Below are 288358 nucleotides of genomic sequence, written 5' to 3'. Positions count from 1 at the left end.
AAGGTCTTGCAATCTCAGAATTGGAAAGACCTGAAACACCAAGAGCTCACTAACTGAGTAACAACACACAGCCATATTCTCCCCATAAATTATAACTGGGATGATGAACGGGACCCCATTTTCTGTGTATGTGAAAAATATTGGATGCATAGTTCCCTGCAGAAGTCATTGCATCTGATACCATGGATGAACCATTCTGAACTTTCTTCCAGGGTAAAAGAAGTTAACAAGGCCTTCTACCATGGGAAAAGTCATAATGCAGATCTTGAATAATATACAGTACTGTATACAAATATAGAAGGTTGATTGACTTCACCTTTTGCGCACTTGACTCTGTTAATGCCATTTCTCCTGGTTCTACAGAACCAAATACAATGGAGGTGAACATAAATCTTGAGATGAATGCAGTGCGTCTGCCATTTCACTTTAGAACTTGCTAAATGTTAAAATATATGCAACTTGAGCCCTGTGGGAGGAAAGCAGTTGGAGGATGATTTTGAGGAGGAAAGCAGCCAGAATGGAGTTGAGCATACAACTCCTGTGCCTTTGACTGTGTTGACCACAGCAAACTATGGCAAGTTCTTAAAGAAATGGGAGTGCCTGATCACCTCATCTGTCTCCTGAGAAATCTCTATGTGGGACAAGAAGCTACAGTTAGAACTGGATATGGAACAACTGAGTGGTTCAAAATTGGGAAAGGAGTACGACAAGGTTGTATATTGTCTCCCTGCTTATTTAACTTATATGCAGAATTCATCATGCGAAAGGCTGGACTAGATGAATCCCTAGCCGGAATTAAGATTGCCGGAAGAAATATCAACAACCTCAGATATGCAGATGACACAACCTTGATGGCAGAAAGCGAGGAGGAATTAAAGAACCTTTTAATGAGGGTGAAAGAGGAGAGCGCAAAATATGGTCTGAAGCTCAACATCAAAAAAACCAAGATCATGGCCACTGGTCCCATCACCTCCTGGCAAATGGAAGGGGAAGAAATGGAGGCAGTGAGAGATTTTACTTTCTTGGGCTCCTTGATCACTGCAGATGGTGACAGCAGTCACGAAATTAAAAGACTCCTGCTTCTTGGGAGAAAAGCAATGACAAACCTAGACAGCATCTTAAAAAGCAGAGACATCACCTTGCCGACAAAGGTCCGTATAGTTAAAGCTATGGTTTTCCCGGTAGTGATGTATGGAAGCGAGAGCTGGACCATAAAGAAGGCTGATCGCCGAAGAATTGATGCTTTTGAATTATGGTGCTGGAGGAGACTCTTGAGAGTCCCATGGACTGCAAGAAGATCAAACCTATCAATTCTTAAGGAAATCAGCCCTGAGTGCTCCCTGGAAGGACAGATAGTGAAGCTGAGGCTCCAATACTTTGGCCACCTCATGAGAAGAGAAGAATCCTTGGAAAAGACCCTGATGTTGGGAAAGATTGAGGGCACTAGGAGAAGGGGACGACAGAGGACAAGATGGTTGGACAGTGTTCTCGAAGCTACGAACATGAGTTTGACCAAACTGCGGGAGGCAGTGCAAGACAGGAGTGCCTGGCGTGCTATGGTCCATGGGGTCACGAAGAGTCGGACACGACTAAACGACTAAACAACAACAACAAGCTGCAATTGTATACACACCTACCTGGGTGTAAGTTCTAACGAACTCAGTGCAGTTTACTTCACAGTATATACAGTATGTACAGGACCCAGTGCAAGTGCAAGACATTCTGCCCCCTGAAGCAAAGCAGCCATGTGCCATGCCTGTGGACCGACCTCTGTCTAAGTACCCTCTTCTCCAGCAATCAGAGACTGTGCCTGTGTGTAGCCAACCTCTCCTCCACCTTTTTCATGCCTCTACTGGTTCTGAAAGACGAGGGAGAAGGGGCGCTTGTCCCAGCAGGATGGATGTAATCTTCCCTAGTTTAAAATGGTGTCTGGTTGCAGCTCTCTGTGGATCGTTAAGATAGGAACCTTATTGAAGCAAGTCAAGTTTTCTTTGCTGAATTTTGTTGTTGTTGTTCTTTGAAATACATTGTTTAACCTTTGGACCTGGTATGATCAGCATTTTTTCATTTTCTATATGTTCGTTAGCTTTTGCTACGCTTAATAAATCAAAATATTGTATAAATAGTTGTGTTTTGGTCTTGCTGTTGTAGCTGTTTGAATCGCATTCCTTTGGGGAAAAAAGAAAGGAAGGGAAAAGGCAGAGGAACACAAATAAATCTTCCTTTCTTGGCACGGAGGTTAATCTGATTTCCTTTTCCACCCATCTTAATATATACTGTATCCCTTGAAACGTAAATGCCTGCACATTGCTCCAGACAATGAAATAACAACTAAAAAGAGAGAGAACTTATTCCCCTTTATGCCTCTCAAACAGAATGTGATTGGGCACTTTTTGTGGGATCAATATGTTACATTCATTATTATTACTTATTACATTTATTTGTACTAAAATTATTGAAATTATTTGGCAAGGTAAAATAAAGCCAGTAAAAGCAATTGAAAACAACAAACAATACAAAACACACAAATTGCTCATCCAGTAAAACAGAAATAATGCACTGATATGGACTGATTGGAAATGATGGTGTGTGACCACCCCTCTTGCCCCAAACCTTTTGCAAGTGCAAACGGTATTGAGAGTGGGATCACATGCCTCCCAAGAGCATCAAGACTATGAATCACCATGAATGCATAATATAAAGAACGCCTTGAGGGGTTGTTTATTTAGAAATGATTGGTTATTTATTTCTGTTCAGTGTGATTGCTGCTGAATTTAACATGGAATTAAAAGAACTGTAATGACTTCTTTTTAAAACAACAACAAGAGTAAGCGGGGAAAGGCAGCCCTAAAAAATAAATCTTGCTACTTCTTTACCCATATTCTTCTTATTTCTTTTTTGTTTGTTTCTTCGTTTCTTTTATAAATCACTTCCTACGAAGTGTATAGGGAAGTTTTTAATGTTTGATGTTTTACCGTGTTTGATGTTTTAATTTGCTGGAAGCTGTCCAGAGTGGCTGGGGCAACTACACACACACACACACACACACACACACACACAGCAATTTCAAGACAGAATAAAAACATACATAAAGCAATTGCACATATATAAACAGTTAAAAAAACAATTAAAAACCGTTACTTGTATAAAAACAGTGATAACAATTGCATCCATAAAAACAATTTTAGATCAAATTCAGATACAGATTGGAACAAAAGCATCTGCCAAGGAGGCTTGATGAAAGAGGAAATTGTTCAAGACTCCAAAAAGACTAAACAAGTGAGAGTTCCTGGCTGATATGTAATGGGAGGGAGCTCCAAAGGGTGGATGCCCAATTCTAAATAGGCTTCCCAATAAGATGGTATCTGCTGCATGTCCTCTCCTGTAGACCACAGAGATTGGTTGGGCGTATAACGGATGAGATCATCTGGCGTGAGCAACTGTGCAATCCTCTGCATGGCTATTCTGAAGTAAGCTTCACTGAGTTCCAAGGGCCCTACTCCCAGGTAAGTGTGCGCATGACTGCAGCCTCAAATTTCCAGCTTCCTTGAAAAGCAGGTCCTACAGTATTGTCCTTTTCACGTAGTTAACAGAGCTAGAAATACACAGTGGTGACTTGTTTCTTGTGGGAAAGCCAGATGTCTTTCTTCAAGTTATCCCTCCTGCTGTGGAGATAACTGCATTTTTTCGAGCATCCGCACAGCAAAAGTTTGTCAACGTACGATGCAAATTCCTTCCTCCACAGCTCACACATCAATTGTAATTAGGAGTGCAGTATGGAATGTGGCTGTGTGTTGCAAACATCTGTTCCGTGTGATGTGACTGGTGATTCGAGGCACACCCACATCTCAACTTATGCCACATTGGGAAGCTGGAAGCTTATTGTAGGTATGTATATATATATATATATATATATATATATATATATATATATATATACCAGCTATTTAGGAGCTGAGCTGTCCCCCTTGCCTTCACAGGACCACTAAAGTACAGAAGCAAGACTACCCTCGCTCTAGAAGCCTTCTACCTCTACCATTTCATAAACGTTTTCTAGAAAAGTTCAGCAGTGATGTCTTCTGTGCATCACTTTCCAATTACAAATGACATATTTAGATCCATTCCCCAGGTTTGTTTGTTTGTTTTTTATTAAAACAAGTTATTGTTTTATGCTGCATTTTAAGCTGAAACCCCCTTCCAAGGCAGCTTCAAGTGATATGTCACAATCTGCAGGCCATAATCCGTTTTAAACCAGAAAAACACAAGAACAGCAAAAATGGATCAATAACAGCAATAACATCAACATAGCACTAAACCCAGTAAAAATGTAAAATCCCAAAAATAACCAAAAGTGAAACAACACTGTTGTTGTTGTTGTTGTTATTTATTAAATTTGTATAGCACCCTTCATCCAGAGATCTAAGCAACATAAAAGTACAATCTATATAAAAATGCAATGGCAAACCTAGACAGCATCTAAAAAAGCAGAGACATTACCTTGCCGACAAAGGTCTGTATAGTTACTATGGTTTTCCCAGTAGTGGTGTATGGAAGTGAGAGCTGGACCATAAAGAAGGCTGATCGCCGAAGAATTGATGCTTTTGAATTATGGTGCTGGAGGAGACTCTAGAGCAGGCACCCCCAAACTGCGGCCCTCCAGGTGTTTTGGACTACAACTCCCATGATCCCTAGCTAACAGGACCAGTGGTCAGGATTGATGGGAATTGTAGTCCAAAACATCTGGAGGGCTGAAGTTTGGGGATGCCTGCTCTAGAGAGTCCCATGGACTGCAAGAAGTTCAAACCAAATTCTGAAGGACATCAGCCCTGAGTGCTCACTGGAAGGACAGATCCTGAAGCTGAGGCTCCAATACTTTGGCCACCTCATGAGAAGAAAATACTCCCTGGAAAAGACCCTGATGTTGAGAAATATTGAGGGCACACGGAGAAGGGGACGACAGAGGACGAGATGGTTGGACAGTGTTCTCGAAGCTACAAGCATGAGTCTGACAAAACTGTGGGAGGCAGTGGAAGACAGGAGTGCCTGGCGTGCTCTGGTCCATGGGGTCATGAAGAGTAGGACATGACTAAACGACAACAACAATATAAAAAACACAAAGTAAGCAATAAATATAAGAACAAAACAATACCAATAATCCTCCCTCCCACAACATATTTAAAAGTCATTAGATGTCAATCAGCCAAAGGCCTGGTTGAAGAGGAATGTTTTTGCTTGCTGCCTAGAGATATATAAGGAAGGCTCAAGCCGAACTCTCTGGGGAGAGCATTACACAAGCTGGGAGCTACTGCGGAAAAGGCAAGCTTCCATGTTGCCACCCTCTGGACCTCTCGTGGATGAGGCACAAGAAGAAGGGCCTCAGAGGATGATCTCAGTTGGCCAATTAAAACTCATCATCATGAGTAAGAAGCAGTGAACAAGTAAGTTTTGAGAGCCCTTCTTCAAGACCTGCACTGATGAAGCTTGGTAGCTTATTGCAATTGGCACAAAGGTCGCTCAACCTGTTTATTGAGCAATTATCCTAATTTGTTTCCAGGGAGATTAGATGACGTGCATTTCATCATCACTTTTTTTACAGCAAAAGTCTGATTTTTTTTTAAAAGATTTTTATTGATTTTCAAACAAGACAGACACAAACAAAACATATAATATAACACTGTCCCTTCTTTTTCCCTCCACACACCGGTCCACTTCTGCCACCAGTGGGACCCGTGCGCTTTAAGAATCAAAGGGGTCCAATTATGAATTGAGTTCTGCTTCCCCCCTCCCTCCTCCCCCTATATCCCCCCCCCTGCCACTGAGAGAACAGGGAGGAAGGAGTTATGGGGATTTGCATCCCCCAACTCTTTCATAATCATACTTGCAAACCTACAACACATAGAAAAAAAAGAGAGACAAAAAAAACAAAAGAAAAATTGGGAAAAGTTAAAACTTCCCAGTTCTTATTATTTTAACATCTTAATTGCGACTCCCTCGGTAGTCTTCCTCATGGTTTTCCTAACATGTTCTAATTACTTGTGGCGAATTTTCCAACTCAGTTTCAAATCTTAATCTTATAATATTAACTCAATCCTCCTCCTTTTTCATGCTGCCCTCCCACAGGTCCCCTCCTGCCACAAGAGGAACCTGCAGGGCACAGCACTTCCAAGGTTCCATTTCCTCCTCACCCATCTGGGCACCCCCTGCCACTGAGTGCCTCAGAGTAGGGAGAGGGGGGTAGGCAGCTTTCTGCCTAAAACATCTCACTTAACTTACAAACATTTACAGTAACTTAAAAGTTCTTTCCCAAACCGTTCTTAAACTCCCTTAAGGAAACATAACTTTTTTTCCCCTTTCTTTTTTACATTCCATCTCCTCTCCCTAAGTCTTTTCCCCCCAATTGGTTCAGCATTTCCATTGTCAAGCCAAGATTTCGAAAACCGTCTTTCAGAAACCAAAACAATACCTTTTAACTAGAATTTTTACCCCACACCCATTCTTTCCCAAATCCATCTCCAGACCTTTGCCCCCCCCCTGCCCCTGTCCTTCCCATCCCTCAAAAACACCACTCCACATTTTAACCCCTCCAGGATCTTCAATTCCTATAATCTTTAAGTCCCTTTGTCTCTCATCTTCTTGTTCTGCTTGTATTTCTTCCTTTTGGAAACCATATTTTGCTTCATCCCAAACAAATTTGTCATAGTCCAAGTCCTCTTCAGTACTTTCATCCAATTGTTTCTCCTCACACACAGTCTCAAAATCTGCAGTCTCCAAATTTAAGTTATCCTCTAAGTCCTGGACTTGGACTTCAATCTCGACTGGTGATAAGTTGGGATGTTGCCGTTCCTTGTAAAAGTCTTCCCATGACAGCAAGTAGTTCAGCACCGTCTCCTGGAAGGCTCGAGAAAGCTTTGTTTTCATACTTCTCGTAACCGCAGATAAACAGGGGGTAGGGAACAATGGGTACTGGAAAATTCCTTTCTCAGACGATCGACTCCATTTTGACTGTTCTTTTCCTTAGTTCTTAACTCAGTCCCAAATCCATTCTTACTTCCAATTTAAATAGTTCTATCACGTTTTCAAACAATTTTTACTGTTCACAACAATGCAATTAATCCACCAGGTCTTTTGACAGTTTGACAGCTTTTGACAGCTGTCAACGCGCTCTTCCCCTTAATGCCGCTGTACCTCAAGGGGTGCCGGACTCGGGGGCTGAGATGGTTCCAAACAAGTCTTTTTTCCCTCTCGGGTCCACAGTTTCAAATTCTTTCGTTGTTCGGCTTGGGTTTTTTTTTCCCAAACGCCTCCCAGTTTCCCATTAGGAAGAGACCGACTCCCGTTTCTTTAAAGTCTCTCCTATTTTCCGATCGGCAAATTTAGAGTCCAGATCAAAGTTCCACTTACTTCTTTAGAAATCTTTAATTCAAATCGGAAGAATCCGCCGCTTGCCGGGTCAGGACTCGGAGCTTCGCTTCCCGGAGGTAAGATGTGGCCCAAAATGGCTCCCGCGGTTCAACCCCGCCGGCTCACGATCGCTCTATTGAGCTCTCGGGCGGCGGGGGATCCGCCAAACGGAGCAGCCGCTGGACGCCTGAGTCATCGGAACTCTCGATCCGATGCTTTTACGGGGAGTCCGCTCGCTCTGCGGACTTCCCCCCCCTCCGAGAAGCCAGGGACTTCGGCACGCGAAGTCCCTGCGTCCTTCTCACCGCCGCGACGAACGGTGATTTTTTGAGCAAGTTTGTTTGCTCAAGAGTTTGTTTGTTGACCTGCCTAATGACTCTCAAGACAAGTTGGACTGTCAACTCAATTTGTAGTGTGAAGGTGGCCTGTTCAGATATTATTATTATTCCAGCAAGTGTTATCATTACAGAGAGAGAAACATTACCGTGACTTGGTGTCAGAGACAAACAACATTTCAGAGGACTTTTGTGAGATAGGTGCTGGGGAGCAAATCTTTCAGGTCTGCCTGTTAATCTGGGCTGTTCACCGACTGATGCCTTTTACTGCAGACGATCATTACAAACTGCCATGCCACTGGCAGCTAAGGAACAAGAGTTTTCTATAATCAGAAGCAGTCTGAGTGTCTCAGAGTATAGAGTATCCTTAGCCTGCAGGGTTTTAAGAATTGGTTCCATCCATCATGGGTAAGGATGCCAGTGGCTTAAAGAAGAAGGCTTCCTTATGCATTGATTAATCTAAAGATTTCCCAGCAAGGTTTCTTATTCCACAGCCTCCCTACCCTTTGGAAATGAGGCATCCTTGGCTGAAAAGTGTCAGAAACATTTTCTCACATCCATTTTAGCGATAATTAAATTAAATGATAATTAAATGCAATAGTACCAGTATTATTTTCCTGGAAATTATTATTGCAATATTGCATTTCTTACCCACCCTTCACCAATGGATCTACTCTGAGCATGAGTAACATAGGATATGGTCCAGTATTATGAACTACCAAAGACTGAAGGCAATATTCGACAAAGTGTTTCTGCTAACACAAGGATTTACACTTGTGTAATGGAAGTTCTTCTCTCTCTCCTCTCCCAGTACTCCCAATCTGCTCTGCAGTGTTGGGGAACCCCTAGAATAGATTTTAGGGGGTACATTGGGGATGCACAGGTAGAGGAGAAACAGGGAAAGTTCTGTTTTGCAGCCAAAAGTCCTTTCACTATTGGATGCTGAAAGAGTATTTCCATCTTTAAATCTGTCTTTCTTTCTATACCTAGGCTATTTGTACTGACTTTTTTTTGTCAATACCCTTCTTCCTCTGTTCTTTTATTAGGCTTGATCTTCCTATAATTTTCCAGCCTGGTTTTGGACTGACTGAAATGTAAAGAACTGGATAATTTAAGAGGGGGCTTAATAGACCTCAAAGAAATTCCGTAACCAGCATCATACTGAAAACATTTTGATTCCTGGTATAGCAAATATGCTGTGGTATTCGCTCTTCATTAAAAAGCAAATGGCCACAGTGCCAGGATGTGGGTAGCCTTTAAAAGCAGTGTGCACATTTATGCCGATGCAGTCTTTTGGGAACTGACTTGCTTTTTTATCATAAAAAGTAATGAGGAGTTACTTGAGGGATTCATTCCGAAACTTTAAACGGCATGTAAATTCCTGAGGATCAAATTAACCTGAAGGTAAATAGCACTCTGAATGGGGTTTCAGTCAAGGCCGACGGAGGCAAAGAGACTCAGCTTAGTGAAACATTTCTGGTGTAGAGATAGACACTTCATTAAGATGCTCAAAGATGCCGTATGTTGATGACAAAAGGGCATCTTTCATAATTCGACGTTTGGATCCTCCTCAAACGATCAGTTGTCACTTTCCAGATGATTTAGCCAGAGGTTATGGGGTGACAAAATGGAAATGGGCATTGCTTCGGTGTAGCTTCTAGGACTAAAGATGCATAACCAGTTGCATAAGATTTGCACACTGGAAAATTCTGGAAACAAATGATCGTGTTAGGGTGTGCTTTTTTCAGGACTGTTTTGGTCACATAGGCTGCAATCTTTCTCCCTCCATCTGCTGGGAGATGATTGCAGAATAACTCCTCCTCATAGGAACTGAGGACAACTCTGTGTCAGCATTTCAAACTGAGGCCTGGGCTTTCTGTGAGTGGTGTCAGCTAGGTCTGTTTTGGAAGGGCTGTGACTCAGTGGCAGAGTAGGTGCTCTACAGGACCTTCATTGCAGGTTCAATCTGAGACATCTTCAGGCAAGACTGGGAATGCCCCCATCTGAAACTCTGGAGACAACACCGAGCTATCCTTTGTATAAGTTTCGTATGCCCCTGTTTTTCTTCTGAGGTTCTGGAAAGGAGCACACTGCCAGTTGCTTCAGCGAGACTCACAGGTGGGCCTCAGGTTAAAGTGAGTAAGTAGGCTCGCATTCCAGACGCCCAGAACAGAGGCACTCATTGTCATCTACCGTATATATAAAAAAATGTAAACTGGCCATGTCCGTTAGTATCCACTTTTCACCAAAACCGCTTGACCGATTGCATTCAAATTTTGACACAATGTCGCATGCAAATATGAGAGTGACCCCGCACCATTTTCAAAGACAGATGTCACACCTGTGCCAGGTAAACCCCCCAAAACCCCGTGTTTCAAAACACACCTCTCAGACGAAAATGCATGCTGGGAAAAGAACCAGGCTGCAAACCAGCGCCCTCTAGTGGTGGCTACACTGGTACTGCACCTATAAAACCTTCTCTCTCAACAGCACCTCGGCTCCCATTTACATACTAGGGCAAAGTCTTTACAGACTAGGCCGAATGGAGGTACTGACTCGCCTGGGTGGGGGTTGGGGGGGAGAAGGGACAGGATAGGTCAGGACACGGTAGGACCAGTCACAGAGATGAGCTGGGGGTGGGTGGGTGGAAGATGGGGCATGATACGTCATGGGTTGGGACAGGGTGGGGGGAATCACAGAGATATGCCGGAGGGTGGGGTGGGGAGGAAGGGGCGGGATATGTCATGGATCGGCACAGGGTGGGGGAAATCATACGGATGAGCCACAGCAATGCATGGCAGGGCCAGCTAGTAGAATCATAGAAGTGTAGAGTTGGAAGGGACCCTGAGGAACATTTTAGTCCAACCCCCTGCAATGCAGCAATACACAGCTGTCCCAAACGGGGCTCAAACATGCAACCTTGGCAGTATCACACCACGCTCTAACCCAGTGTTTTTCAACCTTTTTTGGGCAAAGGCACACTTGTTTCATGAAAAAAATCACGAGGCACACCACCATTAGAAAATGTTTAAAAATTTAACTCTGTGCCTATATTGACTATATATAAAGTAATTCTCCCACGGCACACCAGGCAACATCTCGCGGCACACTAGTGTGCCGCGGAACAGTGGTTGAAAAACACTGCTCTAACCAACTGAGCTATCCACTTGCATGTCTCCTCCGCGAAGATGGCTGCCGCCTGGACATATTGGAGAAGTCTCATCACAGGAAAATATAACTGTAAGAAAAGCTTCAGAAGATAAGTTTGCCACTTGATCATTGCACTTAAGGTGTGAAAAACACGGTTGGGGGTAACTTTGAAAAACACCATGTTAGTCTGAATAGCAGTGAAAGATTAGTTACAGAGAATCCAATGATGAAGGGGGTATCCTCACAGAGTATCCCTCAGCTGCAGGATGAGCCTAGCTTTATCTTGGTTTCTTGTATGTAATAAAAGATGTGTGTTTACATACCAGGTAAAATAAAAAAAATCCTTCAGTAGCACCTTTAAAAAAAAATTTTTTTTTTGCTTCGACTCAGACCAACACGGCTACCTACCTGTAACACATACCAGGTAATCAGCCTTTTGTTCCTGCTATGTTTCAGGTGTCCGTCCCTCCTGTTGTTGTTGTTTGTTTTGTTTTACAGAGCCTTCACATCTTTACCTGTTCAGTCTTAACTTTTTTATAAAAGGAAACTTGACACTCAAAGCTGCTCCAGGGATTATATAAATGTGGATTTTTGGACTGAATGTAACAAGAGTGCTTTTGTACACTTCCAGAACTGAAATGGGAATTAAAACCACTTAAAAGTGGTTACTGTTACCTGGATCAGACATTCGTTTTCTTCTCAGTTCAATTTTGCCTCTCTGTATAGGTACTTTCAAATAGTCGGGTGAATGCATGTAGCACGATGGCATCAATCAGGTTCCTTGTAGGCCAAGAAAGGGAAGAATGAATGAATCTTCAAAACTTCATTGAGACTGGTTCACGGTTGTTATCTTTTTACAAGCCATGGAGAACATCTTTGCAACACAGTTCTCTTTGACTAAATTTAGTTATGGTGCTGCTGAGATCTAATATGCTTAAAAATGGAATCAAATGCTACTGTCCATTAGCTACCCCTATCACATCAGTTCAACTATAGAGGCAACTATTAGAAAATTATGAGTGGCTGAAATGTTCTCAGCATAAATGGAACTGGGGCTGGAATTAGAACTGTCTGCTGCCCTTTCTAATAAGACTGTAATTGCACAATCCATTATCTTCTCTGCTTCTGAGGGAAAGGATCCCTTTATGACTGGGGCACGTCATAATGACTGTGCATTACTTTTAATCTGTGGTCCATTTGCGTCTCACTCTGCTCCAGGCCCAAGGCCTGGATACCCTGTACTCATACCGGTAGTTATTCTCTGAACATACGGTAGTTAATTCCCACACCACACCACACCACACCACTGATTTTAAGGTGTAATTACAATGCAGTAATACAGGGCTCTCCACAACATCCTTTCGCTTTGGAGGTGAAATGGCAACTTCTCTGCCCAAGAAATACTGTGGGAACATGAGGGAGCCTTGAAGCCAAGTTTCACTTCTTGATTTTATTATTTGTTTCCTTTTGGTTATCATTCATAAGTATAATAAGACTTCATCATCCCCAAAAGATGCCATTAGTCCAATGAGCTGAAAAGCAGTGATTTTATCGCCTGCATTTCCCACCAAAACGTAGACAGAGTGGAACAATTTTTAAAACCTACACTAAAAAAACGGTTATTCCGTTTAGCCATTTAAGACGATGATGGTTATAACAAAAGTCTGGGATACATAACTGAAGTAAATATTGGAAAAAACAACAATTAAGGACACATTTTTAAATAAATATACTGGATTGAATAGAACATAGTTCTTTATATTTACATTGTTTATATAAACTTTATGCTTAATTTTGAAATGCGGTACTTGTTTCTGGAGACAGTGTGTGTAACATGTGTGTATGTGTATATCATGGGTAGGCAACCTTTTTCAGTCGTTGGCCGGCCCACTGTCCCTCAGACCATATGGTGGGCCGGACTATATTTTGGGGAAAAAATGAACGAATTCCTATGCCCCACAAACAACTCAGAGATGCATTGTAAATAAAAGCACACGTTCTAATCATGTAAAAACACGCTGATTCCCAGAGCGTTCGCGGGCCAGATTGAGAAGGCGATTGGGCCGCATCCGGCCCCTGGGCCTTAGGTTGCCTACCCCTGGTGTGTGTGTGTGTGTGTGTGTAAAATGAACGAAATAAATTATTCCTGTGTTCTTGTTTTTAAGAAAGCGTTCATAAATTGTTAAAGAATTCAAGCATTTTGTCTGCTGGAACTTAGCTACCATTCAGTTGTTATTTACAAGCTGTGGGTGCTCACTGAATTAGAATTTTGCTCCTGAAGTGAGATAATAGTTTAAGGGCACAGAGTTCTGCTCACATTACGTATTTCCAAGTATTGTCATTCTCAATGACTTTTATTCATACTTCGGATTGAATGCAGACTTCCCCTTTCATTTTAATGCTTGGCAAGTAGGAAAAAGGGACTTGAAGCAATCTGTACCAATTGTCGCGCCTCAAGCCACATTGTATGCTAATCAGTTTCATTTAGGGAAGACATCTCTTCCTGCAGCTTCTGTGTCAGGGTGCTCTCTGGTTGTAATGGCTGGCACCTCCTGTCAGGAGTTATGATAGTTATCGCTGTGTATCGGAGCATCTGTGTTACAATGCTAGCATAGTGTTAGATTAGGAACACAGGAACCTAAGAAAAGTCCTGCCAGACCAGGTCAGTGGCCCATCCCCATACAAGCAGAACCCAAACACAAGAGTGCTGTCTCCTCCTGTGGCTTCCAGCAACTGGTCTTCAGAAGCATTACTGCCTCAAAATGAAGGCCTCACCTATTTTGGTGTGTATGCAGCAGTTGGTTCGCCCCAATGAATGACCCATTTGCCCCCTAAAGCTGGTACAAAGGTTTGCATTTGCATTTTCCTTGGAGAGAGCCAGTGTGGTGTAGTGGTTAAGAGTGGTAGACTCGTAATCTGGGGAACCAGGTTCGTGTCTCTGCTCCTCCACATGCAGCTGCTGGGTGACCTTGGGCTAGTCATACTTCTCTGAAGTCTCTCAGCCCCACTCACCTCACAGAGTGTTTGTTGTGGAGGAGGAAGGGAAAGGAGAATGTTAGCCGCTTTGAGACTCCTTCAGGTAGTGATAAATAAAGCGGGATATCAAATCCAAACTCCTCCTCCTCCCCCCTTCTTCTTCTTCTTCTTCTTCTTCTTCTTCTTCTTCTTCTTCTTCTTCTTCTTCTTCTTCTAGAAAGCAATTCCTCTGAGGCAAACATCCAGCTACCCATTTTCAGTTCCACGACTAGTAAGAATTTCATTTCACTTTTAATTTGTGTCACTTTTCTATATGACTATGCACAAGGCGGTTCACAGCAACAAAATATACAACCACACATCTTATAATAATCTGATCCAATACAGAAATCATAACAAAACACAAGTTTAATAGGGATGGAAGGATCTCCTGATTTCAGTTCTCTCAGCTTTTCATTTTCCAGTCTTAAAGTAAATTCACATTTTTCCAGCAATTTGCATTAAAAAAAATAATCCTCATGAAAACCCATCAGCATTATAGTGTGAATTTCTCCTAATAAACACATTTCATGTGCAGTTTTGACTCATGTACCCATTTCAGCAAGCAATTTCCCCACAAGTGATGCATTTTATATGATATTTTCCCCAAATGACTTCATTTTTATGCAGACTTTCCCCTAAAATATGAATTTTTGGAGAATTGTATAACAACATTTGGATAAGCATGAATTTTGGATAGCTGTTGCTTTTGAAAGTGTGAATTTGAGAGACTAGGCTTTAAATGTGAACTGGATCAAATTTCTCCTCCATCCCCAATGATGTTCAATCACAACATTGTTCAATCATAATAATTTATAATAATTTTAATAATAATTTATTATTTATACCCCGCCCATCTGGTTCCCCCAGCCAATCACAACATTGTTCAATCACAACATTTTGTAGTCTAATTTGTTTGGCTTTCAAGGAAAAGAGAAGCCTTCTCTCCCCCTCTCCCCTCACCACTGCATGCATAGAAATGAGCACTGTAGCAGCAATTTCAATAACTGAAGCTAAACATTAAGTGTACGAGGCCATGAGAGGGCACCAGAGTGCACATTATAAGTCCATCACAGAAAGTTACTAAGTGAGTAATGCGCCTTGTGTAGTAGGAGTTCATTTCAGGTACCGTGTTTGGAAGGTTAAATCCCCATCTGGTCAACAATGGTAGAAAAATGTCACTTCAGGTACCAATATTGGAAGGTCAAATCCCCATCTGCTCAACAATAACAGATAAATGTCTGCTCAAAGCGACAGATATGTGCGTCTTTAAAACCGAAGATAAACAGAATTTCTAGGTCTTGCAGGCGGACTTGGCCTGGACAAAGCAAAGTAAAAAAAATAAGGGGTTGAACTGTATTAAACTAATGTGTCAGTCTTGGGGGAAGAAAAGATGAACACCGATTTATAGCTTTTATTTTTTTGGGGGGGATTGGGAGGTGTGAGACCGAAGAGGAACTGGGAACGCCCCTGGAAATGCCTTCTCGGTAGTGGCGCCCGCCCTGTGGAACGCCCTCCCATCAGATGTCAAAGAGAAAAACATTTACCAGATTTTTAGAAGACATCTGAAGGCGGCCCTGTTTAGGGAGGTTTTAAATGTTCAATAGATTATTGTATTTTACTTTTCTGTTGGAAGCCGCCCAGAGGTATATTATTATTATTATTATTATTATTATTATTATTATTATTATTATTATTATTACTATTACTACTGTGTGGTAAAAGACTGTTCTAAAATGGGGAGCCTTTGGGACACTGAGCAGCTCTTAATGTATTCAGAGTATTCAGATGTGAATACTTCACTACAAAATGAACATTGAGTCAAGCATGAAGGGCATAAGAACCAGGATGCAAACAGCTTCTGCATGACTGGAAGTGTTTCTATAGTATACTGGATACTAAGGATTTGCACTTTAAGCCTTGCTTCTAAATCTGAGCATAGTCAAAATTCTGATCTCTTTCCAAATTGTTCTTTGTACTCTCCACTTCAGTCTGTAATTCAGCTCCTGAGCCACTCTATAGAAAACAAAGCACCGCGTTTACCTATTCACTAATAGGGGGAATCTAAAAATGACTGTAATTTTCCACTTTTTTTGCAAAATGGATGAAATTTACATGCATGGGAGTAGATTAAGAGTAGATTAAGCTGGCCGAATTGCAGGCAAATAGATGCAGGGGCTTTTTGTGGGGGAAGTAAAAATTATTCACTTCCCCCCATAATTCATATTAGTGTAATTCCTTTGATAGTCCAGCTACAACTCCGCAATCTATATTGGCTTCATTTGGGGGGAGGGTTCTGTCCTTTCTTCTAACCTTTTTGACCGGCCTTCCCCAACCTGACTGCCTCCCAAAGTTTTAGACTACAACTCCCATCAGGCCCAGCCAGTAGAGTTACTAGCTGGGGCTCATGGGAGTTATAGTCCAAAGTTTTTGACTATTCAATGTATCTCAATTGGATCTCCATGGTACACTTCCTTGTGAGGGTTCTGTCCTGAAAAACTGTATATAAATAAAAACAAATCATATGACCCAGACAAAGGGGCACATAGTAATAAGGTTGTAGGGAATAGAATTAAGACAAAGAAGTGATGGGCAGGCCTGAGGATGTGTATACACTAAATCCCTAAAGCATATTTCACACCGTTCAACTTTTTCAAGCCTCAAACCAGGGCGCGTGTCTTCCGGGATGTGCTCCCGGGGAAGTCACATGACCCACGCCTCACTCCCATGCCAAAAAAGTGGGTTTTTGGGGGGGGGGATGGCAAGAGCACAGTGCAAGAACCCATGAGAGCATGGCACCCAAAATGGCTGCCGCGTTCTCATGCGAAAAAACAGGATGCCCCGTTTTGATACTTGAAGCACATTCTTTCCCTCAGAGAATTCTGGGCACTATAACTTGCTAAGAGTTGCTTGGAACTGTAACCCTGTGAAGGTTGTATGCAGGGCAAAGAATTTTTTGTGTGGGAAAGAATGTGTTTTGAATGTTCTTTAAAGGTATAGTCTGTGCACATGGCTTTACTTTTATTGCAAAATATAACAAGTTTCTAGCAACCGGCGCATTCCTCCTATATCCTTACTCAGATATAAATCCTGTAAATTTAAAGAAAGCAAAGTTATGCATAAGTGGACTAGTGTTAGAGATTTAGAAGTCGGAACTTTTGGGACCTCAGCTATGTGCACAGATTTGCAGTTTCCTGTCCTAAGCCCTTAGAATAGGGTGGGCTGGAAATCATGGTTAATCGTTAATAAAATAAATAAATCTTCCTCCCACCATATGCTGAAGTGTCATGTGTATTTATAGCCCTTCATTACTGCTGGTCATCTTTCCTATTTAACTGAGGAGAGAGCTATTCTTCTTCTGGGCTTGGTTAATGAACCAAAGAGGGTTATACCTCATCTGAGGCATGTTTCATTTTGCATTGGGTTAAGTGATCTTATAGTACTAACTTGGAACCTACAGAGTTAGGCCAGATGATTCATCCGGTGTATAAACGAAGCCTTGCTTCAGAATGCCACAAAATTTATCTCTGCTTTTCATGTCAATCTTTCCCCACTGTAACATCATCAATCAGCCAGATTGCTCTCATATTTCATTATGTTTCCATGGCGATACGTCCTACAAAGTTAAAAATAAAGACTCTGCTCTGCTGCTGAAATTTGGAGGGTGAAAGACTCCATGATTGCCTAATAGCGGTCTGGATGAGAAAGTGCCGATAGATGGATATGGATATGTAACATTTGTGGGAAATACGTGGATTAGATATTGTAAATGAAATGGAGAATTGCACTCCAAAAAGTCTACCTGAAGTTACCAATAAAGCCGCTTCATTTCATTTTGTATTGCTTGATCTTTCTTTCTCCTCCATCTGATACAAACCCTTTTCTGGTACAAATTCACATGTAGACAAATATTTATACCTGTTCATAACTGGTACTGAGTTGATTTGCTGACCAAGTTGATAAGTGCTTTTCCTACAGTGTCCTGCATTTTAATCATTTGCGTCTTAGTATGTTCACCCAGAATTGTAACCCTGATTATTTCAGGGAAATAATAATAAAAAAATCAATCCAATTAGGCAAGGTTTTAATTTGAAAAAGCGTCACTGAAAATAAGAGATGTATGTACAAAGTAAAGCGAATGCTGGAACTTTTGGGGTTCACTTCCTGATCAGAGGACACACACATGCACACACTTCATCACGCCTTTCTAGTTTACAAATATCATGTATGTGTGCATTTGAGGATTTACAGTTAGAAAATACTTTATAATTCTAGTGTCATTCATATGCATTCTCAAAACTACTCTGTGTGGTTTACAGAGTGGCACATCATATGTACACACACATATTTTTATACCACTTTTCAGACAAATATTGTTACCTCAATCCCAAAAGAACACAGGCCCTTCCCCCAGGCTTACAAACTAAAAGGAAGGCGAGTGGGGTGGGTGGGAGGGAGCAGGGAGATCAGTTTGACAATCCCAGAATAAAGCAGTGAGTTGTGTACAACCACTTATTATACAGGCAACGACTGATTTACACATGATCTTGATCACACACATGCAAGGCACCGAACCCAGAAGTGACCCAAAAATGTCACTAAAAGGGCAGGGCAGGGGCAGAACGCAACAGAATGTTTTTCGCAGGCCCCGCAGTCACGTGGGGGTGGGTGGGTGTCCAGAATATAAGCCCCACACCAAACAAGGATTGCCTGTACAGTGGTACCTTGGTTGTCAAACTTAATCCGTTCTGGGAGTCCGTTCGACTCCTGGAATGGTTAAAAAACGAAGGCTGTCTTTAGCATATGTGCCGCTGGGGTGCAAACATCTGCCCAGCGCCCCCAAATTTAGTTTAGCCCCCAAATTAACTTTTATTATGCCTTATGCCACTATTATCATTTGATAAATAGCGCTCCTGCCTGTGCGGCTCCAAAAGGAGTTTTGAGTGTGTGTGTTTTTTGTTTAAAAATCAGCTTTTCTAAAGAAGACAAAGAACACATTGGGAGACGGTGTAAAGACTCCACGCTGAAAGATGAGGCGGGCGGGCATTGTGCGCATGTATGGGAGAGGCATCTTGGGCAGCCTTTCATTGTGGAAGGAACCTTATTTCTAGAGGAGCTCGGAGGGCCCTTGCTAGCGCGCATATACAATTTCTTCTTCTGGAGCCTGTGCGTGCTCCCGTCGCTAGATAGGCGCGTTCTCTTTCCGTCTGTCTCTCCCTCTTTCATTTCACTCCCCCTCTTCCCGGCTTTGGTGAGCGAGACTTTCCAGAGAGCTCTCCCAGCAGCAGCATTAGCAGACAGGCGGTGCAAGATCAGTCGTGTCAAAGCTGCCACTGACCTCGCTGCCGCATAGCAGCTCAATACAATACACTTAGGCGGCTTCAGCGGCGGGCGCCTGGCACCCCCCCGAATTCGGCACCCGGGTGCCCAGCACCCCTTGCACCCCCGGGTAAAGAAGGCCCTAGCAGCTTCCGATTGTCTGCAGGAGCTTTCTGCACTCAATTGGAAGCCGCAGAAGCCGTGTCAGACGTTGGGCTTCCAAAAAACATTCGAAAACATGAACACTCACTTCCGGGTTTGTGGCGTTCAGGAGCCAAAACGTCCGAGTACCAAGGCGTTTGACAACCAAGGTATGACTGTATAACATTTGAGGGCCAGAATGATCTTCCCTTGCCAGTAGTCTTACAAATCCAACCCCCCCACACATCAAAGGGTAAAGGTCAGCCATGAGTTTGAAATTAAATAGTTCCCATCAACACTCGCCAGCATGGCCAATGATCAGAGGCAATGGGAGTCCGCCAAGTTCTAGAGGGTGCCAGTTTGAGAAAGGTGGGTGTAAGGTGGGTTTGAGAAAGCTGGGGGCACTGTCATACAGTGGTTCCACTCCTTCCTCCTGGGCCATGTTCAGAAAGTGGTGGTGGCGGATGAGTGTTCAGACCCCTGGGCTCTCACTTGTGGGGTGCCTCAGGGTTCTGTCCTCTCCCCCATGCTTTTTAACATCTACATGCGGCCGCTGGCAGAGATCATCAGGGGGTTTGGGCTGGGTGTTCATGAGTATGCGGATGATACCCAGCTCTACCTCTCTTTCAAATCAGAACCAGTGAAGGTCCTGTGAGAGTGCCTGGAGGCGGTTGGAGGATGGATGGCGGCTAACAGATTGAGATTGACTCCTGACAAGACAGAAGTACTGTTTGTGGGGGACAGGAGGCGGGCAGGTGTGAAGGACTCCCTGGTCCTAAAAGGGGTAACTGTGCCCCTGAAAGACCAGGTGCGCAGCCTGGGAGTCATTTTGGACTCACAGCTGTCCATGGAGGCGCGGGTCAATTCTGTGTCCAGGGCAGCTGTCTATCAGCTCCATCTGGTACGCAGGCTGAGACCCTACCTACTTGCGTACTGCCTCGCCAGAGTGGTGCATGCCCTGGTTATCTCCTGCTTGGATTACTGCAATGCGCTCTATGTGGGGCTACCTTTGAAGGTGACCCGGAAACTACAACTAATCCAGAATGTGGCAGCTAGACTGGTGACTGGGAGCGGCCGCCGAGACCACATAACACCGGTCTTGAAAGACCTACATTGGCTCTCAGTACATTTCCGAGCACAATTCAAAGTGTTGGTGCTGACCTTTAAAGCCCTAAACGGCCTCGGTCCAGTATACCTGAAGGAGCGTCTCCACCTCCATCGTTCTGCCTGGACACTGAGGTCCAGCGCCGAGGGCCTTCTGGCGGTTCCCTCGCTACGAGAAGCTAAGTTACAGGGAACCAGGCAGAGGGCCTTCTCGGTAGTGGCACCCGCCCTGTGGAACGCCCTCCCATCAGAGGTCAGAGAGATAAACAACTACCTGACATTTAGAAAATACCTAAAGGCAGCCTTGTTTAGGGAAGTTTTTAATCTGTGATATTTGATGTATTGTAATGTTTGTTGGAAGCCGCCCAGAATGGCAGGGGAAGCCCAGCCAGATGGGCGGGGTATAAATAATAAAGTTGTTATTATTATTATTATTATTATTATTATTATTATTATTATTATTATTATAATTATACATCGAATTACCGTGATGTGCTGATTTGAGAAAGAGTGCATGAACTAGGTTCTCAGAAGCTGTTTCTTTGACAACCATCAAGAAATGATTCCTCTGCCCTTGACGATGGTGAAAATGTGATTTTCCTCAGAGCTGACCTCTCAAGCAACTAAAAATGTCACTGAAAGCATCTCATTTTTCACAGCTATTCTGATAAATTCAAATGCGTCATAGGTGAAAAGGGGAAGAATAGGGATTTTATCTTTCCGCTTTCCAATAAAAAAAGCTCACTGTTATAGTAAAGGAAACCTCAAAGTAAGCCTGAGCAAACAAGGCCATCTGTGTAGAAACGGGATCAAGACAACATAAATGAGAATTCATTTTCTTTTGTCCATTTTATTCTTAAGGATGGCAGAAGGATGCATTGTCCGTAATACACCGTTTTGTTTCCATTTGCACTGCTGAAGGAACAGTGACACTTTGTACAGTACAACTGCATTAAGTTGATGTTCTGTGCTGAAATCTTCTATTTCTGTTACTAATTTTGTGTAGATTTTCAAGTGTTTTCTTCAAGGTTACGAAGAAACCTCTCTGTTTTTCCTCCCCAGCTCATTTGTTTGTGATGTAGACCAAAGGTGGGAACCTTTAGCCTGTGGGCCAAGCTTGGCCTTCCAGGGGTTCTAGTTTGGACCTCAAGGCAGTTGTTTAAAAGCCATACCCAGCTTTCAGTCAGTTGACATCACTCGAAAGGACAGGTTGACAAGGTGGTAGGATTCAGTTCTGTGTTCGCTGCATGCACTGACGGAGAAAAGGGGGGTCAGGTGGAGCACACCGCCCCAGCACCATAGGGAAGGGCATAGCTGTCAACCCTCCCGTTTTTGGCGGGAACCCCCCGAATTTAAATCCATTTCCTGCTGCAACCCCAGATTGTAAAATACCCCATAAATGTCCCAAATTTGAAAGGGCTCCTCGGAACAGTCACGACGTGGAGATGCGCAAAGCCCCAGCGCAAAAAGGCGCCTCAGAGACCTGCGCCCCTGCTCTCCCTCACCCCCGCCCCAAGATGTTGTGCCCGCCTTCCCTCCCTCGCTCCCTCCCCTCAGGCCTAAGGGACGCAGTTACCCTTGACGGTCTTTTCCAACATCTCCTCGTCACTGTCCATGGATCAGCATGGAGAGACAACTTCCTTGGCTCGGCTGGCCCTGCTCGGGAGTGCACCCGCCGTGCTCTTCTCTGTGTCCCAGCACTCGGCCAGAGAGGGCATCTGGCTGCCGCTGTGTCCCCCTGAGAGTGCACGAAGGTGACGGCAGGTGAGTGAGGGGCTACCACTGCGCAGCGCGTTCTACCAAGCCATGAGTGTCTGCGTCACCGCCTGCTTGCTCGTCTCCCCATGCTCGGTGCTTTGGGGGCCAGGGAGGCTCCACTCGGCACCCCCCCCCGTGAGTGAGCAGCCAGCCACCGCCCGGTAAAAAACCTCGCTTGGTGGCTGGCTGCTCGCTCACTTGCCGAGTGCTGCCGGAAGCGATTTCCGGTGCCCAGACATGCGAACATGGGCAGCCTGGCACCGGAAGTCACTTCTGCGCATGTCTGGACATGCGCAGAACCACTTTTTACTGTGCCACTCTGCCCATGTCTGGGCACCAGAAATCGGGCAGAGGCAGCACCGGAAGTCGCTTCTGCGCATGTCTGGACATGCGCAGAACCGATTTCCGGTGCCGCGCTGCTGGGTGAGGCTGCTGATCCCTTATTTTCCAATCGGAAGTTGACAGCTATGAGGGGAGGGGGGGTATCATCATGGACCCCTCCCAACACGTGCTACACACTCCCCCCACCATGCTGGTGCCACACCCCACGGGTGGCGTGCCACACCCCCGGGACGTGCATCATGCCCCCACGGGCGGTGCGCCACGCCCCCAGGGAGTATGCCACGCCCCTGGGACACGCACCAGCTATGCCCCTGCCTACTCTCCATTCCCAGGTGCCGGAGCATGCAACTCCACCACTGGCTGCATGCACCAGTTCTCCACATGGAACCGGCTCACACTGCCAAACTGAACAGGATTTAACCAGAGTGGGGTTTAATTCATTCTCAGTTTGACTGTAGCCTGAGATAGGGTTGCCATATGTCCAGAATTTTCTGGCACAGCCGGGAATCAGCCATGGGAAATTTTGGGAAATTTTGTCAAAAAAGCTCAACAACCCTCCAACATTTCTCCAATGAAAATAGGGATGTCCCATTCCATAATGATAATTTTACTATTTATACCTCACACATCCTCCTGGGTTGCCCCAACCATTCTGGGCAGCTTTGAACATATATTAAAACATAATTAAATATTAAACATTTTAAAAAGCTTCCCTATACAAGATTGCCTTCAGATGGTTCGGGGCTCAGATAACTCCATACCCTCCAACGTTTCTCCAGTGAAAATAGGGACATCCTAAGGAAAAGTGGGACATTCCGGGATCAAATCGGAAACTGAGATGGCTTCTCTAAATCAGGGGTGTCCCTGGAAAACAGGGACACTTGGAGGGTCTGAAGCAGTATAGAAATGGGATGAATAATAACAATACCATTACTCTTTCAGATGCCTGTTTAAAAACATTTTCATTTAGACAAGCATACCCAAAAATGGAGAGCTGGCATTTTATTTATTATTGTTTATTCATTAAATTTCTATACCACTCTTCATCCAAATATCACAGAGCGTTTTACAATATAAAAACACAAAAATATATAGCATAGTAACAAGCAAGAACAATACCCGCAGGAATTTTATTTTAATCTGTAATTTTAGTTTATATTGTATACTCTTAATCTTGTTAACCCCTTAATCTAAATATAGAAAAATGTAAACTGGGGATGGGTGTTCTTCTCCAATGTTCAACGAAACTGCTTGACCGATTGCGTTCAAATTTGGACACAAAGTCAAATGTGACTACGAGAGCAAGCCCATGCCGTTTGCGTAGACAGATGTCGCACCTGGGCCAGGTAAAACCCCCAAAACCACATGTTCCAGAACTCACAAATCAGACGAAAGTGCATGCTGGGAACACAGGAGAGGTTGCAAAATAATGCCCTCTAGTGACGGCAACACTGGTACTGCACCTAGGAAAACTTCCCTCTCCACAGCATCTTGGCTCGGCTTTCCAGACTGGGCCGAATGGAGGTGGGGGCTCGCCTGGGTGGTGGATGGGGGGAGGAGGGGGTGGGATAGGTCATGGGTCGGGACAGGGTGGGGCCAATCACAGGGATGAGCCAGAGGGTGGGGGGAGGAGGGGCTGGGATGTAAAACTGGGGGACTCTGAAGGTGAGGGGAGTCTGAAGGGGGACTCTGTGGCTCCATTTAACAGACTTAGCGACAGCAACGCGTGGCAGGGCCAGCTAGTATATATATCTATATATATATCTATAATCTCAGAGCCATCACCATCAGTCTCTTCTTTAGGCATGTGTGACGACCCTGGTCCCACTCTGCCTTACTATCACTGCGACACAGGAATCCAGAGGGGAAAACACCCACCCTCTGGTCCTGCCGCCTCAAAAATAAACCCCTTTTACTAATGGGTTTCTAAGTAAGGAGAGCCTTCCAGCCTGCGTGACCTGGTACCTTAAGAAACTCTAGGCTGTCCCCCAGGAATAACCCCTTGCCTCCAGTAAAGGGTCTCCCTCAGTTGGATTCCCCCACTGTAGAAGTTTGCCCTATGCACTCTGGCAACTTCTTGGCACCTCAGGTTACCCTTCTAAGTCTCCTCCGTGTAACTTCAGGACACAAACCACCACCTCCCTGCCTGAGGTGAGTTTTGCCCTCTCTTGAGTCACCACGGCTGTGAGTCCTGGTACCTCGCTGGAAAAATACAGACGGACCTCTTGTTGGCAAAAACAGAGATGAAGTTTTATTGTGTTAAAAACATAAGTGATTCTTTAACGTGTCATTTATTAATTAGCTTTGTTCCAGTTGTACAAAATAAACTCAGTCAAACATTTAACTTTAAGTTGTCCTAGCCTCTTCACTGTCTTCTAACAAGCCCCCTCATAACACCACACCACACCTTCCTCCCTCTCCCTCCTAACTCACCAAACCGACTCTCCCTCCTTTCAAACCGGGCACAGTCCCGCCCCCATCAGAGTTCTATGTCAGTCAGGCTGGAGGTGGGTTAACTCTTTGCCAGCCGGGCAGGAATAAACATTTTAAAAGTGCTTCAATTTGTCACATATCTCCCCCCACCACAAAGACATTGCGTCGGCTTGCTCTTAATTAACTAGAGCAATGCCAAAGCAATGGGCTTGGGGTCCAAAATACTTCAATGCATTCTATAACATTCATATTACAAAGTCAACTAAATTAACATCTCATAAACTTGTACACGGATAAACCCTGTTTGGCATGTGTCAGATTATAACGCCTTAGCACAAATGTTGTGCTAGGGTTCCCACCATTTCATATAATAATTTGCATCATTCTATACCTCTCAAAAATACCTGGATAAAGCGTCCGCTATGATGTTTTCCTTCCCACTGATGTGCTTGACATCAAATGTGTAATCCTGTAACTGCATGCTCCACCTGATTAACTTACTGTTGTTACCCTTCATTTGGTTTAACCATTTCAGTGGTGAGTGATCGGTATATAGGGTAAACTTTCGGCCCCACAGGTAAGGCTTCAGTTTACCTACGGACCACAAAATCGCTAGGCATTCGAGTTCTATGGTGGAGAGGTGCTTTTCCCTCTCCAATAGCTTCCGGCTGATATATAATACTGGGTGTAAAAACCCTCCTTCTCCCTCCTGTGCCAGCACTGCACCTAAACCAACACCTGAAGCGTCCGTCATTAAATTAAAAGGGCAAAAGAAATCAGGTGCTTTTAAAATGGGCTCTGTCATCAGAGCAGCCTTTAAAAGTTCAAAAGCTTGTTGACACTGTGATGTCCAGATAATCTTGTCCGGGCGGCTTTTCTTCATACAGTCACTCAACACAGCCGCGTGAGTGCTGAACTGGGGGATAAAACGCCTATAATAACCTATAGCTCCTATAAAGGCACGCACCTGCTTCTTAGTTTTGGGAGCCGGCCAGCTTCTGATGGCTTCCACTTTGTTAGTATCTGGCCTGATCACTCCCCCTCCGAGAACATGGCCTAAGTATTTAACCTGTCTTTTCCCCATCTGACACTTAGCCGCTTTTACTGTTAAACCTGCCGCTTTTATCCTCTGGAAAACCACACTTAGGTGTTGTAAGTGATCTCTCCACGATGGGCTAAATACCGCTATGTCGTCAATGTAAGCAAGGGCGAACGTTTGCAGACCCCTTAGCATCCTATCGATGAGTCGCTGGAACGTGGCTGCCGCGTTCTTTAATCCAAAAGGCAACACTTTAAATTCAAACAACCCATCTCTAGTGATGAAAGCGGTTTTGGGCTTATCTAAGGGATCCATTTCCACTTGCCAGTACCCTTTTGTTAAGTCAAGTGTAGATATATAATTCGCTTTTCCTATGGTCTCAACCAAGTCGTCCACCCGTGGCATGGGGTAAACGTCCGGCACGGTCACCTGGTTCAACTTTCTGAAGTCTACACAGGGACGAAAGGTATTGTCTGGCTTCCTGACCAAGAGCAGGGGCGATGACCAGGGGCTGTAAGAGGGCTCAATCAATCCCAGTGCAAGCATCTCCCTGATCTCTGAAGAGACCAAGTCGGCGTGCTCCCCCGTCACTCTGTAAGGAGGGGTAGCTATGGGTCTTGCTTCCCCCGTATCTATTTTATGAGTTGCTAGGTTGGTCCTCCCTGGGATGTTTGAGAAGATCTGAGCAAACTGAGCAAGGACTAATTTTAACTGCTCCTTTTGCTCTGGGGTCAGACTTTCATCGAATGACACCTCTGCTAGAGTTGTGCCATTACTCAGCTCTCCCCACCCAGTTAAATGAATTCCTTGTGTCATCTTCCCCTTTACTTGCAACACCAACTTATTTCTGTCAAAATAAGGCTTAAGTAAGTTTACATGAAAATTTTTACATCGGTTCCCTTCCCCATCTAACTCTACCAAATAGTTCACCGCAGATATCTTCTCGACCACTTTGAAGGGACCGTCCCACGACATCTCCAACTTCTTTCGACGTCTTGTTCTTAACACGAGCACACTGTCACCGGGCTGGAAAGATCTGTCTCTTGCGTGTGCATCATACCACTGCTTCTGTCGACGCTGTGCCTGCTGCAAGTTGTGAGCAGCTTGCTCCCGTAGCTCTTGAAGGTCGCTCTGTAGCTCCTGTAGATACGTCACAACATCAGGGCTGTCGATCTGCTCCTCCCCTGACCACGCTGCTTTCATCAAGTCTAGGGGTCCTCGTGGCTGTCGTCCAAATAGGAGTTCAAAAGGACTGAACCCTGTGCTCTCCTGCAGCACTTCGCGATAACCAAATAGGAAGTGTTGCAGCCTCTCATCCCAGTCGTTAGGATGATTGATGGAATAGGTTTTTAGCATCCGGCTCAGGGTCGAATTAAATTTCTCCGTCAAGCCATTCGACTGTGGATGATAAGCCGTAGTTTTAACATGCTTAATTCCACAAAGAGTTAAAAGCTCTTCCATGGTCTTGGACGTGAAGGATGTCCCTAAATCTGTTATAATTTCTTTGGGGAATCCAAGCCTTAAGAACACCGACATGAGGGCTTTTGCTACAGTCTTTGAGTCAATGTCCTTCAGAGGTATTGCTTCTGGATAGCGCGTAGCATAATCCACGAGGCATAAAATAAATTTATTCCCCCTTTTTGTAACTCTGGAGATAGGCCCGAGGATGTCCACTCCTACTCTGGAAAAGGGCTCAGTAATTACAGGAATAGACTGTAACAAGCCTCGCGTTTTGTCCGCTCTTTTGCCTGCTTTTTGGCAGATCACACAGGACTTGCAATACTCTTTGATGTCTTTGCCCATCCCAGGCCAGTAAAATCTTGCTTGGATTCTATCACTAGTCTTTCTAATGCCTAGATGCGCTGCTGAGGGTGCGTCGTGTGCCATTTGTAGCACTTGCAACCGGTAAGTTCTTGGCAACACTAACTGTTTCTTCCTTTCCCAAACAGCAGCAGTTTTCCTCCTCCTAGAAATTCTATACAATCTTCCCTCAATGGTGGTAAATAAGCAGGGGTTCTCCACAGTTACTTCTGCAGTAGGACTTTGTGCTTTACCCCACAGCTCTTTTATAGTTTCATCCTCTTTTTGATCACTCAAGAATTGGGCACCGTGCTCCTGGACCACTGGCACGCTAATCAGCCCTTCATCCTCACTAGGATCTATGGGTGACTCTATAACTGCAGGAGGATTACTCTCAGTGACTTGAGACTGTGACCTAGTTATCACTTGAATACGGTGCTTCTGACTAGCTAGGTCATTCCCTATTAAAAAGGGTACCTCCAATTCATTTAGGATTCCTACTCTCCATTTGCCACAAAATCCTTTGTAGGTAATATCAACTTCAGCTAATGGTACTTCAAAATGTGGGCCCCATATGCCTTTTAAACTATAGGACTGACCCTTGAGGTACTGCTCCTTTGGAACAAATTGTGATTTGACCAGTGAGACCTCTGCTCCTGTGTCCCTCAAACCTAAACAAAACTGACCATTTAATTCAATTGGCTCCATGTAATCTTGGTTGCACTCCTGCTCAGCCCTCCAGACCTGCAAGACCTTAGAAGTAGTCTCAGCTGGACTGTCTGATTTCTCTGAGTCTTCTGTCTGAGGCGAGCTATTTTCCTGAGACTGCATTACCAGTTTTACTTGTTTAGCTGCAGAAGGTGTAGTTTGCGACTTAACCAGCAGGGGGCACCTGGCACGTACATGGCCCTCACGATTACAGAAAAAACAAGTGATTTTCTTTGACCCTGTCTTATCAGAAACTGATTCCCTGACAGGAAAATTTTCTTGCCTGTCTTTATTTTCTCTGTTTCTCCATGGATTACCCTTCTGTGAGTGTTTTGGGAATGCTATTTCATTGAAATCTCCTTGTAGTTCATCTAAGACCTCTGCAACCCGTGCCACAGTTTTCAGTTTTTTATCCCTCAAGAACCAACGTAAATTGCTAGGGATTTGCTTAAAAAATTGTTCTAAACAAATTAATTGTTTTAACTCATCAAAGTCCTTCACTCCACTCCCTTGAATCCATCTGTCAAGTAATTTATCTAAGCGGCTAGCTAGTTGGGCATAAGTCTCTTTATGTTCCTTTTTTGCCTCACGAAAAGCCTTTCTGCTTTGTTCAGCCGTGAGCCCACATCGAACCCTGACCCTTTGCTTAAATACTTGGTAACTTGACAGCTCTTCTTCCCTCAGGTCAGCATAAATTTCACTTAGTATCCCACAAATTTGAGGTCTTAAATAAAGCATCCAGTTCTCCTCAGGTATTTGAAATTCCACACAAACGCGTTCGAAGGTAAATAGAAACGATTCGACATTATCGTCTTTTCCAAATTTGGGGAACCTTTTTAAATTAATTGCGATACTATCATTATTAACTGGACTCTGAGTTAATTCTGATCGCAAACGTATCTCTTCAAGCTTCATTCTGTCCTGTTCTAATTGTGTCCTTATCCTCTCTGACTGCATTCTCTCCTCAGCTTCAATTCTAGCTTTTTCCCTCTCACTTTCAGATGCTATCTTTTCCCTCTCAGCTTCAATTCTGGCTTTTTCTCTCTCACTTTCAATTCTGGCTTTTTCTCTCTCACTTTCAATTCTGGCTTTTTCCCTCTCACTTTCAGCTTCAATCCTAGCTCTCTCTCTCTCACTTTCAATTCTGGCTTTTTCCCTCTCACTTTCAGCTGCTATCTTTTCCCTCTCAGCTTCAATTCGGGCCATCTCAATTCGTAGTTTCATCAGTTCTACCTCAGAACCTGGGCTTCCCTCAGCCCCTTCCGTTCTTTCATCTCCTTTTGCCTCTCTGGGTTTTCTTACGTGAGTCATTTTCCTCACAGGAAAATCCTGACAGACTCAAACCAAACTAGGCGCGTGAGCTTTGAATTTCGATCACGACGCTGCCACCAAAAATGTGACGACCCTGGTCCCACTCTGCCTTACTATCACTGCGACACAGGAATCCAGAGGGGAAAACACCCACCCTCTGGTCCTGCCGCCTCAAAAATAAACCCCTTTTACTAATGGGTTTCTAAGTAAGGAGAGCCTTCCAGCCTGCGTGACCTGGTACCTTAAGAAACTCTAGGCTGTCCCCCAGGAATAACCCCTTGCCTCCAGTAAAGGGTCTCCCTCAGTTGGATTCCCCCACTGTAGAAGTTTGCCCTATGCACTCTGGCAACTTCTTGGCACCTCAGGTTACCCTTCTAAGTCTCCTCCGTGTAACTTCAGGACACAAACCACCACCTCCCTGCCTGAGGTGAGTTTTGCCCTCTCTTGAGTCACCACGGCTGTGAGTCCTGGTACCTCGCTGGAAAAATACAGACGGACCTCTTGTTGGCAAAAACAGAGATGAAGTTTTATTGTGTTAAAAACATAAGTGATTCTTTAACGTGTCATTTATTAATTAGCTTTGTTCCAGTTGTACAAAATAAACTCAGTCAAACATTTAACTTTAAGTTGTCCTAGCCTCTTCACTGTCTTCTAACAAGCCCCCTCATAACACCACACCACACCTTCCTCCCTCTCCCTCCTAACTCACCAAACCGACTCTCCCTCCTTTCAAACCGGGCACAGTCCCGCCCCCATCAGAGTTCTATGTCAGTCAGGCTGGAGGTGGGTTAACTCTTTGCCAGCCGGGCAGGAATAAACATTTTAAAAGTGCTTCAATTTGTCACAGCATGTTTATATTTTATTGTGTTTCGAGGGACTGCCTTTCCCTTTCCTCTTTCCTTTTATTTTTTAAAAAATCATTTTATTGCCCCTTTTCTTTGAGCAGTTTTTCTCTGGTGTTTCTCCTTCCTTCTTGGGATCCTTCTGCTATCAACAGCAATCAGCATTTCTGACTCACTCCAGAGAAGCAGACAAACTGCAGCCGTTTCATAAATGCCAAGATGCAAACTCAGTAGTGCATTTCAGATGTAACTTATCAATTATCCTTTCTCCCTTTCGTGAACCCAAGTTGTTTCTCCACTAACCATAGCTGCCAAGTTTTCCCTTTTCTCGCGAGGAAGCCTATTCAGCATAAGGGAAAATCCCTGTAAAAAAGGGATAACTTGGCAGCTATGCCACTAACCAAATTGCAAACTTACTTAAAAAAGAGAAAAGGGGGATAGATTTGCCTTTCTAGTCAAGAGGCCTATATAGAACAGGAATAAACGAGATGCCATCTGCACTTCTAATTAAAAATCCAATCATATAATGTAATGAGTTTTCTAGGTACAATTAGCGACCGCTGGTGGTATCTTTATGGAAACAGCTCTACAATTATGAGACAAATTCACTCTATTCATATGTGTTTTTTTATATATCTCTCTAAAAAGAGCCTTTAAAACAGTTTGTTCTTTTCTGTCTTCTGTAAGTGAAGTGGAGCATACCCATGAGATATTTCTTGGGCTTGCCAATCAGAAGGTTGGCGGTTCAAATCCTCACAATGGAGTGAGCTCCCGTTGCTCTGTCCCAGCTCCTGCCAACCTAGCAGTTCAAAAGCACGTCAGTGCTAGTAGATAAAGAAGTACAGCTGTGACGGGAAGGTAAACGGTGTTTCTGTGCGCTCTGGTTTCCCTCACAGTGTTCCGTTGCGCCAGTAGCGGTTTAGTCATGCTGGCCACAGGACCTGGAAAGCTGTCCGTGGACAAACGCTGGCTCCCTCGGCCTGAAAAGCGAGATGAGTGCCGCAAACCTATAGTTGCCTTTGACTGGACTTAACCACCCAGGGGTCATTTACCTTTTACCTTTACCTTTTTACTCCTTAGGGGTTCCTAACAACTTGCAGTACCCTTACATGAGGCCTAGCTTGCACCAGTCCAAAGAAGGATTTCTGCGGCAGCCCTCTTGACTGGCTCATAAGATTATGCTGTACAACTCATGCACCACTCAGATGGCCTATTGTTTTGTTTTTTAAATATCAGAAAATGAAAAATGAGTTTATAATGGTGGAGGCAGGCAGGCTGTCCACTTCCACTTGATAAGGCCTGATACTAAATCATGAAAATGTCCGCTTCTTTGTCTAGATTGCTTCCCACTAGATCACAGTGGCACATAAACATTATTCTTGCTGAGAGACCAGCTGAATCCCTGGTAGTTATTATCCAGATCACAAGACTTTCTTATTATCTTCACCATACCGTATACAATTAAAGCGGCAAGACTAACATTCAAATAATTTGAAGTTAATATTGCGAAGACTGGGATTACTCACAAGCAAGGTACAGACGTAGATCCCATTTGTCTCCTGTGCCTTTTTTGTGTGTGTGGTTAAAATCAAGGTAAACAAGATAATATGGGAACCTGATAACAAGTGCTTCTTTGAAGGGTTAGCTACATTATCACAACATACGGAGCAATTCTTTGTCCCTAAATGATCCCTGTTTGAGCTTACCATATCTCGGTAATCATCTTATAAGGAATGGCTTGGCACTGTTCTGTACCATCTTTGCTGCGTGGCTATGCTGTTTCTCTCAATGTCCCAGAGAGACCTGCCACTTTGCACTTGGATCTTCTCTTATTAGAGAACATTCTCAGACAGTTTCTTAATCACTGGAAAGACAACATAAAGAACATAAGCACGCTTCCAGACAATTGGTTTTTTTTCCAATTACAGTATTTCTCACAACTATGGTCACATGGTGAGTTCTGAAACTACAGCATACAATCCAATTTGCAAAAAAACCCTCTATGTTCTTTATTGGAAAGCCCCCCTTCTCCTACCCCCAGAAACTTGACAATTGCTGTGAAATTGGTGAACCGACTTTTGTGCTGCATGATTTACTATGCATTTTGGAGTTTCTTTTGTTTTTCTACATAAACATACAAATGAAAATGTATGCATTTGAATTGATCCGGCCAACTTTCTGTCAGATCTCCAAAAAGGTCTTTGGCAATTTGGGAACAGATGCATTTCTTGTGGAAAGTTGCAGCAAAAGGGTTTTTTTTTAAGCATACCTTGAACATATCATAATCTTTTGATTAGCAAGACATGTTCTCCTGAAATTTCGGTGTATGGCACAACAAAATGAGGCTCTGAATGACACTGAATGAGAGGTGGAAGGATCTGTCAGTTTCTTATTTTTCCAGTCTTATATTCAGTTCTCCACATTTCCCAGAAATTTGTGTGTGCGCACACGCACACTTATGAAAATTGATCTGGATTTTTGGCCAAATTTATCCCAATAAACACATTTTTGTAAGCAATTTTGACAAATCTACACATTATTTTTTTGCAATTGCTCCAATATAATGCATTTTGTATGTTATTTTCACTTATATTTTATGCATCCTTCCCCTAATACATGCAGTTTCTTGAACATCGTTTGGAAGAAGAACCTCATTGCAAAATTCAGATAAGTGCGAATTGGATAGGCAGTACACAAAATAAATAAAGGAGGCATGCCAGTAAGTTCATTTAAACAGTTGCCACTCATCCCAGCCAAGATAAGGTAAATTATTCCATATTTTAATTTTTGTTGTTAATTCTTTGATTAGGGGCTTGTAGTTTAGTATTTCTAATTTTGCCAAGTGTTTCTGTACAATCTCATACACTTCCCTTAAAAAGCTAAGCATAGTTTATAAGTAGCTCTCAAAGCCCCTTTCCAAATACCGATCAGGACCATAGGTGATTAGCTTTAACAATGCTAAAGCATCAGCTGTTCTCGGAACACTTGCTGGTATTTTCACTAATTCCTCAATTTACTGGATACTTCAGCAAAACAAACTGAAACGAATTTAGCAATCTGATGGCAGGACCCCACGTAATATCCACATGTTAGGTGTGAACTAACTTTCCCATATAGGTTAGATATTATTCAGTCTAATTAATTGGACCGTACCATACATTTAAAGCAAATGACTTTCCCCAAAGTATTATGGGAACTGTAGATTACCTGTCGTGGAGCTACTATTCCCAGCACCTTAACAAATTCTTTGGGAGAAGTCAGGTGCTTTAAATGTTGGCTGTGTAAGGTAAAGGTGAAGGATCCCTGGATGGTTAAGTCCATTCAAAAGCGACAATGGGGTGCGGAGCTCACTTCGCTTCAGGCTGAGGGAGCTGGCGTTTGTCCGCAGACAGATTTCTGAGTCGTGGCCAGCATGACTAAACCGCTTCTGGCAAAACAGAACACTGTGACAGAAGCCAGAGCACCCAATAACGCCATTTAGCTTCCTGCTGCAACAGTACCTATTTATCTACTTGCGCTGGTGTGCTTTCAAACTGGGGGGAGAAGTGTTATTGGGTTGTTTTTATTTTGATTATGTATTTTTTGTGGTTTTATATTTTGATTTTATTCTGTGAACCGCCCTGAGACCTTGAGGCATAGGGCAGTATATTATTATTATTATTATTATTATCATCATCATCATCATCATCATCATTATCATTATCATTAATATGTTGACAGAAGCTGGGACAGAGCAACGGGAGCTCACCACCATCGTGGGGATTCGAACCACCGATCTTCCGATTGGCAAGCCCAAGAGGCCCAGTAGCTTGAATTCAGAAGCAGCATATAAGTTGCTCTTTTTAAACCTGGGGGTAGATGCTATAGTTCACTTTGAGGTCTTCTCTCTCCTTTTTTATTAGCTAAGAGGTTAGATAATGCAGAGATGTCATTCAAGGATTTTCCCCCTTTCCCTTTCCCTTTTAAAACTTCAAAATCTTCAGGCTAAACTTGCACCAGTGAATAGAATACTATAATACAACCTATTTATATGCCTGTCATACAAAGACAAATCTATTCCAAGGGAAATGGATTTGAGCATTTGGAAGGAACGATAAATAGATTGACCAAAGCCGGGGGGGGAGGGGGGAGATACCAAGTAAGCCTTACCATCCCATGCTAAATAATAATAATATGAAAACAATTTTTAAGTGAAACTCTCAGAAATGAAAACTGTAGAGGATCTAATGTTGAAAAATAATTTCTTGGAAATGTCTATAAGGAATTGGTTTAAAATTATGAATAAAACGTCAGCTTGCATTTCTAACAACTCAAGGGAGATTTATTCTCTTTTGTCAAGATGAATTACGGGTGTATAAATTGCCCTAGATCCTTGTGTAGAAGTGCATTACAGTCTAATTCTCTGAACAGTGCGTATGAGTGTGTGCGTGTGTGTATTGTATATTGTGTTGCCATTGTATCTGCCTCATTTTGTTCAAGCCCTCTGGATATGTAACTCTCCTGGTTAGTCACAGAAGTCAGATGACATTACGTTCATAGAGCTACTGTAGTGTCAGGTCTCTGTTATTAATTTACCAAATTCTTTGGAGCTTCATTGATGCAACCTCATTGTCTGCAGCCTAAATCTACCAACCTCAGGGCAACCAACTGAAATCAATTGCAGCAACGACTCTACTGCAAGCTGCTTCAAGTCTGCAGCTATAGTTCCTAATGGGTTTGAACTGAAAAATTGGAAGTTGGAAAAGCTAAGCCCAATTCTCGGCTCATCGGCTAGTGAGTGGCGTATTCAATCTTGCTGGAGTCTGCTACTTTAGTGTGCTCCCTGCGGGGGGACATGCTGTTGAAGAAGACCTCTGCAGGCTTCCATCCAATGCCCCATCCCTTGACAGCCCTGGATTGCTCTGACCTGACCCGGGGCAATTCAGGGCTGTCTAAACCAGATTTGGCCCAAGCCTGGATCCTCCCCAAATAAGAGGAAATCTGGTGCACAGCGCTCCTCTTTACTACTACCATCACCACCACCATTAATACTAAGGTACCACCCTTAGTATTAGGACAAGATGGTTGGACAGTGTTCTCGAAGCTACGAACATGAGTTTGACCAAACTGCGGGAGGCAGTGCAAGACAGGAGTGCCTGGCGTGCTCTGGTCCATGGGGTCACGAAGAGTCGGACACAACTAAACGACTAAACAACAACAACAACAACAACCACCCTAGAAGGGCTTTGTGGGCTATTGTACATTGCTACTACCATGGAATAAGCAAGAAGGTATGTGTTTACCCAATGTGCACCACACATGTGCCAACAATATGTCCTTGTGCATCATGTTCTGCACAAGTTTTCAACCCTTACACCGAGTCCCCCATTTCATTGTAAAATGGATGTTTTCATCACACAAGTCTTCATAGCTGGTGGTGCTTTGCCCTGAAAACAGTGGGACACATTAGTCATGACCTGTCTCATTGATTTCAATAGGTGCAACGAGCTTAGGCATTAGCAGTCCAAAATGGAATGTCCCTATTCTGAGACACTATTCTTCCAGTTCTGGGAACCCTTGACAATGGGTGGTGATTGCCATCACACCCCACTTGTGAGCTTCCCAGGAACATGTGGTTGGCCACATTATTGTAGATGCAGTGCTAGACTAGACAGAAACTAGTCGGGCAATTCTATTCTTACACAGAAGCAGAAACTAGCATATTAGTTTGTACTGCTTAATGCTATGAATTGAACATTGATTGTGAGGGAACTGAATTTAGTTCAAGATGTGACGTTCAAAATATGCATTAGATTCATTCTTGGGTCTAATAAGCCCCATAATAATAACAATAACTCAATTGTGCAAACAAGTAATTACAGCAAACATTTCCGAGTGCCTTGGTGACCTAGTCAGAAGGATAAAATATGAGGCTCAAGCTCAAATTATATTAGTTGATTTCAATCTTGCTACTAATTGCAGCTCTTGTTGACATAGACAATTCTACTGTAATTCTGGCCTTTTGTCTTGCAGCTTTACAATAGCTCATAAATATCTTTGGGGTGCACTCATTATCTCTTTGAAATTATTTTCACCCATGTAATTTTAGGTTAATTAGTTGAATTCATGCTTATATATTTGCAAAGCAAAATATGTTTGACCCAATCTGTTTTGATGATTTATAAGCCATAATTTATTTTTAGTTAGATGGCTAAACATATTGAATCCAATGGCATCAGCCTGTATATTCTTCAAGTAAAGAAAGTGTATGCATTGAGTGGGGGTCAGGAACTGCCAAGACTCAAACTGGGAGCATTTGTGTTTTATACAGCTGCCTCATGCGGTGGGCCAATCAATTGCATGTCTACCTAGTATCTTCATGCTTTAGGGCCACATCTGTCAACCCTACTTGTATGCCTCCTTCCAGCAACTCCAGTGGCCAAGCTGGTGTCAAACACATTGCTCTGCTTTCCTCTGGACCACATCAGTGAGGCCAAGGGGGTCTTGTCGTCTGGGCAGCCCAGGACCTCCATACACACTGCCCAGGCTTGTGCCCTGAGGAGGCCACTTCTGTGTTGCTAATGCAGTGGTTTGACTTCACCCCAGAGGTGCACTCCATTGTCTCTCCAGAAAAGACAGATGCCAAGAACCTTGACTGTTAGTCACTCTGCAGGGTTTCAGATAGGGAAAGGACCCAGTCCTACTTGGAGACACCAGGGGTGGAACCTGGGACCTTTGGAAGGTCAATACAGCCCAGGTGGTTAGGAAGGTCCAACAGAGACTTCATTTCCTTAGGGTCTTGCGAAAGAACAAGGTTGGACAGCAACGGATGATTTCCTTCTATCAGTCGATAGTGTTCTCTCATACTGCATTACGGTGATGGTATGCTGGTTTGACAGCCGTGGACAGAGAGTCCCTATGGAGGGTGGTGAAGACAGCACACGATATCGTGGGCTGTCTCCTGAGTCCGCTAGATGTTATTGCGGGAGACCGTTGCCTCAGAAGAGTGAGGAACATTCTCAGGGATGACTCACACCCTGGCCAGCACCTTTTTAATTTCCTGCCCTCGGGTAGGAGATATAGAAGCATGATAAGCCGCACCAACAGGTTAAAGAACAGTTTCTACCCATGGGCCATGAGGCTGCTGAATGGAAGGCAGCAACATTGCAGCTGATGTTCGGGGTTGGTGGTCGTACGACAGCACACAGAGCGTAAAAAGGACTGAGAGATTGGGGGGGAGGGGGGCTCGTTCAGTCTCACTGTAAACAAGTGGTACAGTGACAATAAGTATTTCTATTTGACCTTTGAACCTGTGTGCAAAACAAACACTCTATCTCTGAGCCATGGCCCTTCCACAATAAGTGATGGCAGCAAAATCTGATTCCTGATATTATTGGAGGTAAGGTCCTCAGAGCATTGCCTATATTCAAGGAAATGGAGTCTGGTTTAATGGGGTTATATGTACGTATGTGATAGCAACATGAACCTTGAAAGGTTTCTCATGGTTGACTCATATATAACCTGGATTTAGAATACCTTCTGTCGGGCTCTTTGTTAACAGGGAGCAGCTAAAAGCAGATAGAAATTGAGAAAGTAATGACCCTTATTGTTGGCATGAAACTTATCTTTCCTATTATGTTATTTCCTTCTGAGGGGGGCTCATTTGGCGCCATCATTGCTTGCCTTCAGGTAAGAAGTACAATTTTTCAAAGGGGCACTGATAACTAGGGCCTATGTTGTATAATGCTGCCAGATCTCTGCTGTTGCTATGTTGCAACTTTTTTATGCTTTTCCTTGCTGTTTAAATGTGCATTGTGATTTTATTTTTATTGGCCATTCTGGGGTTCCTTAGGGCTTTAAAAATGCATTCAAGGATATACAGATGAGAAAAGAGATAACCATACATAGATAGTATGGAAATACATAAGAAGAACAAACTATTAACCAATAAATGGATACAATATATTAACTACTGGTAAACTGCTAATTAAGGCTGCAAATAACATTCGTAGTACTAGCAATATTTTCAAATAAGCACTCTCCCTCTGATATTTGCTATTGGGAAACATCTTGAATATCTCCCTTCCTGATGTGCTTGCGCTTGAAATAAATTGACTTCCTTATGGCTTGAAAGGTAGGATATAAACATTCAAAATAATTTAAATGGTCATTTAGAGGCTTGCCTTTCAAACTTCCTGTCCTCAGAGAACAGCTGCAATGCTATACATGCATACCTCAAAACTCCTGATTCTGAATAAACAAGCATAGGCAAATGAGTGTTGCAGAGGAATCTGTTAAGTGTTCTGTGGTGACCATTGCCTATCAGTGCTCATTGCGCACCAACCAGACTTTGCCATTCCCAGAGGATGCTTCTAAGTGTTCTGTGGTGCACCACCGCTGATAAGTCTACATGGAGCACCAACCAGACTTCGTGATTGTCACACATAGATCGAGAATGTAAACACTCCCTGGTACAGTTCATTGCAGGGGGAAGTCGATAGCAGTAGCCCTCTTTGTGGAAAGATTGCTTATCGTCACCAATCTGATAGAAATGTAACTTCCTGCATGTACTGCTCTACAAAGAAGCTATGAAGAACAATGACAGTTAGTATATTTCACAAATTCTACCCACCTAAGGAGGAGCCTACCTACTTAGGGACCCGGGTGGTGCTGTGGGTTAAACGACAGAGCCTAGGGCTTGCTGATCAGAAGGTCGGCAGTTCGAATCCCCGCAACGGGGTGAGCTCTTGTTGCTCGGTCCCAGCTCCTGCCAACCTAGCAGTTCGAAAGCACCTCAGAGTGCAAGTAGATAAATAGGTACTGCTACAGCAGGAAGGTAAACGGTGTTTCTGTGTGCTGCTCTGGTTCACCAGAAGTGGCTTTGTCATGCTGGCCACATGACCTGGAAGCTGTACGCCGGCTCCCTCGGCCAATAACGCGAGATCAGCGCTGCAACCCTAGAGTCGGTCATGACTAGACCTAATGGTCAGGGGTCCCTTTACCTTTACCTTTAAGGAGGAGTAAGGAGCTAACAGACCCTATGAGTAGAGTTTGAAAACGGGTGATATAGGGATGGTCTACAACTGGGTTTTCTACATTCCTAACTCAGAATTAAGTTAGGAATTTAAGTGCCGTATCTTTTTGCCCAGGCTCTCCCTGACCCATAAGATTGGACCCTGTTTTACATGTTTAAATCCTCTGGATTTCTGTTTCTTTAACTTTTATACACTTTTATATGTTTTCATATTGCTGTTTAGTTTGCTTTAGGTGGTGTTTCTGTTTTAATGATATGTTGTTTGTTTCTTAGACTGCACGCCACTTAGGGATGTTTGAAATTTTAAACTGTTCACAATTGCTTTTTTAAAAAAAGTTTGGCTACGGTTTATTGTTTTTTTAAATTAATCTTAAAGCGATTCCACAATACAGCAAAAGCCATATATAAAATGACAGCGTATATATAAAAGCAATTACATATATAGGAAATTGAGACAATTCGCATGAATCCAGTTACTGACTGGGGTGATAAAATTCCACTTTAGAAGGCTTGTTAGTGCCAAAATAGCCTTCTAGTTGGTTTGCAAAGTATAAAAGAAACAGTTTCATGAACATTAAGATATAAAACATCCATAATTAAAATGCACAATAAAACAAGATGATTAAAACAACCCAGCAACTAACAGGATACTTGTGTTGAGAGATCAAAGCAATGCCTGTGTAAACAGGCATGTCTTCAAAAGATGATGGGATGCCAATACAGATGGAGGCTGTCACATAGCACATATCAGCAGGCACTGAATTCCACAACACTGGCGCTACCAGTGAAAACTCCTGCATCACTTGATCACAAGCCAATAATCTGGGGCAGGGGAACTAATGGCAACCCCACGCCCCCCAGGCCTGGAGATGGTGCTGCACTTGTATTGCAATTCTTCCCATCTTCAGGTCGGGTCACAAGGCTTCCGTTGGGGGAAAAATGCACGCAGTTCCTGCAAAAATACTGTTAACGGGCGTACGATTCCAAAAAGATACCTGCACAAAGTTTCGGGCCAGAGATAAGCATATTACATCACAAATTTAAGAAAATGCAATAATAATAATTTGTGTCATTTGCAAGAGGCAAGCAGAAAACCGAAAGAGATTATTCATCGTGAAAAGCCTTTCCCCAACACAGCTCTCGGCATACAGACAGAATAACCGCACGGATTCTAATGGCTTGATACTGAAGAGAGCCATTTAGTACATATTTTATGCTGCTTGCTTCAGTGCCAGATATCTGGTAATGTAACTAAAATGGACTTTTAACTGCCAGCGGAAGATCTCCTTTCAGGACTTTGGTTTCCTTGGGGAGGAAAAGAGAAAGCGTATTCAGTCGCACACAATTAATGTTCTGCTCCCCGGCATTGTAATTCTCTCCCCTTTTCTCGAGTTTAGCAGGGGGTCTTTTCGGCAGGATTTACATAGTTTGGTGGTCTTGGGATACTAGATATAGTGCTTTAATTCTCTTTGTCTGGAAGAATAGATGTGTGAGCTCAAATGAGAGGGGACGAAGGCAATGAATAAGAGGGAGTGGCAGAAGGAGGACCAGTAAGAAAACAGATGGTGGAGAACAGTCAAAGCAATAAAGGGAGAGAGAAGGATCAATTGTTACACAATACACACGGTGGTTGTGTGTACAGTGGTGTTTCTTGTAGCAGTGTAGATAGTTTATAACACAAGAATATATGCTAACTATGGGATCTGTAGCCCCAAATGTCTAGAGCAGGCATCCCCAAACTGCGGCCCTCCAGATGTTTTGGCCTACAACTCCCATGATCCCTAGCTAACAGGACCAGTGGTCAGGGATGATGGGAATTGTAGTCCAAAACATCTGGTCTAGAGGGCACCAGGTTGATAAAGGGTGCATTAAGGCCATTTTCATAATCCATGATACTACTTGGGAGCCCTCAAGACTGGTGTGTGTGTGCGCGTGCAACATGTCACCAATGCAATAATAGTGGATGATTCACACTGGAAAGTCCACACACCATTCTGCTTTTTTGGTTGTTTTGTGATACCTCCCCAATACTCTCACATTATTGCAATTTAGAGGGGCACTCCTCACTAGAGTGAAACAAAAGCAGGACAAAAAATAAACTGGAACATTTGTGGTATGAAAAGTTTCAGGATTTCAGCGGGAAGTTACAGGGCATGCACTGATTGGAAAAGAGGCAGCTACAAATGGTATTAAGAGTGTGGTTGTGTATGGACTGGCACCTATCTGTCTCAGGAGACAATGGAGGGGTGTGCCTTTGGAGGTGAGGTCAAGCTGCTGGGATGGTTGCAGCACCAGCTGTGGCTGTAGAGATGTGGGGGAGAGATGTTTTGTTGCAGCTGGGGCGGATGAAGGTGTCTGGCTGTGCTGCTGCAGATGCACCGTGGCGTTTCTTCTCTCCGCGCTCCTCCCAGCAGTCATTCCTCCTCTGGTCACTGCTATGGAAGTGTGACCTGACTATCTGTCTCCAGGTACAGTACTGCGGTTGTCTGCAAGGCATTTCCACATGGCAGTGGACGCCCTCCTGTCATGTTTGCAGAAATCTTTGCTACACAGAGTTAGTCCGCCAATTGGCCTGGTGCCGGAAGTCAGTTTCCCATAGATCATGTCCTCAGGGACCCTGCCATCTTCCATTCTGTGGATGTAATGAAGCCAGCATAGATGTTGCTGGGACAGGAGCGTGAACAGGCAGGGAATATGGGCTTGGGAGAGCACCAACGGTCATGAATGGACAATAAAAAGGACATCTGGAGAGCCTTGGTCATTCTGTGAAACTGAAAGGAACGAATCCTTGATTGCAAATGCTTATCCTCTCAAATACCCACTTAGACATACAATTTTTAAATCCATGCACAGGGTATGTGTAACATTTTTATATGCAAATGCACCTTTGTGATTATGTATGCTGCTTGTTGAATAGAGAAATATATGGAAGGTTTTTTTCCTTCTTCCAAAGATGCATCTAGTTATTTATTTATCACCAGGCTTAAAATTTCCACCAAAAAGCATTCCAAAAGAATGCGCACCCTCCTCTTCTCAGAACACAGGAATTTTTGAATATGAACACGTCTGACTGAATTCAGCTTTGCTTTTGAGTGGAGCGTGCGCCCAGGGTGTGCGGTGCTCGTTTCATAAACGTAGCAGCCTCCAAGAAGAAACAAATGCCTGAAGGATACACTCGATTCTCGAGGACAAGGAAAGCATTTGAAGAAATGACAGTATCTTGCTGTTCTTTAAGCACAAATAGGAAGTAAAATAGAATATTCCGGGGCGCTAACCAGAGCAGTCCTATAGCGACGGCGGAGCAGCTCTGAGATGGAGCAAAGGCCACATCCAATGGCCAGTTGACAGCAGTGCCAACTTGGCCCCATAACTGTGGGCGCCCGGGGCCGTGGATGCCATGCAGCGTGCACGGCCCTGGCACCAAAATTTGTGGGTGCCTGGGCCCTTCATGGGCCCCAGGGAGCAAGCATCTATGCCCGTTGGCTCACTGTAGTGAGGGAGGGAGGTGGAGAGCAGCTTTATTAATTTTCCTTTATCCTTCCCCTTACTATTGAAGGGAATTTACTACGCCAACTCCAGGGCTGGTTACAGGTAGGTAGCCGTGTTGGTCTGGATCGAAGTAAAATAAAAAAAATTCCTTCAGTAGCACCTTAAAGACCAACTAAGTTTTTATTTTGGTATGAGCTTTCGTGTGCATGCACACTTCTTCAGATATCTTCTGAACACTTTCGTGTGCATGCTTTCGTGTGCATGCACACTTCTTCAGATATCTGAAGAAGTGTGCATGCACACGAAAGCTCATACCAAAATAAAAACTTAGTTGGTCTTTAAGGTGCTACTGAAGGAATTTTTTTTATTTTACTTCCAGGGCTGGTGTAAGTCCAGAGCCATTTGGGGGGCATACTGAGAAGAACAAGGAAGCTTGGGATCCTGCTTGCACGGCCTGCCCTCACACCTCCCCAACACCCCGTTTCTGCCACCACCACCAGAAGGCACTGATTACCATTCTGACATGTGCTCATCACATGTGACGATGCTTCTGTTCTGCTGCAGTTCTGCTTGCCTGCCAAGGCACCCAAGCCGCAAAGCTCCCAGGAACACAGTAACTCACATTGACACAGAATATTTGGTTTATTGGTTCAAATAGGCCACAACCTTTATTGGATGTGTGCCGTTTGGCTTAGGTATTGGGCTGAAGCCAGGCTATATATTGACTGCTGTTCATCTGCAGCAGAGAGTCCCGGAAGGGTAAACCCCTATATAGAGGGTGCCCTATAACATATGTCAGATAGTGGCACTCCTTGGGGTCCCTGTAGGAGCTGTGACATGGGCTTCAGACAGTATTCATACCCTGGATCCTTTTTACAGGATACCCTTACTGAGGAGGGGCAGGCAAGGCCACAACCTCTGCTCCGACCAAACAAATACCCAACCTCACAAAAGTTGTGGCGATTACTACTAGGTAGGCGAAAACCAAATGGCCAGTGCCAATTTGCCAAGTGGAAAAAATTCCTACCCGGCCCCCACAACAAGGCGACCGACAACTGTCATAGCAAGGTCATATCAGAGCAATGCATGAACAAGGGTGGGTGGGTGGGTAGGGTGATCTGAAGCAAAGGCAGAGAAGAACGAACCAGCCCGCCGCAGCGTAATTAAATGGCCCGTGACCACGGCCCCCCCCACAGCAGATTGGCTTGGGATGTCCCCAGCACCGATGACGTGGCCGGCAGTGACGCGAGAGGGAAGGCAAGTACCTCCCCTGATACCAGAAGGGTGTTGAGGCTTGGCTGACTGGCTGCAACACCGTACAGGTGAACGGACTTCGGACAAAAACCACATAAGTTGCCTTGCTGTTTGCTGTGGCAGAATTTTACACAACTAATTGTGTAACTAATTACACGATTCTACACCATTCCTTACAGTGCAACAGAAACACAATGCAAATTGAGGGAGGGGAACATCCTTTGTGGACTTATAACAACAGTGAATATTGATCATCCGACCAGGCATGGAGCATGGGTGCTCCATGATATCTTACTATTTTTGTCCCAACTGTTCAATATGATGAGCTTAAGGGGCTTATATATAATTTCTGTCGTTCCACTGTCTCTTAAATATTTCTAAATAAGTATCAGATGAGTCCTGTGTAGGTGAGCACACTTTCTGTATGCAGGAGACCCTAGATGCAAACCCAGGTGTTTTGAGCAAAAAGATTCCTGCATTGCAGTGGGTTAGAATAGATGATCCTTGTGGTTCCTTCCAGCTCTACAATTCTATGTTTCTAAGATTCAGGTTGGGCTGGGATAAACTCTCCTGTCTGAAACCTTGGAGAGGCTTCTGCAAATCAGAGTAGACAATACTGACGATACCGAGTTAAATGGACCAATTGCAGCTTCCTATGCTCACACGCCAACTTGTGACATGAAATAATGCAGAAAGCTAGTATCCAGCATTGTGTCACAGTCTTCTGTACCCTAAGACAGCAATCTAGGGATCTAGGCAGACAACCTGGCTAACTTATCCCAGTTATAGCCCCAGTTACAAAACAAGCTGCATGTAACAAACAGCAAATGCCAATTTAATTAGATTACCCATTTAAAGTAATTGAAAGCATGGTCTAAAAAGGCAATTGCAATCATGAGATACATTAGCAGCTGACCTTAGAATTTATGATGACGAATGCTATCTTTGAGTAATGTAGAGCATCATTGTGATGCAATTAGGATGGCTCTGTTTTTCACCTGAATTAATCTCCGAGTATAAAGCTGATCCAAATTGAAATGCTTTTCACCATCTGCTGTCAAACACCCAATAAACATGAAAATCCCACAAAGCCTGTACAGTACCTCCCAGCACTTTGCTGTGGCACATGGAGGAAACCAACTTTGCTGAAAGATCACACTGCTTGAGAAAGCAAATCTTCTTCAAAGCTGTGTTCATCGCCAAGTCTGGAGAAGATTGTTATGGTTGTGCAGCCTCACTGCAATCTTTTATATGTGAAAATAAAATCCCTGCATCTAAAATCTGTAAAATGAGTTTCTTTATTTATTTTAACACATGTTTTCTCACAAAGAGTGATTGAAGGCAAAGACAAAGGTCAAGGACAGAAGGACCATGTGAGACATCATAGCAGAACAAAAATGAAATGAAATAGGAATTACAAGTCATGGGGAACAGTGGAACCCACTCTCTGAACACTTTGAAACAGATTGTCAGGATGCTGTCAGCGGCTCCCGGCTGGTTGCCCAGGAAAGTATAAAGACAAGGAAAAGTTTATTACCGTCCTTTTTTTATTTCAATATTACAGAGAGAGGCTATAGAACCCGGCCTCTTGGATAATGGTGTTGTCCCAAGTGAATCTCCCCCCCTTCTCCCCCCTGCTGCTACTTGCCGTCTGTCTTTGAGCTCTTTGCTCTCCTTCTTTTAAGGCTCGCCATTCCTCCTCTGCCCAGTGCCTGACACAGTCAGAGCAAGCGCCCACTGGATTTAGAAAACCGACAAATCTATTTATAGTTAACTATTATGGCATTAGGACGCAGGTGGCGCTGTGGGTTAAACCACTGAGCCTAGGGCTTGACGATCAGAAGGTCGGCGGTTCGAATCCCCGCGACGGGGCAAGCTCCCATTGTTCAGTCCTAGCTCCTGCCAACCTAGCAGTTCGAAAGCACGTCAAAGTGCAAGTACCTGTAGATAAATAGGTACCGCTCCGGCGGGAAGGTAAACGGCGTTCCTGTGCGCTGCTCTGGTTCGCCAGAAGTGGCTTTGTCATGCTGGCCACATGACTTGGAAGCTGTACATCGGCTCCCTTGGCCAATAAAGTGAGATGAGCGCCGCAACCCAAGAGTCGATCACAACTGGACCTAATGGTCAGGGGTCCCTCTACCTCTACCTTTATTATGGCATTAAGAAGAGCCTCTTGGACCATGCCAGTGGCCCATCTGGTCCAGCATCCTGTTCTCACAACCAACCAGATACCTGTGGGGAACCCACAAGCAGGACCTATAGTTTCCAGCATCTGCTATTCACAACAGCATTTGTAAACCGTAATACAATAACACTACACATGCTAAAGAAAGAAAGTCATCAATCTTGGCTTTGCAGAAAACCAAGGTAAGCACAAAACAGAGTTTGAGGCATACGGCAGTAAATGAAAGGGAAGAACGTCATCTTCTTAAGCTAGGGTCGAATGAAGGGGACATCCAATGTGTGACTAATCAGTCAAACAGTATGAAATATGTATTGCCAGATAAAGTCACCCTTCACTGGGATAAGCGGCTTCTTCTGTTGTTTGTTTATGTGGGTCACAAGCACTGGTGCCATCTGTAGGGGGCTGGGATCCATTGCCGCCGCCCCCCAATAATTTTTTTGGGGGGACACCCTCCAAGGTGAAAGGTTTAGATAAGTTTTTAGTCAGTAGAAGGGGACTTTCACTGAAAATTAAGAGAATACAATGGTACCTCTACTTACGAATGTTTCTACTTACGAATGGAGCTCCGTCCGCCATCTTGGATGTAGTTTAGATAGGATTTTTTCTACTTATGATTTTTTTCTCCCAATGCATTCCTAAGGGATTCGACTTACAATTTTTTTCTACTTACAAATGTGCGTTCGGAACGCATTAAATTTGTAAGTAGAGGTACCACTGTAACAAGGAATATTGTAAAAAGGAAGACTAACAAATGCTAGAAAGGAAGCTATAGAATCATAGAATCATAGAGTTGGAAGAGACCACAAGGGCCATCCAGTCCAACCCCCTGCCAAGCAGGAAACACCATCAAAGCATTCTTGACATGAATTGGGAGGGAGGGAAGCAAAGACTCGGATGAGCAATATACAAAGTGAATGTTAAGATTATGCTTGAATGTTAAAAATGGAAAAAGGAATAAAAAATATTATTAAAAAAAAGTTTTTAGTCAGTAGTACATTTGGTCATTTTCACTGCCTCACCACTTACGAAAGTCCAGGCTGTGTGAGTTCCTTGCAAATCACAGACTAATAACTGCATGTTTTATGTACCTGTTGGGAGGGGCCATCTTGTCACAAGGAGGAAGCTTACAATCTTTTGAACTTAACCAACCTGCTTTTACTTTAATCTGTAGGCATTATCAAAGCTGAAATATAATCAAAGTTGAAATATAATTGAATCACTTTGACCAGCATGAATAATATCTATTATCCATAGGGCTTAAAAGCACGTTACACAAATTGGAACTTAAAGCAAGTAAAATCCTTAAAAAATACATTAAATTGTATTGTATTGTATTTTTCTATCTATCTATTTTTATTATTTTGGCCTGATAATAAAATATGGCTTAATATTCAATAAAAAGCCATCCTTGTTTCTTGTTATCAGTGGTAGCTCTTTAGCTGTGGAAAGTACAAAATGCAAACTCTTAAGAAGATTTTTTTTAAAAGCTGAAGGAGAGATGGGAGGATGAGGAAAAACCTGGTTCAAGAGGAGAATGTTGAAAATATGCTTTTAATTCTAAATGCATCTGGAAGCTGGAAAGCATAATACAAGCGGATTAAGAGATCCAAGTTGTTTGAATGACTGTGATTACCCTGTGGGGCTCTCTATAAAATTCCAGAGGAAAAGTTGAGGTAGATTGGTTGGCTTGTTTGACAAGAGCACAGCTGAGGTGAAGTGCTTCTCTAATCTTCCCTTTTTGACAGTTCATTACTCACCTCCACTTGCCGTACACATTATATGTGGCCGCCTTTGCAGGTTCTTGTTGAGAGAGAGAGAGAGAGAGAGAGAGAGAGAGAGAGAGACCAAGACCCTTATGAAATATATATTGCCAGTGACACTCTCAATAGACCTCAGGAAAAAAATGTATTTATGATCTCACGCCAAGGTATCATCTTTATCACTTGGAGCGGGCCGCAGAGGGCAAGTGCAGCATGAAGTCATGGAAATCTCTGAACTAAGTAGAACCAGATCTCCTTTCCAGCATATCAAAGCCCCCTGGTTTCTTCCATAGCCCATCCTCATGCATGTTTATTCAGAACTAGCTGGCCCTGCATGCATTGCTGTGCATTAGTCTGTGAAATGGAGGGTAATAGCCCCCCCCTTCAGATCCCCCCGAGCCTCAGAGCCCCCCTGAGTTGAGGTGAGACACTGTGGAGAGGGCAGGTTTCATCCCTGTGTCTCCCCCCCGTTCTGACCCATTACTTATCTCTGCCCTCTATTGCCCCCCCCCACCTCCACTTGGCCTAGTCTGGAAAGCGGCCTAGTATGTCTGATAATGGCCGCCTGTGTGGTTTCAGTTGCTTGGTTGATTATGATGTCATTTGGTTTGTGGGTGTGGCTTAGATTTCACAGGAAGGGAGGGGGTGTACTGTGGGAGGAATTCCACTTGAGGGCACTGTTTGAGTTGGTGGAAAACCAGGTCTGTACCTGCGCAGGTGTGCTATTTGAGGGATTTTTGCCCCCACCAACGCGCGGGGAGTGGCCTGGATCGTTGTGTCAAAATTTCAGGACGATCGGCCAAGCGGTTATGGAGAAAAGTGGAACCTGGATTTTCACGATTTTTACATTTTTATATATATTGATTAGCAGTGCAATCCTAAGCATATTTACTCAGAAGTTTGAATGGGGGCCCCAATTCAAAGTGCTGTTTTTCACCCCCAAAGCTCTAAACCGGGGTTGCCAACCTGTTTTGGGCCAGTGGGTACACACCTGGAATTTTGAGCAAGTGTTGTGGGCGCCAGTCAGAAAATGGTTGCCGTGCGGGGCGTGGTATAACACAAAATGGCTGCCACTTCAGAAACAGAAGAAAAAGAGACAGGGCCACAGCACAGCATGGACATGCCCCATCCCCATCACTTGGGGAAAGATGCCTACATCAGCCATTTTTTGGGGTGGGTGGGTGGGTGGTGGAATAAGTGCAGTTGAACATATTTCTGACATGCATCAGATTGGCTGTAAGCCTTTCTTTGCGGTCCAAACTGCTTACTTCCAAGCAAGCACGTTGGGTTCCAGCCTAAGGTTTATTCCTACAAAGAGAGCATATTATATATAGATAAAATTTCACACTTCGGTTGTCATCTAACTTGACAAACTGAGTTGTTGCCTTCTCCTCTGCCGCCCCCTCCTACCCGCCACACACAATTCCTGGGCTCCACGATAGTTTTAAATATGCATATATTTTAAATGAATGGGAGTGCACAGATTAGAAGACTTTTATTTCTTCTGCTAGACCGAGCAATTCTAATTCACGCTACGGCTTTATTGCACAATAACAGCAGGGAGCGCCTGGGCGAGCGTTTTTTCATGCGGGCTTAGCACTGCATATCACAAAATAAAGTGCGCCCTAAGGATATCTGAATGCCCTTTGGAGTATAGCCCCAACCGCTATCTAAATAAGCGACCAAAAGCAGCTTGCCTTGCGGAGATGCTATACTAGTTTCCTGGATGGTGAGTTCCTGTTGCTTACCACCCTCCCAAACACCTCACCCTTCCACTCCTGGTAAGCAGCAGCAAACCCACCTGCTGAGAAGCTGGTGGAAAGGGTTTTTTCCTCTTTCTCTGTAAGACTAGTTTTCATTACTGAAATCCGTGGGGGGGACGGGGACTTCCCTAGCAAAAGAAATTGAAGAAGGGAGGACTACATTTCGAGGATTACCATATCACAGGCACCATTCTCTTTCTAATGGCTTCCAGAGCCAGGACATAAACAAGGATCTTCTTGAAATGTCAAAATTCTGCCTACCTACAATGCTGTAATGACATCAAGCTGTAAGTTAGAGGATGGTTCTGTTGCCAGGATTTCTTGAAATGGTCTGTAAACGCAGCCAGATTTCTCAAGTGAAGAAAGAGTGCAGACCAGCAGTGCATAAAATCACGGTGTAGCTAGCAGCTTCACAATATTATTAGAATAGTACTGGAACAAATTCCCCAAGCCCACCACAATATTGTGGAAACTAAAAACAGTTCTTGGGGGTGGGACAAGATGTAGGTATAAAAACACATATCAGGGAATGAAACCACATGGGAATGAATTGATATAATGAACTATGTGGCATAAATTTTAGTAGCACAATGCATGATAAAAGAATCGTTATCAAAATAGCTTTAACCTTCTTCCTTGGCAGCTCACATACAATATGCTAAAATGTCTGTGCCTGTATATTGGATTTGAAATTGTTCTTATATATGAAATTGTTTTTATTGTTGATGCTTCTGTTTTTAAATCACCTTGAGATATACATTTTGAGAAGCGATTCATAAATGGAATTAAATAAATAGATAAAAATAAACAAATGAAAAGGATTTATTCACAGCCACGTGGTATCTACTTGTGATGCATACAGATAAGGCCCGCACCATGTGTGTCTCTGGTAGGTAAAGGTAAAGGGACCCCTGACCATTAGGTCCAGTCGTGACCGACTCTGGGCTTGCGGCGTTATTGGCCGAGGGAGTGTTATTGGCTGAGGGAGCCGGCGTACAGCTTCCAGGTCATGTGGCCAGCATGACAAAGCCGCTTCTGGTGAACCAGAGCAGCGCATGGAAACGCCATTTACCTTCCTGCTTTAGTGGTACCTATTTATCTACTTGCACTTTGGGGTGCTTTCAAACTGCTAGGTTGGCAGGAGCTGTGTCTCTGGTAGCTCAGGTTAAATTCTGGATCAATGTCTTCTGGAAATAAAGTCTATATAATGAAAAGACAATATTTCACTTAGGTGGATAAGAGAACAGAAATGAAGGCTTGGGGACAGTATGTTGTATTTTATCATCTTCAGGTTCAGATTATGTTAATAGGTTGTAGCCAATGCTAGTGGTACTCAATAATATTTAAGTTAATTAACGTGATTCCCTTAGTTCCATTAATTTCAGGAGGTTTACTCTGAGTAAAACTTGGTTGGAGACAAGCCAATAACTTATAGTCAAGACCCAATATTGGAAAATAGATATGTTTTTTTTATATAAACGTTTTCTCTTTCAAAAAGAGCCACCAATCAATTGCCCACCCCACCCCCACCCCCAGACTGCTTCTGGGTCTCCATGAAACCCAGATGCATTCTGGGGAATGAATAAAGAAATAAATTATGTAAGTGGCTTGTGTCAACCCCAATAGGCTATCCTAGGGCTCATGAGCCCTGGCATTTGCCTGGCCAGGCCAGGTGCTTATGCCAAGTCTGGTGTCTTGGCTTGTATAGTTTATCATCTGAATTATCTGGTCTAATTTTTTTTTAGTTCCTATTTTCAGTTTTGGGGGCCATTTAGGAAACTGCTTCATAGAAGCAAGTCCATCCAGCTCAATATTTCCACACAAGCTGGCAGCAGTTCTCTAGGGTTTCAGTCACATGACTTTTGCAGTTGGTATCAGGGACTGGTTGGACGCAGAGGAATGGTTGGAGGAACCAGCTGGGGAACCCCCAAAGGAAGAAGGCTCAGAGCTTGGGGAGTGGTGCTGGGAAGACGATGAGTGGAGTTGCTGTGCTCATTAGACCTAACACTCCTGTGAAGATCCTGTTTTTGCTAATAAAGAGTTAACACCAACCTGCTCAGTGTGATTTACTGCTGGCTTGCTCCTGTCACTTGGTAATGTCAGGGACTGAACTTTCAACCCACTTCATGCAAAGCATTTGCTGTTCAGTTGAGCTGTGGTCCTGTAGATAAATGATGCGTTTTATGTTGGTGTCACTCCATGAATGTCCATTTTCTTCCATGCCATGCCTCTGGGCTGCCGGGCTCCACCTTGGCCTCTTCAAGGTGCATGTGCAGAGAAGAAGGATCTCTGAGTCCATCTGTGAAATGCTGAAGAGCAACTATGGGATTCGGGCCACTTCCAGGGTCCCATAAATTGTGCCTTGGGTGTACAATTCCAACACAGAGGATCATTAGTCTCCATGATGTAAGCATTGCCATTTGCTGGAAAATTTCCTCAAATGCCACATCCCTCCCCTAATGCTACTTAAACAGAACTCAATTTTCTACACTTACTATGGATGCTTCCATCGGTATAGAGTTTTTCAGTATGTCAGAACTTTGTAGGCTCCCTTAAAATATTTTGGACTAGCCCTTCAAGGAAGGTTTGCAAATCAAGAGTGTTTATGCAATGAAAGCTACGATCCCAACAAATATTTGCGCTGTAACTTTGCTTGTATACACAGCCTAAGGGTTTGTACAAAGCAAGTGCCAGCTAGATACGTGTTTCCTTGCACAGTCAAAATGACTACTGTATGTTTGCTGTTACTACTAGCACTATATACAAATACAGCTTATTTGAGATGGGGGGGAAACGCACTGGGAATGTCAGAAACCTAAACTCATGAAAGGTGCTGACCAGAAACTGCAATAATCCTGGATCCCGCAAGGTCACCTTCACCTTGTTAAATATAAGGTGATCATTATAACGCTGGCTTATTTATTTCCACCCAGTCCAATGTGGAAGGCAAAGAACTGGCAGTGGGAAAAGAGGAGCTTTATGGACGGGTGAGTTTTATGGCCATTTCCACTTGTTTTGTTTTTAAGTAAATGTGGGAACATGTGTGGAACAGGAACTGTCAGAGGTGGAAAGCATTCAAAGCACTCCCTGTTTGCAGGGCTGGTGAGGCAAAAAAGTTCAAAGTAAACAAACATCTCGGTTGCTGCTTTTAATAATTTCTTCTCAGCTGCACTGGAGTTTATTGTGGCCTTCCTCTGGCAGTACTAGGTTGCTTTGCCAAAGTTAGTTTGACGACATTAAGTCCACTCTACAAGTTTCCGTGATATTTTTCCAACACATTTGAGGGATGTGTGAAGAGGATTAACGAACGCCTAATGTATCAAGGCCTTATTTACAAACAGTTTTTCCCGAGTCCTCTGGGTTGCCCTCATGGACTAGGGACTGCAAACGGCCCTCCATACCTTTCTATCAGGCCCTCCTTAGGTCATACCTCCTTCCCTGGCCACACCCCTCCTTAGTTCATAGAATTTGTACTGCCTGATGAACCTTATATGGGGAAATCAGGTAACTTAACTGGTTTATTAACAGGGATCTCTAGGCTACAGCTCTCTGGCATGAAAGCTGGCATCGTTTTCTTGTAGTCTGAGGGAAGAAGAGAGAGAAGTGGGGAGTCTGGAGACTAGATTGTGCTTAAGGGTATTAATTCACTGTGTGTGCCTGACTACACTGCAGACCTAAAACCTTGTTTACGCTAAGGCTTTGTTGAAGGTTGATATGGATTAGAGGCCATATGTAATGCACAGTTTACTTGGGATTAAGCCCTCTGAAGACTTAGTTCCAAGCAAATATGTGCAGGATCACGTGATTCATGCTCAGTTGCAGTGAAGCATCACTAAGTCAGCCTAGATTTCTAACCTGTCCTTTCGGTTCTGGTCAAGAATTTCTGACTGAAGTATTCAAATTTGGTTTGGCTGTAAAATCTAGGGAATAAATAGAACTACTTCCTTAAAAGCCCCAGAAGGGAGAGGACTCACTGGTCCAAGAAATGAACCAAAGCCCCTTTCCCTAGTTTTCTCTCAGATCTTTGTTTCATCTGGAAGCAATATTGGCGATACGCGTAGGAGGCTTCAAAGAACACATTTCTCCCAAGATACCACCCAGAAAAGGAATGAGAGCAGTCTTTCTCTCCAGAAAGCCTGATTAAGTGCCCCTTGTAATAATAGTTACGATAGAATGGGAAGCACCATCATATTCACGACTATGCACCAAAACTAACACCCATTCGTCAGCTGACATTTATTGCTGCGACAAAACAGCAACAGCTCTTTATTTGTGTCACGGAGCAATTTCCTAAATACTTGCACTGGGGCAACTGCTCACATGCTATGTCCGTGCGGCCCTGTGACACTCAAGTTGGTGCAATGATTGCTTGCAGCCACATGCACTCAGTCCTAACTGAGTGCTTTGGCTGCTAGCTCAAGAGACCAACAGGCAGGGAGGGGGGGGAATTAACCCAGCGTGCAGTTGCCCATCTGGTTGATTGTGTGTGTATATTTTGTTTCAAGTCTCTGCCCGCCTGTACACTTGTGGGAAGCCATAAACCAAATATAGGCTTTCGCCATGGCTGAATTAGATGTGCTCAAAGGGCACAATCTATCGAAATTGCCTTTATGCACAGGTCCCACAGAAATGAGTATCTGATGCCAAGCGTACTAGCAGAGGCTATGCAATAGTGCTTACCTTCCAAGTCCCGGACTGCAGAATCCGGGATCGGCAGCCGTGTGACACCGGAAGTTGCGTCGACGTAACTTCTGGTGTCGCCCCGCCCATCTATGGGCACCAAAATGGCCGCCGCCGACACCGGAAGTCGCACCTACGCACTTCCGGTCATGCGTAGATGCGACTTTTGAAGCCAGCGGTGGCCATTTTTTGTGCCCATGGAAGGGCAAATCAGAAAAAAATGGCCGCCGGAAGGAGAAAATAACGGAGAAAACCAGGAGACGAAGTGATACGGGGGACCACCGGGAAAAGGTAAGTAAAAAGGGGGGTTTCCCGGGGAAAACGGGAGACTTGGCAGCTATGGCGGGGTACCAACTTGAATAAAATATTGAGGGGGTCCAGGTAAGCTCTGCCCTGAATAGATGATCACATGACACAGCACACACACCCTGTTTGAATGGCAGTGCCCATTAACTTGGTGGGGCCTCAAATGTTTAATTGGTGGGGGGGGGATGAAGGGACCTCGTTCACTAGGAGCTGGCTCCTATGTGCATAAGGAAGTTACAATTCCTTTTATAGGACTAGGAGAGCTAGTGACTCTTCCCATGCTGCAGATTGAGCACATCCTCAATGTTTCTCATTCACTCCTGATGTTATAAGAGTAGCCACTGGCCTGGCTAGTGAACCAGCCTAGAATTTCTCCTTAAAGCAGGAATGGCTAACTCTTTTTTTGCCAATTCTTTTGGCCAATACTTTAATTTGTCTTCTTCTTGCCACCCAAACTGGTGAGGTCTTGGAGGCCCTGCAACATTTCCCCGGGGACTGGCTCAGGACCCCAAACTGGGGGCTATCCACCCTTGCCTCACGGTGGAGACTGGTTACTGGCTGAAACTGAGAGACTGAAAATACTGCCACACCATAGCTTCAAATCGCATTCAACACATATTTAAAGCCCAAGACTTCCTGGGAACTGTAGTGTTCCCCCCTCATATGACTACAATTCCTAGAACCATTAGCAAACTACAGTTCTCAGGATTCTGTGAGGGAAGTCATGTGTTTTAAATGTGCGCTGAATGAGCTTTAAATGTATGGTGTGGATCTCCCCAAGGTAATTTTATGGGTGTGGCAACACTCTCTTTTGTTCCGTGGAGCTCCCTCCCACCCCAATCTCCAAATATGTTCCTGATTTGCTATTTTAAAAAATAGTAAGTAATTTCTCTTGAATGCTTCACCTTTCTTTTTTAAATCCAGAGATACAACAAAACAACAATTTTATTATTTATACCCCACCACTCTGGCTGGGGTTTCCCCAGCCACTCTGGGCGGTTCTCAGCAGAATAGTAAAAACATGATTAAACACCAAACATTTTAAAAAAAACCTTCCTAAACAGGGCTGCCTTCAGATGTCTTCTAAAAGTCAGATAGTTGTTTATTTCCTTGCCATCTGAAGGGAGGGCATTCCAAAGGGAGGGCACCACTACCGAGAAGGCCTTCTGCCCGTTTCCCTGTAACTTCGCTTCTCACAGTGAGGAAATCAACAGAAGCCCCTGGGAGGAGATGCTAAATGAAAGGACAATCCATTTTTTTCAAAGAGGCTCTGGAAGATTAAAAAGAAAACACTTTAGTTTTAAGTTTTGTTTGACTTAGTTGCCCACTTTCATTTATGAAAAATCCCAACTCCACCAGCCCGAGGTTAGGAAGGCTATGCAGCAAAAACTCCCCTGGGCTTTGTGTTTAGGTTCTGTATTTATTCAAAATGAAGTCAGGCAAATCTTATTTAGCCATTGGTTAGGGAACCTCAAAAGCCTGGAGTTTTGATTTGGATAAACACTGAAATGTTTAGCGATTTGTCTAAATTTAACCTACCACAGATGTGAGGGAATGAAATGTTAGGCATCTAGCAGGGCATCTCTTAATCCGCTGGTTCCAGATGCAAGCTTTTAAAGTGCACAATCCTCAAAAGTTGCTAAATTACTCCTTCTCCATTGATGGATATGAAAACTGTTGTTGTTGTTGTTGTTGTTGTTGTTGTTTCCATACCGCCCTGAGAATCACAGGACAGTTTACAATATAAATACACAAAAATATATACCAAACAAAATCCACCCAACCCACCCCAGTTTAAAAGGCCCTAGATTATTTAATTAGCCGAAGACTTGGGGGAAAGGGGAATGTTTTTGCATGGCACCTAAAAATATGTAATGAAGGTGCGTTGACTAAGACAGGAGCTGGAGTTGGATGTCCTACATCTCATGCAAATTGGAAGGTGGCCATTTGTTACTGCCAAAATCATGAGAACAGCAGAAGCTACGTTGAGCAACACCTCATCTGTGTGAAGTTAAGGCACAGACCGTTAGGAAATGTCTTCCTGCACAAGTCACAATGAATTTGGAAAGGAATGTGAACTCTTGTACAGCTCCTGGTCTTTCCAATGGAGCTTGCATAGGAAATGTTCTCAGTGGGTGCCACCCATCATTTTCTCTAACACTAGATCTATTATAACATGGGGCTCATTATACAACACATATGCCTGCAGGCTTGCCAGCACACGGTTTGCCTTACAGACCAGGCTGTGCTAGCCAGCAACCACTGGAAAAATTTGCAGACTTGAGCCTAGGACACTAGTCATCATGAAACTCTTGCTCAGGAAACACACAACAGCTGTAAATGGAAAAAAGAAGAAGTTTTTAGTGTAAATGCTCAGAAGTCTTTTCTGGGAAATAAACACGTCAGATACAAACAGACAATATTTCAATATTCCATATTGGTGTCACTGAAAATTGCACAGTGGAGCAAACAAATGCTGGCTGCAATCCTATACACACTTACCTAGGAGTAAGCACCATCGGACTCAATGGAACTTACTTTTGAGCGAACATGCAAAGACTCACGTCAGTATTTTCTGTTCTGAAGTATCTCGCCTATCGAAAGAGACATCAATGACTGATAACATTTGAAATAAACATTTTAAAGACTGTCCTCTGATTAAAAGTTTTTATAATCAGTTGACTATCGTGATTTTAAGTGATTAATTAAACCAATTAAAATAAATGCCATAGTTTATCATTACAGATGACATTTTGGATGTGTTTTAGGGCTGCGAAGTTATTCAAAGATGCCCTTAATTGATTAGCGGCTTTGCTTTAACTGATTAAAATAAGTAATGATAATGTTTGGATTACTATCACTTGACATTTACTTGACAATAAAGTAAAACTAGTTCACTGTTGGGGAAACCATCTTAACTGATTTCAAGATGTACTTATCTGACAAATCTACCACCTAGACTAAAAGGACAGTTAAAAAACGGGTTCGTGCACTTGATATGGCTGATACATGTATACTCCCCTCAATCTACTCCATGTTAGACAAGGACTTCTACTCCTGAGAAACAGTGGGGCTGAGGGGGGGGGGTCGGCATGAAAATTGGGGGGCATTTCATACAGGGATGGAGGACGAGTTTAAAAATTCAAATACAAGTCAATGACATTCCTTACAATCAGAGACACTTGAGATGTATAATTAGGTGCAAATATCAATTGGCTCATTAGCTGGTGCCATTGCCTTCCTATAAATGAAAATAACAGCCTAGACTAATTCTGATCTCCTAGAGGACAAAAAAAGAGGGTAGCACAGGGATCCTGAGATTATAAACACATACCATAAGCACTTGCCTTTTCCCACCAAGGCAGAGGTGGGGAACCTCAGGCCCCGGGGCATAATGCCGCTTTCTAGGACTCTCTGTCTTCCCCTTGGAACCCTTTGCAGGCTGCACCATCTCTCCCCAGACTACTTGAACCACAACTGTCTTTGCCTGACTGGAACATGTCCTTGAACTTTGACAACACCATGCCCTCCAACATTCTGCTGATTAAAATCAGGGCACACATCTTTCGGTGCTGTGTTCTCAGCTGGGGTTTCTAACAACTCTCAGCACTCTACAGTTCCCAGAATTCTTTGAGGGAAGCCATGACTGTTAAAGTGGCCTCATAGCGCTTTAAATGTATAGTGCAGATGTGACCTATGGAAAGAATTATTTCGGTATTTCCCCCCTCCTCCATCCCACTGATGTCATTTGGAAGCCAACTGAGATGCCAGCCATTCTGTGTTTTAGGTCTCCTGTTCTAATTCAACCCTCTAATGTTTAACTTTCCCTGAACAGTGACTTCTTTTCAGACTTAAACATTCCCTCCCTCTCTCTTAGAAAGCATCTGTTTCCTGGCTCCCTTTTCAGGAGACCTGGGTGGCCCAAGTCTGCACTTGTTTGAGAAACAAACCCTCACCTACTGTTCAAAGTCTTATTTTTTTTTTTTAAAAAAAATATTGGGTACATATTTCCTCCTCCTCTTCCATGCTTTCTTATTTTTTTGAAAGCCTGTAACCAGACTCAGTAAAAAAAGAAAAAAGAAGAAGAAAGTTTTTCAGACAAGCCAGCTAAAGTATAAGAAAAATATTCTGAGGAGCAGCATTTAATGTCCTCTGCCCTCAGGCTGGAATCGTGGGTTTGTTTTCGCACAGCTGTGCCATTTGGAATGTCCCCATGTGGCCAAAAGCAGACTGTGTTCTTCCTTTCTTGCAATTTTTTCTCACAGATTACAGAAGTTCACATATAGGGATATCTCACACATTGTTTAGCCTTAAGGCTGCCTTCTGTGTGCCTTTAATGGGCACAGGCTGACTCCCTCAAGTAGCTCCTGGGCTCTGAATACACAAGAGAGAGGCTTGTGTGAACAAACAATTTTTGTGACTGAATTCCTGACAGACCCCAAGGGCCTAGCTAGCAGTTTACATTTGAGCAGATAACCTCATGTGTTTTCTTTTTGCATTTGGCAAAACATGGAGTTATCTTTTCAGGGAATTTCACTAGTTTTAAGTGACAACAGCCCTCCTGAGGCATAGTGTTAAACTATGGTTCAGGGTAATGAGAATCAGCTGCAGTGAGCCTTGGTCACATGTCTTCTCCTTTCTGCGGAATGAGATGAGTTCAAAAGCTTGTGCTTTTTCATTTTGAAGAAACCACAGTTTCCTGTTACATTCAAACTCGGGAAACTGTAGATCATTTAACTGTAGTTAGTTAACTGTAGTTAGTTAATGGTGCTGGAGGAGACTCTTGAGAGTCCCAGGGACTGCGAGAAGATCAAACCTATCAATTCTGAAGGAAATCAGTCCTGAGTGCTTCCTGGAAGGACAGATCGTGAAGCTGAGGCTCCAATACTTTGGCCACCTCATGAGAAGAGAAGACTCCCTGGAAAAGACCCTGATGTTGGGAAAGATTGAGGGCACAAGGAGAAGGGGACGACAGAGGATGAGATGGTTGGACAGTGTTCTTGAAGCTACGAACATGAGTTTGACCAAACTGCGGGAGGCAGTGGAAGACAGGAGTGCTTGGCGTGCTCTAGTCCATGGGCTCACGAAGAGTCGGACACGACTAAACGACTAAACAACAAGTTAACAAACCAGGATTTGAAACCATGTTTTGATTCTGGCTAGTTTGAACTAAACACATATCTGGATGCAGCAGGAAACAATGACGGATTCAAAACTAGTAGCGTAAGTTTTCAATCTCCTTCTCTTACTGTATATGTGGATAAGAAGTTGGGGAAGCACCAAAGTTTGCCATGCCTCAATCTCAAAACCTGAAATCATTGGTTTTGGACCTCCAGCCCCATTTGGTCCATGAGACAGTTTGTGCCAAACCACAGTCACCTGCCATATGTTATTTTAAGTGTGTGGCATGTAAAGTTCGGACTCTTGCAGAGTTTGAGTCCAGCAACATCCAGAGGACTTCAGATAGAGAAGGCTGTCATAAAGGATCCTTTATTGTCCTTAAACCTCACCTCTTTCCCAGTTCCCCATGTTTTTCTTGAACACTTTTTATATGCTTCATGCTTCCTGTGGAATTTTCCAATAGGGCTGTATAGCGAAGGACACCGAGACACTGAACATATTAGTGCTGACACACTGGCGAAGGAACAGAGGTTGAGAGGTCATATAAAAGTCTGGATCCCTCTGAAGATTCTTCAGATCTATGAATGTGAAACACATGCTATTTCTTTCTCTTTGCAAAAGGGTAACTAGTTGGCTTTTAAATTTATTTCTACTACAGGTACTTGCTTTATTGATTTTATCTAGTATAAGGCTACCAGATTTTTTTCAATGAATCCGGGGACACTTTTCAACTTTAGTTGATTTTGTATGTGGACTGAATTGTAAATCCCCGGGAAACGGGGACGTCTGGTAACCTTAATCTAGTAATAATTTATTCCTCATGCTTATTACCCGTTGACTGAAATAGGTAATAATTTCCTTTAACAAAAAATTCTTGTTTCTCCAGCCTCCTCATCAGTCAGAAGAGTTTCTCTCATTGAATTTGATCAAATCTCCTACAATTTTAAATATGCCTTGTTGCCCACCAAGAAGTCATCCTTGTTTGTCATTATCTTTTTATCTTCTTTTGAAAAAGAAATGACACTATATCTTGGTGGATTATAGATTCATTTTAACTTAGTCATTGGGTAAAAAAAGAGCAAAGACCATGAAAATAATTCACAACTAGATTATAGAGCCATGAGTGCCGGTATATTGTTCAGATGTGTTGTATTCTCTGGTAGCACCACAAGAAACCAAGATGATTTCTGATAGCACTATGTGTTAGGGAGGATATCTTGGCTGAGTTGTGCCAAATGTGAGAGAAATCAGTTGAAGAAGCAGGAGGTTGATGTCAGGGTGATGTCAGGGCCTGGTTGGATGCAGAAGAATGGTGGGAGAAACCAGCTGGGGAATCTCCAAGGGAAGAAGACTCGGAGCCAACGGGTGGTGGTTGGACGACAGTGAGTGGCCAGAGGAAGAAGACTGGGAGGAGGAGGTGTCAGAAGCTGAAGAGGAAACAGGGCTTAGTGAGCAGGGAGAGTCTGTGGCAAAGAGAAGTCCAGAATTTTCCTTCACAACATGCATCTATCAATGAAGAAGATGAGAGTGTGAGTTTGGTTTTTTCTTACATGTAACTTATAGCAGCCATTTTGGTCTACTTGTCCATGGCTGCTTTTACTTCCTAGCTAGTTAGGAAGCTAGGGCTGGGTGTGCAATGGGAGAGGTTATAATTTTTTTCCTCTCCTGGGCATTTATTTATTGGGTACCTATCAAAGAAAGGGAAATAAAAATGGAAGCATGCTAAAAGTGTCTGGTAAATTACACAGCACTAATTGAACCATAGTGTACAGTTTTTTATATTTGAATCTGTTTTATGAGACTCTTCTATTGTGTTTATACTATATTTTTGTATGCCACTTGGAGATTCATATATGTGTGTGTGTGTGTGTGTGTGTGTGTGTGTATCTGTATTTATAAATATCTGTATTTATAACACATATATAATGTAATATATAAATATCTGTATTTATATACATACAGGAGTGCCTGGCATGCTATGGTCCATGGGGTCATGAAGAGTTGGACACGACCAAACGACTAAAGAACAACAACAACAACATTTATATATAGGGGCGCAGGTGGCGCTGTGGTCTATACCACAGAGCCTAGGGCTTGCTGATCAGAAGGTGGCGGTTTGAATCCCTGCGATGGGGTGAGCCCCCATTGCTCGGTCCCAGCTCCTACCAACCTCCCAGTTCGAAAGCACATCAAAGTGCAAGTAGATAAATAGGTACTACTCCAGCAAGAAGGTAAACGCCGTTTCCGTGCGCTGCTCTGGTTTGCCAGAAGTGGCTTAGTCATGCTGGCCACATGACCCAGAAGCTGTACAATAAAGCGAGATGAGCTCCGCAATCCCAGAGTCATCCGCGACTGGACCTAATGATCAGGGGTCCCTTTACCTATATATATATTCATATATATATATGAATGAGAGAGACTACTTATATTCAGATTGATTTATTTATTTACATTTTTTTGTGTTGACTTCTGGGCCGGGGGATTAAAAAAAAAAAGGATATGAATTGGCTCCTAAACGCACAGAATATTTTGCTATGCAGGGAAATGTGTTTTTAAGGAAATGGTGATTAACGAGTTAACAACTGTTGCAGAAATGGGCCAAAAGAAAATGATCTTTTGCTCCAGATGCTTGCTGTTGCGTGCTGTCACCCAGTGTTATCCCATTAGTACAAATTGCTGCGTGATGAGACCAAGCTGAATCAATATGGTGAATGTCACCCATAAGCAGAGGGGTCAGGTTGCCAGTAGGGAGTACGATCATGGAAACCAGTAACAATTATGAAAGATTACGTGAAAAGGAAAGGCAACAAGGAATTCAGAGGCTGGCATAGCTGGAATGCAACATTTCTCTTTCAAAAAATGTTAGCGGCTTGCAAATATTAAGCTTAAATATTGACAGCTAAGCCTGAGTTCACCAGTTGTTTCCTGAACCCTTTTATCTCAGCATTCAAAACTAGCTAATTCTTTTTGTGCTGTGAGAAAGGACAGCTCTCAATGGTGCCGGAAACTACCTCCTCCCAATAACATGTAACATTTTTTTTAAAAAAAAATGAATTGCTTCCCATGAAACACCTTGTAGTGATTTAACAACAAAAGCTTCAATAGTAACAAACAAGTACAAAGCAATTTCTTCTATAAAAACAATTTCAAAAACAATACAGGCACAGACTGGTATAAAAATCTCCACTTAAAAGGCTTGTTGTAAAAGAAAGATGTTCCATAAGCATCAGAACAGACAATAGCATATTTCGTTATCCCAAATCTTGACGTCACTGCTCTTTTGTGTTTTCTTGCACCCACAATGGTCATAGCTGCCAAGTTATCCCTTTTTTAAAGGGATTTTCCCTTATGCTGAATAGGCTTCCTCGCGAGAAAAGGGAAAACTTGGCAGCTATGACAATGGTGCTTTGGGCAGCAGTGGCTGGTGCTGGGAAGTCCATAGCTTGAGGGTGGCAAGACATAGTCTAAGTCATGTGAGCCATTCTATTTTCTGTTCTTTTTGCTTTAATAACATTTAGTTCTTCCCAAAGGCTTGTGGGCTGTAACCTTGAGCACACACAGTAGGGAGTATGGCTCACTGACTTACCTCTGCATAAACATGTATTGGAGCATAGGAAGATGCCTTATATTTAAGACCACCAGTTCATCTAGCATACAGTTGCCTACATCAACTGGCGGTGTCTCTCCTGGGTTCTGGCAGGAGTCTTTCTCAGCAGTACCTGGAGATGGGGATAGAACCTGGGACCTTCTGCATGCAAAGGAGATGGTTGACCACTGAACTATGGTCCTCCATAGGGCTACACTGCCAAACATCTGATGGGTCTTACCCCTTATGGAAGCCATGCTCGTTCTTTTTCAGCTTGTTCTTCTATATGCTTATTTAACTTATATGCAGAATTCATCATGCGAAAGGCTGGACTAGATGAATCCCAAGACGGAATTAAGATTGCCGGAAGAAATATCAACAACCTCAGATATGCAGATGACACAACCTTGATGGCAGAAAGCGAGGAGGAATTAAAGAACCTTTTAACGAGGGTGAAAGAGGAGAGCGCAAAATATGGTCTGAAGCTCAACATCAAAAAAACCAAGATCATGGCCACTGGTCCCATCACCTCCTGGCAAATAGAAGGGGAAGAAATGGAGGCAGTGAGAGATTTTACTTTCTTGGGCTCCTGGATCACTGCAGATGGTGACAGCAGTCACGAAATTAAAAGACGCCTGCTTCTTGGGAGAAAAGCAATGACAAACCTAGACAGCATCTTAAAAAGCAGAGACATCACCTTGCCTACAAAGGTCCGTATAGTTAAAGCTATGGTTTTCCCAGTAGTGATGTATGGAAGTGAGAGCTGGACCATAAAGAAGGCTGATCGCCGAAGAATTGATGCTTTTGAATTATGGTGCTGGAGGAGACTCTTGAGAGTCCCATGGACTGCCAGAAGATCAAACCTATCCATTCTGAAGGAAATCAGCCCTGAGTGCTCCCTGGAAGGACAGATCGTGAAGCTTCCAATACTTTGGCCACCTCATGAGAAGAGAAGACTCCCTGGAAAAGACCCTGATGTTGGGAAAGATTGAGGGTTGGACAGTGTTCTTGAAGCTACCAACATGAGTCTGACCAAACTGCGGGAGGCAATGGAAGACAGGAGTGCCTGGCATGCTATGGTCACGAAGAGTCGGACATGACTAAACGACTAAACAACAACAAGTACTTTTAAGCTCAAAGACCGCTCCAAGGCCTATCTAGTCCAGCATCCTGTTCTCATAGTGGCCAATCCGATGCCTATGGGAAGCCTTGTTGTTTCATCATTGACATAAAAGTAAAACATAGCTTATTAAATTGCTTCCATGTGGGTCTAATATTGTCATTTTTTAAAATATTTCATATTTGATATTGGATCAGGACCTGTATAAAAATCCCCTATTGTATTGTTTATAAATGATTTAAATTTGCCCCGGTGATAAAAAAGTGGATGATTTTATTTTAAGTGTCAGGGAAGACACTGGAAGTATCATTCATTTTAACTCATTCAGTCCAAACCTGCCAGGCATCCTCATTTTGGCTAAGCCATGCTTACCTGCCAATCACCTGATGCATAGGCAGGTAGAAAGAAATACAAAATAATATGTTTTCTCATTTTGCATTTTTCTATTGTGAACTGCCCTGGGATCTTTGAATGAAGGACTGAATAATAATAATAATAATAATAATAATAATAATAATAATAATAATAATAATAATGATGATGATGCAGGGCCAAAAGGGACTTCAGAAGCACTGCATACTTATCCCCTATTAGTGGGACTTCAAAGTGCAGTGCAGGGCTGTTTGCAACTCCCTTTGAAAATAGTCTTGTGCTGTGTTTTAAAGTCCTGATAATCAGCTGACTGTTGGGGCTTCAAAGCACCACACCAGTCCCAGGGTGGCAATTTGGAGTCCCTATGATCAGCTGATTGTTGGGACTTCAAAGCACCATGTCACTTGACATCATTGTGACACCCAGTGATTAAAAAGAGGGTGAACCCCACCCAACTGCCAAATCTGCCCCACGGACAGGAGAGCAGGGGAGATAAGGATCTGACCCACTGGCTGGATCCAGTTCCCTACTCCTTGTATAGACAATACTGAATGAGATGCACCAGTGGCCTGACTCAGTATAAAATAGCTTCCTGTGTTCCTTTGACTGGCTCCATAAGTGATCTGACTCCGTATAAGACAGCTTTACTGGTTCAGAACCAGTTTCTTTAGCCGAAAGCTTGTTGGGTTAAGCTCTGGGGAGAAGCATAGGGTTTTTTTGCTTATTGCACAGTTGTTCTGATGGTTTGGTGTGGTCCTTCTGAAAGCAAAACAGCTTCTCTGTGCTTTCTAGGTACTGACTCACCAACCATCAAGCCTGATGTGCAGCCAGTTTTTGCAATTTAAAGGATTATGTAAGAAAGACTGTAAAATATCAAGCATGTTCTCCATCAGCCAGGAAGTCTGCTAGAGCACACTCCCGAGAAGGAAACTGTGAAGCTATTGTCAGAGGCCTCAGCTGACCCCACTCTTGGAATCTTTTCAACCACCTGTTAGTACATTGGCAAAGAGAATGGACTATGAGGAGCAATGACTGAAGGGGCTGCTCAGGAGGTCTGTGCTAACAAAAGCCTCATAAGAAAGGGAGAGAGATGAATTACGAATCTTGAAGAGTGATCCATGGAAATAGGTCATCTGACTAGGGTTCAGGTAACAAATTCCTATGCTATGGTAGGTTGCACTATGAATGAGTGGCTTTTATTACAAGCCACAGCACAGAAGAAGTAGACTGCAAATGGAATCCCAATTAAAGGTTGCTGTGGAATTGAGTATATGAGTTTTCTGTCCATCTGCATTTAGTTCAACCCAGTTGCTAAAGAAGATGGGGTTGATCTGTACTGTAGTGTAAAATATAATTTCAACAGGTCATGCAAGGATGATAAAATCTCCATTTGCCATATCAGATTCAGTTCAGATTTAAAGGTGAGCCTACCAAATTTGCACTTTGTGGACAATTGGCAAACCAAAACACAACAATTTTTTCAAATTCTCTGAATGTTGCAATGCAGCTCTCCAGCCTAGTAGTGTACACACAAAAATGCACATATTTGTGACTGTAACTTGCAAATACTGTATGCAATATATTAGGGGAAATTGCTTTGCAAAAATGTGTCTATTAGGAGAAGTTCACACTAAAAAGCTGATGTATTTTCATGAGAACTTTTTTTAAAATTCCAAATTGATGTGGAAAACTGAACAAAGAACTGGAGAAAAGAGAAATGATTCATCCATCACTAGTTCTGATAGACTAATCATTTATGAGCTGGCGCAGAAACCCTTTAAAGCCCTAAATGGCCTCGGTCCAGTATACCTGAAGGAGCGTCTCCACCCCCATCGTTCTGCCCGGACACTAAGGTCCAGTACCGAGGGCCTTCTGGCGGTTCCCTCGCTGCAAGAAGCCAAGTTACAGGGAACCAGGCAGAGGGCCTTCTCGGTGGTGGCGCCCTCCCATCAGATGTCAAAGAGAAAAACAGCTACCAGATTTTTAGAAGACATCTGAAGGCAGCCCTGTTTAGGGAGGCTTTTAATGTTTAATTGTTTTATTTCATTTTTCTGTTGTAAGCCGCCCAGAGTGGCTGGGGAAACCCAGCCAGATGGGCGGGGTAGAAATAATAAATTATTATAATATTATTATTAAGGCTCAGACAGAAGAATTATGTGTAGCCAGCATACAGAACCCCTGTAAACTGGTCCAGAGGAGCCCACACATCTCTTGCCTGGGCTCTTGCTTCCCTCCTTGTCCCTGCCCATTTCTCCTCTCTTTCACTGCTTCTCTTCATTTGGTCTGCATACTCAGCCAAACATTGTCTGAAAACCCTGAGAAATTTCACCTGGGTCTTAGTTCCCTCTCCTCTGTTCCAGTTCCCCCATATCCTGTCTCTCACCACTCACAACAAAAGTAACCTAGAAGTCTCTACAATCTACCACAACCCGCTTGGCAGTCATCACCGAATCACACACATGAATAATCTACCAGCTTCTCCTATTATGAATGATGAACTGTGCATTTTATCTCAGTCTGCACAGGCTTGAGTCTGCATGTGGCACTCTAGGCTTAGGAAATGGCTGTGCCTCTCTCCAAAGCAAGTTTCGGAAGGGGGATTCCTGCTGCTACAAATCCACGGCCATCAGGATCCTCTCACCATTCCCCTCCAAATGTTTTCAGCCTCCGAGCCAGTTTTCCCACCCCTGCCTGATCCGTATTTGTGTTACTTGAGGTCAGTTATTATAAACCACCATTCGCTTCTCAGGAATGCAGTAAATTCAGCGGCTGTATAAATGGAGTTTCTATGGATGCTCACAGCTCTCAGCCTTTCAACCGCCAGTAATCCCTCCCCCCCCATTCCAGTCCTCTGCCCCATTCTCTCTTTCTCCGTCCAACATTAATGGTTTCCAGCTGTGTGTTCTTTGGATATGTCCCTTCATTGGCTTTTTCCATAATGTGGAGCCAGCCCACTTCCAAATCCCAGATGTGCTATTTATTTACTCTGCAGCATCTGGGTCTCGCTACGGTCCTGTCACTGCAACGTGGCGAACTTGTGAAAAATCAGACTGGCAGCCAGTTAACAAGCTGCATTACCCTGTGAGAACATTTCAAAGGAGAAAGTTAAAAGTCAGGAAAGTGTGTGTGTGTGTGTGTGTGTGTGTGTGTGTGTAGGAAAGGAGGGAGGGAATGATGGAAATCAGGAAGAAACAGACAGTGTTTTTTTCTGTACCATGTTTTACAAGGTTACAGATGACTAGTAGTGACATTAATGTTGGAAGCCGGGGATTTTGCTCTTTTTGAAGAGGGTGCTGGAAACCCAATAAAGTCTATAGGAAGAAGGATGCATCTACCCAGTGCCAAGGCAAGCATCCCATTACTAACCATTCCCTGGTCCAGACTCATAAATGACACCTTCATGCAATCTATTGCAATATAGGCAAGTGAAAACTGGAAAGTGAGCCCCACAAATCCTCTGGCTGCACACAGACCATAGATTTAAACAGTGCTCCCCCCCCCTAACAAAAAATGTTTAGGGGTACTATCATTTTCCTACTCATATTGAAATACTGCCCCAGACTTAGCTTCACAAAACGTTTAGGGGGTATGCATACCCCTGTGTCCCCCCAGAAAAAAGCACCGAATTTAAAGCACATGACTTCCCCCAAAGAATCTTGGGAACTGTAGTTTGTTAAGGGCGCTGGGAATTGCAGCTTTGCAAGTGGTAAAATACAGCCCCCAGAATTCTTTGCGGTGAGTACTTTGTGTGTTAAAGCACCTTGGCAGCAGATAAGCCAGCTATGCTTGCACTCAGGCTTCTCTTGCTGGCTCAGGATAAGTGATAGTTAATAGCCACATAACAGCTGCATTTGGGTGTTCCTTCTACTTTCATTGAAGCAAACAGGTGAGTGGGAGCAGGGGCAGGCTAGCAAGTCACATCCCTTCCTGCAGCACATCTCTATCCTCAATGAGTTTGAGGGCAAAGGTGTGAAGTAGGGAGCCTCCTCTATTCTTGGAGACTCCTTGTCCAATTTAGAGCCTTGATTTCACCCTCCAGGCAACATGGCGGAAACTGTAGGGATTGGCAGTACCCCTCTACTCTGCCTCATATATTTCTTTTGATGCAAGTAGTTTGAATGCCTGGCTAGGGGTAGTAAGGTAATGACAGTGGTGGGACTTGATCCATGCTAACTATAGGAAGGCGAGATTATTTTTGTCCAGGATTGTCTACTCTGACAGGTAGTGACTTTCCAAGATCTCAGGATGTTTCTTTCACATGACCAACTTCCTAATCCTTTTAAGTGGCGATGCCCAGGACTGAACCGGGGATCTACAGCCAAACTATAAGTCTATAAGAGTTTAAGTATTTCTCACTTCTTTTTTGGTGCGTGTGCACAATAGCCCCTAGAAATGTCAAAGTATGATGGCAACAAACACCTGCTTGGAAAAGCATGTTGGGTACAGCAGGCAGTCAAGTTTGGCCATCATTCCCTCTAAGATGGATAACAGAAGGCAAAAAAAGGACCTGCAATGGCAAAACCAACCATGGCAAAACCAACCATGAAATAGCAATAACCAATAGTGTTATATTTTCACAAAAGTTCTCCAAAAGCACATTATAATGTTGCGAATATACAACAAACAAGAAAAAAAGCTGAATGGTGAATGCAATTATGGTAATCAAGGTCTACAGTCCACATCTGAAGATGTTCTAAAACAGTGTTTCTCAACCTTTTTTGGGCCACGGCACACTATGTTCTATGAAAAAAATCACGCGGCACACCAACTCTGTGCCGCCCTATATTTAGTTTAGTTTGTCTATAGCCCCTGCTTTTTGCCCCAACGGGCCCCATCCACCACCCAGCTGAAGTTCCCAAGCTGCTTGAAACCCACAAACGCTACAATCCGTCCCTAGTCCAACATTTACTCGCAAGTAAACCTCGCGCTCAGTTCGGTGGGCCTCAGTCCCCGCCGCCCAAGCAAGCATCGGCATTCAACATGGTGACGCAAAGCTAGGCATTTCTACTCGGAAGGAAGCGCCGCTGAGTTTTAGTGGGGCTTGCTACCTGGTTAGTGGCTGCAACCGGATTGCAGTTTAAATCGGATTTGTGTGTGCAAGCCGGTTCCGCGGAGGCCATTGGGACGTTTCTTCTCAAATAATTGGGATTCGGCACATCTTAGGACACATTTACATGGGAGGAAGAAAATCCCAAGGGAAGCTGGCGCGACCTCAGCCTGTAATTTGCCGCGACGTGAAGGGCGATTTGCATTGTCACGTGCCTGGCGGCCGCCAATACACACCGCCGACCTGCTGGAAAGGAAGCCGGCCGGGTCATGACGCGAGCGCTCGCCTTGCGTCGTGACCCGGCCGGCTTCCTTTCCGGCGGGTCAGCAACGTGACAATGCAAATCGCCCTTCTCGTCGCGGCACACCAGCCAGCATCTCGCGGCACACTGGTGTGCCGCGGAACAGCGGTTGAGAAACGCTGTTCTAAAATCCATCTATGCTGACATTCCTTAGTATTCTGAATCAATCTCTCTTGAATAAATATGACAGGTCCATCAATCCATTTCAGGTTATTCTTATTCTTGCAGTTCACCCCTTTCTCCTGTTTTTGTTCTGGGTGTTATGACACACAGTATGGCATACAAACATTTCCTACCATGTAATGTGGGAAACAGACTAGACCTTCTGGTTCTGAATATAATGAACTATGACTCTTCCATGTTGACTTTGTGAAACTCTGTTTTGGTGTTTCCTTGCTGTATCCTGGGGCAGGCAAAGCAAAGGGGGGATATTTGAAAAGTGACACTCCGGGCACATGCCACTTATAAATATTCTAGTTTTATTATAGGATGCTAAGAATTAAACACTAATAGAAACTTCCTCAGAAAATGTAAGGACAACAACAGTACCAATGTTTGAAATTTTGGCTCAAACATTTTGAACCAAGATGATAATGGTGATTTTTACAATGGCACCAGGGCTTAAGGTTACATTTTATTTGACCCTCAAGGCACATGTTTAAACAGATGTCACAGCTGTTAAAAAAATGGAATTGAAGTTTCAGATGTGGAAGGTCAAAAGTCAAAACTTTATTAAGGACGTCACCCCAAAAACGAGATATTCTGTAAAACTGAAATACCTTATATAATCGGACTTCAGTTTAGAAGTTGTTTTTCCAAACTTAAAGCACAACTAGTTTCAGTAGTTTCAGGTTCCACAATGTTCAAGCCAAGTGTCCATCATTTATGCCCCAGATAAATCAGGATGCATACGCATGGTGCGATAATGTTCATTCAGTGCTGGGTGCAGGTGCCCTTTTTGGGGTGCTGTACAAAAGCTGTAGTCCAAGCTGCAACTCTACACACCCCTAGGCAGTGGCTAAAGTAAGGAGTGATGAAATAAACTCAAGCAGAGAACGATCTGGGTTAAAAATGGCAACAACTTTATTGATCATTGTCACATAATGGAAGACTGGGAGAAGAAACCACATATTCAAATGGACTTGTGAACGTCGAACCATACTACGTGGCTGACTGGGAATTCTTTTAATATTTTATCTCATTCCGCACATGATATATAGGTCTTCTGATCAACCATCTTCCTTTCAACTGGAAAAGGAAACAAAGGGATGATTGATCAATACTTATATCTTATCCATAAATACAGGAAAAGTCTTATTCCCAAATCCACTCCTTTAAAACCTTTCCCACTGGGCAACAGCTTCCCTATCCATTTCTAACATTATATTAAAGTCTGAATGAGTGTGGCTAATTGTTGCCTGGACTCCTTGAGATAAGCAAAGTTCTTGGGCCCATACCAGCTAATATGCAGGCGGCTGGAGGAATATTCAGCAGAGGAAGAGGAGGGGGTGGTGGCTTAACCCTTTCCCTCACTTGATACTTGTTTTCTACCCTGTAGCAGCTAGCTACATAATCTGCCCTAGCTCCTTATAGCTGGGAAAGTAGCTTGGAGGGTGCTGCTGTGTGAAAATGGTGTGAAGAGCAATCATTAAGAAGATCTTCCATCCCACTTTTTTGTTTATTGCTCCTGGGCGCAGCCTCTGATGCTTCTTTTCACTTTAAAAACCAGCAGAGGGAAAACAAAAGCCCACCGCCAGGAGCCTTTTAACATGGCTCCTGAACATTGGTTAGTTTGGCCCTGTGAGCCAGTATGGTTCATTAATTGGACCAGTGGAAGCTGTCTTAAAGTAGATCAGAGCTATTTCTCCCTCTAAGCCAGTGCTGACTACACTGACTGGCAGCAGCTTTCCTTGATCTCAGACCGAGGTCTTTTCCACCACCTGCAGCATGGCCCTTTTTAAAACTGGAGATGCTAGATATTGAACCTTTGACCTTCCGAATCCAAAGCATGTGCTGTGACAGAGCTATGGTCCCTTCACTTAAAAGTGAGGTGAGATTACATCTGGAGACCCCTGCTGGTTCCAAGCCATAGCCACCTGTTTTTCTTGTGTGGCCTAAGAGAGCCCTATAGCCCTCGATATGTTTGTTGGACTACAATTGCCACCATCTTACACCATTGCCCATGCTGGCTGGGGCTTATGGCAGTTGTGGTCCAGCAACCTCTGGGCCCCATCTGCACTATACATTTGTAGCAGTATCATACCACTTTAAACAGCCATGGCTTCTCCCACAACTCCTCGGAACTCATTAAAGGTGAGAAGAGTTGTTAAGAGACCCCTCTTCCTTTCCTGCTGCAGGTGATGGAGGAGACTCTTGAGAGTCCCATGGACTGCAAGAAGATCAAACCTATCCATCCTGAAGGAAATCAGCCCTGAGTGCTCACTGGAAGGACAGATCCTGAAGCTGAGGCTCCAATACTTTGGCCACCTCATGAGAAGAGAAGACTACCTGGAAAAGTCCCTCATGCTGGGAAAGATGGAGGGCACAAGGAGAAGGGGACGACAGAGGACGAGATGGTTGGACAGTGTTCTTGAAGCTACCAACATGAGTCTGACCAAACTGTGGGAGGCAGTGGAAGACAGGAGTGCCTGGCGTGCTGTGGTCCATGGGGTCACGAAGAGTCGGATATGACTAAATGACTAAACAACAACATTTCTTTTCTGAAGGTACCATTCTCAGAGTGGTTTGATTGTTGATCTCTCTTCCCAGAGAATTCTGAAAATTGTGGCTCTGCGAGGGGATATTTTTGATATTCCAAAGGAGGGGGGGATCTTCTCATGAAATATAACAAAGGGCATATCTAGTCTACAGGCTAATATCCGTTTTATAGCCTTTTAGCTTTTATGGCCTTCTCACAAACATTCCAGAAACTGTATTTTATTTAGGGTGCTGAACAGTCTGTAAGAGATCTCCAGGACCAGTGTTTCTCAACCTTTTTTGGGCCATGGCACACTTGTTCTGTGAAAAAAATCACGAGGCACACCACCATTAAAAAAGTTAAAAAATTTAACTCTGTGCCTCCCTATATTATAATTATGACTGTAAGAAACACTTGCCAAATATTGCAAGTGGGTCAGTGTGTATATTGGCGGCCGCCAGGCTCGTTTGCACTGAGCTTTGGGAAAGAGGAGGAGAAATATTGCCTTCCGGCGGGTCAGTGTTGCTTATTGGCGGCCGCCAGGCACGTGACAATGCAAATCGCCCTTCTCGTCGCCGCACGTCGCGACACACCAGCCAGCGTCTCGCGGCACACTAGTGTGCCGCGGAACAGTGGTTGAGAAACGCTGTCCAGGACCACACTCAGAATTATAGTTCTGTCTGGATAATCCTGTTATACAGTTTAGTCACTAGGTGGCACTGGATTTGTATGTGGGTATTATTCTTATTTCATTTATTAAATTTGTATACCATCCTTTATCCACAGATCCGAGGGCAGCTAACAACATAAAAATACTATGTACAACACAAAATACATGATAAAAACAGGAACTAAAAACAAAACAAAACCCCAAACCAATAACTCCTTTCCCCACACCCTGTCTACTTTGGTCCATTGTTGGAGAAAAGCAAAGTTTTTGTTTAGCTTCCTGGTTGATGTGTCCTCTAAGCCTTTCCATGATAGTCCTGGGATTTGTGCAAAGAGAATCGCTATTGAACTGTGATGCAAATAATATGTCTCTCCTGCCACCCACCCGTCCTAAAACTGTACATTATCAGATAACTTTCGCCTGGCATCTCAAGCTAAAGCTTCAGTTCTTTCTTACTTGGGACATTTCTTCTCTGATTCACAACAGTCTGGTGGTTCTTTAGAGAGTGGAATTGTTATATGTTTTTTCTTAAGAGTGACCATTATTTCTTGTTTTTCAGCTCAGGTGTCATGTCAAATGTTTTCAGGGATGTGTTCTGCCTTTGGGGGATAGCGAGATTGTTCTAGTAAGCACCAAGTTCCATCATGGGGCCACGAGATGTTTCACTTTCTGTTGGGAATAAGTTTTGTTTGGTTTTAATATCTTCTGGTTAATGGGCATAGCATGAAGTTGGTTAAATTTAATCGAGAAATGTCTGCAAGAAATAAATGTGTCTTTTCTGTCACTTGTGGTTTTATTATTATTATTATTATTCCAGAGGGCTTTGCAGATCTGACCTGTAGTGATTTTGCCTTTATTTGGTCCTTGCTCAGTCTGAAACAAAACAAGTGAGACTCTTTTCAAGCCACCCCCACCTTTTCTTCTCTTAAATGTATTGTCTGAGAGTTTTTTGCCTCCAGGGCCCGACATCATGGAAAGAAAAACAGACAAAGCAACTTAACCAAAATCCCTCTTCCTCTTCCCGAGGACTTGGCTTTCATTTTTTCCCCTCATCCTAAACTGGTGTTTTGTTTTAAGTTTGCTTCTTTCTACAATAAAATGTTTGAAAAAGCCAGGGTGGGGAAATATGACATTTTCGGTGGCTTATGTAATTTCTTTTTTTAAAAAATGAAAGCTTTTGTCTGTACTTTTTAAACACAGTTTAATAATTCTGAGCCTAAGGATTTGACAATTATAGGTAAAGTAGAAAGCACTTTTTGAAATTGTTAGAGAAGGTTTATTCAAATCATGAGCTGCTCTTCCATTTAAAATGTGGCTTTCCTTTTCAGATTACCTTTGGTGGGAAGGTGCCTTGTCTTTTCGGCCCTCTTAAAAATGCCCGTATGTTTCTTGTTATCTGGAATGAGTACTGTACCTATATCTGGCAAAGCAAGTGAAGCTTTAAAAACAAGATTATTATTTTTTAAAGAAGTCTATTGAGGACAGTAGGTGTAACATTTTAGTTTTGACACTGCGATGGATTTTGAACTGTGTGTAATCAGCAGAGGAATTGTGAAAGCTTTTACGGAGTGTGATGTTTTGCAGTTGCTTTGTAAGAAAAACCCCACTGTGAGGAAGTCAAAGGAAGAGCTTGTTTTCTGAAAGCTTAATAGCTGATAAATGCTTATTAATTTTAAATTTGCGCTCATCGTAGGGCTTGAGGACATTAAAAATCTTGCATTCCTCCCACACAGTCTCAGTTATCAGCAGACACTAATTCCTGATTGGGAGGCTGCGGTGTGGCTGGCCTGGGCTGTGCACAATCCACAGGAATGGTTTCCCTCATGCCCAGTTCCCATGCTCTTGATTCAGCAATATGGTGCTGATTGAATAGGCTTTGTGGGAAGCCATGTTTAGATAAGCCCAGAGGTTGGGAACATCAGAGAGCCAAGGGGCTGAATGCAGTTCACCAGGCCTCTATTTTGGCCTCAGGACTATTCCCCAGGCCACACCCTGCTCCCCTCAAGCACTTTTGCCTGGCTGGGGATGTGTCTGCCATGAACCGGCAGGACGATGGGGAGGAGTAAGAAGAGGGGAAGGATCCCGGCGAGGGGTGTAGCCGGGACTGGGACACACCGGGGCAAGCAGGGGATGGGGGAAGGAAGTACACACAAGGGGAGCCAGCAGCAGGACCCAGAGCCAGAGGAGCCGCTGTCTCCATGAACACAGTGGGTTCTGAGGTATAGGGAGCAGCGGGGGCTGTGCTTTAGGAGGCTGAGGCAGGCAAGGATCCACAGCCCAACTCCCTAGTTGGCCAGGTGGGGCTCGCTAGCTCGGGAAGGAGGTGTGTGATTCCTCACCTGGAGTAGGCTTAGAACAGGTGAAGGCCACATGCCTCATTAAGCCCAGATGCTGCAACCAGCATGCAAAGTGCAAAAAGGAAGCAGAGTTGAGGTGCTGTGCCTGCTCAACTGCCCATGTTGGTAGATCATGAGCTGGATGCTGCTGGACCTCCACGGGGCTGTGCTCTGGGTTTGATTCTGGACTGTATCCTGACTGTTGGACTTCAGGCTTGGCTTCACCCTGGGCCTCGTTTCCTGACCTTTGGACTTTGCTGGTGTGGCTCGGCCTTCAGGCTTAGAACTTTGGACTTGGCCTACTGTCTTGCTGCCAGGTAGGCCAGGGGTTCAGGGCAGCGTCCTTGAACTGTGCTAATGCCTCTCCCTCGACGGGGTGGAGACATGCGGGTGGGTAGGTGTAGGTTAAAACCGCTGCCCTTTGTGTAGCTTGAATATAACCTACAGTTTAGCGTTATATCCATTGCTTGGTCCACTTTTGCCGCTGGCTCAGTGGGCACCTGAACAATTGCCGCTCAGAATGTGTTAGTGGGCGGGGAGAAGGTGGATCCGCTCATTGAGGGGCGCCACTGAGTGCATCTTGCCCGTGGACCCCTCAGAACATGGAGCTGCTCAACTCTGATGATCTGACACAGCATGTCTGTTTGAAAAGTTCAAAAGCCTTAAGGTATGGAAAAGGTGGCATCGATGCCTGCTTCTAAGAAAGGGGCTACGGTCCATCAGAGTATTTTAGAATTTTTCCTATGCATAATTTCTCTAGAAGGACAACGTTTTCTCACGTAATGCGCTTGTCTTTTCTAAAAATAAAATGGGAGGTTTCTCTGACTATCACATACAAGCTGCCACAATCTGTGTTTGTTATAGGTTTCTACAAAGAAAACTGTAAAACTTGCAACTATGTTTAAAAATTATGGTGTCTATGCAACTTGGACCAGGAAAAACCACAAACAGCTTCTTCTTTTTTCCTTTTTTGGCTTGCTGGGAGATTTTTGTTGACAATGTGGAGATGTAATTTCATAGCTGCCGATGGAATAGGATCTTCTGATTGGTTTACCTTCACTTCTAAGGCCAAATACAGCTTACTAAGCAAGTGTCATGTACTAACCCCAAATTACTCCATTAGGAGTCATAATTTTTCCTGCAAGGTAAAAGAAAAACCAGCAGTCTTGATTTCTGCACACTTGCATAATTCGAATATGTTATAGAGCTTTTTGCAGTGAACCCTTAGTATGGTAGCAAGTTTAAAGAGAGAAATGCCAAGTCTTCTTTGTTTTCTGAAATTTTTCTGGCCTTACAATTTCGGTGCAATCCTATATTTACTGTAAATCCAATTGAGGGGCTTCAGGATGTGATGTAGGTGCCAGTCTGGCAACAAAGATGGAGGTATGCTGGTGAGACAATGTTTTGTCCAACCAGACAACCTCCATCATGCTAGCTGGAAACTGCCCATGTACACTGGAGGCTATCTCATACTGAGTCAAACCAATGGTCTATGTGGCTCTTTGGCATCCAATTCTACACTGAGTAGCAGTGGCTCTCCAGGATTCCTGACATTCCCAGTCCTCCTTGGAGATGCCTGGGATTGAGCCTGGGATTTTATGAGCACAAAGCAGAATCCTATAGCCCTTCCTATGTAGCTGCTCCACACTTCCTCAACAAACAGCCTCATCAAACTCGGTGCTATTTACTTCTACCTCAACTTGTGTAAAGTCTATCTCTTAAACATTTGCGCTTCTACCTATTGCAACCAAATGGGAGTTTAAAGTTTTGATTTTCCATCAAAGAAATGGAACATTCAACTTACTTGAGAAGAACATCTTGGTTCTGAAGTTCTTCACGAAAGGCTTCAAGCTTTGCATTTCCCTGCAGATGGCCCGAGATGTGGGTGCAGACGCCAGTCGTCTCTATTCTGCTGTCCTGACTCTAGCACAGCATGTTCTTTCATTCAAGTTGACAAGCCCTAGGATGACTAGCATAATTCAGGCCACCTATTTCCCACCATCAGTCCATTAAGCGCCGTACACAGTGTGCCTGGTATTGATGTCGTGCAAAATGAAAAGTGGCTGGAGTGATGGAGAATTACAGGTTGTGATGAGCCTTACAAATCATTACCTGAACAAACTACTGGAAGACTGCAAAGAGGAAGACCCATCACTGTACACCCTACTAAAGAAAAGATGTGTCTATTTCCGCCCCCCCCCACTCTGTCTTGATGCGGGAAAGATTATTTGTTCAGTGAGTGATTGAATACTTTCAGATATTGCCAAACTGGCCCGGAAGGAACCAGTGGCAGTGGTTCCACTTGGACTGTTTTGAACGTACAGAAGCAATTGACAGGCATGTCTTTAGTTGTCCTAGCTGTCTTTTTTGGGATCGAAGGCACAGGATGTGGAATAAAATAAACGAGTAACTTGCTTTCCAGGCAAAAATCTGATGAATTGAAATTCCTGCCACTGACCCGTTTGTGATATCTCAGTGACCAGTTTACAATACAGCAGGCATGTCCAACAGGTAGATCATGATCTACTGGTAGATCACTGGATGTCTGTGGTAGATCACTGGTAGATCATTGGCTCCCCCCAAAGAAGCTGAACAACTGTGGCTCCCCTAAGAAAAGCTCAACATTTTACCTCCTCCCTGAAAAAACTCAACAACTTTGACCTTAATCCCCCCCCCAAATCGGTCTTCCTCCTTCCTAAAAAAAGTTCAACAACTTTGACCTGAGCCCCAAAAAGGAGGGTAGATCGCTGCCAGTTTTTAACTCTGTGAATAGATCACAGTGTCTTGGGAGTTGGCCACCCCAGCAATACAGTATTAAGCCCCCATTTGGAAGCACTTGTAGAAAATGACACTCTTGCATGGTGTTTACAGCATAGCATGTTGTAATTCCAGAATATAGGCTAATGTAGGGATATGTTTGCCATGCAATATTGACATAACGAAAGGCAAAGGAAGTTGAAAGGCTTTGCCTAACATCTTGTGGTTAAACTATGTGGACATAATTCTTGGGAAAGATTCATAGCACACCTCCACAAATGGTTGCCCATGTTCTCCCCTGAACCATGCTGCCAGCTTTGTTTTTCGCTGTTCCTATGTTCTTTTCTGTTTTTTCTACTGCCAGTACAGCAGCTGTGTCCTCCACAATGCCCTGGACCTAGCATCATTCCAGAGCATGGTGTGTGTGTGTGTGTGTGTGTGTGTGTGTGTGTGTGTGTAAATGATGGACACTACAAAAAACAGTGGAAATTCTGCCTTCTTTTCTGGGGCAAGGAGAAGAAAAACCTCAGATTCCTCCTATCTCAAAAAGTGTATTCAGAAAAATTTGAGCACAGCTCTTGACGAACACAAAAAAGAAGGCTTAAAAACAGCAACAACCTTGCAACATACATATTACACTCCACAATGATGTTTTAATATTTGAGCACCACTTTGAGATTTTGCTACATAAGAACTCTGCGTGATCAGACCAAAGGCCCATCTAGTCCAACATTTTCCCAGATGCTTGTGGGAAGCCTCCTTTTTGTTTTCTTGAGAGGAACATTTGCCCAACCTGTGTGCTAAAGGCATGAACCTCTTTCATAAAAGCTGGGGCGACGGGGATGTATATTTGATATAAACAATAAAATAACTAAAATGAATGCTCTTAACTAGGGGCTTAGCGACTCAATCTTGAATATAGCCAAGAGTTGGCTTTCAGACTTTGCAGTGAAACCACTAGAATCCCTTTGTCCCTCTTTACCTAAAACTAAAATGATGTCCCCTAGTACTTGGCTGATTCTGTTCTCTCCACTTAGCCTTTCCTAGACAAACATAGTAGTAAGCTCGCTCATTTCTTCAGGGATTTACAATAGTCTCAGATTTCTGATGATTTGATTCTTTACCACCAGTGAGCTCTCTAATTCGTATTCCCGTTGTATCAGCTGAAGGTAACCAGTCTGCCTGGAAGTGAAACCTTTTAATAGGGTGGTCCTTTGTCCTATTTTACAATCTTCTGTTTGAAGGGCTGACAGGCCTCTGTTTGAGAGCACCCTCTGCTTTTACAGTGTTGACTAGTCCAAGCCCAGTTTAAAGGCAAAGAACCCCAAGAAGAGAGAGAGCAGCAAGGACCTTGAAGTTGTCTCGAAAAAACCTGGACAGCAAGATTGACACAGGTCACCTGGTCACACTCATCCACACTGTGGAAAGATGTGCTACATTTTCATTTCACAGTCATTTATATATTTGAACATCTCCATATTCATATATATATATATATATATTAAAAAAGGTAAAGGGACCCCTGACCATTAAGTCCAGTCGTGACTGACTCTGGGGTTGTGGCGCTCATCTTGCGTTATTGGCCGAGGGAGCCAGCGTACAGCTTCTAAGTCATGTGGCCAGCATGACTAAGCCGCTTCTGGCAAACCAGAGCAGCACATGAAAACGCCATTTACCTTCCTGCTGGAGTGGTACCTATTTATCTACTTGCACTTCGACATGCTTTCAAACTGCTAGGTTGGCAGGAGCTGGGACCGAACAATGGGAGCTCACCCCGTCACGGGGATTCGAACCACCGACCTTCTGATCGGCAAGCCCTAGGCTCTGTGGTTTAACCATATTAGCACATGGCAATTTTAACGCAAATCTGTGCCCTCTTTTTCTGTTTTGGCAATGCCTAGGTGGCCACCCGGATGCCAAGGGCCTGGTTTAGACGACACACATCTTGCCCAGAAATCCATAAACACCAAACTTTGGCAAAACCCCTTCTCTCTATCTCTCCATCTCTGGAGTTTCACAAGCCTCTGCTGCATAAACAAGATGCCAACACTTAAGCAAACTCAAGGGAGGGGGAGGCAAAAGGACTGCAAAAAGGGCTTCAATTCAGTCACGTCCCCCGCCCCCCGCACCGTCCTATGTAAATACCAGAAGGGAAGTGAGCCAGACTTGGATGCTTTCTGATGTGGATGAGATGCTTTGACATCGGTGCAGATGGAAATGTGTATGTGGTCTGAGTGGGCGAGACGAGCTCTGCTCTTGATCATGGGAAAACAACGGATCAGTATGCTATCAAACTCTGCCTAGGGTCAGTCCGGTTTAGAGCAAGCAGGAAAGGATGTGCTGACATTCTGGGCAGCTCTGTAACTCCGAGTTCTTTTGAGCACAGTTTGTACCCGGAGGAATGAGGCTGAATGTGTTTGCTATTTTTCTCACTTGGCTTCGAGGCTGCTCACAAACTGACTGCTTGAAAGGTAGCTGGGGAAGGGCGGATGCTGTCATTGCCTCGAAGAGGTTGTGCCTTTTTTTCATTGGATTAGTGTTGAAGCCCCAACAATAAGCTGTCTTTGGGGTTGCATCATTGTAATTAGATGTTGAAAGACACACAAATGCGCAGGCAAGTGCAAAGAAAGCGGAGGAATGCCTGCACCGATTGATGGGCAGCGACTGTCTCGTACGGCTGCCTAGACTCAGTGAAGGAAAGGAAAACACCACAGTGTTAGTTGTTCGTCAGCATGACCCCATTTAAGATCAATTGCAATGGGATCTAAGCCAAAAGATTAATAGGAATCTGACAGATCTTGTTTGAAAGTATATTTATTCTGTCGGATTTCACGAGTGGTAGCTATTTCTCCATTCAAGCTGAATGATAGTATTCAGCCTGCATACTTACTCATCCTGACAGCTAGAAAGATAAACATGTCAGCACGTGATTGGCCAAATACTTTCCCATGGAATCGAGGCAGATGCTTCCAGCAGTGGTTGCACTGAAAAAATGCAGGACCCCCCCCCCCAATGCTGCGAAACAAGCTTTCAACAATAGTGGCCAAAAGTTGGGAATTAGCATCACAATATGCCTCTGCCCAGGGATGCGGGTGGTGCTGTGGTCTAAACCACAGAGCCTAGGGATTGCCGATCAGAAGGTCAGCGGTTTGAATCCCCATGGTGGGGTGAGCTCCTGTTGCTCAGTCCCAGCTCCTGCCAACCTAGCAGTTCAAAAGTGCAAGTAGATAAATAGGTACCGCTCCGGCAGGAAGGTAAGCAGTGTTTCCGTGCGCTGCTCTGGTTCGCCAGAAACTGCTTAGTCATGCTGGCCACATGATGCTGGCCCCCTCGGCCCGTAAAGCGGGATGAGCGCTGCAACCCCAGAGTCATCCGCGACCGGACCTAATGGTCAGGGGTCCCTTTATCTTTTTATGTCTCTTCCCACCATGAACTTCTGTTCGTATTCTAACTTATTTGCAGAAATGTTTGCTCTTGGAGTAAGAGCAAGCAAGCATAAGCTAAGGGTAAGACTCACCTGCCCTGAGTGGAGTTCATAAAAGAGGGAACTGTGCATGTAAAACATTGAATTGGAATAGCTGGTACCGCCATTAGGGAAGAAATCATTGTTTTAATTTAGGGATGCAGAATCTGTGGTTCTCCAGACATTGTTGGACTGTGCGCCTCTGCCTTTGACATCGCTGGCTGGTGCTGATGCAAGTTGAAATCCATAAATATCTGGAGGATCAATGTTCCCCATTCCTAAATTAAAATAAGAATCTGTTGCCTGGTGGTTCGTGGGCCATCTTTTCCCTTAAGTGCTGTGCATGCACAGTTGCCACTTCCATGGAAGTGAATGGGAAAATTCAGTCATGCATGAGTTCTGTGTGTGCTCTGGAGCACATGTGGGGCTCAAGATTACAGTGACCATTTCTGTTTCAAGGAGGCAATCTGGTGGTTGTTTTTTTTCCTGGAAGCAAGCTACTTTATGATTCAGTCCATTGTTTTAAAATTGAAAGGTGTGAAAGCTCACCTTGGGGAGATAAGTATGTTGATTCCTACTTTCCTGCAGACTTGACCAAGACTGATTCCTAAAAACACATTTGAGAAAACAATCACGGAGGGTGATGGTTCATTTTAAAGGTGTAGCATGAGCTTCATCTCTAACTGCAAATACGTACAATTTCCTGTTGCCAGGTTCTGATGGGATTCCGCTTAGTGACAGGATACAATTAAAACCATTTATCAAATCTAAAGCTGGGAGTTGACATGTGCGAAGGCAGGTAACTGATGGATTTGGAAGACTGAATTGCTAGTTATCGGGAAAATCGTTACATAGCGCTTCAAACTTTTCAGCGTTAATTTAGAACTCTGCAAAAAGAGACCTCAATGACATGAATTTTGCTCAGTTAAAAATGATATTTAAAGGGACATGTTTGTGATAAGAATAGGATATAAGAGGAAACCCACAAATAAGTGTGTGTAAGACTGAAATAATAATAATAAGAAAAACAAGGAATGGTTGAATCCAGGTTTTCCCAGATAATCTGTTTATAATGCTATGTGCAGGTTTTTTTTTTACTCATTTGTTGGGAGTAAAAAGTCTCTCATGATATTATTGTGGAGAAGCTGGTAAAATGCAGACTGGATGAAGTAACTGTCACGTGGATTTATAGCTGGTTGACTGACGGAACTCAACAAGTGCTCACTAACAGTTCCTTGTCGTCCTAGAAAAAAGTGGCAAGTTTTGCAGAGTTCTATCCTGGGCCCATTGTTGTTCAACATTTTTGTAAACAACTTGGATGAAGGTATTGAGGGGGTCCTCGTCAAATTGAAGATGACACCAAACTGGGAAGGGGTAGGCAATGCAGCTGAAGACAGACGCTCAAAATGGCCATAACTGATTTGAGAACTGGGCCAAAACTAACAAAATGAATTTCAATAGGGACAAATGTAAGGTTCTACAGTTAGGCAGACATATAAGATGGGGGACACCTGCTTTACCAGTAAGATATGTGAGAAGGACCCCATGAATTCATTTTAAATAGATCCTGTATACACACACATGCATGGTGAACAATGAATGCTCTTCATCTGTGGCATGAATGAATGCCCCTACTTTTCATAGTTGTACATTTCCCATGCCTTTATGTGTTATATATGCAGGATTCCCGCCCCCCCATTATAAAGGGTATATGTATTCCTTGCAAAAAGGTTATACAGTACCTTGTTGTGATAGGCGTGGTGTCCTTGGTAAGTACTTAAGTACTTGAATGTTTTATTGTATATAAAACTAGCTGGCCCTGCCACGCATTGCTGTGGGTTATTTGTGTGATTTCCCCTACCCTGTGCCGATCCATGACATATCCCTGTGATTCCTCCACTCCTCCTCTCACCCCCGGCTTATCCCTGTGATTCCCCCCTCATCCCCCTCGCTCATCCCTGTGAATCCCCCAACTCTGTCCTGAACCATGACCTATTATGCCCCCTCTTTCCCCCACCCCTGGCTTATCCCTGTGATTTTCCCCTTCCCCTTTTCCTCCCCCTAACCCCCCCACTTACGCCTGTGGTTTCCCTCCTCTCCTCCATCCACCCCCCCGGGTTATCCCTGTGACCCGTTCATTTTGCACACAATCATTTCCCCAATGCGCGTGTTCTGAAAAAATTTGCCCTGTCCCAACCCTGACTCCCCTACCCATTTATTCTACTCAAAGGCACGGCCCTGTAAAAGGCCCATATTCAGTTGATTCTATGCTGCGGCCTATTCGGGGGCCCCCCACCCCCCGGCAGGCCCCTAAATCTACTCAGCCTAGTCTGCAAAGCCAAGGCGAGATACTGTGGAGAGGGCAGGTTTCATCCCTGTGTCTCCCCCCACCCTGTTCTGACCCATTACCTATCCCTGCCCCCTATTCGCCCCCCCCATCCCCCCAGGCAGGCCCCTTCCCCCACTTGGCAGTGTTGGGCCTTATTGCTGCAAAAGGCCTGTTTCCAGTTGGTTCCTGTGGAATTTTGTGATGTCATCTGGTGGCGCGGCTTTGGAGGCAGCAGTGGGCGATCTGCCTTTCTATTGGATGCTGCTGGAGTCTTCAGAGCTTCTGCTGGTGATGTCTAATTGGGCGCCACTTTTTTGTTGTTTAATCATTATTTTAGGTATGAAAGGTTTGCTTTTTTGGGAAAAAAATTATGCCAGATCCCTCACTGATGGGCATGGAACGTTGTGGCCAAATTTGTTACATTACAGTTCAGCGGTTACGGAGAAAGGCTGTGACCTCTGCGCATGCAATGCCTACATTTTTATATAAATAGATGGTTTAGGCCACAGTCCTATGTGCATTCAGCCAGAGGAAGACATTACCTAGGACTGTACTGTCAAATGTTTAGACAGGAGCCAGGGTGTGTATGAGAGAGAAAGAGAGACATTTGGATACTGTGATGGTTTTTCTTTTTTGTTTCAATGGGAGTAAAATACTCATGTCACCTCAAGGCTACATAGGTATGGGACATAACTCAGGACTCTGCTGGGAAGGGTGTGTGTCTGTTTGAATCGCTGAAATGCCCTAATTCAGATGCTATTTTCCCCACAGTTCTACACCATAGAGCTTTCTGTAGGAATACTAGGGGACCACTGGAGTGATCCTCCCTCAGTTCTTCTGCAACAGACCTTAGGATTGCCCTGTTGTTCTTTTACCTTTGATTTGGTTCAAATAAACCAAACAGAACTAAAGACTACTGTACTTATAAAAGAAATATTCCCAAATATTTGAACAATTGCTTATTTTCTTTGAATGTGGTCTTTTATCTTTATGAAAATATCAAGAGCAGATCATGCCTACTGACTTGAACAAGAAAATAATTCACTCACAGTTGTCAAAAATGTCACTTTTTAAAAACCTTTTTAGCATTCATTCTGCTTTCCCTCCTTGCTGCATTCCTCTCCTTAAATAATAATAATAATAATAATAATAATAATAATAATAATAATAATAGAGTAAGAAGTTAAGATGAAACTAAAATGCAGCAAGGCATATTGAACACTGTCACTTCGCTTTTGTTTTTGGTTCTTAAACAAAACTTTGCAATAAATCTGACTGGTGCTTATCTTGAGATGACATACTGGTTGCATATTTCTCACAGTTAAGTGAATCCTAAATTATACTTTCTTTATCTTAAATTTTAGTTTTCATCCCATGAGTATTTTAAAAGAAAGATTATGGAGTGTATTTCTTTCCCCAGAGAGAGAGAATGAGAGAAAATAAATCGGGCCATGAACCTTAAAAACATCCTTAAATACTACCAGTGGGCAGACTAATCCGAACTCCCAACTGGCCATGCTGGAGGGGTTTGGATGAGGCAAAACTGTTCTGGCTCTGCCCAGACATGCATGTCTCTGGCAGTGAGGAGGTTCCACTGCTGCGGAGAACTTTCCTCTGCCCTCTGAAAGCTTGTGTGGGCAGAAGCATAAATGGGCCATTTCAGGGGAGAGAAGAGATGCTCAGTTGGCCAAAGATCTGCTGGATTTTAAGCTGGTCCACCTACCAACAAGTGGCCAAATCCAGGCCTATTCGCTCCACCAGCCTGGAGCTACCTGCTCATCGCACTTCTACCCTGACTAGTATGAGCTTCAGGGCCCCTGCTGCTGCCCTCCAGGGCTTAGAACCGAGCCCTTGGAGCTATAGGTACCACTATAGGTATAATTCTGAGATGTCCCATATACATCCCTGCCCTATGTGGTACAGATGGGAGACTGCAGTAACAGTTTCATATGCATTGCTATGCAGACAGGAATAAGTATCCTCAGCCATTATTGTGTGTGACTATATCTGGATCAAGGCCTACGGACCACTCGATTCCCACATGGTTTGTGCACTCTGCTGAAGTGGTTGTCATACAATAAGCAGTCGTCTGCGTTCACCGGAAGAAAGACCTTTGAAAAGTCAGTTGAGAGAACTTCAGAAATGGATACAAGAGCTTTATGCCTGTTGGTGGAAAATATTCTTCCCTTAGATGCCAGTAAACAATGCTAAGGCTATAAAATACCAGCGTTGGGGTGTGTGTGTTACTGTGCAATTGAAGCACCCTCTGCAAAGTTTGCCAACTATTTAATATTAAACAGATTCAGAAGCATTGTGAAAGATTAATGGCAGATATGGGGAAAAAAAAACTTTCATTGACACCTAATACAGACCATAAAGTAAATGTTTAAGCAGCTCCCTCACTTTGAAGGCATTGTCAAGAGCTCTGGTAAAATCCACCGCTGTTCCAGCCTGCTTTGGATGCAGTTCTGAAATGCGGCGATATGAAACATGAAAAGCATTTGATTTCGGTGGTTTCACAATGTGGTGACAACATCGTAAATTGAATCCTGACGACATCTCCAAGTTTGAAAGGTATCCAAGTGGGGTACTTATTAATGGCATGCGATTCCAGCTGCCAGGTGTTATGAGACAAGCTGTGCCCATCCTCAAGGGCTGGCAAATCGTACACATCTGAGCAAAGCTGCTTACAAGCTGTCAGCCCAGTTAAAAACCTTCCTTTAAGAAACAGCAGAAACCTCTTTTTTAAAAAAAAGTTCTGGAAAATTCACTCTACCTTTAAACTCAGGCACCAACCAACAAATCACATGCCCACCAATGAAAATGGCTGCCATGAATGTGTAGCTCAGGGATGAGCAACCTCAGTCTGCAGGGAGGGCTCAAATGTGGCTGTCCAGGTTTCTGAGGAACTTTCTTCAGCCCCCCCCCCCCAAATTTCCCCTGGCCAATCCGCTAACTGGCCTGGATTCCCCTGCTCCTTGAGTGTTTACCCCTAGCTGGAAGAGCGCCTTGAACTCGACTTCTTGTTTGTCTGGATGGTGTTTCTAAGGGCTGTATGGGAAGAAAAATGCCTCCTCCATGTGATGATGATGTGGAGGCTATAATCTCCCCCACCCCTTACAGCCCTTGGGAACATTGCATAATCATGGGGCACCATTTACGGGGACATTGCCAGACTAAGTTTGAAGACATGCTCCCTAGCCTTTCGGTGAGGCTATTATCTCTAAGGAAGTCAAAGAAAATAAAGAAGAAATCTATTTAAAAGACCACCTTGCACTACTGTAAGTTTAGATTCGGAGATATTCGGAAACCTTGCAATAACGAAGAGCTTTCTGCTGATTTTATAATGCTGGCTGTGAGGGACAGGGGATATCGCAAAGTCCCTCCCCTCCTGAGTTCCAGCCCATCCCCGAGCGCAGGGGAAAGCAGGGAGAGCTCCGTCTCAAGTGGGGAAGCAGGAAGTGGGGTCCGAGGCTCAGACAGGGTAGCGGAGCCAGCGCCCCAGGTGAGACAGGAAGGGGAAAGCAAGGGGGGCAGACCTGTTCCCCCAACTCTGGAATTGCGCAGAAAACGTAGGGGGAAGAGGATGGGTCTCCCCAAGTTGTTGTGTTGGAGGAAAATGCGCCAAACGCCATTCGGAGGTTCTGATTCTAGCGGATAAGATGTGTCTCTGTAAATAGCACTGCCTTCAGCACTGTAAATACGCAGCACCAATAAAAAGATAAAATGCAGAGCGGTGTAGAGTTGTTACTCTGAAGTAGCCCACTCCGGCCACTGTGACACTGGCTTTGTAACTTGGCTAGCAAACTTGCAAGCTACTCCTGTGCTTTGTGTGATGTCTATTTCTTCCCCCAAAAGCAGCTCTATAAGGCTGAAAGAGACCCATCTCCGGTCAATTTATTGTTCATCCATCTAATGAACTCCACCGGGGCTGTATATCCTCACCTGTATCAAAAGATGCATCCTTCAGTGAGTCCCAGATGATGCAAATGTTTATCCAGATGCACATTCTAATCATGCAGAATGACTTAGGGCATTTGCCATTAACCTGCGTCCAAGCAAGCCCGTCTCTAACCAGTGGTGCAGCTGGCGCGCTGAATCAGAGGGATCTTTGCACCACAGTGCCGGATATGCTTAAGACAGCCCTGAGTCCAAGTCTCACCTCTGCCCAGGACTCCCTGGGCACCTTTGCTCACATAATGCAGCTATTTCTCACTTTCAGTTCTGCAGCTGCAGAATGAGTGTAACAGTAACCTATCTCACAGGACTGTTGCAGAGATGAATGTCACACATCAAAAGTTCTACAAAAGTTGTTACTATTCTTAGCATTACTCTCAGAACTGCTTTCCAAACCAGACCCTCCAACTGAGGTCTGACTGATAATGGTCACACACTGCTGAAGCTAATAAAACTCCCCCCACACTATGATGTTATGTAGTTGGAATCTGACCAAAATAGGATGCCTGCCTATGGAAATTCTCCATTCCTCATCCCTGCCAAAAAAAGGGGGGGAAAGAAATCGCTATGAAGATAAACAAGTTTAAAATATTCCCTGGAAGAAAATGCAAAATACACTATGAAGACAAAGCCACTTGAACACTCCTCCACAAATTCAGGCTACAGATACACATTTTCCCCAAGTTATGGCAAAAGTGGTATAATACCATAGTTCCCCACAGCGTTTGATTTTACCCAAGTCTCACTGCAATTTATCTAAGTTAAGGTATTACTTTCAGGACTAAAAACCGAGAGGTGAAGCCTCTAGTCCAGGCATCCCCAAACTGCGGCCCTCCAGATGTTGTGGCCTACAACTCCCATGATCCCTAGCTAACAGGACCAGTGGTCAGGGAAGATGGGAATTGTAGTCCAAAACATCTGGAGGGCCGAAGTTTGGGGATGCCTGCTCTAGTCAGTTCTCTTCTACCAAACCAGCTCAGGTACTTCATTTGGGGGGGGGGGAGGAAGCCTTCAGTGTTACATGTGATTTGGGCTAGTTTGCAAGGGCTAATAAAATGGTTGTTTATTTCACAGTCCTGAATGAGGAGTGGTTGCATGACCACACCCATGGAGGCTGGGAAGACCCAATGCGCAGAGCAAATAAGAAAGCTATGCACACAATGTGCATTATGTCATCAAGGAATTAGGAGAGGTACAAATTACTTTCCAGAAGACATCTGCCAGTGTTAATTGACGGGCACATACCACTTAGAGATATAAAGATTTGAGAAAAAAGAAAGACTGAGAGATCGTGTCATTAACTGGCTCCTATGTTTCCAAGTTTTGGATGGTGGGGGACAAACTGCAGGGAAAGGAAACCCATGTTAACTTCCCAGAGCCAAATTCTTTCTTTGGTTTCTTGCATTCTTGTCCTGAGCCTTTCTGGAGTTCAGGGTGACTCATGTCTTTCCCTTGTGCCTAGTCTATCCTCAAAACAAGTCTATGAGGTAGAATCATAGAATCATAGAGTTGGAAGAGACTACAAGGGCCATCCAGTCCAACCCCCTGCCAAGCAGGAAACACCATCAAAGCATTCTTGATATATGCCTGTCAAGCCTCTGCTTAAAGACCTCCAAAGAAGGAGACTCCACCACACTCCTTGGTAGCAAATTCCACTGCCAAACAGCTCTTACTGTCAGGAAATTTCTAATGTTTAGGTGGAATCTTCTTTCTTGTAGTTTGAATCCATTGCTCCGTGTCCGCTTCTCTGGAGCAGCAGAAAACAATCTTTCTCCCTCCTCCATATGACATCCTTTTATATATTTGAACATGGCTATCATATCACCCCTTAACCTTCTCTTCTCCAGGCTAAACATACCCAGCTCCCTAAGCTGTTCCTCATAAGGCATCGTTTCCAGGCCTTTGACCATTTTGGTTGCCCTCTTCTGGAACTAAAAACCGTAGACTGGACTGCAAGGTAGACTGGACTGCAAGGGACTGACCAGTCCACCATCACCCAACCTGCTCCCCCACTGCGAATACTCCTGCCCCATTTCTGTGCTGCTTTCCCCAACCCCGTGGTCACTCCTTTTCCTCTTGCCCCCTACGCTTTCCCCACCCCCTTTTATCCTACCAAGCATCGACTTTGCTTTCAGATGAAGATGGGTGAAAAAATTTGGTTCTTCACATTTCCACAACAGTTTGAGAATTTGGGGAGGGGGGAAGACCTCATGAAAATTCACTAGCATTTCACTGTGAATTTCTTCTAATACACACAGATAGTGGGTTTCCACTAATGAATCCCACCAGTGGAAGCCCACACAAGGTCTTCTGCTAGGACAATGGGGCTTCCCCCCCTCTCCTGCCCAATATGCCCTAGAACCCCCCAATTGGCTCTGGAGGGCAGTTTCAAGAGAATCCTTGGAACTTCATGGGAGGGAGAGGGCAGAATGCTTGTGTTAATTGAGTGATCACAGTGCTGACTCCCTTCCTTAATTGTATGCCATTTCGCTGAATCTACACGTTTTTGCAAAGCAGCTCCCCTAATATAAAGTGTTTTTGTATGTTGTTTTCACTAATGTACATTCTTTCTTTCTTTTTATTTTTTATTGATTTTACATAAATTTATACACAATAACTTTAACCATTCCAAAGCATAGCAATAAAAAGGTTCTTTCGAACCTTTGGACCTCCTCACCTCTCTCCATGGGTTCCATTTCAAAACAATTTTTCTTTTTCTTTTTTCCTGCATTTTTTACCATTATCCATCTACCGTGTTTCTCTGAAAATAAGACAATGCCTTATATTTATTTTTCCTCAAAAAAACACACTATGTCTTATTTTCAGGGGATGTCTTATTTTTTCCTCCTCCTCCTCCTCCTGCGGCTGGCATTGCTGCTGTGCCTATCACTATGTCTTATTTTCGGGGTATGACTTATATTCCTTGAATGCTTAAAAATCCTGCTACGGCTTATTTTCTGGCTACGTCTTATTTTCGGAGAAACAGGGTATTATATAATCATAGTTACCAAATTTTATTTCACATTACAAGTGTCATTGTATCCCTGCCAGTGATTTTAACAGTCTACAGTGGTCTTTTAAACAAATTAAGAAATTGTTCAAATCTTTTAAAAAATACTGTACTTGATCTTCCTGGTTTCTGATCCTTCCCGTCAGTCTCGCCATTTCTGCGTATTCCACCAACTTGGTCTGCCATTCCTCTCTGGTCTGCACTAATGTACATTCATATGAACACTTTTCCTGAGTATATATGCCTTTGCTTACAAATTACTTAGCTGAAGAACTGCATTTAAAATTCAGAGAAAGGCTATGTTTGGAGGACGAATTTATTTCCCCCGTTCAGAAAGTGGGAATTCAGTAAGCTTGCCTTGAACTGAATCAAATGACCCCATTACTTGTCTTACAGGGGGGGGGCTGGGCATCATTAAGACCCCACTTGCTAGGTGGGGTGAAACTCCAAAGCACAGTGCAATAAGACCATCTGATGTTTTAATTTGCCCACCAGCACTTTCTGGTGTGCTCAGCCAGCCTGTAAACAAAGTGAAAAAACAATATATATACCTGCTTAAGATTTTTAAAAGTGGGAGAAGTGGCCGGAGATTGAGGGCCCATCAAGAAGACTCAGACTCAGCTCCCCTGGGCTCCCACTTAACAACGCTCCTGCTTTAAGCACTTTTTCCTGTTCTTAATGATAGGGGGGAATATTTCCACCGGGCTGATGTATATTTAATAACCTGGGAGTGAGACACAGGCTGGGTTCAATTTGCGTTCAACGCAAGGGCTGCCCCCCACTCGCCAGCAGCAGTTCCCGACTGATCTTAATGGAATTTATTTCATTCTTCTAGAAGGGAATGATTGCAAACACATCAGGAACACTTTCTGATTCAAGAAATGTCTTGAATGCCTCCAATACATCGGGGAGAATTGAGACGTGCGCTTCGTTAATTTCTATGCGGGAAACTCTGCTCCCTTCAACTCCCTTCAATTTAATGGTAACATTTCTATCTTGTGTTGTCATGAGATTTTTATTATGCTAATCAATAAAGAGCAGAAAATTAGTCATTTGGGTACTGTTGAAGGGGATGTATATTTCATGAGGCGAATATAGATGTTGAGATCCACTTTGATATTCACTGGCAGTAAATGGAAGCGGTTCAGATCTTTATGAATGAAGCATAAATAAATACATGGACCAGGATTTCTGCTGTGTAAGTGCCTGCCTCATTGATGCATGTGATTCACTCTTTCAGCCCTCAGCCTTGAGCCACAGCTCATCCTGCCATTATGCAATTTTATCATTATGCAAAATGGCCAAATGGTTTCAAATTCAGATACAGTGGTATCTCGCGAGACGAATGCCCTGCAAGACGAATTTTTCGCAAGATGAATGCGTCTTGCGATCTGATGGTGACTCGCAAGACGAATTCGTTTTGTGAAAAATTCGTCTTGCAAATTGCGGTTTCCCATAGGAATGCATTGAAATTTAATTAATGCGTTCCTATGGGCAAAAATAATAATAATAATTCAATCACATGCATCAATAAGGCAGGTACTTACACAGCAGAAATCCCGGTCCATGTATTTATTTATGCTTCATTCATAAAGATCTGAACCGCTTCCATTTACAGCCAGTGAATATCAAAGTGGATCTCAACATCTATATTCGCCTCATGAAATATACATCCCCTTCAACAGTACCCAAATGACTAATTTCTAATGACTAATTCTAATGACTAATTCTTTTATGGGGAGGAGAGAGAAAGAATACAATAAGTATTCTTTATACAATATTCATTATACAAGTATTCTTTATACAAGTATTCTTTATACAAGTATTCTTTATACAATAAGAATACAATAAGAGCCTTTGAACTAAAGGTAGGAAGTCACAGACCACAATCCAGTATGGTGCCTTAGACAAGTGTCATTTGTTGCACGTGTACAAGTTGAGCTGATTCGACCTATTTCTCCTTAGGCACAGTTTAATATGCAGGCAGGAAACTGATGTTATACGACCCAATCAGATGTATACTGTTGTGACACATGCCTTTTAAGTTGTGCAAACTGAAACTCCCTTTAGGCTTTAGTTACAGCCTTGCCATTGGCTGGACCAATTGGCTGAAATGAAGATCAACCCTCCCTGTCAGTGTGGCTCTGAAGCCAGTTTTCTCTGAGTCTAGAATCTCTGTATTCCAAGTGAGGCCAGCCCAACAGCTGGCATTCCTGGGAAGTGGCCAGGGCCCTCAACATGTTGGCAGGGGCCACTGTTGACACCTGCTTTGGTTCCCCCTTCCAAAATATTCCAACCTGATGTTCCAAGCGCCCATGAGCAACTAAGCTTATCTGCCATTTAAATTTCCCACAATGCCCAGGAGCATCATGGAGAGCTTAATGAAGGCTAGATCCAATTGCCAGGCATTGTTTGGGCCTCTGCTGACGCACCACTGCCTCTCACCCGTATCAGCTAAGCCTCTCAGTGATGGAAGGGGTCTGTCAGAGGGCCCTCTCAACCCTAGAACTGGCAGCAGTTCCAAGACCTTTTGGAGCAAATGGCTATAGTCAGTGCAGAGAGCTGTAAGTGACTGGCTCTGTGCTTGTCTGTTCTAGGCATTTGTAAATGGGTTGTTAAATAGACCCCACCATTTCCTAGTGTTCTCTCTCTGCCATAGGAAACTCAGTTCATTTAGGATAGCTAGCCTGCTATATCCAAAGCCTGCTATATCCAAAGCCACCAATATAGTGGGGCAAGGGGGTACATTAGCAAATTCTTCAGGAAACCATGGTTTGGTTAGCATAAAACAAGGCTAACTGTTGAGCTGAGCTGATGGTGTGCCAGGCTGGCATTCGATGCTGCAAATCCCAAGTCTGCTTAGCAGCTAAACTTGGAACCTTAATGCATTCTTCCTTCTGTATTTTCCAGTCATTTGCGTTGCAGGGGTTAGTGGTTGATAATGGACTGGGCAGAGTGCTTTTCTCTCCAGCATGACCCGAGAGCGTCTCCTTCTCTTAGGGGTTTGCTATTGTCACCTGCTCCTGAGGGAAGCCAATTACCACTTTTAGTTACCAGCATGCTCCCTCCCCGCCTCATCTTGGAACACTGCAGACTTGCTTCAAGTGGGACTTAGCTGCGCCTGTTTCAATAAGCTGAAGTTGCTTCAGGAAAATAATTGGCCTTTGTTGACTGGCTGACAGGTGGGTGGGTCAGGTTTTGCCCTGATGCTTAAGCCCTCGTCGAGCATTCTCAATGTGAGTGAAGTGAGCAAATGACTTAAACAGTTTCGGAAAGTGTGTGTGTGGGATGGTTACGCCGGGTGCAAAATTGGTTAGGGGCGCAAAATTTCAACACCCGGTACTGCTGCAATATAGCTGTGTGCTTTCATCGCTGGACTCTTTTGAAAACAGCTTCTCCATGTGAACCAAGAAGTGACCTCTTCAGAGAATGGAATGACTCTTCTTTTCTTATCTCTGTGGCTGCGATCTCCTGGGTGATGTGGATGCTGTCAGGCAGTTGAATGGACATGCATTCTCTCTCTCTGCATGGCCCTGGGCACTGGCAACCCACGCTACGCCACTGGGGGGGTGGCAGTGCTCACCTGCCCTCTAGAGAGCTTGGCTGCTGCTACTTACGGGAAGGAGAGAGGCGCGGCGGTGGGGAGGTCTGAGCAATGCAAGGACACAGGCTTGGCTCCTCTGATGGCTCACACTGCACTGACTGCTCCACCCCTCCTTTTCTCCTTCCCTGTATGTAACTGTGACTCTGGTGTTAGGAGGTCAGGTGAGTACTGCTGTCCTTCCATGCCCACTGCTACTGGAGACAAATGCACTAGTTCCACCCCATCAGGGTCCTCAAATCTGCAAGGAACCTCCATGAGTACAGAAGGCTCTCTACTTCGGACGGCTGCCCACCAGCTCACAAAGGACAATGAAAATGGCAAGGAAGCAAGCATGCTCATCTCCACTGAGAATGACTCAAGGGGACTTTCTGCATATCTACAGAGTGTCAAGTCCTGAATCAAAGTCTTTACAGCCGTATGTGGCCCCCAGGACCTCTCTCTCTCCAGCCCTTGGATTTCTCCCCAGGAGAATTCCTGCTTCACACCCCAAGTATTCTTGCCTAGCTGGAATGTGGCCTTGAACTATGACCGTGCCTCTTGCTGGCCCGAATGGAGGGCAGAGAGGTGTGCATGCAGGAAATAGCCTACAGTACATTTGAATCCATTGCTCCACCCACTTTTGCCTCTGGCCCCTCCCCCCTCTCCCCATAACTAGATCCAAGTCCAAGAACTCTTCAAGATTGTTTGAACATCCTTATTTTTCTTCCTTCTCTCTCTGTCCCCCCAAAGTGCATATTAAGCAGAGAGTGTGTCGGAATTGTACAATGCAACACATTTATTTAAAGTACCCAGGAGGTAATGTTTTACCGAAAGCTGCTGTGAGAGGCACAGCAGAGCAGCTCTAGAAAAATCACAGAATTTAATATAGGTAGCAGGAAACAGTCATCAGGAAATCGAAGCAGGTCTGCATAATTAAAGGAACATCTTTGACACAAGCTTTTAGAGGAAAAACAGGATTTCATCACAGCAATAGGCCACGTGCATTCCTTGTCTGCTCTGGAAAAGATCTATCTTTCCCCTCCTTTTCTTTTTTTAATTACACTGGTATCTTCTCATCCATGTCAGCAATTACATAGGATACCACAGTCCAAAGAGCAGCACAGAGATTCATCTGGATAGGATCCTGAACTGTCATTGTGTCCCCTTGGGAATGATGAAACCAAAAGTATCTAGTGAGATCATCACGCAAGCTGGCAGCTGTGAAGGGGAAAAAAGTCACTTTGTTATTATGAGAATTTTATCATTTTGACATTTTCTTGTACCTTGGCCTTGACTGAATCCAGGTGAGCTACTAACAAACAATGTATGGTGCATGAAACCACTTTTAAGCCAAAGTGATCTGGGTTTTTCATGACTTTCCTATTAAATACACTTCCCATAGTTTTCTCAAACTTGTAGGAGTAAATGGGACAGCAAAAAGGAAGGCTTCTGTTTTTCAGTTATCTGTAGCACAAATGAAACATTGTACAATGAGCATTAGATTGCAAAAAAAAAACCCCACTGAATTTCTATCCTTTTGATTGCATTTCTCACGAAATCAGTAAAAGCTTGACACTTAACATTCTGCTTCTTACAGAATGCCTACTTACATTCTAATCAGTGAGGTGGTTCTTTGGCAAAGAAGGTGGTCTGGTTCTGCTTTTGTTTCATATATGTATATTCAAATTAATGGCTCAGATACTAAGACAAATTTAGGAAATTTTCTTAATTCCCCGTGTAGCCACCTGTGGCCCCTGAAAAGCCTGTCTAGAGTCTCTGGGACCCTCCTGAAGAATGTGGAGTACAGTACAGGGGACCAACGTAGGAGGGGCAATTTGTTCTCCTAACACTAACCTCCTGTTTTGAATTGTTTTACTTGCTGCCATTGTGCATGCTTGTGCATGCTTGTGCATGCATGCATTTGTATGAGAGAGATAGTATGTGCCTGCATGCCGTGTATGTGCTGTATGTGTGCATTTTTTGCATTGTACATGCGGTGAGTGTATCTACGTGGTGTGCACGAGGGAAGTATGCGTGCACATAGCTGACCACATCCACTACTGGAACGTGGTCTTGATAAGGGTGGCCACCATTGTTGCCATCGGGCTGCAAAAAGGTTAACCAGCCCTGCCTGAAAGCTTTAAATTCCCCAGTATTATATTCTCCATCCATTCATCAGTCTGAGAATAGGAATTAATGAATGATAATGAGAGAATTCTGCCGTCGTTCCTTGCCTATGGAGGCCACAAGAAGGCCACCTGGCATCAGTGTTTTCTTGTCCCAATGCCAGGCATTTTTTTTGTTTTTGTTTTGTTTTCCTAGGCCTCTGGGCAGCACTGATGATTGGATGTTTTAACTCTTATTTTGTTTTCCATTATGTCTATCTTCCTATATACATAAAACTAAGACTGTAATCACCCTTTGTAGTGCAGCGACCACCCCAGCTGCAACGTGACAAAGCGTGTCCTCCCTCAAAGAGGGACTGACCTGGAGACTGACCTGGTTGTGGGTGGGTTTATTGGTCAGCCACAACACCCGATTGGTAGGTCCCTCGTTGCTGGGTGTAATCTGGCCAATGGGGTGCAGTTTAAATGGGCTGAGGGACCTAGATATACCCATGCACGTGACCCAGAGCTTCCTCTTTCAGCTTGTGCATCGGAACACCTGTTCACCTCTCCCTATATTTAGGGCATTTTGCGATTGACCTTGCTATGCCGTCGTGTGTTGTCTGTTGTTGGGAAAGGGCCACGGCAGGAATTTTCCTCACTTGGCTGTTTGGCTGTTGCCATTTGGGTTTCGCCTGTCGCATGGCAAATCGTCACAACTTGTAAGGTTGCGGATAGGTTCTGGTTCAGATGATAGGGATGGGGGAATGGTTTCACCACCCCCATGTGAAGGGTATTCCGTTAAAGGAATCCAGGGACTCAACTTGGTTTGGTCAACCCCCAAGAGGGGGTTGTGCCTGTGCCTGAGTCCAGGGGATCATCTGGGGAGTGAACAGAGTCTGTTCCCGGGCTTTTCACCTACCTCAGGTGTTCCCCCTTGGCTGACCTATGATGGAGATCTGGGTCAGTGCTACCTGAAACCACTCGCTTTCTGTAATCAATAAAGTTGTGTCCTAAATTCTGCCAAAAACCAAAGCTAAAATTTTAGTCAAATGTGTTTTTATTTAGCGGGGAGGTCTCTGGGTCTGAACACACAAATGGCAGGCAATCGGAGAAGCGAGGGAACAGCTGTAGGGTGGGGGAAGGGTGGTTGGCAAAGGAGTGGATAGGGGTGGCAAGCAGTGCAGGCATTGGGGGGCAGCCCCTAGTGTATACATATCTACTGCATCACTGTATTTTATTCTTACAAATTGCTTTGGGGCATTCTGTTGTGGGGAGCCATTCGTAAATCCAATGAACTAAACCAGGCGTAGGCAACCTTGGCTCTCCAGGTGTTTTGGAACTACAACTCCCATGATCCCTAGCTAACAGGCCCAGTGGTCAGGGATCATGGGAGTTGTAGTTCCAAAACATCTGGAGAGCCAAGGTTGCCTATGCCTGAACTAAACTAACTATTCCAATTGACTGCACATGGAAGCGAAGAGGAGCCCAACGATTATGGGATACAGCCATATTTTGTTGCCCAGCACATTTCTGATTAATGAACTTGCATCTCCTGTTTGCATCTGTGCAGGGAGATTTTCTCCCACATGTTGGCAACATACAATCCATGGGCTTAATTGGACTCTGTTGAGCTGCAGTGCAGAGGCCCAGGGTATCAACACTGAAACCAGCTACAGAGTTTTCTGAACGTTTCTGATGATTACATGGGTTTCCTTCCAAAATAAAGCTTCAAATCAATCATACAGGTTCTCCTGAAATCATTGCTTAAAGTGCTATTCCACACATACATGTTCAGTCAAGCAGTTGCAGAAAATCTTTTTAAAGCCCATATTTTATAAAAAAAAAACAAAAACCCATGGCACAGCTTAATTGCACAAACAAACTGCGGGCCAGGTGTTCTCCTCATAAGAATAATTATGTTTTTGTATAAAATAACATTTAAACTTTAATTAATTTAAAGAATGCGCTCAACTTTTTTTTCTTGTAATGGATCACTCCATTAAAAGCTTATGTGCTGTAATAGGTTAACAGATTTGAACTATACCCTGAAAAAAATTAAGAAGTGGGTTGTAAAACACTGTGGGTGGTCTTGGGTCTGCTTGGGTACAGAATATTCCTCCATGGGCAGCTACACTCTCCCCAAAGCCGCTCTCCCCCCTTGGATATGGCTTTTTCCAGAGTCATACCCCATGAGGTACAAGGGGCTGCCACCAGATCACTCCTCACTTCATGCATAGAAGCACTGTCTGTTCTGTGATGGATTTGGTCCAAAGTACTTAAATTTTCTTCCCTAAACATTTGGGCAACAGATACACAGTCTAGCCTGATGCTAGAGCTAGCGACTCACGATCGTCCCACTGAAGTAAATGAAATCATTTCCATGGATGTGGTTTTCATACTGTAAATTACTCTCCCTGTCTCTCTCACAATTATGACTAAAATTGAGTATATGGCTCATATACCAACATACATTCTTGTGATGGGGCTTTATTGTGTTGCTGGTCAAAATACTTCCATCTATGGAAAATAAACGTTTCAATTCATGGAACCCAAAAGAGGCAGGGGAACGCATTCATTCCTTGCTGTAAGTAAACAGAACAGTTCGTAATTTGCTTCTACCCAAGAAATACTTGGCATGTCTCACGGATGACATTGTGGTCAGGACCAAAGGTTGCATAAGCTCCCCACAGCCTTATGGGAGCTTAAAGGTTCCATAGCTTAAGCGCATCTGCAAGACTGGGAAATTACACATTTATCAGCTTCAAAGGAGGAGGAAATGCCAGGGAGGGAATAAGAGAGGCTCTTTTTAAAGTGCCTCTTTAATCAGAAGATGAGTTTCAAACAGATGGAAAGCAGTCAGAGTCATCTTGAAGTGCAAACATGAGAATGAAACAGGGTCAAGCCTCATACTTTATAACAATAATATGTGTTGTTTATTAAGCATTTGTAGCATCTAGGTGCTGGGGAAACATAGGAACATCAAAATACAGGAACAACCTGTTCCAAACAACCTGTTTATTGAGCATTTGTCCTGATTTGTTTGCAGGGAGATCAGACTATGTTGGCTATTTAACGAGCATCTGTCCTGATTTGCTTGGAAGAAGCTAGATGATGTGCATCAAGGCAAGTGTTATTCCACACTTTCTACTGTGTTTTTCCATTGCGTTGCTTATTGCAAAAAGTCTGGTACTTTGAGGAAGCGGGGCTTGTTATGCAAGAACTCCAAACGAAGTCTAATTGTACAAACTCATTTTGCCAGGATGTGCTTGCATACTCGACAATAGTGGTAACAGACTGGAAGCGCTCTCAGACTCCTGGTCTCTCTAGCTCAGGAAAGTCTACTACGTTGACTGACAGAAGCTCTCCAGGAAGCTCATGCTGGAAGATTCAGGAGGGATAAAAGCAAGCAGTTCTTTGCACGGGACTTTAACTAGGGAACTCACTCCCGCAGGAGGCAGGGATGGACACCAACTTGGGTGGCTTGAGAAGAAGATTGGACAAAATTCTGGAAGATAAGGCTGTCAACGGCTGCTCTGCCCTTATGGTTGGACGGAGCAATGTTTCTGAAGAGCCATTGCTGGAAGCCAGAGGAGAGGAGAGGGCTCTTGTGCTCAGGTCCTGCTTGTCTGTTTCCTATAGGCATCTGGTTGGCCTCTGTGAGAACAGGATACTGAGCTAGAGGGGCCACTGGCCTGATCCAGCAGGCTCTTATATCCAGTACCTAGTATAGCCTTCACAAGAATTGTTTTGGAGTACAGAAACAAAGCAGGCTTCTGGTGGAAGGGATGGAGTGCTCGGGTTTCTGCTGCATGGGAAGGAGGGGGGAAGACTCCCCTTTCTGTCCAGTGCAGAAATCATGCAGGCTTCCAGTGGAGACATTATTGTTAAAAACCCAGAATCCCCTATTCCTTCTCTAGCAGCCCACTGTATTCTGAAACTGGACAGAACAGGAGCTGGAGCTCCCTCCTGTGCAGCCAGCACAGAAACCAGAAAGACTGGCAGTAGAGGAAATGAGGGCTTCACCCACTCACCATCAGCTTGCTGTGTTCCTAGCATAGCCAAACTTCCTGCCCATCAAGCTGGTGGTGAAGGGACTGAGTGGATCTGTGCCTTTGCAGCCCACCCATTCCCATGTTGGAGATTACATTATAAGTACTTTGTAGACACAGGGCAGTCTCGAGCAGGTCGGGCGCCCTGGTGCTGAGGTGCGGAGATCGCTCCGGTGCCCCCCTCCGCAGCGCGCAGTATGGCTTCCATGCGGCTTTGCCGTGCAGCACCCCGCCTGCTGGCCCGGTGCCCTGGCGCCCCAAGCCACCGGAACTATACCTAGAGCCGGCCCTGTGTAGACATTGAAAAGAGAAGACAGTCCCTGCTCCCAGGCTCACAACTGAATAGACACAAGGAAAAATGATTGGGGAGGGTAGAGGAAAGCAAACATTGACGCTGCTGCTCTCAATATAGTCAATGGATGGTGTTAGGCTGCCCTGATATTCACGGTCGTAGGCAAGGGAACAACTTTCCAGAGGCCCTTTTCCCACCACTGATGGCAGAGGCCAGAGTGTGCCCACTAGGTTTGTGAAGATGGAGGAGAGTGCTCTTTCTTTTTTTTAGTTACAAAGCAAGGTATACAATACGCCTCCTCCACTTTAAAGGGAACAGTCATTGACAACTGTACTCTAAAGGATATATTTAGGAGCCCTTTTTAAAGTGCAAAAGAACTGGCTTGCCCTTTCCCATCATTGTTTTGTACTTACATTTTAAGGCAGCACTACAAACACAGGATTAGTAGGCTAGGCATGGAATCACACACACACACACACACACACACACACACACACACACACCCCTAGAGAGGAGAGATACAGAGCATCCATTAATAAATCAAAGCTTCATCATCTCAATGAAGCAAAGGGCATCTGCAATGAAGAGCAAGTTTTAAGTATACCAAACAAGTGCATACTGGATCTCCAGGGAAGTGCATATTCATATCCTTCTAGGATAGCTGTGTTGGTTAGTGTGTTGTGCTGATAATGCCAAGGTTGCAGGTTCGATCCCCTTATGGGACAACTGCATATTCCTGCAATGCAGAGGGTTGGATTAGATGATCCTCAGGGTCCCTTCCAACTCTACAATTCTCCAATTTCATGATTCTATGGCATGCCAAGTATCTGTTTTTATTTTCACTTATCAGAATTTTGTGAGGCAGTTCTCTAACCAAATACCGTAACGTTCTCATATTGTTTCGGATAAGGTGAATATGACAGATTAAACACACACTCAGTTGAATTTCTCTTGCACCCCTAATGAAGTAGTAAATTGCTTGTATTCAAAGAAAGTCATTGCTTCATGAGACCCACAGGTTGTACAGAGTATTCCCCACTTGGCTTACTCCAAACTCCTTATTCTCCATTCCATTGACAGCATTCCAGCAGGGCAGGGAGCTATAAAGTGCTTGGCATTTATCTTCGAGCACATCTAGCTAAACTACCATGCTAATTAGAGAAAGGCCAAGAATAATGAGACAAATGGACCTTTTTGTGAACCTCACCCCCACCAGTCCCTCTATCTGCTCCCTCTCTCAAATTCCTTTTAACTCTTTGCCAATAAGAGGTTCCAAGGAGTTGGGGCCACAAGATAGCAAGCAAGGAAATCATATCCCAGTCTTAGCAGCTGCCCAACTTCCACTGGCTGGAATGCCTTTCCTCTGTGCGAAGGTGTTCACACCTTGGCTAGAGATGAATTAGGAACGGTTTAAGGACTCCAACAGATGTGAAGCTGGTTGGAGAAACAAGGCATCAAATACAGTCAAACCTCGGTTCCCGAACACCTCCGTTTTGGAATGTTTCGGCTCCAAAATGCCAAAAACCCGGAAGTAACTGCTCCGGTTTCCGAACGATTTTTGGAAGGCGAATGTGCTATGCAGCTTCCGTTTTGAGTTTCCCTATTGTAGTGAGGCTTCCGCTTTCAGTTTTCAGTTGCCGAACGTTTCGGAAGTCAAACGGTCTTACGGAACGGATTATGTTTGACAACCAAGGTTTGACTGTAGTAGTATTTCATAACAAAGTACAGGATGCATATGCTTTTTGGATAACATCACATGAACAGGGAGTAAAAACTCAGCACTAGAAATGCAGTTGGTGCTCAGAAAAGAAGAGTGTGGACATATCCTAACTTAGAGTCATTAATTTCAATGGGTCTACTCTGAGTAGGACTGAATTGAACGCCACCTAATGGACTTGATTTCGGCAGATCTCCTTAGAATATGCCTTAGTTGGACAGAGACCTGGAAAAGTGGCTTATTTATTTATTTATTTATTGGAAGAGTTATGGCTCACCATCAATTATTTTTTTAAGGCCAAATGTGTGTGGAGTGTGTGTGTCATTTCAATTTTTCGCTTCAGATGCCGCAGCATCTAAAGCCAGCCCCATTCCACAGGATTAAGTGAGCCAATTGGTGCCTTTGGCGGCAGACAATACTTTGATATTTTTTGTTTCATTTTGGTTTTTTTTGTCAATTTGAGCCAAAATGATCAAGAAGTTAATGCGGTTCCAGTGGGGCAACGGTGCCATTAGCGCTGTCACTGAGCCTCTGTGCTTGAAATTACTGGGTAAAGTAAATGGTGCTTGAGTTACCCTGCTGCAGACCTTGAAATAGTTTCCGGCACAGAGTTTATAAATAACACCCGAAGTCCTGCTGTTTTTACCTCCTGAATCACTGCTCTCTGAAGCTTTAAAAAAAATCAAGGTTTGCACAAAATGGCAAAAGGGAAGCACCTCCCACAGCTGCTGTGGTGCCTAATTAAATGAGGGTCTGCTGATGGGAGGGAAAGAGAGAGGAGAGACAGAAATATAGGCTGCTCATCCAGTCATTTCCTGTTCTGTTTAATTCATCTGAGTATTAATTCGTATTGATACAGTAAACAGGGTAAATTACAGCCCAGGATTATCACAGTTACTTTTGCAGCACATTAACCTTTCACTCATCGCCGCAGAGCATTAGTGGCAGCTGGAGATGGAAACGAGGCTTGCATAAAGACGGCGCGAAATCAGGTCGGGGTTCCACTCTGCGGCACGAAAGCTGACGGGAATCGAAAATAACTTCTCCTAAAGTGCTCCCAAGTTAAACCAAAACTGATATAGCCTTTGTTTTGTGAAAACACTCTGGTGGCTTTCGTAAAACACTCCCGCCCAGCTGCTCCCAAGCATTACACAAGCAGAGTTCTACTTTTAAACATTACCAACAACCGATAACTGGCATACACAGATTGACAGGACTGTTAAATTCCACCCACGTACTCACCACCCGCAACATCCCATAATCAGTGTTTTTCAGCCTCCCCCCCTTTTTATTACAGTAGAGCCCAGAAAAAGGCTCAAATGAAAGATAACCATGTTGGCCCATAAAGGGGGGGGAACCTCTCAAATCTATAGTCGGGGTATATCTTTGTTGGGGAAGAACCAGATCTATAATACCTAAGCAATTAAGGCCCCATCTGCACTGTAGCAGGATCATAGCACTTCAAACATGTTTCCTCATTAGGAGGAGAGAAAGACTATCGAAGGCTACTGACAACTATGGCCGTGCTCTGCCTCCACAGCTGGAAGCAGCAATGCTTCTGACTACAGTGGTACCTCTTGTCGCGAATGGGATCCGTTCCGGAGGCCTGTTCGCAACATGAGAAGGCCGCATCCTGAAGCGCCGCACCTGCACACGCGTGTGACGCAATGTGGCGCTTCTGCGCATGCGCAAAGCGTGAATTAGCGCTTCTGCGCATGGTTACGGACGCGCCAAACCCAGAAGTAACCGGCTTCGGTGCGTCCGTAACCTGAAAAGACGCAACCCGCAGCGGACGTATCAGGAGGTATGACTGTATCTGTTGCTGGAAACCAAAGGGGAAGAGAATGCCCTTGTGTCTGAAACATGCTTGCTGGTTTTTCACTGGACTAGATGGGCCTTTGGACTGATCCAACAGACACTTCTTATGTTCACATGTCTGACTTTTGCTCCTGATCTATTCTCCTCTTGTGCTGTGTCTTTTAGACTGTGAGTCTGAGGACAGGGACTGTCATATTACTGATGTTTCTAAGCCACTATGCAATGGGAACCTTTTTTTCCAAATGAAGAGAGGGGGTAAAAATACTTTAAATAAAAAAATAAATGTTGCCTTCCACTCATCAGCTGGAGAGAGAGAGAAAAAACCCCAGCTAGGCTGTAAAGAATGGAATCTCCAAATATCCCTGGATTGTAAAGTGCTTATTTTTTTATTTCAGCAGGCTTCAAATAAGAAAAAAACACATTGCACTGGAAGAAGACTTTATATACAATTAAAATTCCAATTCTCCCACCGGATTAGGCTTGTTGTGTTTTCATGTTGTCACAGTATAAATCTGGAAATGCACAACTGATGCCGTCAGTTGATACACCAGTGATTGAAAGCAAAACTATATTCTTATTTTATTACTGGATTTATACTGCCATGTGCAGCACAAGAGCAAGTGAGGAAGGAGAATTCAGATTAAATAAAACTGCAACTGCCAACCAAGCACTTAATATGGCAATTTCTTTGTTTCCCATAGTAACTATCTTGTATCTCCATTAAATTGATATATGAAGAGAATTTAAGAGAATATGCAAGAGAATGTGAAGAAACACGCACCTTTTCTAAAAAGGTATTTTCTAGATTTCTAAATTACGAGAAGTAGCAATGACACCTGGACAGAAAGCAAAATGAAAGGTCCATTGATAATTAAACAAAGAAGAAAATAAATACCCCTTAAAGCAGAGTGTGTGAGCTAGATCCAACCGGTAGATAGCATTCTGAGTTCTGGCAACCCCAGTGGCCACTTTGACGGGGTTGTGGGATGCTGGCCACCTGTCAATCACCTGGCTTCAATATGACACCAGGTGATCATTTTTTTTTTCTTGGATAGCATGACAAACCACATTGCAAAAGAAAACCCAAGGCAAGTGAGTCCTGGAGTTGTGGTGGTGAATTCAAGCCTCCTGGAGGTTCTCATGTCCTGCTTTGGACAGGGGTTGGCTGAGTCCCCCGTGGAGTACTCAGTAGCGCATTCAATCCCAACAGGCTCATTCTAACTGTTAATCATCAATGGTAACAGCCTGCCTCTCTTGCCATGGCACAACCAGGAGCACACTTTAAGGCTGCCACATCTCTACATGCCCTGCCACATCTCTACATGCCCTGCACTTCACTTCGCTTGTGGCATCAGGTGTAGGGCACCTGAGCATGGTTTTTTTTGGGGGGGGGAACTGGAGGATAGCCCAGTCAGTAGAGCAGGAGACTCTTAATCTCAAGGTTGTGGGTTCAAGCCCCAATTTGTGCAAAAAGATTTGTGCATTGCAGGGGGCTGGACTAGAGCCAGGGGTCAGCAAACTTTTTCAGCCAGGGGCAGGTCCATTGTCCCTCAGACCTTGTGGGGTCTGTATTTTGAAGGGGAAAAAAATGAACGAATTCCTATACCCCACAAATAACCCAGAGATGCATTTTAAATAAAAGGACACATTCTACTCTTGTAAAAACACGCTGATTCCCAGACCGTCCTGGGGCTGGATTTAGAAGGCGATTGGGCTGGATCCAGCCCTCGGGCCTTAGTGTGCCTGCCCATGGACTAGACTACCCTCGAGAGCCCTGCCAACTCTAGAATTATATGATTATATGAGTGTATGACCTCTGCCGAGCTTAATTAGACCTGCAGGCTGCACCCCACCTTAATGGATTAGTATAAATCATGTGCAAGGTGGATGAAATACATAGAGAGGTTCAGCCCAGCCTGTACTCTGCCAATAGTGCGGAGAAGTATATTCCATGCCAAACGTGCATCTTTCTCCTGTAGCTGAGGGCCTGCCCGTACAATATGTTAATCATGCGATTAGCAATCCTGTTGTGGTTTATATGAAAATAAAATGCCAGGGATGGGTGAGAGGTGATTATCAGCGCCACAGTGTACCGGGGCGGGGGGGAGGTTTAAACTTTCCCACTTCAACAAAAGTCTTGATAAAAATCTCCCCCTCACATAAAGAGTTAGGTAACGTTTTTCTTACTGCTAATTGCAGCACGGTGTTCCCCAAGATCATGGCTGGAGGGTGGGGAGAGGCTTAAACCACCCCACTGTCAACATGCTACAGTGCTAGGGGCACCCCCCACCCCTCTCACTTGTTCTTTTATTTTTCAAAATACCGCAATCTGGTGGCTAATCACATCATTAAAGCTAGGTCCTTAGAGTGACAAATTGATCCTGCGTTACAGTGAGAGCCTCATAATATTACAGAACATCTGGATATCTAGAGCGCATCCCCCACAGGAGTCACCTGGGTCTCCTTGTAAAGAGGTACATAAAAATCCCTTTTCATGGTTTGCAAACAATTTCATTCCACCATTTCATTCCTGTACTTTGCATCTCTCCATGGTGGATGCTGTGGTTGCATCAACTGAAGTGCGACATCTTTGGTCAGCCCGCATTTTCTACTGCAACATCAAAACTGTATGCGACACAATTGCTCAATCCTGCCTATTACTACTACTGCCAATAGTGACGTTGGCAACATTCTCAAGTTTACAATGGAAACCATTTGCAATAACCTCCTCCAAAAAAATGCACAAATGCCTGGGTGTGTTTTCAGATATGGATGTGCATGAGCGTGGCAGGTCCCATTCATTTCTCCCAAGCTTGCCTCCTTCCCACTTCCAAGGCTGGGACTAGGGAATGGGGGAGAAATCGAATTCCATTCTCATTTGAGGAAGAATCTACTTAATCCACACTTTCTGAAACAGTACCCAAACCATAACACAGCCTGCCTTCAAAATTCACACTTCTCTGAATTTTGCAATGCACTTCTCCAGCCAAGTAATGCATACCGAAAGGCATATACTAGGGTAAAATGTGCATATAAATGCATACATTAGCAATAACGACGTATAAAATGCATTATACTAGGCAAAACTGCTTAGGAACATGTGTATCTTAGGCAAAATTTGTACTAACATGCTGGTGAGTTTTATGAGGGGATGGCGTGCATGAAAATTTTCCTCTGAATATCTACCGGTAAATTAGATGTTCCTTTCCTTTCACAATCAGGGTTCCGTTCCAAGAGTTACCGAACAATATCTTAAAGTTATTTTTGTATTATAAAACTTTCTCTTTCTTTCTTTTGGGTGGTGGGGGTGGGGGTAAAGCAGTGAATTCATATTTTCTTGTATTATTAATAAGTTGTGACTCTCCTTCCATATATATATATATATATATATATATATATATATATATATATATATCCCCCAAGGCAATTTGTATGTTCTGTAAAAGGAATAAAAGTTCTGCTTAGCAGAATAAAAAGCTAGGCTCCCTTTCAGGAGACTGGACCAGCCAGTTCATCAGCCCAGAAATGTCCCCACATCCATGAATGTTTGAATGCCTATGAAGTAATTAAGAAAGGCGTTTGTCGCAGGCACTGCAGTGTTTGAAGACAGCAGCACTACATGAAAACACTTCAGAATCTAATTTATTGGTGGCTTCTTGTGAGAACTGGGAAGATACAGAATCTCCTTGGATCTGTTTGGTGTTGTTTCCTTTGGGGACTCGTTTGTTTAAACATTAGGAAGAACTTCCTGACAGTAAGAGCTGTTCGGCAGTGGAATTTGCTACCAAGGAGTGTGGTGGAGTCTCCTTCTTTGGAGGTCTTTAAGCAGATGCTTGACAGGCATATGTCAAGAATGCTTTGATGGTGTTTCCTGCTCGGCAGGGGGTTGGACTGGATGGCCCTTGTGGTCTCTTCCAACTCTACGATTCTATGATTCTATGTTTCCTCAGTATTTTGTAGCAAAAGCCTCCAATGCCGAGTGTAGAAATTTATGCATGCTTGTCAATGCATTCTCTCCACCATCTTTTACATAAGTCTACTTGAATGAATTCAGACTTGAGTTAAATGAGGTCACCAATGGTTTTACAGCAACCTTTTTCAGCCATGGGCCACTCGACCGTCCCTTAGACCATGTGGTGGGCCGGACTTTATTTTGAAAAGAAGAAGAAGAATGAATTCCTATGCCCCACAAATAAACCCAGAGGTGCATTTTAAATAAAATGACACATTCTACTCATGTAAAAACACGCTGATTCCCGGACCGTCCACGGGCCGGATTGAGAAGGTGATTGGGCCGCATCTGGACCCCTGGGCCTTAGGATGCCTACCCCTGGCTTAAGAGCAACAAAACAATAAAGTCAATCATTTGCAAATATCATTTGCTCACCTGGTCTCACCACACGCTGAAGTTTGTATTTCCAAAAGGCAAAGTTGTCCCCACCCCTGTGATTAAAAGTACAATTGGACATCATTTTTGAGAATAGCAAGATGCTGAAATCAGGACCCCAATGCATGTGCAGACACTCCTGTGTACTCAAGCGGTAACATGAGCAAGCAAAATCCAGTACACTGACCATGATAAAAAGTCATAAGAAGATGTTAACCATGGTTGACTCCAGGCTGTTAAGCACCTGCTGGAAATTTAGGCCTGCACAATTAATGTGAATTTAAGCACTGTGGCACCCTAGCACAAAATATCAGTTTCTAAATTCTTATTTTTAACTGACTTCTTCAGAGAAAAAGTTCCCAGAGGGCATTGTCCCCCAATTAAAAAGGAATGCTGCTGGGGAGGCTAGCACTACTTGAAATGGCAGCAGTTTCCCCCCCTATTTTTAAAAAAATGTGTGGCAACTTTGTCTTTAAGTCTGCCCTGTCACCATAGTTCAGAGAATTCACACACATATTCAAAAATTGCCAATTTCCCCTCCATCTTTGTGGTGAAATCAATGGTCCTCTGGGTCGGTTGTTGTTGTTGTTTGTTTGTTTGTTTGTTTTGTGTGTGTGTGTGTGAGAGAGAGAGGGGGGGGCAGGCAGGCAGGCAGGCAGAGAACAATGGCCCATCTCAGTGGTGCCAACTTGAATAAAATATTGTGGGGGCCCAGGAAAGCCCCACAGTCAATTGCCATATGCAGCACACAAAGACCATTTGAATGGCAATGCCCATCAACTTTGGGGGAGGCCTGGCCCTCTCAAATATTTCATCGGAGGGGCCAAAGGGACCTTGGCCCCTAGGAGCTGACTCTTACGGCTAATCTAGTCAAGCACCCTGTTCTCACAGTTGCTAACCAGATAGATGCCTGTGGGAAACCCTCAAGAAGACCCAAGCATGGGAGCGCACTCTCTCTTCCTGTGACTTCCAGTAGCTGGTATTCAGAAACATTACTGCCCCCTTCTGTGGAGGCAGCGGGGGGGCGGGGCGGGGCGAGGTAAAAAAAGGTAAGAACCCCTGGATGGTTAAGTCTAGTCAAAGGCGACTATGGGGTGTGGGTCATCTCACTTCAGACAGATTTCTGGGTCATGTGGCCAGCATGACTAAGCTGCTTCTGGCGCAACAGGACACCGTGACGGAAGCCAGAGCACACGGAAACAGCGTTTTACCTTCTTGCTGCAGCAGTACCTATTTATCTACTTGCACTGGTGTGCTTTCCAACTGCTAGGTTGGCAGAAGATGGGACAGAGCAATGGGAACTCACCCGTCATGCAGATTCAAACTGCCGACCTTCTGATCAGCAAGCCAAAGAGGCTCAGTGGTTTAGACCACAGCGCCACCCGCACCCTACCTGTGGAGGCAACAGCATAGCCATTGTGACTAGTAGCCATTATGGTCATAACAGAGATAGAGTGCCAGAGAAAGAGGTTTTCCCTCAGCCTTACTTCAGATTGCTGAGAAGGAGCTGAAAGAGTAATGGTCACAGGCAGAGGCAGGGATATATTAGGATATGTGGGCTGAGAAATGGGGGGTGGGGAAGGCCATGGAGGACTTTGAAGGAATGACTGTGCATTCAATGCATGGATATAAGGGTGTGTGTGTGTGTGTGTGTGTGTGTGTCACAAATAGTTCTTGGTGGCAGTTGTGGGGCAGTGAGGGCTGCGGTGTTAGAACACCAGGGAAGAGAAGTAAAAGAGGGAATCGATGAGAGTGTGATCGATGCAGTTTCCACTGAATGGGCAGAAAGGAAGTGCTATATTTTCTCGGTTCTGCATGGGGAGAACTGACAAGACTCTCTTTAAGGAGCAATTTCAATTTTTTCAAAGCCTAATAGAATTAAATTAAGTGCTCACAAAAGATGGTGTTACAGGTTAACACTCTCTCTTGTAATGCAGCCAATAGTTGTTTTTTCTTCTTTAAAGAGTAATTGATTTAACATTTGTGGCTTGTTCTCCAAGTGCCAAGCAATTAAAACTGTTCTCTTGGCATGGTGCTTCAACTTAATAGCTCCTAGCTGGTCAAAAGCACACTCCTTTCATCCTTGTTTTCCGCTAGGACAAGATAATTTTAAGGGAGACTGGATGGCTCATAGAAGATGATGGAGTGCTAAAGAAAATACACATACCTGTCACTTGTGTTTGCAAAAAACAAAACAGAATGAAAACAGCTATGTTCCTAACACTGCATCCACACATCTAGGTATGTTTTCTCAGCTTTGGCTTGGCAATCTGTGCTGCAGGGCTCTGAATAATTTGGTACAAAGTGATTTCGTTCTGTACATGGGATCAGGAAGACCTGGGTTCAAATCCTCACTCAGCTGTGAAGCTAGGGATGGAGGTGGAACTTGTTCAGCCAGCTTTTTCCAGAGGATTGGAAAGCAGCGAACAACTGGAATACACATTCTTCAGGATGTTGCAGTGCAGTTTCAGTCCCCAAAGTGTGCATGAAGATAGACATAGTTTACATTAAATGATGCAATTTTTTTGGGTGGAATGCACTGCAAAAACTCTTTAGAGCGGCTTTCGACACTTGAGATGTATATTCAACTTATTTCTGTAATTTTGTTTTAAGTTGTTTTCAACATTGCTTAATATTGTGTTTTCATGTCCACATTTTGTTTTAATTGTTGTAATCCACCCTGGCACCTTAGGAAATAGGGTGGGTAATACGTTGTTGCTGTTGTTGCTGTTGATGCCGTTGTTATTTCTGGCAAGAGGGCACACAAAATGTGTCCCAAATGCATACAATGCGCATGCAGATTTTTCATGCACAGTGGTACCTCTACTTACGAATGTTTCTACTTACGAATGGAGCTCCGTCCGCCATCTTGGATGCGGTTTAGATAGGATTTTTTCTACTTACGAATTTTTAGGTAGGGTTGCTTCGACTTACAATTTTTTTCTCCTAATGCATTCCTATGGCATTCGACTTACAAATTTTTTCTACTTACAAATGTGCGTTCGGAACGCATTTGTCAGGAGTATGGGCAGGAGTCAGGCTCTGGGGCCTATAGTGCTTTGCAGGACTGGGGCATGCCTCAACTTGTGCTGGAGAAGCAAGGCGTGGCCACACAGGTGAAGGCCTCAGCTTGTGCTGGAGAAGCAAGGAGTAATCACCCAGGTGAGGCCACTTGAGATCTCACTGCACCTGGTGGCAGGAGCTGGGAGGGATAAAAGCCCAGCATTTCCCTTCAGCTCTTTGCCACAGCAAGGCTATCCCTGCCTGGTTGCATCTGGCCTCCTGTTCCTTGGACCCTTGCCTTGTTGCTGCCGTGCTTCTTGGACCCCTGCCTCGCCTTCGCCTTGCTCCTGCCCCGTGGACCTTCGCCTTGCTTCTTGTTCCTGGATCCTTCGTCTTGCTCCTTGCTCCTTGGACCCTTGCTTCGCCTTCGCCTTGCTCTTGCCCCGTGGACCTTCGCCTTGCTTCTGGTTCCTGGACCCTCGCTTTGCCTTCGCCCTGCTTCGTGCCCTGTGGACCTTCGCCTCTGCCTTCGACCCTGCTTCTTCACCACCATCTTGCCTCTGGTCCTGACGCCCGCTGACCGGACCGTGACAGCATTAAATTCGTAAGTAGAGGTACCACTGCATTTGTTTTGGAAAGACCACTTTTCCCCTCCACCCCCCTACCGATATTTTTTGCCTGATGACAAGGACTGTGTCATTTAGTGATTGTTGTAAGCCATTTAGGGAGGCAGTAGCTGTCTGAAAAGCAGGATGAAATGTACTAAAACAGAGCCATCCTAACCATAGCATAACCTTCACAGGTATTCATTACTCTTTTTTCCAAACTCTGCTCAGGAGCCTCTGGGATGAGCTATTGCCAGTCAAGTTGGCAGGGGAGTTTCCAGGATTGGGCCCGAGGTCACATGACTGAGCTGAACATAGTTTGCAACAGGCATCTCTCCTTTCTCTGTCCCATTCCTGCCACACCACCACAACTCTGGACTGGTCGTGTTGTGTGGATGCCTAATTATCATCTTCCAAAGCAACTACTCTATTCTGATCTTAAAAATGGAAAGTGTAATACTGGTGGTCAACAAAAGAGGTTTAAAGACTCTCTCAAGGCAAATCTTTAAAAATGTAGTATAAACACCAACAACTGGGAAAGACTAGCCTGTGAGCGCTCCAATTGAAGAACAGCCTTTACCAAAGGTGTCATGGAATTTGAAGATGCTCGAACTCAGGACGCAAGGGAGAAATGTGCTAAGAGGAAGGCACGCTTGGCAAACCCTCACTGTGATCAACTCCCGCCCGGAAACCTATGTCTCCACTGTGGAAGGGCGTGTGGATCCAGAATTGGCCTCCGCAGTCACTTACGGACTCACCGTTAAGACGTGTTCATGGAAGACAATCTTACTCAGCTACGAGCGATTGCCAAAGAAGAAGAAAGAACACTCCCCTGGAACACCTCTTTTTGAAAATATAAAGGTAAAGGGACCCCTGACCGTTAGGTCCAGTCGTGGACGACTCTGGGGTTGCGGCGCTCATCTCGCTTTACTGGCCGAGGGAGCCGGCGTACAGCTTCTGGGTCATGTGGCCAGCGAACCAGAGCAGCGCACAGAAATGCCGTTTTGGAAATATATGCTAGCCTAAATTATGCCATTTTAAATTATGCCAGCTGAGCTGGAGGAAAGAGTTCTTCTGCTGGCGTATCTCTGACTCAAAAGGGGTGAGAGCCACACTTGCTGAAGTAGCCCCCCCCCATCCCGCGCCTCAGCTCAGCTGAGAAAGGCCAAGATCTGTTGCAACTCCTGCGAGTCTTGGATGCTGCAGCAAAGAAACAATTAAAAACAACAGCTTACTTGTGGTTCTGAAGACTGTTATGCTACAGTGGTAGCACTGTGGAGAAGAAGATGCTTGTTGAATGTGCCTGGGATACCATGATGTGCAGAGCAGCCTTCAGTTGGCAGCTAATGACAGCAACCCAACAAGGCTCAGCCTTTCCAGGAAGGCTCCCGTCCTTTCCAGGCATATTCGCCACAGTACACAGGCAGCTTCTACACTCAATATGCACTTTGTAGGAGATCTTGGCTTTCCGATGATTTACTAAGTCCACGTAAAGCCTTCAATCATTCAGAATTCAACTGGCCAATTCATAAACTAGATTGGGTAGGTCGTTAAAAAAGAGAGAAAGATTGCTTTTGGGATTTACTTGCCTAATGAATTTCAGGGAAGTTCCTTCACATGTAAACAGTTCCTTTCAAATATAAAAGAATCAAGCCGTATTTTTAGCGTCTGCACCTTGGTCTAACAGAAGGTGCTTATGTTACACTTTTAGGGGGATATGAAGAGAATGGGCTGAGGCTGAGGTGGAAAATGGTGGGACTGCTGTGTTTACTGAATTGCTGTTTCTAAAACGAGAAGCCAATGGGCTGTGCAGCACAAACTTGTCAGCTGCTCAGACAAGACTAATTATATAAATGAGCACTAAAAGGCAGCGGTTGGTATGACTTCAAAGCGGCACACTTATTCTAGGGTTGCCATATTTCAAACAGTGAAAATCTGGACAGTAAGGTTGTTGAGCTCCCCGCGCAAAGGTGTTGAGCTTTTTGGGCAAAATCTCAAAAGAAAAGCTGTTTTTGAGCTATGAAATGGCAGAAACGGCACTGCCAACATGGGCTGCCATACGTTCAGATTTTCCCGGACACTTTCCCAATTTCCACCTGGACGCTGCTGCCAACTTCAGCATTCCAGACGTATGGCAACCCTACTTATTCATAGTACAGTTCACTCAAATAGGTATTTACCTATGTAAAGGTAAAGGGACCCCTGACCATTAGGTCCAGTCGTGACCGACTCTGGGGTTGCGCGCTCATCTCGCATTATTGGCCGAGGGAGCCGGCGTATAGCTTCCAGGTCATGTGGCCAGCATGACAAAGCCGCTTCTGGCAAACCAGAGCAGCACATGGAAACGCTGTTTACCTTCCCGCTGTAGCGGTTCCTATTTATCTACTTGCATTTTGACGTGCTTTCGAACTGCTAGGTTGGCAGGAGCTGGGACCAAGCAACGGGAGCTCACCCCGTCACAGGGATTTGAACCGCCGACCTTCTGATCAGCAAGCCCTAGGCTCAGTGGTTTAACCACAGCGCCACCTGTAGCTTCTGCTAACCAAATGTGCTGGCTGTAAACACTGGTTTGAATCAAAGGCAACACAGGCGGAATTCTGCTAGGGATGGGATGGGAGATTAATTAGAAGCAGTTCACCTTTACAGATGAAACTACTGACAGGAGCAAGCCAGCAGTAAATCACGGGGAGTAAGTGAAGTTAAACTCTTTTTAAAAGAAAAAACGAAACAGCCACAGGATCTGCACGGGGGGGGGGGGCAGGCTTAATGAGCACAGCAACTCCTTTTGGGTAGGTCTTGCTCACATGTCTGCTTGCCCCCTTTTAGGGGTGCGGCAGCTTTGCGGGACGGCCAGCGCCTCCCCCTGCCAATGATGCAGGGTTGTGTTTTGAGGTCTCTCCTTGTCAGAGCGCGAACTTAGGCTCACATTCCCGGCTTGAAATTCTGCTCCACGTCAGCCTGTTGATTTGGCCATTGGTAGGCTGGCGCAGAGGGATGGTCTGGTCTGAGGGAACAATCAAGCTACCCTCCGATCCACTCCCAGGGGATTTAAAGCAGCCCGACCAGCCTCCGACACCCTGGTCTTCTTCAACCCACCCACTCCAGTATTTGGGCATTTACTCATTGAATTGACCTTGCTATGGCTGCGGTGCTTGGGTAGGAATTTACCTAACAGGCGAATTGGCTATGGCCTGGAGGTTTTGCCTACCCCATAGCAATCGTCACAACTTTGGTGGTTTAGGCATTGGGTAACCTTAGCCTTGGTTGGGGGCTGGGGTTGTACCCCCGCTTCCCCCTCCAGAAACAGGGTATCTCATTTGTCCAGGCGGGGGGCTTGGGCCTCAGCGCTCCTAGAGGTGGCTATTCCTGCGGCGATCCCCCTATTTCATGTAAGTCATAGGAATCCCCGCTGCTGGGTGGATGCTGATGTCATTTCCGGTAGGCAGCCTGGAAATAAACTCTTACCCAATGCCTATGCCAAACCACTTCATCTGTAGTCAATAAAGTTTTGGCCTATTTTGATCCCATTCAGCTGTGTGGTATCTTTAATTGATTGCTCACCTAAGCGGAGGAGAGGGGTGTGGGCCTGTGAGAGGCAGTTACAAAGACTGAAAGTCCCTGCCTTCCCACAGCTTCCTAAGTGCCCTCCTCTCCTGGGGTTTTCTCAAGCAATCTGAGATTGGGTCTGCTTGCCTGCCTTTGCTCCTCCCACTTCATGCATCTTTGCATTCTGGGAGACCAGCAGCAGCAGCAGCAGGAGGAGGAGGACACCCGTGCCTCTTCACCAGCTGGACTCATCTATGCCTCTTGGCCTCCCTCAGGGGTGTACCCAGGATCAAAATTAGGGGGGGGAAGGGGCGGGAGCAAGGGGCGGGAGGGGAGGGGCCACAGTGGGAATGTGGGTGGGGCTACGTGGCCTGCGCCTCCCAGCTCTTCCGAGGAGGCGGCCCCAGGCTCCCGTTCCCGGTGCGAAGCTCCAGAGGCGCACGGGGAACGCAAGCCTGTGGCTGCCTCCTCCGCTTACGCTCCCCGCTCCCGCTTAGCGCTCCTCCGCTTACGCTCCCCGTGCGCCTCTGGAGCTTCGCGCTGGGAGCCGGAGCCTGGGGCTGCCACGCTGCGCCCCTCAGCCTTTTGCTTCTAGGGGGGGAATTCCCCCTCCTGCCCCCCTGCCTACACCCATGGCCTCCCTCATCCCACTTATCCCTCTCTCTCTGTGGGATGCTCAGGGTGCCCAGCCCAGTGAGCACCGGGTGGGATGACCAGAAACTCACACAGGACCGAGCAGAGGCGTGGTGAACAGTCCAGGTCAGCAGCAATAAGTCCAAGCGAGGTAACCAAGACCAGGGGCTGGGCGAAAGCCGAGTCGGGAAACAGTCTGTGAGTCTAGCTGGGTAGCCAAAGGTCAGGAACACGCCAGGGATAATCCGTGAGGCAGGGTCAAAGTCCAGTCCAAGGTCCAGGAGTCCTTCAGGGGGTCAGTCCGGCAGGGAGCAAGGCAGGAAGCAGGCCAAGGTCCATGTCAGGAGCAAGCACGTGGTCATGGGCAGGCACACGCTAGCAACTGCATTGCTCACGCAACTTGGAGCTGGGGCTGGCCGGCCTTTATCTGCCCCGAGGCATAGGGCGGCCCCGATTCTCCGGTGACTCGCCTCTCCTTCTGGCCTGGAGGCGAGCACTCCTGCTGCGGGAACTTAGTTCCCTTCGCCTCTCTGCCCTTCGCCTCTGCAGCTCAGGAGAGGCTGGTGGGTTACCGGACCCAGGGGTAGCCTCAGCTTCCTTTGACGGGGCTGAGAGTGGGACACCTGCAGGCAATGGGTCCTCCATCGCATCCGGGACCAGAGCAGACTCAGCTGACCCCTGCACCTGAGGATCCAGCACAGTTGAGGGCCATTCAGGCTCCCTCCCTAGCCCTGGCTCAGCTGGATCTGGAGGCAGGGAATCCTGTGCAGGCTGGGATCCCTCAGGTTCAGCATCCGAGTCCAAATCCCAGGCCATCTCACTCTGGCTTCCACTTATGACTCTGGACTTCTCTCTGCCACAGACTCTCCCTTCTCACCAAGCCCTGTTCAGCTTTCAACACCTCCTCCTCCCAGTCTTCTCCCTCTGACCAGTCACTATCATCCCAACCCCAGTCCCCTTGCTCTGAACCTCCTTCCTTTGGGTATTCCCCAGCAGGTTCCTCCCATCATTTCTCTGCATCCAACCAGTCCATGACACCTAACCAGCATTAACACTTTATGAAACAATACATGAACCAAAAACACAGCCATCCTTTGGAATTCTCCCTTCTCTGAATGGCGTGACACATTTTTTCCCAGCCAAGTACTGTGTACAAAAATGCTTACAGAAAGGTATGTTCCATGATGCATAAAAATGCATTATAGTGGAGAAGATATAAATGTTAGGGAAAACAAGTTTTGCAAAAATGTGTGTATTAGGCCAAATACCATACAAAATTGGATACAACAGGAAAAATTCATGATAAAATGCCAATTAACTTTTTTTTACTAAAGGAAATGCAAACTGATATGGAAATGTGAAGATTGCAGATCTAACCAGGTGGCGCTGTGGGTTAAACCACAGAGTCTAGGGCTTGCTGATCAGAAGGTCGGCGGTTTGAATCCCTGCAACGGGGTGAGCCTAGCAGTTCAAAAGCACATCAAAGTGCAAGTAGATAAATAGGGACCGCTCCGGCTGGAACATAAACGGCGTTTCCGTGCGCTGCTCTGGTTCGCCAGAAGCAGCTTTGTCATGCTGGCCACATGACCTGGAAGCTGTCTGCGGACAAACGCCGGCTCCCTCGGCCTATAGAGCGAGATGAGTGCCGCAACCCCAGAGTCAGACATGACTGGACCTGATGGACAGGGGCCCCTTTACCTTTACTTAGACCTTAGCTAGACTCCTTATAACAATGGTCCGAAGTTGCATGCTTGCTACTTTCAAAACTAATTCCTTGCAGAATAATTTCGAAACCTATGCAGTTGTGAGCATTTCCATCCATAAATGGTAATGATTGATTCGTTCAGTGCTAGTTATGTTGCTGCTATTGGAATTATAACACATTTTTTCAAAGGATGGCCATAAGTCACACAAGATTCTTGTTTAAACTTTTACAAAACCGTTTGGTACAGGCTAGTTTATTTTGTCCGTAAGACAACAAAGTCCAAAAAACGACCAAGTTTTTTCAGTAAACAGTGTCTGGAAATAAAACTGCTCTTCCCGTAACCCTTGTGACTGAGTTTGTTTAGGGAACGGGAGGTGAGGTTCTATCAGCACTGCAGAAAACTATATTGGACAGCTGTACTAGATGAAAGGTTGAATTTATAATCTCCGAGGTTAACATAGGCTCATTACACATACATACACAAATTCTTGAGGAAGCTGCTTTGGAGAACGTTACAGACCTGCAGTCTGGTGGAACAGACATCACCTCACCGCAAAATCCTTCACTTTCAAGATACTAGAAAAATGTAGCTTTCTTTCCAAGTTAGAAACCCAAAACCAAATTAATAGCTGTGAAATGCAATGTGGAAATATGATTCTTAAAATTAGAACCTTCCTATTAAGGTGAGGTTTTCTAGGTAAATATTTTTTTGTCTTTCAAAGGAAACATAAGCATTGTGAATACTTCTGGATCATGTCGCCATCTAAGAAAAGAATATGAGAACCCCTGTATCGTTAATTATATTACTTATATGAATGCCACAATCAGGGCTAATTGAAGTACATCTAAAGGCCCCCCCCCCCGGTGCTTCCCCTCCTGCAATTAACACTCATATGGGCGAAAAATGGGGGTCACAGTGACTGGCCCTGTCTTCACCATCACAATTTTGGTTGCACTCACAAACCCTATCACCGCAAGGCAATTAGCCCGAGAGGGAGGAAATCACATTGGCACCAAAGACAGCTTTTAAGTGTTGTGCATGGAGGTTTTCCAGTGCGGCTGGGAAAAGAAGGGTTAAACTTCTCCTCCTCGTGTTCTGCAGTCCTGATTAAAATTGCCCCTACCCCCACCCCAATGCTTGGTATTTATTTAATTTATATTTTAAAAACTTAGGCATGGTTGCTAGTCATACTAGCAATGCCTGGCTTAAGATGCAGACGAAATGAAGGTTAGTCCAACTCAGATGGGGCCCTGGTTCAAATGCTGCTCAGCACTGATAACTAAGTGGTTGTGAGCAGCTCACTTGATTTTGGCCTGATTTAGAAAGCTGCTATAATAAATACAGTGGTACCTCTACTTACAAATTTAATGCGTTCCAAACGCACATTTGCAAGTAAAAAAAAATTGTAAGTCGAATCCCATAGGAATGCATTGGGAGAAAAAAATTGTAAGTAGAAGCAACCCTATCAAAAAATTCGTAAGTAGAAATAATCCTATCTAAACCGCATCCAAGATGGCGGACGGAGCTCCATTCGTAAGTAGAGTTATTCGTAAGTAGAGGTACCACTGTAATGATGATCTCGGCCTTTCCCAGTGACCTGTTTTTCCCCCAAGAAAATCCAGCTGCTCATGGGTTGTGCAGAATGCAACCCCTTTCATCAGACACTTGTTTACGTTTTTAAGAGGCAAACACACACGCCAGAACATTTTGACCCTCTAGCTAGCAAACCCATTGTGATGATGCGTGTCATGGGGAAATGAGTGCTATTTAGGGGAACTTTTCAAAACTTGCCTGTTATTTTTTTTCATTCTTAAAAGCGTTGTGTCACTAAAATGCTGACCTGAAGTTCAAGCTGACCTTTTTTTTAAAAAAATGGAGAATAGCAGAAACACAGACATGTTGGCATGCCTTGCCATTGTATGGATCTTTCTGGGGTTTTTAAAATAACAACAATAATAATTTAGTTTTATAAAAGTGAAGTAAAAAGGTTGTATTTTATCTATAGTGATTTTTATAGAAAAAGAACTTAAAATGTCATGGCCGAGCCAGGCTTTGATTATCTGCCCTGGAACATTTTACCCTCAGTCATGGGCAAGAACTTGCATGTGGAACATTCATGTTTTTCAACAACTATTTGATGTCCTAGTTTAAATAAACTGGCCTTGGACTTCAGTTGCTGCTTGTCAAGTACTTGCAAAGAGCATGTCGATCCTTCTGTGAATGATGATGCAACTTCAGCATATTGCTGGGGCATTGTGTTTAAGCACACCATTATAGACTCCGAGGGTTCTTTTTGCAGACATCCACTACTGCACTCTGCCCCCTGGGATTAAAATCCAGTGGGCACTGTCCCCACCTCCACCCCAAACAAGAGTGAAGAGGTGCAATGCCACGTTGCTCAGAGGGGCTGAATCACTCAGAAAAGGGAGCAGGTCTCTTCGTACTAAGGTAAAGTCAGTGCATGCCTTCAAAGGCAGCTGCTGGTGGAACAAGGTGTGTAACAAGAGATGAGGCCTGCATGCCAGGGAGCGTTCTGGAAGCCTAAAGGCTTCTGTAGCAGTGGTGTCCGGTGAATTTTTTTGTAGAACAATTAGGGCCAGAGGCTCAAGCTTGCAAGGGCAATTGTGTGTGTGGGGGGGGGGGGTGCCGACGTCGTGTGTGGCCATCATGCCTCCCTTCTCTAAGCCGGTCAGAAGCTTCCCTCTAATTTACAAGGATCATGTAGGAGACTAGCCTAGAACCCCATGTCCAATGATCACACACTATTGTACAGGGGTTTTTATTCTGAGGTCAAGCCTGTGAGAAGAGAGAGAGAGAGAGAGAGGTCTGAATCGTGTCTTCCAAGAGTTGACAAAACAGTGTTTTCCTAAACTGGAACACCATCTTCTCTGGAAAAGAACCTGCCTGGCTGAGCTTCTGAAACAGGTTGCAAAGTTCCATTACACTACTGAAGGACGGGCTCTGGAACCCAGAGATGGAGAGTAAAAGCCCCCCTTGTCAAAACAGAGGAGTACACCAACACTACATACACTCGCCCACCAGGCATGTAGCATTCTCTCTCTCTCTCTCTCTCTCTCTCTCTCTCTCTCTCTCTCTCTCTCTCACGCACACATACAGAAGCACCCACCCTCCCACCCATCCACCAGCATTTCCAGCCTCTTGCATTGTAGTGATGGGATGAGATAGCTACCCTCAAAGAGCAGGCAGGGGACTTTATCCCTGATCTCAGCACTAGGATTGGATATAAAAGATCCCTGTGCTTGCTCTTTAGAGAAGATAGCTAAAGAGCAGGCAGAGTCGTTTCTCTCCCAGATAAAGCTTGGAGGCTGGTGGAGCATTTCTTGTGGCCAGATGTTACTCACAAGTTAGCCATCCCTTCCCTGTTGGAAAGACCATTGGCACCATTGGCAAACATAGTACTCAAGGTTAGTACTCTTACCTCAGCTGCGGGAATCTGTGGCCTTCCAAATGCTGCTGAACTCCAGCTCCCATCATCCTCGTCCAATGGGATGCTATGGGATTGCCCAATCAGCTTGCTATGGCTGATGGGAGTTGCAGTTCAGCAATACCTAGCGGGCCAAATGTTCCCCACTCCTGCCCTTGGAGGAAGGGTGGGATAAAAATGCAATATGTCAATAAGCATCACTGTGAGAAGTCGTAGTAATTCCTTCCAGGGAACCCTAATTCCCTTTTATCTGTTAGCAGTACCTGTCACTTAAGAGACAGGAAATTATGCTTAACAGCTGCTTTATCTCTTCTTTCCTCTGAGGGGGGGTGTAACCATTTCAACAGCACTAGACTGTGGTCTCAGCAGAAAGGCCTGTCGGATGAATAAAAGGTCACGAGGTTATTGTGCCTTTCTGCTGGAGAAGTTTCCTTGTGGAAGGAGAAGATGTTCAACATTAATAGCCTTGCTCATACCACAGTGAACTGCTCACCTTTAACATTGCTAGCTTCCCTGCAGCCTTTTGAGTCATTACCTATCCGACCAAGATCTGGAAGTTGTAGTCAATAGCCTGTAATCTTCTTGGTTCATCAAGTCACACCTTGCTTCAGGACTCTTTTGATCATACTAAAGGGAACGGGCTTCCTTTTCTCACATCTAATGCCTTGTTTGCTTGCTGTAAATATTAGACTATTTGTCTAGCTGGGGTCCCATAATGATTTTCCTACCAAGAACACTGAGCAAGCAAGATTGTTTTACAACCACATGCACAAAATCACATTCCTATTGCAAGTGAGTTGTGCCGTCAGTTGGTTAGAACATATATGGAGTTCAATCTTTTTCTGAACTTTGGTTGGGTCTGTGGGGAAAGTAATAACTCCCCCCCCCCCAGACCCAACCAAAGTTCAGAAATAAAAAACAAATCGAAGGACATTGATTGAGGAAGATTTCCCTATAATGAAGCTACGTCTCATGGGGCTGATGTTCTGCACAAATCAAAAGGCCATCAGTTTCAAATGATTTTATTTAATGCAATGGCATTTGGTTTGCATTTGCTGGAAAGGAAAAGACCACCCATATGCACACATTACAACACACTTAAAATTGAGAACAGAATATATATTTTTGTACTTTTACAGAAAGAGTGTTTGATTTATAATGAGGTCGTCTTCAGCAATCCAAAAAGATCTGGTCCACTGAAAATGGTTCTCTGTGTGTTTACTGTTGAGCAGTCTTATTTAGGTTTGAGTGAATTCTCTTGATGGGAATATATGCCTGGGTTCAATTTGGAGCTGGGTTTGGTATACCAAGCTGTTTCTCCAAAATATCTAAAAATAGCATCCCCCTCCGACCAATCTGGGGGTCCTGTTGAACCCTCGCTGAGTACACTGAGAGTACTACATGGCCTGAATCCATCTTCAGTCCCCATGAATATGCCAACCACTCTCAAGCCCTAAAACTTCTTCCTTCCACTGAAACATTATCTCATGGACAGCAGCAGTGACCAAAAGGTCTCTCTGCAAAGTTTCCATTCATCCCTGGTACCCAGGACATTGCAACTGCAGCATCCCAGTTCTGAGGATGACATGGTTTCCCAAGGCATTTGAAGACTTAGTAGGGATACCACTGCTCTGGAACCTACATATTCCAGGACTCAGTGCACCTTTAATGCTGTCGTGAGGATTCATGGAGCAAGGAACTATGAAATATGCAGTTCCCATGGCACCTGATGTCTTGAAAATTCAAGCACCCTGGAAAGAATGTGTGTGGTTTTTTAATTTAAAAAATTCTACATTTCTATATTGTTGGTGACCCACCCATGTTCAAAATGGCACTTGATTCATAATGCGGCTGAACAATCTAGCCTGAAGATGTTTGTTTACGGAGCAAAATAGCTGCATATATCTCTAGTGTATTGTTAGGTCAGACATCCCAGATTAAGTGGTTTGAGGACTGAAATGCTGACCATGAGTAAGATGCAAGGATGACAATGTAGTCCGAGTGCTGGACTAGGATCTGGGAGGTAAAGGGACCCCTGACCATTAGGTCCAGTCTAGGGTTGTGGTGCTCATCTCGCATTATTGGCCGAGGGAGCCGGCGTACAGCTTCCAGGTCATGTGGCCAGCATGACAAAGCCACTTCTGGCGAACTAGAGCAGCGCACGGAAACGCCGTTTGCCTTCCCGCTTGGAGCGGTACCTATTTATCTACTTGCACTTTGACGTGCTTTTGAACTGCTAGGTTGGCAGGAGCTGGGTCCGAGCAACCGGAGCTCACCCCGTCGCAGGGATTCGAACCGCCGACCTTCTGATCAGCAAGCCCTAGGCTCTGTGGTTTAACCCACAGCGCCACCTGCGTCCCAGGATCTGGGAGACCGGGGTCCAAATCCCCACTTAGGCATGTAGCTCACTAGGGCCAGTCACAGTCTATTAGCCTAACCTCCCTCACAGGGCATTGCGCTGTGGATAAAATGTGGAGGGGTAGAAACATGCATATCAGTGGTGCCATCTTGAACAAAACATTGGGGGCGGGCTCGACCTAATCCACCCTCCACTGCTGCCCCCTCACTGCTCCACAAGCAAGGGACCCCGGCCCCCTAGAGTTGGCATCTACGATGCATACCACCTTGAGCTCCTTGCAGGAAAGATGGATTTAAAATGTAATATAACTTTTTAAACTGTTACTATGGTATACATTTTTGTGTGTTTATATGGTAAACTACCCTGTGATTAAGGGCAGCACAAAAATTTAATCAACAACAACAACCAACAAATTTAAACATTGATTATATTTGTGCACCTATATTATTATTATTTGAATAATAATAATAATAATAATAATAATAATAATAATAAATTATTATTTATATGTTGCCCATCTGACTGGTTACTCCAGCCGCTCCATTTCTTGAAACCTATATAATCCATCCTATATCAATTCACACAAAATATTGAGTAATGCATGATGCAAAATAGTGTCCAAGGCTTAGGAAAATAGGCGAAAGAGAACCATGGCTAATATATATATTTGGTTTGCAGCTTTGATAACTGTGAAAAGAGGGAAAGACGAATTTGCGTGTGCCAAAAGAGGAGGAGGTAGATTTCAAAACTGGGAGCAGAAGCTGCGTGACCCTAACACAGCTAATTAGTCAATTATAAGAGAACTAAATTCCTGTGATTGAATTTGTGACCAAAATAGCTCCTGTTGACAACAAGACTGTTCCATAAGATTAAAAAGAAGAACAGGGAAGAAAAGAAAAAAATGACTTTCATCGAAGTAGCAGAGCGAATTTTCAGGAATATATTTAAATGGAAATGATGAAGTGCCGACATTTCACGGCATGCTTAAATTGGACGCAATCGTGCAAGCTGTTAGAATACGTACAATTAGCTGCAGCGGTATTACATACCATAAGTATTCCCCTGGCCTCTTCGCAGCTGAGCGGCATGTGAACTGTGCCAAGATGTTCAAAGCTTTTTCTCTTGGACAGAATATGCATGGTGCAATTTGAAGCAACATGAGCCCTTTGAGGAGGGTCTGCCAGACAAACAAAGCAGCTACTCTACCGTATGCATGTTCCAACACTTATTTACTTACTTACTTACTTACTTACTTACTTACTTACTTACTTACTGTGTACTGTAGCATTAGAGAGGGAAGAGGAGGCTCTAATTGAGGTGGCTCTAAGTTTGATGTGCGTCCTTGGCATGCTCCCACCCCTATCCTGCCTGTGGGATTCCCCATTGTGTTGGGAGACTGTGGCTCTTTTTTCACGTTCCCAATCTGCATCTTATAAATCTACACTACCGGTGGACCAGCAGACAAGTAGGACCTCCCTCCCCACACTGGCATGGAGAGGAGAAGGCAGTGGTGATACCCTGAACAAGTATGGCAAAAGTGGCAGCAGAGTTGAACAGGAGAAGAAGGGAGCATGGCAGCTGCCCAACAATGCTGCTTGGTGCAGCTGAGCTCACATGGAAAGGCTTCAGGGCTAATGGGAGAAGGAAAAAGGCTGTTACAATTGCTGGCTGTTCACCTTTCATCTTCAGATTGCAGGCAAATAGTTCAGGATGGTCATTTATGTATGTGACAACAGCGGCTAGAATATTATATGCACAGAAATGGGAAAGAAAGAAGGTTCCAATGAAGGAGGAATGGCTTTTGAAAGTAATGGACTATGCGGAAATGGCAAAGCTGGAAGCGAAATTAAGAGATCAAAATGATGGACTTTTTTATGGAGAACAGAGGCCTTTCGTGGACTATCTAAAAAAATATTACAGTCAAATGAAATTGTGGGCAGGATTCGAGATAAAAGCAGAAGAAGAAAAATGTCAAAATAATTGTAATAGAGAAACCTTTTTGTAATAGGTAAGGATATAATGCAGTAGAAAAGGTTTGCGTACAACCACTAAGATCTGTTCAAGAAAATTGGAGATATGAAAGGAACATTTCGTACAAAGATTACCATAATCAAGGACAAAAGTGGTAAGGACCTAACAGAAGCAGAAGACATCAAGAAGAGGTAGCAAGAATACACAGAGGAATTATACCAGAAAGATATGGAGGTCTCGTACACCCCAGGTAGTGTGGTTGCTGACCTTGAGCCAGACATCTTGGAGAGTGAAGTCAAATGGGCCTTAGAAAGCACTGCTAATAACAAGGCCAGTGGAAGTGATGATATTCCAGCTGAACTATTTAAAATTTTAAAAGATGATGCTGTCAAGGTGCTACACCCAATATGCCAGCAAGTTTGGAAAACTCAGCAATGGCCAGAGGATTGGAGAAGATCAGTCTACATCCCAATTCCAAAGAAGGGCAGTGCCAAAGAATGCTCCAACTACCGCACAATTGCGCTCATTTCACACGCTAGCAAGGTTATGCTTAAAATTCTACAAGGCAGGCTTAGGCAGTATGTGGACCGAGAACTCCCAGAAGTGCAAGCTGGATTTCGAAAGGGCAGAGGAACTAGAGACCAAATAGCAAACATGCGCTGGATTATGGAGAAAGCTAGAGAGTTCCAGAAAAACGTCTACTTCTGCTTCATTGACTATGCAAAAGCCTTTGACTGTGTCGACCACAGCAAACTATGGCAAGTTCTTAAAGAAATGGGAGTGCCTGATCACCTCATCTGTCTCCTGAGAAATCTCTATGTGGGACAAGAAGCTACAGTTAGAACTGGATATGGAACAACTGATTGGTTCAAAATTGGGAAAGGAGTACGACAAGGTTGTATATTGTCCCCCTGCTTATTTAACTTATATGCAGAATTCATCATGCGAAAGGCTGGACTAGATGAATCCCAAGCCGGAATTAAGATTGCTGGAAGAAATATCAACAACCTCAGATATGCAGATGACACAACCTTGATGGCAGAAAGCGAAGAGGAATTAAAGAACCTTTTAATGAGGGTGAAAGAGGAGAGCGCAAAATATGGTCTGAAGCTCAACATCAAAAAAACCAAGATCATGGCCACTGGTCCCATCACCTCCTGGCAAATAGAAGGGGAAGAAATGGAGGCAGTGAGAGATTTTACTTTCTTGGGCTCCTTGATCACTGCAGATGGTGACAGCAGTCACGAAATTAAAAGACGCCTGCTTCTTGGGAGAAAAGCAATGACAAACCTAGACAGCATCTTAAAAAGCAGAGACATCACCTTGCCGACAAAGGTCCGTATCAAAGCATTCCTGACAGATGCCTGTCAAGCCTCTGCTTAAAGACCTCCAAAGAAGGAGACTCCACCACACTTTGTTGTTGTTTAGTCGTTTAGTCGTGTCCGACTCTTCGTGACCCCATGGACCATAGCACGCCAGGCACTCCTGTCTTGCACTGCCTCCCGCAGTTTGGTCAAACTCATGTTCGTAGCTTCGAGAACACTGTCCAACCATCTTGTCCTCTGACGTCCCCTTCTCCTAGTGCCCTCAATCTTTCCCAACATCAGGGTCTTTTCCAAGGATTCTTCTCTTCTCATGAGGTGGCCAAAGTATTGGAGCCTCAGCTTCACGATCTGTCCTTCCAGGGAGCACTCAGGGCTGATTTCCTTAAGAATGGATAGGTTTGATCTTCTTGCAGTCCATGGGACTCTCAAGAGTCTCCTCCAGCACCACACTCCTTGGTAGCAAATGGCCTCGGTCCAGAATACCTGAAGTAGCGTCTCCACCTCCATCACTCTGCCCGGACACTGAGGTCCAGCACTGAGGGCCTTCTGGCGGTTCCCTCGTTGCGAGAAGCCAAGTTGCAGGGAACTAGGCAGAGGGCCTTCTCGGTGGTGGCGCCTGCCCTGTGGAATGCCCTCCCAATAGATGTCAAAGAGGAAAACAACTACAGACTTTCAGAAGACATCTGAAGGCAGCCCTGTTCAGGGAGGCTTTTAATGTTTAATAGATTACTGTGTTTTATTTTTCTGTTGGAAGCCGTATTATTATTATTATTATTATTATTATTATTATTATTATTATTATAGCAAATTCCACTGCTGAACAGCTCTTACTGTCAGGAAGTTCTTCCTAATGTTTAGGTGGAATCTTCTTTCTTGAAGTTTGAATCCATTGCTCCGTGTCCGCTTCTCTGGAGCAGCAGAAAACAACCTTTCTCCCTCCTCTATATGACATCCTTTTATATATTTGAACATGGCTATCATTCGCAACCTCCGTGATTAGACTTTCATAAGGGAGAGTGGGAACACTAGTCCTGCTCACCCCTGTGTCTGGCCCTGCTGCCTTCCATTACTTGGAGGGCCAAGTGTTTGCAGTGGGAAGTCTTCTATACTCATGGAGACTCATGTGCAGCTTAGAGCCCTGATCTTCTGACATTCTAAACCAAGCAGCAAACCTCCAACGGTAGGGAAAGCTCCTTGTTGCAGAGGTTCATCTCCTCAACGTGTGGAAGGTGATGGTCAATGGTGGGGATGTGATGGAGCGGGTGAGCCAATGGCTCGTTCCTGCTCTCCCTTCATTCCATGAGGCTGAACATCTGAAGAGGGGCTTTTGGGAGAGGGTGGATGGGTGTAGGTGTTAGAAACAGTGGTTGGTGGTTTGAGTGAAAGAGAATGCTGAGAACTAGCTGAAATTGGGATGCATATGACTCTCTGGAGGCTTCTGAAAGAATGCCTCCTTCCATCCATTCATGCTCTGTTGTATGTTTGTAAATACTGTAAAGCTTATGATTATAACTGCAAGTACAGGAGTGGATTGCGCCCAATGGGGAGTGTGTGCCCTCCCTCCAGCCAACTATTTAACGCAAATAAAGGAGGAAACACAGACTGTGTTTCAATGCATTATTTTTGGTTTGTGTGTCTGCCCCCACTTACATTTAAGCAGAGGGAATGCTATGCTATTTTTAGTCCACTGGTCTGGGAAAGATTATTATAAAGCCTAAAGCCTAAAAGAAGATTGTAGGCACAGGGCCCACACATCATCTATAACTTTTCTAAAGAGAAGATCAAGCACACGTTATACCCAAGCTTCTGTAGGTTAGCTCTGGGATATGTATACATGTTTCATTTGTGGTACGGAGCTGTTCAAGAAAAGTCATTGTCAAACGCTGGGGCTGCCACAAAGGAAGACAAATGAAAAACAGAGAAAAGCAGTAGGAACAACTGAGCAATTTCCACAACTCATTCCGGAATCTCACCTGGTATTCCATCATGTATCCAGTAATTAATGTCTGCTCCTTCACCATTTTCAAAGACATCAGTAACGTTGATGGGCTTCAGCAACTTCATGATCTCCTTCATGATGCCACGAGCTTTATCACTGCCTGTGAAAGCCAGGCCGGTGGGCATGAATGTTCCCTCATCAGACTCCATCACCATGTCAAAGTTGGAGATGTTCTCCTGAAAGACATAAAGCGAGCATCTTGGGTCTGCAAAGGCCAATTTTAAGGAGGACATTGTTTTGGTAACAGTTTCACTTCCAGCACTACCTGCCATGCAGGAAATGTGTGTGAACCAGAAATTTTGAGTGGGGAGAATGACGGCATTGTAATGGCTAAGGCTGGGTTCAGATGCAGCACTGCCGCTCCAACGAATTGGACCTTGTTGGAACATGGACGAGAGACTAACTGAAGCGCTCCCTCCTTTCTCATCCCCTCTGCATCTTACACATCTGTCTCCAAGGAAGACCATCCAAATTGGTGGCCATCGCTACCTCCTTGTGGGAGCAAATGCCATAGTTTATCTATGCACTGTGTGAAGGAAAAACTTCTGGATCTTTAATCATTCAGCTTCGTTGCATGTCCCTAGTGCTCATATTTTAAGAGAGAGGGATGGGAAAAAGCTCTCTTCACACAATGCATCATTTTATACACATTGATCATGTCCGCTATTCGCCAGACCTTTCCTCACAAGGGAGTTGCTCCAACCCCTTAATCATTTTGGTTGCCTGTGGGGAGACAGTGTCCTGGCAAACTGCCCGTTGCTCCTTTAAACTTGTGTCCTGACTGGCTGCTTCCCATAGCTGTGAACTCAATGGGCAACCCGTGTTTCATAGTGTCCACCCTGCATCTGCCATACAGGGATAATAAACAACCTATTTTATTGGGTTTATGTGTGGATTACAATGTCAGATGCTTTGAATAAGGTGTTACAAGTAAGAGAGCACAATGGAGCTCAGCCAGTGTGACATAGTTGTTATGAGAGATCAACCTATTAAGCAGCATTATTGAACTTGCAAAATGGCTTTTGAAAAGCCTCAGAGTTTAAACAGCAGTGTGAGGTTCTGGCACAAGAGCTGCAAAAAGAGAAACTTGCTTTATTATTTACTTGCATACTTTTTTACAGAGAACATTCTCTGGGAGGCTTGTACTGTAAAAGCCTTGCAGCATCAATAAAATTTCATGATGCAGAACTCAACTGTAAAACAACACAAGAGCAGATCTGAAGAATAATTTAAAATATTGTTGTGAGTTGGGAGGGGGAGACTATATGCTTGAGTCCCAATTCCTGGATCCAGCATGGATTTCAATTTCTGGAATGGATTCAATTCTTGGAATAGCCAGGCTAGCTTCCTGGTGAGGTAATGATCTAAGTATGGGCTGGTAAGGTAACAAAGGAAGTTGTTTGGTGCCAGAGGACAAATGGGTGCTCCTCCCATTGAACTCTCTATTAGTTAGAAACACAAAGGCCAGAGTTGTATATGTGAGCTTTGATGGTCGAGGCTGCAGGCTGCAGGCTGGGCAGCTGAGAGACAGAGCCATGCCTGATTTTGGGTGAAATCCAAAGCTGTGGCTGTGGGAGAAACAAGACTCTCTTTGGGGTGAGCCCCTGCACCATAGGTACAGGTTGTATATATATGTAAATAAACCATATATCATAAAGACAACACAGTCTCTTCTGTCTCTCCTTTTGAGGAAACCAAATCTGGGGTAAGTGCCTGGAATCCCTGGAATCTTGCACTGCTCAGAGATTGGGGTGGTGTGTGATAATATTTAAAACAGCCTCCCACAACCTGATGCAAGTTGTAGCCCAACATCTGGAGGGTGTAAGGTTGAGGTACGTCTTAAAAGTCCTTAAGACAATATAAAGAAGCATTTGCCTGGCACTGAAATGACCCCCAAGCAGTCACCAAGTGAGCATCTCTAGGGAGAGAATTTCACAGCCAAGGTGCCAACACCAAAAATGCCCTCTTTGTGTTTTTTTAAAAAATGTTCCTACTTCTGGAGGCAGCTTTGCTTTCTTGCACCATTGACAAATCTCCAATTTCTTTTTCTTTTTCTCTTTCTTAATTTAGGGTAATCTGAAAGTCACTGTCAGGCTGACTGTGGGGAGCTACTGATAGGGAATGTCTCTAAATAACATTGACAAGTTGCATGTGTGTTCCTTTGGATCAGACAGGAAGGCTGTAACCCAGAAAAGGGTAGAGGGAAAGAGATTGTGAAGCAGTTTGAAGATTGCGCCGGGTAAAATAAATGATGAGCACCCCTTTGCTTTTCTGGGCCATGCACAATATTTCTGGCATCACTTATTCAACAATCACTGAGATATAATTAAGTACTTCACACATATCTCCTCCAACTTCTACACAAACATTCATTAAAATCCGCCTTGCAATAATATTCTGAGGCTGTAGTTATTACCAAATCGAGTGACTTCATCACGGAAGAATATACTCTGCTGAAATCTGCGGACCCCTTGAGAGGTTAATTTGAAGACGGGTTTTAGGTGTTTCATTTTCTTTCATTCTTTCCTTTCTGACCACCCAAGCAGGTATATTCAGTTTCGAAAAGGAAGGTAGGCAATTAGCCGTTCTGTGCTCCCCTGCACTGTAGTAGCCATACATCAGACATGGTTAAGGAGACATAGAACTTATCTCCCTTAACAGCATAAGGAGGTGTGTGGGTTTTATTTTTTTACACCACCGTTTACTATGGCACAAGCACCCAAATTTGTCACCTCCAAACTGGCATTTCAGCAGCCATTGGTTAAGATCCTTTGGAAGGCAGGGATGAAGTCTGGCTGGGTCAGAGTGAAAAGTGGGTTGCTGGTGCCTCTATGGCAATGATGCAAGTTTCCTCAATTACTATTTCCAACAAGGAGACTGGGGTGCATGCGTGCTTCTTGAAGAGTGCTCCTGGCAAGTGAGCTCTGTTCCATTCACCTAGTAGATCACAGCCCTTAGGCAATGGCATAAGCCTTAGCTGGATCCCAGCATATGGCTGTGCAGCTTAAAGCCTTCCAAGGTATGGTGGCCACTCTTACATATCACTGAAAAAGAGGAAACGCATCACCAAAAGAGAGGGGTCACATATGCATGAAATGCTGATTGATATGTAGAGGTTCAAATTTAGAAATTAATACTATAATTTTAATAGAAATACAATGCATCTCACCATAGTGGGGGAACGACTGTCTGGTGCCCAGGTGCTAATTGTAGATGGGCAATTTCAAGAACCTGTTATCTGTTCCTATGGTTCTTTATCTTTAAAGGACCAGACAGTCATTCAAACAGAGAATTCCTCCAAATAGAAAACCATCCTTTGTGAAGTAGGCCACCCAATTTCAAAGTGTTGTGGGCATGTCACTTGCTAAATCTAGCTTTTGTGTTCCATCAGTGTGCTGCAAAAACGCTATTGTTTATTGATGGCAGAAGAAGTCATATACAGTCCCAAAGCTATAATCCTTTTTTTTTTTTTTGCCTAGTGGCCAGGAAATAAGTGCCATTCTACAGGGACGCCACAGAATTAGCAATGATCCCTTTCCAAGAAGCGTGGAATCTTAAGAATCTAGGTTTGAACTGTGTAGCATAATCTCTTTTTCTCTAAATGCTTGGGGTACATTCCAAACCTCACGATAAATCTGAAATGCATGTAAACCAGAGGGCCATATATAGAGAGAGCTATGCTGCAACAACTCTGGCTACATCCACATCATACATTTAAAGCACTCACACAACTTTAACAGTCATGGAGAATCCTGGGAACCGCTGTTTGCGAAGTGTGCTGGGAATTGTAGGTCTTTGAGATCAGCACCCTTAACAAGCTATAGTTCCCATGATGCTTTGGGGAGAAGCCATGGCTGTTAAAGTGGCATAAGAGTGCTCTAAATGTGAGGTGTGGGCAGCATACCTGCCAAGTTCCGGCCTGAGAAATAAGGGACTGGACCGGAAGTAGCAGACCGGAAGTAGCGCTGCCGCCATTTTGGAACTGGGCGGAGCATGCTCAGAAGCGACTTTTGATGCTGTTCTGCCCTGTTCCAAAATGGCCGCCGCACCAGAAGTTGTGCTGCAGCCATTTTGGAACTGGGCAAAGCAGCATCAAAAGTCGCTTCTGAGCATGCTCCGCCCAGTTCCAAAATGGCCGCTGCGCCAGAATAAACCGGGGGAAAACAAAAAAAATCCGTTTTTTCGGCTGGGGACAGCTGGAAAAACGGGGGTTTCCCGGGGAATACGGGAAACTTGGCAGCTATGGTGGGCAGTGTTTTTTCCTCTGGGGGTACTGAAGGGTACCCAGTACCGACACCTTTTCTAGAAGAAAAGCACTGGGTGTGGGTGTAACCTCTGATGGCAGATGACAGTCATACTTAGCATCCATATGTGCATTAGAGACCTCAGAGCAGTTTATGTGCATTACCTCAATAATCAAGACAGAATGCAAACTGGTACGATTTAAGGTAGACTGGTGATTATCTTCATATTACACACAGGGAGGGGTTGAGCGGAGGCTGAGAAAGGCTTCCTTAAGGCCATGTACCAAGTGAATTCTTGGTCATGGACATTCACAGGAATTTTGCTTAAGTGATTGCGGGGAGAAAGATATACAAACAAAGACAATGCATATGTACAAAATATGGCAATAGAAACCTATACACACAAAGCAAGAGTTTCATATTGGAAAGAAAAGTATTTCATTTATACCCCAGTCATCTGGCTGGGTTTCCAACAGAATATTAAAAAATACAATAAAACATCAAAAACCTCCCTAAACAGGGTTGCCTTCAGATGTCTTCTAAAAGTCAGATAGTTGTTTATTTCCTTGACATCTGATGGGAGGGCGTTCCACAGGGCGGGCGCCACTACTGAGAAAGGCCCTCTCCCTGGTTCCCTGTAACCTCACTTCTCGCAGTGAGGGAACCGCCAGAAGGCTCTCGGAACTGGACTTCAGTGTGTGGAATGGCAACTGAAGAAATTGTATCTCTCTATGAATGCTGGATAATATAAATATTTGGGAAATTGACCTGGACAACCTGACTTCTTAGTGTGCTTTGTGTGCTTCATGTGCTTGTGTGCTTCATGTGCTTGTGTGTGTGGTGGTGATTACACACTTCAAGCATGTGAAAATTATGCTACTGACATCTATTACAATTCCCCAGTTTTGCTGCAGTGATAAATCTGGCAACCAGTCCCAAAATTAGGGCTTTTACACACACAAAATTGAGAAACTACTCAGATTTTTTTTTTAAAAAAAAAGCAATCTTATGTGCCACAGTAATGTATTTGTGGGTTTAGCAAAAAACAAAAACAAAACCTGCAACCATTTGGTGAGTGCTGTCAGGAAAAGCCTGCTTTTTAATGATGTATACACATGGCTCGCAAAGTTACTCACTGTCATGAGTCTGAGGATCTGGCTCATGTTGTTGCTATTATGGGTGCTTGTAAAGCACAGCTTTAAAACATTATCTCTGCATATAAATCATGAAAACAGGAACTGAATAAGGGCAGCTAGATGTCCTTTAGGGGCCAATTTGAGCCTAGGTGAGGAGAGTTGCATGAAACCAATATGTGTCCATCTCACAATGGTGGGAGAAGCAACCAAGGATCTTACAGTGCTAATATTAACTTAGCAGGACAGATTATGAGAGAGAGAGAGAGAGAGAGAGAGAGAGAGAGAGAGAGAGAGAGAGAGAATGTTTTATTATGGTAGATTTTTGAAAGCTATTGGCAACATGGCATCAGCTCATTGTTATCCATTTTTGTAATGCTTTGCATATGTTTCTAATATGAAACCAAGAACATGAGCCACCCTTAGCACATGATATGGCTACACCCCTCACCCACCCCATCCCTCCATCATTCCTCACATATTACTGTAACCGTTAATTTTGAGCATATGTTGGGAGATGCCTTAAAAACAGAACTTTTCTGCAGAGAGAAACCAGTATGGGGGGAAAACACACACAAGGCAAAACAGATCTCAGATGTGAAGGTATAAGAAGTCTGCCTTTGGGGGGTGGGGAGGCAATGCAAACCCCTTCAGAAAGCATTTTTGCTTCTGCTAGCTCAGAGGCCGCAAACACTTTAGAAATGTATTAAGAGCGTGTATTTGTATGAATTGTGCTGCCCTTCGTTTCCTGTCAGGCAGCGAAAAAATAACTGCTGTTTGTCAAAACAAGCTCCGATCAGGCTATATTCTCCTAGGTAATTTAAGTCAAGAGTAACTGTATGAGCCAAAGATTAACTGTGGGCTCAGCTGTTTCCTCCGTCTCTCCTCATATTGGAGGACTCATTCAAATATGCAAGCTCATTAAAATATCAGTCCACTGAGATAATGACTTTCGTCAGGCAACGATCTGAGCTCCTGCCTCTGACTGTACAATGTGACACTCACCACAGTACATGACAGCAGGGTGGGGGAAATAAGTCAACACATTTTGTCAAAGGGTATAGCTTACTTAACTCTCTGCATGCCTACTGACAGGGCCAGGCTGGGGTTGTGGGCATTGCAGCCACATCCAAATCAGGAGGCCATGTTCTCCACTCCAAGGCCCCAAGATTGGCAGCAGCATCTGGTAAAATGGAGGACAGCAAGCTGAAGGCACAATTCTGTCAACCATACAAAGGCAGGACATAGGAAGCTGCCTTACAGGCCACTGATTCATCCAGTTCCATACTGTCTGCACTGAATGGCAGAAGCTGTCCAAGGTTTCAGGCAGAAGTCTCTCCCAGCCCTACCTGGAGATGATGGGGAATGATATTGGGACCTTCCGCTTGCAAATGGCTGAACTATGGGCCTTCCTCAAAGGGATGGTTCACCAGTTCTGGCCAACACAGAGGCTTTTTACTGGTGCTGATGTTGCATACCTGTAGTATTTTTAATTAGGGTAAAAGAGGAGAGTGCAAAATATGGTCTGAAGCTCAACATCAAAAAAACTAAGATCATGGCCACTGGTCCCATCACCTCCTGGCAAATAGAAGGGGAAGAAATGGAAGCAGTGAGAGATTTTACTTTCTTGGGTTCCATGATCACTGCAGATGGTGACAGCAGCCACAAAATTAAAAGATGCCTGCTTTTAATTAAACCTAGACAGCATCTTAAAAAGCAGAGACATCACCTTGCCAAAAAAAAGGTCCGTATAGTTAAAGCTATGGTTTTCCCAGTAGTGATGTATGGAAGTGAGAGCTGGACCATAAAGAAGGCTGATCGCCGAAGACTTGATGCTTTTGAATTATGGTGCTGGAGGAGACTCTGGAGACTCCCAAGGACTGCAAGAAGATCAAACCTATCCATTCTGAAGGAAATCAGCCCTGAGTGCTCCCTGGAAGGACAGATCCTGAAGCTGAGGCTCCAATACTCTGGCCACCTCATGAGAAGAGAAGACTCCCTGGAAAAGACCCTGATGTTGGGAAAGATTGAGGGCACAAGGAGAAGGCGACAACAGAGGATGAGATGGTTGGACAGTGTTCTCGAAGCTACAAACATGAGTCTGACCAAACTGCGGGAGGCACTGGAAGACAGGAGTGCCTGGCGTGCTATGGTCCATGGGGTCACGAAGAGTCGGACACGACTAAACGACTAAACAACAACAAGTACTTTTAAGCTCAAAGACCGCTCCAAGGCCTATCTAGTCCAGCATCCTGTTCTCACAGTGGCCAGTCCGATGCCTATGGGAAGCCTGCAAGCAGGCATGAGATGAACAGCCTCATGTCTGATTCCCAGCAACTGGTATTCAGAAGCATATAGCCTCCAACAATGAAGGTAGAGCATAACCATAGAACCATAGAATTGTAGAGTTGGAAGGGTCATCTAGGACAAGGGTCATCTAGGACAAATGAAGGAGTTGCCCTCCTGAATTTAAGCAAGTCTGGGTCTGCATAAATGGAAGTCCACCTATGGATGCCTCCTTGAGTTACATGATGAAAGAACACTGGGATAGTAATGTACAAAATAAATGCACGAATATACAAGTGCTAATGGTGGGATCTGGTGGTACATGTTTGTGCCCTGTAAAAGAACTGTAATATTATTATTATGCTTTCCATAAGTTCTGTAGATTCGAAAGCAACAAGTTGTGGTCTTCCTGTGTTGCAAAGGTAGAGAACAGCTCTCTCCTAGCCTCAGAAAGCCATGAAGCAAGGTATAGAAAAAGGGTAATTCATAGGTCATTAAAATTCACGAACTGGCACTTTTGTTATGCATTATTGCTTCCACAGCGATTTCTCGCTCCCAGGGAGCCATGAACCTCCATTTCTTCGACATGGTTGAAGTCAACTTTTGGCCTTTTTTTTTGTTCAGATCTGAAGTGAGTTTTTGTTAATATTAGAACTTGACATGCATTTTAAACAGGTCATTTGAAAGCATCCTAAGAATTCAAAGTGAAAATGTGTCCATGTACCATACCAATTCTGGCTGCTCACTTCTCTCTCTACCCAAAACCTCTCCCATATGAGTGAATTTTTATTAGTCTAATATGGGGGTGGCTAACAGGCGGCTCACGGACTGGATCTGGCCCTGAAAGCAATTTGTGCTAAATGCTGTTGTTATTATGAAGTATTAATAAAACACAACACAAGGTTACAATGCTTGCATTTTAACTACTGTATTTTGACATCTTGGGTTTATTCAAGGATAAGCATCTGGACAGATTTGCTGTAAATCTTAAATCACTTTTGACCCCCTCTGCCTGAAATACAATGCATGATCAATACTGTCATTACCACTGACAGTGGTACTGCAAGTCTAAGATCAGCATACAAAAATCCCTCAGTAACACAACTCATTACAACTCATGAAACTTTAATGGTTTAGATTTGGCACTGAAGGTAAGCAGCTCTCTCGTGCTTTTGACATCTATCTGGTAGGCAGGGGGCCGACCCATCCGTGATCAGACTGTGGCAGCCGCCTCAGGCAGCAGAATCCAAGGGGCGCCTCTGCAGATGTACCCCACCATAGCTGCCGGAGAAGTGAGACAGTGGCTTTTGGGATCCAGTGAAATTTTGCAAGAGCCCCACAGACCTCTGTGGGATCTTGCTGGCCTCTCACAATATCTCGCCAGGACTCAGAAGCCGAAGCCATGCGACTCCAGTACGGGGGTGGCAAGGGGGTGGCAGCGTACGGTGCGTGTGCAGGTTGGCAACTTCCTGTTTTGCCGACTGCCACCCCGGCTGTAGCCTTTAAAACTCAAGGAAGGGTCATAACCGGGCTAGCCACAGAAATCGAGGCTAAGCTGAGCATGAACAAGTCACATGCACCTGGTCCCATTTAAATATAAATGGGGGGAAATCTAAGAAGGAAAATTAGAGGTACTGGTGTTACCTATTGACAGTTTGCACCTAGGCAGCAGATGGAGCTGGCAGCAACATAATCTAGTCACAGATTTCCTCACCATGGTGAGATGTACTACTTTTCCACATAAATCACAGTAGTTATTTCTAAATTTCATCTATATGTATAAATTAGCATATATAATTTTAAGCAAATCCTTGCCCTTTTTCTGGTACCCTTTTTCGTTGATGCATTTCCTACCTTCAAGATGTGTGGCTAAATATTGCAATTGTTTTGTTTGCTGGTCTCCTCAGTACATAATACAAAATAAATAAATAAATTCTGACCCCCTTTGTTAAGTTTTCTACTAGTATGCCAGCAGTAATACCTACATTTGTGTGTCACCATGGAAGTCTAGAAGTTCTCTGCAACTAATTATAGCATTGCAGTAGCTTTTCTCACCTCTCCCTCTGTTCGTGTGTAGTGAAATGATAATCACCTTGCTCAGGTTTCTAATAAAATATGCAGAACTGCAAGTTTTGTAGCTTGAAAAGAAACGAGAAGGAAATGCAATCTAGATATTCTTATAGGATTCAAATCATTTTGAGTTTCTAATTGTATTCTTATCTTTTTCTGTATGACTCCTGTCATGTTGTTTTGATGTAAACTGCATTGCAGATTAAAAAAAAAGTGGTACACAATAACACAGTATATAAAAAATAGCCCAGAAGGGGCCATAGGTCCTCCACATTTGACTTACAGTGTCGATAAGTATGTAAAGAGTGCATGTGAAAGGGCTTTGAAAGGGCTGGAAAAAACGCTGTATTAAAAAGCTTTATTAAGATTACACTTGCTATGACTTCATAAATGCTGTGCCTCCACCCATTTTAGCACTGGTGGAAAAATACCACAAAAATGGGGTTATCAGGCTGTTCTCTCCCTAGACCCTCCCCCCCCCCCACCGGCTGATGTTATTGCCTGGAGAATTAGGCCAATGCAAGTAGTATAGAGGCCAAAGCATCTCCAGAAGAAACTCTGAGAAAGCAAATAAATTCTCTGCCCCAGGCGTCCGTTGCCTGCATCTATTCTTATCTCCCGTCCATTTCATGACCCTCTGCACTATTTCCTTCTCCCTGACTGCACTACTCTTAAAAACATATAACAGTGCTGACATAAAGGGGGTGGAAACACCATACTTACTTTTCTTTTTCTATCTTTGCTTAAAACACATACATACTAACAATTGTCCATGCATACAAACAAGCTTAGCGAGAAGCTGCAACATAACAGGTTCACTATTAAGTCTCCGTTCTATAGTCTTAATTTGCAGTAAGACACTGGAATAAACTCATTCACATCACATAGTAGCCTTTGACTGGACTTAACCGTCCAGGGGTCCTTTACCTTTTACTAGTCCCCCCCCCCAAGCTGAAAATAATATTTGTTTGCTACATGAAGCAAAGTGGACTCCTTGTGATATACTGGCCCATGTATCAGTTTGCAAATTGCTGTTTGTCTGCTCACCTTGGCATAAAGGTAAAGGTAAAGGACCCCTGGAAGGTTAAGTCCAGCCAAATTTGACTGTGGGGTGCGGCGCTCATCTCACTTTCAGGCTGAGGGGGCTGGCGTTTGTTTGCAGATGGTTTTTCTGGGTCATGTGGCCAGCATGACTGAACCACTTCTGGCGCAACGGAACATCGTGACGGAAACTAGAGCGCACGGAAACTCCGTTTACCTTCCTGCCGCAGCAGTACCTATTTATCTACTTGCACTGGCATGCTTTCAAACTGCTAGGTTGGCAGGAGCTGGGATAGAGCAACAGGAGCTCACTCCATCGTGGGGATTTGAGCCCCTGACCTTATGATCGGCAAGCCCAAGAGGCTCAGTGGTTCAGACCACAGAGCCACTTGCATCCCTTGGCATATAGCAGCATGTATTTCTGAATGTCTACATGGCAAAGTGCTGCACAACACAACTAGCCCTTTAAGACTGCACATAGGAGTGGGGTAGGCATTTGGTTTGGTTCCACCTTTTAATGTCAACATATCTGAGTATCTATCTATCTATCTATCTATCTATCTATCTATCTATCTATCTATCATCTATCTATCATCTATCTATCCATCTATCATCTATCTATCTATCTATCTATCTATCTATCATCTATCTATCTATCTATCTATCTATCTATCTATCTATCTATCTATCTATCTATCATCTATCATCTCTATCTATCATACCAATGGCACAGAAATGGAAGCAAGAAGAACTACCGAAGAAAGAGGAGTGGTAGAGTAAACTAATGGACTATGCAGAATTGGACAAGATGATGGGAAGAATTCAAAACCGGCGGGGCCAGAGGTTCTTAGAGGATTGGAGTAAATTTGCGAACTATTTGAAAGACAGCTATAAACAACAGATTACATTAGCAGGACTACAAGACGTTCTATAAGGCAGTGTTTCTCAACCTTTTTTGGGCCACGGCACACTTGTTCTATGAAAAAAAATCCCGCGGCACACCAACTCTGTGCCGCCCTATATTTAGTTTAGTTTGGAGGGGAGACGTAATCATTACACACACGGGTGCAAAAAGTGCATGGTGTAAAAGTTGGAGTTTAATGGCAAAAGACTGTTGAGGGGTTCCTTTGCGGGTCTGTTCTGCATTATGTCCTTGGCGGAGCCACTCGCCGCCTTCTCCCCGTGCGCGCAGCCCTGGCGGCAGAGTTTCTGCAGCGGAAGGGAACAAACGACGGACCGACCTCCGATCGGTCCCTGTCTGTGTGGGCTGGGGCTTCTTGGTGAGGCTCCCTTTTGAGGCTCCCACATGCGGCTCCGGAGCCGCGGGTTGCCGACCCCTGGGCTAGCAAGAAGAGCACCTCACCTTCTGCAGGACTCCTTGCCAAAGAGGCCGCTCACTCCCGCGCCGACCAAAAAACTCCCGGGCGCTGCCAGCAAGAGGAGCGAGAGCGAGACAAACAGCCGCGGTGGTGGCTGTTGAGAGCTGCGCTCGCCCCGCCCCCGCCGTGACCCGGCCGGCTTCCTTTCCGGCGGGTCAGCACCCCTAATGGCGGCCGCCAGTCACGTGACAGGGCAGCAAATCGCCCTTCTCGTCACCAGCGTCTCCCGGCACACCAACCAGCGTCCCGCGGCACAGTACTGTGCCGCGGAACAGCGGTTGAGAAACGCTGCTATAAGGAGGGCTATATGAAATATTGCAGGGAAAATTTAAGAAGGACATTTACTTATGGAGTATTATAAGTAATAGTGAAGATAATGAAATGTAAGATTAAGTGACGAAGAGGGGAAATCATCAGGCATGGCAAAGGGAAGTCTAAAAAAAAACTGTATAAGATATGAATGAATGTAATAAGATGTTTGGAAATTATATGCAAAAAAATAAAAAAATTATATATTTATATATGAATGAACTGATTTGTTAGTATAGTTCCTAAAGAAAATATCAAAGAAAGCATTCATTTTATCTCAGTCTTAGATGTGTCCCAGCCTTGCTTGTCAAAAGCTGACACAAATCAGATTTAATGTGGGGCCATTTGTTGAAAAGAGCAGTTGGTGGCTCTTGAGATGTCTTGTTAAGTAACATGGTTGTGTAAAGAGGCTTATTTTGGAAAGTTATGAGCCTGCCTTGGAAAATAGGGATAAAATTGATTATTTGACAATGGAACTTTGTAAATGTCAGACGTTTACAATGTTTCCAAAGGGCCTCCAATATTCATGGCGTTTCTGACAGTTACCAAAGGATGTATTCTATTACTCTTCTGCTGTACTCCAAAGCAGCGCTCTATGATTATGAATGCATGTGGTATAAATTAATACTATGAGGATATCTGTTTTGTCACCGTATTTGCCTCTTGCTAATAATTATTCTCTTAATTGAAAAGGTTTAATTATGTTCTCCTTTGCAATCAGCCAGTCTCATAATAAATCCATCCTCTTAAATGAATTATCCAATCATCTTTTAAAAAGTAACCTTTAAAACTTAAAAGATGGAAAGTTTAAACGATGGATCATATTTGTCTGTGAATAATTACTATTGACAAGAGATGTTCATATTTTCATAATCCATTTCTTGAAAATGTATGCGGCAACTATGCGAAAGGTTAAGATGTTTTTCGTGCAAAAAAGGGCATTATTTACAGTATTAATCAGTTTATATTTGCCACCTCATGCTAATTAGACTTCCCTGTCGATAGATACATACCAAACATACAATTACAGCAGACAGAGCAGGTTGCGTGGAAAAGGGATGGGTGGGGGAAAGCCTTCAAAAGCACATTTTATCTTGCTGATGTCTTCCCATCCTCACAAAAAGCAATTTCCCCCATCTAGATGGTATACAATAGTTGGGTATAATTCAGTAATGCTCAGGGTCTCTTTTCTATCCCCCCTCTATTATTTAGATAATCCTTTCATGCTTAGAATATTAAATGGAATTATTTATAACATTTCCCTGTCAAGATTTTCAATAAATAAGATTAGCAGCGGCACACTCCTTGGCAAAGCAAGGGAGCCTATCGGAAAGTGATGCTGAGGGAGAAAACTTGGGGTAGAATAAGCATTATACATGCACGGATGTGACAAAACTCTGTTATTTTCTTGTTAGAGAAAAGCTGCTTCGAGAGGGGGCAGTTTGAAGTTGTGTGTGTATAGTTCACCTTCACAGACCTACCACTTTCCCCGCAGTTCTCTCCCCCCCCAATAAACTCATTTAACTCATAAAATTAAATTTAGAACTCCACGGGGAGGGGAGTTGCACAGAAAAGGGGAAAAGGTTTAATCTCCTCCTTTTCATTTCTTCAAAATGCCACATCTCTCTAATAAAAATGGATTCCACATGTAAAAAAAAAGGGGGGGGGTTCCATTTGGAATGGTTTTACCTGTCTTCTAATTGTATCAATTTTATGTTTTCATAATTGTATATTGCTGTAACCTACTATAGGACGTTATGGTGAAGGGAAGGGAAGAAAATCTTGTATACAAATAATTTGGTTGCAGTGTTCAGTTCTGGCCTAGGTGAACACTGTTCTATTTATTTCAGCAGGACCACATAACAGAAAGTTGCTAGTGAACCACTGCTATGGGTTGGTGTACACATGTAGACCCATTACTAGACTTCTAACCACTATGGGGGTTCAAGTAAGTCCTCTCCACATAGCTGCCAAGTTTTCGCTTTTCTCGCGAGGAAGCCTATTCAGCATAAGGGAAAATCCCTGTAAAAAAGGGATAACTTGGCAGCTATGCCTCTCCACAATAGTCAAAGTATTGGGTTGCCAGTCTCAATAGAGGACAGGACTTCTGTGCCTTTAATTGCCCTGCTCTCTTTTGAGTCTGGAAACCTTAAAGAGAAACCAGCAGACCCTTTGCTTGGAAATTAAACAAAGGGCCTGCTGGTTTCTCTTTAAGGTTTCCAGACTCAAAAGAGAGCAGGGCAATTAAAGGCACAGAAGTCCTGTCCTCTATTGAGTCTGGCAACCCTATCAAAGTATTCAGGGGCGTTGCTGGGGCCTCATGACTCAGCCACACTTCCTCCATTGCTGAACCTGGCAACTCCACCCTCCATGCGTATGCCCGTGTTTCTGTTTCTGGAAGTGTGTGTGTGTGTGTGTGTGTGTGTAAACATAGATATGTATACGAACATATATATATATACATACACATATGTATATACATAAAGTTTACTTCTTAATTTTTGAGGAAGTAATTATAAGAAGTCATAACTAGGTTAGAAATGACATGTTTATACAATGATCACATTGGCTCAGAGACAATTTTATCAAGTCATCCCTCATTTCATACCATCATTTGAAGAAACAATTGCAAACAAATTCCACAAAAAAACATGGAAATGCTGTTGCATGTTGTTGTTGTTGTTTAGTCGTTTAGTCGTGTCCGACTCTTCGTGACCCCATGGACCATAGCACGCCAGGCACTCCTGTCTTGCACTGCCTCCCGCAGTTTGGTCAAACTCATGTTCGTAGCTTCGAGAACACTGTCCAACCATCTTGTCCTCTGTCGTCCCCTTCTCCTAGTGCCCTCAATCTTTCCCAACATCAGGGTCTTTTCCAAGGATTCTTCTCTTCTCATGAGGTGGCCAAAGTATTGGAGCCTCAGCTTCACGATCTGTCCTTCCAGGGAGCACTCAGGGCTGATTTCCTTAAGAATGGATAGGTTTGATCTTCTTACAGTCCATGGGACTCTCAAGAGTCTCCTCCAGCACCATAATTCAAAAGCATCAATTCTTCGACGATCAGCCTTCTTTATGGTCCAGCTCTCACTTCCATACATCACTACTGGGAAAACCATAGCTTTAACTATACGGACCTTTGTCGGCAAAGTGATGTCTCTGCTTTTTAAGATGCTGTCTAGGTTTGTCATTGCTTTTCTCCCAAGAAGCAGGCGTCTTTTAATTTCGTGACTGCTGTCACCATCTGCAGTGATCAAGGAGCCCAAGAAAGTAAAATCTCTCACTGCCTCCATTTCTTCCCCTTCTATTTGCCAGGAGGTGATGGGACCAGTGGCCATGATCTTGGTTTTTTTGATGTTGAGCTTCAGACCATATTTTGCGCTCTCCTCTTTCACCCTCATTAAAAGGTTCTTTAATTCCTCCTCGCTTTCTGCCATCAAGGTTGTGTCATCTGCATATCTGAGGTTGTTGATATTTCTTCCGGCAATCTTAATTCCGGCTTGGGATTCATCTAGTCCAGCCTTTCGCATGATGAATTCTGCATATAAGTTAAATAAGCAGGGAGACAATATACAACCTTGTCGTACTCCTTTCCCAATTTTGAACCAATCAGTTGTTCCATATCCAGTTCTAACTGTAGCTTCTTGTCCCACATAGAGATTTCTCAGGAGACAGATGAGGTGATCAGGCACTCCCATTTCTTTAAGAACTTGCCATAGTTTGCTGTGGTCGACACAGTCAAAGGCTTTGGCATAGTCAATGAAGCAGAAGTAGACGTTTTTCTGGAACTCTCTAGCTTTCTCCATAATCCAGCGCATGTTTGCTATTTGGTCTCTGGTTCCTCTGCCCTTTCGAAATCCAGCTTGCACTTCTGGGAGTTCTCGGTCCACATACTGCCTAAGCCTGCCTTGTAGAATTTTAAGCATAACCTTGCTAGCGTGTGAAATGAGTGCAATTGTGCGGTAGTTGGAGCATTCTTTGGCACTGCCCTTCTTTGGAATTGTTGCATGTTACATTCAGCCTAATTTTTAATTTTAAAAGGATTGTTTAAAAATTCATAAGGCACCACAAAAAACATCGGCGATGTCCTGAACACGCTTTATTCTATATGGCTAGCACACTAACTGGCAAAAATCACATTCTGAAGCTGTCGTAGAAGCATCCTTCTTGATTTGAGTCCAACTTCTTGCCATAAAGTGCACTGTTAAAATAAACGAGGCACATACCGTAACCTCTTTTGCTCCTCTTTTCTTCCAGCCCAAATCACAAACAGTCAATTATTTCCGAAAACCACTGATGATATCCATAAGATCTAGTCACTGCGGAATATTTTTTTTTATGATTTTGCAAGGCGGGACAAATGCAGAGCATATGCGCAACTCGGCATGTAGTAAGCCATGAAAGGAAAACATTGTCACCTCCAGCTTGCAAGGCACAAAGATATCAGAGTCAGCAACCTAAATTGAAAGAACTGCAAGTGCTCTTTGTAGGAAAGCCTCACAAATCATGATGCTAAGTGCCTAACTACATTTGACTCTACCTATATGACTTGCAGCCTCATCATTAGTTTTACTTTATGTAATTGCAGGCAGCCAGAGAGGGGGATTTATATATATATATCAAGAATGCAGGGGAACAGTGAGGGGTGGTGTCAGAGGGCTTGGTGTGGCTACTCTAGAGTAACGACTCCAGCATGGTCTTTTAAGGCTTTTATTAAGTGCTGATTATTTACAGTGTTCAGAGCAATGAAAATGCATCCTTAAGGTGAGGTGTCAGAACTCCCGAATGGCGATTGGCGCGTTTTCTTCCAGCACCACAACTTTGGCAGACCCAACCTCTTCCCCCTACGTTTGCGTCGCAATTCGGGAGTTGGGGGGATTGGCCCCCCCCCCCGTGCGTCCAACTTCCTGTCCCACCTGAGGCATGGGCTCCGCAACCCTGCCTGAGCCTCGGACACCACTTCCTGACTCTCTGCTGGAGGCAGAGCTCTCCTTACTCTCTCCAGCACTTGGTGATGGGCTGGAACTTAAGATGGGAGGGACTTCCCTGTATCCCTTGTCCCTCACATCCACCCCCCTCCCAGGCTCCTCTCTCCCCCTCCCTAGTGGCTCTCTGCTTGCTGGGGACGAGTGAAATCCCAAGAAGTCAGTGGCATCCGAGCCTGTGGGTGTGAAAATTTCCCCCCAATCCTGCGATCTCTCTTCTTCCCCCTGAGAAGACGGAAATCCCAAGAAGTCAGTGGCATCAGAGCTGGTGGGAGTAAAAATGTTCTGCCAGTCCTCTCCTGCCTCTGACGTCGTCGACCTCGGTGAAACCCACACCTCTTCTTCCGTGTCCTCAAATTCCGCTTCCCATCTCCATGGGGAGCTGCTGCCTGCTATCCCTTCCTCCTGCTCCTCCCCCTCTCCCTCCCTTTCCATGTGCCAGGGCTTGGGCCTGTGGGGGAACAGGGCGTGGAACTCTTCCACTAAAAATTCCTCAGGTACTTCCGTGGCCGGTATCCACTCTTTGTGGGATGGCGGAGTGTCCTCCCATGCTATCAGGTACTCCAGCCCTCTCACCCCTCTCCTTGAGTCTAAAATCTCAGTTGCCTCATTGAGCTGTCGGGCGTTTCCCGTCTCCCCCCCTCCCTCTGGAGGTTGATCGCTGTCCCTGAACCTGGTACTTTCCCTGTACGGCGACAGCAGTGATCTATGAAACACTGGGTGCACTCTCATGTCCTCCGGCAGTGCTAGCCTGAAGGCTACCGGGTTGACCTGTTGCGTGACCGTGAAGGGGCCCAGCCTCCTGGGTGCTAACTTTTTGCATCGCCCCCTGGTGGGAAGACCTTCCGAGGATAACCAAACCTTGTCCCCCACCCTGATGACCTCTCCCGGCCGCCTGTGGCGATCTGCCCCTTTCTTGTACGCTTCCTTGGCCCTCTCCAAGTGTTCTCTGAGCTGCTGGTGCACCGTCTCCAGGTCCTCTGCCCAATCCTCTGCCTGTGGGCCCTCTTCCTCCTCCTCCCCCTCCCTCTCCGGGAAAGATCTGAGGTCGCGCCCGTAGTTGGCCTTAAAGGGCGACACCCCTGTGGAGACGTGCACCGCATTGTTGTAGGCAAATTCTGCTAGTGGCAGGCGATCCACCCAGTCCGTTTGCCTCTGGCTGACGTAACATCTCAGGTACTGCTGCAGAATGGCGTTGACCCGCTCCGCCTGTCCATTGGTCTGCGGGTGCCGAGCCGTCGACAAGCTGACCTCCACCTGCAGGAGGTTCATTAGCCGTCGCCAGAACCTGGAAACAAATTGGCGGCCACGATCCGAAATAACTCTTAAAGGCAATCCATGCAGTCGGAATACGTGGTCCACAAACAGTTTGGCCGTCTCTTCTGCCGAGACCGCCCTGGCACACGGTATAAAGTGGCACATTTTGGACATGAGGTCCACCACCACCAACACTGCGGTCTTGCCCCTGGACGACGGCAGGTCTGTGATGAAGTCCATGGACACTACTTCCCACGGCCTGTGCGGTGTGGCTAATGGCTCCAGCAAACCTGCTGGTGGCGCTCTGACCACCTTTGCTCGCTGGCAGGTGTCACATCCCCTGACATAATCCCGAACATCCTCCCGCACCCCTGGCCACCAGAAGTGTCTCATGACTAGGTGAGTGGTTTTGTCCCTTCCGAAATGACCCGCCGTTGGGTTGTCGTGCATCTGCTTGAGAACCTTACCTCTCAGCTGTTTGGTTGGGAGGTACAGGGCTCCCCTGTAAAAAAGCAAACCCCTCCTTTCCTCAAAGTCCTTGGCTTGCTCCCTCCCCCCTCTCAGGTCTCTGAAGATGCGGGTGGCAAATTCATCCGCTGCCGTCAGTGCTGTGAGTTCTGCCTCGCTCACCACTGCTGCACCGCATGACCATGCAGATGGGGGGAAAACGTGCCTGGGTGCTGGTGGCAACTCCTCCTCCATGTACTCTGGCTTGCGGGAGAGGGCATCCGCCCTGACGTTCTGCTCCCCCGGGATGTAGTGGATGGAGAAGTTGAAGTTCGAGAAGAACTCTGCCCACCGTATCTGCCGCTGGTTGAGCACCCTGGCCGTTCTCCAGAACTCCAGGTTCTTGTGGTCTGTGCACACCTGGATGGGGTGCTTGGCGCCCACCAGGAAGTGTCGCCAGTGCTGGAACGCAGCGTGGATCGCGAGAAGTTCCCTATCAAACACTGTGTAGTTGCGTTCAGGCTGGGTCAGCTTCCTGGAGAAGAAGGCACAGGGTCTCCACTCTCTGTTGGCGTCCAGTTGCAACAGAATCGCTCCCACAGCTTTATCAGAAGCATCTGTCTCCAGGCGTAGGGGCGCATCCTGCACCACGTGGAACAGGTGTTGGTCTGAAGCGAATACCCTCTTGAGGCTTTCGAACGCTGCTTGTGCCTCCGGTGTCCACCTGAACTTCTGCTTGCCTCTCAGGCAGTCGGTGATGGGAGCCGTGACACGAGAGAAGTTCTTGATGAACTTCCTGTAGAAGTTAGCGAAGCCTAGTAGGCGTTGGGCATCTTTGCGCGTCCTGGGGCTGTGCCAGTCCAGGATGGTCTGCACCTTGTCCTTGTCCATCGCCAGCCCCTTGTCTGACAGCTTGTAGCCCAGGAAGTCCACCTCCTTGGTGTGAAACTTGCACTTCTCCAGCTTCACATACAGGTGGTTGTCCTTCAGGCGCTGCAACACCTCCCTGACATCCTTCACATGCTGCACTGGGTCATTGGAATAGATAAGGATGTCATCCAGAAAGACCAAGCAGTTCTTGAAGAGGAGGGACCCCAGGACGTGGTGCATGGAGGCCTGGAAGCAGGCTGAGCCCCCTTGCAACCCGAAGGGCATCACCAGATATTCAAAAGAGCCCAGAGGCGTGAACATCGTGGTTTTCCATTCATCGCCTTCCCGGATCCTGATCAAGTTGTACGCCCCTCTTAGGTCTAGCTTGGTGAAAATCTTGCCCCTGCGTGCCGCTGTCAGAAGATCATCCACTCTGGGCATGGGGAAAGCCACTGGCTCTGTCACCGAATTCAGCCGTCTAAAATCCACCACCAGACGGCGCTGTTGCGTGTCTTTCTTGTCCACCCAGAAGACCGGGCTGCCCCCTGCTGCCTTGCTTTCTCTGATGAACCCCCGCTTGAGGTTCTTGTCGATGAAAGCGCGCAGATCCTCCAGTTCCTGGTCTGACATGGCGTACAGCTTGGCTGGGGGTATCGTTGCCCCAGGCACCAGGTTGATCTGGCAGTCAAAAGGCCTGTGTGGAGGTAGGTGGTCGGACTCCGCTTCGCTGAAGACCTCCTGCAGGTCCCAGTACGGCTTGGGTATCGCCTCACCCCCTTTGACGTGCATGGTGGCCACCGTGGCTATCGGAGGCCCCTCCCCTGGTTGGTGCTGCATGCAATGTTCCAGACAAAAGTCCGACCCAAACGTGATGCATCTCTGGTGCCAACTTATGGAGGGGTCGTGGCGCGCCAGCCAGCTCATTCCCAAAACGATGGGGGGGTCTGAGATGGTCGTGACGTTGAAAGCCAGTGTCTCTGAGTGCCTTCCCACTGTCATTCTCATGGGGGGGGTTTGATGAGTGATGGCCCCTCCCAGCAACTCTCTGCCATCAATGGTGGCCACATGCAGGGGAAAATCCAGCTGCAGAAGTTGGATCTGGTGCTCTTCTGCAAAGTTTCTCGAGAAGAAGTTGGCAGAGGCACCACTGTCAATTAAGGCGAGGACTGTCAGGGGATAGCCATTTGGGAGCGTCAGCGTGACTTCTAGAACCACTCCTGCTCTGGGAGGGGTGGGCTGGCTCTGCTCCTCTCTGTGCGGGTGGGCGGGCTGGGGCTGTTCACTGCTGACTGTGCCTGGCTGCTGCCCCTTGTCTCCTGCAGCCAGGCTGTCTCGTTTCCCTGCTGTGGTGCTACGTCAGTGGGGGAAGGTACAACCGTTCCCGCCTTTCCTTGCCACTCTCTGCGATGAGGGCAGTCTCTGACGCGATGCCGGGGGGAGTTGCAGAGAAAGCAATTCCCGCCTCTTCCCTCCTTGCGTCTTGGCGCCGCCGGGGTTTGAAAAGCCCGCGCGCGCGCTCCCCCGATCTCCATCGGTTCCGGCTCTGGGCTTGGTCTGGGCGGGTCTGGGGGCGGTCCCTGGGGTGGGGTTTGGTGATGTGGTCTGTCCTGAGAGCGTGGGAACCAAGGTTTTGCTGCGCGCGTCGCTTGTTTGTCATACCATCTGGATTCCTGTCTCACCCCCACCGCTAGCGCCGCTTTGCTGAGCTGATCCATAGTCTGCGGTCTAGGACCTCTTGCCAGCTCATCCTTAACGTCTGCATGCAAACCCAGGTAGAAGGCTGATTTCACTGGCTCACTGTTCAGATCCCACCCCAGTTTGTGCACCAGCATGGTGAATTTCGCCCAGTAGTCCCTAACTGTCGATTTTCCTTGTGTTAAGTCATGAAGCTCCTGTTTAGTGGCCTCCATTTCACTGTCGCTAGCGTACATTAATTTTAAAGCTTCTAGAAATAAAGTTGCGTTCTTCATGCAAGGATTTTTTTGCGCGATGAGCGGTCTTACCCATTCCCGGGCGGCCCCCGTCAAATGCTCTATGATAAAGTAGACTCTGTGCGCGTCATCTGGGAATTCTGCTGCATGCAATTCCAGCGCATAATTTATTTCTGTCTCGAATCCGAGGTACTCCCTCGGGTCTCCGCTGAACTTGGTGACTAGGCTCTGTCCCCTTCTCACTTGGACTAGCTGCGGCTGGGGTGCCCCCCCACCTCTAGCGGCTTTCTCCTCTTCCAACTTTTTCTGCAGGTCTAATACCATCACCCTTAGCTGTTTCTCAGTCTCCTCTTTTGTCCTCACCTGGTCCACCAGCTTGTTCAGCTCCTCCTGCGCCCCTCGCGCTTCCTCCTGAGCGGCATGCAATTGCTGCTGTGCGTGCGCTGTGAGGTTCTGTAGCTCCTGCTTCGCTGCTTCGGCCTCCAGCCTCCAATGCTCAGCCTCTTGAGCGCTCATCGCTGCACTCCAAAGTAGCCAAAAAAAGATTCGGGAGTTGCTGTCAGAGGGCTTGGTGTGGCTACTCTAGAGTAACGACTCCAGCATGGTCTTTTAAGGCTTTTATTAAGTGCTGATTATTTACAGTGTTCAGAGCAATGAAAATGCATCCTTAAGGTGAGGTGTCAGAACTCCCGAATGGCGATTGGCGCGTTTTCTTCCAGCACCACAACTTTGGCAGACCCAACCTCTTCCCCCTACGTTTGCGTCGCAATTCGGGAGTTGGGGGGATTGGCCTCCCCCCCCCCCCGTGCGTCCAACTTCCTGTCCCACCTGAGGCATGGGCTCCGCAACCCTGCCTGAGCCTCGGACACCACTTCCTGACTCTCCGCTGGAGGCAGAGCTCTCCTTACTCTCTCCAGCACTTGGTGATGGGCTGGAACTTAAGATGGGAGGGACTTCCCTGTATCCCTTGTCCCTCACAGGTGGTTTAACCCTTTCCTCCTCCACTGCAATCTCAATGAACACCCCCCCCCCTGGTGTTGCAGTTCAGCTAAGGACAAAAGACCGCATGGTGTTAATGGGAGCTTCCTCCCACCCCAAGCTTGACCTCAATCTGTGGGGATTTTAATCAAGGTCAGAGTGGGAAAGGAAAGGGTTAACCTCCTCCCCTCCCCAATCTACTGCAGTGCTGATAAAAATGTACACTCCTGTAATTAAAATCAAAAACAAACAGGTTGATGTGACTGCAAGTGATGCGAAGAAGGGTTGCTGTTGTAGAAGGGTCTATATCACACACAAGAATGTTAAAAAAAAATCTCCCTGAGAAATGTTGTTACTTCAATTGAAAGGGCTTTAGCTTTCTTCAAAATTCCTCTGAAGTTTCATCTTGTGGAGGAAACTCTAAATTCGCTTTAAATTTTGCTTTGTGGAAAATCAAGTTAGCAGCTTGGCAATATGTAGGGCAGCCATCCCCAAGCTGGTACCCTCTGGGTAATTCTGGGCCACTGCCTCCATTAGTCCCCATTCAGCAAGGCCAAACTAGGGTTTGGGGTGTTGCTCCACCCTTGGAGGCTGCTGGTGGGATTCTCAGGGGAGGCAAGGAATTTCCCCCCCTCAAATTATGGTTTGCCTATATGTCTGAAACAAAACAATGGTTTGGAATCTTTGAACTAACCCTCTTCTTGCCATAGCTTCTTGGACAGTGGTGTTTGTTTCTGATACTTACCTGGGTAATAAGCCTTGTTTGTTTCCTACCTGTACATCCTAATTGGGAATCCTAATTTTCACTCATAAAAAAACTGGGCTTAGTGTCTAGGCCACAACCATTTCATAACTTCATCGCTTCCCTTCATCCCATACATTTGAAGTAAGAAATTAAATAAATCAAACTGAAAAGGAATGGCTATTGTCATGAAATACATCCTGCTCCACCAGACTACTTACTTTATGCATCTTGTAGTATTGTTCAGCTCCTATTCCACCTTGTTCTTCTCCAGTCCAAAGCAGTAGACGCAGAGTTCTCTTGGGACGGAGCCCTAAGTTATTTTTCAAAAGAAAAAGAAGGGGGGAAATAAGTGATCATTAAAAAAACAAAACTCTATTTGAATTTGAATGAGCTTCTTCTTCTAAGCAATTATGGAGTAACCCTAAACTAGGAGATGAGGGCCACTTTTGCATTTTTATTACCACAAGAGGGCTGCATGAGTATGTGAGGAGAAGAGAAGCACTTTGGCCATTATTGTAAATGTTTTCTTTCAAACGCATTTCCTGTTAACCACCCTTTCCCTTCTGCATCCCGCTTCCCTCTGTCTGCACCTCCACAGGCCTCTCTGAATCGCTCTGTCTGTTTGTCCGCTCTCTTTGCACCCTGTAGCACACACACTCTCTCTTCTCCACAGGGGAGGGGCTGCAGCACATGTTCTATATGCAGGAAGTCCCTGGTTCATCTCCAGGTAGGGCTGGGAGAGAAGCCTGCCTGAAACCCTGGAGTCAGTCCTAGATGGACTTGGTGTAAGGCAGCGTCCCAGCTTCCCAGATGTTTCCTATGCTCTACGTTCCTATGTCCACATCCACAGGTCAGCATCTTCATATCTGCCACCCATCACTGCCACATGCCTTTCAGTTACCGCCCTTTTCTCTTTCCTTTTTGATAGTGCGCAGAGATGGGCTGTAGCTCAAAGGTAGAGCATCTACAGAACCAAGGATGGGCAGCTCTGATTGGCATGGAGAAGGTCCAGGTTTCTATGATTCTATCACTGGTATCTCCAGGTAGGACTTGGAGCCCTGGAGAACTTGGAGCCTAGTCAGTGTAGACAATACTGAGCTAGATGGACCAAAGGGTCTCATATGGTATGAGGCTGTTTCCTATGTTTGTTGGTTTGTACCTCTCCCTGCACTCCCAGCTCCATTATCCTGAAGTTCATCCACATGATGGTAAACTGTGGTTTGAACCAACCCACTATTATGATCATTAACATTAACTAGGAAAGTCCATTTAAAAACTATATACAAATAGGCATTTTCTTTATCTAAGCCGCCTCCTACGTCTTCTGTGCAATTTAAGTTAAAGAGTTCAATGGGAATTGTTGTTGTTGTTTAGTCGTGTCCGACTCTTCGTGACCCCATGGGCCATAGCACGCCTTCATGGATACCCTTCATGGATCCCCTTCATGGATCAATGCCTTGTCGTGGCGAAGGGGCTTGAATAACTCAGAGAAGCTATGAGCTATGCCATGCAGGGCCACCCAAGATGGACAGGTCATAGTGGAGAGTTTTGACTAAACGTGATCCACCTAGAGAAGGAACTGGCAAGCCACTCCAGTATCCCTGCCAAGAAAACTCCATGGACAAAGACAACAATGGGAATTACTTCCAGGTAAGTGAGTATAGCCTTGTGTGCACTAACCCAGTGCCCTCTAGATGCTTTGGACTACATTTCGCATCATCCTTGACCATTGGCCATGCTTGCTGGGGCTGATGGGAACTGTAGTTCAAAACATCTGGAAGGTACCTGCTTAGTGAAGGCTACTTTGTATGTGTTGTGCATAAAATGTGCAAACCAAAAATAAGTGGATAAACTGAACCAAAATCATGCAAAATACTACAGTGTGTATAATGAGCAAAACAGAGCTACAAAAAAGAGCATTTTATGACTACAAGCAAAACGGGTCTGTTCGTTTCAAGAGCAAAACCTAAAAAATATATCCAAGAGATTTACTCATGCGCTTCTTAGTTACTATTACAACACAGGATTAGAGCTTCCTCTTCCTTTCAAACCAGCCAGATGGCCAATGATGTCATATTAAGATAATAAAAACAGTCGTCACATTAAAGCCATCACATGTGGTCTCTGGTCAGCCTCAGGTCAGGTGTTTAGTTTTTGTGTGATCTTTTAAAAGTCTGCAGAGAAGCCTAAAATTCTGTGCTTTTGGGGTTACTGGCCATAAGACGCACTGGATGCTGGTAACATTTCAGGTGCAAAATAATGCAAGTTTGGCTCAGCAAATGGGGGCAGCATGTTTCAGAAGAACTAGGGGGATTACTGATAATAGGCACTAAATGCCAGGGAGGGATTAGATTGTATAATATGCATGTGTATATATAAATGAGTGCAAAAAAAATATGACAGGGCTGGAGAATGATTTTCTACCTTCTTGGGCATCTGGCACCAAATGAAGCTCTGCATAATGCGCTGCAAGGTGGGGTTTCGAGTAAGGGGGTACATGATAGAGATGTAGGAAATTATGCATGGTGTGAAGAAAGACGTTTTTATCCCTTTCTCATACTACTAGAATCAGAGTCATCAATGAAGCTGAATGCTGTTGTCTGTTCTGAAAGTACTTCTTTACACCGTGCAGCTAACCAAAGGAATTTGGTACCACAAGATATGTTGGTGGCCCCCAACTTGGGTGTCTTTAGAAGGGGGTTAGACATATTTATGGAGAAGAAGGCTATCAATAGCTTCCCATCACAGTGGCTATATGTTATCTCCCAGATCAGAGGTGGTGTGTTTCTAAATACCAGTTGCTGAGGAACCCTACCGAGAAGCATGCTGTGCTGCTCATGTCATGTTTGTGAGGCAAGGCATTCTCAGGGATGTCTAGACTGCTTGCTCTGCTAATTTCTTAGTTCTCAAGCTCCACTGTTCTGTGCCTCAATATAGGAATATTGATCAGTTGCCTTGGACTGGTCACTTGCAGAGTTTTGTGATGGAATGCCTGATCTGCAGTAACTCAGGTGCAGTTTACTTTAGAATATGCAGGTTAACCCAAGTTGCATGGGGTGCAAGAGGTATCTGGCTGTGCCCCCAAACCATCCCTCACATCTGGATCCACCCCTATAGCCATGACTTGAGCCAGGCTTTGGTTAGCGAACCTTGGTGTTCTAGTGGTAAACAAAGCTGATCCTGGAAGCGTGATGTCTATCCGCCCGCCGTACTAGCTTTCTTTGCTTGCAAAACTGGCACTTTAAGAAGAGTAGGGCATTCCACCTTCTGCTTAAAAAGGGGTTGTGAAGGTAGAGTCTTAAAATGAATTGCAATGTATTAGAAACCTTCTGGCTTCAGCTGACACTCTGTAGCCAGCAGCACCCATTGATAAATTTGGGCACGGCAATTTGAGAGCCAGTGTCGTGTAATGTAAGAGTGGTAGGCTCATAATCTGGGGAACCGGGTTCGCGTCTCCACTCCTCCACATGCAGCTACTGGGTGACCTTGGGCTAGTCACACTTCTTCGAAGTCTCTCAGCCCCACTCACCTCACAGAGTGTTTGTTGTGGGGGAGGAAGGGAAAGGAGATTGCTAGCCGCTTTGATACTCCTTAGGGTAGTGATAAAGCGGGATATCAAATCCAATCTCTTCTTATTCTTATTCTTCATTGGGTATTGTGGATCGTCTCCTTCTGCATAAATCTACTTGAGAGGAGAAACACCAGCCCTCCTCATGAACCCACTTTTCATGCAAAAAGGAAAGTAAAATTAAAAACAAAACTCCTGCCTGAATAGTTGTAGCTTTAAATTTGTAATCTAGAATAAGCAAGCAGTGTATTGAACAAGGTCTTTAAAAATCCACATGACTTTCCTCTTTAGCTGGTTGGGATTTTAAATGGAGGTGCAAGTTACATATGTCATGAAAGTAACTGTTGCACTGATATTGGATTGAGAGGTTTAGCAAAATGAATTACTTTAGATTTTAAAACAATATGTTACTTTCTTTTTGCACAGCTGAAATATAATACAAGCACGATGTGTATGACATGTTTCATTATGGTTGCTTATTCATTTTTGGCAGCGCCTCCCAGCTTTTCCATTCCAGGGGAAGGGAAGGGGGATGATCTGATTTCACGAGGCATAAGAGATTCCCTAAATGCCACCGGTATTTAACAGTCTGAGTGGAAACTTACTCAACACCTTTTAAACAGCACCCGATGACAATACAACAGACTATCTATAACTTGGATACAGAAAACATGCACAATGGCTACAGATTTAGCTGCATATTTCATTACAGCACCCGTAGACTCATGTGTCAAATGCATGACTAAGATACAATCCCAAGCATGGCTCAGCGTCGTTTTCTATAAATAAAACAGAGGTACCGAATTTGCTTTCCCACCATGGTCTGCGTTTTTTAAAAAGTAATACAGTGGTGTTTCAGTTCATTGTGTAATTTGACCTAGTGAGGAATCACGCCATTCAAATCAACTGAGCAACAATGGTTTATTTCCTTACAGCATTTTAATCCATTTTTCCTACAGTCTAGGGTAAGAGAGGGAAACCCGTGGCCTCCAGATGTTGCTGACAATTGGGCTGATGGGAGTTGAAGGCCAACAGCATGCAAAAGCCCACATATTCCCCAGCCCTGATCCATCAAGTTCAATGGAGTTCCAAGAAGAATTTTACTAGAAGGGTGAAAGGACCTGCCTCTATCCTCATCTTGTTTCATGTACTAGAAAGCTAAATCCTTGAAATAGGGGGTGGGGTGGGGCTTAGATCCAATGTGTGAAACGATTTCAAAACAATAACCACACCAGAGTGCCCAGAACCATCTATTGGATTCAGAACCATGACAGCATTTAATCATTTTTTGTGATCTACTTAAACATGCATTAAGTGAAGCACAGGCAATGCAATGCAAAGGGTCTGCTTCTGTACTGGCCCCATTAAGGTTCTCTCTTCATAAAATTATCTTCTTCTCCAAAACAACCAGTGTATGGATGAGCCAGTAAACAGCAATATCTGAGCCTGTGCAGTCTATGTCATGTAGATTGCCTACACTGGTATAAAACAATGTGGAAGGGACTTACTTTGCATGCAGAAGATCTCAATCTCTGGCATCTCTAGGTAAAAAAAAAAAAGACCTCTGGCTGAAAGCCTGGGGCACTGCTGTTAGTTAGTGTAGATTTGGTGCTCCTTATTATAGTTTGGACTACAAATCTCATCAGCCCTAGCCAGGACAACTGAGCACCAAGTTGGCAGACTTGCCAACCGAGCTCCCGTTGCTTTGTCCCAGCTCCTGCCAACCTAGCAGTTCGAAAGCACATCAAAATGCAAGTAGATAAATAGGAACCGCTACAGCGGGAAGGTAAACGGCGTTTCCATGTGCTGCTCTGGTTTGCCAGAAGCGGCTTTGTCATGCTGGCCACATGACCTGGAAGCTATACGCCGGCTCCCTCGGCCAATAATGCGAGATGAGTGCGCAACCCCAGAGTCGGACACGACTGGACCTAATGGTCAGGGGTCCCTTTACCTTTACCTTTATTATAGTTTGGACTACAAATCTCATCAGCCCTAGCCAGGACAACTGAGCACCAAGTTGGCAGACATTGGTGTAGACCAGGCATCCCCAAACTGCGGCCCTCCAGATGTTTTGGCCTACAAATCCCATGATCCCTAGCTAAGAGGACCAGTGGTCAGGGATGCTGGGAATTGTAGTCCAAAACAGCTGGAAACCCAACATCTGGAGGGCCGAAGTTTGGGGATGCCTGGTGTAGACAATAGTGAGCTAGATGGACCAATGGGTTGACTTGGTATAAGACCAATGAGCTGAAATAAAAACGAGTGTCTTAACAGCAGCTTAGTGCCAACTCCAGGTTAGAGGGAGGGGCTTAGCTGGCCACTCCCACTGTGCACTGACTCCTCCCACATGATAAGTGGGTGGCAGCTACTACTACTCCCTAGCATTGGCTGTCTGTTTCCCACACTCTCTCCCTAGAAACACGGATGGTAAGGAGGTGGACTGTGGGAGCGGAGGCTGGGAAACTGGAAGGTGTGGCGTGGCTAGGCAGACTATCTTCAGTCAGGGAGAAAAAAGATATGCTGCAATGCAGCTGTATGGGACATGTTCCAATTGTCTGAGGATTTCATTTGGTCCACATTAGCCTGCACTTCCTAGACATGCTAATCAGAATGCAGTTATTCCTCACTTTTCACATTTTCTGAATTTTGTAATTCAGTTTTTGGCTCAAAAATATAACACAGGTGTGTAAAAAAATGTGTATTTTAGGTTAAAGGCATTTTTTAAAATGTGCATTTTGGGCTAAAATGGGTTTTAAAAATCACATTTTTAGGGAAAATTTCATACAATAGTGTACACTTTGTGAAAAAAATAGATACATAAATAATGTGAATCATCGCATGCTGTTTTAAAAGATGTGCTGATTGGTGCAGAAACAGAATGGAATAGACCTATGAGCATTTAAGGTCCTCATTCCTACTTTGCAGGTTGCCATTTGATTGGATTTCAATTTGATTCTGATTTGATTTTAAGATGTATTTTAATTGATTGCTTGATTTTATGGTAATGTGACATATATTTGATGTTAGCTGCTCTGAGCCTGGTTTTGGCCGGGGAGGGCGGGGTATAACTAAAATATTATTATTATTATTATTATTATTATTATTATTATTATTATTATTGGAATTTCTTATACTAGGGACTCACGCAGACTTCAGCTTGCTCTGCTGCCTTCCCCCAGGAAAACCTGAAGTTTTCCTCAGATTGACATTCAGCACTAAAAAGCGGATTTTCCTGGGGAAAGTGGCAGGGTGAACAGAAAACTGCTCAGCCCTGTGCTTTCTAGGCTTTCTAGACGAGCCCTGAGTCAGACCATTAGTTCATCTAGTTCAGTACTGTCAACACTGACTGACATAATTTAAGACTAGGGACATGCCTATCACTACTTGGAGATGCCCGAAATTGACTCTGGGACCTTCTAACACATGTGAAGCTGACTTGAAATAGCCTGATCTGTCTGTTCCTACTGTAAATGAATGAGGAGGCACAAGAGCAGCTCAGCAGCCCTCTCTGTCTGATGGTTGGGATTTGTCTTAGAGAAAGAGGAAGGACAAATGAACAGGTAGGAGCTCATAACTAGGAGTAGCATCATCAAGAACAACAGTAGGTGAAGTCATCAGTAGGTTCTGGCAAGGCTTTTGTGTCAGGACATGGAGTCTTGAACTGGCTTGTCAGTGGAGGCCACAAGAAAGGTGGTATGGCATGAGATGTACTTTGATTTTTCAGGAGCAGGAACCCACAGAAAGAAAAGAATTTACTATTAGGGATGAAGAAGAAATTCTGTTTGATAAGCATTATGTGGAGGGGAAAGGGCACTGAGAAGATGGAGAGATCTCAAAAGGCCGAGGGCTCAGGTGATAAGAAATAGATTCAGGTTACAATTTCAAAGATAAATCCGACAGGGAACATAACAGATAAAGGGGAAAGGAGGTGCGCTAAGAGGCAAGAAGCACAAAAAAGTTCAGTGTTGGACATCTTCCCTTTAGTGAAGTAAGAGGCCAATTAAAGATGAAATATACAGTAAGAGACACAAGGCTGGACAAGGATTAGAAGTGCATCTGTGAGTAATCTGAGCTGAGGTAATAGCTGAGCTATGAAGTGGAGAAAATGATAATGTTCTAGGGAGAACTCTCTTTAGAGAAGGGTGTCAAAAAGTGAAAGTTGCATAGGTACATTTGAAAGGGTCAGATTCACACTAGCTGCATACTGATGAGCAACCAGGTCACTGAATTTTCACCTAAGGTTGTAGGATCTGCAGAGCTGGTAATGCAATTATATATATATATGTATATATTTTAAAATGGATCTAAAATAGCATTGGAGCCAGACTAAAATTATTCACAGTTTTCTCCTTTTCAGAAATGTTGCAGCACTTCTCAAGAAAAAAGTTTTCTGGTTTATTTACATTGCCCTCAGTGACATCAACACATGTTCAATTCTGATTGGAGATGCAGCATTCTGAATGCCATCCAGTATTTTTCATGATCCACCATGACTGAGTTAGTGGACAAGTAGTGAAATGAGGAGAAACAGAAACTATTCACATTACAGAATCTGGGCTGGTACACAAAACTCTGATGAGAAAAAGCTCCAATGACTCCAGAAAAAGCACATGCAAAAGAAGCGGTGTGGCATTCAAGACCATCTATACCCCACAACAAAACCTGAAGTGGAGAAGAACTCAGTGATTATAATGCTCACCTCATCTTTAAGACATGCACCCCAAGTTACAGAAGCTTCCATTCTGAACTAAGGTGTGATGAAACTCAATGATGGCCTGTCAAAATGTATGAGTGCAAATACTAATCATATCATTTGCTGAACTCCCAACACTAAGCACCCCAAGAGTAGCTTCCTCCACTATCTAGACAACATCCTTTCTTTGATAGCATGACACCCCAGCTCTTTTCCAGGATGTGCCTCTTTTCCAGGAAAACTAACCTAAGGTTTAGATTGCAAACAAAGCAAGCTTATGTCGGTTTCCTGAACGTTGCTTGCTTGGTTTCCAAGTCAGCTAAAAACACACACAAAAAATCTCTAGTGCAACCACCTCAAGGCTAGGGCACATGACTACTGTGCTATTGTCAGCCATTTCCCCCTCTTCAGTGTGTGCTGAGGTTGCTCCCTGCTGTGCTTGTGGAAAGTTTTAATGTGGTGAAAAGGCCAGAAAGTCACATCTGACATTGTGAAAGTGCTACCACAAGTGTGGGTGGGTGGAGAGGGAATCAGCTTAAGAAAACATGCAAATCGTATGTACCAGGCTTTAGCCCTTTTCAGCAGTAATTATTCTTTTCTGTCTGCTGTCATCATCCTTCTATAGCAGTGGCACCTCACAGGCAGCATTCAGACTCTGACAAGATTGGCAGGGGGTTGGACTGGATGGCCCTTGTGGTCTCTTCCGACTCTATGATTCTATGATTTTTTTTTCCTGCCACTGGACCCATGGGGAGAATGCAGGGCCTTGCATCCTTGGGCAGCTGCTGCAATCCTCGCAGAGTTCACCACTAATGCCTGCCCTGGGCTCCCCATTGTGTGAGTGGCTAGTTCTAGATGTCATTTTGATTTCCCACAACGCCCTAGAGTGACGATATATTGTGCAGGAGCTTAAAATGGCAGCCAGAAGCTCCTTCTTGCTCTGAGGACTGCAACCCACGTCCAGGTAAGGCCACTAGGAAGATGAGACCTTCCAGAGGATCTCAAACTGGAGCTGGCCCTAGGAGACTATTGTGGAAGAAAAAGGGAACAACATCACAGTGGGCAGAGCTTGGCTTCATCTTACGACTGACAGTAGTTCCTCAAGATCTCAGGCAGAAGTCTTTCCAGTTGGGTGCCACCTAATCAGTTAAAAAAGAAGGGCTAGAGATGTCTGGTTTTGAGCCTGGGACCTTCTACATGCAAGGCATATGCTTTACCACTAAGTAATGGTCCCTTCTCTGGAGCTTCTGACACTGTGCAATATGCCCACCCCTAAGAGTTGGCCACTGCTGTTCTATATAATTCCTTTCTTTATTAAAACAGATTGATTGCTTTCCTACTCATTCCCAGCACTAGATTATTTAGAGTCCATAGATGCAAAAGGTGAGTGTTCCAGACCAGAAAGACGTCATGTTCCCTCAATCTCATTGACAGAGAATCATAAAATTTGTTTTGGCCTTTGAACTCAACCAAGCCATGCCATTGACGTTTTGCTTCCGTGCTTTTCCAAGTGAAATATAGAGATTGAATACTCGGTTTATAACCCATGTCATTTTCTCCCCATCTCAATGACATGGGACTTGTCTGTCCCCAGGATGCATGGCACATTCTAACGATATAATATTAATTTAAAATAAACAGTCTGCAAAGAGAAGGCAGAGGACTCTCTCTCTCTCTCTCTCTCTCTCTCTCTCTCTCTCTCTCTCTCTCTCTCTCTTTTTATTGATTTTCCAATACCGTTCCAATTTCAGCCTCATTAATTGGATAAAATACCAATTTCATCCAATTATTACAATTATTAATGCCAATTATTCATATGTCAAATTATATGATTTTATCAAACTGGCCTCCCCGCATGCTAGATTTGATGTCTTCGTTCTTCTACATTTTTTTCTGTGTTCCAAAATCTTAGTAATTCCCATCCCATCCCATTCAGATATAATAATGTCTTATATAACTGCTACAAGGACTCGTTCTCAATAGGCCCATGCATTCTGCTGGTGCACAGCTTTATGAAGAACTTGAAATTCAACAGCACCAAGCCATAACTGATAATCTTTATTTTGATGGTGGTCGACCTAGGCCCAATTTCAGTGTTAGACATTTCCCAACTAATATGATGAAAGCATGTGCAGTGGCTACAAATGCATATGTTTTCGAGCTTCAAGAGGGGAGACGATAGGAAGCACACGTGATTCATACTTCCTATTTCCTGTCCTTTATAACATCCAAAATCGAGGTCTTGACTATCTTTCCAATGAAGTGGCTGCATGGAAGCACCAAAACAGGAAAATAAGTCATTTATGCATCCTGTTCCCCTAATAGCCAAGATCCTAAGATGTGAGCTCAAGCCATATAGTTGGCCAAAGTCTTAGGACCTTCTTAGGGCTCCTGTATATGCAACAATTTCTGGCATGGATATCACATCCTATAGGAAATCTGCATGTACCTTTCCATGCAATGAAATCTGTTTGGCCGTGCATTAGATTGTTGTGAAGCTTCCCACAGCATACAGTGGAACCTCGGTTTATGAACACCTCAGTTTATGAATTTTCGGTTTATGAACACCGTGGACCCATCTGGAACGGATTAATTCATTTTCCATTACTTTCAATGGGAAAGTTCGCTTCAGTTTATGAACGCTTCAGTTTATGAACAGACTTCCGGAACCAATTACACCCATGCTTCAGTTTATGAACGCTTCAGTTTAAGTACTCTGCGGACCTGTCTGGAACAGATTAATCCACTTTCCATTACTTTCAATGGGAAAGTTCGCTTCAGTTTATGAACGCTTCAGTTTAAGTACTCTGCGGACCGTCTGGAACGGATTAATCCACTTTCCATTACTTTCAATGGAAAAGTTCGCTTCAGTTTATGAACGCTTCAGTTTATGAACAGACTTCTGGAACCAATTGTGTTCATAAACCGAGGTACCACTGTATATACATGGCAAAATAGACATGTGTAGATTTATCAGGGTTATAAACAAATGCTTTCAATGTAATCTTCTGTTTCTTATCTATTCTATATGCCTACAACTGCAAGATGCAATCAATCTCTTTGTGACTGCAAGAGGTGTGGTGGAATTGTGAATGGAGTTTTGCTCAGTAGGTTACAACTTGTTCGGGGCTCATTTGGTATATCAAGTAACTTTCAATTTTCTGTCTCAACGTCACTTAATGGGAAGGGTTTCTCTCTCTTTAAACTTGTTTTAAAAGGAAACTGGATAGTTACACTATCCTAAACTTCTAAATTATTAGAGTACAGAGAGCACTTCATAGTTACTACCTGCTTTCAATTTAATTTGACAAAGTCTTCATTTACAAATGAGGTTCGCTAGCAGAATTAGCTCTGGAATTGTTTACAGGGGCTTCCTCTTACAATCCTTTTACATTTCCAATAATTGAAAAATTGGATACCACCATACAGACATTACTTCTTTATACCCTACAGGGAACTAGTTACTAAAGTTCTTCATGTTTGATTGCATGACTGCTTTGACAGGTTTGTGGATATACACCAGTTGGATGAGGAAAAAATGGGACAACAGTCTGAACAGACACTTCTCGGTCACAGGAGCCATCTTTCATTTCAGTTACTATGGAAACAGCAGAAAGAGCATATTCCATGGCCTGTTTGGGTGCATCTGGGTTCTCTGTTTTCAAGGGGAAAGCTGTTATCTCTGATCTTTGTCCACTGGAAGCATTAATGCCAATGTAACCATTTCCCAAGAACTGCAAGAGACTACATTTTCATGGAAATAACTCCAAATGGGATCTGGAACAAAGCTAGCTGAGAGGTACTGACATGCTTTCCTTTGCTTCACCCACCTTTAAACCAAAAGCAGAAATAGGAGGCTGCAATTGTGAGCAGAGCAACATCCCCCAACCTGGGACCTTCCAGATGTTTCGGATCACACTTCCCATCAGCCCACCAGATTGCTTGGGCTGGTGGGTGTTGTGGTTCAAAATAGGACTGTGCAAGTTTCCCCTGATCTGATTCACAGTCCAATATACCTATCTCTAATGCCCTGTGCTTCCCTTCCAATCAGGAATCCATCATCTCAATTCTCTTGCCTCTTAGCACCCTTCCTGTAACTTGTGGCCACAAAAGACACAAACCATATAGTCCCAAGCCTAACATTGAAGAAATTTTGTTCCCATCCAACTCAGGGATGCCTGGAACTCAGGGATCTCGGTAAGAAGCAGTGTGTCTCTGAATACCAATTGCTGGCAATCAGAGGTGGAGAGAGTGCTGCTGTGCCCAGGTCCAGCTTGCGGGCTTCCAATATGCACATGGTTGCCACTGTGATAACAGGTTCCTGGACCAGATGCATAGCTGCCAAGTTTTCCCTTTTCTCGCAAGGAAGCCTATTCAGCATAAGGGAAAATCCCTTTAAAAAGGGGATAACTTGGCAGCTATGACCAGATGGGCCTTTGGCCTAGCCCAGCAGGGCCCTCACCTGATGCAGAAAAAGTGTCTCACTTTTTCCACTAGCTGAATCAAAACAGGAGGGTACAAAACATTCACATCTGAAGAGAAGCAACATACATTCTAGAGCAGGCACCCCCAAACTGTGGCCCTCCAGATGTTTTGGCCTACAACTCTGATGATCCCTAGCTAACAGGACCAGTGGTCGGGGAAGATGGGAATTGTAGTCCAAAACATCTGGAGGGCCGAAGTTTGGGGGTGCCTGTTCTAGAGGCCTAAATCAATGATCATCTGCATTCCTTAAGAACAGTCATACTCATCCTATAACTATTCTGTATATGATAAAACTAAGGATGCACTGTGATATGTTTGGATAGTCGCCATTGACCTAGTAGCCAAGAAATGGGCCTCTAAAGATACTATCTGTCCAGTAGCTATTAATCTCTTTCACAGCCACCCTTGGAAGTAAATATGCCACCTCTGTAATTAAGGAATTGGAAGCGCAGCCCAGATTCAAAGCATGGTTTCTTCTGACCTCTTCCCAAAGCAAGGGTGGTAAAGGGAAAGGGAACACCCACCTGGCTGCAGGCAGCATGAGGAATGTAGTTTGAATAAGAAAGGAAAGAAAACCCCTAGGCTGCTGACTTTTGCACAGGCGGCATTCAGCACTGCCTTGGCTATTTCCAAAAGGGACTCGCTCACCACACAGGTGACCTTTCGAGTGAGGAAGCAACAGTGCCAGTGGCCAGCTTGAGCTCTGAAAGATGTCTAGTTTCCCAAGCAACCTCAATGATCTCCAACACAAAAAGCAGGGAGGATCTGCAGGACCCTCCAAGATCGATTCCTCATGCCAGGGCATTTGATCTGCCCTTCAGAAGACTGGCCCTGTAGTTAGTTGGCATTGTCCTCCTCCCAGAATAAGTGGCGAGGGACCTCGTGATCTCAGTAATTCAGAGCTTTTCAGCTGCAGACATTGCAACCCAAACTCAAAGGGTGCTTTCTTCTGCCCACCCCTGTGATGGTCTACCAACAACTCAAAGGGACGGTGGTCAAAGAAACTTATGCCTGGACTCAGGCAGCACAAGGAATGTGGTTGGAAAGAGGGCAAAGGGAGGGGAAACCCCTATAGTGACTTGAATACAGAAGGGAGACTGGTATCTTGCATATTTTCCATCTCACTTTCATATCCAAGGAAAAGCAAAATTGCTCAGTCTCTGAGGTCTGAGCAATTATCAGTCCCAAACACATCTGGCCTATTTTCTGGGAATCATTCTTATACATAGCTGCCAAGTTATCCCTTTTTTTAAAGGGATTTTCCCTTATGCTGAATAGGATTCCTCGTGAGAAAAGGGAAAACTTGGCAGCTATGCTTATATAACCTTTCATATGCATGCTGTGGGGTGGGGTGGTGATAAACAAGTCATTTCCATTAATGCTAAAATGAGCTGGCTATTCCATGTTTGATAACGGTCTCCATGCTGCACCATTGCCTAGAAATTTCATTTCCTTTGTTTGCTGGCATCTTGCAATTCTTGAATAGTTCCTGGAGGCTTTTTTCTGTACTATATGTGTTCAACATACGGCACAGATTAGCTAGTGAGCTTACCAAAAATACTACAATCGTTGCGCAATTAACAACAACAAATAAATAAATTTAATGACACATTGCAACTTAGGGCAATGTCACTCTGATTTGTTGCTTTTGCTGTTATCATCTTGATATAGTCTCTTAGTATTACATCTCAAAGGGATTCTTGAATCTTGTTAATGGGTTGTCTTTAGTTTTGTTCTAAGGTGGCAACAATAAGGTTTCTGTTGTATGTTTTGTTGTTTCTGTGGAAATACATGCCACCCCAAACTCTGAGCAGGGCGAGATTCCAGGGGTTTCAGGCGCTGACCCTGGGTTCATGTTTCCTTTGGAATGAGGCAGTGTGGAGGCTGTGGTGTCTTTATGATATATGGTTTATTTACACATCTATACAGCCTGAGTCTATGGTGGAATGATTCACAGCATTAACATCTCAAGAGGTTCTGACTTTTCCCATAGCCACAGCAGCCTCCGATTTAAGCAACCCACAACTATTGTTCTCAAACATTGCTCTCATTTTCTCTCCAGCCCACTGCTTACTGTTTCTGCTGCATAATGCCTAACTGTAATCCTAACCTAAACCCTAACCTAACAACTGGAATTGTCTTTCAAAGTAACTCTCAGTTGAGGGAGGGAGCCCACACTTTTGCATCTGCCCTTGATTCTTTGTTGTCCTAATCACTCGTTACTCCCAGGCTATCGGCTTATATAAGAGGCTAGTCCTGTCTTAATTAGCTTTGGACCCATCACGGGAAGCACCTGCTTGGCTTAATTAGCTTTTGACACATAATTCCAGAGGGCTAGAAGTGCCACACATGGGCTCAAATACACACATGGGTCTAGCAACCAGTTTTAACACACAAGCCTTAATTAAATTCTAACACTAGCTTGATCCAGAATTTAGGGCGTCTTGCACCCACCAACTCATAACACTGTCAATTAAAAAGTAAATTGAATTAAATTAAATGAGATGTGTACTGTTTTAAAACCATAGCTGCCAAGTTTTCCCTTTTCTCGCGAGGAAGCCTATTCAGCATAAGGGAAAATCCCTTAAAAAAAGGGATAACTTGGCAGCTATGTTTAAAACCCATCTGGCAGAACCAGAAGCAGGGATTTTACCATAATATCAGAGGACTACATGGTGTTTATTGAAAAACATAACACAACTACATTACCTATTCCATAAGATTTGTCTCCCCCCCCTCCCCCTGGCCACTCCTTCTCTGCAAATAATTAACATAAAATTTATTTTAAAAGTTTCCCAGATAGTGCTAACTATTTAGACTTGAAAACTCTAAAAAAAATTAAGAATTTAGGCAAAAAATAATATCAGTGGCAGAAGGGAATGTACTCTGAATGCCAGTAGATATTTGGTTTTAAGATGTAACATGCTCAAATTCTGCCGCAATCAAATTCAGGGCACAGTGTTCCCAAAAGCAGACTTGGGATGCTTTCTGATCTCACAATGTAAATAATCAGCAAAGCACTGAAGATTTTTCTAGCAATTATAGCTGAGGCAGCTTTTGGCTAGAATAAAGTAGTGGTTTGTCTTCTGCCCATTGGTTAATTTCTGGATTATATACCAGAAAGCACAGGGTGATCCCTATGGTCAACAGGGGAAAAATAGGCTACAGAAAAGAGGATGCAATAGCAGCAGACTAGGCTGGTGCATAATTGGACGAGAGGAGAAATGGTGCTAAGTATAGGTGCCTGCCTTGAATCACTTACAAGGAGTAGTCAAAGCAAATAGATTTAGGAACAAGAATAGGGCGAACACAGCAGGAAGGCAAGGGGGGGGGGAACAGTGAGAGCAATAGATAGCTTGCTGTACAGCAGAGCCTGACCTAGAAACAATCATGTCTTGTCATTAGGAGTTTTCAAGTCTAAATAGTTAGCACTATCTGGGAAACTTTTAAAATAGCAAGAAAGCTATAATGTAGTTGCCACAAGAGCCGGGAAGAAATTCGGTTCAGTTCACGCTTAAAGCCAAATTTATTAAAGTCACACTTTCCAAAAATAAAAAATAAAAAAGAGAACCAAAACACACCCGTCTTTTGAAATTTGCATGCATCTGAATTTTGCAATGCAGTCCTCCAACCAAGCAATGTTGGCAAAAATGCATGCATTAGGCAAACACATGTGTAAAAATGAATATGTTAGTCAAAATAGCCAGCAAAATGCATTAAATAAAATGAAATAATATGCATGTTAAAAATATGGTGTATAATTCAAAGGCCCTAGACTCTGTGGTTTAACCCACAGCGCCACCTTAGCCCCATAATTCAAAAGCAGGTTTTGTTAATTTAAAGCTGTTAAAAGGTATTCATTTTTAGTATGAACTAAGGTGTGTGTGTGTTTTTTAAACCCACCCACTCTTCATCTGCTTTAGCAGATATTGCTAATATTGCAACTAGTGAAAATTAGAAGAAGAGCAGTTCAATCTTCTTGGACATATATCTGAAGCTGGAACACTTTTCGGCAGTTGGGATACAGTGAGAGTCGGTGGGTACAGAATTGGAAATCATTAACAAATTTGACTGCATTTCTTCAGCAATTCTTTTGATTGTCAAATTCAATTGTCTCCTTTTGGGATATTAATTGAATTCACATGCCGCCCTCCATCGATTCATTAGCATTGACATTTAATGCTCCAGTACATATTCAGATTAGGCATTGTATTCGTACCTCAGCAAAGAGGATTTAGTTTGTGTGCTCATTAACTTTAGCTTTCAAAATCTAACTATTTATCCTGTGGATCTCCGTAATCCCAGAATACACAACTACCCTCTTTTTAGACAACTTTGTGCACCTGTTGAAGCAACCCACTAGCCAATCATTTCTACTGGATTGGGGAGCCCCCCAATATTCAAAGGGGGCAGAGGAGGCCAGGCATGGAGCCCAGCACAGCATGGCTTCAATGGCTGGCTCCTTCTCTTCCTCTTCCTGCCACAGAGGGGAAGGAGCAGGGAAGCAGCCCCCAGCCAGTGGCGGTGGTGGCAAAAGGAGGAGGAGCTGCTGGCCACTGAAGCCATGCTGCTGCCATGTTTAATTCCGCCACATGGCTCTTCCTGATGTCCTGACATCACACACCCAATCTCATGCTCAACATCACACATGCAACATTGCCCCCCCCTTCTCCCTCAGAAGTTGGTGCCTCTGCTATGGTTACTGTGCAAAAGAACTTCCAGTGGATTGTTTTCTTAGCATCTATGCTGCCATGACAGTTTTTGTGATCTTACTGATATGGTAAGAAAATTATCATTATCATCGCCATCAATTAATTTATATACTGCCTACATGCCAAAACAGCTTCTGAGAGGTTTACAAGTATACAATCAATTATACAATCCTTATATAGCTAAAGTACACAATAAAATAATTCCATAAAAACATTAAAATATCCAAAATTAAAATAAGACTATAAAACAAGCCACTTAAAAACCATAGCAATTAAAACAGTTGAACAAACAATCAAAACAATTAGATCAGTAAGTTCAAATTCAGGGAAATGCTTGCCTAAACAGCTGTGTCCTTAAGAGCCAACATGATGGGGCCTCTCATATTTCAGATCCACTCCTTAGAGACCACCTTATGTCCCAGCTCAATCACTGGTCATTCTCCAAGTTGGTGAGGTTCATCTGATAGGATCAAGAAACTGAGCCTGTAGTGTTGTCGGCCCAGTACGGTGGAGCGCTCTGCTAATAGTGACTCAGCAGGCACCTTTTGTTTTAACATTTAAACACCTAGTAAACATCTTTCAGTACCTCTGTTTGCCTCATCGTTTTCCCCTAGGGAAACCCAATCTTTCACACTGAATTGGAACAAATGGCATTCAGGTTTTCTATGGATTGCACTTTGTTCCGATTTATCGCTAAGGAGTGGGTTTTCCAGGATAAAGCGGCGTGCCAAAGACAAAACTACATAGACCTGAGCCTAGAAAGTGCGGGAGAAGCAGAAAACTGCTCGGACTCATGCTTTCTAGGCATGAGATCAGTGGAAGTGTGGATGAGCCCTAGTAGTACACAAATCTTTTGATAAATAAGTAAATAAAAACCCCAGCATCTCCAGCTAAAGAATCAGGTGTGGGGTGAAAGGAAAAACCCTCCAGAAGAGTCCCTGCCCATGGATGGAGAAATAGTGTGGCGTGGGGTGAGTCAGTTTCTTAAGTTTCCCGGGTAAGGGACAATAGAGTGCACCCCACACTGTATATATATTTGGCTTATGGAATGTATGACATTATGCAAAGTGGTCCTGATGAGCATGACTTACTATATAAAGAAGTGTGATGTGACCAAAATCAGGAGGAAGGAAGAGACTTGTGGCTGAGCTCCTTAAAAATGAGATGACTAACTTCACAAATTCGTTCAGATAAATTGCTATGGAGTCCTTTTATGGTACGGAAAAAACAAGCAATAGACTAGACTGAACTGCGAATACGTTTTCCTTGAGACTGAAGCTGAATAAACAGCTGAGTACCCAAGATTCCATATGGTGCTTAGCTCATTGTAGCGTAGCATCTTCTATAGGGTTATTTTCAAACAATATTTCACTTCAGGAACGGTCAGTCTCTTCATCCTTAGGGGATGTACCCTCACCTGAGCTGCTCAAGGGGGTGAGGGATGATCATCACTCATTGCCTTCATGCACATTGGCAAGGAAGGGTCCAGCCACCCAGGTAGAAGAGTGGATATTCAGAAGCTCTAGCAACTGAGCAGAAGACTCTGCTTTCTTCTCAGCACTGAGATAGGGGATAACTAATGGGGAGGGGAGGGGAGGGGAAAGTGGGGCTGCCTTCAACTGAATCGATTTTGCCACAGATTTTCTTACCAGAAGTAAATGAAAGGATGACTCTGTGATATCACAAAGGTCTCGAAAGCACCTCCCCATTTTTCATAGGAAGCCTGCTTTGCCAGCAAAGGCAGCTCACGTGGTTCAAAGCAATGCTTTGACTCTGTACGTGTCCCCACAGGATGCCCAAGAGACTTCTAGGAATAGCTGTCAACTTTTCCGTTTTTAAAAGGGAAATTCCCTTATTCCAAATAGGATTCCTCATGAGAAAAAGGGAAAAGTTGATAGCTATGCTTCTAGGCCACTCGATACTTTGCTTGGGGGACCTAATAAGTGAGAGATGGAACCTCATGTGCTACCATGCACCACATCAAATGACACTTCTGACTTGGCAGGCACCCCCAAGCAGGATTAAAAGATGCTCAAGATCCTCAGTTTGGAAGGCTGTCCGAGAAGGGTTGTCTAGGCCAAGTACAGCATAAAGAACTGTAAAAGGTTACCACTTGAACAGCAATCTGAGGAGGCACACAAGTCACTCAGTTACGCTCTTTCCCACTATGGTGAGATGTACCGTATATATTTAAATTATAGCAACTATGTCTAAATTGGGAATTTATGTATCTGAATTAGCACATGCTAACTTTATGCAAATCGGTGTTCCTTTTATGTACTCTCTTTTGGGTGATGCAATTCCTCATTTCAGGGGCAAAGTGCAAGTGGTCGTTTCATCTGGGGGCCTCTTTCATTTAGTGCTGGGGAGAGGGCCAAGTAGGTGAGCTCACTCGATGGTCGGTACTTGTCAAGATCAGCCACTTTCAACTGGGGTTGGGTGAGTTGGGGAGGGCACAAGAACCTGGAAGCATGGGATGGATGCTTTAATTTACATACAAAACACCCCCTTACTCTATTTAATTCTAGGGAATAAGAGTGGGAGTTGCAAGCCAAAGGCAAGGCATTTTTTCCAGCCCCTGCAAAATGGGGGTCATACAGATCTGCCTTATAGAGCCTTTATAAGGATTATTTTGAACTTCGAATGCTATTGATGCTAAGCATGGGAGCCAGTATGTTGTAGTGCAGTGTTTCCCAACCTTGTGCCTCCAGATGTTTTGGGACTACAACTCCCATCATCCCTAGCTAGCAAGACCAGTGGTCAGGAATGATGGGAATTGTAGTCCAAAAACAGCTGGAGGCACACGGTTGGAAAACACTGTTGTAGTGGACAGAATGTTGGGCTGGCGTTGAGGATATCTGGATTGACATCCCTGCTTAACCATAGATATTGTTGGGTGGTCTTGGACAAAGTGCGCACTCTCTCAGCCAATTCTACCTCACACAGTACATGATAAAATTGGCCAACCATCTGCACTTGGCCCCGAGTTCCTTCAAGGAATATAACTGTGGCTCATAACAAACAAACAGATCTATCCTATAAAAGCAGGGTAGATCATTGTGACGGACATCACCATGGACCGCATAATAGTTCCAGATTAAAGAGAGCCCAGGTGTATACGATATGGCTCATATAGTGTTTTCATGAATACAGCAACACTACGGTCAACACAGCTGTTTCCTTATTTTGGCTTTCAAGACACAAAGAGACTTCAGTTTCTGTAAGATCACAGATCTGAAAAATATGAAAGTCTTGCCACTATGTTGCTATTATTAGGAGGGGAATCGTTGAGAAATAATTGCATTGCAAATGGCCAGGGATTCGGTAAAATGCACTTGCTATCGCTTATTTTAAAAAGTTTAAGCAGCGTTGTCATTCTTTACTCATTAGATAATTTTTAAAAAGGTAAATATTTACCAAGATCTTTAATGAGCGATAATGCTTCCCATGATATAAATGCTCCACCGCCGTCATCCATGGCTCCTTGCCCTACATCCCAGCTGTCCAGATGTCCACTGACCAGGACAACCTAAAAATTTAACACAGAAAGGATAATTACACAAAAGTTCTGTACTGGGACAATCATACTCTCCAGTGACCCTTCGATCGTTTTACCCGTTCAGAGGATTTAATTCCTGTAGCTTGAACCATGACTGCACAAATATGTTCTTGAGTCTAATGATGGCATTGCAGTTAGTTTTGTCCCAATGGGAAGTGATAAAAGATGACTTTGTATTTGTTTAAATGGTCAAGTTGCTGGGCTGATCATTCCAACATGCAACTGCAACCGTATGTCAGTAATCTTTGTTGCTAGGCTTTAAATACCATAGGTCAGGGTTTCCCAAACTTGGGTCTCCAGCTGTTTTTGGACTACAACTCTCATCATCCCCAGCTAGCAGGACCAGTGGTCAGGGATTATGGGAATTGTAGTCCAAAAACAGCTGGAAACCCAAGTTTGGGAAATACTCCCATAGATCAACCTCTTCCCAACCTAGCTCCCATCCAGATGTTTTGGAAACAGATCCCGTTACCCTTGCCCATTGGCCATGCTAGCCTAGGATGATGGGAGTTGTAGTCCAAAGCATCCAGAGAACACCAGGTTAGGGAAGGCTGCCTTAGACTGGTATAATATGATGCACTAATATCATTGCATTAGGAGTCATTGAGGGACTAAACTGTATGCTATACACAAATCCTTGTAAAAAAAAAAGCCAAAATTGTTTAAAATGAAAAGCAGCATCAAGAGCCTGCAATTTTGATTGGAAGAGCAGTTTGGGAGAAAGATCCCCTGCCTGTCAGCTGTTTTTCCACTCAAGTATCCCCAAGATGTCCCCCAGGGCTCCTCAGATGCATATTTGCCCTTGTCAAAAGCCCAACTATTCATTCCCCAGCTAAACTTAGATTGGTTTACTGCTGTTAAAATTAATGTAAAACCCTTTCTTTAAAAATAACTTTACCCCATTTTTGAAACAAAAGCAAGCCCCCTTGTGCCCACCACAAGCCCCTTTTGCCTGGAGCTTGACATAGTTAGTTCCCAGTGGGAACAATGGGAACTGGCAAGACTTAGGATGTGGTGATAGCTCTGCCACGGAATCTCACCGCTACAAGTTTGCTGGGAAACTTAGTTGCTGGGAATCACAAGTGGGGAGAGTGCTCCTGCACTCTGGCCCCGCTTGTGAAAATAGGATGTTGGACTTATGTTCTTATGAAGCGTCTGAGTGAGTATATATGGGGGGGCCGGCCCTAAGGTGATCCCTCAAGTGAACTGTTTACACATTGCCTTGAGTATTCCAGTAAGTGCTGTAACTCAGTGGTAGAGCAACTGTTTGGAGTGCAGAAGGTGCCAGGTGCAATCTCCAGGTAGGGCTGAGAGGGATACCTGGTGTGAAACCCTGGGGAGCCGCTGCCAGTCAGAGCTGGATGGACCATTGGTTTGACAGTTTCCTATGTTCCTAATAAAAGTAACCAAGGATTTGTAAGAGAGCAAGTAAATGCACTTTAAGATACCTAGGCACAGATATTGGCTCACACAGTAAATATTTCAGCAGGCCCTCTCATATTTGGTACAAGGTGACAGGAAAGGAAGAAAAGCAAAAACAGTAAATGGGATGCTGTACACAACAGAATATCGCAGCTCCACCAAGGCAAGTTTTTAAATAGCTGGCATGTGAACAGAAGGAGATGTTAACCATCAAAAAGAGTATGCTGGCATGACTGTCAATTGGGTGAGCTGTTTTCATCAAACACTGGACGACGAAAATGCACCTGCGCCTGGAAGTGGATTATGGCCTAGTTTATAAGTGAACCTGAATTGACACCAGAAGTGATGCTTTTCCCATAGCAGCAAAGGACTACCCAGCTAATATGGCGAGAAGTTCCCTGGCAACCATAGATTTGCGAAAAGACCTGATGGAGAATTACTTTTTGTTCCTGTGAAAGAACTCGCATTACAACAGCAGGCATCTTTGAATCAGAAAGTGGTGTAATCTGTCACGGGAGCAGAAATTGGTGGCATAAAAGTGTGCGAGCAAATTTCAGAATGTTAGATAAAGAGAGGCTGCTATTCAAGTAGGTTCAGAAAGAACAGAGGAAGCTGCCTTTTACCAGGTCAGACTCTTTGGCCATCTACCCAGTAATGTGTACTCTGACTGGCAGTAGCCCTCCAGAGTCTCAGACTTTTACATTAACTGAAGCCTGGAGATTGCAGTGATTTAACCTGGAACCTTCATTATGCCAAATATATGGTGTACCACTAACCTAACTCTCCTGGGGTATTTCTCCTCAGAACATCTGTGGGATGATGCAGCCGCTGGGAGAGATCATCAGGGGGTTTGGGCTGGGTGTCCATCAGTATGCTGATGATACCCAGCTCTACCTCTCTTTTAAATCAGAACCAGTGAAGGCGGTGAAGGTCCTGTGTGAGTGCTTGGAGGCGGTTGGAGGATGGATGGCGGCTAACAGATTGAGATTGAACCCTGAAAAGACAGAAGTACTGTTTGTGGGGGACAGGAGGCGGGTGGGTGTGGAGGACTCCCTGGTCCTGAATGGGGTAACTGTACCCCTGAAAGACCAGGTGCGCAGCCTGGGAGTCATTTTAGACTCACAGCTGTCCATGGAGGCACAGGTCAACTCTGTGTCCAGGGCAGCTGTTTATCAGCTCCATCTGGTACGCAGGCTGAGTCCCTACCTGCCCACTGATTGTCTCTCCAGAGTGGTGCATGCTCTAGTTATCTCTCGCTTGGACTACTGCAATGCGCTCTACGTGGGGCTACCTTTGAAGGTGACCCGGAAACTACAACTAATCCAGAATGCGGCAGCTAGACTGGTGACTGGGAGCGGCCGCCGAGACCACATAACACCGGTCCTGAAAGACCTACATTGGCTCCCAGTACGTTTCCGAGCAGAATTCAAAGTGTTGGTGTTGACCTTTAAAGCCCTAAACGGCCTCGGTCCGGTATACCTGAAGGAGCGTCTCCACCCCCATCGTTCTGCCCGGACACTGAGGTCCAGCTCCGAGGGCCTTCTGGCGGTTTCCTCGGTACGAGAAGCCAAGTTACAGGGAACCAGGCAGAGGGCCTTCTCGGTAGTGGCACCCACCCTGTGGAATGCCCTCCCACTAGAGGTCAAAGAGAACAACAATTACCAGACCTTTAGAAGGCATCTCAAGGCAGCCCTGTTTAGGGAAGCTGTTTAATGTTTGATGGATTTCTGTATTTTAGTGTTTTGTTGGAAGCCGCCAAGAGTGGCTGGGGGAACCCGGCCAGATGGGCGGGGTATAAATAATAATAATAATAATAATAATAATAATAATAATAATAATAATATATTATTATTATTATTATTATTATTATTATTATTATTATTATTATGAAAAGTTGTGGGATTTCAGCAAGAAGTTACATCATATTCATGGATCAAAAGGAAAGCAGTAATAAGACTGCACCAAAATCTTTGCAGGACCAAATAGTAATAAAAACAGGATTGTATGTGACCACCCTGATAGAATCATGAGCACAAACCATCACGAACGTGTACAATAAAATAAAATAAAAAAGATATCTGGAGGAACCTCCAAAGGTTTTAATGGGGCTGGCAGTCTCTTTACATGGCAAAGTATATTGTGGTATGTTCCATCCTGCTGCTTTGGGGGGGGGGTCCTGCTCTACTGAGTGGGGCCTTGGACTTCTGCCCCCAAAGTCCCATCCTGATTGTCACCACTGCCTAGGAGACAAGGCATTGGATTCTTTCTAAGGCAAAACGCCCCACATACCGTACATTCTGTGCAAATATTACATGCTATTATATACTGTATTTATAAGCTCACATCGTAAGAGTTAATCTTCCACAACATTTGTTTCTAATTCAGAATTAGAGAGGGAGGTTGACCACCTCTCCCTTGAACAGGCATGGCACAAACACAGGTATATCCCTCATTTTCTTGCTTGCTAGTTCACAAGCAAGAGGAACAATAACAATATCCCATGCCCTCCGACGTGAGTTGCAAGAGCAATGCAGCTTCCCCGATACAGGCGTAGGTTTTATTTATGTTTAATATACTGAGGAAGCATCAACATGTGCATTCAGGATCATGTTTTGCCTGTTTCAGAAAGGTATTTAAGGATTAGGGCTATTTCTAAGCAACCCGTCCATGTGAGCCTGGGGTTTACTACAGTTTCACAGCTAAATCATTGCCTTTTTGCCCCCGAATCCTTATCGAGGATAATAAGCAGAAGAGAAATTAAATGCTGGGTACATTTCAGATGCACGATGACTAATTCTGTTTCCTGGCAGGCCAGCACTATGACGATTATCCAGCACTTGTCAGTCATGTGCTGTGTTCTCACCAGGACAAGCTGTTTTTAATAAAAACGAGGAAACCAGGCAGAGGGGGTTCTTTGTCCTCCCACTCACATATGCACAGCCATATTAGGGAGTTGCTTCTTTTTTTTAAAAAAAAAGTCAGGATGCCCTAACTTCTCCCAAAGCAATCTCCCACTCCATGTTTATTCTTATTCTCAAGTCTATTACAAGAGTGTGTAAAACACCATAGTATTCTAGTACTGTACAGGAGAATCTGCTTGTGGAGCAGCCCTTATGCTTTCTTTCAATGGGTTCTGAATTCCGTACAACAGGTTCCTTATGGCTTTTGCATGCTGACCTTTCAGCAAACAGGTCTGTTGTGTGGGCCATCAGAAGGAAAGACTAAAATTCATATTTTCAAATGAGTCTTCTCGGCAGCGGCGCCTGCCCTGTGGAACGCCCTCCCATCAAATGTCAAAGAGAAAAACATCTACCAGACTTTTAGAAGACATCTGAAGGCAGCCCTGTTTAGGGAGGCTTTTAATGTTTAATCCATTATTGTATTTTATTTTTCTGTTGGAAGCCGCCCAGAGTGGCTGGGGAAACCCAGCCAGATGGGCGGGGTATAAATATATTATTATTATTATTATTATTATTATTATTATTATTATTAATTATTATTATTATTATTATTATTATTACAGGCAGCTGATGCATGGCAGTCATTGCATTTCCCCCTTCAAACAACACTCCTGCACAGTAACAGGACTGCTATCCTGTCCATGAGAATAGATGCTGTTGAACCAACTTCCATCAGCTCAAGCTAGCGTAGCCATTGATCAGGGACGATGGGAGTTGCATCCAGCAACAGCTGGAGGGCACCAGATTGGGGAAGCTAGCAGTAGTACATGACAGGGTGACAACTCATTGTGCTATCCTCTCCATGGCGGGACATCTTGCAGAGGGAGTGGATAATTGTAGGTTTACTGTGGTCTCCTCTTGATTGTAAATATCTGGTTTGATGACGCTGAACTGCCTGAGAGCGTGAGGACCCAAAATGAAAGTGTCACTAACAAAGAAGCTAACTAGATGGGAGGAGCTCCTTGTCTGTTTTAAAGTAAATGGCATCCATAGGGTGTCTCAATCTGGATCAAGGACATGTGGAGAGAGGATTTAACTCTTTGTACCTGCTACAGTCCTGATCTAGATTGCCCCCTCCCATGGCTGCTATTTGCATTGGGAGTAAAAGATCATTTTAAAAGATGATGCTGTTAAGGTGCTACACCCAATATGCCAGCAAGTTTGGAAAACTCAGCAATGGCCAGAGGATTGGAGAAGATCAGTCTACATCCCAATTCCAAAGAAGGGCAGTGCCAAAGAATGCTCCAACTACCGCACAATTGCGCTCATTTCACACGCTAGCAAGGTTATGCTTAAAATTCTACAAGGCAGGCTTAAGCAGTATGTGGACCAAGAACTCCCAGAAGTGCAAGCTGGATTTTGAAAGGGCAGAGGAACCAGAGACCAAATAGCAAACATGCGCTGGATTATGGAGAAAGCTAGAGAGTTCCAGAAAAACGTCTACTTCTGCTTCATTGACTATGCAAAAGCCTTTGACTGTGTCGACCACAGCAAACTATGGCAAGTTCTTAAAGAAATGGGAGTGCCTGATCACCTCATCTGTCTCCTGAGAAATCTCTATGTGGGACAAGAAGCTACAGTTAGAACTGGATATGGAACAACTGAGTGGTTCAAAATTGGGAAAGGAGTACGACAAGGTTGTATATTGTCTCCCTGCTTATTTAACTTATATGCAGAATTCATCATGCGAAAGGCTGGACTAGATGAATCCCAAGCCGGAATTAAGATTGCCGGAAGAAATATCAACAACCTCAGATATGCAGATGACACAACCTTGATGGCAGAAAGCAAGGAGGAATTAAAGAACCTTTTAATGAGGGTGAAAGAGGAGAGCGCAAAATATGGTCTGAAGCTCAACATAAAAAAAACCAAGATCATGGCCACTGGTCCCATCACCTCCTGGCAAATAGAAGGGGAAGAAATGGAGGCAGTGAGAGATTTCACCTTCTTGGGCTTCTTGATCACTGCAGATGGTGACAGCAGTCACAAAATTAAAAGACGCCTGCTTCTTGGGAGAAAAGCAATGACAAACCTAGACAGCATCTTAAAAAGCAGAGACATCACCTTGCCGACAAAGGTCCGTATAGTTAAAGCTATGGTTTTCCCAGTAGTGATGTATGGAAGTGAGAGCTGGACCATAAAGAAGGCTGATCGCCGAAGAATTGATGCTTTTGAATTGTGGTGCTGGAGGAGACTCTTGAGAGTCCCATGGACTGCAAGAAGATCAAACCTATCCATTCTTAAGGAAATCAGCCCTGAGTGCTCCCTGGAAGGACAGATCGTGAAGCTGAGGCTCCAATACTTTGTCCACCTCATGAGAAGAGAAGAATCCTTGGAAAAGACCCTGATGTTGGGAAAGATTGAGGGCACTAGGAGAAGGGGACGTCAGAGGACAAGATGGTTGGACAGTGTTCTCGAGGCTACGAACATGAGTTTGACCAAACTGCGGGAGGCAGTGCAAGACAGGAGTGCCTGGCGTGCTGTGGTCCATGGGGTCACGAAGAGTCAGACACGACTAAACGACTAAACAACAACAAAGGCCCCATTGGCATCAATGGGAACTTTTCTCCCAATGCAAACAGCAGCTGTTGGGGGGGTGGGTTCCCCATCCTTCCTCCACCTCATGGCTGCTGTGTACTTTAAAAAAAACACAGTGTAAAGGACTGGAAGACTGTGGTGTTTAATTCCACCCATTAACTTTGGCATTTGAGTTTGGGGTTGTTGTTTTTTAATTGGTTTTCTTTTTTCCTGTGGCAAGATGTGAGAGCATGAGCACAGGACTCTCCTTTTCTCCTGTTTAATAAGCTTCATGGTTTCAATAATTGCTAAGCTGGGACCTAGTACCATAAAGCTTTAAAATCTAGAAAATATGGACATATGTTTTGCAATGAGGTTGTAAAGCTGCATGCACACACACAAAAAAGAAAGATTGCAAAGTTGAATCTTTCAACTTACACTTGAATCAATTTTCTCACCATGTTCTTGTTGTTGTTGTCGTCTCTTTATTGCAAGTTGCTTATCATTTAACAGCTCCTAATTAGTAACATTTATCATTAATTTCTTGCTAACAATCTTCCTGTTTTTACAGAGTTAGAGAACATATCTTTTCCCTCCCTAGCTAACAGTGAACCTAAAAATAAGTGTAGAAATATTATGATTCTGTACCACCTGTCACTAATACACCTTTTCCTTTCCAAATAAAAAAATTCAGAGGGTGGGGGGTGGGGGTGATGGGAATGGGTGATGGGCTGATAGGAGTGGTAAACCTGTTGATGACTGTTAACGACTGTTAATGACTTGCAATTGGTCTCCCCCCCCCACCCCGCAAGACCAATTGCACTCATTAACAGTCGTTAACAGTCATCAACAGTTACAGGTAGGTAGCCGTGTTGGTCTGAGTCGAAGCAAAATAAAAAAATTCCTTCAGTAGCACCTTAAAGACCAACTAAGTTTATATAAGTTTATACCAGTATCTGAAGAAGTGTGCATGCACACGAAAGCTCATACCAAAATATAAACTTAGTTGGTCTTTAAGGTGCTACTGAAGGAATTTTTTTATTTTGCTTCGACTCAGACCAACACGGCTACCTACCTGTAACTAGAACTATGGAAGGCACCACATTGAGCCGCATGAAATGGAAGTCATCAACAGGTTTACCACTCCTATCAGCCCATCACCCCCACCCTCTGAATATACATAAGGGTCTGGTGACTTCTGTTTCAGTGTATCTGATGAAGTGTGCATGCACACGAAAGCTCATACCATAATAAAAACTTAGTTGGTCTTTAAGGTGCTACTGAAGGATTTTTTTAAAATTTTGTTTCGACTCAGACCAACACGGCTACCTACCTGTAACTTTTCCTTTCCAGTTAACCTCATTAAAAATGGGGGATAGGGAAGACCTAAACTAAAACAAGGGCATGAGATTGGGCCTGTCAAGAGATCTGTGGGACTTTTGGATCCAGCAGATCCAAAGTCACCAGTGCCTTGGCACTGAAATACCCTGTTTTGGGGCTTTCTGTCAGCTGCTGCCATTACAAGAACTGTCCGCACCTGATTTCTGTTCACAGTGATAATTTTCAGCTATTGTTCTTTGTCATGAACATCTTCATGGTGGCTTGCCAAATAACCCCCTAGTATAATTTTTAGCCTGCCCCATTGCTGCAGTATGTTAGGGCAGAGGCTCCAGCTTCTCCGGAGGATTGGAGGGGGGGCCGACACAATTCGGTACAGCTCCATCTGGTACGACGGTTGAGACCCTACCTGCCTGTGGACTGTTTCACCAGAGTGCTACATGCCCTGGTTATCTCCCGCTTGGACTACTGCAATGCTCTCTTCATGGATCTGCCTTTGAAGGTGACTCGGAAACTAATCCAGAATGTGACAGATAGACTGGTGACTAGGAATGGCCACCAAGACCATGTAACACTGGTTCTGAAAGATCTACATTGGCTCCCAGTATGTTTCCGAGCACCATTCAAAGTGATGGTGCTGACCTTTAAAGCCCTAAATGACACAAGCCCTGCAGACAACCACTATCATTCAGCCCGGACACTGAGGTCCAGCTCGGAGGGCCTTCTGGCGGTTCCCTCACTGCGAGAAGTGAGGTTACACAGAACCAGGCGGAGGGCCTTCTCAGCAGTGGCACCCTCCCTGTGGATGCCCTCCCACGAGATGGCAAACAGATAAATAACTAGATGGCTTTTAGAAGACATCTGAAGGCAGCCCTGTACAGGGAAGCTTTTAATGGTTGATGTTTTATCGCTTTTTAATATTTTGTTGGGAGCTGCTCAAAGTGGCTGCGGCAAGCCAGTTAGATGGGCAGCATATTATTATTATTATTATTATTATTATTATTATTATTATTATTATCTCACAATCCCCCGCCAGAAAAGATGCTCTGTACATCATTCAATGTCAACGGGTGCATCGTTTAAGAAAGGGCCCATTGTGCAATCCTATGTATGTCAACTCAGAACTAACCCCAATGACTTCTGTGGAAATCTACTCCCAGGTGTGTTTCAGATTGTACCTGAAGACTTTTCCTACCAGGATTGAATTTTATTTTTAGTGCTGTAATACAGGGCTAAAAAGTGATGCTTTCATTGCAGGGTATAGCGGCATTAAAAGAGGGGTCAGAGCAAGGCAAGCCCTTCCTTGAGGATGGAGTTCTAGAGCTTGGGGGCAGCCACTGAGAAGGCCTTGTCCCAACTAAAGATACTTCTAGGGACACTGAGGCACCCAGGAGGGCTTCCACTGAAGTTCTCAGCAGGCAAACGATTCTTATAGGATAGGACAGGTCCTAAGATACCCTGGCTCTAAGTTTCTTAAGTTTCTTTCCTGCTCCAAACTTCTGAATTCTCTATTTCTACTGGGCAGTAGGAAAGGTGAAGTGTAAAGGACAAAATGTAATTTTCAGCTACAGTCCCAAGTGCAGCAAGTGGAAGAAGACCCAACCAGCCCTGACAAGCAAACTGAATAGGTGCGAAAGGGATGGAAATGTGTTGGTAAAACTCCAAGGCAGTGAGCTTTTCAATTTTAGGCTAATGTACACATTTTTTTTTATAAACAATTTCCACTAATGTAATACTTTTCTGAATGCTATTTTCATTAATATTTCAATATTTTCCTCCAGTGTGTGCATCCTTGTATACAATTTTGGGTTGGAGAACTGCACTTAACAATTTGGAAAGCATGGTTTTCAAATGATAACTCTGACCTTGTTCATCGTTTCGGGAACTGCCTGAATTAAGTGTTAAAACAGGAAGTGAACCAAAATTTCTCCCTCATCCTGACTCCAAGGTATGTGGAGCCCAGAACTTTGAGAGCTGAAGTTATTTTGCTCAGCTTTGTAATCAAGTGGCCCTCACATCTTCCCAACAGCTCCTCATTCAGTATTATTTCACAACTTGCCACATTCATCCCGCTTCCCTTCCCTTCCCTGTCCTTCGTGTGTCACTCAGTGAGTGACGCACCTTCCAGTAGAATCATTAAGTGATGTGATTAGCATCTCTCAAGGATGATTCTCTCTTTCTACCTTTTTCTCAGTGGGAAGAAAATGGTTTATAAATTTAAAATGAAGTAATTTGTGTAGGCTGGATTTTTGTCTTTTACTGTATCCAAGGAAGTGAATAGATATTAGCATACCTCCTACAATGGACATAAGTTCCTAGAACAGACTACAACTCCCATCATTCCTGAACATGAATATAACTTAAAATTGCATGAATTTCTGCAAATATCAAGGATTTTTCACAAACAAAGTTAATGCAGACATAGTTCAGTTGGTAGAGCGTGGTACTCTTAATCTCAGGGTCATGGGTTCAAGCCCCACCTTGGGCAAAAGATTCCTGCATTGCAATGGTTTGGACTAGATGACTCTTGAGGTCCCTTCCAACTCTACAATTCTATGATTCTAAAAAAAACCCACAATTTTTGACAAAGCACCACAGAAGGGCTTTTCTTATGCTGAATGTTGTTCATGTGCTGCTTACCCAGTTTTCTTTCCCTTTCGTTTTTTCTGTATTTGATACAAATATCAAACAGAAACACCAATATACAAATAAAATTCCATGACAGAGAAAAGGCCCAGCAACTACAATGGCCTGACAGCTGAGCAAACAGAATATCTACTGTAGAAGAAGACAATTGTTCTCAGATTCATCAGACAGAAGGACTTAAGGCATCATAAACCACAGGAGCTGATTATAATTCCCCAGACGCTTGAATCATTAATTGTCACATTTTGCACTGGAAGCATCCTCGTAATGTCAGTACAAGGATACGTCCAGCCCAAATAAAACAACTCCACTCTTTTTTTAAAAGGCATCCTACTATGATTGCCCTTTCAGGACATGGATTTAACGTCAAAGCTTCTCCGAAATGACTGTTCCCCACAGTTTACTGTACCAGAGATCTATGGCAAGAGTCCCGTCACTCTTCCACAGTTCTGTTATCTCAGGTCTGCAACTAATATGACTCAAAACAAGCCCTTAAATGCAAGCTTCTGAGTCAAAGAGTGAAAATTGCATTCATATATTTTTTTGGTGTTATAACAGCTGCTTGCCCAGTTGCGGTGTTGATCTCCTTGAGTAGCCCATCCCAAAACCTCACTACCTATGGGCACTGCTGACTACGGTCCCACAAAAGTCTGGGGGCATTGCAACCAGCTTGTGTGCCAATCTCACTGGGGTATAATACCACCTGTGGATTGTTTTTAATGTATTCTCACTGATATACACAGAAGCAGACTGTGACGCCTTCACCCTGCATATTAATGTACTATCCCACTGAGTAGATGGAATTTCCTCTGCTTCTTATGCAGAATGTTGTTCGCGTGCTGTTTGCCAGCTCTACGATTCTACGAATCTTACTTCAACACTGACAATGGGACAGCGTAGTCCACCACGACTGAGGTAGCAGGTTACTTTGAGGGTTCCAGAGCTGGTTATGAAGAATTCGCAGCTTTGTCCTCCAGCCGAGAGAAGGTTGAGGAGGAACATGCGGGAGGCTGTTGCCTCCAGCATCAGTCGCCTGAGGCAACTGCCTCCCACTGCCTAGGGATGGAGCTGGCTGTGCCCTTATCCCACAGCAGCATGGTGCTCAGAATTCTGTAAAGAGAAGCTGATCGTGGAATATTTATCAGGTGCATAAGTGTGATAGAATGTGTAGTTAAAGTGGTGTCTGTTGGTTTCCTAAACAAGGTGTTTGTGTGTGTGTGTGTGTGTGTGTGTGTGTGTGTGTGTGTGTGTGTGTAGAATGAGATTTCTCAGGAGGGGGAGGGCACATCTTTTTTAAAAAGCTACATTAAGTCTGGTTTTGATACTACTATAGGACTAATGAAGAACGAAATCGATGACCAGCAGCAAACAGGCTAACTGGGGGTGGGGAGCAATTAGTTCCTTGAGAAACAAAAGACATCTGGGAGGTAGAGCAGAGCAAGCGTACAGCCTGGGTCGGGCAATTCAGGTGGTGTGGCGAAACAGACTTCATTGTGTTTTCTTCGCCACTCTAAAGTTAAAAGCGCCATGCTCTCTAAGGTCTCTTTCATCATCTACATTCCATGTGGCCAATTAGCAGGCATGAGGGTATTCTCTGACTAGTGGCGGGGAGCGACAAAGAGGATGTGCCTTTATATCCCATTAGTGCTCTTCCTTTCAGCCTCTGAGAGGTCACAAGGAAGCCAGACACTTTACTTCCAAGACATAAAAAAGCAAAATAGATGCTCCCCCCGCCATGCACCCCCGTTAAAAGACTGAATCCTGGATCACCCTGCCGGCAGACAAAATGCGAAGCAGAGAAAACTGAATGGCCATACAAAGCCTGCTTTAAGGAACTTGCCAATGAAGAACGCACCAGGGGGAACACATCCAGCAGCTCATGGATAGCTCTTGTGAGTCCCCATGACAAGTCGCTCTTCGTAATTCACGAAGACGTAAACCAGGGCTGGAAAGAATGTACTGCGGATCCACATGGATTGAAATGCAGGAGTGTGTGCATGTGTATCCAAATGCTTCACAACTGCTTAGGAAGCAATTCGAAACTAACAAGCTGGAAGGTGTGCAGAGGATGCCACCAAGATGATCAAGGGTCTGGAAATGAAGCCTTGTGAGGAACAGTTGAGGGAGTTGTGTATGTTTAGCCTGCAGAAGAGGAGACTGAGAGGTGATACGATAGCCATCTTCAAATATCTGAAGGGTTGTCACATGGAAAATGGAACAAGCTTGTTTTCTGTTGCTCCAACTAAACATTTGGACAGAACTTTCTGATGGTAAGGGCTGTTCCAGCAGTGGAATGGACTACCTTGGAAGATAGTGTACTCTCCTTCATTGGATGTTTTTAAACAGAGGTTGGATGGCCATCTCTCGGATTCTTTAGCCATGATTCCTATATTTCATCGGATTGGACTAGATGATCGTTGGGATTTCTTCCAACTCTACAATTCTATGATTCTAAATTTTCAGTCATTATACCACTAATGTTGGGAGTATGACTTTTATTTATTATCCAGGTGTGCACACACTTACTTAGTTTTCATAATTTAGTCTGCCTTTCCGGCTAGCCATGACCAGGATAGAGAGCCACTGAATTGCCCTGTGCTTCTTGTGGTCTATACAGCTCAATATTGTCTGTTCCAGACCCCCCAACCTGGCAGCTTTCAAATGTTTTGTAAAACAACTCCCATCAGCTCTCTAACCCAGCCAAAATATATCGGCCTAGTGATAGCTCTCCACGGTCCCTGGTGTGGAGATCTCTCCCAAACCTTGAGACTTGTTATAACTGCATGGAAATTGGAGCCACCTTCTGCATGTTCTCTCCCACTGAGCTATGGGAATACCTCAAATGGCCAGTGAGGGCATACTGTGATCAGGGTGGAGTTCAATCCTGGGTCTTAAGATACTTCCTTACAGGACAAAGAATGGTCACTGTTATTGATCTCAAGTAATGTACCTCCGAAATCTAGTAGTGGCAATTTATTTTACTGTATGTATGTATGTATGTATGTATGTATGTATGTATGTTTGTGCTTATAGATATATATTTGTGTGTGTGCATGTGCAGGCATGCACAGAGGCAGATAGAATAGAAATTGCAATCAATTCTCAGATTTCTGAGTGCAGATCCTTAAGTAACCAAGGCAAGACCATCTGCACACAACAGGGAGGTATCAAAGGCTTGAAGGGGAACCCCGAGGTTTGCAAAAGTTTTTTTTAAGGGGTGAAGGTAATGAAAAACAGTCCAATAAGGACTGAATATTCTCAGTGGGACTGAAATGCCAGTTGTCATTGCAGGTGGAATGGAATGGCATATTCTAATAGAGGGCATGGCTGCCTGGCACCGTTGTTGCAGATTCCACTTATACTCAAAGTAGCTTGCAAACAAACAAAAATCTCCAACACCACCTGATGCTCCTCACATCTGGGATGAAGCCAGTGTCCTGGTAGCAATCTATATAGGTTCTCCTCTCCTTGGACTTGGGAACAAAATGTGCAATGCAGCAGCAGCTAAAAATGAAGCAACCAAAAATAAGAGCCTTGGTTGGTTTTTGGCACTGAATTTGCTTGCCATTGGAAGGAGCTCCAGAAGCTAAGCATGAGTAAACTTTGGCTCAAATTAAGCCTTGGTCACCCTACAAATTGGCTTTATCAGGACTCTTCTCTCCCCAACTTTTCTATTCCTTTGCATTTCGGCTTCAGAACAAAGCCAGTTTACCCTTTGCATCCTCATTATTTTTTCATAGTTTACCGATCTTTCATTAGTTGCTTAGAAAGCCAACACAACCGAAGAAGGAAAGCATCTGCTTTGTGAGCCGGTATTTTAAAATTACAGTTTCATTACACTCCCCCCTCCCCCAAGGCTTACTGACGGGGAACATAATGCTGAAACAAACAAATCATAGAGAAGTCAAAACAAATACTTTCCTTCGATTCATTTTCTTGACAGCTTTCACTGACGGACTATAATTCCTTCTCTCCCTCCCTCTCCCTTCCCCCACCCCCCATGCCCAATCTTGAAAGAATTTGGGAGCTGGCATCCCATCTTGTGAACAGCTTTCAGGCGCATGAACAAAGTGAAGCGGGCTCTGTTTTTAACGGCAAGCCTCAAGTCAGTGATGTGGAGAGCTCTGGCACCGCTACAAAGGGCAGGCAGAATGGGTGCAGTCTAAACAGATATGGCTGTTTGGTTTCTGTTCCGGAACTGCTGAGCACAGAAGTAAACTGCACGGACCATGTTTGCTTGCTCTGAATATCCCAAATAGCTAAGGCTTGATTAAGGGGCCCCCTTTTCTTTCATCTGACCCAAAACGAAAAAGGGGAAAAGAAAAAAAGGGGGGGGGGAAGTAGCCAAGGAAGTTGTCTCAGTATAACTGGTTTTTGTTGTTGTTTGTTGTTAATGTTGTGTGATTTCAAAAGTACATTTGCTACAACAGCTTAAGGAGAAATTTGTTTCTGACACGTCTACAATCCAACAGCAGGAAATTCAGAATTCACACATTTCTTTCAGCTCTTGCCATTTATGCCGGAGAATTCAGCCATCACTTACAGGGCAGATCCTGAAATTTCTCATTCTGAATTCAATACGAAGCCATGATGTTGCCACAGAAATGTCTCAAATCAGGGGAGTTTTTCTTTCATAAATAAGTTCCAAAGGTTTTCAGGGAAAGCCAAAGGTCTTTCATTAAAACGATTGTTTTTCATTTGGGGTGGTGTTGCTGTCCTGAATGTCCCTGGGCTGTTGATAGATTTCTACTAAAGCAAAACGGAGGTTTTTCTTAGCAGGCCAGAATGAGGTAAATTAAACCATTTTCACGAGCCTTGAGATTTTTCTCAGGCAGAGTACAGCACACCCCCTTGCTCTGTGCATGCCTTGAATTAAAGGATACTATAATTATAAGATGCTAATCTGCATAAACCTGAACATACCTGGTTGCTGAGGGGCATGTCAACACGGTGATACTGAAGTAATAAAAGATGATTTAGAATTTCCCTTTTATTTATCTGCTAACTAACATGTGACTGTCAGTTTTGTGTGGAATCCACTGCTGTTAAACAAGATGCCCCAAAATTGCTGACAGAGAGCTGTTTAGTTTTATGTTTAAAGCTTCCATAGTAAAATGGTGAGACCCTGAATTCAACCACTAATCAAAGTGCAAGATTGCCAGTGATAAGCATTAGTTTCCCAAGTCCAAATAGCATGCTCCTATTGATTCAACCTAAAATGGCAATGGGTTTGTGTGTGTGCCACAGGATTACGTTATTTGACATGTTTTATATACAGTCATACTTCAGGTTGCGAAAGTGATCTGTGCGGGAGGTGCGTTCGCAACCCACAGCGTTTGCAACCCGCAGCGCCGTGTTGGTCCAGTATACCTCAAGGAGCGTCCCCACCCCCATCGTTCTGCCCGGACACTGAGGTCCAGCACCGAGGGCCTTCTGGCGGTTCCCTCATTGCGAGAAGCCAATTTACAGGGAACCAGGCAGAGGGCCTTCTCGGTGGTGGTGCCCGCCCTGTGAAGCGCCCTCCCATCAAAGAGAAAAACAGCTACCAGATCTGAAGGCAGCCCTGTTTAGGGAGGCTTTTAATGTTTAATAGATTATTTTATTCTATTTTTCTGTTGGAAGCCGCCCAGAGTGGCTGGGGAAACCCAGCCAGATGGGTGGGGTATAAATATTATTATTATTATTATTATTATTATTATTATTATTATTATTATTATTCTGTGCATGACATCATTTTGCATTTCTGCGTATGCGTGAGAGCTGAAACTTGGAAGTAACCCATTCCGGTACTTCCAGGTTCGGCACGGTCTGTAACCTGAAAACGCGCAACCCGCAGCGTTCGCAACCCAAGGTATGACTGTACTGCCTATCTTCCAAGGAGCTCAATCCAGCATACATAATTTTGCCCCGTGCATTTTCTCCTCAGAACAATCCTGTGAGGTAGGCTTGGCTAAGAAGTGATGAGCCGCCCAAGAACACCCAGTGAACTCCATGAACATAAAATGAGGCTGCTGGATCAGGCCAATGGCCCATCTAGTCCAGGATCCTGTTCTCACTGTGGCTGACCAGATTCCTGAGGGAAGCCTGCATACGCACAAAAGCACTCTGCCCGCCTGTGATTCCCAGCAACTACTACTCAAGAGAAATTTTAACCTGGATCTCCCAAGTGCTAGTCCAACACTCAAACCAGTACACCACACATGTGTTTCATGTTCATGTTCTGGATCTTAACATTACGATTCAGTTTGCTGTCTATTCTCAAGTGCACATTGTCCTCTATCTTGTACAGGCATCCCCAAACTCTGGCCCTCCAGATGTTTTGGACTACAATTCCCATCTTCCCTGATCACTGGTCCTGTTAGCTAGGGATCATGGAAGTTGTAGGCCAAAACATCTGGAGGGCCACAGTTTGGGGGTGCCTGATCTTGTACTTGGGTCAATGAAAAGATGGTGAACATTTTTTTTAAAAAAAGGAGTACAATAAATTATCAGGTTGTATCCTCATCTAATTGGGTAATGCTGTTCCTTAAATCTACTGCCATGTCAATTTGCTTGCTAAATCAATGGGATTTCAGCTGACAGTAAAACACTTATACACCACTGATTTAGGTGCATGAAATATTCTCTATATTACATCTAAAGCAACAGTTGTACAGCTTGCATTCTCTGATTTAACTGCTCTGGCTTTCTCCTTTTCCTGCTTATTGAGGTCTATTGCCTCAAAAGACCTGCTAGACTACATTCCTGCATTTGCGGCTTGCCAGAGCTGATGAAGAAGCTTTTGCTACCTGTCTGCTGAAAACCTACAAATTTTCTATAAAACATTGGTCGGGGATTCATACTGGATCATTCACACATCATTCCTCAGTACTATTTGTTTTCTGATACTTCCACAGTTTTACCCCATTATTGCTGTCACTGGAAGGTCACTTGGGTGTTATAATGAAACAAAAGTGGGACAACACCCCCCAAAAAACCTTGAACATTTGTGGGACGAAAAGTTACAGGATTTCAGCTGGAAGCTATGCACAGGGACATGCACAGAAAACCTCTGCAGGTGCTAACTACTGAAAGCGGGATCATGTATAACAACCACAATACCGTCATGAGCACAAATTCTCATGCACAATAAAGGTGATGTCTGAACGGGCCCAGTGTGATGATGCAAAGGACAAAGAAAGGAAGACTGTCAGCCTATAGGTGGAATGGGCTGAGGATCTGTTATACTGAACTGTCTAAAAGGTGAGAGGACGTGTATAAGTAAAAAAGAAACAGTAGAATAGATTCTCAAATACCCAAACCTGACCTGGTCTGAATGTCCCTGGGCTGTTGATAAATTTCAACTAAAGCAAAATGGAGGTTTATGTTTAAAATAATTAAACATTTATAACACAATTAAACAATTATTAGGTTTTATTTGAGGGTTTTAATCACACAGAAGCTCTGCAAGAATATACTGACGCTGTAAATCAAATCCCTTTAACACCCTTTATATACAGTTGGAAGGGATGAGCTAAGCCACTCAAATTAATGTGATATTTGCCCCTAACAAGTGCAAAGGTCGCTATGGTATCCCACAACCATCCCAATTTCAGCAGGACATTCTGGAATTACAGAAGTCATTTCAGCTACTGATTGGATCCTGGAATGTCCCGTTTTTTGGTCTGGTGTTCTGGTGTGAGTCAGCTGGCTCACACCAGACTAAAAGATGCTCTCTCTTTTTTGTCTTTCACTCTCGTTTGAATCAGCAGACTCCCAGGAGAGCTTGGGACCAAAAAACAAGCATCCCGGTTTTGATTAGCGGGATGGTGGAGGGTATGGTACTTTTCCTTGTCACCTGATCCCAAAAACTGATGTGCAAGCTGGACTAGGATTGCAGCTTTAAGATGGGGGGTTGATCAAGACGACGTCTCAATGATCTCTTCCAGCACAGTGGTTTCAATTGTTAAAAACTGAGATTTGGACAAAGAAGAACCCGTAAGAATGGTGGAAATGCTATTGAAGTGCTGGAGCACTTCCCCCTATTATGAAAATTGCTCTCTCTAAACTGTAGTCTTTTGGAAGAAGAGAACCTTTTACAATTCATGCAGCACAATTGAAAAAAGATCTAAAGACAGAAATCAAAGAAGATTTAAAGGAAATTATGATGACTCAGGTATGTGAGCAGGTTCATATGTGACCAAACTATCATGTACACTTCTGTATAAGCTGCTGCTCTGTATTGGCAACTATGCTACTTTAGAAATATGCAATTGGTGTGGTTGTGTATGGAGAAACAAATAAATGTGGCAGAGATGTGCGTATTAATAATAAGACTTTGGGTTTTTGGCGCTGATGGCAAGCTGGCTGGTCCCACAACACTTGATAGACAATAGATCACTCTCAATTTGTAGTTAATGCTGTTTCAGCTAAAGTCATTGTTGTTTGTTTTATAAAATGCCTATGCAAACAGCATCCTATTCAAAAACAACAACAACAAACACTTATGAGATTAATAAAGCCATAAAACCTGCCTTACTAATTGTTAACACTTGGGAAAACCAGAATGCACTGCATCATTTACATTTTTACAGAGAGAGAGAAAATTATCAATGTGTCACTACTATACAATTGATCATTCTATACAGCTCAGCAAGTACATTACAGACAGAAATTGCATTGAATAACATTTTAAATCCTTTCCCCTCAAGGGTCCTGTGCATCTTATTATACCACGCAGAATTATCTGCAAACATTGGGCTGGTGTGCTGAGTTCATAGATTTTAAAGGCTTTACAGCATGTGGGTATAATCACTTCTTGCTCGCCTCTCCCACATGTTATGCAATATCCTTTGCAAATGATATACAATAAATCGAATGAATGTGATTAATGTTCGTCATAAATCTGCTTTGGCTGCAACATTTAGGAATTCACTTAAGGCAGATAATAATAATAAAAAAGCTGAGCTCATTCCCTTCTCGAGAATATCCTACCTGCTATAAACTCAAACTTGACTATCTCTTTTTAAACATGAAATGTGTTCTGCACATCACCTGCAAGCTATTCTCTTTCATCCTTTAAGGTTCTCCTCCAATTCTATCAGAGTAGATTAAAATTGATAACTGGCTTCAAGAACTGTTGATCCTCTTTGAAGTTGGGGAGTTTGCCAGAGAACCCATTTAATTTAATGAAACCAAAATTGGGCAGGTCAAGAGGACACCCCCAAAGCATCGCCCAGAATCGGAAGCTTGAGAAATGCTTGCATTTTAAATCTTCTGCATAAAGTGGTTGAGTCAAAGGAATTGCCAGGCATGGTCATGTGAGTGGATAAATACAAGTAGCTTTTTAATATAGTTTTTGTTTTATTTTAGTGCCCTTCAAACACTTACAGGTTGAAGATTCTGCCTTTTAATTCAAGAAAAAAATCAGCAGTGCCTTTTCTTACCTGATCATTTAAAAAAGTCAGATTAAGGATGCAATTATATGCACCTTTACCCTGAAGTATCCTTACTCTTGTGTTTCAAGGGATGAAGTAATAGCTATTGGATGGTGCTTCAATTGCCTTAGATCCATTTTTAAGACGTGTATATATGGCCCTTTGAAAATGCAATTTAAAAAGGCAAACCGTATTTTCAGAAGTGTGCATTTTCCATTCACGGGATGGCTGTTTAATGTATCCTTATGAATGCATGTGTGAAAATAGCTCTGAAAAATAGTTCACCCATGCAGCCTGTTCCAACATGTTCCTCTCACCCGAATGTGGATTAAAAAGGAACAAAATCAAATCCAGTTCACAGACCCATGATAACCTTGGGGGAGGTTGTAGTGACATCCCACTATGGCAGGTGGGGTGCAGCCAATCCATCTACAGCATTGACGGTGCTTTGTCACTCTCAGCAGCATCCTATACATGTCTATTCAGAATTAAGGTCCAATGAGTTCAATAAGACTTACTTTCAGATAAGAGTGTATTGCATGGGTGGGGAAGATGTGGTCCTCTATATGATGCTGAGGTTCTCAACTCTCAAAAGCTCCAGCCATATGGTGTTGAGGCTCCCAGCTCCAGCCAGCATAGCTAATAGTCAAGACTGGTGACTGGGAGCAGCCACTGGGACCATATAACACTGGTCCTAAAAGATCTACATTGGCATATATTGGGGGAAAATAACATTCAGAATGCATGCTATTAAGAGAAAATTGAATTTAAATGTGTCTGTTAGGCAAACTCGCATGCAAAAACGCATATAGCAAGAGGAATTTGTACTAAAATGCTAATAGATTTTCATGGTGACTGAAACCAGTCTCGAAATGTGGAGAACTAAACAAAATCAGAAGAATATGAAACTGAGACAAAATGAAATGGATACAAGTGCTCACCCCTAGCCCACCAGTTTGAATAACTGTTCCGGGGGGGGGGATTCCTCCACACTTTTCAACATGGGGGGGGACCACACACAATCACTTATTTTATCTCCCCTGTGCAAAATCATGGTTGCACTGTTATTCAAGCTCTCCATTTTCATCTTTGGTCATCCTCTTTTCCATATTGAATCCTGTCCCTAAGATTCTGCAAGCAATACAATATAAAAGACAATCCTTTCCCTTTCCCTTTCCTCTCCTCCTTTATTTAATATGGACAGTTCCGTTAACCTGAAAGCTAGAAAGCTATTTTGTTCTTTTTAGTTGGTTCTCTGAAAATTATCACAAGACTCACTGATTCTATCCGGATATCTATGTCCTTTGGAACAGAATGGCTGCCTGAATTTAAAATAACATAAAATAAAAACACATCATTTTAAACGATTCCACATTCACAGTTGCTACCAAGAAACAAACAAACAAAAGAGTGAACAACTTGTGTCCTCTTTAGATAATTACTTCCAAGTGCCTTCAAGATTACAGCAGGTGAAGTGCAAGAGGAAAGATAATTCTTTCTGCAGGTAATGGAAAGTGACAGTAGTTGAACTGCATTGACTTTAGTGGTGTCACTTGGAGATTACAGTAATGTAAATGAACATTAAGTCCCAGGAACATTTTCTGCTACATTTTTCAAAAATGGGTGAAGAACCACTACACTTGCTTCTCTTATGCCCCCAGTGCAAAACCATGATTGCAACCATGTGAGTTGCATTCATATTCCGTGGTTTTCAAAAAATTCCATTTTCATCTTCAGGAATCCCCTTTTTCTACATCAACTTATCTGCTGTAGAATCCTTGTGCAATACAGAGACCACCTTAGGACACACCCCAATCTCAGTTCATGCATAGCGTGTGTTGGGCCTGTCAATTACCCCATGTCAACTGATGGCTCCCAACTTCCCCCTATGGCTGCGTATTGCAAAGGGAGATCAGTATGGTTGAGTCAGCTGCAATTTAGGATAATGGCCCTTAAAAATCACTTCAGTCGTCAGCCGTAAATGGAACTTTATAACAAAAAATAGCAAATGGGCTCAAAGTTAAGATGTGGAATATGCTCTGTGGGAGGCATGACTTTCTGTAACATAGCACAGGTTCAGGTATCTATCCCCCCCCCTCTGTTTTTGCATTCGCCATACCATGCGTGTGGAAAGATCTGAGTTATCTGAAAGGCTCCAACACATGAATAGGAGTGCCAACCATTTAACCTAGCAAATTAAATACAGCCAGGCTATTCATCATTGTGTGTGTGTGTGTGTGTGTGTGTGTGTGTGTGTGTATCAATGAAACTAAACAAACTACTATACCACGTGAAACATCACCCCAAAACCAAACACAGCAGCACACTTTGTTAAATATATTTATTGAAAATTTTCTGGTTACATGTACGGTATAGGTAGCATATTGTTCATTATACACATATCACATGTAGCGCTAAACAAATAAAGAAAAGCAAAAAGCTGAAAAAAGAAAAGACAAAATACAGAAAAAAGAAAAAAGAATTTTTTAAAAAAAGAAAAGAAAAAACAAATCTTATTTTTCATCACATGGAGAAAGCTAGAGAGTTCCAGAAAAACGTCTACTTCTGCTTCATTGACTATGCAAAAGCCTTTGACTGTGTCGACCACAGCAAACTATGGCAAGTTCTTAAAGAAATGGGAGTGCCTGATCACCTCATCTGTCTCCTGAGAAATCTCTATGTGGGACAAGAAGCTACAGTTAGAACTGGATATGGAACAACTGATTGGTTCAAAATTGGGAAAGGAGTACGACAAGGTTGTATATTGTCTCCCTGCTTATTTAACTTATATGCAGAATTCATCATGCGAAAGGCTGGACTAGATGAATCCCAAGCCGGAATTAAGATTGCCGGAAGAAATATCAACAACCTCAGATATGCAGATGACACAACCTTGATGGCAGAAAGCGAGGAGGAATTAAAGAACCTTTTAATGAGGGTGAAAGAGGAGAGCGCAAAATATGGTCTGAAGCTCAACATCAAAAAAACCAAGATCATGGCCACTGGTCCCATCACCTCCTGGCAAATAGAAGGGGAAGAAATGGAGGCAGTGAGAGATTTTACTTTCTTGGGCTCCTTGATCACTGCAGATGGTGACAGCAGTCACGAAATTAAAAGACGCCTGCTTCTTGGGAGAAAAGCAATGACAAACCTAGACAGCATCTTAAAAAGCAGAGACATCACCTTGCCGACAAAGGTCCGTATAGTTAAAGCTATGGTTTTCCCAGTAGTGATGTATGGAAGTGAGAGTTGGACCATAAAGAAGGCTGATCGCCGAAGAATTGATGCTTTTGAATTATGGTGCTGGAGGAGACTCTTGAGAGTCCCATGGACTGCAAGAAGATCAAACCTATCCATTCTTAAGGAAATCAGCCCTGAGTGCTCACCGGAAGGACAGATCCTGAAGCTGAGGCTCCAATACTTTGGCCACCTCATGAGAAGAGAAGAATCCTTGGAAAAGACCCTGATGTTGGGAAAGATTGAGGGCACTAGGAGAAGGGGACGACAGAGGACAAGATGGTTGGACAGTGTTCTCGAAGCTACGAACATGAGTTTGACCAAACTGCGGGAGGCAGTGCAAGACAGGAGTGCCTGGCGTGCTCTGGTCCATGGGGTCACGAAGAGTCGGACACGACTAAACGACTAAACAACAACAACAACAATTTTTCATCACTTATTAGTGACTTCGACTTCCCCGTCCCTCCCTCCCCGAGTCTAATTTGGACCCCAATTATACAGCTTTCACTATATGAAAATTTTAAATCCCTACCTATAAATCCCACATTTATTAATCTTAATTCAACATTATTCATATTTTATTTATACTATATCACTCTATCCTTGACATTCTATTTTCCAATTATTCTTATATTTAACTTCATATTTTTAATCCCTTTAGCCTATAATTTCCCCCCACAAGTACACCATACCTTCCATTCTATTTTCTCTATCCCATTTCGCATCATAAAAACCACAAAAAACAAAAAAACTATTTCATCCCTCCTTCCCCTGGTTGCCAAGTCCCAAGATGCATAGACAAGTTCCTTTAAAACATTTCCAGTTCCAGACCGTCTCAATCCGTCAACTTGTTGCCATCACCCCTACTTTCACCCCACACCACTTTTGACCCAATCCAGCCCACACCACTCCCTCACCACACACTGCTGCCTATCCAATTCTCTACTCCATACCCACCACCGCTCTTCCTTTTGTTTCCTATGCAGATTTTCCCCCAGTTTCTCTCCCCAAATATCCAATTTGTTTCCTGGATTGTGCTTCCCCTCTCTCACTGGAGAGGCAACCTTCCAGGTCTTCTCCTCAGGAGCCCCTGGTATCGCACAAAAGTCCTGTGCATCCCCTCTCACTGGTTGCACTAGGTTCCAATCCTTCAGCTCCTTTTGAATTTCATCTTTGCTGGGTTGTTTAGGTTCCTCACATTCCTTTTCTTCTTCCTGTGGCAAATCTTTTTTCAAAAGTTCGAATCTTTCCCTTCTGGCTTCACGTTGGTCTCTTGGTATCTCATGTAGTTGTTCCAGAACATATTGCATGCAATTGTAATCCCAACCAGAAGGCAATGTTTTGTCTACTTCCATTTTAGGTCTCAAATTTCATGGAAAAGATATGAGCTGCAGGATTTTTTTAATCCAAGTTCCAATCTTAAACTTTTTGACTGGACTGGTTCTGTCTCTAATTCCACCTCAGATTCTGCTTTTTTAAATCCATTTACTGAAGAAAGTTCCAGTCTTTTTATTTTGACAGATTTAACACTACAGTTCAACAGTTCACAGCAATAACAAGCTTCCTTTCTTTCCCTTTATCCGTCACAATGGTAACTTGTCCACGCTCCCGGAGTTCACTCCCAGCTTACAGGAGGGTTTTCCGTACTTAAAAACTTCAATTTTTTGCAGGTTTTCCACACTTTTAATTACCTCCCTTTGCCCTGCAACAAACAGGGAGATTACTAGGTCTGCTTTTAGAGGAAATTGATAGCTTCCTGTCTCGTATCTCGGCTGCAGGCAAGCTAGCTGTGTCGCGGTCACTTGGTTGGGGGGGGATCGACCTCTGTTCTTTTAGATCCCTTCCCCTGGCCAAATTCTTCTCAAAATCAATTTTAAATTGTACTCACAGTCCAATCTTCAAATTTAGGAAGTATCTACTGCTCAAGTTAACGTCGGCTCAGAGCTTTGCGCTGGATAGGTAGCGATCAACCCAAGGCTCCGTCTCCACTCTGCTTGCTCTCGGGGCTCTTAACGAGCTTCCTGGGCAGTGAGGCAGACTTCATGGAGCAATGCCGGGTCTCCACGTCCCCAGAAAGCCCGATCTGGGGTTTTTCCGGGGGCCCACCATGCTCCAATGGCACCCCCCTCCTAAACAGCGCAGGGACCTCAGATACCGAGGTTTCCCCTGCCGATCGTTAATGGTGGCAGACCGGAAGTCACAGCAGCACACTTTGAAACTGTCTCAGGAGTCAAGGAAATAACTCGGTAGCCTGGCCACTAATAACCCATTGCGGACCTCTGGACAGCAGCCCTAGAACCACGGCCTCCTCCAACCATACTGTAAAGCTCAAGGCAGGACTGATCGAGATTTGGTGAACACTCAATTCTGACATCGCAGAATAGATGGAAAAAATACTGTACATGTTAGGCTCACTTATTATTATGGCCACAGCTCCAGAAATACAATATATGAGCAGCTGTAAACATGTTGAATGAATAGGCCAGCATACTAAGCCCCTGCGGACACTGTCCATTCAGCAAGTTGGAGTATACTGCCATGTGGATAGTAAAGTGGTTGCAGAACCCTGTGTGTGCTGGGCCTCTTCAAAAAGCTCTGACCAACAAGAATCCTATGACACAGTGACTCTAGAAGTCCTTGTGTAGAAGAACAAACAAAAACCATTTTAAGGCTGCTTCATACATTGGATCTGTTCAGATATAATGTTTAAACCATAGTTTAGAGTTGTGTGCACAAACCATAGACTCACAAACTTATTCCTGCTCCTCAAACATGGCTGTGAGAAGGAGATTGGAAGTATCTGGGGTGTTTTTTTAACTTCCTTTTTTTGCTTTTCCATTACATCCCTAAGGAACTATGGTCTGTTTAAATTATGGTTACTGAACTAATCAGGATCATAAACCATGGCTTGATTCTGGCATGTTTGAACAGGACATGGTTTGCATTAACCTTAGTTCTCCAAGATGCTATGGAATGGGTAACTACAGTCAGTTTAAAGGGAAAAGCAGATGCTTTCAGTTCTGCCTCACAAATTTGCTAAAAGAGGGGAACGAGTATGTTTTGAAAGACGGGTATACTGCTCAAACATGCACCAAAGACACATAAATTGGTTAGGTTTCCTGCCATGTGTGCGCACATGCCATGGAGAATGCACATTTATCTCCCATATGGTGTTACATTCAACATAAATAAATTCTATACTGCAGCAAAATAAAAAAATTCCTTCAGTAGCACCTTAAAGACCAACTAAGTTTTTATTTTGGTATGAGCTTTCGTGTGCATGCACACTTCTTCAGGTATCTGAAGAAGTGTGCATGCACACGAAAGCTCATACCAAAATAAAAACTTAGTTGGTCTTTAAGGTGCTACTGAAGGAATTTTTTTATTTTACTTTGATCCAGACCAACACGGCTACCTACCTGTAACCTATACTGCAGCAAATTATATATATATAATGGACCACACTTGCTGTTGTGTGTGAACATACCCAATTATTTCTATGTATAAAAAACTTGACCCAATGCACAGAACAATATTCCATCTCTGGATTCCTTCCAAGACCTTGTTAGAAACTGCAGCCTCTATTTATGTGCAGATTTATTGTTGCAGACATGGGGAGAAAGACACACACACACACATGCAAAGGAAACTATAAAGAAACACATCATTCAAATACAGTGTCAGTCACAATGAGAAGCTCCTTGGAGCACTTTGGCATATAAAATGCGCTCAAAGAACATCAAGCAGCATATAAGAAAAGGGCATGGGGAAATTCACCAAAAAAGCAAGAAGTTTCCTGAATGAAAATCTGTGATGCGTGTGAACTGAAAGGGCACAAGCAGAATCGGCCACCCATCATGAGATGCTTCCGAAAGATGCAAGTGTAGGTTTCAAGCATTTCCGACTACCTTCACTCACAAAAGAGCTGCACTGGGATTCCTATTGTCAATTATTTAAAGGATGGCGAGGCAGAGGAGGAGAATGCCTCATGTTCCGCATGTCACAACAAACCAGCTTTTCCAAGAAATTAGGTTTCTCAGATTTCAGAGGTTATTCTGCTGCCAAGAACTAAGGCAATACTAGGAACACAGGAAGCTGCCTTGTTCCTATGGGTCCCCCCTGCACAATGTTGTCTACTCCGTGGGTGGGAACCTCAGTCCTGAGGGCCAGATGAGGCCTTCCAGGTCTGTCTCCCTGGTGCTCAAGACACTTCCCATGCTTCTTGAGGGCTTTTGCTTGACTGAAATGTTTTCATGAACTCTGATAATAATGCCTCATGGATAATAATTCCTGGATGGTGAGAAGTACGTGGAGTTGATGTATGCATAAAACCTCATATTTTTACTGTATGACGGGAAGGCAACCATACCCGCCTTGTCCACCCACCTCTGCCTCTGACCCAACCCACCACTCATATATGGTCCATGAGGAAATGCAGCCTTTGAGGTCAATCCCCCACTCCTAGTCTTTTCTGCCTAGAAGTCGCTCTCCAGGGTTTTAGACAGGGGCTACAGCCCTTCTCTTTGCATCATTCCTTTGCTGTCATCACTGCCAGAAAGTAGGCCTTCCAATGGGCTCTAGATTGGTCTTCCATCAAGGTCGCTCCAGCCATGCTCCTCCTGCTTCATCTTCAGTTCAACGCCGGAACTTTGCTCAGGAGGTATCATGACATTGCTTGAGTCAACCCTTAATTGAATTATCCACGAGGGTTTCAACCTGACAGGCAGTGGAGCTGACTGAACATCCCTCAAGGGCTATTTGTCCTCCACTACAAAATGCACACAATTAAATAATGCAACAGAATAATTTAAACCTGAACCAGAGACTTCCAGGGTAAGGTTCAGCTTCTCCACTTTCAACATTCAGGAGTGTATTCCAGAGAAACTCCTGCAAAGTCCCCACGTATCTACAATTAAGGGAGATGACTCCAACCAAGTTCTCCTCAAATTGAGTATTGCACCATATACCTCAAGGTTAAGTTTGGAGTGTGGATGGTTAGGTGCATGCATAGGTGGGGGTTATGTGAAGCACTATCTCCATTACCAATACTGAGATTACGTTTGTTTTTTTTAATGGGACAGATCCAATAATATTTTCACAACAATCCTGTGAGATTGGAGAAGGGCGGTAGGTCAGCAGCACAGCATCTGTTTTGCAAGCAGAAGGCTCCAAGGGCAACCCCTGACATCTCTAGGTAAGGCTGGGAATGTCCCCCTGTCTAGAATGCTGGAGAGCCACCATTATTATTATTATTATTATTATTATTATTATTATTATTATTATTATTATTATTATCAGAGCAGACAACCTGAGCAAAATGGACCAATGGCCTGACTCAGAATCAGACAGTGTCAGGGTTGGTTCAGCTGCAAGTTGGCATCAAGACTGGCTCCCGGTAAAGCAGTTAGCAAAATGGATGGTCTGTGCCTCCGACTTCCCTCTACATCTCCTCCTTGGCTGGATGTTTTCGAAGCAGCTTTAAACTCCATTGAGGAGGGGGGGCCCCTGTGTTCTCTGCTCTTTGTTCTGCTACATGCAAGGCCCTCTGTGCCCTTGGAGGCAAGGACGAGGCAAGCATAATACAGTAGGACCAGCAGGCTCCTGTGAAGTTGCTGCAGCCTTTGTTCTCTCCTCAGCTGCCTGTCCTGCATCTGCAGTGCTTTCTGTCTCTGGTTTATCTCTCTCACTCAAGCCTGTTGCTTGTTCAGCATCCAACCATTTTGCCCCACCTTCAGCCTCTGACCTGTCTTCACTGCTCCACCACTACTCCCCTGGCTCTGATCCTTCCTCCTCTGGGGATTCCCTATGGGGTTCTCAGGCTGCAGCCTCACACCACTTCTCATCATCCAGCCAGTCCCTGGCTATAATATAATTAAGTTGAGAAACAGAGACTTAACTTGTCTAAGGCTGTCCAGGAGGCTTCATGGTTCAAGCTGGACTCCCTGCATTTGGACCTTGCATTCTGTTTCCTTTGATATTTTATATTAATCCTAGCTGGAAAGCAAACCAGTAATCACTAGCAGCCTGCCTAATCCACAGCCCATCCCGTCAAAGCTAGCTTAAATACAAATACATTGACATAAATTGCTTAGAAGTTAAGCAGAACCATAATTATTCTGGACCCTTTTCTGAATATTTATTATTGCATTAATCAGAAAACCTCTGTATTGCTTTGCATCCGTAAGCATCTATGTTCATAATAATCTGCCATTTGACTAGCACTAATAATAGAGGAATTCAAATGTCTCTATACTCTCTGACAGCTTTCAGGCAATATTTTTAAAACAAACAAACACACACACACACACACACACACACACACATTGCATTCACGTCTACTGCTTATTGATTCAGGACAAATATTTCAGGCTGTTTTTTAAAGCCATCATAATTTAATGTGATGCTTTTATGTCTGCAGTGCTACTGACAAATCCTTAGACACCCTCAAAGTTGGAATGACAAAAAAAATTGATTGTATAACTTTGCAAAATAAACAGAAACAGGGAAACAGTAAAGATAATGATCTTGCAGGGCCCTTTTGTGTCTTTGAAGAGTCGCTAAAACAATCTTGCAACAGGGTGTGTAGAAATAGATGGTGTGAGGGGAAAGGGACGGGACAAAGGCACAACCTTGAGAGCACAATTTAAAAGTGACTACACTACAGCTTAGATGGATGGAAGGAAGGAAGGAAGGAAGGAAGGGAAGAAGGTGAGGAGACCTATAAGATTCAAACGAATCTGCTTATTATAGCCTAATTTGTGCTTTGAATCAAGAAAGCTCTGCACTCTCTTATAGTTGGTGCTCCCTTTTATACATTCAGCTGAACACCTGAAAAGGGCTGTGACAATGATCTAAATATTTTTTTTTTATCTCACACCTGAGCTGAGGAATCAAACCCAGCATTCCAGAACAGCTTTGCAGCTAATCTTTGCAATATGCATCAAGATATAACACAGGATTTCCACCATGGGCGGCCTATCAAGAAAATTGCAGGAGGTCTGACCGTACAGTCCCCACGAATGAGCTGTAAAGATCAGCCTAACAAATGGGAACAAGAAGAGAAGAGAAGAGAAAAGAGAGGAGAGACTATGATTCAAATTTCTTTCTCATTTCCCAGGTCCACAAAGATGCTCACTACATCATGCCTCTGAAGCAGAAAGCAAATTGAAAGAGCCAGAATGATGACCTAACCGACATATATACTATTCCAGGACTGGAGTGGTAGAAAGGACCCAATCACTGAGATATGGGTGGCTACAAAGTGAAAGCCTTATGATAATTAGTCCAGGAGAGTTAGATGGCCTTGAAATAGGAGATATGGGTTCCAGTCCCATCTTTTCCATGATGTAGCCATGGGGCAACTCCTCATGTTTCAGCTTCAATTCCTCCACCACAAAATGTAAATAATAGTGACTTGGCTGACAGTGCTCTTGTGAGGCCAAATATAATTTGAAATGTTAAAGCTACTTGCATAACAAAAATTCTCCATGAATTATGGAAAGCAACAGCATGTGCGTGGTGCCCTGCAATTAATCAATCACCGAGCTGTCTTAATTAAAGGAAACGCTTGCAATTGTTGCCAGTTCCACACTTACAACAAAACACTATGTGTATTTACGGAGAAGTAAGGATGCCCCTCCCCTGCAAAATTCAATTCAGTTTGCATTGAAAGGCAAATCTACCATATTCACACACTTTCTGAAAATATATGCAAACCAAAACACATTTGTCCTTCAGAATTGGCATCCTTTGGAAAATGCACATACCAGTGTAAAATGTACATAGAAATACATAATTTAATTAAAATGATGTAAAAAATTCCATTATATTACGGGAAATTGTGTTGTAAAAATGCGTATGTTAGGCAAGATTGCATACACATATGTATATAGTAGGAGAAATTTGCACCAAAATGCTGGTGAATTTTCACGAGGACCTTTTATATTTAAAAAAATGCAAACAGATGTGGAAATGTGGAGAACGGAACTTAAGATTGGAAAAATGAAAGAAACCAAAATTGACTTATTCGTCCATTCCCACTCAGAAGTGGAACCCATTGTGTTCAATGGGATGTTCTGCACAGAACCGCAGTTTTAATTATATATTAGCCACAATGTCTGACTCAGGGGATATTAAGATGGTAAAGCTCAGTTTTCTCAAAGTATTGATTCTAAAGTTGCTCCCTTCCATGAAAACTGGATGCATTAAGACCAGTAGCTATGGGGCACATGAACTGCCAACAATCCCGACCACAGGATTCTTTATAATCCTGTTAAAGCAAGAGGAAAGGATTGTTGCTGCAGAGTTACAAGATCTGAGCTATTTTTATATTTACAAGACATCCTGGGAAAATACATTCTTTATTTGTACTGCAAATCCTATAATGGAATCTATGGGGAAGGGATAGTCTTTCTTAAAGTGCTACACATTTGGCTGCTAGCATTCTCACTCTGATCTTCCATGATTAGACAGATGAACCACAAGGAAAAGCTAGGACCTTCCATATTTGGGTGGCCCAGTTTTCCCCCCTTTCCAACATAAAGTGACATTCAAGGGTTGCTCAGTTTGAACAACTGCTGTTGCAACTAACCACCGCTGATTTTTGTTGTTGTTGCAGTGATAGTAAGATGCACAAACGTCCACTGATCTTGTTTAACTAGGTAAGCATAATGCTTCATGACTGAAGATATTTCATGACATGAATCCATTGTGACTTGGGCCCATCAAAGACTGTGTGGAAGATTGTGCCAACAACAACAACAACAAACAAGCCACAAGCAGCAAGCCACACATACACTATCCCTTTGCACAAGCAAGCTACTCTAAGGCAGAAATCCAAATGCACACTTACCTAGTTGCAAAACTCATTAAACTCAACAGAAGTTGCTTCTGGGTAGGCAGTAGACACATATAAGAGTGAACTGTGGATTAACTGAAGTTGGAGAGCAGCAGCGTCTGGAATATTTTAATGTATAATAACTTGGACCAATTTGACATTTCCATCGCAAATGTCTAGTCTAAGGATTTTTGTGCCCATAAAAATAAAAGAAGCTTGTTTTATATAAAGTTAACTCATTCCTCACCCCAATCATTCCAGTATGTTCTACTGTTTCAAGTTTGTTTCACTTCTTACCTCAGAATCATAGAGTTGGAGGAGACCTTGCAGCCAATCTAGTCCGGTCCCCAGTTTTTTTTATGTTGTAAACTGTCCTGTGATCTTTGGATAAACAAATTAATTAAATAAATAAATATAATGCACATATTGAATTATCTTCCCTGTCCATTTATGGGTGTTTCCTATCCATTAATGACAACCAGGATTCTAGAATTTCCATCTTTTTGTTATTCAACAGAGCTTCTGCCAAACACCAATTCCAAAAGAGGATTCTTTCCCCGTCAGAAAGAAATGAGAATTGTAAAGGATAAGCAAATACAGTCCCATTTCCTTTGTCACAAAGAACCTGCTAAATCAATCACTAACAAGGAAAATAACTTCATGTTCTAGGATCTTAGCAATATTATGATTCACATCATTTCCAAGATTTTCCCCAGGTGCTTTGAACTACAATTCCCATCAGCCTCAGCCAGCATGTAGTACAAAACACATGGAATCTCTAGGCTGGGAAAAGCAGCTCTACTCATTTGAGAAACTTGGCTCAGAATAAAAGGAGATTTATCATAATGTTTGATGGAATTTAAAGCTAAAAATTGAGTTTCATATACTATGGAACAAGGGGCTGTACCCAATGTTATAGTGTCACTCAGAGCAGAACCCCTGAAATTAATAAACAAGAGCAATTTAATTCTGCTAATTTAATGGATCTACTCTGAGTAATACTTAGATGGATATAACCCAGTAATTGCAATTCCCAACAGGGTGGCTACTTCCACCTCATCAAAAAAACAGGAAATGCATCACTATAAAAGACAGCAGAACTTCTCCAGGTGGGGCAAAATGGTCTTTTCCTTCTTTTCCCTCTGTCCCACAACCAATCCCCGGGCTCTGAGCCTTCTCCCCTTGTCTTGGGGTTCTGCAGCTGGTTCCTCCCTCTATTCCTCTGCATGCAACCAATCCATGACAGCTCTCCCTCTTCATGTGTCTCAGTCTGCCACTCCACTCTTGACCCCAGTGAAACCCCGGGACTTATGACAGCTTCCCACTTTGCTCACAGTGCTCCCAAAGTAACGTTGCGCCTAAATAAAACACAGCTGCTAGCTTAGCATATACATATTTCCTCTTCGCCAGCATAAAACACACACAGAGGCCTGTAGACACCCTGTGTGCCCCACACAGAGCCGAGTGCCTGAACAGAGCAACTTCTCAGGGCGGTCATCGCCACAGCAAACATTCTGATAATGTGCCTCTGCCGGATTCCTGAAACATGAGACAAATCACCCCAAAGTGGATGCTGTTTTCTATTATTACAACCATATACGCAGCTGTGCATTATACTCAGACATGCATAACACACCCTTTACAGCCCATAAATGTTACTGATGCAGTTGTAAAATGCTAAGGGAATTCCATTATAAGGGCAGCAAATTGCATCACTTAAGGAAATACAAATCAGCTCGTGACACAGCAATGGCAGTTTAGAACCCGTACTGCTCATCACTCAGGGCAAAGGAGCTGTACTGAAATGGCACGATTGTGCAGAAACATTCTGTGGATGTGTAACAGCTAACAGCAAAATGCAGGGTCACAGCCACAATACGGCCACCCACATTTGTGTGTCATCTTCAGTGCTAGGAGAATGGAAAAGAGAAATCGTATAGAAAATTCCTGACTTCTTGTGCCCTTCTGGATCCAGCCTTGAAGGCCACCATAGTAGAATTCCCCATGGATGAGAGCGGCAGAAAAGAGAACAATTGGGCTCCCAGAGGGAGTGGAAGGAGTTTATAGATGGCCAAGAGATGGGGTGGAAGGTGGGGCACAGGAGCATGTGGCCAGGACTGGGTGACCATCACCTGGGGCAGATCGCCAGGAGCTCATTGCCTTTTGATGTGGAGCTGCTTGGTTGGGAGAAGTGGATAGAATGAAGGAAGTGATGGCATGTACATTTTTTTTTTTGTAAACCGCTTTGAGGTTTCCTACAATCAAGCGATATATAAATGTATGATGGAGCCTCCATCCAGAAATAAGCCTCATTGGCTTATAGGTCTTACTGCCAGATCAGTGTGTATGTATTGGAGTTCGGTTCTAATTACTTTGGACCAAGCAGGGGTACGTAAAATCTCGGGCCACACCAGAAACTTGACTGCTCTTTCCTTCATTTTTGCCACACACACATCTACCACTACACTGGAACCTAGATCTAAACTTTCCATTGGATTTTCAGTGCTGACCAGGCTGAGGTCTTCTTAGCTTTAACAATGTTATAGCTCAGACCATTCCCTGAGCTAATTTGAGGGGCGCTGGCATAACATTCCTACTGTGCTTCTTATGGTTTTGAGAGGCTTCCAACAAAGACGCAGCAGGTCGGCTACAGCAACTTCAACTTGGCACTGAATCTGCAGTCCCTTAGCAGTGCAGACATGCCCACAAGTCTTCGCTTTATGAAGACGTGTGGTTAGCTTCTCTGCTGTGTTCCTACAGTCCTCTGGTATCTGGCAGGTGAAAACTCTTACTGCAAATTGAAAACCTACTGGGAACCGACTAGCTGTTAGAAATCCTGGTGAAGGTTTGGCTTCTACTTACTGCTGCCCTGGACAATGCATTATTTGCAGAAGAAATAAAGGAAGGAAGGAATAAAAATAAAAATAAACTTCAGAACAGAACAGGGTGGGTTTTTACAGCTCTGTTTGCTTTAACCAGAAGGCCAAAGAACAGAGGACACAAACACCACAATACTGGCATTTCCTTCTGAATTCTAAGATCTGTGCCACACAAACATAGGAATTTGTTTTTGTCGGTTCTGATGCAAAGTGACTTTGTCCACACCTACCAGACGAACATGCGAATCGGAATGCAATTATCCTTTGGAGTTCACCCTTCTATGAATTTTGCAAGGTTGTTCAAATAATGTACCAAAAAATGTGTTAAAGGTGCGTATTTTAGGATAAAATGCATCTAGAAATGTGTGCATGGAGATAAAATATTTAAAACAGATTCAAATATGTAGCTATCAGTTCCCATGTGCACACACACACACACACACACACACACACACACACACATATATATAATGCACATTATATATACATATGTTGTTGTTGTTTAGTCGTTTAGTCGTGTCCGACTCTTCGTGACCCCATGGACCATAGCACGCCAGGCACTCCTGTCTTGCACTGCCTCCCGCAGTTTGGTCAAACTCATGTTCGTAGCTTCGAGAACACTGTCCAACCATCTTGTCCTCTACATATATATATAATGCACTATACATATAGTATACATACGTACATATATGTATGTATGTATATGTATATATATATGTGTGTGTGTGTGTGTGTGTGTGTGTGTGTGTGTGTGTGTGTATATATATATATATATATATATATATATATATATATATATATATATATACACAAAAACAAAACACCTGATTAATGCAGAAATAGGTCAATACAGACTTATGAAAGAGATGGTATCTGAAAGTAGACAGATCCATGAATCAGGTTTACAATTTTCAATTTATTAGGTCTTCCAATAAAGATTTTGTTCACATAGATTAATTGCCCACCATTCCCCCCCCCCAGAACATTCCGCTATTCTCTGTATTATACACTGCTGCCCCATCTTGTTCAGACAAAGGTTGCAACACACACATACAAACTACCACAGGTGTAAAGTCTTTTCTGTTGACGAGTGCCAATGATAGGTTTGTGGATTACACACAAGTATAGAGGATGCACATGCAGAAGGATGGGCAAAGTAGATTGGGATCTTTTAGCCTAGCAGATCTCTGGCTCATTTGAAGCGGATTAGCAACAGTTTCTGAACCTCAGTTGTTTAGCAGCAGCAACAGCAAAACACCTTTCCCCACCTAAATCAGGCTTCCAAAAAAAGAAGAAAACAAATCGGGGGTTTGCATGAAAAAGCTGAAACCTCAGTTCAGTTCTGGCACTGAAATCAGATAGCTTTCGTATTTTACTTGTTTTTAATTCTGAATTATACAATTTTTGTTACCCGCCGTGGGACCTGCTGGTGAAGGGCACAAAACAAATTTAATAACAGTAATAATCATGATGGTGACGGGCTAGGAATGTGCTCAGAACCGCCCTGCTCTTTAATTCAGACTGTATGAATTTTGCATCTGGCTCAGTTGGGTGGGTCTTGGGGTTCTGGTAAAGAAAGAACAAGAAGTAGACCCAACTCTAACCCTAAAGTCTGCCCATCTCTAAGCTGAAGATCAATGTGCATATTAGGGTCCCGTGAAGCATTGGGGTGCATGGTTTCAAATTTTGCTTTTTTTAAAAAGAGAAACCTGCCATTTCAACATTCTTTCCACTTTCACTGTGTTTTTGTGAGCGTTTGCAACATTACCCAGTCGTTCAGCAATCCAAAACATACATGTGGTGGTAGAAAGGTTGGCAATAAATGGGACGAGGCTTTTTCTGCTGAGCTAATCACATGGAACGGTGCCTTTTTGGGGGTTATATAAGTTTATAAAGGGAATGATGTCATCTGAGCAGTGGCAGAAATACTGCTAAAAGGCCATTTTATCATTTCCAAATTATATATATATGGTTGAAAAAGTGCGTGCAATTTAACTTTGAAGGGGAATTTTAAAAAACTGTCATAAACCCTCTACTAGGGAAGGGGGGCTTCAGAAAATACAACCCCTGACCTCCTTCTGTCCCCAAGAGGACTGCCGGAAAGCCTTCTGTCTGAGTTCATAAACTGGTGCAGCGCATGAATATATTCATCCAACCCCTGGCTAGTTGTGTTCCTCTTTCCACCTCATCTTGCATATTTATTTATTTATTTTGCATATTTAGTGGTCTGGATTGCCTTTGTATTGGAAGGGGGCAAATCTTGCAGCAGGAGTGTGAAGGGAACAATCTTGCACACAGCCTGGGATGGTCCTGAGCTGTTCTGGCTTTCAAGTGTGGAGACTGCAGAGACTCCCTGCTCAAGATCTTTGCAACCCACCCTGCTGCTCATTTCCCCTTTCTCCATCGCTGGGTCCTTCCAGACAAGCCTCTCTCAACCTTGGGTCCCCAGAGGTTATTGAACTACAAATCCCATCATCCCTGACCACTGGCCATGCTAGCTAAGAATGATGGGAGCTGTAGTCCAGCAACATCTGGGGACCCAAGGCTGAGAAAGGCTGTTCCAGACTGTTGCTTTTTGGGGGTGGGTGGGATTCAATTGCACGCTGGTAAATGCAGGTTGTGCAATTAAATGGTGCTCTTGTGCCACATACCTGTTTCTCCTACACATTGTAATTTTTGCAATAAGGAAAGTGATGGGGAAAGACACCGGCAGCATGGGGGTACATGGACTTGATGCAACGTCTTCTTTTTTTAAAAAAAAATCAAATCTGAATATTGCAAGTTTTCAACATGGAATACAATAAAAACCAAACCTGATGCAACATCAAACCCACCCACAAACAAGCGTCAAAAGAACACTAAGTCTGGGAGACCTTATGGGGTTTAAATCAAGCGCTTGCATACACTGAAACTACAAGTGAGTAGGATCAATAAAAATAAATGAAAGCCAGGTATCCCTGCCCATTGTCACCAACATGTATGGTGGCCACACACCCTGCCAGATCCACATTCAGTGGCTGTGAAATGTGTGCACATATGGTAGATCTCCTTTACACAAGCAGGATTACGCTACACATGTGTGTTGGTATGTATAACTAACTCGTTCACATAGCTGCCAAACACACGGCCTGTGCACATGTTGATGGGGTGGGTGGGGCTGCCCAGGACGATGACATCATGCATGTTTTCAGAGCGTGAGAAGGATCATGTGAACCTCCTTGATGGCACCATACCCAAGACCACCTCCATCAGCTCAGTCAAGGAGGAGCTAATGCATTCATTTGGTTGGACTTAACCACCTAGCGGCACAGAGGAATTATTGCCTTCAATTACTTCATCTTATGCTGAAGGGGGTTTTCTTTTAGCTACATGATTGGGGAGCAGCACGCTGCTTTTTGGAACGATGCTCACTTCACAGTGTCAGAAATCATAGCCTTCCTGGTTCCACTTCTAAGGCAGGCAAATAGCAACAGTTGTAGCCCATGTTTGACAAATCCTCTAACATTTAATGCAAAGAAGCAGAGGTCCCGCTCATCAGGTAAGGGTTAAGGAACAGTTGTATGGCTAGGGTTTTGAGCGTATATAAAAGAAAAGGAGAGAGGAACTTCTTTAGCATTCATTCCTCTTTAGGATTTACTTTCCAGTTTCTATTTCAGTGTCATCTGTGAAAAACAAAACTTGTCCGGAAGCCGCCCCTTCAGAAACACCACTCCCTAATCCCAGTTGTATGAAGGCTGGCTCCAGTGATTCAAAATGAGGAAACTGAAACTGTATACATGCCATGGGTGTAGACAGGGGGGGGGGGCAGGAGGGGGCAGCTGCCCCCCCCAGAAGCAAAAAATTATTGTATTTTACAGACCATAACCAATACTTTGCCCCTCCAAAAAACTGAAGTGGAAAGGACTTTGCTTTAGCAAGAGCAGCTCTCCACTTGCTGGGGGCGGGAACACAGCTGTAACAAAAACACATCAAATAAATAAAGCAAAGTGGCTACCAGTACTTAAGCAGTTAAGACAATGGAGCAGAATATCCCTTCAGGCAAGGTCCACCCTATTCACCCTATTGTTATTCAGTGGGAGTTGTTAATGGGCATTCAGGGATCGCATTAACAGTTCTATTGGCGATTTAATGAGGGTGCAGAGGATTCAATTTGACTAAGGTGGCCCTGCAAGGCTAAAAGGAAGTGAATAAGAAGGGGGGGCTGTAGCTTTGATAGACACAGTGATGTTTATAAAAAGCATTGGTGTTCCAGTCTGCCCCTCCTCCTGCATCCGTATACTGTAAATCAGGGGTGGCCACCTCCCAAGAGACTCTGATCTACTCACAGAGTTAAAAACTGGGAGTGATCTACCCCCTTTTGGGGGGTTCAGGTCAAAGCGGTTGAGTTTTTTTAAGGAAGGGAAGCCCTGTTTTGGGGGGTTTAGGTCAAACTTGTTGAGCTTCTTTTAGGAGGGAGGGAGGCCCATTTTTGTTTAGGGCTTCAGGTCATAGTTCAGCTTTTTTTAGGGAGGAGGAAAAATTTGGGTGAGCTTTTTTTAGGGGTGCCAGTGATCTAGCAGTGATCTACCACAGACATCCAGTGATCTACTGGTAGATCACAATCTACCTGTTGGACGTGCCTGCTGTAAATCAAGCAGAGAGAAAGCTGCTTACAAGGCTCCTGTACATGTGTACCGGTATCTTCCTCTTGCTGCAGAGTTCTAGCATCACAGCGTCACCCAGAGGCACCCACAAATGTGAGTTATCCCTCTCTCTATTTCTTCCTTCCTTTCCTCCCTCTTCCATCCTCAATAAAATACTGGGGGGGGCAGATAAGCCCCACATAGAAAGCCCATCAACATGGGGGGGGACTCTTTAAAATACAGTATTTACCAGTAATTTCTTTTGGGTGGGGGGAGGCACCTAGGCCTCTAGGAGTTGGCTGCTATGCCTAGGACAATTCAAGAAAGCAGAATCATGCATATGCTATGGTAATATATCAATAGAATCATGGAATTGTAGTCGGAAGGGACCACAAGGGTCATCTAGTCCAACCCCCTGCAATGCAGGATTTTTTCCCCAATGTGGGGCTTGAACCCACAACATGGTTTGAAATATTATGCTGATATGCAGCAACGTCTCGGAGCCATCGAGACTGCGGCCCTGTCTTGCCTCGCCCTCGCCTGCCCTGCCACCCCCTCTCCCCTGCCCGACCCTCCCATCCTCTTGCTGCAGAGTTCCAGCTTCACAGCATCACCCAGAGGCACCCACAAATATGAGGTATCCCTCTCTCTATTATTCCTTCCTTCCCTCCCTCTTCCATCCTTAATAAAATACTGGGGGGGGCAGATAAGCCCCACATAGAAAGCCCATCAAAATGGGGGGGTGACTCTTTCAAATATGGTATTTACCAGTAATTGGGGGGGGGGAGGCACCTAGGCCTCTAGGATTTGGCTGCTATGCCTAGGAGTAGGACAATTCAAGAAAGCAGAATGATGCATATGCTATGGTAATATATCAATGGAATCATAGAATTGTAGTCGGAAGGGACCACAAGGGTCATCTAGTCCAACCCCCTGCAATGCAGGAATTTTTTCCTAAGGTGGGGCTTGAACCCACAACATGGTTGAAATATTATGCTGATATGCAGCAACGCCTCGGAGCCGTCGTGACTGCGGCCGTGCCTTGCCTTGCCCTCGCCCACCCTGTCACCCCCTCTTGCCGGCCCGACCCTCCCGTCCTCTCCAGCCAAGCAGGGTAGCCGCCGCCGTTGCCAGCCCCAGAAGCACAAGGTGGCCGCTGCCGCCGCTGCCGCCACCACGATGTCGTCAGGCCAGCTGGCCCTGTAGCCCCGCCCACGTTCCCACTTTGTGGCCCCGCCCCTGAATGATCATGGCTTGCCCCCCCCCTAGTTTTGATCCTGGCTACGCCCTTGATACATGCTCAGGGTGTCTCCTAAGGTACATGGCTGAGCTCTGGCATTGAAAACGAGCAGCAGAGTGAAGCCCTTGCTGAGACTAAGCCCTGTGCTACTCTTGCACTTTACAGAGGCAGGGCTGCAACAGAAAGCATTCAGAAATATTCAGCATCAGCCACTGCAACTCTCTTTCTGCAACAGCCTGCAAACCTGAAAAGGGGAGGGGGGAGAAAGCAGCTGTTTCTTTTTTTACGAGAAAAGTAATCTAACCTGAAATTCAGAAGCACAATAATAGCAGATTTGGCCTTCTAAATCTTTGGCAAGAAATCCGAAGTGGGTGGCACATCTATTAACAGCTCTTAAACCATCCGTCTTGAATAGGGAACAGGGGTCCCTGAAACACCAGCCTCAGCAGATCTGAGAGCCAGGTGGGTATTGAGGGAATAAAGCAGGTCTATATTTATTAGATGATGTCATGTCATGTATTGTAATATATATCTTCATTGCATATTAAATGCACATTTGGAAAACCTATTAGCTCTGATCTTATGGTAAAGGAGTTACAACACAGTTAGCAGCAACAAGTAATGAAGTTATCTTATTAAAATTCTCCATTTTTAAAAGCATTGTTTTCTTTTAAAAGGGAGAATTCATATTTCAGCCATATTTTTTTAAAGGGGGGGGTGAAACCTTTACTTTTGTTAACAGAAACTGCTGAAAATGAGAGTAACTAATTGCCACATCACTTTGAGAAAGAATTATTCCGTGGGCATTTTGCTGTCTGAGGTGAAGGACAAGACGGTAGCCTGAATTCCACGTACAGTGGTACCTCTACTTACGAATAACTCTACTTATGAATGTTTCTACTTATGAATGGAGCTCCGTCCACCATCTTGGATGCGGTTTAGATAGGATTTTTTCTACTTACGAATTTTTAGATAGGGTTGCTTCTACTTATGAATTTTTTCTCCCAATGCATTCCTATGGGATTCGACTTACAAATGTGCGTTCGGAACGCATTAAATTCGTAAGTAGAGGTACCACTGTATAAAAGTCTACCTTCAGCACTGGTGATAGGACAGCATCCTTCTCTGTCCCCCCGAGAAAGACAGTGGCACACATGGCTCTGCCCTCCAATGCTTTGTCACCCCTTTTTGCCTAATGGTACGACTGGCGCTGCCTATAAGGGATATAGAAATGTGGAGACCTAGAAAGTGTTTGTCTCTGTGAGTGAGCCTGGCGCTGGTAGTTTTAGGCACATTTTCACCCAAAGGCAGAGCTGCTAATGCGGGCGCCTGCACCAGCACCATCTCGTGGTCATCTCTTTTATACCATGCCCCCACCACAGCCATTCCACGCCCCTACAACAGCCATTTTGTGACTGGCTCCCACAGGTCTTCCCTTACCTTCCAAGTCCCGGACTGCAGAATCCGGGACCGGCAGCCGTGTGACACTGCGTCGACGTCAGTTCCGGTGTCACTTTGCCCTTATATGGGCACCAAAAATGGCCACTGCCGGCTTCGAAAGTCGCTTCTACGCATGTCAGGAAGTGCGTCGACGCAACTTCCGGTGTCGCTCCGCCCATCTATGGGCACCAAAAATGGCCTTCACCGACACCATAAATCGCGTCTATGCACTTCCGGACATGCGTAGATGCGACTTTTGAAGCCGGCGGCGGCCATTTTTTGTGCCCATAGAAGGGCAAATCGGAAAGAAAAAATGGCCGCCGGCAGGAGAAAATAACGGAGAAAAACGGGAGACGAAGTGATACGGGGGACCACCGGGAAAAGGTAAGTAAAAACGGGGGTTTCCCGGGGAAAACGGGGTACTTGACAGCTATGGGTCTTCCCCAAATTTTATAACATGCCCATGGGCTCAAAAAGGTTGGCAACCCCCACTTTAAATGTTGACCCCGGACCTCAGTGTGTTTATGGTGAATTTGAAAGCACGAGATAGGATCATCTCAATGGCGTGCTTAATTTGTTCCCCAACAAAGTGTCACCCACCTGCTCGGGGTAGGTGCTCCCAACGATCTCTGCAACTGTGTTAAAGGAATCAGCATGGGGGTAGGTTTTGGCTCCCATCTTCAGGGTCACAACAATCTTGGTGCCTCGGGAAGACATCCGGCTCATCATTTCAGCATCTTCCACTGAAATGCAGGCAGTGGGAATCTTGGGTACATCAGATTGGTATTCTTGTATCCCGGCGTGTGGGCTATTTGGAAAGTACAAAAATGAAACATGTTATACAGTACATAATGACGCTATCCAAACAATAGTGCTCCGAAATCTGTCCAGTTCTGCCCAGCCATCCTGATGAATTTTTCGAGATCACTATCAGCCTTGTTATTTTTAACAGCTCCTGAGAAAAACATCCCTTCAGCTACCAAGACAACATAGCCCAGTGCTTAAAGACAGGACTTAAGGGTGTTATTTGAAGATGATTCTCATTATTTATAAGCTAAATAAAACTTTGATAGTGAAGAACTGGGTGTTCTTAATACGTTTATATATTTATGGACACACCTGAGGTAAAGCACAAGATGGTGCCCCCGCTCTATTCCAGGATTCAAGAGCCGACTGGACTGGCTGTTGAATCTTATGCCCTTTTAAAATGTGGGTTTTTTTGGAGGGGAGTGTTAGGTTTTGTTTTTATTGTGCATTTTGTGGTTTTATGTTTGGATTTCATTCTGTGAACCCCCCCGAGACCTCCAAATATAGGGCAGTATATAAATTTAAAAAATAAATGAAATAAAATACTTCAGCACTCGTGACCTGTGGCAGCGTGTTAAGGGAGTGTAGGCTAAAGCATGGGGCACATGGGGCAGCTGCCTCATAGAATCATAGAGTTGGAAGAGACCACAAGGGCCATCCAGTCCAACCCCCTGCCAAGCAGGAAACGCCATCAAAGCATTCTTGACATGCTGCTGTCAAGCCTCCGCTTAAAGACCTCCAAAGAAGGAGACTCCACCACACTCCTTGGCAGCAAATTCCACTGTCGAACAGCTCTTACTGTCAGGAAGTTCTTCCTAATGTTTAGGTGGAATCTTCTTCCTAATGCAAGGAACAGTCCTGTCTGGACACTAACAATTCACACACCCTAACAGTGCATAGCTGTCAAGTTCTCCCTTTTTTTTAAGGGAAATTCCCTTATTCTGAATAGGCTTCCTCGCGAGAAAAGGGAAAACTTGACAGCTATGTAACAGTGTGATCCTACACTTGTTGTCGATTCAGAAGGTAAGCCCCACTGAGTTCAAAAGGGCTTGAGTCACAATCACACCCATACATTTAAAGCACTATGATATGTTATGGCCACGTTCACACTTTACCACTTTAAACAGTCAGGGCTTGCCTCAAATAATTCTGGGGGCTGTAGCTTGTTAAGGGTGCTCTTAAAGCTACAGCTGCCAGAGTTCCCTGTGAAGAAGAATTTATGATTAATTTATGGCTCTGGGTTCTGTAGTTCTGTGAGGGAAATAGAGGTCTACTAACAGTTATCGGCACCTTTAACAAACTACAGCTCCCAGAATTCTTTGGGGCAGGGGTTCCCAACAAAATTTTCTCGAGGACCCCTCATCGAGCTGCTATTGTGACAAGGACCCCCATTAATTCCCAATCCTAAAATTAAAAAGTGAGAACCAAATTAAGAGTCTTTTTATATTTTATATTTATACGTTTTTTACAGTTACAACAGAGTACTCCATCAGTATACAGTTAGTTTTAATTTTCAGTTCTTAATGAGATGAGTTTAAATCTGTCCTCTGAGTCCATTATTTCTGAAATATTAGGTTCCAAACTTGAAACTTTCACTCTGAAATCCGACCGCATGTCGAGCCGATTCCTATATTTGTTTTTCATGAAACACATGGAAGAAAATGCTTGCTCACACCGATATGTGGTTGCAAATGGAAGGATCTTTTTCATTGCCTTATCTCCAAGTTTCTTGTAGTCCTTGCGGCATACAGCAGAACTACTGCCTCTATCTAATTCTAGTTTTGCGCTAGACTCTGCTCATGCAGGAAGTGGCCAAAACAAAAAATCTGTTATCATATGAAATATAGTTAATATATTTTTTATTCTAATAGGATCTTGAGGACCCCTCTGGCATAGCTCGCGGACCCCTGGGGGTCCCCGGACCACCTGTTGGGAACCACTGCTTTGGGGGAACCAATGACTCTTTAAAGTGGTAAAATGTGAACGTGGCCATAATCCTTGGTAAGCAAGTGCACACTTGCAGCTGGAAGAAGAAAAAGCAAAGAGAAATGTGTGGGCTTGGCAAGAAGGTTGGGTGTTATGAGAAATAACTGGCTGGGAGCCACTCTCCCAATGTGGTAACATGATGAAGGCTAGCAATAGCCATGCATGGCAAAGGCAGGCCAGGGGAGCTACGGAAACAGAGATGCCGGGGATCTACAACTCCTACCTGTGCTCTGTGATATCTCTGCTCCCAGCTAACATACCCCTTTGTGACCTGAAACTCAGCAAGGCTATCTACGTCCTCATTCCAACAAATAGCATATTCTGCGGGGACCGATAAAAGGTGCCATTTCATCATTTGCTTACCGCCTGCTTATCAAATAGTCCACGGAACAAAACAAAACTTAAACCTTGGGGGTGATAATTTAGAGATAAGCAGTATGTTTTCAGCATGATATAGTTAATGTAACAGCACAACTTAAAACAAAGCCAGAACAGGTTGGTATAGCTACCCAGCTGTGCCTTTATCACTGGCCAACCACGGAAACCAAACAACATCTAGATAAAACATTGGTTCGTCGTTTGGAATGCGGTGGCAGCCGGGATTTTTTTCCATTCCTCTCTGTTCTTGCTTGTATTCCGGATTTAGAAACTGGGGAGGGTGCAGGTGTTTTAAATACCAAATCACCTCCCCCTGCCCCCGCTTCCCTCTACCTGCCAGCTACCCAGCAAGCTGGGACTTGCTTATGATGAGTCAACATGCGGAGGCTTGTACTGCAAGTCTACTGTTGTGTTGCTTAATATATGGGGAAGGGGTGCATCTCAGTAGTGCCTTACATGCTGAAGGTCCCAGGTGCAACCCCCAGAATCTCCAGCTAGTTCTGGGAGAGAACCCGGCCTGAAACCCTGGGGAGCTGCGGCCGGTCAGTGTGTAGACAATAATTGATGGACCAACGGCCTTACACAGCAGAAGGCAATTCTCTATGCTTTTCTTATGCTCTATTGCTTTGATTCCTTTATTGTGTTCATTGTACCTCCCTCAAATATTTCTTTATTATTTGAGCACTGTTATTATTTGTTGATTCTCTTATTCTTGTGAGCTGCTTGCTGCTTTGATTGTTGGAAAAGCGGCATGCAAATATTAAATCAAATCAGAATTTTGTTCAATGGGTTACAGCAGGCATCCCCAAACTTCTGCCCTCCAGATGTTTCGGACTACAATTCCCATCTTCCCCAACCACTGGTCCTGTTAGCTAAGGATCATGGGAGTTGTAGGCCAAAACATCTGGAGGGCCGCAGTTTGGGGGTGCCTGGGTTACAGCCTAAATCTATAAAAGGAGTTTACATAACTCATCCTACCTGCGCCAACACTATTTTCTGGGGGGAAGGGGAAGTCAGGGACCATCCACACTTACTTAGGCTCCACATTTCTAAGCACAGGTCAGGACTTTCCAGGTTTGTGTCTGAGTGCTGGGTGTGTGTTTTGCCCCTGCGCTTCCCCCATGAAAACCAGCTCTTTACCGCTGAATCTGTGAAAATGGCAATCCACAGAAAATCCAAATTGCCTTTTGCTCTGATTCAGTGGTAAAGATCAGGTTTTCCGGGGGGTGGGGAGCAGTGGGGTGGGGTGGGGTTAATGTGTTTTGACACGGACTGGGAAAATGCAGGGCTGTGTCCAGAAAGTGTGGGGCAAAAGGTAAGTGTGCATTTTTAAATTATTATTTAATAAATTTGTATACTGCCCTATTTCCACAGGTCTCAGGGCAGTTACAACATAAAATCACAACATAAAAACACAACATACATAATAAAAATGAAAAAGAAAAAGAACCCAATAGCACACACACACACCCCAACACATTTTAAAAGGATATTGGATGTCAGTCAACCAAAGGCCTGCTTAAAGAGGGGCGTTCTTGCCTGGCGCCTAAAGGTGTATAATGAAAGTGCCAGGAGAAACTCCCTGGGGGGAGCATTCTACAAAAGGCGGTTCTCATGTTGCCACCTCTGGACCTCCCATGGAGGAGGCACATGAAGAAGGCAGTGGCGGAGGAAGAGGAGTGCGGGGAGAGAGAGGACTGCCCTGGCTGTTCCCCCACCCGCGCTGGGCGCCACGCCACCAGGATGCGTGCCAGCTCCACCCCGGCCTGCTCTCCGCCACTTGAAGAAGGTCATCAGAAGATGATCTCAGGGTCCAGATAGGTTCATATGGAAAGAGGCAGTCCTTGAGGATGAGCCCTTAATCCTACAATCACTTCCAAGAGCCTCCCAAAATCTACTTTGCTATTGTCAAAGCACAGATCCAGATTTTTAAAAGCTATGCTCAGAGAACAAGTTTAGCAAGTATATGGAGTTCAGTATTATCTTTCTTTTTTAAAAGATTCCTCCCGCATGCCCCGTTTAATAAGTTCATTGTGCTAGCCAAGGTGAAGGTAAAGGTAAAGGGACCCCTGACCATTAGGTCCAGTCGTGACTGACTCTGGGGTTACGGCGCTCATCTCGCATTATTGGCCGAGGGAGCCGGCGTACAGCTTCCAGGTCATGTGGCCAGCATGACAAAGCTGCTTCTGGCGAACCAGAGCAGAACACGGAAACGCTGTTTACCTTCCCGCTTGGAGCGGTACCTATTTATCTACCTACTTGCACTTTGACATGCTTTCAAACTGCTAGGTTGGCAGGAGCTGGGACCGAGCAATGGGAGCTCACCCCGTCGCAGGGATTCGAACCACCAGCCTTCTGATCAGCAAGTCCTAGGCTCTGTGGTTTAACCCACAGCGCCACCTGCGTCCCTGTGCTAGCCAAAGGACACAACAATTACATTAAAATATACCTATATACAAACATAGTAATAATAACCACCAGCAATATGAAATAAGAATAATCAGAAGTGCCATCAGCTAACTCAACTTCAGATTAAACTTCAGAGGCACCAAAACAATTTACAGCAATGCTGTCTATCTAGCTCTGTCTTTTTGATTTATTTTGCAGCCACTGCAATATATATATATAAGAAAATTTAATGAAGCTCAGGATACTGATCTTAGAATGCCTTCTTGCAAAAACCTGACTCAGATTGTGATGCTTCAACAAATGAAAGACATGTCTGGAGTCAATCAATGATACCAGTTGGAAACAGGATATAAAGCTCGCCTGGATAAAGTGAGCAAAATTACATGATTATATAATGCAGGATAGCCTTTCACAGAATTTTAATGGCTGCAGGAAGCAATCATAGTTCATCCTTAGCAAAGCTTGGAGGTAACATAGCTTCTCTATGAACAGCTGATCGGAAGAGAAAGCTGTTTTCATATGGGCTCTATTATCGAATAAGCCCTATCTACTTTGGAGCAATTTGGAAGAGAACAAATCAAACTGGAAGGCTGTTTTCTTTTTGCCCCAAGGAAGAACTTGCATGTTTCAAATGCATCAGATATCAGCTTAGCAATAAATCATTTCCTTTACTTTCTCTGTGGAAGTAGACAAAAATGATTAAAAAGCAAAGGGATGTACTAAGGGAAACAATTGTTCTGTAACAATATTTCTTCAAACAAGAAAGGAAGCAACTTGGCCTTTCTGATCTGGGGAGCTAAGGTTGAAGAAATCTGTATTAAAGGTTAAGTGTGGTGTAAGTACTGTAAGACCGCAACTTACACACATTTAACTTGGCAAAAATAAGAAATACGGTAAGTAAAAAGCGGGTGGGCTTCTGGGGGAAAAGACTCCATCAGTCCCACCTGCCATTGCACCCAATGTGTTTTGACTACCACGATGCTGTCTACAAATAGTTGCAGATTCACATAGGACCTTCTTGGACTCCCAATTTGGTACTTTTAGAAGGCTGGAAATATATTGTGTAATAGCCAAACAGCATGTGTTGAATGAGGTTGTGTGGTGTAGTGGTTAAGAGCAGAGGACTCGTAATCTGGTGAACCGGGTTCGCGTCTCTGCTCCTCCACATGCAGCTGCTGGGTGACCTTGGGCTAGTCACACTTCTCTGAAGTCTCTCAGCCCCACCCACCTCACAGAGTGTTTGTTGTGGGAGAGGAAGAGAAAGGGGAATGTTAGCCGCTTTGAGACTCCTTCGGGTAGTGATAAAGCGGGATATCAAATCCAAACTCCTCCTCCTCCTCCCCCCCCCCTTCTTCTTCTTCTTCTTCTTCTTCTTCTTCTTCTTCTTCTTCTTCTTCTTCTTCTTCTTCTTCTTCTTCTTCTTCTTCTTCTTTGTGTTCAGTAATGACACAATTCACTCCTATCACTTCCACAGTCTGCCATGCTGCCCTTGTTTAAGAGCTAGCAAAGGTGGGATTTGCACATGGAACCATATTAAATTCATTGCAGCGCTTGTTAATTCAACAAAGCATCTAAAAGTCACAGATTCTGAAGAAGCGCAATTAACAGAAACAAGGACCCGAGACCTTGAACTAGCTGGCAACTCAAAGACATGCTGCACGTACTCAGAACATGATTCTCCTTCATTCCTCAGACCCTTTGCCTGAAGAGGCCTTTGAAGATCAAGCTAAATATTTAATCTGCAAATGTTTGAAGCGAAACGACAACAAAAGTACATTAATTAGAAAATGGCTTTGGCTTCTATTTTGTTATAAAATATGACTAAGGACATTGTAGCTAAGGTTGCATGTACTGTGTGGTGCTTGGGGTATGATTACCCTTATGACTTCCCTACTGTCTGATTTCCACTGTTGCCATGTGAACAAAACAAGATAGAAACCCAGCAAAACAAAGCAGATTAATCATAAAAATGGCAACAGTTGGCAGGGATTTAGGGACAGGTGTACTACCATGAAGAGTCATTTGTTTGCTATTTGAAATGGACTAAATTTCAGCTGTAGTGTCCCGTATACTTTATATATGGCTATATCACATCACACATACCCAAAACGCTCAATAATCACACAAGGATGGATTAAGGCATGGGATGATTAACGTGTTTGAGATTTCGCCGTTTGCTTTGTGCTTCCCAATTTAGTAGGGTTTACTTGCTTCCTGATTTCACGAAAGGTTTGCGCCCATCTTATAGAAAAGCCAGCAGCAAACATATTCCCAAGTGTATGCAATAGAAGGTGGATTTATAGAACCCTAAGAGACCATCTAATATTGAGCCAATATCATTTGTTAGAGTCGGCTACATTGGATTCATTGTTTTGCCACTGACTTCTGAACAAACCTTCTCAGCTGACATTTTCAACATTTGTCTGCATATCCCTTCCTGTGGGCCTTAAAATTCCTCTTGCATTGTAAACAGCTTGTGTTAATACCGGGAGCAGCAGGCATTCAAGGAAAAGGGCTGGAGGATGAATTGATATTCTCTTTTGCTTTAGATTCAGGCTTATCCTTTTTTTCACTCTTTCCAACAGGTGTCAGCTACACAGCAAACTCTTGGTTAAATTTAAATGCCCTGGGAAAACTATGATTCAGTGGAACAACAGCTTGGACGACAAATGGTACACTATAACAGATGGCAGTTACTGAAGAAAGTGACAGCATTGATGTCTCGTTCTGGGCTTGCTAAATTCTGGTTTATTTACCTCTTCATTAATTATTATAAATCTAAACAAATCTGCATACAAGATTAAGTTTCAAATTGCACATTTTAGGGAAGCTTGAGCTAACCAGCATCAGAAGGTACAGCAAAGAGAACTCATTTTTCACACTATGTTCTTCAGACACAGGATTATTCCTACGAGTCTCTCCTAGGATCCATTTAGTGGAAATGACTTCCAGGCACTGCCATATACACACATCATTGGCTCCCAGTAGGACCTTTGAATGCAAACTGCTTCCAGGGTCTTGCATTTCACAGGTCTGACCAGGAATTCATTGCATACAGTTCTCATTAAGATAAGACACTGCAACAGGCTGGAACACAGGAGTCAGGTGGTTTCTGAATGCGATGCAAGAAACAGGATGCCTGGTTGAATCCCATGCAGGTTTCTTGGAAGTCCACTTGTCCTTGCCCACCAGGTTCCCAAAAATCATATTTGCCTTGTGGAGGTTGCATTCCCTTCTCCCTGGTATGGACTACCTCAATCTCCTCTCCTGTTCTCCCAATTTCTGACTGCAGTGCTCTTTCCCATTGGGTTCCATTCATCCTATTGGCTCTTTCCCCTCTCCCTCACAAATAGCATGCTCTGTACACACAGGAATACTACATTGCCTGTGTAGGATTACTGCTCTCGAAGAGGCTTGTTGCCTATAGGTTCTATCTGAAGGCTTTTTCCCAGCTGCTGGGCTCTACTGCAGCTTGGTTGTTGAGACTGTGTTGACACCTGTCCCTTTCCTTCCCTTTGAACCTGCTTCTCATGCAAAAGGGTTGTTCTGTGACCTGTGTTTGAGCTGTCAAGGAATTTGAACCCCTGCCTGAGAGATCTTTGTGGTATGGCTCCTCCAAAACCCTGAAATGTGATACAGTACTGCTCATAGCTGCCAAGTCTCCCGTTTTCCCCGGGAAACCCCCGTTTTTCCAGCTGTCCCCAGCCGAAAAAATGGATTTTTTTGTTTTTTCCCGGTTTATTCTGGCGCGGTGGCCATTTTGGAACTGGGCCATTTTGGAACTGGGTGGAGCGTCTTTTGATGCTGCTCTGCCCAGTTCCAAAATGGCCGCTGCGCTACTTTCGGTATGCTACTTTCGGTCCGGTCCCTTATCTTTCAGAGAGGAACTTGGTAGGTATGGATACTGCTTGCGCTGGAGGAAGTGCTGTGATCTCCCTGGAAGCGGGCTTATGCCTTGTTTGTGTACACACTATGCATTTAAACCACATGACTTTCCCCAGAGAATTCAGGGAACTGTAGCTTATCCCTCAGGGAGCTACATTTCCCAAGACCTTAACAAACTAAACCTCTCTGGGTTCTTTGGGAGATGTCATGTGCTTAAAAGTGTACAGTGTGTACACAGCCGGAGTACAAAGCAAATTCCATGACATCATCATGGCATTCCCACCCCTCCCATATGTTGACTGGTGCCTTTCCATCATGACTAATGGGGCTGCACCATTGGGAACAACTGTGAGGATGGTGAGTAATGGATTTACTGGGCGTTTTATGAGAGTGGTTGTCAATGTTACCATGTTAGTTATTTCTCCCCTGGCTATTATTGTGGTTTGGGTGTTTCTGCTAGGAGAGCACACTGCTATGAGTTTGTGGGTGCCAAACTTCTAATCCTTAGAATCCTAGCGAGTGTTAAAATATAAGCCAGGCTAGCTTCATGAGGTGATCACCTGGGCAATAAGCCATTAAGGGAAACAAAGGAAAGGTGATGGGTCAGTGTGAGAACAGAGCAAAGGGAGCTAGCTCTGCACCAGAAGCAGGGACCCTGCCCCAGCTCTTAGATGGTTAGAAGGACCAAAAGCCTGAGCTTTTAGGGCAGAGTTTTGTATGATGTGAGGGAAAGAAAAACCAGTTTGCAGGCTGGTAAAGGCAGCAAGCTGTAAAGCGAGAGAAGCAGAGCATTATGTTTGACGTCTGTTTCAATTCAGGGCTGTGGCTATGGGAGAAACAAGGCCCTTTTGGGGTGCTGATGCTGTGACCCCCTCCATCACAGGCTCAGGTTGTAGGTATAGTCATACCTTGGTTTTCAAATAGTTCTTGAACGTTTTGGCTCCCGAACGCCGCAAACCTGGAAGTGACTGTTTCGGTTTGCGAACTATTTTTGGAAGCTGAACGTCCAATGGGGTTTCCAAGGTACAACTGTATATGTAAATAAACCATATATCATAAAGACACCACAGTCTCCACTGTGCCCCATTCCCAAAAGGAAACGGACCCTGGGTGAGTGTCCAGAACCCCTGCAATCTCGCACCGCTCAGAGACTGGGGGACTATCTTGCTACCGTATAAGATTGGAAGGGTTGGCTTGGATGATGTCCATGGGCACCCAGCAACCCTGTGGTTTTGTATCTACCAAATTGGCAGGGGCGTAGCAAGGGGGGCGGTGGGGATGGTCCGCCCCGAGAGTCATCCCAGAGGGGGGTGACAAAATCCCCCCCTGGGCAGATCGCTGCTGTGCCGATTGTCCCCCTGGGTGGAGCGCCACCACACCAAAAAAAAACCAGGCGGATCGCCCCGCCCCCGGGTGCATAGCATGTGCGCCGCTCTGGGTGCCTGAGTGGCTAGCTCCGCCGCTGCAAATGGGAGTTGATATTAGAAGGAACTCCAGTTTGCTACAAGCACCCCATCTGCATGACTGAAGACCGGTGCTGTAGTTCAAAACATTTGGAAGGCATCGCTTTGGCTACTCTGATTTAAGCTAATGCAGCCTTTCTCAACCTTGGGCCCCCAGATGTTGCTGGACTACAACTCCTATCATCCGTGACTGTTGCCCCTGCTAGCTATGGATGATGGGACATGGAACAACATATGGGGACCCAAGGCTGAGAAAGCCTGAGCTAGCGAATCATCCTTAATATCTAGATTAAGTGCCCAATATTCTGATCATCTACACATCCATCCTCCTATTTTAAATCAATTTCTGTGACCAAAACATAACTTATGCTGCACAATTCCTCTCTGGTAGGTCCCATTGAACTCAGCAGGAGTTTCTTCTGAATAGACATAGGATTGCGCTGCCTTCCCAATTTATTATTACTATTTCCAACTTTATTGTAGTAATTACATTCTACCTTCGGGGGTGGGGGTGGGGAAGCAAATCAATACCATGCATTCAAATGCTTGGACAAAATATCTGAAATTCTGTTTAATGATTTTTAAGTCAATGTTTGCTTTTAAAGGTTTTATTTTTGCCAAGATTCTATTGCTCTTGGCCCAAGAGGGCATCATTTCAGAGTCTTCTGAAATGTTGACAACTTGGTGCCAAAAGCTGCTCCTGGGAGAAAATGTGGATTGCTTAACAGGGAGATTCAATGTTTGTTTTTCAACCAGCATAATTTCCTATAAACTGTGGAGACTTTCTGGTAGGACCAAGTGGGAACCTGGTCAAAGTCAACTGCAAAACTCCTTTCATTTCAGTAGGGCCAAGATTTGGCTCCGACAAAGAAGTGTGGGGTTAATATGCGGCTTCCTCAAGATGATCCAACTACACTGGGTCTTCACAGGGAGCTCAGACAATTGGAGCTCTGTGAGGGGAATAGAGGTTTCCTAACAACTCTCAGCAAAGGGACCCAGGTGGCGCTGTGGTTAAACCACTGAGCCTAGGGCTTGCTGATCAGAAGGTCGGCGGTTCGAATCCCTGTGACAGGGTGAGCTCCCGTTGCTTGGTCCCAGCTCCTGCCAACCTAGCAGTTCGAAAGCCCATCAAAATGCAAGTAGATAAATAGGAACCGCTACAGCGGGAAGGTAAACGGCGTTTCCGTGTGCTGCTCTGGTTTGCCAGAAACGGCTTTGTCATGCTGGCCACATGACCTGGAAGCTATACGCCGGCTCCCTCGGCCAATAATGCGAGATGAGCGCGCAACCCCAGAGTCGGTCAAGACTGGACCTAATGGTCAGGGGTCCCTTTACCTTTACCTAACAACTCTCAGCACCCTTAAACTATAGCTCCCTTAATTCTTTGAGGGATGCCATGGGCACAACTGTGAAAAGGGATTATTTGGTAACCGTTCTTGAAACTGAGGCTCTGTGAAAGGAGCAGGAGTTTCCTAACAACTCTCAGCACCCTTAGCAGCTCCCAGAATTCTTTGGGGGAAGCCACAGCTGTTCCAAGTGGCACAGTACAGATTCATAGCTGTAGAAAGAGCCTTGGTATAGAAGGGGGGGGAAACATGTGGTTTTGGCTCCAGCTCTATTACTGAGAAATCGGGTGTCAGCTTTTTCTTCCTGTGGCCCAGCAGGCCTCTGGATGCAGCCTCTATACATCCAGTGAAGTGGTCAGGTGGAAGCAGCACTTCCAGTCCACCCGCCTTAAAATAAAAATGTTCCGAAAGCCATGCAACGTGAGCTGACAATGCCTCCTGAGGCGGACTGACAAAGGGCTCTGTGTCCAGCTGAGCCCTACTCAGTGCCGTTTGTCAGGACGGACAGAGAAGGAAAGGCACAACAGGTGGTTGAGAGGAGGCGTTCGAGGCAGACAGTCTCTGCTGGCTAGGACATTGTCCCTTGTCGCCTGCACACATGAAGGACAGGCTTTGTCACCGTGGAGTGGCAGCAGTGACATTAGGCATGTATGTCATCCATTTTACTTATTTGGAGGAGACAGAGAGAGAGAGAGAGAGAGAGAGAGCAAACCTGGTTCTTTTGTATTAAATAATTTTTGGGTACCTTTAATGCTGCAATAGCATCTGAAAATGACACACAACTCTTTCCACCTAAGAGTGAGATGAAATGGATGCTTGGCACCCCATTTAATCTGTCCATTCATTTCAACTGATTTTTTTTTAATTAAAAAAGAAAAAACGAAAGAAAAAAACCCACTGCCATTACCTACTGACACCAGAGCAGCAAGCTTTGGCAGATTCAAACCACATTCCTTATTTTCCAGACTTTTCGCTGTCTTTTAAAACTGGCACTGAAATGTACATTTCCACCTCTAGCCTCAAATGTTGTGCGGTGTTTTTATGGGGTGGGGTGGGGGAAATACATTTTTGTAGAGTACAAATGCACTAAAAGTTATTTGTTTTAAGGAAAAAATCCTGACTATGTGTCATAGCAGGAACTTTTAAAAAAACCACTGCATGACATCAGAAGCCACGGCAATGAATCTCAGACATTAGCACATAAGCAACTGGATGCAAAAGGCAAGTATTTTTCTTTCTTCGATCCAAGGTTGCCAACACAAACTTTTATAAATCACAAATAAAAAGAGTTCATAAACTCTAGGTGATCTCTGCGTGCCAGCATAACGGTATTTCCAGAAATGGGCAACTTAGCAGTACCCAACCATTGCTGTTCTGCTCTAAGCTGCAAGTAAAATAGCAACTCTGCTCCTGGCTGACATTTTGCAGGCAGGCTTCTAGTCCATATTGCCCCAAGATGGACAGTTTTCATTGGGACCAAAGTGTGAGGTAAAGGGTTAAATCGGGCATAGGCAAACTTGGCCCTCCAGCTGTTTTGGGACTACAACTCCCATCATCCCTAGCTAACAGGACCAGTAGGTCAGGGATGATGGGAGTTGTAGTCCCAAAGCATCTGGAGGGCCAAGTTTGCCTATGCCGGAGTTAAATCCTCACTCACGGCTCTTCTGATCATGATTCCTTAATCCCCCCCCCCCGGCTGCAAGGTTAAAAATTAAACTAATATAACTTATTTCTAGAGAGAAGTGATGGACCATAGAGAATGAAATGGCTAGACCAAGCCATACAAGCCATAACTGGCCCCCCAAACCTACTGAACTGCTGTGCAGTAAGTCATTATGAATCTGTTCCATTATGCTTTTGAAGTCAATTTTCTGAACTTGGGGTGTGGGAGAAGGAAATGAACAGGAAAACATAGGAACAGGTTGCTGTGTTCACAAGGTCATGCAGATACGCCAGAGAAAGTGAGTGAACAAAGTGTGTCTATTCCACAATAAATTTCTAGTGTGGAAGCAGCCTAGGTTATACACGGTAACAATACAATACTGCTTACATCATGAAAAATGCCCTTGCTTTTTGGTGCATGAATAAATGTGCAAGAGCCTTAACTGCTTTTTGTAAACCAAAGGACTTGCCTTTGTTTTTGTTTTAATTCAAGAGTTCTGTTTCATTTGTGTTCATTATTCATGATCCATTATTAAATAGAACACATCCTTTAACCACTTTTTGTGAACAAGGTTTGGGTTTCATCATTCTCTTTACAGCTCCCAATGTGCTCATTTGATTCCAGCTGCTCTTTCACACAGCATGACTATATTTCTTCAAGCAGTGCATTTGGCCTTTTTTTTTTTGTTAGAAAATCATGTATAACGCAGAGGACTGGCGAGACAACCAGGCTGAGAACTGTAGCTTTATCACTTGGGACCTCCATCCCAAATCAGTCTAGGGGCTTGAGGGAAGACAGAGGATGAACTTGCAAGTGAAGGATGCCTGGTGTTGGACCTTTCAAGGGTTACGTTGATGCTCAACGCCCACCTTTGAGGGTTCCCAAGCATTCCGCTTGGATGTTTGATGTGTACCACATGTGAACAGTCCAGGGCTGTTCAACCAACATTAGTTCCCTCGTCCTTCCTTGCTGACGTTAGGAACAAGGGGTGAGGGAAGGAACAAGGAGAGAATCAAAGGCCTTTATGGGTATGTGTGTGCTCCGAGTCATGCCAGACAAGTACAGAGCCCAGAGGATCCCAGAGAGCCACTTCCTCCCCCGGGTTGGGAGGAAAACAACAGCGTCTCCTATTCACCAAGAGGCCGCTGTAGAAGGGGCATGGTTGGGGGGACTGCTGAGAAGAAGGCAAATCCAGACTCCAAGGAGCACACTGTTGTGTATTGAGTCAAAGGATTTTATATCTGTATTATTATTGTCTGTATTTGCATTAGGATAAAGTAACTGCCTTTTGGTTCCAGAGAGTACAGCTACTATTGGTTCATTTAAGCTGCTGTATTTGGATCCACTGTCTTATTGGTTTCCTCCAAAAGGCAGCACTGTGATTGCTTGATATTGTTCCCTCCAAAATGTATCCCTTCCTAGCTAGTCCCCTGTCCCTATAAATGTAGCTTTCCTCTCCTCAGTCTTCAGTCTTGTTCACTTTAATAAAGAGCTGTTACTAGAGAACTGTCTCCAGCATGTTATGTCAAGAGAGCTGAAATCACAAACCCCACGTCACAACAACTGGCGACGAAGGTGGGATCCGGAATGCTGAGGAGCGGTTAAACACAGCCCTGCCTCAGAGTCCGGATTGCAGCTTAGAACAAGACTCACTGGCCAGCTGAGAAGACGACCCTGCCCGCTAGGACAATGGAGAGTCCAAGGGTATTGGAGCCCTTCCAGCCATCAGAGCCCCACACATGGGAAGACTACGTCGAACGCTTCGAGTTCTTTGCAGTGGCTCAAGGGATCACCGATGCCAGCAAAAGAAGGGCCACATTCCTGAGCTACTGTGGGCCCGAGACCTTCAAGCTGGCCAAGGCATTACTTGCTCCAGCGAAGCTGAGTGAGACATCTCTCAAAGATATTCTTGCCTGCCTAACAAGCCACTTGGCGCCTACTGAGACCAAGATGGCCCGGCGGATGGAGTTCCATAAGAGGCAGCAGCATGCTGGGGAGTCTGTATCCACATTTCTGGCTGAACTCCGGAAGCTCGCTCAGCACTGCGGCTTCCAAAATCTGGAAGAGACTCTCCTGGATCGGTTTATTGGTGGTCTGAGCAGCAAGAAAGCCAGAAGACGCATCGTGGCTAAAGAAGAGGTTACCCTTGCTTCAGCCTTGAAGGAGGCCACCGCCACGGAGAATTATGAAAGAGAGGAGCTTGATGCCAGTCGCAAGGCCACTAAGCCACAGATAGAAGTTGCGCATGCCATGGACGAGCTAGAGGCTACTCCGAGCCAGAGCCCAGTCCGTGGGGTCGAGTTGGTGCGTCAGGCCTGCACAGTGCACAAAGATCGCCGAGGCAGTTGCCCAGGTTGTGGCGGAAACCATGAGCGGAAGAGTTGTCGTTTCAGGGATGCTATGTGCCGGACGTGCGGAAAGACGGGTCACATCGCCAGGGTCTGTAGATCGGCGGCGTCGGGAGCAACAGGAGCACCTAGACTGGAGCATCGCAGACCGCCCACAGCAACTCGTTTTCTAAAGGACTGCCACTACGTAACGGAGATCAACGGGAGGGCCGTGCAGTTTCCAGCGCAAGGCAAGGCACACGTCAAGGTGAAGATTGAGGGTCAGCAGTGCGACATGGAGGTGGACTCCGGATCTGCATTCACCATCGTGTCGGACCAGACCGCGAAGACATTCTTCCCCAGGGGTAAGTTGCCCCCTCTGGAGCCCTTCCCGGCAACCTTGCAGTCGTACTCAGCAGGCCGCATCCATGTTATGGGAATGTGTGCCGTGAGAGTACAGTTCCGGGACAAACAGGCTGTACTCAAACTGGTGATTGCGAAGGGCAGTCGCCCCAGTCTCCTGGGCACTGACTGGTTCCCCGCCCTGAGACTGAGTATCTCAGGGCTTAATTCAATCCAAACCTGCCCTGAGATGAGCGAGGCATTATGCAAGGAATTTGCTGGTCTCTTTAATGGAAAACTGGGTTGTTATAAAGGGCCCCCAGTTGACTTCGAGTTGGACCCCGGTGTGGCCCCAATCTGACTCAAACCAAGGCGAGTGCCATTTGCACTGCAACCCAAGATCGAGGCAGAGCTGGATAAATTGGTCAAGCAGGGAGTTCTCTCACCCGTGGACTCTGCTAAGTGGGAGACTCCAATCGTCACGCCCCTTAAAGCAAATGGGGAAGTCAGGATATGTGCAGATTACAAATGTACTATCAATAAGGCACTCAGGGGAAACTCATACCCCATTCCAGTTGTATCACATCTGTTGGCTAAACTGGCTGGGGGCAAGGTGTTCGCCAAAATTGACCTGGCACAAGCTTACCAACAGCTGCCAGTAACCCCACAATCAGCGGAAGCACAGACTATTGTCACACATAAAGGGGCGTTCAGAGTTAACAGATTACAGTTCGGAGTTTGTGTGGCCCCAGGGATTTTTCAAGGGCTCATGGAACGCCTGTTAAGAGGTCTGCCGGGGGTCTTGCCATTTTTTGATGACGTTTTGATTGCTGGAAAAGACCCACAGGAACTGGTTGCGCGTGTCCGTGCAGTGTTGCTCAAGTTCAAGGAGGTGGGGTTGCAACTGAAAAAAGAAAAATGCAGTTTTGGGGTGCCAACTGTGGATTTCTTGGGGTTTAAAATTGATGCATCAGGCATCCACCCCACAGATGCTAAGATTAAGGCCATCATCGAGGCACCACGACCACAGAACAAGACGGAGTTGCAGTCATTCCTGGGACTTATTAACTTTTATCATTCGTTCTTACCCCAGAAAGCTTCGGTAGCTGAACCATTACATAGACTATTGCAGAAAAAGAATGTGTGGCGATGGGGGCGGGAGCAGCAGAAGGCTTTTGACTCCTTGCGAGGAATGCTGAGTAGCAGGAGCGTCCTTGCTCATTATGATGAGTCAAAGCCGCTGGTCCTGGCATGTGATGCCTCTCAATACGGTCTGGGGGCTGTGCTGAGTCATAGGGAACCGGATGGGTCGGAAAAGCCCATCTCTTTCTATTCCCGTACGTTGTCGCCCACGGAGCGCAACTATGCTCAAATTGATAAAGAGGCACTGGCTATTGTGTCCGGAATCAAAAGGTTCTATGATTATTTGTACGGTCGCCATTTCTCCATTGAAACGGACCACAAACCACTGTTAGGGTTGTTCAACCCAAACAAACAAACGCCACAAATTCTCTCCCCCAGAATGTTGCGTTGGTCAATATTCCTGAATGGGTTCCAGTACACCTTGACCCATGTGCCGGGGAAACAGTTGTGCCATGCTGATGCGCTGAGTCGATTGCCCCTTCCTGGCGGGAGCAATGAGGATCCTGCTCCGGCGGAGCACATTATGATGCTAGAAACACTTCCGGGGGCTCCTGTAACAGCTACGGATATAGCTGAGAAAACTAGGAAAGATGCTGTTCTCTCCCGTGTGCTCACTTGGGTGGGGAGGGGGTGGCCAGGTGGTCCGCATGAAGAAAAATTCAGGCCTTATGCGACAAGGCAGCACGAATTGTCCATGCATAAGGGTTGTCTCCTATGGGGAGATAGGGTGATCATCCCAGCACCACTGAGAAACAGGGTTCTTGAGACGCTTCACATGGGACACCCGGGAATGGTCAGGATGAAGTCGCTAGCCCGATGTTATGTGTGGTGGCCTGGAATGGACCAGAACATAGAACAATGGGTACGAACATGCAAGGCATGCCAAGAGGTGCGGCCAGAAGTGGCCAGAGCACCAGTCCACTGGTGGGAGCAGTCCAGGACTCCCTGGAGCCGGCTGCACATAGATTTTGCTGGGCCATTCCAAGGGAAGGTCTTTTTGGTTATCGTTGATGCATATTCCAAATGGTTAGAAGTGGCGATGGTCCCTAGCATGGCATCAGCTGCCGTAATCAAGGTGTTGAGGCAGCTGTTTGCTACCCACGGGTTACCTGAGACCATTGTATCAGATAATGGGGCAGCTTTTGTATCCCAAGAATTCAGGGCATTCTTGGCTGATAACTTTATAAGAGGGGTCACATCCGCGCCCTTTCACCCATCCTCCAATGGGCAGGCTGAGCGCATGGTAAGAACAGCCAAAGAATCCATTGCGCGCTTAATGGAGGGTAACTGGTCGGCTCGCATTGCGCGAATGTTATTTTTGCAGCATGCGACGCCGTGTACTGCGACGGGCAAGTCGCCAGCCGAGCTGCTCTTAGGTAGAAGACTGGTAACGGTGCTGGATTATGTCCACCCAGATAAAATGCCAAACCGTAATTCAAGAGCAACCCCCCAGGCTGAGACTGACACAACAAGGTATCTCGCCCCTGAAGATCTGGTCTGGGTGAGGAACTATTCACGTGGTCCGCGGTGGGTGGCCGGTGTGATCACCCGGGCTAGTGGACCTGTGTCCTATTATGTGACCTTGGAAAATGGGCAAGTTTGGAAGAGACATATAGATCAGCTGAGGCGCCGGGCGCTCAGCAGGGAGGAGTCAGATGCAGAGAATTTACAGACTGAGGATAATTCATCCCTGGCTAATGACGCACAGCTGCGAGACCAGAGTGAAGATGGCCCAGAGGTGCAGTCACCAGGGGCTTCAGCAAATGAACCAGGGTCTGCTAGTCCTCAGGATGACGAGGTACAGGTCGGGGACCCTGAGATGTCTGGGACTCCATCTGTTCCTGACGAAACCCCTATAGCAGCCCCTCCACCACAGGTAACACCCAATCCAGAACCTGCAACACCTGTTGTCAGGAGATCAGGTAGAAGTTGTAGGACCCCACAGTACCTGAGGGATTACGTCTGCTGTGCTCACTAGGGGGGGAGGGGTGTTGTGTATTGAGTCAAAGGATTTTATATCTGTATTATTATTGTCTGTATTTGCATTAGGATAAAGTAACTGCCTTTTGGTTCCAGAGAGTACAGCTACTATTGGTTCATTTAAGCTGCTGTATTTGGATCCACTGTCTTATTGGTTTCCTCCAAAAGGCAGCACTGTGATTGCTTGATATTGTTCCCTCCAAAATGTATCCCTTCCTAGCTAGTCCCCTGTCCCTATAAATGTAGCTTTCCTCTCCTCAGTCTTCAGTCTTGTTCACTTTAATAAAGAGCTGTTACTAGAGAACTGTCTCCAGCATGTTGTGTCAAGAGAGCTGAAATCACAAACCCCACGTCACAACACACACCACAGTTGTTGTTGTCCCAGCAGAAGCAGATGCATTGAAGGCCAGATCCTCTGCCCCTGTGGATTCTGCCGCCTGAGGTGGTCACCTCGCCTTGCCTCATGGGTGAGCCAGCTCTGTACTTCCTCACCCTTTCCCTCATGATTGACCCATGAGAATGGCAGGAAAGAACTGTATGGAAGTAGGCCGCCCTAAATTTCACCACTTTGTTCCTGCAATTTTCTGGGTTAATGGGGTTGCAAATGCATATTTTTCTGAAAGTGATTAACATGGAAATGAGCACTAAACAACCACTATATTCTGCTAGATTTTTGGATTTCACAATGTGAAATTAACAGGGTAATGTTGGGGAGATGGAATTAATAGGCCTTGTGAATGCAGCCGTGGTATGAACTAGTCTTGCAACTTTTCTCTACTATGACCAAATGCTCTAGAAGAAAAAGCCACAGACCCATCAAGCATGGCTGCTTTTTAAAGATGGCTACCACAGCTACTCTTCTCTGAGAAGTCCCATAAAAGACAGAGCACAGGCTTTGCATGTATAAGATCCCATAAAAAGATTCCTTCCAGTAGCAACTTAGAGACCAACTAAGTTTGTTATTGGTATGAGCTTTCATGTGTGTAGTATCTGAAGAAGTGTGCATGCACATGAAAACTCATACCAATAACAAACTTAGTTGGTCTCTAAGGTGCTACAGGAAGGAATTTGTTTTTTATTTTGTTTCGACTACGCCAGACCAACACAGCTACCTACCTGTAACTAAGATCCCATATTCTACTTTTTTGTAGAATATCTAAAGTGCTATTGTAAACATGTAAAAATGCAAATAGGATTTGAATGAAGAACTGCAGTAAAACATGTATCTTGGAATAAGCAGAAAGGATGGGGTATATGGTAATTATAATATGCAGCAATATTAGAAAATATGGGGAAAACATGGAGGGGTGGAGGGGAAGTTAAATGATAAATTAATATTAATTGGAAAATAAGTGTTGTGTATTAAATTTGTAAACTTTTGACACACACACACACACACATTCTGCCAAAAGAACTTGGAGGGGCACTGCCAGTTATAGTAGACACTACCAGGATGGACAGACAGACAGACCAATAATAGCAGACTCATAATAGCAGACTTTTTCTTTTAGTCCTGTTTTTTTCTTTCTCAGTATAGTCTACACTTTCCCTCATTTCACACACTAGCAAGGTTATGCTTAAAATTCTACAAGGCAGGCTTCAGCAGTATGTGGACCAAGAACTCCCAGAAGTGCAAGCTGGATTTCGAAGGGGCAGAGGAACCAGAGAACAAATTACAAACATGCGTTGGATTATGGAGAAAGCTAGAGAGTTCCAGAAAAACGTCTACTTCTGCTTCATTGACTACGCAAAAGCATTTGACTGTGTCGACCACAGCAAACTATGGCAAGTTCTTAAAGAAATGAGAGTGCCTGATCACCTCATCTGTCTCCTGAGAAATCTCTATGTGGGACAAGAAGCTACAGTTAGAACTGGATATGGAATAACTGATTGGTTCAAAATTGGGAAAGGAGTACGACAAGGCTGTATATTGTCTCCCTGCTTATTTAACTTATATGCAGAATTTATCATGCGAAAGGCTGGACTGGATGAATCCCAAGCCGAAATTAAGATTGCCGGCAGAAATATCAACAACCTCAGATATGCTGATGGCACAACCTTGATGGCAGAAAGTGAGGAGGAATTAAAGAACCTTTTAATGAGGGTGAAAGAGGAGAGCGCAAAATATGGTCTGAAGCTCAACATCAAAAAAACAAAGATCATGGCCACTGGTCTCATCACCTCCTGGCAAATAGAAGGGGAAGAAATGGAGGCAGTGAGACATTTTACTTTCTTGAGTTCCGTGATCAATGCAGATGGCGACGGCAGTCATGAAATTAAAAGATGCCTGCTTCTTGGGAGAAAAGCAATGACAAACCTAGACAGCATCTTAAAAAGCAGAGACATCACTTTGCCAACAAAGGTCCCTATAGTTAAAGCAATGGTTTACCCAGTAGTGATGTATGGAAGTGAGAGCTGGACCATAAAGAAGGCTGGTCGCCGAAGAATTGATGCTTTTGAATTATGGTGCTGGAGGAGACTCTTGAGAGTCCCATGGACTGCAAGAAGATCAAACCTATCCATTCTGAAGGAAATCAGCCCTGAGTGCTTCCTGGAAGGACAGATCGTGAAGCTGAGGCTCCAATACTTTGGCGACCTCATGAGAAGAGATGACTCCCTGGAAAAGACCCTGATGTTGGGAAAGATGGAGGGCACAAGGAGAAGGGGACGACAGAGGATGAGATGGTTAGACAGTGTTCTCGAAGCTACCAACATGAGTCTGACCAAACTGTGGAAGGCAGTGGAAGACAGGAGTGCCTGGCATGCTATGGTCCATGGGGTCACGAAAAGTCGGACACGACTAAACGAATAAACAACAAAAACAACGGTTTCTCTGCAAAAAAATCCCCCACAATTTTCTGGTTTTTAGAAATCAGGACGAACAGTCTAAAGCTCAGCCCGTTTTAATAGCCAGAACTGCAGACAGGCAGTCTCAAAAGACCCTCACTAGTTTTCTACTGTTTTTACAATCCACTTGCATATCATAAATGTTAGATAGAGCTCATTTCTGAAATGCCATGATTCAATTTTCATATGCTATGAGGTGAGAATAAGCAACTGCTTCATTTCTTCACTTTACAGTGAAAAGGCCGAAGTACACCTTACATTTGCCAAATGTTCTGCCTGAGGTGAAAGACAATATGCCCTCCCCAAGCCAACTGGAGTGGCAACTGAATCTTGAACCCTGGTAATGGGTCAACATCCTCCACTAAGTAGCTTGTGGAATGCAGGGCCAGTCCCCTGGCACAAAGATCTCTGTCTCTGCTCCCTCAATGCCACCCTTTAGCATGTTCTACCCAAGGCAGTCACTCCACTGCCTAATGATAGAGCCAGTCTTCATGATGATGCCTCAAAAAATGGACTCCCCTGGGTTGGAAAAAATATAAGGAACATACAGTCAAAACAAAGCAAAATGTGTCCTTGTTTCTGTTAGCACTAATGTTTTCTCTAAAGCAAAATTTGTAATGAATGTGCTTGTTATTTCTTGAGAGAAGCCAAGAGAGAGTCAATAACCTCTCAGAGGAAGTTTCACATATGCCTAGATTTAGTCAATAAAGATGAATTTTGGTGGATGTTTGGAAATATCCTAATATCACAGAACCTGTATGCAAAAAGTCGACAATTTTTATTCTAGGCAATGTTGAATATGGGAACAATGAAAGTGATTTCTTCAAGTAACAAACAGGAGAGACCACATTGACCATCAGACTTTTACTTGAAAATACTTGAATTCAAATTGCAGCCCCTGGGATGGCCTACAGCAAATTACTACCTCTCAGCTCCCCGCTCTGTAAAACAGAGATAGCAGAAATGTCCCTTAACAAACATTTCTTTGTGATTAAAAAAAAAGTTTTTTGAGGAGAAATAAACATCATAAAAAATTTAAACACTAGAAACACCTCAACTCAGGAATAGCTAATAAGGAATAATATCGCTGTTTCTACCAACAAATATAATTACAGCATATGGAAACTAAAACTAATTTAAGACCTTTATGATTTCTTGTTGATATATTTTCGCTGCTAGGGTGAGAGCCGGCTTGTTTGATTTTCTGCCTCTGGTGTTACAATAACCTGCTGCCCTTGGGCATTATGCACCTTGACTTGTGTGTACTTTCGCATTCATGCCCCGATATCTTATGAGAGGGTGGTATATACTTTTATAAATACATACAGTATTTGCTACTTCACTTCAGGCAGTAAAACTGAGCCAGCCTTGCATCTGTAGGCATGGAGAAGCATCTGTTCCAGCAGGCATTTTAAAGAACAAACTGTATTTTTCAGTGTATAAGACTATATTCCCCCCCCCTTTTTAAGTTTAAAATTGGGGGTCGTCTTATACATGGAATGTTGCAATTATTTACAGTGGTACCTCGGGTTACAAACACTTCAGGTTACAGACTCCGCCAACCCAGAAGTAGTACCTCAGGTTAAGAACTTTGCCCCAGGATGAGAACAGAAATTGTGCGGCATTGGTGCGGCAGCAGCGGGAGGCCCCATTAGTGAAAGCGCACCTCAGGTTAAGAACAGTTTCAGGTTCAGAACGGACCTCCAGAACGAATTAAGTTCGTAACCAGAGGTACTGCTGTATTTCTTAATTTGGAGCTTAAAAAATAGGGGTCGAAATATACACGGAAAAATATGGTAAGTTGGGCAGACCTTCATTTTACCCACCCCTTTCTCCAATGGTTTCCATTTGATTTGGACTGCTTCTCCTCTCAATGCTATTGGGGTCACTGGTTTTACTCCAAAGCAAAAGTTAGTCATAGAATGATAGAGTTGGAAGGGACCGTGAGGGTCGTGTAGTCCAACCCCCTGCAATGCAGGAATCTTTTGCCCCAAGACATAGGTTACAATAAACCACTTGAATCAGGGGGGAAGCTGTGGAGAAGAGAATTTAAAATTCACAGCCTGTAGTTCACTAAAAGAAAATAATATGAAAATGTTGTACCAATAATAATAATAATAATAATAATAATAATAATAATAATAATAATATATTATTTATAGCCCGCCCATCTGGCTGGGTTTCCCCAACCACTCTGTGCGGCTTCCAACAAAATATTAAAATACAATGGTCTGTTAAACATTAAAAGCTTCCCTAAACAGGGCTGTCTTCAGATGTCTTCTAAAAGTCGGGTAGTTGTTTTTCTCTTTGACATCTGGTGGGAGGGCGTTCCACAGGGCGGGTGCCACTACCAAGAAGACCCTCTGCCTGGTTCCCTGCAACTTGGCTTCTCGCAGTGAGGGAACCGCCAGAAGGCCCTCGGAGCTGGACCTCAGTGTCCGGGCAGAACGATGGGGGTGGAGACGCTCCTTCAGGTATACTGGACCGAGGCCATTTAGGACTTTAAAGGTCAACACCAACACTTTGAATTGTGCTCGGAAACGATGGTATTTGACTCCAGTAATGCTTGCTAAGATGTATAAAAATTATTCTAAACTATGCTGGAAATGTAAGGAAAAAGAAGGTACATTTTTTGATATGTGGTGGACGTGTAAAAAAAATAAAGGGCTTCTGGGAAATGATATACAATGAAATTTTAAAAATGTTTAAGAGTACATTTGTTTTTTAAAAAAACTAGAGGCCTTTTTACTAGGAGTAAGAGTCAGACACGACTAAACGACTAAACAACAAAAATAGGAGAAGAAGTGCCAAGGAAGCGAAAGAGACTGTTTTTGTTACTTGCCCAGAAATGGATAGAAGAGAATGTCCCAATGAAAGAAGAATGGATGACTAAGATGATAGACTATGCCGAAATGGTGAAGATCAGGCACCAAGATGAGGAAAAATTCAATCAAGAAGGGGAAAACTTAAAACATTAGCAGGTTTGATGTAACATTTATGAACTAGTAACAGAATTAGGAAGAGAAAAGAAGTTGAAATTAATTAGAGAAATATAATCATAGGCAAGGAGAATAAAAAGGGGGAAATCAAAACCAGGGGGGGTCATCTAAAGGCAAATTTGGATTGGATATGTATTTACAAAAGTAAAAATGTTATTTTGAAAACTGGAAATAAAATATTTTTTAAAAGGAATCTTTTGCCCAAAGTGGGGCTCAAACCCACGACCCTGAGATTAAGAGTCTCATGCTCTACTGTCTCAACAATGTACCACAAGGTAAAGGTAAAGGAGCCCTGACAGTTAAGTCCAGTTGGAGACAACTCTGGGGTTGTGGCACTCATCTCGCTTCACTGGCCGAGGGAGCAGACATTTGTCCGCAGACAGTTTTTCCGGGTCATGTGGCCAGCATGGCTAAGCTGCTTCTAGCAACACCAGAGCAGCACACGGAAACACTGTTTACCTTCCCACCGGAGCAGTACCTATTTATCTACTTGCACTTTCTGGCATGCTTTCAAACTGCTGGGTGGCAAGCACAAGCCATAACTTGTGCTAAATATGTTTAAAAGGATGACGTTCAACAGTCTCATCACATAGCCAGGAATTTCACGAATAACGCCTGGGGCTCCAGCTATCGAGAGTCTTTGGAGGTCAAATTCCAAACCTGAACTACTAGTAGAACAACAATATAATATACAGTAAATGGTTCCATTCCAAATATCCTTTATTGGGAGCAAGCCTGGCTCAGAGCATGGAGGCAATCTGAAACACTAAGGGAGTGATCCTGTGTACATGAAGCAGGCCAGTGCAAGCTAAGTAGGCATCAAGTTACACCTGATCCAAACACCATTCAGGAGAGGAGCTACTGCTGCTGCTGCTCTGCCTACACCTGGCAGAGGGAAAACAAACCTTTAAAACAGTGTTCTATGCCAGGTTTCCAGGTCACGAATCCAGTCTAAGTCTACTCTTTCTAGTCCTGCCCCCTCTACACCCCCAGGATGCTCCGTTTTGGGAAATCGCACCAGCTTTTGCTCAGCTAGCTGAGCCAGGATGAGCAAGTTACATCAGCGTCTCTTTAGCTGACCTGGGGTTGAGGATTAATGCCAGCTGAGCTACGAATCAGCCTGCTGCCAGAGATCCACTGCATCCTCAGCTGCTCATCCCAGCAGATCTTGCCACAGGATCATCTTGCCCTGCCCCCAGATGAAAGAAGAGGTGAAATCTGATTTGCACCAAGCAACAAGCCCTTACCTATGGATGGAAAACGGAGTAATAGACTTGATAAGAGATGCCTTTGCTCCCACTTTAGCTGCTTCCACTGCTCCTTGAACTCTGTACTGGACTGTTTCACCGTAACTGACAAACTGCTGGTTGTAAACAATGATCTTTCCATGGGCTTCCTGAGCTTTTTTGTGCAGGTCGTCAAAGGAAGTCACCACTAAGACCTCAGCCGTAATGCCTGAAAATGAAAAATTGGGACAGTTATGGAGACAGGCCTGCCCAAAGACATTTCAGTGCCTTAGAAATCTAAATGGCACCTCCTCCTACCAGGGAGGGCCATATCTGTCCCGTTTCCCTCAGGTTCTCATATTCCAGTTGTAAGTTCTCTACATTATTGCATCTGTTTGCAATTTTTATATTAAAAGGAACATTGCTATGACAATCCATCAGCATTTTAGTGCAGATTCCTCCTACGACACACATTTTTGCAAGCAACTTTCCCTTAACCAAATGCTTTTGGGTATATTATTTTCACTAATATATGTATTTATATGCACACACCCACACCCAGCTATATGCATTTTTGTACACATTTTTTGGTTGAAGAACTGCGTGCAAATTTTGAAGGACAGCTGCATTTCAGACGTGTACTGTTTCTCAAAGTAAGGTAAAGGTAAAGGGACCCCTGACCATTAGGTCCAGTCGTGACCGACTCTGGGGTTGCGCGCTCATCTCGCATTATTGGCCGAGGGAGCCGGCGTATAGCTTCCAGGTCATGTGGCCAGCATGACAAAGCCACTTCTGGCAAACCAGAACAGCACATGGAAACGCCGTTTACCTTCCCGCTGTAGCGGTTCCTATTTATCTACTTGCATTTTGACATGCTTTCGAACTGCTAGGTTGGCAGGAGCTGGGACCAAGCAACGGGAGCTCACCCCGTCACAGGGATTCGAACCGCTGACCTTCTGATCAGCAAGCCCTAGGCTCAGTGGTTTAACCACAGCGCCACCTGGGTCCGTGGGTCTCAAAGTAGGTTTTCATTAAAATGTGAACTGGGCCAAATTTCTCTACCATCCCTACTTCCCATTAATCAAGTTGGGACACAAGGTACCAGGACAAGCTTTGGTACACACCCTGCACATTCCACTGGCAGGATGCGGGACTAGATGAGCCATTGGCCTGATCCAGCAGGCTTCTCTTATGTTCTTGCATAAGTGCACTGTTGGCTCATGGGTCAGATCTGTTCTGTCTTCTACTCTTCAGCCCATAATGGCACCAAAAACCCCCATCTTGAGGCAGCTCCCATGGGAGTGGGGCAGAGCCAGACACTTCGCTAACTGAGATGAAGCAGGAAATAGTGCCCCCGTCCCCACATGTCAAGGCACATAGTACCCAAGACTAGCCACATTTTTGGCACCATAGGTAGAAAATGGCACAGCCATCTCTTCTTCCCCTTATGGTAAAGGTAAAAGTAAAGGGACCTTTACCTTTACCGTATTATTATGGTAATAATAAGTTAAATGCCTAACAATTTGCTCCTCTTTCATGTCACCCAAGGCTCTTCCAAATGGGATTCAGTTTGTGCAATTCAAGTTGATTTGGAGCTCTTGCACAACAAACCCAGTTCCTCCCCAAAAAACTAGACTTGTTGTGATAAGGAGAGTGATAGGGAAACACACTGAGAAGTATGGGACGACATTTGTTGATGAAACATAATCAAAGCCCCCTAAATCAGAGTCAACACTTAGTGTCTAACCTCCCTGCATACCTTTTGCAAACCAATCAAGACACATGCGCAATAAACAAGTGGTCTGGAAGCGACTCCCAAATAAGCTGCCTGAGACGACGGCCTCACCCTGCTTAATGGTAGGACAGGCCCTGGGCATGGAGATGCCAGATGACAGCAATGTGTACAACCTGCATTGTACATTTCTAAGTAAGAGGAAAGGTGGCTGCATTAGAAGAGTCTTAACCTGGGATGGCCAGCCATATGACAGAGGGGAAGCTGACCCACATGCCTTAGGGAATAGCAGTTCCCAGCACAGTAACACTCCCATATTTCCAAGATAACACATGTGTGCCTTTTATCGTTCCTGCAATACGCTAGAATTCAATAAAATAAAACAAGAAAGGGACAATGGCATTATGTCTCCTGTCAGGCATATAGATTTGCAGGGCTTCAATTATTTCCATTTTAAACACACACCACAGCTTCAAAGTATTGATACGATCTGACCATTGTTTTGCTTGGTTGCTGAGTAACATGAATTATTATAAAGGGCAGAATCTTCTAGGAAATTGAAGTCCTCTTTGAAATGAAACCAATGTTTTTCACACACAGATATTTTTTAACCCAAGGGTGGATGTGAAAGTGATTTATAAAAACGCAAATTCAGTGGCCAGCCTGCAGTAATTCCTCTCAGTAGGCTTTGCTTCTTCTCTTTAAAAAAAACAAAAACCCCAAAGATCTACAGTTTCTGAATTTCTAGTACAAATAAACTCTTAAGCAAAAAGTAAAAACAAAACAAAAAACACCCAGGATAAACATTTCCTCTCTGCCTACCCTGTGGCCTTGCCTGAGAGAACAAATAACAGTGTAACAGTGGTATCCAGATGGGATGGTTTTTGCGTGTGCTCATCCTACATATATTTTCACTGAGCGTACATTTGGGAACCATGTTTCATGGCTTTTACAAAATCGTTCGCAAGATGACCACAATGCTCGAGATCCAATCTTGCAAACGAGTTACAGAAGTAAGTGGGAACTGTTCAACAACAAGAGCAAGGCTCGGCTGCTAAATATAGAAGTCGTAATGGATGCCTGGAATTCCACCACTGTGCATTTCACCTAGAAGCCGCAAAACACGTCAGTAAAAGCTAAATGCTGAAACAAACGTCAACCCCCCCCCTACACACACACACTTGGTTTGTGCCAAGGCCAATGGAAAGAATGAAAAAGCACTAGAGTCTCCTTTCTGTTCTTCAATTTGTAACTGTAAATTGTAATTACAGTGGAACCTCAACTTGCGTAGGCTCTACTTACGTACGAGTCTAGTTACGACTTTCAATAGGTGCTTCGACCTATGAACTTTCCTCTAGATATGAACGGAGGCCTTGCCAGCTGCCCAGAGCTCGCCCGGGCGGCTGCAGAGCAGCGCTGGGGCCTCCGCCGCCGGGGAGAGGACCCCCATCCCACCCCCGAAGCTGCAGCCCCAAACCCCACCGAGGAAGTCCAGAGAAGAACCTGGCCTGGCAAGAAAAAAAGTGACCCTGGCCAAAGTGAATCAGCTCTTGACTGACTCTTGCCCCACCCCCAGCTTGTAGCCAGGTAAGCCCACCCACCCTCAGTGCACGTAAGGGGAAACTGTCTTATTTATTTTATAGTACAGTACATTGGTTATTAGGGACGCAGGTGGTGCTGTAGGTTAAACCAACCACTGGTCTTGTTAGCTAGGGATCATGGGAGTTGTAGGCCAAAACATCTGGAGGGCCGCAGTTTGGGGATGCCTGGCCTAGGGCTTGCCGATCAGAAGGTCAGCGGTTCGAATCCCTGCGACGGGGTGAGCTCCCGTTGCTCGGGCCCAGCTCCTGCCAACCTACCGGTAGCAGTTCGAAAGCACGTCAAAGTGCAAGTAGATAAATAGGTACCGCTACAGCGGGAAGGTAAACAGCGTTTGTCATGCTGGCCACATGACCCGGAAGCTGTACACCGGCTCCCTCGGCCAATAACACGAGATGAGCGCCACAACCCCAGAGTCGGTCACAACTGGACCTAATGGTCAGGGGTCCCTTTACCTTTACATTGATTATTGCCTTCATTTTATGGATCTATGGTCTCGTTAGGCAGTAAAATCTGTGTTAAATTGCTGTTTTAGGGGGTGTTTTTATCGTCTAGAATGGATCAATTCACTTTTCCATTACTTTCTATGGAAAAGTGTGCCTCTACTTATGTACGTTTCTAGTTATGAGCTGACCTCCGGAACGGGTTATGGTTGTAAGTATAGGTTCCACTGTAGTCTTATCTAGATGCTTGCACCAAAGGAGGTTTCCACAGCAAACCACTGCCCGTTTCCTGGCTGCTACATAAAGACGTAATATCCGAAGCTCCGATAGAAACACCCCTTCAACATGTGATGAGTTAACCTGCAGGATTTGCTACTGCAAGATGGCGACCAACTTGGATGGCTTTGATGTGGCATAAAAAGGTATCATGAGATCTACTGGATCAAGACAAAAGGCCATCTAGCCCAGCATCCTGTCCTCGCAGTGGCCAATGGGAATCCCACAAGCAGGACATGAGTACAACAGCAATCTTCTCATTTGACCCCACCCCACCCCCAGTAACTGGCATTCAGTGCCTTCCCTCTGATGCTGGAAGTACAGTCGTACCTCCACTTATGAATTTAATGCGTTCCAAACGCACATTTGTAAGTAGAAAAATTTGTAAGTCGAATCCCATAGGAATGCATTGGGAGAAAAAATTCGTAAGTAGAAAAAATCCTATCTAAACAGCATCCAAGATGGCGGACGGAGCTCCATTCGTAAGTAGAAACATTCGTAAGTAGAGTTATTCGTAAGTAGAGGTACCACTGTAGTGCACAGCCATCTCTTAGTAGACACCGATCTTCCTTGATCTTGTCGAAACCCCTTTCAAAGCCATCCAAGTCAGTCGTCATCTTGTAGCAGCAAGTCCTGCAGGTTAACAATGCAGTGTGAAGTGCATTCTTTTGTCTGTCAGGAATCTTCCAAGATTCTGCTTCATCGGATACCTATGGGTTCTACGATTATGAGAGACAGAAATATCTATGCACATTCCATACACCCCACTTACTCGACTTTTTTGTAAACTAAAAATCTCCAAACATTGTAACTTTTCCTCACAACTCCTTTTTCAGGTGAGGCGACCAGAACTGCATGCCATAAATCTCTCCAATATGGGCAATGTTATTTTCCATTCTTTTTCTAACATGGAATTTGCCTCCCCCCTCCCCCCCCACATCTGCCACACACTAGGTTGACATCTTCATCAAGGTATTCCTGCATTGCAGGGGTTTGGACTAGATGACCCTTGGAGTCCCTTCCAACTCTACAATTCTATGCGAAGTTTATTATTATTAATGTTTTGCCCATATTTGAACCACTATACATTTGCTCACACTGAATCACATTCGTCATTTTAATGCCCATTCACCCAGTCGGCAGAGATCCTTTGGGAGCTCTTCACATGCCACTCTGTGAACCAGCCCAGGAAGTGCAAACCTGGTTGGGTTCACATAGAAACACGGACTGAATTAAATCCGCAAGCATCCCTATCCCTCAGAGCTCCTTTAGTTGCCTCCACTGCGTTTAATCTGATGCAAAACCAAAGGACAAGCTTATAAACAACAAGGAAGCAGGAAGTTCAGTGCCGCTGGTGTGCTGATGCTGTCCAGTTGCCCTCTATTCAGTTTTGTTTTGTTTTTAATCCAAATAGAGGGACGTGGGTGGCACTGTGGTTTGGGCTTGCCGATCAGAAGGTCAGCGGTTCGAATCCCCGTGACGGGGTGAGCTCCCGTTGTTCGGTCCCAGCTCCTGCCAACCTAGCAGTTCGAAAGCACTTCAAAGTGCAAGTAGATAAATAGGTACCGCTCCGGCAGGAAGGTAAACGGCATTTCTGTGCGCTGCTCTGGTTCGCCAGAAGCGACTTAGTCATGCTGGCCACATGACCCGGAAACTGTCTGCGGACAAACGCCGGCTCCCTCGGCCAATAATGCGAGATGAGTGCCGCAACCCCAGAGTCGTCCGTGACTGAACCTAATGGTCAGGGGTACCTTTAAGCCAAATAGAGGAAGATGCTGGAGGGGTGCTGCATGTGGGCAAGAGGGTTGAAATCCAATCCAGGCAGGACTGAAATAACTGCGGGCAGATACTGTGACGTGGGCAGCGATACATACCAAATGTCCAGGGCATTTTCTTCAGGGGGAACTCACCGGAACTCAGTTCCGGCAGCTCTCAGTGGGTGCCATTGCCATGCTAAGAGAAAAAGGGAGGCATTCGTGGTGAGTTCCAGAATCTCTTTTTCTAGAAAAATAGCAGTGCAGACGCCCACCGGACTGCAGCTCAAACCATGTCACACAAAACTGGTTTCCTATTGAAAATTCATTACACATCGAAAATATGCTGCTTCTGCCTACAACTAGGGGGGAAATAAATTAAGAAAGGTTGTGGGCAGACCTTGAAGTTTGATTCCAGGAATAGATAAGAAAGGTGAGAAAAGTCTAACTTGGCAGGCTGTCTGGGCTTCCAGACTCCCACTCCCCAAACTGCCCCCCCGCCAAGTGCCAAGCATGCCAAATCTTGAGTACTGAGTGAGAAATCTACTGCTGTTTTGCTTGGCATCTAATGAAGAGGGCAGCCATGTACCTAAGAAATGCCTCAGTGACAGGATCATCCAAAGAGCCGGTGGAAATGAAGCCAGGGATCTGCAGATTTTCATTTTGCAGTAGGAAAAGAAAGGGGGGGGATTGAGGTCTGTGCTGGCAGGCACTGCAATCTACATGACATATAAGCTTCGGTAACAGATGAGAAGAATTGGCACCAGGTAATTCATCCCAGTGCTCACACCGCATCAAGTGATGAAAACATAATAACATGTGCTCATGATTGTTCATCAAGGCGAGGAAGAACAGGAGCTATTCCTGACAGCTCCTTGCTGCATTAATGGAAGATGTCACCTGCTAGGGAGGCCTCGAGATACTGCCTCCCCCCCCCAGCCTGTGCAAGCTCCATAGAATTGCCCAAAGTTGATTTTTAAAAAATGCTATGCTGAGTTTTAAAAGAACAGAAAACATAGGAAACATGTCCCCTCAATTTTTTTTAAAAAAATTACATTTTAAAAATCAGGGAGAGTCAAGTGAGTTTGCAAGAGCACTCCTACGATGATAGGAGTGCGGATAGCATAGATAGATACAAACAGCATCATTTTTGGCAAAGATGAACTGCAGTGGAATGGAAGCAGTGGTGCATGTGGGCACCACAGGACACTACAGTAAATGACGCCTTCTTACATCACTAACTGCAGAACTGGGATGGGTGGGTGGGATTAAATCTCTCTTCCCAGGCATCATGGTGCTTATTCCTCCCCCCACTGTTTAAATAACAACTAAGACATGGTAAACACATTTACCATCTCATCTAATTTGGCCCTTTGGCAAGCTACTTTTTTCTGGTGCCCTGTGGTAGCGAAGGCTCCAGGTAGCTCTATCCACAGCAGGTTTGCTCAGAAGAACATCCCAGTAGATTTGCGGAGACTTACTTCCTGCAGGATCTGCTTAGGGTTGCAGATTAACAGCCATGACTGAGGCAAGGTTCCAACACTACATCAGGATGCCAAGTCCAAGTGGATTCTGCAAGAGAGATCTGAGAGCAGGGAATTAACTCAGGTCTGCTACTGCTCACAGATCTCGCCAGAAAAATATGTGGATTTTGCAGCCTGACAAAGTTCCACAAGTATTCTTCCATTAGAGGAAAATCATTTTGTTGGAATTGGCTCCGATACCTGTAGAAGTTTCCACTAAGATGGGAGGACGCCAATGAGTATCAAGGAAAATGCTTTCTTTTCTAACTTTTTAGTTCTTTCCAGGGCTACGTTTTCCATGATGTGCTCCCCATTCAAAGCAGGGGTGGAGTGGGGGAATGGTTAGTCACCAGGGGGCTGGGGAATATGATATGATGAGGGTCAACTGGTAAGAAAAACGCCTCAAATATTCCATAGCCCAATGTACATTCACAGAAAGCCCTAAAAAACACAAACACCCACTTCATGTTTTCCACACCAATATATTATTATTATTATTATTATTATTATTATTATTATTATTTATACCCCACCCATCTGGCCGGGTTCCCCCAGCCACTCTGGGCGGCTTCCAACAAAATATTAAAATACAGAAATCCATCAAACATTAAAAGCTTCCCTAAACAGGGCTGCCTTGAGATGCCTTCTAAAGGTCTGGTAGTTGTTGTTCTCTTTGACCTCTGGTGGGAGGGCATTCCACAGGGTGGGCGCCACTACCGAGAAGGCCCTCTGCCTGGTTCCCTGTAACTTGGCTTCTCGTAGCGAGGGAACCGCCAGAAGGCCCTCGGAGCTGGACCTCAGTGTCCGGGCAGAACGATGGGGGAGGAGAACACCAAGGTGTTCACAGTGACTTCCAAATATGCAACTGATTATGCAAAAGATCATTTTGACACACCAGGCAAAGAGCAGCAATACATTTGTGATAGGAAGGGGAGTTTATTTCAGTTTGCATTTTAAGATAATATATCTTTATTGTCATTGTCCCCTTGCGGAAACAACGAAATTACTCGGTTGCTACATCCACTCTGATGGATGTAGCATCTGAGTGGATGTAGTTTGCATCCACTTTAATGCAAACCTACCAAATCCACACCTCCTAAAACAATATGCAAACAGAAACACACCCATCCTTCAAAATTCATGCTTCTCTCTCCAAGTTTTGTGTGCACAAAAAATTGTGTATATTAGGAGTAAAGTGTGTATAAGCTATATTAATGAAGAGAACATACGAAAATGAACTTTCGGGGAAACTGCTTGGGAAAATGTCAATGTTGGCCGAAGTTGTATACAAAAATGTCTAGATTAGGGGAAACATACACTAAAATGCAGATGATGCAGAAATATTGGAAACTGAATTTAAGACTGGAAAAAATGGAAAACTGAAATCGATTCCTCCATTGCTCATTAGTGAGATATGCAGCAAACAGAAGCCTCACTGCAATTACTTATTTTTGACTGTGGAAAGAGAAAAAAATTCTTCTTTGACTCTAACAAAGGTGTTTCTTACGACTGATGTTTCCCGCAAGATTCTGTTGCTGTTTTGATGCTGTTTTAATGCATTTCAACTCTTGGGATTTTAATTTTGTTATTTTATTGATTTGTTCTCTCTCGCTTGGTGGGGAAGTGTACATATACCCTAAAATAATTCAGTAAACTCAGCCGTTACCTTCTGGAGGTGTCCCAATGCTGCCGCCAAGCCCTAAAAGGGCAATGCTGTGGTTCCGTGGTTCCATCATCATTGCTGATTCTTCCCCCCTTTCCCAGTGAGGGATTTTTGCCGGCTCCAGGTGGACATTTTCCAGGCCATCTTCCTTCAAGACTTTGTGCATATACTGGATAGCTAGTTCTAGATTTCTGGAACCACTCATTCTCGGCCCAAAAGCATCCACAAAGAATGCGAGCCTTTCATAGGATCTGTTCTGAGCCTTGCCATGGACCGCAAGTTCGATAATCTTCTTAGCAACCTCTGAATAGCCCGCTATTTCCCTCTTAATGTCTTTGAATGATCTCCGAGGGCCAGCATTGTCACTGCTTAATGGATTCTCTTCGCTTTGAGGAAACAGGCAAATGAGAGCTATTAAATACAGAAGCTTCATTTTTCGCTCTAAATTTTATGGGTCAATCTGTAGGAGGGAGAGAGGGGGAGGGGGGAGATAACAGGCAGTCATAAAGCTGTTCAAGGGCTGCTCCAGTTTGGGAGCGTGCGAAAGTTGCGAAGTGAAAGTTGTGAAGTTGCAGAAAGGTAAGGCCAGTTGGTGGGTGGTCGTCTTTAAAACTACAAGAGAACAATTGAAGACACCAACACTCATTTTAGTTCAGCTTAAAGGACCACCAATGGAATGCAGCATTGTGTCTAGAGAGTATCCTGTATGGATGTATTGTTTGATGGCCAGCAACTTTTAGCACATGAGAAAGCAGTGCACCTTGACACAGATTTTTCTATGGGTTCCATCCACAAGTGGAAGAGCTTTGCACCTTCACTCATTGGCTCTGGCCATCAGTGCATGAGCTCGAACCCTTTACCACTAAGCTCTGCCCCCTGGTGGATGGAGTCTTAGAAGCAGGTGCCATGTTGTATGCCAAGGTTCCAGGTGGCACTACTCTTGAGGGTAATCCATTTCTCCAGAAACATTTCAGATCAAGTTGAGTAAGGGCAGCCAGTCTCTCCTCTGCAACCTCTTCTTTTAAAGCTTCACATTCAGTTATGCCCTCTGCATTCTCAATCCTCTCTCAATATTAATGTGTCAGTATTATTATTTAAGTAAACTGACAAGTAAGAACTGTTGGGATCTAGAAGTCTTTGAAATGCTTCTAAGGGTCTTTTCCTAACAGACAAAAGCAAGGCAAAGAATTAAGATGCAGGATGCATATCATTGGTTAATTTTAAAACCATTATCCGCTCCTTTTAAAATTAACCAAGCTGCAGTTAGAATGCTAAATATTACACTCTTATGCGTTGAATGGTAGGGGAGAGATAAAAGAAACCTATAGATGTATCTAAATTGACATTTAAGAGGCTTTGTAACAATAGGACCTCACACCGGAACACTTTTCTGCCAAAAAAAGTTAAAACCCAGTCCCCGTTTCAGTTTTTTAAAAAAACTTCATAACCCTTATTAAGAGCTAATTATAATTGTCATAAGAATAAAGCAGACTTATCTTTAAAGAACTAATCCCAGATGCAAAATTGAACTTCATTCTACAAAGAATATTCTCAGCATCAAGTTGTTCCGTGCAGGGGCGGACTGCTAATTAGTCCATGGATTATTATTTTTTAAGTGCTTTGAAATTGCACAGGTTGGAGGGACTTTCTTTTGTATGTTTTGTGATTTTTACCCCTCTTTAATGGACTACAGCAGTGGTCCTCAACCTTGGGCCTCCAGATGTTTTTGGCCTACAACTCCCATGATCCCTAGCTAGCAGGACCAGTGGTCAGGGATGATGGGAATTGTAGTCTCAAAACATCTGGAGGCCCAAGGTTGAGGACCACTGGACTACAGGACACAATCCACTGGAAGTATTGCTTACTTTCTGCCTAAGCTGTATCATACCCTCCAACACTCCTCTGCTGAAATTGGGACGCGTGTCTTTTGGTGCTGCACTCTCGCAAGAGACAGAGGTCTGAAGCGAGAGCACAGCTCCACTGCAAGCATGGGATTATCCTCCTCCCCGGGTTTGGTGGCCGTGGCGCTGGAGGGGGGAAATGGGACATTCCGGGATCAAATCAAAAGCCAGTAAGGCTTCTGCAATTCTGGGGTGTCCTGGGAAAATCGGGACACTTGAAGGGTATGCTGTATAGAAACGAATGGGCAAAACACAAACACATAGCTGTACAGGAAAGATTGTGCCACCAGAATGGTGAAAGGGGGTAGCTAATTCAAGGGTCACCAATGCAGTGCCCGCGGGCACACATTAACCTGCAGCAGCCTCTGTTATCACCTGAAGGACCCCATCGCCTCACTGAAATTAAACTTGACAGATAGAAGGCTACAGCAAAAGAGTTCCCCCCACTGAGTCTAATTTTGGGGACAATTTTGTGGTGTGCATTGCACCTGGGGAGAGTTAATTCCCCCCCCAACCCCTAATTGTTGTGAGTGGACAATAGGGTGGTGACTTTTTCATTTTTTCCCCTCAAAAATTATTTCCTGTAGCACAAATGGATGAACTTTTGCCTATTAATGACTAAAATGAGGTGTATTCCATTGAAATATTTTAAAAGGTTACGCACAAACCGTTTTTAATTTTTTTGTATGCCGTTTTCCCATTTCATAAAATTGTATTAACAATTCTATATATATTTCATATCAAATTTGGACACAACACCACATTCCACAACGGGGAGTGTTCTTAGCAACATAGGGTATACAAATGTCACACCTGCGCAAGGTAAAAGCCCCTTTTTGGGACCTCAACACTCAGCCAGCAGACCCTGCCGGACATGCTGGGAAAAGAACCTACAGGAGAGGTAGCAAAACATTGTCCTCTAGCAGCGTCTATACTGTTACTGCAGCTAAAAAAAGCTTCCTTGTGTGTTTGATGACCCTATATAATGTTGTATATATGTGACTCTAAAGCTTGGGTTCAATTTTATATCTGCTTACAGTGACTTCAAAAATGGTCAAAAAACTGATAAATAAAATTTTTTAAATCATTTTGTGCGTGTAAGGTTAACCCTTACATTAAGGGGCCCTCCAGGGTAGTGGTGGTGTTCACAACCATTTCTCTAGTTTGATGGCCTTTGAGCTAGATGCTGTGTTATCTAGTGTCTGTAGTTTAACTGGGCTATTAACAGAGTCACCCACAGCTCCCTAGCCAGGCTTTATACACAGGCCTGCAGAAGGGCTTTAACTAGGCCAGAGTGGTGCCTTCCAGATGCGGCTGGACTGCAATACCTATCATCCCCAACTATTGGCCATGCTGGCTGGGACTGATGGGAGTTGGAGCCCAGCAACATCTGGAGGCAACTGCACCGGCCACCCATGAACTAGGCCAAGGCTGGAAAGAGGGAAGTGGGGTGGGATGGCTGGAAGCAGTGCACTCTGATTGAATGCAACACGGATAATACTGTGTCAACAGCTGACAATTTGATTCAGATCGCCAGCATAGCAGTTGTCTCAAGGTCAGAGAGTACATCCCCCCCACACACACACACAGTTCCGTTTGCTCCGTAAGGACAAGTCCTGCGAGTTCATCCACAACCTCAAGAGAGAGAGAGAGAGAGAGAGAGAGAGAGAGAGAAGCAACATATGAAGAGCTAAGATGGACCAAAGAGCCATCTGGTCCAGCATTCTGTTTTCAAAACTGGCAAGCCAAATGCTTCCAGGAAAATTAAAAGCAGAGCGCAAAAGCAAACAGATTTCCACCACCGCTTGTCCCAGCAAACACCTGATCTTCATCGCTATACTGACTCTGAACATGGAGCCTTCGTCTACCTGTCATGGCTCATAGCATTTAAAAAGAGAGGGGGGGATCTGAACAGGTGCTACCCATAGATGTCCCCCCACAAAAGGATACAGAACGGGAAATGAAAATCAAGATGCTCTGGTAGGGCCAGCATCATAGGCGTCTTTGGGTAGCTCCTGGGGACCCAATGCCTGCCATGCAACCCAGGGGAGAATTAGGCTTGCCATCAACCCGCTGCCAACAGCTGCACGGCCACCTCTCTAACTTGGCAGAATGACATTTCTGCTCATTTGTGTTTTGCTACGGTGCTACTTACACATTGCGAAACAGGGAAAGCTAATCACCCACAGGCATGTAGAAATTGCTGTAATTCAAATAAAGGAAACACATCACTCTAAAGGCAGACTTGCATAAAACTTGCATATGTCTATTTACATGTATATGTCTATACACATGTAACAATAACCACCATAATTCAAATATAAATACATCTCACCATAGCAAGAGAGACTGTGACCAGGGGGCTGGTTGCCTGCTTAGTCTTCTGTCCAGCTGCTATCTACCCAAGACCCTTGCTCTCTCTTCTTTTTTATTATTTATCTATAAACTGGACTTGGACCAGACAGCCTTCAAACTAGTGATATGTTGAAACCTGGCCCCCCGTTTCTCAAAAAGTTACCTTTCCCTGAACAAGAGACTTCTCCTTTTCTGACTCATTATCCAGGTGCTTTAGAATTTCTTCAGAATTTTGGTTGCCATAGGTGGTGTGCCTCCTCGCTCCCCTTCTATTAAACCTTTCTCCAAAACCTTGCTGCCTCCAGGCTGCCTACATTTCCCAATCTGAAAAGGGTCCATAGGAGCTCACATAGAATCATGGAATCACAGAATTGTAGTGTTGGAAGTGACCCAGAGGATCATCCAGTCCAACCTCTTGCAATGCATTGCTATCTTTAAAAAAATTAAAAAGCTTCACTTAAACAAATTAAAGCCAGCACCTGTCAAGTCCAGATTAGGCAAAGGCAGGAGGGTATTGGTTTTGTTTGTTACCACACTATGTATTTTTTGTGTTTTTATATCGTAAACCACCCTGTGATCCTTGGATGAATTTAATTACTTCTTTGTTTTTGTTTCTGCTCTTGCTTTCCTTAAGTATTTAAGTGCTTTTATATTGCATTTTTATGCTGTGAGCTGCCATGAGGTCTACGGATGAAAGGTGGTATACAAATTCAATTCAATAATAATCCCCACCCACTGCATCCCACTTTCTTTTGCTAACAGAAGAACCCAACACTGGGCACTTCAGGAAAAGCAAGGCTGCAGAGTTCAGGCAAAGAACTCATTTATGGAATGAAAAGACACTCCCTCCTGACTACCTCGAAAGCACGGCGAGGACAACAAAACCCCATGGGAATTTTCACCAAAATTTACTTTCTCCTTTAATAATTTACTGGTGTGATTCCTTTTCTCATTACTTGATGGAGAATACTAATGAAACACCTGGGGGGGTTATTATTATCATTATTTAGCACAGCTCTACTTTAAACCAGGGACGCGGGTGGCGCTGTGGGTTAAACCACAGAGCCTAGGGCTTGATGATCAGAAGGTCGGCAGTTCGAATCCCTGTGACGGGGTGAGCTCCTGTTGCTTGGTCCCAGCTCCTGCCAACCCAGCAGTTCAAAAGCACGTCAAAGTGCAAGTAGATAAATAGGTACCACTCCGGCGGGAAGATAAGCGGCGTTTCCATGTGCTGCTCTGGTTCGCCAGAAGCGGCTTTGCCATGCTGGCCACATGACCTGGAAGCTGTATGCCGGCTCCCTCGGCCAATAAAGTGAGAAGAGCGCTGCAACCCCCGAGTCGGTAAGGGGTCCCTTTACCTTTACCTACTTTAAACCAAAGTCTGTCTTCTCTAAAGTAAGGTACCTGACCACCCCTAGTGACAATGGTCAGCCTCCACTGGTAGAAGCGCTCCCGAATATCAGCTCGCTTCCTGCTTGAGGGTCTACCACAGATTGGCCACTGTGAGAACAAGATGCTGGACCAGTTGGGCCACTGGCCTGATGCAGCAAGCTCTTCTTGCTATATTCTTAACGGTCCCCTAGCTGGCTGGCACCTGCCATTCCACACACACAGTACAGCCCCCAACTGGCAATGCATTGTGGGGGAGCAGGAAGTGGCATTCATCAAGCTGACACCCGTTGGCTGTTACTGCTCCTGCTAATACACTGAAAGGGGAGCCCAGCAAACCGGCCCAAGGTTTTGTACAGGGAGAAGGAAGCTCATACCTGTTAGGAGGGCAAATACACAAACCTCTCTATCTTGGGACTTCCCCCAGCACCTCTCACCAGCCCTTCCTGTGGATTTTTGCCTGTCCCAGATGAGTCCTTGATCTCCGATAACGGCTCTTGCCTGCAGGATGACGAGGGGCATGCCAATGTTTGTAGAAACTCGTGAATTGTACCATGCATTTCTCTGTCCACTTTTCAGCCTGCTCATCACAGGCATGTGGCCCTGAAAGGTCACCCAGATGCAAATGTGGCCTTTGGGAATGGTAAACCTTCCCCACCCCTGGTTTATGGCTTTCTTAGAATCATAGAGTTGGAAAGGACCACAAGGGTCGCCCAACCCTCTGCAATGCAGAAATCTTTTGCCCAACTTGGGGCTAGAACCCACGACCCTGAGATTAAGAGTCATGATTTATCAACTGAGCTACCCCAGACTTCTGGAGAAAGGTAAGGTAAAGGGACCCCTGACCGTTAGGTCCAGTTGCAGACGATTCTCGGGTTGCGGTGCTCATCTCAGTTTACAGGCCGAGGGAGCCGGCGTTTGTCCACAGACATTTTTCCCTGGGTCATGTGGCCAGCATGACTAAGCTGCATCTGGCGAACCAGAGCAGCGCACAGAAACGCCATTTACCTTCCCGTCAGAGTGGTACCTATTTATCTACTTGCACTTTGATGTGCTTTCGAACTGCTAGGTTGGCAGGAACTGGGACCGAACAATGGGAGCTCACCCCATCGCAGGGATTTGAACCGCCGACCTTCTGATTGGCAAGCCCTAGGCTTTGTGGTTTAGACTTCCGGAGTAATAAAGGCAAAACCACACTGGCTGGTAGCCTTGGTTGAACTCTTAACCATAGTGCAGCAGGTGGATGAAGCTTCTCTACCTCAGGACTGTCCTCTACTGTCCCCATACCCACTCTACAGCCCAGTCTGTGAGTCATGAAATCTGTCATTTACATAGTTTATACAAGAGAGGGAGATAACATGCTTAACCACACACATTAAGATAGGAAACCGAACTTTGAGAGAAAAAACATTTGAACAAGAGAAAAATATTAACAGGGTTACGCGAAATGTCCCGAGTACAAATCAGACATTGGAGGAGACGAATTAGCATGAACTGGTGTCGCATAGAGGCTGCAAACATGTGCCAAAAAACCATCCCTTCAAATCTCACTTCCGACAAAGCATTACACAATTTCCCCTCGACTGTTCCCCATAAGGCTTGATTTCCAGACCCTTGATCATCTCGGTCGCCTTCTTCTCACACCTTTCAGCTTGTCAATATCCTTCTTAAACTGTGGTGCCCAGAACTTTAAAAAAAAATTAAAAAGGAAAATTTAAGTTTGTGAACTTGAGTGTCAGAACACAAAAATGACATCAAAACATCAAAAATAATTACCTAGGAACTTATTCATCGATCATTTGCTAAATTGAAAGAGAGAGAGAGAGAGAGAGAGAGAGAGAGAGAGAGAGAGAGAGAGAGAGAGAGAGAGAGAGAGGACAGCCTAAATGAAGAAAGTTTGAGTAATGCTTCTATTTTTATACAGAATTTCTAGAAATCCTTGTTGACGTTTGCAAATCAAAAGGAGCTAATTCATGGTGCCGAATAGGAAATGTAGAAAAGAAACAATAGGCTCAGGTTAATATCCACTTAATTGCTAGAAAGGTCTCCTAAATCTGTGAATAATCTAATAATTTCCTAACGATGTTTTCTGTTTGATTTCCCTCCAAGGGATACAGGAAATCATATACCTGGGAGTACATGAGGTGGCTTGGATAACATCGGATTAGACTTTGAAAGCCCTGGGGCAAAGGAAAGAAACTTGCATGGTACACGGGGGCGTCTGGTACAGTTAGTAGCATCTAACAGTCAGTTTGTTATGACAGCTGTGGAAAAAGTTGGCTCAGAGGTTAGCTGAATGTGCAATATAAGAGGAATTATGGCATTGTTGTTTTTAAGTTATGGGGTTGTTTTCTGAGATGGAAATAGAGCAGCAAAGGCTGAAAACGGAAGAAATTGAGATATTTCTGAATGCCTGCTCATACTTGTTCAACAAGAGTTATCTCTCTGTGTTTTGGGACTCAGAGTTGTGTTCTGCTATACATTTCGATGGATTTTGAACTAGTCGGCTTTGCCTCAAGGAAACTCCGAAAGCAGATTGTGTGTGTGTGTGTGTGTGTGTGTGTGTGTGTGTGTGTGTGTGTGTGTACATACACACACACAAATATGGGGCTGCTAACCAGTTGCCAATCCCACCTACCTGCCAACCCTGCTTCCTCCACACCTGGCTGACCCCTCCTCTCTTTACACCTGAACAACCCATTTCCCTTTACCCCTCACAACGCCCCCCCCCATGCTCCTCCTCTTTTAAAGGAGGGTGGGAGGCGTTTCAGAGAGCAGTTTGGCAAACCGCTCTCTGCAACGCCTCTCCCTCTCTGTTACACCTCCCCGCAGTCACATTATGAACACATTGTAGTGACAAGACTTGGGGAGGCCCGCAGCAGAGCAAAGAAGGGGTATGGCTGGGCGGGGGCCTGGAGGGCCAGATTTGGGCCCATCTCAATGGAGGAACTTGTCGGCCTGGCTCCTGGCTCCTAACCAAGCACATGCTTAGGACTAGGGCTGGGCGATAACTGGTTTTCAACATCATGATATATCACCAGCTAAACATCGCAATATACTGATATATCACCATGTCTGAGATAGGGATCGAGCTATGTAGAGGCTGGCTTCATGGTTTTTCCCACATTGTGAGTTTTTCATAGCATACACACACATAACGATTTGCAATATATTGACAGGTCAAAAACTATGAAACCAATATCATGATATGGACTTGAGACTGGTTTTGGACAATTTATCAAAATAAAGCCCAGCTTTACTTAGGATGGCGGTGAAAGAAATTAAGAATGTTGACTTGATCTAGCACAAGAGATGTACAAATATGGTTGTCTTAAAAAACCTTGTTTGTTTATTTTCCTGCTTACTCTTGGAGATGTCCACTCTCAGGCCTGGAGCGAAGAAAGCAACACTTGCAAAATATCAACATGCAACCCTTCTGCTTGTCAAGTGAATAGCAAAACAGAGCAGGGCAGCAAGAAGCCTTCTCTATCTAGAAGCATAGCTTCTCAACCCTAATCTACCCTGGGAAATGCAAGTTTCTGGAGTCAAAAGTTGTAATGCGATCTCCCTAAGTTTCTCGAAGCAGCCGTATGGAGTATGGAGCTGTCACTATCTGTCAGCTCTTGCGCTGGCGGCTTGGCCAGCCCTGTGGAATTAGGGAAACCGAATACAATCAGACTGTCATATCAAACAGCAGTTACAAAGGCATTTCTTGGGCACCCTCAAGCAGCATTCCAGCAGAGAAGACCCTGTGTGCAGTTTCCGCTGCTGATAATGAACTCTGAACATTGCTGGGAAGCTTTCCTAGAAATGGCAAAACACCTCTTTTAATGCAATTTGCCGGGTTTTTTCCCTCTTTTAATTTGTCAGTAGAACGGATGAATAACTTCTACTTAGGTTTCTCCGCTGAGCTGGAAAACAGTGGGCTAACTACCATTTGTAAGATGCTGCCAGATAGCTTTCTTTTTTTAATACTTGTCCATATACTCACTGGTGCAAACCTGATACCAGTCACTGTAAATAACAAGCCACACATTGTTCAGGACAGGTAATTTCTGTTGATTTCAGAACAGCTTCCTTTTTATGTCGCGAATTCAGAACAACATTGTTAAACAACAAGGCTTTTTTTTTAAAAAAAAAGGGTCAGTTTGGAAGTATTTTGAATCAATATGCTGGTTTTAGTAACATGAATTTTTTTAATTAAAAAAACACCTGTTGCGTATCTCCAAGGAGATAGGAAAAAATACTTTGCCTGATTTACACATTCTGTTTTTGGGACATGGCCGTCTTCCCAGACATCACTCCTGGGTTTAAAAAGGACTTAATATGTAACAAGAGTCTAAGGGCTGTGCCCATGTCAGATTTATGCAACAAGGCCACACAGAGCTGTAATTGGGGAAGTCATGATCAGACCATTCCTGGAACCCGAATATTCATTGCAGAACAAAATTGTGAGGGAGCTGGTTAATATATTCTGCAAAAGTCAGGAAAGCAGGTTACTTCACTAGAATCATAGAATCGTAGAGTTGGAAGAGACCACAAGGGCCATCCAGTCCAACCCCCTGCCAAGCAGGAAACACCATCAAAGCATTCTTGACATATGCCTGTCAAGCCTCTGCTTAAACACCTCCAAAGAAGGAGACTCCACCACACTCCTTGGTAGCAAATTCCACTGCCAAACAGCTCTTACTGTCTAATGTTTAGGTGGAATCTTCTTTCTTGTAGTTTGAATCCATTGCTCCGTGTCTGCTTCTCTGGAGCAGCAGAAAACAACCTTTCTCCCTCCTCTATATGACATCCTTTTATATATTTGAACATGGCTATCATATCACCCCTTAACTATGCGTTCCAGGAATGGTCTGAGATCATGACTTCCCCAATTATAGATCCTGGGGGGGGAGGTCTTGGTGGGTACCTGTGTGCCCACAGGTTGCCACGTTGGAAACCTCAGCATAAGGCATAAACATCATATAAACCAAATGTAACATTAGTGGCTCCTGCCAACCTAGCAGTTCGAAAGCACGTCAAAGTGCAAGTAGATAAATAGGTACCGCTACAGCGGGAAGGTAAACGGCATTTCCGTGTGCTGCTCTGGTTCGCCAGAAGTGGCTTTGTCATGCTGGCCACATGACCTGGAAGCCAATAATGCGAGATGAGCGCCGCAACCCCAGAGTCAGTCACAACTGGACCTAATGGTCAGGGGTCCCTTTACCTTTACCCTTAACATTAGTGGCATGGATATTGCCACCAGAGCTAGAGGGATGTGAACAAAGGAATCAACATTTGTGACGGGAATTAGCTGGGTTTTTTAAGGTGTGCCACTTTGATAAGATAAACCCCATATTTCAAAGGTGTAAAAGCTACATTTCAATTAGTCCGCTTGTCTTGAGGAAAGCATGCTCAGTTTCCTCTGTGGATCAGAGCCTGCCATCTAACAGCAGAAGCCTCAGACCCCACATCTCACCTTGTTTCCTGTCCTGTTGGATAAGTGATGCTAAATCAGCCTCAGTGCCCAGTGAATGTTTTGTTTGGGGGGGGGGGGGAGTTGATGTTTGTTTAAGTAAAGTAAGCTTCCTATTAAGTGTATGCACTTCCAGGGGGTGGGGGGAATCTGTCATTTGAAGCAAAGTTTCTTCAACCGCCATCCTCATTGGTAAGGTCTGCAATGTTAATTCTTCTATTCCTGTTTATATATATATACATACTGTATATATAAACACACAAATATATACAATTGCTACTCCATCTATTAACTGTGTGCAGCTGAAATTCTGCCAATTTTCACTGGGTGATATTGCTGAAAAGCTGGGTAGCTTTTCCAGGCTATCAGACGCGAACGACCCTTTTTGAATCCCTCCAAACACATGATGGACTGACAATTGCCAGCTGTCTGAAGTTATGGAGTGACATAATTTGAATTGCATTCTATTGTGATTTGGGGGGGGGGGAATCCTTTCTCCCTTTCCATTGGCACAGAAGCAATATGCTATTTAGGCTAAGCACTGGGACTAAAAGGTATTTTATTTCAACCATGTGGACCTTGCATTCAGAATAGCTGTCGGTAGCTGTGATTTATTATCAACTAACAGGCCATTCAGATGTGCTGATGCCAGAAGCGGACAAGCTGGCTATTTTGCAATGAATTTATAGACTGTCCCTAATCCTCAGACCCACATTCCTCTTCTTTTATAGCCCCATGCTGAACCTTCTTGTGACCAATGGACCCTGGGGGCTATTTGGGCAAAAGTGCCTCTGTCTACCAGTCAGGCACATAAATTAATAACTCATCCCTTCCTGGGAGTTTGAGAAAAATCAAAGCTTAAATTTAAGGCAGGGTCAACAACTGCAGATGCTTTGCTGTGGCTGAAGGATGAAGAAATCAAGGCTGCAGGAAATGGGTTGAAGTAAAAAGGTGGAAAACGAGTAAGAACACAATCCTAGCCCCCCCCCCCCTAACCACAGTAGATAGCTGGAGATGTGGGGGTAGAATGGCACACGGTTGCCCCTCCACAGGTGGAGAGCATTGCCTGGCGGGGGGGGGGCACGACAACAGCATTGTTTCGTCTCATTTCACTTTGAATTTGTATGCCGCTTTTGTGTATTGATATACACAAGGTGGCTTGCAAGGCGAAGAAACAACAAAATATATAGCAAGGATCACACATCTCTCAGGGTTGTGAGTTCGAGCCAAACGTTGGACAAAAGATTCCTGCACTACAGGGGGCTGGAACAGGTGGCCTGCTATGGTCCCTTCCAACCCCAAATTCTCTTATCTTATTAACTATCCAACGCAATGCAAATAAGCCATAATAATAATAATAAAATGTGACTTTAAAAGAAACAACTTAGATAAAGTAACACGCAGTGCTGCATTTCGAATATAATATTATACAATTAATATGACATCAGCAAATATGCGGAAATTCACTCTCAACAGCTACAAGAAATCATTACTCGTCTATAATCAAGAAAAAGTCGCAATACTTTTTAACAAAAAACCCCATGCAAAATGTTCAAATTGAGCAACCAAGTCATATACTTACAACATTAATTTTATATTTTTTGCGTGAGTGGCGGCACCACACACCTGGCTTCCCAAATCTGAGTGTCGCTGCCATTTAACAAAAAGAGGTGAGACACAGGAGGCGCAGTGGGGGTTGGGGGTGGCATCAAGCAGACATTCCTGTCACCGGGCCCACACCATACTGAAATCCCCACCACTCTAGGGCTGCCATACATATGGATTTTCGCCAAATCAGCAAAATGCCCCGGAAAAACCGGACTTTTGGCAACTAGGGCGATCTTTTAAAGAGAAATGCTTTTAAAATCCAAAAAAATCCCAAATGCCGTATATTGCAGCGTATAAGACGACTGGGCGTATAAGACGACCCACAACTTTTTCAGTTAAAATATAGAGTTTGGGATATACTCGCCGTATAAGAAATACGACCCAGCATATAAGACGACCCCCGACTTTTGAGAAGATTTTCCTGGGTTAAAAAGTAGTCTTATACGCAGGAATATACTGTACTTATATTTGGGGGGGGGAGAGATGTTTACACAAAAGTTTAGCAACTTTGTCCAGATTTTTCACTTTGGGGAATATGGCAACCCTACACAACTCATGCCTCTCAGGAAGCAGCAACAATGCTCCCCCTTGGGCAGCCCATTGTACAACAACGTCCCACTTCTGTCCCAGTTCCAAAATGCCTCATTTGGCCCAGTGTTTGCTTTCTGCCGTGGAGGAGCCCCCTCCCCCAGCCCTCCTCTCCACCTTCCCAAGTCAAGGGTGGGTTCAGAAAAGCCACTAACTTCTTTTAAGCATCCTTTTGTCCTTGTTATCAAGGATACCAATTTGCTTTAAAATTTCAGCAGCTAGCAATGGTAAATCCCATTGGACTCAACCCATAAGAGCAATCAGGTTCTCAGTGATCATTGTCGCCACATTTTCTATGCATGTTTTCAACCCATTCTGATTCCCCCCCCCCCCCAGAGGGGGGTTAGAAGCGTGATTTTATTCATTGTTTCAAAAAGCACTGTCATTTTTTTTAAAAAAGTGCCGATTCTAGCTCATTTTAATTCCTGCGAAAACACCCCATTTTAGCACGGCAGAGGACCCTTTTTGAGTAAGGTAGAGGAAGTGCAGCAGAATGCACTCATAACGATAGATGATCAAGCTTTCTTTAGCGCCTCAGCCCTTGCTTTTTCCCCCCCGCAGGACCAATTGCAGTCATCAGCAGTCGTTAACAGCCATCAACAGGTTTACCACTCCTATCAGCCCATCACCCATTCCCACCCACCCCCAGGTTTCAAGTGCATCTGTTTCAAGTGTATCTGAAGAAGTGTGCATGCACACGAAAGCTCATACCAAAATAAAAACTTAGTTGGTCTTTAAAGGTGCTACTGAAGGAATTTTTTTATTTTGCTTCGACTCAGACCAACACGGCTACCTACCTGTAACTAGAACGATAGATGAATTAGCCACTGACTCTTCCATTACACTGCCAGCACTGCAGTTCCAACTCTGAGAAAGTTCATTCTGACTTGAAGCGCTTCGTCGGCTGGATGACTTCAGGATTATCCCCAGGATGGCATACCAGGGACTGTTTTTCATACAGATTTTAGTTCTATGCCATAGTCTCAACCTCTTCCCAAACCATAGAGGCAATAGTATACAAAAGACGGGTAAGGGGACAGAGACAAACTGAGCGGTTTTTTTGGTCACTTTGGTGCTGTTGACTTCACCCCCGGAGGCACACTCCATTGTCTCTTGAGACAGATGGATGCCACCAACAAGAAACTGTCACAGGCGCCACAAAATACAGTTCGGGGGTGGGGGTGTCAGATGATGCTCAGGACTAGCCTTCCTTGCCCCCCCCAACAACAACAGGGCAAACACCTATGCACAACCCAAAACAAAACACAGGCGAGAAAGCAAGCTACCCCTTGTCATAAAAATGTAATTTTTCAAAAAAATAATAATGGAGAGGCCATGGGGCAGGGACTTGGCAGGCACAAGGGGGGCACTTGAAGGTACCACAATGCCCACAGGCACCAGAGTGGGGACCCCAGTTCTGTCTGAATGGGATGCTGCCATTTGCTGTTTTAATTCGATGGGTTAGTTTGGAAATGTTTATTTTTTTGTCAACTGTATGTTTTATATTTTACTGATTACTAAATAATAATAATAATAAATTAATTAATTAATTAATAATACATTTTGTGCTTTTTTTGTTTCTACCCTGGGAACATGCATTTACGTTGAACGTACAGGATACAAATGAAATAAGTAGATAAAAATGCTCCCACTTAGAATACTAGCAGCCACATTCTCAGTTTTTGAAACAAAGCATTTATTTTAGAAAATAAAGGTACTGAATCACAGTGCGTCCTAGAAAGTATAAATTGTTCCTCCTTCCAGCTGCCAGACTACATAGCCATGCCATTTGCTTGCATGTTTATGTCCCAGTGGCCTCAGTTCAAGACTCTTGAGCTGCAATGGCTGCTGATGCAGGATTCAAGCCATAAATCTCCGAGGGTGGTTTCGCTTTGAGGCAGGAACACCTGACCAAGGCTCACACGGGCCATCGGGCAGAGACCGATAGCAGGCTAGATAGAGCCATCTCCTCATATTCCAAAGACATGCCAGATTTGTCCTTTCGATGCGAAGATGTAAACAAACGGTGAGGAGCCTGGATTCTGGTACATGAAACGCAAGAAATAACTCTGGGGGCTAGTGGCAGCTCCCCACCACACAATATTTCCCATTACCGCATCAGCTCCCCCGGCTTTCAGAAAACAATTTACATTCTACACAGAAGGAGTGGAGGGGCCAGAAGCCAAAGTGAGCAAAACAAGGGAGAGTGACTCTTAACTTTGCTAAAGTAGGCTATGTTCCCACTGTGCAAAAAAGCCATAGGCACAAAAACCTTTTCCATCTTCTTTCCAAGCAAGCATGAGGCATTGCCGCTGTTCAAGGGCGCATTTCAGCCAGGCAAAAAGCCCTTGAGGAGCGCATGGAACAGGACTGGTGGAAAGTGTTGTCTGTGGGGATTGTGACCTTGGGAGTCTCAGGGGCCAGTCATAGGGGTGGAACTACTATGAAACTGTCAGGGGGACTCCCTACAGGGAGCCTCCCCCCATCATCCTGACCAGCCCTTCGCCCAGCGAGAGTGGTAGCAGCGGGTCAGGCGGAAGCGGAATGGAGGGAAGGCTCAGCGAGGTATCAGAGCCCCGGCACGGCCCTAGCCAGCAAGTGGAAGAGGGAGCACAGCTGCTTCCAGCGCCCGAATTGAGGCGCGCACCCAAACGCAGGGCGTTTGGGGTGCCCAAGCTATTATGCTGGCCCCGGAGCAGAAGGGCACCATTGCCAGATTCTGCGAGTGACTAGGAGGTCATTTTTTCTGCTATCTCTGCACTGTAAATAGTATGCACAATAAAACCCTTAAAGACAGAGCGGACTGGAGCGTCTTTACTCGGGAGCAGCCGCAACAATTCCTTGACAGAAACTAATGGAGCTTAAGCTCCAGGGGCCTTAATCCCAGGGGGCCCCCAGAAGAGACTTTAGTCCACATTGCTTGACAAATGGGCCCAGTAGACCTAATTTGAGTTGCATTGATTTGAGTCAAATTGATTCATTTTGTTGTTGTGTGCAACAATCCCAAAGTTTGAAAGTCAGTAGCACAGATGTTGTAAGGGTGTGGTGATCTGTCATGGAACAGCCCCGTGGAAGAAGAGAAAAATGGTAACCTAGACTTCGTTGCTGGTAGGGACATCCTATTCTATACTCTCCAACATTTCTCTAATCAAAATAGAAACATCCCAAGGAAGAATGGGGCATTCTGGGATCAAATCAGGAACCTAGATGGCTTTTGTAAATCTGGGACTGTCCCTGGAAAATAGGGACACTTGGGGGGGGGTCTATAGTCCTTGGTCCTTTAAATAATGGTCCTTATCATCCCTTCACTCCCCAAAACAATTTTCCCCCCTCAAATCATCCCCATAATGTGCAGTCCCTAAAGCAGGGTAAGCCAATGTGGTGCCCTCCAGATGTTAAAGACCTCAACTCCCATCAGCCCCACCCAGCAAGGTCAACGGACAGGGATGATGGGAGTTGTAGTCCAAAACATCTGTAGGCACCACACCAGCTGCCCCTGCCCTGAAGCTTCCAAGTTTAATTGGCAAAGGAATGTGTAAGAGAAGAGAAACCATTTTTCTTCTCCCTGTATATTTGGCTCTCTTAATCGACGGAGCAGATTTACGCCTTTAATGCCCTTTCTGGAGTTAAACCAAAGCTTTAATGAAATAGCGTTTCCAAGAGTGTATTTTGTCAAGGGAACATTTCCAAATCTAATTCTCAAGATATTTCATTTGCGTTGAATTATTCCACCACCAGAAAGAAACACAGCCCAAAATGTACACCTGGCAATCGCACAGCTGCATCAACTCACCGCAGCAGGGAGGGAAGTTTTCAGATAGAAGAAGAAGAAGAAGACAGTCAAGCACAAACGCCACAGGCTGCAAGGATGACGTGAACCTAAACCGAGTCAAGAAACTACGCTCAGCTCCAACTGCTACCTAGACTCTGCCACCACCTGGGGTACAAAGGGAGAGTGGGAGGCCGTGCCCACTGCCTCTTGGCAAAAACATAATGCCTAGGGAAGGCCATAGCTCTGGAAATTTGTGGGATCTTTATTTATGGGAAATTTATGGAGGGAGAAAGATTGTTTTTTGCTGCTCCAGAGAAGCAGACACGGAGCAATGGATTCAAACTTCAAGAAAGAAGATTCCACCTAAACATTAGGAAGAACTTCCTGACAGTAAGAGCTGTTCGGCAGTGGAATTTGCTACCAAGGAGTGTGGTGGAGTCTCCTTCTTTGGAGGTCTTTAAGCAGAGGCTTGACAGGCATATGTCAAGAATGCTTTGATGGTGTTTCCTGCTTGGCAGGGGGTTGGACTGGATGGCCCTCGTGGTCTCTTCCAACTCTATGATTCTATGATTCTAAGGAGTTGTTTCCAAAATGAAAAAGAACAAATTGTGATTCTATCTCTTGTGTGGCACCTTTCAGACTAGCCAAGTCAGGCTGCAATCCTGCACATAGTTAACAGGGAGCAAGCCCCATGGAAATCAGGGGCTTACTTCTGAGTAATGCACAGTGTCATGGAGTCATTAAAAATTGCGACAGCAGGGACTCATTCCGAACCACAGACACTTTTCAGTGTTAGTGATGTGCAAACTGCATGCTAAACCACAATACCTAAGTTTAGGCAATATATTTGCAAGGGAGGAAGATAAAGCGAAAAGCGGAACAACTTGGGCATGCCTCTGTGACCTCCTCCTAGCAGTTCCACCACATCTGCCACTGAATCCAGGCACTGACCCACCCCGGACTTGTTTAGCTTGAGCAAGGTGCTGGTCTAGCAGCTGAAAGACCATGAATATTCAACAGGAGAGCTCTGAATACTGAAATTCACTTCCCCCACCTGATACAGACCCAAAAGCTTTGCATAGGTACAAAAACAAGAAGTAATTCATCAACAGAGGGTGGCAGCTTAAATTAGTTGCATGTAGCTATCTGGACAGCCGGGAGAATTCAGCTGCATATATAACTGACTTTGCACACCAACAATTAATTCACTTTAGACCAGGCTCCCTATTACTCACACGTAGGCCAAGCCAACCATTTTTCAGTGCTTTGTTCAAGAGAATAATAGAGAACTCACTTAGCAGGGATGTTTTAGCTCGTGATAAACTTCCAAAGCATGCTTTTCCATGCAAACATTAATATGTCTAGGACGGCGGCAGCATTTTCAAAGTTATGGTGCAGGTGCGAACACAGTCTTTGTAAATTGCCAAAATAAATCAAAATTACTGTTCTAAGAAATATCTGCCCTGCTCTCAAGTGCGCCTGACATCATGTATGATGCACATTCTGGCATTTCATAAACTAGAATTCCGGTTTATTTAATTTCGCACTAAAGGGAGTAGCATCTGTAGAATGCTGCTTTCCCAGAAATAAGTGGGATTCGGGGGGGGGGGACCTTATTTCAAAGGAGACAAAGGGGTGGTTTATAAAAAGGAAAAGAAAATATATTATTACTTATAATGTTAGGTGAAAACATCACACAGTGGAAGAATTGTTACAGAGCTGCTAGCCATAGTCCCCAAGCAGGGAAAAACAAGGCCAGCCTGAGATGGACTGGGGAAGTAAAATGAAGCCGGGTGGCAGTGTACGGATCTGCTGCCTGAGGCAATCACCTCTAATAATAATAATAATAATAATTTATTTGTACCCCACCCATCCAGCTGGGCTTCCCCAGCTGCTCTGGGCGGCTTCCAACAAAGATTAAAATATATTAAAATGTCACACATTAAAAACTTCCCTAAACAGGGCTGCCTTCAGATGTTTTTTAAATGTCAGATAGTTGTTTATCTCTTTGACATCTGATGGGAGGGCGTTCCACAGGGCGGGTGCCACTACCGAGAAGGCCCTCTGCCTGGTTCCCTGTAGCTTTGCTTCTCGCAGTGAGGGAACCGCCAGAAAGCCCTCGGCGCTGGATCTCAGTGTCCGGGCAGAACGATGGGGGGTGGAGACGCTCCTTCAAGTATACTGGGCTGAGGCTGTTTCATTTCAACTTCTGCAAGATCTCAGGCAAACCTTTTCAGCCTAGGAGTTCACACATTTTCTCTAGGAACCCTGCCCTGCTACACGCCACCAGTGCTCATCAGCATGCCAGTGCTGTGAATATTTCTGAAAAAAATAAAATCTTGATCCAAAACAGGGCCTTTGGAGTGACTTGCCAGTTATTTTATTCCCATGGCACCAGCAGCCAAGTTCCATTTCAAAAATAACCCACAGTTTCAAAATAAAACCTGGAAATCCGTCAGAATGCTTATACAGTATTAATGCATTAATAATGAGATACTTGCGGTTTTCTGCTGGTACATTCGCCACCAGTGACAAATGTGAGAAAGCTCAGACACAAAGATGCCCTTGGTCCCAGGACAAGAGGATTGTGGGAGCTCAGCATGCAAGAGAATGCAGTGCTCTTGTCAACACAACAGGTCAAAGGACAGGCCAGGAGGGCAGACACTGGGAGTATTTAAAAAAAAAAAACCCCACAAATATCCTGCTATTTGTTTTCTTCCCTCTCCCCATGTATAATTTACTAGGACATCTCTGCCTCCAGCTATTTTCCTTCCTCTGCAAAATTTAAGCCATTGATTTTCAATAAGCTTGGGAAGCAAAGAATTTGTATTTTTGTTCTTTCCCGTACAAATTGCGACATCAGATGTACCGACCTTTTCAGCAAGGGCAATTCAGGCAAGGAATGTGAAAAATGGGAAACCAGCTCAGCACCATTTGCATGGAAAGAAGGCAGTTCGTCTAATTATTAAGTGTCTCTAGATTTGTTTAGCCAACATGGAAGCTGCATTCTAAAGTGTGTGTGTGTGTGTGTGCGCTCCTGATTTTTCTTAAGTAGGAAAAACAGAGAAAAATCAGAGTACTCAACTAAATAATTGTGCAAGCAGAATGACTTGCCCTTGTGCAATGGGACCTCGCTGCTCTCCTCCTCCCCACTCCTAAATCTGTTTTGATGCGTGACAAGTGAGTCGTGAGGTGGGGAATCCCACTGCACAAGTGGAAGTCATTCTGCTTGCACAATCATTTAGTTGAATAAAGCCAAAAGTTTGCTTTATTTGCACACTGTTATGATGTGAATTGGGACACGGTTGGCGCTGTGGGTTAAACCACAGAGCCTAGGGCTTGCCGATCAGAAGGTCGGCGGTTCGAATCCCCACGACGGGGTGAGCTCCCATTACTCGGTCCCAGCTCCTGCCAACCTAGCAGTGCCAACCTACAGCAGGAAGGTAAACGGCGTTTCCGTGCGCTGCTCTGGTTCGCCAGAAGCAGCTTTGTCATGCTGCTGGCCACATGATCTGGAAGCTGTATGCTGGCTCCCTTGGCCAATAGAGCAAGATGAGCGCCGCAACCCCAGAGTTGGTCACGACTGGACCTAATGGTCAGGGGTCCCTTTACCTTTATGATGTGAATTGAGAATTGAGAAACACGCATGTAAGAGTGCCCTGAGGGATCCAACCAAGAGTCCATTTAGTCTAGTATACACACGGACAAACAGATGCTTCTAGAAAGCTTTGAAGCTTATCACAGAGGCCAGAGCCTTCCCGTTTGGGTCTTTTTGGCTATAATGGCTGTCCCTCATGAATTTAACTCCCTTTGAAGCCACCCAAGCCAATGTCCAGCATCACCACACACAGGAACCATGATCTGTATACCTTTAGTACACATTGCGTGAAGTATTTTCTTGCGTCCAGATTCTATTGCCAATCAGTTTCACTGCTGCTGAACATCAAATTGCCATTGAGCTATCAACCTCAACCCCCAGATCTGTTTGCTGAATAGTTTCAGGTCCCCCTGGGCTAATGCTTCTCCACTGCATCATCACATATCTACAGCAGGAATTGGGAACCTGTGTGCTCCAGATGTTTACAGAATCAGAGAGTTGGAAGGTACCCCAAGGGTCATCTAGTCCAACTCCCTTCAATGCAGGGCTTCGGCTCCCACCTGCTCCATCCAGCATGGCTAATGTTCCAGGATGATGGAAGGTGTAGTAGTCCAACAACATCTGGAGGGCCACACATTCCCCTCTGTGGTTCTACAGCAGGCATCCTCAAACTCGGCCCTCCAGCTGTTTTGGGACTGCAACTCCCATCATCCCTAGCTAACAGGACCAGTGGTCAGGAATGATGGGAATTGTAGTCCCAAAACAGCTGGAGGGCCAAGTTTGGGGATGCCTGATCTACAGGCTATCCTGGTGAGCCTTCCCTTAAACAAGCAGGGCAGAATTACTGCCCATCCTTACAGACACACACACACACACACACACACACACAATCTCCTAACTCTTATTAACTAACTACTCACCAGGAGCAATAGACCACACAGGAGAGGATACAAGCCTAGGAACTTTCTCCCGCAACAAACCCTGGTGCCAGTTCTGCCCCCATAGCTAGTAAGAAAAACACTGCAACAGAACCTAATGGCATCAGCCTAACATCAAGGATTCATTCCACTGCAGAATGATGAACATAATAAATGGGCATCAGAAATGGTAACCTGTGAGGGGCCATTTCAAGACATTCTGGCTATGTTCATACTTTAACCCCCCCCCCCAAAAAAGAAGGGTGCACCAAAAGAAGACCCCAGTGGGAAACTGTTAAATTGGAATAATTTGCAGACTTTGGCATTGTTGGGTTTAATATCGGCTGGGAGTGCCTAGCTCACTGCAAAAATGCATTCATTATGTACGCTATTCATCTTGGTTTGCCAATTCATTAACAGTTGGGAAAAGCCAACACCCAGTTGGATGAAAAGATTGACTCCTTTTGTTATGCGACTGAATCTAATTTTCATGTGGGCTCTGCATGTGACACACATCTAGCCTGCATGGCTGGGTCTTCCGGCTTTACTTTACAATAACAATTCTTCTCACAGCTCAGCCATATATGTGTGAGTGCATTTATTTGGGGGGGGGAGGGGAGAGAATAATGTTTCAAGTATTAGGCATACTGCTGAAGCTTTCTGCTGCTATTATTGGGGTTGCTTTGTGAATTGCATGTGGTTTGTGTAAATGTGTTCTTGATATACAGTATTGAATAATATCCAACCCTGCCGTTCTGCCTGTGCAAACAGACTTCCGCTTGTGCAACAGAACTTCCCTTTCCTCTTCTCCCCCACCCACGAAGCCCTCCCTGCACCCTCAAAATAGTCACAGATGGTTAAGGGACCCTCTGGATCAGCATCTGCAGGTGAAGTGAAGTCCCTTGCACCATTGTAGCTTTATGTTCTTAGATCTATAGTACCGTGTTTCCCCTATTTTAAGGCGTAGTCATTTTATAAGACGTAGCAGGATTTTTACACTTTTGCGGAATTAAGCCATACCCCGAAAATAAGCCATACCCCGAGCCACCTGGAACTGGTTGCTGCTGTTGCTGCTGCTGAAGCGCCGTGCAGCTCTCTATCCGTCCTCGCCCTCAACTGCTAATTTCTCACACGGGCGGGGGGGGGGAGAAGCAGGAGGAGGCACAAGCACCGCGCGCTCGGCCCTCTTTCGGCGTCGCCAGGCGAGCCGCGCTGGGAGCCTCCCCACTCGGTGACGGGAAACCCCTCGGTGACGGGAAACCCCTCGGTGACGGGAGCCCTGCTGGCCCCTTCCGCGCTGCCGGAATGTTGTGGGGCCGCATGGCCCGAAGCAGAGCAGCAGCGGGTGACAAGCGGCGGCAGGAGCCGCGCCGCCGAAACGTTCTGGGGCCGCATGGCCCAAGGCAGAGCGGCGGCGGGTGACAGGCGGCGGCAGGAGCCGCGCCGCCGAAACGTTCTGGGGCCGCATGGCCCAAGGCAGAGCAGCGGCCGGAGGTGACTGACGGCGGCGGGAGCCCTGCTGGCCCCTTCCGCGCCGCCAGAACATTGTGGGCTGCATGGTCCACGGCAGAGCGGCGGCCGGCAGAGCGGCGGCATGGTCCACGGCAGAGCGGCGGCCGGGTCCGCTGGCCCTTCCGCGCCGCTGGGGCGACTGACGGCAGCGGGAGCCGCGCTGCCGGAACGTTGTGGGCTGCATGGCCCAAGGCAGAGGGGCGGCGGGGCGACTGACGGTGGCGGGAGCCCTGCTGGCCCCTTCCGCCTTCCGTGAGCAACAAAAAGAAAGCGAGCCAGCCAGCCAAGAGCTTGCGTTCGCTCCTCCAGACCACTCCGCCGAGAGCCTCCGGCCTCTCGAGCGGCGATGCTCGGGCGCCCAAATGGGAAGAAAGACCCCCCTCACCAGATTCTGAGCGCTCCCTGCTCCCCGACGGATCGGGCAAAACCTGGCGCGCAGCGCAAGCGCGGGACGGAAGGCGCGATCCAGCCATTTAAAGCTGTGGCCGCTGCTGCTTTTTAGCCCCCTCCAGCTGTTTGCCAGTTTTCTGCGTCTTTTTTGTGGTGTGTGAGGAGCGCTGCCATAAGGCTGCGCTCCGGCCACCTTTTTAACCTCCCCCCCCCAGTTGTTTGGTAGCTTTTGTGGCGCATGAGGAGTGCTGCCATTGGGACGCGCTCCGAACTTTTTTCTACCCCACCCCCCCAGCGGTCTGGCCGGCTTCTCCTGCCTTCGCAGAGTGCTGCCAGCCCAGCAGCAGCAACGCCGGTCGCAGCAGGAGGAGGCAGGAACCATACTAAGACACCCCCCGAAAATAAGCCATAGGCTTATTTTCTTGAGTAAAAAAATTATAAGACGGTGTCTTAAAATGTGGGAAACACGGTAAGTCAGTGGGAGACCTTTCTGTGTAAGAACTAACTAACAAGTTCAAATAAAATCATCTGATGAAGCAGAGTTTGGCCCATAAAGGCTTGTGCCAAAATTAGTATGCCGCTAAACTCTTGCTGTTACTGTTTGAGGTTGATGTGAGGTCTCTTTTGCATTAGCGCCGATTCATACATGCACGTTATAACTGCTGCAGATAAAAATTAGCCTGTGTGCAACCCAGAACTTGGATAAGTCTACCCAATCTACTACCGTATATACGTGTATTAGAGGAATATCTGCCAAATACGAGATAGGGGTGCCAACATTTCCCTGCCTTTTGGCAGATTCGAGACTCACAGGTGACATTGCTCGGGTAAATTTGCCCAGCGCAGAGACCTTCCTTGTCCCCTGCAAATGTTGCTGTACCCCTAAGTGTACATATCCCTCCACCAGCATGGGATGGTGGGGGGTTGTAGTCCAGTGACATGTAGGGGGCCATGGAATCCTCACCTCTGATATAGAGGCAGTGTTGAAAAACTTTCCCTGGTGAATATTAGTTTTGCATGCAGCTGTTAAAGGCTGTCTTTTCTCTGAGACCTCTGGGTACAGGGCGGTATCCAAATTCAATCAATCAATCAAGTAGCCTGCCAAGAAAGAAATTGGTAGTCCTGTTTGCTCAGCCTATACAAAGCACACAGCCACATAGGCAAACCCTGGTATGCTCACAACACAGTGGAAGGTATACTTTACTGAGAACGGAAACTTACTCAGTTCAGTGGAGTCTACTTCCAAACAAGTGTGCACCACCGGATTGTTGCCTTAGTGACAGTGGGTGGAAATAAATAGTGGGGGGGGGGACTCCACTTCATAAAATTTCTGTACCAAACTACTATTAGAGGAGCAGAATCACTCAGGAATAAGCGGTAGCAACTTTACCTAAAATGCTAGATTCCTCCCAGTCCCAAGAACTGTCACCTGCCGTTCCTGTTCTGCTCCCGATGCTTGCAGGAAGGAAGAAGCCCTGGTTATTGGACAATGAATCCAGAGACCCCGGCTGTTAGCAATGAGCAGCAGCTGGAAAGTGGAGGAAAGAATGGTGGAAGAGGACCTGAAACGTTATCTCGCTCATCATCTCCTGCCACTGACAGAGTCAGCACCTCAAAGTGGCCCAAACAAATGCTGTACCTTTTAATGAAATGCCTTTCATCGTGCTGAATATCTAGAGGTCGATCTCCCAGTAGTCATCAGAAAACTGGCTGCAGTTTGCTGTTCCCTTGGGTTGTCCCCCACCCGCACCCGTCAGGTTCAGTGATTGGCTTTAATTAAAAACACAACAGCAGAATTAAACTGACCATGCAAGGCTAGGGCAGGCGCAACTCATCCTAGGAAGGGAAATGCATAACAGCGGAGCTGGACCACGAAGCTGCAAACAATCACCCCTCCTCCTCGTCGTCTCTCCACTACACACAGTCCTTAAAGATAATCAATAAGCTCCTCTGGAAGGTGAAAAGCAGTCGTCAATACAATCTATCCATTCAACTGCGCAGTCACACCCTCCATAGTTTCCGCCGCTACCCCTTCCTACTAGGCAAATACAGTACTGTACTGTGTAAGTTGCTACAAAGGCAAATAATAAGTTGCAGAAGAAGCAGAGCCGCATCCAACAGGTAAAGTTCCCCCTCCTTCCCGAATTGTGGGCTGAATTGTGAGCAAGAGGAGAAGGCCTATATGGGGTTTCCGCCTGGTTCAAGGAACCACGAGCCCCCCGTGAGAAGATCTGCTCCCTTGACTTCAGGGCACATTTTTTTAGTTTCTGCAGGGGCGTTTCAAGAAGCGGCGGCTCTCTTTGTGTGCAAGCGGGCGCAGCCGGCCCGCCAACCACGCTCCTTTCTCCGGCCTTAAAACTGCGCAGCCGCGGGTCTTTCTGGCCCGCGAACGGCTCCCGAACGGCCTCCTGCCGTGGAGAACGCGGCGGAGGAGCGGGGCTGTTCACAAACCTTCCTCTGGAGCGAGAGAGCGAGCGGGTGGCGGTCGGAGAGGAGAGCTCGAGGCCACGGCTCCTTCGCAGCAGCAGCGTTTGGCTGAATGAACCGGAGAGGCGCTTTTCTCCCCGCCTGAGCTGGCCGCCTGGCAGCATCATTTGCCTCTCCAGCGGGTCCAGACGTCAGCCTCATGCGCTGCCTGTGCGCTTTGGAGAGGCTCCTCAGTCACAGTCCGGCGAGGAGGGCCAGAGAGAGCCCCTCGCCTCAGTGTGGCGTTGCCAGGAGAAAACAAACCAAGCTCTCTCTCTTTTTTAATGATTCCAGCACCAAAGGCATCAAGGCAGGCTTGTGCGAGGCCCCAGGCGGGAGTTTTGTGAGAAGAAAGTTATAAACTAAACAAGAAAAAGGAGCCAGCAAGGCTACATAAGAGGGCAAGGTAGCTGGGATAAACCAGTTCATTGCAACATCTCCCATGCAGCGTATTTTGCAAAGCTACTACAGCAGGCACCCCCAAACTGTGGCCCTCCAGATGTTTTGGCCTACAACTCCCATGATCCCTAGGTAACAGGACCAGTGGTCAGGGATGATGGGAATTGTAGTCCAAAACATCTGGAGGGCCGAAGTTTGGGGATGCCTGTACTTAGTGTTTCCCAACCTTGGGTCTCCAGTTGTTTTCAGACTACAATTCCCATCATCCCTGACCACTGGGTCTTGCTAGCTAGGGATGATGGGAGTTGTAGTCCAAAAAACAGCTGGAGACCCAAGGTTTGGAAACACTAATCGTAGCTTTGGTCACACCGGCTGACTAGTCATCCAAAGAAAAGGTTGAATCGCTTAGGACTAGGAATAGAAGCGCGTAAGGAACAATATGTGGGCTGATGTACATATATTTGGCATTCAGTGGCCATCTCCCGCTCATCCTTGTGCCAAGTCCTGGTTCTGCCCCCCTAACAAGGAGATTCACCCACCCCACCCTTCCCCCCAATATGAAGTTTGCCCTCCCAATATCATTTCCGGCTATGCACATTTTGGCTATGCACATGAAAGCAGATGAGTGCTCTTGGGCTTTGGGCCTCCCCCTAGGGGCCTAGGCATCTGGTTGGCCACTATGAGAACAGGGTGCAAGACTAGATGGGACATTGGCCTGATCCAGCAGGCTCCTCTTACGTTCAAGCCTGAGTTCCTATTATTCACAGTTTATAAAGCTGTCACAGAACATCTATCCGTAAGGCGATAAAGTACAGAGATGATTGAATGACTCATTGTCACTCACAAAACACATTTTCAGTTCTTAGTGACTATAATACTTTTCACGTCTATTCGCTTCTGCTTCTTTCCCTTTGGGTCTGGTGACAGAGGTTTCATTTGCAGTAATAGAAAAAAAAACTGCCCTCCTGTTGGGCTCATTGAGGGGCCCTAGAAAACATATCCATCAACTCTTTCCTCCACACTTTTTCCTTGCACTCTCCTTTGGTACCCTTGATTTTACTTCCCTGTTTGTCTCACTAAGAGGATAATCATAATCTGGCTACAGTAGCTGCATTTTTTTGTTGTTGCATTTCTTTGCTTTTGTTTACAAACTTCTCTCTTTTCTTTTGAATGGTGGGAAATGTAATTAAATTTGATGGCTGCAGAGACAGTGTGACATTCAGCTCTTTAAAACCATCTAGCTCACTGATTTTGTTTTTGTTTTGTTTTAAAAGCGTCACAAAAAAGGTTTGTTTCAGTGAACCTCACCTCTCTTTCCCTAGTCAACTGCCAGGCAGAGACTCCTCGTGTGTCTTTGCCAAATGATATATGCTACAAACCTGCAAGCTTTCAAACATAGGTATGTTGATATTGGGCAAGCTTAAAACCGAAAATGAATTATGTGCACACATATAAAGTCACAAAGGAGGTTAGGATTTTGCTTTCATGCAGCATCTGCTTATCTGTGAAAAGAGGACATTGCAAATGCTTTCCCTAGATTTCTTCCCCATCCCCCTAGATTTCTTCCAGTAAAGTCATCAAAGAATGTAGTTATACCTGTCTTGGAATACAAACTTGCCCTATTTGTAATACTCAGCAGCCTCACCAATTGAGGAGCATTTCCCACAAAGAAGTTATTCAGCTTAGATTGTACACTCAATGCCTCCCCCTTTCCCTAGTCCATTAAATACAGGGTCGCCTGGGAAAGCAAATTTTCTAGGACACCTTTGTCCTTAGTATAGATGCCAGGTACACAGGGAAATGATGTTTCCCAGAATCCTTGGCACATGAGACAGAGCATTCAAAGCACTAGGAAGGGGAGTGAGACAGAGCATTCAAAGCACATGAGACAGAGCATTCAAAGCACCAGAGAAGCGGACACGGAGCAACGGATTCAAACTACAAGAAAGAAAATTCCACCTAAACATTAGGAAGAACTTCCTGACAGTAAGAGCTGTTCGGCAGTGGAATTTGCTGCCAAGGAGTGTGGTGGAGTCTCCTTCTTTGGAGGTCTTTAAGCAGAGGCTTGACAGCCATCTGTCAGGAATGCTTTGATGGTGTTTCCTGCTTGGCAGGGGGTTGGACTGGATGGCCCTTGTGGTCTCTTCCAACTCTATGATTCTATGATTCTATGAGTTTAGCCCTCCATTGAGACTTCTCAGTTGTTGTTGTTGCTGCTGCTGCTGCTGCTGCTATCACAAAGTGCAGAAAGCCAGAGAACAATGGCTCACAGCAGAATTGTACCCTACTGAGCATTGGGAAAGTCAATAAGATTCGAATTTGGGGGTTGCAGTAGTTTCAAGGGTGGCCATTTTGTCATCTTTAAAGAAAACCTCTTAATGTGCTGGTCCCAATTCCAAACCAAGCTGATGGATTTGCTTCTGTACTTAACAATGGGCAGAAAGACTGGATTCAGTTTATAATGACTTTTGTAACAGTGTATTTCCCCTCCACATTTCACCCTGGGGGTGGGGGGAGAAGGTGAATGGGAATTTCCTTCCTTTAATGTATCGGACAGTTCAGAAGCAATAAAGTTCTGGCCACTTCATGATGTCCACTTTTGTTATGTGTTCATTTAGCTGGCGGTACCCCAAACAGCCAAGTGCCTTCCAAAGACACCTGGATTCTGGAAATGGTATCATATACATGTTTTGTAGTGTTTAACTCGTTAGGCTTGGGGCCTGCTGGCACTCAAAATAGAAATAATTAACCAAAATACTAAATCTCTGGCATAATAATTTGCTAGTGAATCATTTACTACTCAGGGGATTAGAACATGGAGCAGAGAAAAGAAAAAGTAACCAGAAAGGATGTTGGAATACACACAAAGCTGCCAGGTTCAATATCTGCAGATAAGCTTAAAAAAAATACGATACCCAAATCTGACCCCCTTCAGAAATTTTGGACTCCCACCAGCTGTCGTCCCAAACATCTGGAGGGCACCAAGTTGTGGTCACTTGAATTAATGTAGGACTGGAAGGTTCACAGCAGCACCATTTTGAACTTGTTTTGGGTTGCTTTTTATGCCACCATTCCTTTGCATTTCTGTGTCATTTCTTCCGCAGGGCCACATTTCCCCACAAGTGAAAGAAAAGAAAGCTTCTGCTTAGGAAAGGCTCCTAAAACTCACGCCTCATGAACTGCTTCACCCAGATTGAGAGAGACTTTAACTGATATATATTTATCCTGAAAAACTTAATGAAATTCCCAGAAGACTTCCTTGGTATGTTTGTCAGTGACATTAAGGCACACTCACCCATTTTCTTCCCCAGATGTTGGTCTCTTGTGTGTTTTTCATACACCGGCAGGTGTATTTGCGATACAGTCAGCCTCATAACAAATTCAGTGAACCATTCAGATTAAGGTTCCCTTTGATTCAGTGACTCAGCCTTTGCAGTTTCAGTGAAAATGGGAAGTATTAAGAAAATGTGCTGGCATTGCGCTTCAGTTTCTGAAAAGTGCCATGATGCAGTTCCTAGTCACTAAAGCAGGTGTAAGCACTCTTACACCACTTTAGCAGCCATGGCTTCCCCCAAAGAATCATGGGAACTGTAGTCACCAGGATTCTTTTAAGGGAAACTGTGGTTGCTAAAGTGTCACCTAGAAGTTGTTGGACTACAACTCTGATCATCCCTGGACTTTGGCCATGTTGGCTGGGGCTGATGGGAATTGGAGTCCAACCACATCCAGAAGAGCCACAGGCCATAACAGTATGTCAGAGAAGATCATCTTTGGTGATCCACATTTCTTAGTCATAGCTGCCAAGTTTTCCCTTTTCTCGCCAGGAAGCCTATTCAGCATAAGGGAATTTCCCTTTTAAAAAGGGAGAACTTGGCAGCTATGTTCTTAGAGCACAATTTCCCTGAACCCCTGGCCTACCTGGCAGTAAGTCCGGATACCAAGTCCAAAATTCGAGGTCAATCCACACAAGCGAAGTCCAAAGCCCAAAGGTTCAGGGTAGATTCAAGTCTGAAGCCCAGCAGTCAAGATACAGTCCAGAATCAAACCCAAAGCACAGTCCTGTGGAGGTCCAGGAGCATCCAGCTCATGGTCCACCAACATGGGCCGTTGAGTAGACACAGCACCTCAACTCTGCTTCCCTTTTGCACTTTGCATGCTGATTGCAGCATCCGGGCTTAATGAGGCATGTGGCCTTCACCTGTTCTAAGCCTACTCCAGGTGAGGAATCACACACCTCCTTCCAGAGCTAGCAAGCCACACCTGGCCAGCCAGAGAGATGGTCTTTGGGGCCCTTGTCTGCCTCAGCTTCCTGGAGCATCCCACCTGCTGCTCCCTAGGCCTCAGAACCTGCCGTGTGCATGGAGACAGGGACCGCTCTGGTGATGGTTCTTGCTGCTCTGGTTCCTGTGTGCTGACCCCCATCATCCTCCGTCACCCCCGTAAGTACTTCCTATACACCAACCTCTCCTTCCCCATTCCTTGCTTGCCCCGATGTGTGCCAGTCCTGGCTACACCCCTAGCTGGGATCCTCTGCCTCCTCCCCATTGTCCTGCCAGTTCAAGACAACAATTGTATTCGAATGTCTGTTGTCTGGATTTGGGACATCATAATCTTCCACTCCTTTGCCCCGTCAGGGCCTCTGTGAAGTAGGTTAATATCATTCCTGCTTTACAAACTGGAAACAGAGACACTGTTAAGCTATTAACGATTTTTCTATGAGTTCTGAACTAAGTGGCTATTTTTTTTTATTAGCTAGTTTTATCTCGCTTTTCCATTTGCTTCTCGTTCAAATGGAAGGTGCAACAAATCTTCCATTAAGGAAACTCACGCCATTCCTTTGTGCGAGCTCTTAATTTCACAGGTTTGTTCCTGTGTTCAAAATTACCTGCCCCAGGAGGAATAAAAGGGAGTTTGAATGTTTTGAGTCACTGGATGTCCAGATAAAACAGGGATTCGTCTCAGTGTCTCTAGTGAGCCTGCATAGCAGATGAGATCGTTCATCTCCCCATGCAACGACTCTTCTGCCTACCATATCAGCAATTTTTTTTTTTTTTAAAAAAAGCAACAACAAGGTAGGGCTTTATGTTGCATCAGTGAAATCCTATTGTCTTGAGTGCTGTTATTCGGAGGTGGGAGTAGCTGCTTTTTCTCCAAATTCTTTGCATTGTTCACTTCACTTTCCATCAATTAAATATTAAAACCTCCACAGAGGCAGGAAGGAAGAGGAACTTAAGACATATGAGATAGCTTAAGCGATGTGATGTTTGCTGGGTTTTAGGGGCAAGGGAGCGATGAGGGGGAATCACCAGATGTTCAGATATCACAGTGATAGGTTTCAGGAATAAATTCTACAGCTGCGGACCAGCTGCCAAGAACAATCTATGCCACACAGTTGTGCTATTCTCTCTTGTTCTTGACAGTTCCATGGTTCTTTAGAGCATTGAAGCTGTAGCATGCTATGAGCATTTGAGAAGGCATTTGTGTCAGGAAAGCCCAAGCCTTCGTTCAGAATTCCAGTTGGGAACTCACCCGTGCTGCAAGTAGTCAACAGCCTCAACTAATGAGTCCTTTGGTCTGTTGTTCCTCCAAGAAAAAGGTGATAGAAGAACCATTTTGTTAAAAATGCAGAAGATAAACACATTCAGCGCTAGACATTCTTTTAGACAATGCAGTTGGACCAGTGTTAGAGCATCTTGACAGCCCCATAGCCACAACTCCCAAGGAAAATATAAGGAGCCCGGTTGATAAAAGGAGCCAATGCAATTCTGGGCTGCATCAATAGGAGTATAGCATCTAGATCAAGGGAAGTAATAGTACCACTGTATTCCGCTCTGGTCAGACCTCACCTGGAGTACTGTGTCCAGTTCTGGGCACCACAGTTCAAGAAGGATACTGACAAGCTGTCCAGAGGAGGGCAACCAAAATGGTTAAAGGCCTGGAAACAATGCCTTATGAGGAACGGCTTAGGGAGCTGGGTATGTTTAGCCTGGAGAAGAGAAGGTTAAGGGGTGATATGATAGCCATGTTCAAGTATATAAAAGGATGCCATATAGAGGAGGGTGAAAGGTTGTTTTCTGCTGCTCCAGAGAAGCGGGCACGGAGCAATGGATTCAACCTACAAGAAAGAAGATTCCACCTAAACATTAGGAAGAACTTCCTGACAGTAAGAGCTGTTCGACAACGGAACTTGCTGCCAAGGAGTGTGGTGGAGTCTCCTTCTTTGGAAGTCTTTAAGCGGAGGCTTGACAGCCACCTGTCAGGAATGCTTTGATGGTGTTTCCTGCTTGGCAGGGGGTTGGACTGGATGGCCCTTGTGGTCTCTTCCAACTCTGTGATTCTATGATTCTATGATCCATTTTGTGTAAGGGTCAAATGACAGCCATAGATTAGTAAACTACTCTTTCTCAAGTATTGTCATTGGTATGAGCTTTCATGTGCATGGTATCTGAAGAAGTGTGCATGCACACAAAAGCTCATACCGATGACAAACTTAGTTGGTCTCTAAGGTGCTACTGGAAGGATTTTTTATTTTATTTTGTTTCAACTGTATATGTAGGGAGAGAACAACCTTTCAAAATTAAGAGAAGTGTGAATTTCTAGGGTGTTTCATTTTTGCATATTGAATTGGGCAGTCTTGCTGTTAAACGCAAACAGAATCCCAACTTAGATTTTGTGCACCACCTCCTACTCGTGTTACCTCTGAACTCTCCTGCTGCAATAAATCAGCTAGTTTCTGTCGTGCAGCGGCACTTTATGCATTTTTGCAGCTCACAAGGCTACTCTTCAGGAATCTGATGTCATGGGAATCCTGTCACAGGATTCATTGTGGGAACAAGTCTCTCATGAAGAGAAGATGTGTTGTGCAATGGCTTTACTCGGTAAAGGAAATCCAGGAAAGGATTTCCAGATTTTCTTCCTGGCAGCAGCAGATGTCACAACTGCACAACTGGGACAATAAAGCTACAACTGACCAATTTCCCAATAAACTGGAACGACCTTTTATAGTGCATGAACCAAATTGCCTCTTCAGAACTAAATCCATCCTGTATCTGTTCTAAAGCAAAGTTTCTTGCCCATGAACCCAGGGTCCATAATACACACACAAAACAATTTTAAGTTATTTTATCTGGCCAAACTTCGCTCCAGATTTTTGCATTCCAAATTTTAAGGTACGTCTATTCCGGTATATAAGACAACTGGGCGTATAAGACAACCCCCAACTTTTCCAGTTAAAATATAGAGTTTGGGATATACTCGCCGTATAAGAAATATGACCTGGCGTATAAGACGACCCCCGACTTTTCAGAAGATTTTCCTGGGTTAAAAAGTAATCTTATACATAGGAATATACAGTAATAATGAAAGATTGTGATTGCTCTACAGAGATGGTGTTGGGACTTTGTTCATTATAAGGTTTTAAAACCTGAAGGCTGTGTGGGATTCTGTTATTCAAAATGCATTACATTAAAGCGATGGTTGAAAGAGTGTGCTGTTGATTTTTAAAATTAATACAGTGGTACCTCGACTTACGAAGGCGATCCGTTCTCTGCGCATGTGCAGAATGCACGCGCAGCGAAAATACTTCCGGGTTTGCAGACTTCATAAGTCGAAACCTTCGGAAGTCGAAGCATTCGTAAGTCGAGGTACCACTGTATATTTAATGCTAGGCTACACTATAAAGTTGCCTGATGTACTCCAGTACCTTGTGAATTACCATTCTAGAGAATTTTGCCCAATTCAACCTAGATTTCCTGGATTTTATTCCCTTTAGGAACAAAATATCATTGCACCAAGCTACATGCAATCTCCCTAAAACACAGTACAGTAGTACCTCGACTTACGAATGCTTCAACTTCCGAAGGTTTCGACTTGCGAAGTCTGCAAACCCGGAAGGATTTTTTGCTGCACGCGCAGAAGCAGCGCGCGCGGTCTGCGCATGCACAAAGCACAAAATTGCGCTTTGTGCATGTGCAAAATGTATGCTTCGACTTACGAAGGATTCGACATCCAAAGAGCGCCGCAGAACAGATCGCCTTCGTAAGTTGAGGTACCACTGTATAAGGCTGGATCACTCTTGTCTCCAGAAAAGGAAGAACTGAAAGAAAGGTTATGGAAACTCAAGGACAATACACATTTAGGGCATGGATGATGCTAAGCACATCCCAGTACCAGTAAGTAAATAGTTCCTGAAGGGAATAGTTTAACAAGTTACTGTCCTTTCACCATCCAGATGTCCTTACTTTCATCTGGATTGAGAGATATGATCTGCCAAGAGAAGAGAGGCACCTGCTAATCACTAGACTTTTATATAAATATATAATTTGCACTGTATGTTTTTTGCAACAGGCAGGGGTTGGACAACATTGCAAGCTGTGGTTTCTCGAAAAATGGAAGTGGCAATTTCCAGAGTCACAGTTAAGCTGAAGAAAGCAGAGTGTGTAAACTTGTGGGAAAGCTCGGCCTGTTCTTTTTAATGCTAATGTCAGTTATATGGTAACTTTGATTCCTT

The 288358-nt window shown here is 44.5% G+C and overlaps 1 protein-coding gene across 4 annotated transcripts; it reads right to left on the bottom strand.

Annotated features, from left to right (window-relative positions):
* Window positions 1–96279: 96279 nt before the first annotated feature.
* On the bottom strand, window positions 96280–279780 carry CPQ (carboxypeptidase Q). Of its 4 annotated transcripts, none has more exons than XM_088675731.1 (8): window positions 279436–279780; window positions 253497–253953; window positions 244525–244732; window positions 218303–218510; window positions 175008–175119; window positions 154351–154442; window positions 130436–130637; window positions 96280–96716 (listed from the first exon to the last, which is right to left on the bottom strand). In XM_088675731.1, exons 2-8 carry the CDS (start codon window positions 253924–253926, stop codon window positions 96556–96558), a joined length of 1413 nt encoding a protein of 470 aa, XP_088531857.1. In that variant the 5' UTR covers window positions 253927–253953; window positions 279436–279780; the 3' UTR covers window positions 96280–96555. The 4 variants fall into 4 exon arrangements, with proteins under 4 accessions (XP_088531857.1, XP_088531858.1, XP_034981098.3 ...); XM_088675732.1 differs by lacking the exon at window positions 279436–279780 and adding an exon at window positions 278375–278522; XM_035125207.3 differs by lacking the exon at window positions 279436–279780 and adding an exon at window positions 257730–257996.
* Window positions 279781–288358: the final 8578 nt, after the last annotated feature.

The sequence above is a fragment of the Zootoca vivipara genome, chromosome 8, assembly GCF_965207765.1.
Source record: "Zootoca vivipara chromosome 8, rZooViv2.hap1.1, whole genome shotgun sequence".
NCBI lineage: Eukaryota > Metazoa > Chordata > Lepidosauria > Squamata > Lacertidae > Zootoca > Zootoca vivipara.
This window is presented reverse-complemented; position numbering and strand designations above follow the sequence as displayed.

Coding starts and splice junctions, on each gene's coding strand:
- CPQ (XM_088675731.1), bottom strand. CDS start 253,926: ATGAAGCTTCTGTATTTAATAGCTCTCATTTGCCTGTTTCCTCAAAGC. Junction 130,638..154,350: donor AATACTACAAGATGCATAAA/GTAAGTAGTCTG, acceptor TATGTCTTTCAG/GAGAACATCTCCAACTTTGA. Junction 96,717..130,435: donor GATACATGATGGAATACCAG/GTGAGATTCCGG, acceptor TCCCCTTCACAG/CTGCCAGCTTGCGTGATGAT.